The 243639-nt window shown below is 39.6% G+C and overlaps 4 protein-coding genes across 7 annotated transcripts, besides 27 other annotated features; 3 read left to right on the top strand and 1 right to left on the bottom strand.

The window, feature by feature from the left end:
* Positions 12531-13199: an enhancer, noted in NCBI's record as "H3K27ac-H3K4me1 hESC enhancer chr3:99979240-99979908 (GRCh37/hg19 assembly coordinates)". NCBI's record gives its function as "activates a minimal SCP1, AML or CMV promoter by ChIP-STARR-seq in naive H9 embryonic stem cells {active_cell/tissue: H9 hESC(naive)}" and the evidence as "EXISTENCE:reporter gene assay evidence [ECO:0000049][PMID:30033119]".
* Positions 12531-13868: a biological region, named in NCBI's record as "hESC enhancers GRCh37_chr3:99979240-99979908 and GRCh37_chr3:99979909-99980577".
* Positions 12935-13424: an enhancer, noted in NCBI's record as "active region_20152". NCBI's record gives its function as "activates an Ori minimal core promoter by ATAC-STARR-seq in GM12878 lymphoblastoid cells {active_cell/tissue: GM12878}" and the evidence as "EXISTENCE:reporter gene assay evidence [ECO:0000049][PMID:35858748]".
* On the top strand, positions 13127-77373 carry TBC1D23 (TBC1 domain family member 23). 4 transcript variants are annotated; one of them, NM_001199198.3, is made up of 19 exons: positions 13127-13206; positions 31784-31895; positions 33877-33982; positions 35742-35946; positions 42713-42836; positions 47222-47346; positions 47437-47483; positions 48307-48410; positions 50058-50180; positions 51374-51466; positions 54202-54372; positions 56981-57023; positions 58572-58678; positions 62538-62677; positions 63968-64012; positions 68234-68322; positions 71204-71339; positions 72912-73106; positions 75722-77373. In NM_001199198.3, the coding sequence occupies exons 1-19, from the start codon at positions 13154-13156 to the stop codon at positions 75801-75803; spliced, it is 2100 nt and encodes a 699-aa protein (NP_001186127.1). In that variant the 5' UTR covers positions 13127-13153; the 3' UTR covers positions 75804-77373. The 4 variants fall into 4 exon arrangements, with proteins under 4 accessions (NP_001186127.1, NP_060779.2, XP_016862330.1 ...); NM_018309.5 differs by lacking the exon at positions 63968-64012; XM_047448562.1 differs by lacking the exons at positions 13127-13206; positions 31784-31895; positions 33877-33982; positions 35742-35946 and adding an exon at positions 46980-47097 and having other exon boundaries at positions 42774-42836.
* Positions 13200-13868: an enhancer, noted in NCBI's record as "H3K27ac hESC enhancer chr3:99979909-99980577 (GRCh37/hg19 assembly coordinates)". NCBI's record gives its function as "activates a minimal SCP1, AML or CMV promoter by ChIP-STARR-seq in naive H9 embryonic stem cells {active_cell/tissue: H9 hESC(naive)}" and the evidence as "EXISTENCE:reporter gene assay evidence [ECO:0000049][PMID:30033119]".
* Positions 15206-15874: an enhancer, noted in NCBI's record as "OCT4-NANOG-H3K27ac hESC enhancer chr3:99981915-99982583 (GRCh37/hg19 assembly coordinates)". NCBI's record gives its function as "activates a minimal SCP1, AML or CMV promoter by ChIP-STARR-seq in naive and primed H9 embryonic stem cells {active_cell/tissue: H9 hESC(naive and primed)}" and the evidence as "EXISTENCE:reporter gene assay evidence [ECO:0000049][PMID:30033119]".
* Positions 68787-68966: an enhancer, noted in NCBI's record as "active region_20153". NCBI's record gives its function as "activates an Ori minimal core promoter by ATAC-STARR-seq in GM12878 lymphoblastoid cells {active_cell/tissue: GM12878}" and the evidence as "EXISTENCE:reporter gene assay evidence [ECO:0000049][PMID:35858748]".
* Positions 80337-80567: a silencer, noted in NCBI's record as "fragment chr3:100047046-100047276 (GRCh37/hg19 assembly coordinates)". NCBI's record gives its function as "represses an EF-1alpha promoter that drives an FKBP-Casp9 reporter gene in an ReSE screen in HepG2 liver carcinoma cells {active_cell/tissue: HepG2}" and the evidence as "EXISTENCE:reporter gene assay evidence [ECO:0000049][PMID:32094911]".
* Positions 86660-87228: an enhancer, noted in NCBI's record as "H3K27ac hESC enhancer chr3:100053369-100053937 (GRCh37/hg19 assembly coordinates)". NCBI's record gives its function as "activates a minimal SCP1, AML or CMV promoter by ChIP-STARR-seq in naive H9 embryonic stem cells {active_cell/tissue: H9 hESC(naive)}" and the evidence as "EXISTENCE:reporter gene assay evidence [ECO:0000049][PMID:30033119]".
* Positions 86892-87221: a silencer, noted in NCBI's record as "silent region_14570". NCBI's record gives its function as "represses an Ori minimal core promoter by ATAC-STARR-seq in GM12878 lymphoblastoid cells {active_cell/tissue: GM12878}" and the evidence as "EXISTENCE:reporter gene assay evidence [ECO:0000049][PMID:35858748]".
* On the top strand, positions 86892-113770 carry NIT2 (nitrilase family member 2). Its single transcript, NM_020202.5, has 10 exons — positions 86892-86933; positions 91222-91340; positions 91950-92070; positions 93208-93296; positions 97720-97813; positions 98316-98390; positions 100938-101016; positions 104539-104637; positions 106907-106962; positions 107312-113770. The coding sequence occupies exons 1-10, from the start codon at positions 86927-86929 to the stop codon at positions 107401-107403; spliced, it is 831 nt and encodes a 276-aa protein (NP_064587.1). The 5' UTR covers positions 86892-86926; the 3' UTR covers positions 107404-113770.
* Positions 87322-87371: an enhancer, noted in NCBI's record as "active region_20154". NCBI's record gives its function as "activates an Ori minimal core promoter by ATAC-STARR-seq in GM12878 lymphoblastoid cells {active_cell/tissue: GM12878}" and the evidence as "EXISTENCE:reporter gene assay evidence [ECO:0000049][PMID:35858748]".
* Positions 87392-87451: an enhancer, noted in NCBI's record as "active region_20155". NCBI's record gives its function as "activates an Ori minimal core promoter by ATAC-STARR-seq in GM12878 lymphoblastoid cells {active_cell/tissue: GM12878}" and the evidence as "EXISTENCE:reporter gene assay evidence [ECO:0000049][PMID:35858748]".
* Positions 87572-87651: an enhancer, noted in NCBI's record as "active region_20156". NCBI's record gives its function as "activates an Ori minimal core promoter by ATAC-STARR-seq in GM12878 lymphoblastoid cells {active_cell/tissue: GM12878}" and the evidence as "EXISTENCE:reporter gene assay evidence [ECO:0000049][PMID:35858748]".
* Positions 87572-87914: a biological region, named in NCBI's record as "Sharpr-MPRA regulatory region 4023".
* Positions 87620-87914: a silencer, noted in NCBI's record as "tiled region #4023; K562 Repressive DNase matched - State 1:Tss". NCBI's record gives its function as "represses a minimal TATA promoter and a strong SV40 promoter by Sharpr-MPRA in K562 cells {active_cell/tissue: K562}" and the evidence as "EXISTENCE:reporter gene assay evidence [ECO:0000049][PMID:27701403]".
* Positions 113771-115565: 1795 nt separating the features above from the next.
* Positions 115566-153224, bottom strand: TOMM70 (translocase of outer mitochondrial membrane 70). The gene is made up of 12 exons (NM_014820.5): positions 152761-153224; positions 138940-139113; positions 138353-138479; positions 136614-136723; positions 133750-133898; positions 129840-130047; positions 127153-127287; positions 125673-125780; positions 124741-124857; positions 121173-121270; positions 120179-120301; positions 115566-117852 (listed from the first exon to the last, which is right to left on the bottom strand). The coding sequence occupies exons 1-12, from the start codon at positions 153082-153084 to the stop codon at positions 117699-117701; spliced, it is 1827 nt and encodes a 608-aa protein (NP_055635.3). The 5' UTR covers positions 153085-153224; the 3' UTR covers positions 115566-117698.
* Positions 151642-152561: an enhancer, noted in NCBI's record as "H3K27ac-H3K4me1 hESC enhancer chr3:100118351-100119270 (GRCh37/hg19 assembly coordinates)". NCBI's record gives its function as "activates a minimal SCP1, AML or CMV promoter by ChIP-STARR-seq in primed H9 embryonic stem cells {active_cell/tissue: H9 hESC(primed)}" and the evidence as "EXISTENCE:reporter gene assay evidence [ECO:0000049][PMID:30033119]".
* Positions 152923-153002: a silencer, noted in NCBI's record as "silent region_14571". NCBI's record gives its function as "represses an Ori minimal core promoter by ATAC-STARR-seq in GM12878 lymphoblastoid cells {active_cell/tissue: GM12878}" and the evidence as "EXISTENCE:reporter gene assay evidence [ECO:0000049][PMID:35858748]".
* Positions 153243-153352: an enhancer, noted in NCBI's record as "active region_20157". NCBI's record gives its function as "activates an Ori minimal core promoter by ATAC-STARR-seq in GM12878 lymphoblastoid cells {active_cell/tissue: GM12878}" and the evidence as "EXISTENCE:reporter gene assay evidence [ECO:0000049][PMID:35858748]".
* Positions 153403-153452: an enhancer, noted in NCBI's record as "active region_20158". NCBI's record gives its function as "activates an Ori minimal core promoter by ATAC-STARR-seq in GM12878 lymphoblastoid cells {active_cell/tissue: GM12878}" and the evidence as "EXISTENCE:reporter gene assay evidence [ECO:0000049][PMID:35858748]".
* Positions 153463-153552: an enhancer, noted in NCBI's record as "active region_20159". NCBI's record gives its function as "activates an Ori minimal core promoter by ATAC-STARR-seq in GM12878 lymphoblastoid cells {active_cell/tissue: GM12878}" and the evidence as "EXISTENCE:reporter gene assay evidence [ECO:0000049][PMID:35858748]".
* Positions 153613-153692: a silencer, noted in NCBI's record as "silent region_14572". NCBI's record gives its function as "represses an Ori minimal core promoter by ATAC-STARR-seq in GM12878 lymphoblastoid cells {active_cell/tissue: GM12878}" and the evidence as "EXISTENCE:reporter gene assay evidence [ECO:0000049][PMID:35858748]".
* On the top strand, positions 153674-208454 carry LNP1 (leukemia NUP98 fusion partner 1). The gene is made up of 4 exons (NM_001085451.2): positions 153674-154574; positions 181832-182020; positions 203854-204084; positions 207912-208454. Exons 2-4 carry the CDS (start codon positions 181865-181867, stop codon positions 208059-208061), a joined length of 537 nt encoding a protein of 178 aa, NP_001078920.1. The 5' UTR covers positions 153674-154574; positions 181832-181864; the 3' UTR covers positions 208062-208454.
* Positions 160100-160625: an enhancer, noted in NCBI's record as "H3K4me1 hESC enhancer chr3:100126809-100127334 (GRCh37/hg19 assembly coordinates)". NCBI's record gives its function as "activates a minimal SCP1, AML or CMV promoter by ChIP-STARR-seq in naive H9 embryonic stem cells {active_cell/tissue: H9 hESC(naive)}" and the evidence as "EXISTENCE:reporter gene assay evidence [ECO:0000049][PMID:30033119]".
* Positions 160626-161151: an enhancer, noted in NCBI's record as "H3K4me1 hESC enhancer chr3:100127335-100127860 (GRCh37/hg19 assembly coordinates)". NCBI's record gives its function as "activates a minimal SCP1, AML or CMV promoter by ChIP-STARR-seq in naive H9 embryonic stem cells {active_cell/tissue: H9 hESC(naive)}" and the evidence as "EXISTENCE:reporter gene assay evidence [ECO:0000049][PMID:30033119]".
* Positions 203307-203844: an enhancer, noted in NCBI's record as "OCT4-NANOG hESC enhancer chr3:100170016-100170553 (GRCh37/hg19 assembly coordinates)". NCBI's record gives its function as "activates a minimal SCP1, AML or CMV promoter by ChIP-STARR-seq in naive H9 embryonic stem cells {active_cell/tissue: H9 hESC(naive)}" and the evidence as "EXISTENCE:reporter gene assay evidence [ECO:0000049][PMID:30033119]".
* Positions 218120-218429: an enhancer, noted in NCBI's record as "active region_20160". NCBI's record gives its function as "activates an Ori minimal core promoter by ATAC-STARR-seq in GM12878 lymphoblastoid cells {active_cell/tissue: GM12878}" and the evidence as "EXISTENCE:reporter gene assay evidence [ECO:0000049][PMID:35858748]".
* Positions 218120-218659: a biological region, named in NCBI's record as "H3K4me1 hESC enhancer GRCh37_chr3:100184868-100185368".
* Positions 218159-218659: an enhancer, noted in NCBI's record as "H3K4me1 hESC enhancer chr3:100184868-100185368 (GRCh37/hg19 assembly coordinates)". NCBI's record gives its function as "activates a minimal SCP1, AML or CMV promoter by ChIP-STARR-seq in naive and primed H9 embryonic stem cells {active_cell/tissue: H9 hESC(naive and primed)}" and the evidence as "EXISTENCE:reporter gene assay evidence [ECO:0000049][PMID:30033119]".
* Positions 229010-229695: an enhancer, noted in NCBI's record as "NANOG-H3K27ac hESC enhancer chr3:100195719-100196404 (GRCh37/hg19 assembly coordinates)". NCBI's record gives its function as "activates a minimal SCP1, AML or CMV promoter by ChIP-STARR-seq in primed H9 embryonic stem cells {active_cell/tissue: H9 hESC(primed)}" and the evidence as "EXISTENCE:reporter gene assay evidence [ECO:0000049][PMID:30033119]".

Below are 243639 nucleotides of genomic sequence, written 5' to 3' on the forward strand. Positions count from 1 at the left end.
AACTATCTAATTGTCTTTCCTATGTTATTAGATACATTCTTTAGAAGTAAAGCAATTGACAACTATAGTTTCTGTCCCTATTTTTATTGAAGTATGGCATAGAAGATCATTTTCTTCTCACTCAGCTTTGATCACTAAATTGTTATAAGCCCTTGGGTAGTTGACAACACTTAATTCAGACAGAGCCACAATGCGTGGCACAAAGTGTACAAACTTTAAAATTGAAGAGACCTGGGCCTCAGTTTTGATATTGCCCCTTCACTGTTGGTTCTGTCACTTATTTAATCCCTCATTTAATTTTTATCTCATCATCTGACACATCATCTATGTGTCAGGCATTGTCTGAGAAGTGGAGAGCTATAGAAATTAATCACATAATATTTTCCCCTAAGGAAGTTATATTTAGTGGTAGACATAGTCAAGCAACAGATAAATCTATAAAATACGACTATTAAAACCCACAAAATGAGAGTGCCGTGAAGATTAAGGATTAAGTAAGATAAGGCCAGGTGCAGTGGCTCATGCCTGTAATCCCAGCACTTTGGGAGACCGAGGCGGGTGGACTGCTGGAGCTCAGGAGTTCCAGACTACCCTGGGCAACATGGTGCAACCCCGTCTCTACTAAAATACAAAAAATTAGCTGGGGGTGGTGGTGTGCACCTGTAGTCCCAGCTACTCAGGAGGCTGAGGCACAAGAATAGCTTGAGCCTGGGAGGCGGAGGTTGCAGTGAGCCAAGATCATGCCACTGCACTCCAAATTGGGCTACAGAGTAAGACTCCGTCTCAAAAAAAAAAAAAAAGGATTAGTGAGATGACATATATAAGGAACGTGACACTGTATCTAGCCTGCAATATACATGCAACGCATTTCTTTTTTAAAAAATTCAATTACAATTTTTTTCAGTGCTAAATAAGTTAATGCCACTGTGCTGGGGATTGAACAATAAGACAATAAGAACAGGATAAAAAAGATTGCAATAGTAAAAGACTTGATGAAACTGGCTGTTATGGAAGTGTAGTTTACCCTTCAGAAGATTTACATAAATTTCTCCAGTAGAGCTCACTCATGCAAATTTCAGAGGAAAGAAGGCAGGCTATGGGGTAACCCAGACTTAGAAATTATTCTGACAGGCATGATAAACTTTCAAAAGATTAAGAGGAGTAAGCAAGGGAAAGATTAAATTGCTAGACCCTTGAGTCCAAACTACTGAACCTTGACAGAAAGGCAAGAGAAATCAGAAGAAGGTGACGAGCTATCAAGAGAAAGAGGGACTGATGGATGAGGTCACAGATGGAGGGAGGAGCATTTTCAGTGCTCAGAGGGAAAATGAACAATAACAAAGGGCAGAAGTTTGTAATCAGAAAAAGGGAACTCATGATCTTGAGATATAAATTATAAACGTCTTAAGTGGCCCCAAGCATAGTCATATTAGTGGCTGGCTGTGGAAAACATGAGATGTGCCACTCAGGCTCCCCTTTTCAAGAAAAGATTCGCTACCCAGCTTTAAGAAGTGTAGTTAACTGACAGATTCCAGCTGTTAGCTCCTTAAAAACCTGCTCTGCATTGGAGCTGAGGTTGTACTCTTAGTTGGGTGGTCCTCAGTCAATAACTGAACAAGGCAGTGGGTACAAGGAGCTAGCCATTCCCATCCAATGTGGACTCCTGAAACTGTCCGCCTCTGCAGAGATGCTCCCTACTGGACTAGCAGAGAAAGCATCGTACTCTGACAACTCCCCTTCTCAGTCCTGCCTATTTCTCTTTTCTTTTACAGGTGTAAATTCCCCCAAACACTTCTGATACTCCTAACTCTATCTCACCATCTGCTTCCCAAAGAACCACCTGTAGAATTTTAGTTCTGTCATATACATTATTGTATTAGTCTGTTTTCACATTGCTATAAAGAACTACTTGAAACTGGGCAATTTATGAAGGAGAAAGGTTTAATTGACTCACGGTTCCACAGGCTGTATCGGAGGCATGGCTGCGGAGGCCTCAGGAAACTTACAATTATGGTGGAAGGTGAAGGGGAAGCAAGACACCTTCTTCACAAGGCGGCAGGAGAGAGAGACAGCACAGGGGGAAGTGCTACACTTGTAAACCATCAGATCTTGTGAGAACTCACTCATTATCATGAGAACAGCATGGGGGAAATCTGCCCCCATGGCCCAATCACCTCTCACCAGGTCCCTCCCCTGATACATGGGGATTAAAATTCCACATGAGCACTTTGGGAGGCCGAGGTGGGTGGATCACGAGGTCAGCAGATGGAGACTATCCTGGCTAACACGGTGAAACCCTGTCTCTACTAAAAATACAAAAAATTAGCCGGGCGTGGTGGCACGCGCCTATAGTCCCAGCTACTCAGGAGGCTGAGGCAGGAGAATGGTGTGAACCCGGGAGGCAGAGCTTGCAGTGAGCCAAGGTCGCACCACTGCACTCCAGCCTGGGAGACAAAGTGAGACTCCATCTCAAAAAAAAAAAAAAAAAAAAAAAAAAATTCCACATGAGATTTGGGTGGGGGCAAAGCCAAATCATGCCATTCCACCCAAGCCCCTCCCAAATCTCATGTCCTTCTCACATTTCAAAACACAATCATGCCTTCCCAACATTCCCCCAAAGTCTTAACTCACTCCAGCATTAACTCAAAAATCCAACACCAAAGTCTCATCTAAGACAAGGCAAGTTCCCTTCTGCCTATGAGCCTGTAAAATAAAAAAAACAAGTTAGTTACTTCCAAGATACAATTGGGCTACAGGCATTGGGTAAATTCTCCCATTCCAAATGGAAGAAATTGGCCAAAACAAAGGGCATAGAGGCCCCATGCAAGTCCAAAACCCAACAAGGAAATCATTAAATCTTAAAGCTCTAAAATAATCTCCTCTGACTCCAAGTCTCATATCCAGGACATGCTAATGCAAGAAGTGGGCTCCCCAGGCCTTGGGCAGCTCTGCCTCCATGGCTCTGCAGGATACAGTTCCAATTTCAGGTCATCTTTTTTGTGAACGCATATGAGTGTACATTTTTATAAAAAGACAGGTTGGGCCGGGCATGGTGGCTCACACCTGTAATCCCAGTACTTTGGAAGGCCCAGGCAGGAAGATCACGAGGTCAGGAGTTCAAGACCAGCCTGACCAACATGGTGAAACCCTGTCTCTACAAAAGATACAAAAAATTAGCCTGGCGTGGTAGTGTGTGTCTGTAATCCCGGCTACTCAGAAGGCTGATGCAGGAGAATCACTTGAACCCGGGAGGCAGAGGTTGCTGAGATCGCACCATTGCACTCCAGCCTGGGCAAAAGGGCGAGACTCGGTCTCAAAAAAAAAAAAAAAAAAAGCCAGGTCACCTCTCGAATGCTTTGCTGCTTTGAAGTTTCTTCCTTCAGATACCCTAAATCATCTCTCTCAAGTTCAAAGTTCCACAGAACTCTAAGGAAGGGGCAAAATGCTGCCAGTTTCTTTGCTAAAGCATAGCAAGAGTGACTTTTGCTCTGGCTCCCAATAAGTTCCTCATCTCCATGGGTGACCACCTCAGCCTGGACTTCATTGTTGATATCACCATCAGCATTTTGGTCAAAACCATTCAACAAGTCTCTAGGAAGTTCCAAACTTTCCATCATCTTCCTATCTTCCTAACCCTCTAAACTGTTGCAACCTCTGCCCATTACCCAGTTTCAAAGTCACTTCCACATTTTTAGGTATCTTTATAGCAGTGCCCCTATTCTGCTGGTACCAGTTTTCTGTATTAGTCCATTTTCACACTGAGACTGAGTAATTTATAAAGGAGAGAGGTTGGACTCACAGTTCCACATGGCTGGGGAAGCCTCAGGAAACTTACAATCATGGTGGAAGGTGAAAGGGAAGCAAGGCACATCTTACATGGCAGCAGGAGAGAGAAAGAGAGCAAAGGGGGAAGTGCTACGCTTTTAAACCATCAGATCTCATGAGAACTCACTTACTGTCATGAGAACAGCATGGGGGAAATCCACCCCCATGATCCTGTCACTTCCCACCAGGTCCCTCCCCTGACACGTGGGGATTAAAATTGCACATGAGATTTGTGTGAGGACACAGAGCCAAACCATATCGATTATCTCATTTTATCCTTATAATAATCCAGGTGATACAGATAGTAAGAGCACCCATGCTTCACTTTACCAATGGAAAATCAGAAATCCAGAACACTTCAGTAACCTCACTGTGCTTACACACCTAGTTTGTGTCAAAGCTGCATTAGAACCTTCCTCCAAATCTTTTCTGAGCCCAGAGAGTTATTTACCTGGGGGATATTAAAAGGAATAATGAGTGACAGCAACAAGTGCTAAAAGAAGCCACAGTTGGGTATCTGCCAAGCTTTGTAGAACTGACATGAGATTGAAAAGTAAAAACACTGTAGTAGAGAAAAGCAATCAAGAGAAGGATTATAAATGATAAAAATTATTTGTATTGGCCGGGCATGGTGGCTTATGCCTGTAATCCAAGTATTTTGGGAGGCCAAGGCAGGCAGATCACCTGAGGTCAGGATTTCAAGACCAGCCTGGTCAACATGGTGAAACCCCGTCTCTACAAAAACACAAAAAATTAGCCGAGCATAATGGTGGGTGCTTGTAACCTCCAGCTACTCAGGAGGTTGAAGGAGGAGAATTGCTTGAACCCAGGAGGCAGAGGTTGCAGTGAGCTGAGATCACTCCAGCCTGGGCGACAGAACAAGACTCCGTCTCAAAAAAAAAAAAAAAATTATTTGTATCTTGCTCTCATTTTAAGAGAGTATATGGTTTGTGTATGTTTGTGTATCCTTTTGTGTATGTTTAGGACAATTTTAATAAAGTTAATAAGAATCTTTCAGGTGTTCCTTTGCCACTGGTGGATCAGACCAGAGTTAAGTACTTTCCAAATCCAAGGGAAAAACTACAATTCCTTTTTGAAATCACAATGGCTATTTTACCATAAACAAGGTAATTTACAAATAACTGTTTCTTTGTTGAAACCTGCTGATCACTTATTTTCCTTTTCTTTCCTTCTTCTTTTTTCTTTTGAAATAATAATTCACAAAACAAATTCCTAGTCTTTTTTTTTTTTAAGACACAGTTTTGCTCTTGTCACTCAGGCTGGAGTGCAATGGCACAATCTTGGCTCACTGCAACCTCCGCCTCCTGGGTTCAAGTGATTCTCCTGCCTCAGCCTCCCAAGTAGCCGGGATTACAGGCGCATGCCACCACACCTGGCTCATTTTTGTATTTTTAGTGGAGACGGGGTTTCACCATGTTGGCCAGGCTGGTCTCGAACTCCTGACCTCAGGTGATCCACCCGCCTCAGCCTCCCAAAGTGCTGGGATTACAGGCATGAGCCACTGCGCCCGGCCAAATTCATAGTCTTTAAATAAAACCTGAAAAATATGGAAAGAATAAAGAAGACAATGAACATCACTTAAAATGTCCCTGCTGTATTTTGGCTTTGGATCTTTCTATTCTTTTACCTGTGTATACATATATGTATGTATATTCATTCCCTTATCCTAACCTTAACACCACACCATGCCCCTAGGTCTGAAAGTCGTAATTATAATTCAACCCAGGAAATGTATGCAACTCGAAGGCTCCTATATTGACAGGTAATGAAGGCAGTCTTTATTAAAAGTCCACCTCTTACTCCCAAAATGAATTGGCAATATGAAACTTCTTAAATCTCTTCTTGGATCTTACAGGATTAGGCCCCAAATTTAGTTCTTCCATGTTTATTTTTGTTAATAAATCCTTAGGAGCAACTCCTGTGGCCCTTGCTTGAAGGAAAAGCACCTGACATGTGAATTGGATGACTTTTGACAACGGAAGACAGGGCCATCCTTGAGTATTGGATCATGGAGGCTCCCAATTCCCCTACCTGTGAGTTGAATTCGGAAGCCACATTGAGCAGAACTGAATTTCTGAAATGAATCTGAGTGAGAATAAACCTCCCTAGCAATGTCAGACACCAGGACAAACCAGGTTTGGGGAGCAAGTCTTTAAACAAGAACCATATCTGACTGACTCTATCCAGTGGGGACACATCCCAGGGCAGAATCCCATTTGCTTGAAGTCCAGTATTGGGATAGTGAATCTTTCTCCTCTTAAAAGTTACTGATGCAGTGGCATATGGCTGGCAGACTTCAGTACTTGCTAAAAGAATACCTCATGTGTTTATGTCACACAAACCAGTATGTCTGGACAATGTTACAAATGTAGCTAAGCCACAGAAATAGTTTTCTATACAATATTTTAAAATTTGAGATGGTAAAAGGATAGGAATATAAAACCAGAAGTACATAATACTTGAAAGCAGCTGGTAAAATACAACAGGTGTCCGCAGATTCAAAAGCTATTCTTGGTAAAAAGACTCCTAAACAGTCTTCCTAAAATTGCATTATTTTCTAAGCTGCCCCTGACAGATCCCAGGGTCGTTTAAGGGACATAAGGAGCTTGGCAGCCAACTTGCTCCAATGGCTCCCCACTGGAGTTACATGAGTGCCACCTAGTGACACTTGTTAAAGCTGAAGGGGGCCCGGATAGACCATCTAGCTCAATTTACCTCATCTGAGGAAACTGAGGCCCCGATATCAGAGATAACTTAAACAGGGCCACACATCTACCTGGCTAGTGGCTGAGCTAAGGCTAGGAATCAGGCGTCTTGCTTCATGGTTCCCTCAACTGGAGATAATCTCTGGAGTTTGGGAGTCGGGAGTCCTGCCTACTGCACTGTGCCAGAAAATAAAGCCTAAACCTTTCAGGGCCTCAGGTTACCCAGGCATTAAACTCATAAAATAGTATTTGTTTCAAGTCTTTGAGACACATGAGTGTCAGAGAACAGAACCTAAAAGTTGGTAAAAGTGCCCATAGGCATTTAGTCTGCTTTCCTCCACCGTGAGTGACTGCCCCTGAAACAGGTGTACAAGTAATCACATTATTTCCTACAACCAAGGTCCAAAGTCATCAACCTTAATTCAGGGGCAATGCATCAGTTATAGCCTTTTTAGCACCTTCTGCAGGTCTGACACCATCTTAGAGATCAGTTGTAATAAAAGTATCATTGGAACCACTCAAGTTTTGATTTCCAGAAGTCAGATGTTCTGCAGTTCTCCAGTTCGAGTTTCTATTTCAAGATTAGTCTAGGCCAGTGGTCCTCAATGCTGCCTGCACATTAGCACTGCCTAAGAAACTTTTAAAACTCACCTGTGCTTGTGTCTGACCCTAGACCAGCAGAATCAGAATTCCCGGGGGTGACGTTCCCACATCGTTTTATGTGTGTATGTTTTTAAGTTCCTTGGATTATTCCAATGCTAAGAGGATTGAAAAACATAGTGCTGGGCTGAGCTTGTGCTAAGAAAGAGAAAGAAGAGATAAATGTAGGAAAGGTGGGAGGTAGATAAGACCATTCCCTCTAAATCCTGGAACAGAACTTGGTCTGTACTCAAGTGCTCAATAAATGATTGCTGAAACTTGTCCAATGTGAGGTGGTATGATGAGAATGAAGGAGTTCACAATCTATTCATGATTTTAGGATTCTTTATAGCCTCACATAAGAAACATTTACAAAGAACCACAAGTAAACTTAAAAGTAGGAGAAGCCGGTAGACATGTCCATGTAGATCAAGAAGAAATGTTTTAAAACCTGAACACTATTCAAGTCTACATTACTCTCTGCTTTCCTTCTCCTTTCCCATTTTTAACTTCTTGATTCCTCCATTCAACTCACATATTATGTATCTACAGACACATATGATAAAGGGACCGGCTATATTCCAAAAGGCTTTGCTGTCATTCTCTGAGGAAGAGACAACTGAGCTGAGCACTGAAGTAAGAGTAGGAGGTAACTAGATGCTATGTGTACATATGTTGGGGCCCAAAGGTGTGCAGGGCTGGGTGATCTTTCAAGACAGAAGAGACAGCAAAGGCCACATGTTGGGAAAGAGTATGGCTTATTCAAAGAACACAGAGGAGACCAGTATAAGGGAAAGAAGAACATGGTGTGGAAAGGGACTGGAATGTCCAGGAGGGCCTTGTCCATTTGCTTTCATATACATACATACCATGTACCACCATACCATGTACATACCAAATAGGCTGAAGACAAATGGGCTTTCTCTCTGCTGACAGATTATCACAGAATGCTTTGAAAATATTAATACTTTTTAAAATAATAAATGCTTTGAAAATATTAATACTTTTTAAAATAATAATGTTTTTTATGGCAACATTATTGTTATAGTAATAATGGGTTGGAAATGGAGATACAGGAGTTACCAGATTATAAGTGAGAATTAACAACAGAGAATTTATTATTGTCCAGAAAAAAAGTGTGAGCAAAATTATAGAGAATAAATTATTTATCCAAACTTTTGGATGCTTTTGTATCTGTAGTCACTTTTATGTTCATGATATCCTAAGAATTCTTTTTGTTTACTTTTGTATTTTCCTTATGTAAATTTGAGATGTGAAAATGACAATGACAAGCTGTACAATTTAGCTTGGGTATTAGAGAAATCAGCTTGTAAATAACATATCCAGATAAATTGTAATATATACCTATATTTTTAACACAAATTGTCAAAAGCGTATATCATATAATTCCATCCAATTACCTTAGATGATTCCTTGCTAACTATTTTATTTGGCAACACATATATATACCAAAAAGGAAGGGTGAATACAAGTGTATAAGGCAAATGGAGATAAATTATACATCAAGAATAGCACTGCCATTGTCTGAAGGATACTATTTTCAGATTGTGTCTGTATGTGTGTGCGTGTCCTTAGAGCCGTTAGTTCATGAAACAGCAGGAAGTTCAGTTTTAAAAACTAAGGCTAGTTCCAGCTAACATATTGTTTACTATCCCTATTTCCAACCAGGAATTACTCAACCCCAATAAAAGCCTTTTGCCTGGAACATTTGGGAACAAAATTGGAATGAGCAAAGGGTTAAACAGACTCCCACATTAAAGCACAAACATCTCAAACCTAAGAATGGGTCAATCCCTATCCAAATGTTTATTTTGGGTCCATCTATAAAACCTATTTAGAGTCAACTTCAATTAGAGAAGATGACTACTAGAAGGATAATGCAGAAACAGAGTTTCCAGCTTTTTTTTTTTTTATCAGTTTGCTCAACATTTTAAAATGAATTAAAAGCAGATGTTGAAATTGCTGCCAACTGTTCACTTGTCATCTGTGAATGGGAATTAACTGGGTTTTGTTCATCATTCAATCAAATGTTAAGCTTCAGTAGTTTAAAGAGCCTGGGAATGCAGGTCCTGATGGGATTTTAAAACGACAAACAACTGAAGTAATTTTGATAAGTGTGAAACCATTTGTCCTTGTAAGATAAAAAGGGAAATTCTTGGGAAAGTTTAGAATTCTGAAACTCTCACACAATAGCTGCAGAAACAAAAATCAATATTTTGTTATTTAACAAGAACTCTTAAGCACTATCTATATGTTCTGCCCTGCATTTGGTGCACTGGAGGCTACAGGGGAACTTAAAAATAGTTGTCATTCTCAGAGTTAAAGAATATAAGATGCTGTAGTGCCCAGATGAGAGTGCCTGTTGATGGTCCTAAACTAGGTCAGAGGCGACAGAATGTAAGAAGGGCTGAGATGATATGAGCAGGAATCTCAGGGGAAAGTTTCACTGAACAATGAAGAATGTGTAGGATTTAATATTACTTCATGTGGCAGCCAGCCTCTGAGATGGCCCCCAGTGATTCTTGTCTTTGGGTATTCAAGTCTTTGTTGTGGTTCCTTCCCACATTGAATAAGGCTTACCAATAAGATATTGCAGAATTTACGACTTCTGAGGGTAGGTAATAAAAAAAATGTTGTAGCTTCAATCTTGGTCTCTGTTGAACTCTTACTCTGCGGGAAGCCAGCCACTATGTCAAGAGGATGTTCAAGCAGCCCATGGAGAGGCTCATTTGGGGAGTATCTGAGGCCTCCTGCTAACAGTCAACACCAACTCATCAGGCATGTGAGTGAGCCACCACGGAACTGGATCCTCCAGCCCCACTGAAGCCTTTAGATGACTGCATGACTGCAACCCTGGCCAACATCTTGCCTCTGACCTCAAGAGACCCTAAGCCAGAACATCTAGCTAAGCTGCTTCTAGATTCCTGATGCACAGAAATTATGAGTTAAGTGTTTATTGCTTTAAGACATTGAGTTTTGGGGTAATTTGTTGTGCAGCAGTAGATTAAAACATCTTACTAGGTCTTTGTCTTTATCTAAGAATGCACGAAAGTCAAGAAAAGGCTGCACGAATATGGAATAAATGATCAAGAGCTATGTTATTTCTCCATCTCTTTTTAACAAATGCTAAAATAATATTACAATGAAAACTGAATTAAATTCTACTCACATAACAACTATGACTATGCAGATGAGTTCATAATCCTTACCTGTCCCTGAACCCAACCAGCCATTTCTATATAGGTGAATAGCTTAATCCATTACAAAAGTACTACAAAAAATTCCCTAGTTCATTTTACAAATATTTATGGAGATTCTACTATGTGTCATAGGCATGGTACAAATTAAGTACATGTAATACAGTATAAATTACATAATTATATGGCTCAGAACACCAAATAATAAATGAAAAATCTTTTTATGTTCTCTATAATTTAATTTAAAACTAAGACATTTTAATTTTCTTGTTATAAGAAATACGCTTTGATTTTATCCAAGGATAATATGAAATAATACACCTTCCCATTTGGATGTGGGAACTACAATTAGATGCACAAATGCAAGCAGGGGACGCACTCCAAGATTTCATAATGAAATCTTCTCTAGTTCTTGAAAAGCATTTTTGTTTTGTTTTAAGCAGAGGTCCATTATTAGAATTTAACAAATTCTACTTGAGGGAGTGAGGCCCTGTCTCAGAAAAATAAAAATAAAATAATAATAAAGAAAAATGGTTTGGCCAACATGGCAAAACCCCGTCTCTACTAAAAATACAAAAATCAGCCGGCCGTGGTGGCACACGCCTGTGGTCCTGGCTACTTGGGAGGCTGAGACGGGAGAATCACTTGAACTTAGGAAGCAGAGGTTGCAGTGAACTGAGATCATGCCACTGTACTCCAGCCTGGGTGAGAGTGAGATTCTGTCTCAAAAAAAAAAAAAAAAAAAAAAAATCCGCTAGAAGACACTATCGCTAAACAATTTTGGTTGAAATCTTGTCCCCAATGGGTTATACATCACTAAGATATTGACCCTATCTAGAACTGGCTCCCTAATTTGTGAGGCCTAGTGCAAAATTAAAACCAGTGGCTCCTTGTTCCCAAATTATTAAGAATTTCAAGATGGCAACACCAGAGCATGAAATCAAGCACAGAGTTCTTCTAAGCATGTGGTCTCATGCTATTGCATAGACTACATGCCCATGAAGCTGGCTCTGGCTCCATTAAAGAACATAGAAGTCAGAACTTTCCACTTTATTTTGACAGAATAAAGAACTGTTTAAAAATGTCAAGTGACATATTTTTAATGGGAAAATATTTTACCAGAGACTATAAAGCAGTTGCTGATTTAATTATACTCAAAATGAATCATAATTGAGGACTAGAATCTTCTTAACCAGTGAGCAACTGCTTCTCATGTCAATGACTGAATAGGTTTTAAAACCATTTTCTGAAAAGTTTCTGAAAATCTACTGGCAACAATTGAAGGGACCCAGGGGAGGTCCTGAATATTAGAATGGTAATGTGACCTAGATTCACGTCTTTTATTCTTTTTGATAGAGGGCATCTACAGTCTCATTCTATGTTAAAAGAAATGTTCCCTAACAGAGAACTGAACATTACAGAGATCCGGGCCTTGGAAGTGGGTGCAGTACCATGCAGATCTGTATTATTTCCCTTTAGGGAAGAGAGTGAACATGTTTTTGGTTGTAAATGAGATAGCTGTACTGTTTTGTATCTATTTAAAACAAATAGTTTTTGAAACTATGAAACATTTTAGATACCTAAGTATAGACTCTATAAAGAACACTGGCCACCTATGTGGCCACCTTGGGGCCCTTAATAAATATTTAAAAATTCATGGAAACTCCTCCCTTTCCCTGAATGTAACTGCCATTCCGAGTTTTCTATATATCATTCTCCTGCATTTTAAACTCATATGGATCTATTTTAAATATATTGTCTTTTAAACACCAACTATAAATGATACCATACTTTACCTATCCGTCTGCAATCTGTTTTGCTCATTTAACAGCGTATTTTTCAGATGTATCCATATTGTTACATGCAGTTCTACTTCATCACTGTTGTTTTCAGGGCTTGCAAAAGCGTTTCTTTAGGTCCATCCTCCTGAGCGTGTGCTCACCCCAAGGCCCCGGCGGTGGCCAAGTGTCCGCCCATGCGGTGTAAAGGGGAAGTGGAACGCGTAGAGAAGGATTTTGGCAGCTCTGCTTGCCTGGAATTCCAGTCCTAGAATTCTAAATTCGGACTTGATCTTCCAGACTGTTAGGAAGATATATTTAAGGTAGGAGGCTAGAACGTATCTCCTTTAGTATATAGCTTCATTTACAACTTTTAAATATTCAGTCAAAAAGTATGTGGGCCTTCATTTACACTTTTGACGGGGCCTCACAAATAGGGGTGGTCTGCCCCTTTCCTTACGTCCCACTCTTTCTTCAAATTAAATTGCTACAGCAGGAAATTACTGAACTGTGGCTCTTCTCCTACGTCCGCCTTCCCTATGTCAATTCCCATTTCCCTTGCTTTCTCCAATAGTTAGGACTGTAAATTCTAACTTTGTTAATTTCGACGCCAAGCTGGAATGAAGACGCTAAGTGGACGCTAAAAAGACACGCTGTTTGTCACACAAGGCCTCCAACTGGGACGGCGTCCACCGCGCCCCGCCCCGCCCGCGGCACCGTGGCATCTTGGGACATGTAGTCTTTGGAGGGGCAGCTGCCTCCACCAAGTCTCCTCCCCCAAGACGCTGCCTTTCGGCCTCGGGACGCCGTGACGTTGCGTTCCTCCAGTCCCTTGCCACCTCCCTCTTTCTTCCCCTCTGGGGAAGCTCAGTGCTGGACTTCCGAAGACCTTTTACGACATTGAGTCTCGGAGTTGGTCTCAGCGCCGGATCCACTTTTCGGCAAAGTGACGTGGACGTCAACAGCAATGGCGGAAGGAGAAGATGTGCCGCCGCTGCCAACGTCGAGCGGCGACGGCTGGTGAGTGAAAGCCGGGGCTAATTTCCAATGCCCCTTTATTCTTCCTTCTCACCATCTTGCCGGTCCCCGAGGAGCCGTCTGGCGTCGGCATGGAACGGAGAGGCCGGTCCTAGGCGAAGTCCGGTGCCCTGCCCTACCCCTCTGCCAGCTGGGTGCCCCCTGCCTGCCTGGTTCTGCCCAAGGGACTGGGGCGGGACTCCCAAGGAGAGGGGTGTCATCCAGGTGCTGGGCCTCAGAACGGTCCTCCTGTGTCGTCTGTCAGTCTCCAAAGTGTGCTGGAGTGGGTGGCTTCAGGGCTGGGTTTGGCCGGAGTCCTGGCTGTGGGAGTTGGAGTAGGCTGAAGAAGGAAGTTTGTTGGATGCAGATCTGAGTCACTAAAATACAATGTGAAGAAAAGACGTTTTGAAATGACCACTGCGACCTTCGCCTGAGGGTTCAGAGGTTGACCCGAGGAGAATCCCTCCCACTTAGTTGGTATACTTTTTTTTATTCTGGCTGTTATCTCGTTTTGCATTCCAACAGTTTTCATCGTTCGTCTCCTTCACGCAAGTCATCTTTTCCCCTACTACCACATTTCTCACAGCTCGATTTCTGAGCTTTGGATGCAGTGTGGGACTTTGCTCTTACTGCACCCAAGCTGTTGCATGCTTACCTGATTTATACTCGGGATTGTGGGGGAAGACCGCCAATAATTTTTTGGTAAACTGCTCACCCAGTGTTAATCTTTGGGAAAGGCTTCTACTTTTGAAATAGTTGATCTCACGATACACTGTTAGGTTGTACAACATCATTTTTTAAAAAGGGACCTTTAGAGGCTTGTCTAAATTTTACAGTTGATCTAAGTGTATTGACCACATGTATTAGTTTTGGATTTGCTTGTTCGTTATATTGTATGTGTACAGCTCATGGGCACTTTAAAAATAATACAGGACATTGATAGACATCGACTTTAATCCCAGAGGAAAAAAATGGAAATCGTTGAAAGGGATAGATAATTAGTAATTAAGAAATTCAGCTCTCCATTAGCAGACATCAAACATTACCGTAGCGCTGGGCTCTCCAAGGTGTCAGAGGAAAACTTCATGGTGATCTAGATATAGTTTTTTTTTCTTCAACTTGCTTATGTTGGAGTTGGGAAGGTGTAACAAGGTAAAATTAATCTTATTCTTTGTGAGTGTGATTCAAAGTGTTACGAGAGGTTGGCGGTGGGGGCTGGGGCAGTTGGAGTCACTGGGGGAAAGCTTCATGAAAGCAGCAGTGTTTCAACTAGGCTTTGAAGAATAAGTAGGATTTAAGCCCCAGGGCTGTCTAATAGAAGCCACATATTGTAATTTAAAATTATGTAGTAGCAGCATTTAAAACTGAAAAGAAGGCTGGGCGCGGTGGCTCACGCCTGTAATCCCAGCACTTTGGGAGGCCGAGGCGGGCGGATCACTTGAAGTCAGGAGTTCCAGACCAGCCTGACCAACATGGTGAAACCCCGTCTCTACTAAGAATATAAAAATTAGCCGGGCGTGGTGGCGCGTGCCTGTAATCTCAGCTGCTTGGGAGGCTGAGGCAGGAGAATCGCTTGAACCCGGGAGGCAGAGGTTGCAGTGAGCCGAGATCGAGCCACTACTGTCCAGCCCGGCGGCAGTGTGAGGCTCGGTCTCAAAAAAAAAAAAAAAAAAAAAACACTAAAAAGAAACAGGTGAAATCAGTTTTAATAATCTATTTAACATATTTCAACATGTAATCATTGTTTAAAAAATTAGATAATTGTACATCTTTTTTGTGCCAAGTCTTCAAAATCCAATGTGCATTTTACAGCTACCTTATATTTCAATTTGGTCTAGCCACATTTCAGATATTAAATATCCACACATGGCTTGGAGCTAACATATTAGTGCAGAATCAGATTAAGAGATGGGAAAGGCCTCTGAATGGAGTAACTTTCATGCGCGTCCGTGTGAAGAGACCACCAAACAGACTTTGTGTGAGCAATAAAGCTTTTAATCACCTGGGTGCAGGCGGGCTGAGTCCGAAAAGAGAGTCAGCGAAGGGAGATAAGGGCGGGGCCGTTTTATAGGATTTGGGTAGATAAAGGAAAATTACAGTCGAAGGGGAGTTGTTCTCTGGCGGGCAGAGTGGGTGTCCCAAGGTGCTCAGTGGGGGAGCTTTTTGAGCCAGGATGAGCCAGGAAAAGGACTTTCACAAGGTAATGTCATCAGTTAAGGCAAGGACCGGCCATTTACACTTCTTTTCTGGTAGAATGTCATCAGTTAAGGCGGGGCAGGGCATATTCACTTCTTTTGTGATTCTTCAGTTACTTCAGGCCATCTGGGCGTATACGTGCAAGTCACAGGGGATGCGATGGCTTGGCTTGGGCTCAGAGGCCTGACAGTAACAGCATAAGCAAGGGCATAGACAAGACAACTAATTTGTTTTGAGAGTAAGAATGAGAACTACCTGGTTGGAGAGAAGTTGCAGAAAAATACGTCTTTTTGCTTCTGGTATCCTGCAAGAATGGCAAGAGAAAAAAGAAAAATAGATCTGGAAAAATAGTAAAAAAGTTTTTAACTAATTAAATGCACCTTTTAAGAATCAGTGACAGACATTACAACACTTTTCAGAAAGTGACCTAGCTGGTTATAGCCTGAAGTTTGCTGTTTTGGAACGGTGAATTGTGTCATAAACTGGCGGTAACCAGCTCATAGAGTGCCATGAGGGGAAATGTTTCCACAGTTAAGGTGCCTCTGGGGAGTTCTTAGGTTAGAGGGATTGTGAGAATCTCTGGTTCACATGGGCAGAGGACATGGAGTGAATGTTTACTAGAGACAGCATTTTTTCTCTTGTAGGATTGATGTATCTTTGGTGTGTCTTTGTATTTTTGCTGGTTTCATTTTCATGAATGGAGGAACCCTAACATGGTCGGTGATTTCTGTTTTCCCTCCATCCTCTTCTAATCTTTCTCCTTTTTATCCTGGCACTCTCATCAGCCCCCCAGAAGAGGATTTGAATAGGAAGACTTTGGGATTGGGAGCCAGAGGTTCAGTAAAGGCTCTGTTCTTAGAGTGCTTGGTGAATGGGTTATAGAATGGGGATGCTTTACTCTTGTTTTGTTTTGTTTTGTTGAAGAAACGAGGTCTCGCCATGTTGCCCAGGCTGGCCTCATACTCCTGAGTAGCTGGGGACTACAGGTGTGCCCCATCCATCCGGGTGTTCTACTCTGTCTTTCTCTCCCCTCCCCCTCCCTCCCTCTCTTTCTTTATCTCTCTTTCTTTTTGGAGTAAATGTTTTTATTTTAACTCTGTCAGATGGAATTTTTTCTAAAATGTATCATATATCTTACTGCCTAGCTCAAACTCATCTTAATGACTTGAGTCATTCAGTTTACAAATGTAAGTGTAATTTAAGGATAGAACTAGGTCTCTGTCCTCAGGGAATTTATGTTCTAGATACAGGAGGCATGTTTGAGAACATCGATTACTTTTGTGTTATTGTAATGTGGTGAGACTTTTAGGGCCTATCTAGACAAATTGTTGCTATGTTAAGTGACACAGCTATCCCTTTTTGAGATTGCTTTTTATAAGTTTTTCCTATTTTCTTTTTTTGTTGTCAGTGGTATCTCAATTTGTTCCTAGTCTGTGAAACTAAGCCATTGAACTTGTTGAAATTGTATATACATTCTTAAAAAGGCTCAGGATGGACCTTGAAGATCTTAAAAGTATGTGGACTCTATGACATTGTTTTTGCTGATTTTCAGTTATGTTCTAGTTCACTGCTTCTCAAAATTTAAACGTACATTGGAATTATCTGGGGAGCTTGTTAAAATGCTCTCCAGGTAACTGTGATTGTGATTCAATATATTTTGAGGTGGAACTTGAGAGTCTCTGTTTCTGACTAGCTGCTGGGGGTTGCCAATTCTGGTGGTTTATGGACCACACTTAAGTTAGCAGGGTTCTAGGTTATATATATATCAGAATGAGTAGGTCAGAGGAATTTGTATATGTCACATTGTATCACCTTACATGTTATACTAAAATATGTGTAATTACATGACTTATCATTGTTCTTTAGATAATGAACTTCTCAAGGGCAGTGGCTGATAAAAGGCAGGTGTCTCAGTAAATGTTTATTGAATGAATGTACGCATGAATGAAAACTTTCCTGTAATTATGTGCAATAGCATACTAAGCTGTCATTTCATATAAATTTCCTGACTCCAGTGTTTTTGTGAGCTGTGGAATTGTCTGTTGGTATAATGCTTATTCTTTATGGAAAGCCAAAGTAATCAGAAAATGCCTCAGCTTTCAAGCTCCCTGGGATTCAGCCATGTAAGCTCAAAGGGTGTGGTGAAATTCTTGTAAAAATGCTTATAGTTAGTTTTAAGTGATTTGAATTTAATTTTAAAAAATTAATATAAGTTATGAGAATCTGGATTTGTAAAATTAAACATGTTAAATTGTTACAGTGAAAAGATTGGTAATTACCCTCCTTGGTATTGAAGAAACTAGCACTGGATTTGAACATATGTTCTCATTTTCCGATACTTTCTTCCCAAAATAATGTCTAAAGATCTATAGTCATAATTAAAAAATTATTTTGGTATTGACTTCAATTATATAACTGTTGAAATTGGGAGTTTGTTTAATTAAAAAATGTTACTTAATATTCAACTTTTAATTAGGGTTTTTTATTGCTAAACCTTTCTTAAGTTATTGCTAAACTTTTCTTAAAATTGTAAAAATATTAATTCCACAAAGAATCTTCTATTGTTGTTAATCTGAGATGTGAGTAGGAATTGTTTGAGAATAATATTTTTCAAAGTTTTCTGCACTCTGTAAATAGTACTATCAGTGTTCCCCATTTAATAAGCATTGAAATATGAGAAAAAACTTAAAATGTCTTTTAAGAACTAAGTGATTGAAATTTCAGATATGATATAATCAATAAAGAAATATATTAAATGTAAAAGAAAAAGGAACTGTTTGTCTAAGAAGGACATTGTCTACTTGTGGAACTGGGAAGGCTGGATACTACTTTTAGAAGAAATGAGAAAATGAACTTCATTTTTTGAATTGGGGTTATGATGTGACAGTTATTTGATTTTGTAAACTATAATTAGAGGGCAGGCAAAGATAAGAAATGAAAAAGACTTATTTTATACTGTTTACATTAAAGTCTTTAATTATAATTTAGATTTTAGAGTTTTTAAAGGTAATTTTTTTTTTTTTGAGACGGAGTCTCATTCTGTCACCCAGGCTGGAGTGCAGTGTGCGATCTTGGTTCACTGCATCCTCCGCCTCCTGGGTCCAAGGGATTCTCCTGCCTCAGTCTCTCAAGGAGCTAAGATTACAGGCATGTGCCACCATGCCCGGCTAATTTTTGTATTTTTAGTAGAGATGGGGTTTCACCATGTTGGCCAGGCCGGTCTCAAACCCCTGACCTCAGGTGATCCACCCTCCTCACCCTACCACAGTGTTGGGACTACAGGCATGAGCCACTGCACCCAGCCTAAAGGTAATTCTTAGGTAATAATTCACTTCTAGGATTTTGTTTCCTGTGGATGTTTTAATATCCATAATTTGAGTTAGTAATTGGTTTTTGCATGCTAAATAAATGTATTTCAATTAATTCATTTTTATCTCTGTGTAATCACTGCAGAGAGGCGACAAGTGCATTCCCTCTGTAAGTATAGTGAGCAATTCAGAGCACCCAGTTAAATATACTGTAATATGCAGCCAACTTTTAAGTAGGAGTCTTCTGGAGAGAATTGAGAAAATATGCTTGACAAAGCATTTCTGATGCACAGTGCTGAAATGTGGATTCTTTTTGGTATAAAGACAGTGCCTTCTCTCATGTGTCAAAAAGCAAAATAGAGTTTAGCAAAAACATTCTCAGTTCAGCAAACATTCACTGAATAGTGGTTATATTCAAGCTGCTGTGTAAGGTTTTAGAAAAAAATTTGAAACAGTTTTACAATCAGGAATGTGCATTGTGGTGCCTTCCTGGGATACTTTGATTTTTTTCATCATTTTATCTCTAGGAATACTGTGTGAAAATAGCTTCTGAAGATATCTAAATGCTGGTGTTTTGGAAATTACAGGCTCTAACAGAAAATAATAGGATTAAACAGTTTGAAAAGGGGCAGGGCTTGAAATGAGTTAAATATTGAGAATTACAGATGGAAAGCAGGTAAGTACCTTCCATTAAGCTCATAAAATCAAATTCTTTCTTGTAGAAATAAAGAATTTAAGAGCCACTTAAACCTATTTTCTGAAATTTAATGTCTGTTTGTTTCAAGGGTCTGCGTAACTTTTTAACCTGAGTTAAGAAAATGATGACTAATAAAGTCATTTGTTGCAAGTCTTCATCTTTTTTCTTGATGCTTAAAGGAGTTTTTTCTTATCCTTTAGCTGACATAGCATTTGATAGTTGGGTGGAAATCTTGTAGTGTTTGCTTCTTTTTTATTTTAAAGTAGTTGTTACATTAAACTAGTTGTTATGGTGGTATTTAATAATTTCAGCAAGGAGATATACAGGTTGAATATCTCTTTGGAATACTTGCATTATACTTAACCGGTTGAGCATCCCTAATCAAAAATCTGAAATCCATAATGCTCCAATGAGCATTCCTGTGAGTATCATGTTGGTGCTCAAGAGTTTCAGATTTTGGAGCATTTCGGAGTTGGGATTCTTGGATTTGGGATGCTCCACCTATATAAGAAAATACTGTACATTTGCATAGAGCGTTACTCTTTATATATAATGCTTATATATATTAATAACATCTCATTTGGATCTTAAAACAGCTCTATGAGAAAGCAAAGTTATGCATTGGGCATGATGGCTCATGCCTATAATCCCATCACTTGGGGAGGCCAAGGTGGGAGGATTGCTTGAGCTCAGGAGTTCGAGACCATCCTGGGCAACATAGTGAGGCCTCGTCTTTACTAAAAATAAAAAAAATTAGCCAGACTTGGTGGCACAAACCTGTAGTCCCAGCTACTTGGGAGGTTGAGGCAGAAGGATTGCTTTAACGGGATGAATCGAGGCTGCAGTGAGCTGTGCACACCAAGCCTGGTGACAGAGTGAGACTCTGTCTCTAATAATAATAATAATGATGTCCATGGGTTATTTTTCCTTTAAACAGTTTCTAACCTTTATTTTGAAGCCTCTGTGCATCACTTTGTGATGCAAAAGATTTATTCATCTCATATATATGTGCAATTTGAATACTAGAAATCCTTTATTTTGTGAATTCCATTTAGATTAACCATCAGCATGAAATTCAATGAAATCCTTTTATCAAAAAAAATGTTCCTTGATGGTTGGAATCCAGCTTAAAAAAAAACCCAATATGTATTTCTTTGCCAAACTATGATCCCCATTGGCATAGTACCCTTGAGAATTGTCCAAATGTTGCAAAGTGTTGTCACTTCATTTGCTGTAGTTGTTTCTTTATAACAACTATGTTTCTGAAATGATAGTTTCAAGACAAGGAATGTTGGTAATGTTTCTTTTATCATTACACTTTGGATAAAGTGGAAATTTGTAATTGACATAGGTAATATCTCTCTCTCTTTGCTGTTTTCGTGCCATTCTCTATCTTAGGCAAAAGTTACACTCTGTTTTTAGTTTCCAAATAAACTGCATTAGTGGGGTGGAAAAACAAGGATGCATTTCTTTGTGCCTTAAAAATACTGAAAAGTCACCTCATATGTATAGAAGGGAACAGTGTTGAGGATTTTTATTTTAAGAAAACATGAAAGAAGAAAGGATTTAGAGTGCTCGCTGAAGTTGACTGCTCATTAGAGAAATTTCCAATTTTGTAGTCAAAATCTTATAGCAAATGCATTGCAACATTACACATATAGTTATGAGAAACGTTTTTTGTGTATCTTTTTATTTTTTACTTAGGCAACAACTGAGTTTTTTTCTTAGCAGAGAAAAGGGCACCGTTGGTACCATTGGTGTAATTTGATCTTCATGGATTGTGGATCAAAAATAAATCTAAGATTTAAAACACCTGTTCCATTTGTAGTTAATTTTAGTAGCTTATAGAATAACATTTCTGTGATCTCTAGCCCTTTTGCCTATTGCATACAATGATGAAATACTGTAGCTATTAAATTTGCCTTGTGAAGCCAAGAGGACTAGATTTAGCACCGTCTTTACTTGGCTCAAGATCCTGATTAAAACACAAATTCTAGAGATTACATTATTCATAAGGGAATCTCCCAAAGCTGTTTTTGTGGATCTGGTCCTAATGCAAAATTTTACAAATTGTTTAAAGCTGGTGAATGGGTGTTTTTCCCCTTGGCATATAAATTTGTAACTTGTTAAAATGCTTGTAACAAGCATGTCTGATTCTGACACAAATCTAGATAACTTCACAATTATCAAATTGTATCAAATTGTTCTCACAAGACTTTAAGTTGTCAAGGTCTTTTCTGAATGTGCTATCATACTATTGAAATACTTGGAAAGTTTTGATGGTTTGAGGTTGGTATTTAAAAATAAGTTGCACAAGACATACTGTGGTCCTTGAGCTCCATGCATATCTACTGTACAAGTGAATCTGTAGCAAAGTTTTCTCTTTTCATTTCTACCAAATGTCATACAGAATATTCAAGAACTAATTAAGGAGTTTTGTTATGGTAGTACTTTGTAACCAGCGTCCTAACAATAGTAGCAAAATAAGTTCAGACAAAGCTTTGGTGCTGATGTCTCATTCCCTGGGCATTAAGAAACCCCCAGAAATGTGGTGGCACAAATTAAGCCATGAAACCACAATTCAATACATGCAGCTTGCCACTGCTTACTCACTGTTCCACAATTTGCTAGTGCTTATGACTAATTAGGTATTCACTTTAGAGTTTTAAGTAATTGGTCAGAGGCTTATACCTGATTAGGATATGTACATGGACAAGCTGGGCTGTCATGGTTTAATCTGAGCTTACAGTGATTTACATTCTAAACAAATATGAATAAATTGCACTTCAGAGCCGCTCCCACCTCTGTTCAACAGGATTTAGATGATAGGACTTGGACTAGAACCTTGGAATAGCCATCTGGCATGTAAGCTACATAAGAGCATTGACTTTTTTTTTCTGTACTGCATCCCCTGTGCCTCACACAGTGAGTAGCCTGTAGTAGGTGCTCAATACATACGTGTTGAAGGTTTGAATAAAAGAATACTTATGTCAGGGAAGGAAATAATTCAGTATATGGGTTAGGAAAGCAGAGGAAAATCTAAATGAGAGTGTTTTAAGAAGACAGTCAAACTTTGCAGTGTATGTAAAGGGGACGAGAGCTGAGAAAGATGACTAATGACTTCTGAGAGCACCTTTAGTAGAGTGATAGAGGTTTTGGGTGAATGAGAGAGTAAGTTTAGGTGAGTGGAGACTACTGTTTTCAAGGAAGTTGAACTGTAAAAGGAAGGAGAGAGATGACTTTTTGATGGGGAGTAGGTTATATTTATATATAGGACCCTTTAAGTAAGTAAATGTGAAAATTTTAAAGGAAAGGAGATAATCACAGGTTATATTTTTGAATGCTAGAAGTACTTTCAGTGAAGGTTTCTGAGTTCATTTGTTTTCTCTTGGCTCTGTTTAATACTGTTAGCAGACTCACAGGTTTGAATAATATCATATGCAATAGAAATAACATATTTAAGATGTTATTTTTTAACATCATGTCAGGCTTTGGGCTTTTATTGATTTCCCAGTAGTGTAGCTTTTGTATTTTTATTTTAAGAAAACAATAATAAATCTTAGACTTTGGCCACTTTAAGACACAATATTAATTTTTTTTAATGTGGTAATTGGATTTTCTTTGTAATTTCTCTATACTCTGCATTTAAGTGTAGAGTGATTACATACATTATAGACCCTACTTGGTCCTTTAAAAACTGCTAGTCTTCATTATTTTTATAATTACAGAAAAGGATTCAATTTTAAGAATTTTGAAGATTAGTGAAGCTGACTTAGCTTAGTTGATAGACTGAGAGGCTTCATGAATTTAAAACATTTTTTTTCCAACCCAGAAAACATTCTATTAATATCTTAAGTGTTTTAGATTTGGTTAAGAAAGGGGGTGGAGATGATACAGAGAGTGGTCCCTATGGAGTGGTGAGGATCAAAGAGGGATGAGAAATGGAAGTGGGTTGGCAAGAGAGGGAAGAGATAGATTTAAGATGAGGGAAAAGTTGTTACATATATTGTCAAGAATTCTTTGTGAAAGGAACAACCAAAAGTTTGGTAGCTGGATGGAAAGGGAGAACGTGGAGACGTTTTTGTGGTGGACATTGCTGTTTCTAATGGCAATTTTTGAGCATGTTTTCTCAGAAGAAAGAGCCAGTAGAGAAAGAAGTGGAAAATAGGAGAGAAGGGATAATGGATGGCACATGGCTTCTGAAAGATCGTGGGGAGTGGGTGGAGATAAGAGTCAGGTGAAGTTACCAGTCTTAGGCTAGAGAAGAGATACGTAAGTCTCCTGTGGATACAGGAAAGAAGAAAATGACTGGAATAATAAGTTGCTTATGTTTGTTTGTTTTTGGAGGGGGCTGAGATCAAAGGGAAGAGAAGCCTGCTGGCCTATATATTCTCTCTGGAGTCATAAGTAAAGTCACCTGAGGTAAAGTGGCTGGGTAAGGAGTCTGAAGTAAGTGCTGAATAGGAGATTTTCAGGCACTATTGTTATATGATAGCATCATAGAGTTGTCTTATTTTCCCAAGAAGCCCACATTGAGTAGAGTATAGGAACAGAGAAGGCAGACTGGTTAGATTAACCTAATGTTGGGAATTTGCAGCTTTCTGAATGTGACAGAAAGAGCAAGGAGTGAAGAAGTCAAGGGTGTTGTCAAGAATGTGCTTTAAGTTTTGGGCCATGGAATCAAGACAGAGGACATAAAGTGAAGCCACATGAAGGCTTTTCTAACGAATCCATGCCACCCTTCCATCCCTTACCTTTGTCTCCATCCACAGGGAGTATGGGGAGGATACTTACTCCCTCAAATTAATTATTTTCTCCACTCAAAAATTGAGCCACATGTTTTTATATCTTTTAAGTTACTTCCAAGTTTATCATACTGTAAACCTTTAAAATACAGTTTGTTGTCAGCTATAAGTTGAACTTGTTTCGCCTGTTTATCCTTCCAATATTCAGTATTGGAGAACTAAAATGAGACAGATAAAGTAGTACATGTGCCACATTGTTTCCTACTTAATGATTCTGTAAAGTATCCTTTCTTAAGTAGCAGTTACTTAATACGCTAGAGAAGTAATATGTTTGAGAACATGCAGTATTTCGTTTTCTGTTCCTCCTTTAGTTTGCTAGTGATAATGGCCTCCAGAGATGACACAAACAAATGGAAAAACATTCCATCCTCATGGATAGGAAGAATTAATATTGTTAAAATGGCCATACTGCCCAAAGCTGAAGGGGTGGGTTGCCCCTCCACACCTGTGGGTGTTTCTCGTTAGGTGGAACGAGAGACTTGGAAAAGAAAAAGACACAGAGACAAAGTATAGAGAAAAAAATAAGGGGACCCAGGGAACCAGCGTTCAGCATATGGAGGATCCCGCCAGCCTCTGAGTTCCCTTAGTATTTATTGATCATTTTTGGGTGTTTCTCAGAGAGGGGGATGTGGCAGGGTCATAGGATAATAGTGGAGAGAAGGTCAGCAGATAAACACGTGAACAAAGGTCTCTGCATCATAGACAAGGTAAAGAATTAAGTGCTGTGCTTTAGATATGCATACACATAAACATCTCAATGCCTTACAGAGCAGTATTGTTGCCCACATGTCCCACCTCCAGCCCTAAGGCGGTTTTCCCCTATCTCAGTAGATGGAACATACAATCGGTTTTATACCGAGACATTCCATTGCCCAGGGACGGGCAGGAGACAGATGCCTTCCTCTTGTCTCAACTGCAAAGAGGCATGCCTTCCTCTTGTACTAATCCTCCTCAGCACAGACCCTTTACGGGTGTCGGGCTAGGGGACGGTCAGGTCTTTCCCTGCCCACGAGGCCATATTTCAGACTATCACATGGGGAGAAACCTTGGACAATACCTGGCTTTCCTAGGCAGAGGTCCCTGCAGCCTTCCGCAGTGTTTGTGTCCCTGGGTACTTGAGATTAGGGAGTGGTGATGACTGTTAACGAGCATGCTGCCTTCAAGCATCTGTTTAACAAAGCACATCTTGCACAGCCCTTAATCCATTTAACCCTGAGTTGACACAGCACATGTCTTGGGGGTAAGGTTATAGATTAACAGCATCTCAAGGCAGAAGAATTTTTCTTAGTACAGAACAAAATGGAGTCTCCTATGTCTACTTCTTTCTACACAGACACAGTAACAATCTGATCTCTCTTTCTTTTCCCCACAAAAGCAATTTGTAGATTCAGTGCTATTCTCGTTACACTACCATTGACATTCTTCACAAAACTAGAGAAAACTATTTTAAAATTCGTATGGAACCAAAAAAGAGCCCAAATAGCCTAGGCAATCCTAAGCAAAAAGAACAAAACTGAAGGCATCACGCTACCTGACTTCAAACTACACTACAGGGCTAAAGTAACCAAAACAGCAGGATACTGGTACAAGAACAGACACATAGACCAGTGGAACAGAACAGAGGACCCAGAAATAAGACTGCACACCTACAACTGTCTGATCTTCAATAAACCTGACATAAGTAATGGGGAAAGGATTCCCTATCTAATAAATGGTGCTGGGATAACTGGATAGCCATATGCAGAAAATTGAAACTGGATCCCTTCTTTACACTATATACAAAAATCAACTCAAGATGGAAGCCTAAAAACTATGAAAACCCCATAATAAAACCCAGGGAATACTATTCAAAATTGTATTTTCAGTATGATTGAGTTTATTATAAATATAGATGTCTATATGTAAATATATGTCTATATATATGTCTATAAATACACACATGAGAAACTGAAAAGTGATTCACAAAAAGTGATTATCTCATGGTAATGGAATTGTGGTTGGTTTTTAATTTTTTTAATGCATTGGCAAAATTCTTTAAAATGATTATGATTAAAAATTCATTTTAAGAAAGTAAGCTGTTGTTCAGTAACAATAACAAAAGAAATAGTATTCATGGATTCTGTTTATTAAGGAATTATGTAGCCAAGCATTGCCCTGAATTTTTTGTGTTCAGAAACTTATTTAAGCATTAACTGACCCTATAAGATAAGCATTGTGGTGCTTTTTCCTTTTGTAAGGTCACATGGCTGTTGAAGGGCCAAAATTGAAACCCAGGTCTGACACTAAAGCTCAAATTTATGAATTTTTATAATACGTTAAATAGAGTTGATTTTTTTAAATTGTGGTAAAATATACATAATGTAAAAAGTTTACCATCTTGACCATTTTTCAGTGTACATTAGTATTGAGTACATTTACATTGTTGTGCATATAATCTCTAGAATGCTTTTCATCTTGCAGAACTGAAACTTTGTATCTGTTAAAGAGCTCCTCATTCTCCCCTCCCTCTGCCCTGGTAACCGCTCTCTAAATTTACTACTCTAGGTACCTCACATAAGTGGCATTGTATAGTATTTGTCTTTTTGGGACGGATTTATTTCACTTACCGTAATGTTGTCAAGGTTCATCTATGTCGTAGCATGTGTCAGAATTTCCTCCCTTTTTAGGCTGTATAATAGTCCATTATATATTATATATAATATATATTCTATAATATGTAATTAACTTATTAATTACATATATAAATTAATAAACATATATAATATGATAAATATATAATATTTGTTTATTAATTACATATATCTATGCATACAGTACACACCCCCCCCCTTTTTGTTTATTCATTCATCCCTCAGTGAACGGACACTTGGGTTGCATTCACCTTTGGGCTACTGTGGATAATGCTGCTGTGAACATGTGTATACAAAAGTCTCTTTCAGACTCTGCCTTCAATTCTTTCAGACATTTCAGGATATGGAATTGCTGAATTGTATGAGACATGTATTTTTAATTCTTTGTGGAACTGTCATACCGTTTTCCATAGTGGCTGCGTCATTTTGCATTTCCACTAACTGTACACAAGGGTTCACATCTTTGTCAACCTATGTTTTTTGAAAGTAGTAGTCATCCTCATGAGTGTGACAGGTTCTTTGGTTTGGTTTTATTATTTTGTGTTTTTTTTTTGTTTGTTTGCTTTTTGAGACAAGGTCTTGTTCTGTAGCCTGTTTTTTGAGACAGGGTCTCGTTCTGTAGCCCAGGCTGGAGTGCAGTGGTATGATCTTGGCCTTACTGCAGCCTCTGCCTCCTGAGCTCAATTGATCCTCCTGCCTCAGCCTGTTGAGTAGCTGGGACTACAGCTGCATACCACTACAACTTGCTAATTTTTGTACTTTTTGTGGAAATGGGTTTTTTCCATGTTGCCCAGGCTGGTCTCAAACTCCTGGGCTCAAGCCATCCAACCAGAAGTGCTGGGATTACAGGTATAAGCTACTGCCCCTGGCCTGGTTTGGGTTTAGTTTTTGAGTGAGGTTTTAATAGACTTGATCTTTAAATTCTTTCAGACCTCTTGAAGAATAAATAATTAATGAACAAATAATATATATGTATCATACACTTAACCAGTTGAACTACTGATACTTGTGTTCAAAATTAAGGTAATTATAATAACCAAAAAGTTGAAACAACTCAAAAGCCCATTATGTAATGGATGGATAAGTAAAATATGGTATATTCATATACAATGGACTATTATTTGGCAATGAAAAGCATATATTGATACATGCTACATTATGGATAGATGTTGAAATGTTATGCTAAATGAAACCAGGCATAAAGGCCACACATTATATGATTCCAGTTATATGAAATATCTAGAATAGGTAAATATGTAGAGACAGAAAGTAAATCAGCGGTTGGCAGAGACTGGGGTCAGGGTAGGAGGTGCTGGTGGGGAGGAATGGCGAGTGACTGCTAATGGGTATGGGGTTTCTTTAAGTGCAGAAAGATACTTGTTAAAAAAAAAAAAAAAAGGAGATGAACTAAGTCTCGTTTCTTGTTTTCATGCCCTGTTTGGCGAGAGTGTGTGTATATTTAAACAGTTTTCATAAATTTTGAAATGATGGGGAAAATAAATTTTTAGAACATGGTTGGGAGGAAAACCGAATTTAGAAAAATGTTAGTATATAGTCATTTTTTCCTAGTGGGAGATTTCCTATAATATATATTATAGGAATATAATATATAATTCCTATTTCCTATAATTTTAATTTTAGGAACACAATATATGTAATCCAGTTGCTTTTAAAAATCATAATTTTAGTATGATTCAATATGGTTTATTCAGAAAATTACAAAATTTCTAATAACGAATTTGTTAATCATAGAAGCATTTGGAAATGCATATTAAATTTGGTAGTGCTTGAAAATTCATGCTTCCTTCTCCCATACATTGTGCAAATGCTTCCATATGTTATTCACCATTTGGCTAAAGAAGAAAAATCCAATTCATTTGCTAGCTTGAGTATAAATATTAAACTATTTCCATATAAATCCAGTGACATTGTTTGCCTCGCTGTAATTCTGAAGCAACTTGGGCTACAATGCTTAGATTAGGTGATTTTACCACACAACATCAGGTGAGGGGAAATTCTGTTATGTTTTATTTAGGTTTGGAAAATAATGCTATTGATAGATCATGACAGGAACCTGTAGTATTATACCAACATACGTTAATAGTTTCAAAGTCACAGAGTCAGGAGGAGGTGAGTTTCTCCTTCCTTCCCACCTCAGAACCATGGGATTTGGTCTGTCCTGACCTTTCTGAGCAAAGGAGATAATTTTGCTTATTTTTTGTACTTTCTAGAATAAATGGACAAAGCCTGTACTTTTCTGTTTTAAAACCTTGTCTGGATGTCCAGTGTAACTGTACCAATCTTTAATTTGTAAGGTCAGTGAGAAGCTGCTGGTAATCAAAGAAGACTGAACAAAACACAGCCCACCCACTCATACCACACCAGACATGGATTTTGCTTTTGTATGTTAGAATTGTATTACTTGTTTAAAAGCAGAAACTTGGTTTAGGGGAAGAGGAATTCTATTTGGGAGCTAAATGCTATAGAATTCTTATCTCTGATTGATCCTTCTATGAATGATTTACCTTAACAATTTTCAGCTCTTTACTACTTTTATAAGCACATTTATATTGTCGAAGGTCTATTAACTGTACCTTTGGATGCCTTGTTCAGAAAATAGTGTTACTTTTAATTATTTAGGTTTGTAAGAAGTATCTTTTGCTACTTAAGGTGTAGCATTTTCTGGTCTTCAAAGGAGCCCTTGCTCATGGTTGTACTGCTGGAGAGCACATTTGTGGTTCCCTGGAGACAGCATCAAAGACTCCAACAGCAGCTGTATCAACAGAGATGTGTTTGTACATTATTGTGATTTAAAAAGTACTTTGAGGATTGGGCATTTTGCAACAAAATACAAGCTTTGTTCTCTGGAATAGTAGGGGATTTGGCAAAATTACTTCAAAAAGAAAAGGATTTTGCACTAAAAAGTGAATAATTCTAATTCTTCATCTAGTAAAATAATTTCATCCCAGTAAGTAGTGTTTTTAGTCCCTCATTATTTGACACATTTGACCATTTAAATATATGGTATTTATTCACCAAAGATGCCATTAAATTTTCTTTGTTTCATGGTTACTAACAGCCTGCCTTGTACATTTTGGCCAGAAGAGAAGAGATAAACCCCAGTTTTTATCAGCTATAGGCCTGAACTCTCAACAGTAGACTTGAAATCTTTTTCTCTACCTCTCCCTTCCAACACTTTGGTGACCATATAGCAAAAGAACTAAATGTTTCTTGTGTGGTTATTAGTTATCTTCTGTTCATATGAATTTGTAGTAGCTTTGTCAAGGAACCTTTCAAATTCGATGAGTACTTTTCTGTTGAGTATGATCCTAAGTGATTACATTTTCATTTAATTCCTTTCTCTTAGGAGAGCAACGCTTTATGAAATTTATACATTTAAACTAATATTCTTAGATGCCTATCAGTGGGGAAGTTTTCATTGTCTTAGTGAAAAAAATGAAGAGTGGGAATAATTTATTTTCTTCAGAACCACCAAAATGGGACAGAAATCCTGATTTCCTGATCCTAGTGAGATCATCTGCCTTTTAGGCTGCTTCAAAGAATGTTACAGATTGTCCAGGTTATGAAGCTCTTAAAAATTTGTACAGATTTTTAATGTATGCTGAAATCATAAACAATGACTGAAACCTCAGTTTTTGAAAATTCCTAAGGAATTGATTGATTTTTTTTTTTTTTTTTGAGACGGAGTCTTGCTCTGTCACCCAGGCTGGGGTGCAGTAGCATAATCTTGGCTCACTGCAACCTCCGCCTCCTGGGTTCAAGCAATTGTCTGCCTTAGCCTGCCAAGTAGCTGGGATTACAGGGACCTGCCACCACAGCCCGCTAATTTTTTGTGTTTTTAGTAGAGACGGGGTTTCACCATCTTGGCCAGGCTGGTCTTGAACTCCTGACCTTGTGATCCACCCACCTTGGCCTCCCAAAGTGCTGGGATTACAGGCGTGAGCCACTGCGCCCAGCTGGAATTGATAATTTAACTGGTTATTTTCTGGCTAGAAAACAATGTATACTTTTGTAAAAGTATTCTTTTAATTATTTTTACCTTATACAAATGAAATTAAATTCATACTTTTCTCCTTAAACATCGTAGACTGAACAAAACTGCTTGGTAATTTACTTGATGATGTGATATTATTCTTTTGCTTTAATATACCAATAGATCCTTTTTTCCCTCTAACATTTATTTAATACTTATTGTAGGCTAGGCACTGCTCTAGGCATGATACTGATGTAGTCATTTACTAAATAGTCTCAGGCTGCAGTGTTTTGAATTCTTGGCTGAATTGAGCATAATGTTAAGAACACGAATTCAGGAACCAGACTGTTAAAATTTGAATCCTGGCTCTACTGCTGATATGACATGTGACCATAATATGACATGTGACCCTATACCATAATACTGGTAAACACCTAAAAGAACAGTAACTTTTTAATACCAATGAAGTTATTTCTTCAGTTGTCCCCTAAATGTCTATAACCCTTCTTTGCCTCCATTTTTGCATCTGTACGTGGGGTCAGTGATGTAACCTACCTCATAGGGATTGTTATGAGGATTAAAAAGAACACATAAAATGTTTGAAATAGTGCCCCACACATAGTTGCTATGTAAAGTTATTACCACCACCAGGAATACTGTTATTACTATGACTTCACAGTGCTGTCAGCCAGCTTGCCCCATCTCCTCTTTAAATTTCTCTAATCTAGGAAAAGACAACCAAACTAAGGGTAAAATGAGAGTAAATTGACTGTATGAAGCCTGAGATTTCCCACAAGAAAACATGCTGTGTATACCTTGGCATTACATTTTGGTTGCTGAGAACTTTTGTTTCTTAGACAAGCCTTTAATAGGCCATGCTTATAAATGAATCTTGAATAAGAAAAAGTATGAGATAAAGTTCATTTTAATAAATAGGACTTATTTTTTAGGGAAAAAGATCTTGAAGAAGCTCTGGAAGCAGGAGGTTGTGATCTTGAAACGTTGAGAAATATAATTCAAGGAAGACCGCTGCCTGCTGATCTGAGGGCCAAAGTTTGGAAGGTAACTAGAAACTAAAATGAATAAAATGTAATCACTGAAGAATAATATTTTTAAAAGTTTGTTGCTTCAGATGTCTTAGTTGCAGAAAACTTTATTACCTTATGAGCATGCCGCATCTAGATTTATCAAACAGCAGCTTATTAAAATGTTTGTTTCTGTAGTGTTTGGTATATTTAACAATAATGGCTTAGATTTTGGAATGTAATATATGCTTTTGTAGCCATTAGAAATGGTGTTTATGGGGCCAGGCACAATGGCTCATGCCTATAATCCCAACACTTTGGGAGGCTGAGGCAGGCAGATCACCTGAGGTCAGGAGTTCAAGACCCGCCTGGCCAACATGGTGAGACCCCATCTCTACCAAGAGGCCGAGGCAAGAGAATCGCTTGAACCCAGGAGGCGAGGCTACAGTGAGCCGAGATAGCGCCACTGCACTCCAGCCTGAGTGACAAAGTGAGACTCCATCTCAAAAAAAAAACAAAAAGAAATGGTGTTTATGAAAATTTTCTTGAAACAAGATACAATCAGTGAGTAAAATAGGATGTATATTTGCAGATACAGAATGATCATAACAATGTTAAAAATAAAAAAGGAAGTATGCCTCTGGCTGTTGGGTTATAGGAGATTTTCCCTTTGTTTTCCTCTATTCAGCTATTCTACAGTTCATGTGTATTATTATTTTTTAAAATTTTGAATTAAGGCATTGTTATGATTACAAAAGAAATACATATATTTGTGGAAATATATACAGCATAACAACCACAAAGGATAAAATAAAAATCTGTTACCTACCACCTATAGGTAAAACAGATGAGGTCTTGGTGCTTACCTTTTTACCTTTTTGCCCTATGCACATATGTAACAGAAATGGAATTAAAACTGTACACAGCATTCTGAGCATTTTATTATAGAAGTTTAAGCACATGCAAAAGTGTAGAACTTGTATAATGAACTCCCATGTGCCCATAACCCAGCTTTAACTGGTATCAACATTTAGCCAGTGTTGTTTGATTAGTATCCTCATCCTTTCCTCCCCACCCAACTCACTGGATTGTTTTAAAGCAAATCCTTGCTAGCATACTAAAAGTCTGAAACGTTTAAAAGAATGGTAATTCCTGGCTGGGTACAGTGGCTCACACCTGTAATCCCAGCACTTTGGGAAGTTGAGGCAGGTGGATCACCTGAGGTTAGGAGTTTGAGACCAGCCTGGCCAACATGGTGAATCCCCATCTCTACTAAAAATACAAAAATTAGCTGGGCGTGGTGGTGGGTGCCTGTAGTATCAGCTACTTGGGAGGCTGAGGCAGGAGAATCACTTGAACCCGGGAGGCGGAGAGGTTGCATTGAGCCGAGATCGTGCCACTATGCTCCAGCCTGAGCAAGAGAGCGAAACTCAGTCTCAAAAAATAAAAAAGACTGGTAATTCCTTAATATCATAAAATAATTTCTTCAGTTGTCTCATACATGTGTTTTTATGGGTGATTTGTTTAAATTTGAATTCTAGTAGGTCTACCTGTTGCATTTGGATATGTCACTTAAGATTCTTTAAATCAATACAGTTTATTTTACATTTTAAAAAAAACCTTACAAAACAGTGAAAACATTTGCTCAATTTATTAAGTATTCTTTTGTATAATTTTAAAATGTACATGGCACAGATGTACTTTTTCTTTGCCAGTACATTCTGTTGTTTTTACATTAAAAAAATTGATTGTGTAAATTTACATATCTAAATATATAAATATTTTGGGTAATTTATTGTATTCACTAAATCAACATGAAGAAATATCTAATGTAGGAGGACTTAAAATAATTCTGCTGGTTGTGACATGACTAAATACTCAACATTTGGTGGAGTATGGATACCTTAATTGTAATCTTTGTTATTATTTTTAAATTCAGGCCTTTAATTATTACAGCATATTTTCCAAGAATGAGGAATAACATATGAAGCTAGTCACTTTTTAAATCTTTCTTCCAGATTGCTCTGAATGTTGCAGGAAAAGGTGATAGTTTGGCATCATGGGATGGTATTTTAGACTTGCCAGAACAGAACACTATTCACAAAGATTGCCTGCAGTTTATTGGTAAGCTGAATAATCACTTTCAAGCAGAGTTAAATTTTGGAAATAATTTTTGGGTTGAGGAATCACTCTTCAGAATAATCTTATAATTTCAGAATTTGTAAAAGGCTTGTAAATAGCTTTAGAACTTTTCTTTGGAAATTCTTATGAAATATTGTCTATTAATTTTAAGGGAGCCTAGTTTTGACTGGGTGCAGTGACTCACACCTGAATCCCAGCACTTTGGGAGGCCAAGGCAGACAGATCACTTGAGGTCAAGAGTTCAAGACCAGCCTGGCCAACATGGCAAAACCCTGTCTCTACTAAAAAATACAAAAATTAGCCAGGTGTGGTGGTGGGCGCCTGTAGTCCCAGCTACTTGGGAGGCTGAGGCAGGAGAACTGCTTGAACACAGGAGGCAAAGGTTGCAGTGACCTGAGATCACACCACTGCACTCCAGCCTGGGCACAGAGTGAGACTCTATCTCAAAGAAACAAAAAAGATAACCTAGTTTTTACTGTTTCTTTTGCATTATATGTTAGATTTTTCATGTACATTTATGGGTTTGTTGTAGTCTTAAATTTGATTTTTATATAATTAAAGATCTATATGATTGTATGCAGCCCTCAAAGGGGAGCTTTGTTCCAAAAGTTTATCTATAAATCATAGTTTGTGGACTGCTGTAGAGAAACTACTATAAATTGTGATTGAATAGGTTTCCAGTCACCCCACAACATCTATTTCATTTCACAATGTGGATGAATTTAGTTTATACTTCTTTTAAATTCATCTCTAGTGCATTGTATTTTTGTTTCTCTTTCCATCATATTTTAGTTAAATTATTAGCTTGATAGGCCTATGTGTGGTAAGCACAGCAGAAACATTATTGCTGGTGTGGACAAAAGAAAGAATTTGATAGTGGAGAATGAATTCCTTTCCCTCTTCTTGCCAAAATTATAGCAACAACTGCCCATCATGGAGTAGGTGATAATCTGTTTAGAAAACCCTTTTGCTTCCCAGGAATATGGGCTATGCCTATCTTTACCTATCCCTTTAATTCAGATTGGCCATTCTTATGTTTGACATATATATAGATCAGGTATTACTAAGTGCTAATGTTTAGTAAATACTGAATGTATAGAAGTCTTCTGTTTCTTTCCCTTCTCTCTCAACAGACTAGGTAAGAAAACATGCTTAAGTGAAACTGTTATTCTTAATTTTCTTTAAATTTTCTTTAAACTGTCTTAAAGTTAAAAGACTGTTAGAAGGCCAGGCACAGTGGCCCATGCCTATAATCCCAGCACTTTGGGAGGCCGAGGCAGGCAGATCACCTGAGGTCAGGAGTTCGAGACCAGCCTGGCCAACATGGTGAAACCCTGTCTCTACTAAAAGTACAAAAATTTAGTTGGGTGTGGTGGTGCTTGCCTGTAATCCTGGCTACTCGGGAGGCTAAGGCAGAAGAATCACTTGAAATCGGGAGGTGGAGGTTGCAGTGAGCCAAGACCGTGCCATTGCACTCCAGCCTGGGTGACAAGCTAAACTCCGTCTCAAAAAAAAAAAAGGCTGTTATAAAGCGTTTTGACTGTGTGTTTTCCTTGGGTTTTGGATCTGTGAACCAATGATTGTTAAAATAAGTATAAGGGAAAATATACTTTCATGTAGTTTCACTTTGTCTTTCTCTAAATGCACTAACATAGTATTATATATTTGTAAACAAGTGTTATGTCCAATAACAGCCCCTGACAGGCCCTCAGTAACTTTATTTTTAACATTTATTTTCTAGACCAGCTTTCAGTGCCAGAGGAGAAGGCAGCAGAATTACTTTTGGATATTGAATCTGTAATTACCTTTTATTGTAAATCACGTAACATTAAATATAGCACATCCCTTAGCTGGATACATCTACTGAAACCATTGGTGCATCTTCAACTGCCACGCAGCGATTTATACAACTGCTTTTATGCCATAATGAATAAGTACATTCCCAGGTAAAATATGATTCAGTTATTGTAGTTTTTAAAAGTGAATACAGGCCTGGTTTGCTTTGAGCTAAAGTTGCTAGATTTACTTTGGCGGTAAAGTAAAAGGTTCAAATAATTTTGAGGATTGTTTGATCCATAATTGTTATTTTATTTTTGTGGTTATAAACATTTTTTAAAAGATTCTTTAGTTAAAAATGTATACTTCTGAAACAGTGGTTATACTGGGGTTGGAGTTGGGGAGGAAGTGGGGAGATTTAGGTCAAAAGGATACAAAATAGCAAATAGGTGTGATGAACAAGTCGAAAGACCTAATATGCAATGTGGGGACTCTAGTTAATAATAGTCTATTATATTGAAGATTTTTGCTAAATAAGTAGATTATAGCTGCTTTTGCCACAGAGGGGAAATTGGGAATATGAGATGATAGGTGCATTATTTTGTTCCACAATAGTAACCATTTTACTATGTATGTGTTTTTTATAACGTGTTGTATAATGCACAGAAATTTATTTTTAAAAAATAATTTAAAAATTAAAAATTTCTAGAGTTTATATATATAATTCTTCCAGTTTATTTGGTGGTATCCCTATTTTAATTTATTTGCCTATAAAATATTACAGTGTTCAGGTGAAAAGTAAAATTTCTGGGGTGTTACCTTATTGAGCTTGGAAGGAAGTCCTAGAAATATAGGCATTGAACAAGTAAATTGAAGTGTGCTGAATGTTAGAAAGGTGAAATATAGAGTGCTATGGGGATGTATAATGGGGGCAACCTAACTTACCTTGGAGGTCAGGGATGGCTTTCCCATGGTAAGTGGCATTTGAGACCAGACAGATGTGCAGGTGGTTGTGATGGGGGTTGTAGTGGGGGTCGTGGTGGTGGGCAGCACTCATGAGGCCAGAAAGAATTGTTGTAGTTCCCAGTGCAATAGATCAGATAGTTAGAATTTTAGTACCAAAAGAAACTTTAGACATAGTCTAGACTAGTGGCTTGGCTGTACAACCTTGAATGCACATTAGAACTATTGGGGGAGCTCTTAAAAATCCTAATGACTATTTGCATACATGAGTAATTAAATGAAAATCTCTTGGTGATGGGACCTAGGCATCAGTTTGTTTAGAGCTTACTAATTAATTTCAGCGTGTAGCCAAGGTGGAGAACCGCTAATCTGGACCTTGATAGTTAACTGACTCTTATTTTTTACTACTTTCTAAGTGATACCACACTGTATGAGGTATAAGTGTTTTGTATGGTTCTCTACCCTGGTTGCTTGTTAGAATCAACTGAAGCACTTTTTCTTTTTTTAAATAACGACTTTATTGAGATATAATTTATATTCCATAAAATTCACCATTTTAATGTGTACAATTCACTGGTTTTAATTATAGTCACAGAGTTGTACAGCCATAACCACAACCAATTTTAGAACATTTTATCACCCCAACAAGAAATCCCCTTCCCGTTAGTGGTCAACTCTCCATTTTCCCCCAAAATGGGGGGAATGATTGGTATGATTCTGTATATAAGGAATCATACCTTATATGTTTTTGTGACTGCCTTTAATGTTTAGCATTATGTTTTCTAGGTTCATATTGTATCATATATCTTATTTCATTTCTTTTTTTGCCAAATTTTTTATTGTATGCGTATACCGCATTTTATTTACCTATTCATCAGTTGATGGATATTTGGATTGTTTTCACTTTTTTACTATTATGAGTATGAAGCTGTGAACGTTCATATACAAGTTTTTGTGTAGATGTGTATTTTCATTTCTGGGATATGTGCCTACAAGGGGAATTGCTGGACCATATGGTAATTATGTTTAACCTTTTCTGGAATTGCCGGATTTTTCCATAGCAGCTGCATCATATGTTCTCACCAACAGTCAGTGGAGATCCCAGTTTCTTCACATCCTTGTCAACATTTGTCTTTTTGATTATAGCCCATCCTAGTGAGTGTGAAATGATACCTCATTATGGTTGTTGACTTGCATTTCCCTAATGGCTAATGATGTTGAGCATCTTTTTATGTGTTTATTGGCAATTTATATTTCTTCTTTGGAGAAATGACTCTTTACCCAAAGTACTTTTAAAACATACTGGTCCCTAGAGTTTTGTTTTTTTTTTTCCAATAAATCTTTTGCACTCCTATTTTTTCCACAGTAAGCCTTTAGAGTTTCAGATATAAGTGGACTGCAAAGAGCATAGGTATAGATATTTTTAAATCTCTCCAGGTGATTCTGATATGCACCAGGATGGAGAACCTCTGTGCTACCTTGAAGCCATACTGCTTTATGTAAGGAAAACAGACTTAAAGATACCAGAAAACAAGGCTAAGGTCATGGCAGAGCCAAGACTTGAATTCATATTTAGGAGTCATTTTGTTGTACTAGGTCTCTCAACTGCCTATATTTTAGCACTTCTCATGGCCACCTCTTGCTCTAACAGCTAGCAATAGCAAGAGATAAGATGTCCCAGCTTTGCCTCTGGAGAATGGTGGTGATGGTAGTTAGGAACAGTGGGGAAAGACTTTTGCATTATGCTTTGTAACATACTGTGTTGTCAGGTTTCTCTAGTTATTGCTTCCATGACTTCCATATGGAACAGCCCTCCAGCCAGGGCCAGCATTAATAGCCCTGGAAGGAACCCCGAGCCCCACAGAATGCTGCTGGAACTCCATTTTAACATATCTTCTTTTTTTTTTTTTTGAGACAGAGTCTCACTTTGTCATCCAAGCTGGAGTGCAGTGGCACAGTCTCAGCCCACTGCAATCTCTGCCTCCTGGATTCAAGTGATTCTCATACCTCAGCCTCCTGAGTAGCTGGAATCACAGGCATGTGCGACCATACCTGGCTAATTTTTGTGTTTTTAGTAGAGATGGGGTTTCACCATTGGTCAGGCTGGTCTTGAACTTCTGACCTCAAGGGATCCGCCCAACTCGACCTCCCAAAGTGTTGGGATTACAGGCGTGAGCCACCACTCCCACCCTAACATATCTTCTTCTTTTTAATTATTTATTTATTCATTTAGACAGAGTCTCGCTCTGTTGCCAGGCTGGCGTGCAATGGCATGATCTTGGCTCAGTGCAACCTCCGCCTCCCAGATTCAAGCGATTCTCCTGCTTCAGCCCCCGAGTAGCTGGAATCACAGGCGTGTGCCACCACACCCGGCGAATTTTTGTATTTTTAGTAGAGATGGGGTTTTACCATTGGCCAAACTGGTCTCAAACTTCTGACCTCAAGTGATCCGCCCCCTTCGGCCTCCCAAAGTGCTGAGATTACAGGTGCAAGCTACCGCGCCCAGCCTTTTTCTCTTCTTTTTTTGAGACAGGGTCTCACTCTGTCACCCAGACTAGAGTGGAGTTGCTTGATCTCGGCTCACTGCCACCTCCATCTCTTAAGCTCAAGCGATTCTCCTGCTTCAGCCTCCCAAGTAGCTGGGTTTAAAGGTACATGCCACTATCACCAGGCTAATTTTTGTATTTTTGGTAGAGACTGGGTTTTACCACTAGCATGTCTTATTACAGTTTCACATATAAGATGGCAGAATCCCGTCAAGCACAGTGCCTTGTACTTGAGAGCAACACTGCAGTATACAGTTGTTAAATGAATAATTGCTGTTGCAGTGGCTGACTCTCAGAGATGCCCCACTTTTTTGGAAGATGAGATCATGAACTAGGCAATTGTTTCTATAGTGTATGCCTCTACTCACTGTGTGTTCTGCCTTAGCATTCTTTTGCCTTGCATTTATACAGTAGGGTAAGTATTAAGACTAAGGAGGAGGTAGTCATACCAGTATGAATCTAGTTCTGTGTCTGGGCATCTCAATTGCCAACCTGGGGCCTTTTCTATAAAACTTCCTTCCACCTGCAGTATCAAAAAGTGATAGATTGAGAGTCATACAAATCCTGACATTGACCTCACATCTTAGATTTTAGAAATTATTTTTATTTTTCCCTTTAAATTACATTGTAAAACATTTTTTTTTCTTTTTTGATAACAAGATCTTACTATGTTGTCTAGGCTGGTCTTGAAAACCTGGTCTCAAGTGATCCTCCCTCCTCAGCCTCCTGAGTAGCTGGGACTACACGTACATGCCACTCTGCCCTGCTTAAAACACTCCTTATTAATGCTGTCATGTTAAAACTGTGAGGCCAGGTGCAGTGACTCACACCTGTAATCCCAGCCACTTTGGGAGGCCAGGGCAGGCAGATCACTTGACCCCAGGAGTTTGAGACCAGCCGAGGCAACATAGTGAGACCCTGATCCTACAAAAAAAATTTTTTTAATTAGCCAGGCATGAGGGCATGCATCTGTAGTCCCAGCTACTCAGGAGGCTAAGTGGGGAGGATCACCTGAGCCCAGGGAGGTCGAGGCTGAAGTGAGCCATGATCCTGCCACTACACTCCAGCCTGGGCAACAGTGAGACCCTGTCTAAAAAAAAAAAAAATTAAAAAATTAAAAAAAACTGTCATTCATTTCATTGACTTTTTTACATGAGGCTTTTTACTTCATTTTCTTTACAGTTTGCTTTTTTAGAGATGGGACCCCTACAAAAATACCACTTGTTGAAATATTGAGTTAGATATGGAAGGGGGCAGTATGGCATAATGACTTAAGGTCCAGTTTCTGTATACAAGTCTTAGCTCCATCACTTCTTGGCTATTTTACCTTCAGTGAGCTACCTGACTTTAGTTGAGCCTCAGTTTTCCCATCTGTAAATTGGGTATATATTTCATAGGATTGTTTGATAAAATGTAAGATAAAATGAAATAACTTTGTAAAATGCTTATTACATTGTCTGGCACATGGTATTTCCTCAATAAATAGTTGACTTTTATTATGATGGCCTGTGCTTTGACCTGTTTATAAGTTTTTGCTGATTCATTAGATACATTCTTGCCTCCTTCCCTTGTAATAGTAGAATGTATCTCAGTACAAAAGCTGAATGGAGTAAATTTATAGAATTGAGGAATTAGTGAAGCCTACTGGTCTAACTGAAGATTGAGTTAGTCAGCATCTTGTTAACAGTAACACCATACTTTAACCAAACTGTCTGGAATTAACTGTGTTTTCAGTATTGCTTTTTGTTTTTAACTGTACGGGTTAAAAAGTAACTACCTCTGGCCCGGCATGGTGGCTCATGCCTGTAATCCCAGCAATTTGGGAGGCCGAGGAGGGAGGATCGCTTGAGCCCAGGAGTTCGAGACCAGCCTGGGCAACATGAAGAAACCCTGTCTCTACCAAAAATACAAAAATCGCCTGGGCATGGTGGATGTACCTGTAGTCCCAGCTGCTTGGGAGGCTGAGGTGGGAGGGTGGTTTGAGCCCAGGACGCAAAGAGGTTGCAGTGAGCCGAGATCACGCCATTGCACTCCAACCTGAGTGACAGAGCTAGACCCTGTCTTAAAAAAACAAAACAAAAAAAACCCAAAAAACATGTAATTATCTCCCTATATCCAGTAAGATCCACTACCAAATATCTGGTATCTTTTAAGAGTTTTTTTCCATGAAGTATTCTGTTTGAGTTATCACAAACATGGACACAAGAAAATGAACTAATGTGAACATAATAGTATCTAACAAATCCTCTGGGCTCGAAAGGTTTTCTAAGAGTGCTGTGTATGTGGGAGTTAGAAGATAATGCTTCTGAATTTGAGATCAGGGACTGAGCATGGAAAGAGGAAGTAACTATACTTCCTGAGGAGTGAGTCTAGTTCATGGACCACATCTGGAACTGCTCCAAGGGTTTGTTATCTCTGGGCTCAGATGCTTGGGTGCCTGGGTAGAGGGACAGTACTTTTCAGATCAAGACTGTGAGTGGCTGCTGTGACCCGTGGCAGAGGAATCTTCTTAGAGCTGAGCAGGCTGAGATGCTTCCTGAGATGATGACTAGAAACTGTAGGAAATCCATGGCCCAAAATGCATCTGTAGGTGCTTTGTAATTATTTCTAACTTTTATTCTAGGTTTAGGGGTACGTGTGCAGGTTTGTTATATAAATAAATTGTGTGTTACGGGGGTTTGGTGTACAGATTATTTCACCACCCAGGTAATAAGTAGAGTACCTTCTTTCTACTTTTGAAGTCTCTGACAGGAAAAGGTAATATTTGTTTTTAAAAAGCCTTTAGATAAAAATGTTAATGTACATGTTTGGTGCCTTTTACTTTAAAACAACATTCAGATCCAATTTTTCCATTTTGCTCTCACAATAACCCTTAGAAGTAGGACAGTTATTGAACAAGATGAGTATTTTGGCACCTTCTGGAATTTGCTCTGAGGAGTTGGTACTTGGGCCGCTTCAACAGTTTTTAAGGCCATTATTTCTGAAATGTTCACCTGCCCATTTCAGACTTGTACTTTGCTAAAGGACATTCCTGATTGAGTATATAAACTGTGGAGCTAACCTGAAGCCTAGTTTCTAGAAGTTCCTCTTTTTTGGCAGAGAAGGAAGGACTCCCCAGATCTCCTTTTGGGATCTCAGCCTTATCAAAATAACCTAAATTTGTTTTCAGTGATCCCTGTAGTTCTCTCACTGGAGTGCTGCCTGGGTTCACCTGTGAGAATGTCCCTAGAGTGGCTTTAGACCTACTGTTTCTGCAACTTTTGTCAAGTCAGGGACATTGAAAAAGGTATTAGCAAGAGACCTCTGCCTGCTACTGTCAGGTAGGCTTCCAGTGAATGCTGTGGAGGGTATAGCAGGAAGATTGGTTACTGATGTGATTATTTCTGATCTGTTAATGCAAAAAAATTTTGCTTCTCTTGTCTTCTAGGGATTGTTCCCAGAAAGGGAGACCATTTCATCTCTTCAGGTTGCTCATCCAATACCATGAGCCTGAGCTTTGTTCTTATCTTGATACAAAGAAAATTACTCCAGACTCCTATGCACTCAACTGGGTAATAAAGTGAAAGTAGGAACATTTAATGAAAAATAGATTTATGTAAAGCTATAGTTAGGTGGGTTTTTTTTTTCAAGGAAGAGAAAGAAAAGTCCTAATTATAGATCATTACTGTTTAAACCAAAGGGGTAAAATTATTGGCATTTCAAAATAACTTTTTTTGCCCTTCACTCATGTTAGTTCAGCTTATTTGATATGAAGTTCACTTTTATTGTTTTACATGTATGTGTAAATGTAACTATTTACAACTAATTACAAATAAATATTACAACTCATATTTACATATATGTAATAAATATGAATATGTACATGTAATATATGATACATATATCAGTTCAATTGAGAACTTTGTTTAAATTGTTGATGGTGTGTATAAGAATTGGTATACAGTCACAAGGAAAATGACTTAAGGTTATCAAATGGTTAATATAAAAGAATATAAAGTATAACGCTGTGCTCTATCATTCTGTATTTTATTTTCAATGGGAAGTCTTACTTTAGGTCAGTGGTCCTTAAACCTTTTGGTGTCAGGACCCTTTACACTCTTAAAATTTGTTGATGATCCATATGGATTATATTGAGAAGTTGTTAAAACTAGACTAGGCGCAGTGGCTCACGCCTGCAATCCCAGCACTTTGGGAGGCTAAGGAAGGTGGATCACTTGATGTCAGAAGTTTGATACAAGCCTGGCCAACATGGCGAAACTTGTCTCTACTAAAAATACAAAAATTAGTCGGGTGTGGTGGCGTGTACCTGTAATCCCAGCTACTTGGGAGGCTGAGGCAGGAGAAATCACTTGAACCTGGGAGGCGGAGGTTGCAGTGAGCCGAGATTGCACCACTGCACTCCAGCCTGGGCAACAGAGTGAGACTCTGTCTCAAAAAAAAAAAAAAAATTAAGGAATTTTAAATGTTTATTAATTTATTTAAAAGTAATTATAAATTTATTACATGTTGATATAAGTAGCCTATTTTAAAATAAACAACTATTTTCCAAAAGAAAATTAGAGTAGTGGCATTGTTTTATGTTTTTGCAAATCTCATTAATGTTTGGCTACATCAAAGATGGATTATCATATCTGCTTTTTTTTTTCTTTTTTTTTTTTTTTGAGATGGAGTTTCACTCTTGTCGCCTAGGCTGGAGTGCCGTGGCTCCCAGGTTAAGCGATTCTTCTGCCTCAGCCTCCCAAGTAGCTTGGATTACAGGTGCCGGCCACCATGCCCGGCTAATTTTGTAATTTTAGTAAAGACGGGGTTTCACCACGATGGCCAGGCTGGTCTCGAACTCCTAACCTCAGGTGATCTGCTCACTTCAGCCTCCCAAAGTGCTGGGATTACAGGCCTGAGCCACCACACCTGGCCCTTATTTCAATCTGTGATAATATCACATATCATGTAGGCGTTGGAAAATTCTATTGTTCATTTTCGAGGGAATATATATGCAAAAGGCAGGTAAATTCTACATATTTGTGTAACAATAGTTTTGACCTTACAGATCCTTTGTAAAGAATCCTGGGGACTTCTACGAGGTCCCCAGACCACACTTCTGGTTAACTGCTGCTCTTCTGGTTAACTTGAGATCTTTCTAAAACAATGATTGGGTCCTAGGAGACTATATGTTCATATCCTTTTATTATGTATTACTTAACTTTTCTTCAGGAAGAATCCCATTTCTTCCCATTATTAACTGTGTGATCTAAGACAGCCTCTGAGCTTCAATTCCTCATCTGCAAAGTGGAAATAATAGTACTGTACCTACTTCAGAGGATGATAGGATGAGTTAACAATCAGGAAATGGGTAATTGGAGAATTCTAACTGGTTTCACTTCTGGGCTCATTAAATCTCAAACCTCAGTAACCTGTTCTTTAATTCCCTCTTGGCCACAGTCTTGTCAGTTTTTTGTTTTTGTTTTTGAGACGAGGTCTTGCTCTGGTCTCTCAGGCTGCAGTGCAGTGGCACAGTCTTGGCTCACTGCAAGCTCCACCTCCTGGGCTCAAGTGATTCTCCCACCTCAGCCTCCTGAGTAGCTGGGACCACAGGCATGCACCACCACACTTGGCTAATGTTTTAATTTTTTTGTAGAGTCAAGGTCTCACCATATTGCCTGAGCTGGTCTCAATCTCCTGGGCTCAAGCAATCCTCTCACGCAGGCCTCCCAAAGTGCAGGGATTACAGGTGTGAGCCAAGCCTAGTCTTGTCAAAACTGTAGCTTCTCTGAGATTCATATGTTGCCACTGAATCTACCTATTTATGTTAAGGTAGTAAACTATTTTTCTTAGGCATTTTAATAATAGAGGTCTCTCTGCCTAGGAAATGCCATTTCTGATGCCAGAGCTCTGAATTCGTGCTGATAGCTGGAGGTTTAAACTGAGTGGTTTCTCTTCAGCTGATATGCCAGATAGTTTGTTTGTTTGTTTGTTTGTTTACTTATTTATTTATTTATTTATTTTGTGAGACGGAGTCTCTTTCACCCAGACTGGAGTGCAGTGGCATGATCTTGGCTCACTGCAAGCTCCGCCTCCTGGGTTCACGCCATTCTTCTGCCTCAGCCTCCCGAGTAGTTGGCACTGCAGGCGCCCGCCACCACACCCGGCTAATTTTTTGTATTTTTATTAGAGATGGGATTTCACCATGTTAGCCAGGATGGTCTCGATCTCCTGACCTCGTGATCCACCCGCCTCGGCCTCCCAAAGTGCTGGGATTACAGGCGTGAGCCACTGTGCCTGGCCTCAGATAGTTTACTCTTGCTACTAGTATCATGTTGATGAAATAGAGTTTTTTAAGTATCATGAGATGAAACAATTAAAAAGTAATTCCTAAACCACTGTGAGCAATGCAGTGGTAACTTTCGTTGAGCTAAGTGAGCTTAAAGATGACTGTGTATTGCTATTCTGTTTGTATGTACCTCTTCTAATCTGTGTTTGTAATCGTAATTTTTAAAGCAACCACAAAAAACATTAGTAGCATTATGTATTTTAAAAGCCTTGTGGTCAAGTGTGATGGCAATTACATGGGCTGTGGAATCTCAGGCTTTTTTCTGTTCCCAACACCACTCACTAGCTCTGTGAGCTTGAGAAAGTAAAGTAATCCAAGTTCCTCGCCTGAAAAAAATGGGGAGTAATTGAAATCTACTTTCTCACCTGTAAAATGGGGAGAAATGTGTTTACTTTCCAGGCCTGTTTTGAGAATTTAAATCAGAGATATTTTTAATGATACGTGATAATAGTTTAGTATTAGCTTAGTATTGCACACCTGTTGTGAGAATTTAAGTAAGAGATATTTTTAATGGTATGTGATAATAGTTTAGTATTAGCTTAGTATTGCACAAAGAGTGCACTAAATATATGTGTTCCCGTTAATTCTCTTTAGCTGTTAAAAATTTTTTAAATTTAAACTTGTAGATGGAATTATTTCTGTATCTAATGAAAGTTGAATGATCTAAAAATATTACTTCATGCAACTTAAAACACAGTTGGGCTGTAGAGTTGCTTATAAATTAACAACTCTTAGCTCCTGAAATTTATTGAAGGATATGAATGTTATTTATTTTTTTTTGTGTTTATTTTTTTTTTTTTGAGACAGAGTCTCACTCTGTCACCCAGGCTGGAGTGCAGTGGTGAGATCTCTTCTCACTGCAACCTCTGCCTCCCAGGTTCAAGTGATTCTCCTGCCTCAGCCTCCCAAGTAGCTGGGACTACAGACACGTGCCATCATGCCTGGCTAATTTTTGTATTTTTAGTAGAGACGGGGTTTCACTATGTTGGCCAGGTTGGTCTCAAACTCCTGACCTCAGGTGATCCACCCACCTTGGCCTCCTAAAGTGTTGGGTTTACAGGTGTGAGCCACTGCGCCCGGCCTAATCTCTTTCAAGTGATGTACAAGTGAGCTTTGGGAGCAATTCATATTTATATTATGATTAAAGTTTTATTAGCTGCTCTTAAATTACCACGTTTGATCCTCACAATTACCTTGTAATTTAAATACTGTGCTGTTATTATATTGTAATTATTTTAGTTACTCTTATGGAGCTCAGACCATAATTATGCTAGTTATGCTATGGCAAAGATATGTGCTAGTTACTTTAGGTATTCTTTTCACAATAATAGTAGAAGATGGGTAGCATTATTCCTCTTTTTTACAGAAGTAAAAATGGAAGCTTTAAAGAGGTTGACATGTCCTAAGTCACACAGTTAATATGTGGCTCCATTGTCCCTTGAATTCACATGTTTTGCCTTTGGATTTCATACACTAAGATTAAGGTACGCATTAAATATCAGGTGCAGATAATTTGATATAATGTTTCTTATTCATTTGCTTTAATACTTTTAAGAGAACAAGTCACCTCCAGTGGTTTATGTCTCTCATTTCATTTCCTGATTACAGCTTGGAAGTCTTTTTGCATGTTACTGTTCCACTGAAGTCACTCAGGCAATATGGGATGGATATCTACAACAAGCAGATCCATTTTTTATTTATTTCTTAATGTTAATTATCCTTGTTAATGCAAAGTAAGTATCTGGTTGGTTAGATTTTTTTTCCTCTTTTCTCAGGGTGCTCTGTTAATATTTAACTCAAATTGATTTGATTCCCTTTTACAGAGAAGTTATTTTAACACAAGAGTCAGACAGCAAAGAAGAAGTTATCAGTAAGTATCATTTAATGTAGTGAAAACATTTCAGGTCTCTTTATCTGTGTAAGTTACTCAGTTTCCTCATTCGTAAATTTAGGAGATTAGTCTAGAAGAGCTCTGAGGCTCCATTCAACTCTCAGATTATATAAACACTCTCCAGGTACAGACCTTAAAGACTATTTTCCTTTATTTTGCCATCTTCATTCATTCCTTCATATTTGTTCACTCTTTCATTCCTTTCCATATACTATTTCATTAGTTTCACTGTTCGAATAGATTGCCCTCCTCTGTTCCTCCCTACCCATCCTTAATTTACCTTTCAATACTCAGTTTATATGATATTTCAATTGTGAAACCTTGGTTCTCCTTTTGGATTCTCCCCACCATATCCCCCACATAGAGATAGTTACTTCCTCTCTATATTCCCTGGCACTTTGTTCTATCTGTATAACAATGTTTATCTTACTGTATTATAATGATTTATTTTTATTTTTTCACACAAGACAAAGTTCTTTAAGTCAGTAACTATTTCTTAGGCATTTTTTATGTTCAGGGGCCTTGGCATTTCTTCATATATGTTTAATAAATAAATCATAGAATTCTAATTAAGGTTAATGAATTTGATTTGATTGCCTGACACTATCCTTCACTGACAAGAGATTTACATTAGCCGTTTCAGCTCATTTGGAGAAATCCACTTTTCCACAAGTCATTGTAAAAGCACCAGTGTTGAGACTCCATTTGCATAGTATTTATGATGAAGATATTTCGGCTCTGATACATAAACAATATTTGCATTTTTCACAAACTACTAAATATTATGTCTATAATATTTCAGAGTTCTTGGAAAATACTCCATCCAGTCTGAATATAGAAGATATAGAAGACCTTTTCTCTCTGGCTCAGTATTATTGCAGCAAAACACCGGCTTCTTTTAGGAAGGTATAAGACCAGAAATGACCAACTATGTTGTATTTCATATTTTGTACATTGTTTTATTACTTTATATTCACTTTAGTTAAAATAGGTTGTCAATTTTTTCTGTTTCTTTATGTGTTGTAGTTTTGTGTGATTTTTTTTTTTCATCTCTGTAAATACCCTCCCTAGTGGAGGAACAGACAAGTTAAAAAGATAGTAGAACGCATCTTACCTCTCTTCTGATTATTGTTATTTCTGATCATAAGAAAATTGACTGAGATATTTTCTAAATTAGTGCTTTCTTGACTTTAAAAATTATATTACAGGGCCGGGCGTGGTGGCTCACGCCTGTAATCCCAGCACTTTGGGAGGCCAAGGTGGGTGGATCACGAGGTCGGGAGATCGAGACCATCCTGGCTAACACGGTGAAACCCTATCTTTACTAAGAAATACAAAAAATTAGCCGGGCGTGGTGGTGGGCGCCTGTAGTCCCAGCTACTCGGGAGGCTGAGGAAGGAGAATGGCGTGAACCCAGGAGGCGGAGTTTGCAGTGAGCTGAGATTGTGCCACTGCACTCCAGCCTGGGCGACAGAGTGAAGACTCTGTCTCAAAAAAAAAAAAAAAAAAATTATATTACAGTAGTAATCCAGTGGAGGAGGTAGAGTTTTGCCACTTTTCTCTGGAGTTCAGGCTTGTATAGTCTTAATAATGCTGAGCTGTCTTATAAAGAAAGGTCATTTAGGCCCCGTAAAGACTTAGATCCTTAGACCAGACAGATGCCTAATAAAGGACACCAGATTAGAAGTATGAGTGATGTGAACTCCTGAAAAATGAAACTCTAAGAAGCAAAAGCTAATAGTGGAAGAGGCACAAGTTTATAAAGCAGACAGGTTTGTATGTGACTTCAGGTGCCCATGAGAGCACCTTTTTTTTTAAAGCATTCTGCCATAATAATTTCTAGTTGGTACTCATCGTGTCACTGAAGTGTCAAGATAAAGTTAAGTTATGTTTAGTATACTGTGTTTTAGAAAGCAGGTAAAGGAAACCTTTTAAGATCATTTTCCCTCAAAAATAACTAATTTAAAAAGACTTATTTCTAGGGACCAGTTTCAACTATTTTAATAATTTTCTTATATAGAACTCTTCAGTTCCTAACAATGCTGTATAAGTCAGATGGTAGGATAGTAGTTTAAAATACTGAATGAAAAAGAAGTCTTATTTTTTTTCTTATTCAAGAGCTGCACCTTTTATTCTTCAGACATAGTGAAACTGTACTAGCAGTTGTGAATTAGAGCAGGCTGTGGATCAGTATTTTAACTCATTTATGCAATAGATTTCTGCCACATATTTGTTTTTATTAAGATATGAAAAATTGTAAGTAACCATTTTTAAAGTTCAATATTAACTACAGGTGGTAGTATAGAAAATAGCTATTTAGAATGTGTTTTTTTTTTCTTAGTCTTTCATTTTGTATGAACACTGACAGGGACTTTATGTGACATTTTTGTAGTTCTTAGCCTATAAAATTTGAGATTATGTAGTATTAAGTTTTAAAAAATCACAACTCAAGAGTATTATAATTTTACCTTTTATCATGGTTTAATAAGAATATTTTTAGGAAGAAAGTTTGATTTTTTTTTTCATAATGTTTAAAAATTTCCCTTCAAACAGGATAATCACCATCTCTTTGGTAGTACTTTGTTGGGAATTAAGGATGATGATGCAGATCTGAGTCAGGCTCTTTGTCTGGCCATCTCCGTGTCAGAGATCCTTCAAGCGAATCAGCTACAAGGGGTAAGTAAAGGAAACCCAGTTTGTTAGGGGACTGTTCATTTTAAATACAAGGAACCAACTTCCTCCCTGTTCATTGATTCCCACAAAATCAATTTACTGCAACAAGGTGGCTCTTTTGGCTTTTTGAATGATTGTGTTAAATGTTATGTTCAGAGGGTCATTTTAAAACTTGTCAGCTTGTGTGGTGTTTTAATTGTCTACAATTAATTATTGTTGACATTCTTGACACCAGTTTTTGTAAATCGCCGTATCTTTTTTCCATATTTCAGTAGAGCAACTGAATGTGGCATTGTATAAAATACTTTTAAAAGGGTGAATTTAGCATTTAACAGTTTCTGGTAGTTTACAGCTAATTGAATTACATGGTTTAGTTCCATACAACTTATAGCAAAGGAGAATTGTGAAAATGAAATTTTCTTCATGAAAATCTAATAAGTCAATTTGACCAATGATGTTTTTAATATATGGTCTTTATTACTAGTAGTGCAGCAGTTAACCATGGTGTGTATTTGGAAGGTGTAGTGTATTTCCAAGGTTGAGGGCAGGAAAGGAATGGACGTGGGAAAATAGCCTTTTATGGTAGATCTTTCTTAGTTGGATTTCTTACTGTATCTGCGCTGGTTATTGAGGATTTTCAAAATACAAGCATCTCACTTTTTTCTTATTCAAACTAATATTTAAAAACAAATGAAAACATGTTATCCAGTTTAAAGAGATCCATGTGAACTTCTTTAGTTGAAACTGGTATTTCAGAACATTCTCCCTTCATCCCCCCACACGAAATAGATGTTTAGTTCTTACGTGAATTGAGCTGTTGATAAATTTGCAGATTTATTTGCAAAAAAGAATAGCATATCTAGAGTTGTGTTTATAACTATATAGCGTTTTATAATTAGTTTTATAATTAATTATAATTAGTTTTATAGCTCAAACAGACACTCTCCTTCTATGTATTTTAAGACTTTCCAGTAAAGAACAACATCTAAAAAAGAAAAATGTTTTAACTGTTTAAAAGAAATAAAAGTATTTAGGACCTTCGGGTTATTTTCTGTGCTAACTAGGTCCTCCCAATTCCATGTGAGATCCATTTTTTAATGAACTTGTTCCCTTTATTTGGTTAACTGTGAATATTATGTTGTGCAATGTGAACCTCATGGGAAATTCCTGTATGTCAAATGTTGTTTCCGTTTTAGGAAGGAGTCCGGTTCTTTGTGGTGGATTGCCGTCCTGCAGAACAATATAATGCTGGGCATTTATCAACTGCTTTCCACTTAGATTCAGACCTGGTTAGTATAAATGCTGATTAATTATTCTTAAAGTAACTTTTTTTCCTTCAGTTCATAAATAAATATATAGGTCCCAGATTGGGGAATTTTTTTCTTTCTGCTTAAGGAGGGAGTCTCTGCCCTTATGAGAAAAGTGTTGCTGTCAGGTTTCCTTTTCACCCAAATACCCTTTTGTGTTTTTGTTGTTGTTTGTTTGTTTGTTTGTTTCGCTTTTGTTGCCCAGGCAGGAGTGCAATGGTGCGATCTCGGCTCACTGCAACCTCTGCCTCCTGGGTTCAAGCTATTCTCCTGCCTCACCCTCCCTAGTAGGTGGGATTACAGGCACCCACCACCAGGCCCGGCTAATTTTTTGTATTTTTAGTAGAGACGGGCTTTCACCATGTTGGCCAGGCTGGTCTCGAACTCCTGACCTCAGGTGATCCCCCTGCCTCAGCCTCCCAAAGTGTTGGGATTATAGGCGTGAGCCACCACGCCCAGCCCAGATACCCTTTTGGCATTATAAAGGGTAGTTGAAAACAATGCTCACTATGGCTTACTATCGCTTACCATTTTTATGTCAGTAAATTCTGAACTTAGTTTGAGCTACCTAGTATAGCACTTAGCATAGTGCACTGCACCTACTAAGTACTCTCTGGATATCAGCTCTTACTGTAATTGAGTAAGAATTCTGTAGGCTTTATAGTATGAGCCATTTTTAATCATGAGTATTTATGCATATAATAAACTAATATTTAATAAGGGTAGTATCTGGCATATAAGTACTTAGTTATTAAAACTACTATCCTAGGTCATTTAATTTGAAGAATGGTAAATAATTGTCAGAGATGTATAGAGCTGTTGGTAGAATTGAGGCTAACATCATTTAAGCCATTCTGGGATCATTAAAGCCTCAGGGATGGGGAACACAGGAATGGGATGAGAAACCTCTTAGCTAAATGTTAAGTCTACCTTTCCCCTTCCCAACTCGTCTGAAAAATTTGATGCTGAACTGAAAGGGTGTGTGAAAGGGCCTAGGTAATATTGAGGAAGAACTAACAGATATTGTGAGAAAGGCCATCTTAGCTCATCCATATTCTGTAGGTGAACTCTGTGCCTTTCTCTTCCTTGATTCCTCTCTCCTTCCTATTTTAAAAATTTACTCAAGTGATTCATGAATACTTGAATTAATTTTTTTTTTTTTTTTTTTTGAGACAGAGTTTCTACTCTGCCACTCAGGCTGGAGTACAGTGTTATGATCTTGGCTCACTGCAACCTCAGCCTCCCAGGTTCTGGCGATTCCCTAGCCTCAGCCTCCCGAGTAACTGGGACTGCAGGTGTGCGCCACCATGCCTGGCTAATTTTTTTTACTTTTAGTAGAGGAGGGGGTTCATGTTGGCCAGGCTGGTCTCAAACTCCCAGCTTCAAGTGATCTGCCCACCTTGGCCTCCCAAAGTGCAGGGATTACAGGCGTGAGTCACCATGCCCGGCTTGAATTTTTAAAAATTTTTAAAGAATATTATCAGCTTACGTAATCTTCCAGACTTTTAATATCTGTTTACATATTTTTTGTTTTGCCACTTGATTTTTCACGTAACAGTTTCTAAGAGATCTTTTGATTTAAGTACATTCTTTCTAATGATGCATAGTGGTCCATGGTACATGTAGGTATACTATAATTTATTGCCTGATTGATGTATATGTGGGTTATTTTTTGTTTTCTTGTAATAATGCTGCATTTGACATCTTTTTATACATTTTGTGAACTTATGCAAATATTTCTGTAAAATAGATTCTTAAAAGTAAAATTGTTTTGATGAGGTGTGTGGATATATACATTTTACTAGAGACCACCGTATTGCCCTTTAAAAAGGTGGAACCCAGCTATTTGGGAGGCGGAGGTTGCGGTGAGCCGAGATCGCACCAGTGCACTCCAGCCTGGGTGACAGAGGGAGATTCCGTCTCAAAAAAAAAAAAAAAAAAATGGTGGAACCTTCTTACGTTTCAGAACTCTAAATGAGAATGCCATTGGCATTATTGGATATTATCAATCTTTTCTTATCTTACCAGAGTGATGAGTGAAAAATAGTTGTGATTACCGATGAGGTTGAACATTATTTTTTGTGAGTGTGCTGTTTATATTTGCTTTTGTTTTTTACAAATTGCTTTTCTATATGATCTGTCCATTTTTCTATTTTTCACCATACTTTTTGTGTATCTCCATTAAAACAGTTTTTAAACATCTTTGTAGTTATTGTCGTACTTGTTTCCTTGAGGGTAAGAAATGAATATTTCATCCTTGTGTCTCCGTTACCTGGAATAGTGCTGATAAACAAATGCCTTCTGTTATTTCTGACAATCCTCTAAGAAACACATGGTTTACCATCTAAGGGGAAACTAAAAAATAGAGCTTGTTTTGATCTATAGTTTTATACTCTTTCTGTCTTGATATCTAAGGATACTGTTGCTACTTGTTATTTAAGAAAAAACAAGAACAACAAACAGTTTTTCTCTAGTAGAGAATTATTTTCTTTGCATCAATCTTTGTGTGAATGTTCAACTTTTGTTCTATTGTATTATAGATACATTTATAAATATTTCTCTTATCCCAGGGATTTTATTTATAAGAGCCTTTTTTTCCCCTTCATTTTCATTGTGGCTCTTTAAATATTGGGGTTTTTCCTAAAAAAAATTTCAAATTTACAAATATATGTGAAACACAGGCTTGTCAAGTTTTTAACTTTAAAAAAATTGTCTAGATGCTTCAGAATCCATCTGAGTTTGCACAGTCAGTAAAATCCTTGCTGGAAGCACAGAAGCAGTCCATTGAGTCTGGCTCCATAGCTGGTGGGGAGCACCTCTGTTTTATGGGCAGTGGCAGGGAGGAAGAAGACATGTATATGAACATGGTCCTGGCACACTTTTTACAGGTATGCTGACATAAATTATTTCAGTTTTGTTTGGTTAATGTTATCACCTTTAAAAAATTTACATAGATAACTTTTTGCTTGTCAGATTTATCTGTACTTTTCTTGGTTTTGTGACTTGTTAAGGTCTTCTCCAGATTTTTCTCATATGCTTATATGATTTTTTTATATTTAACTCAAACCATCTGGCATTTATTTTGTGTAAGAAGTAAGATAGGAATTAAAAAATATTTCTCCAGATAGCTTACAAATTGTACAGTTTGAAATACCACCTTATTAATATACCGAGTTCCTCTATGCATCAAGATCTATTTCTGGATTATTATGTTATTTGATCTTTTATTTTTTTTCTATTTGTTATTATTTTTTTGAAATGGAGTCTTGCTCTGTCGCCCAGGCTGGAGTGCAGTGGCGCCATCTTGACTCAGTGCAACCTCTGCATCCTGGATTCAAACAATTTTCCTGCCTTAGCCTCTCGAGTAGCTGGGCTACAGGCACACGCCACCACGCTTGACTAGTTTTTGTATTTGTAGTAGAGATGGGGTTTCACTGTGTTGGCCAGGCTGACATAGTGATCTCCGGACCTCAAGTGATCCGCCCTCCTCGGCCTCCTAGAGTGCTGGAATTACAGGCATGAGCCACTGTGCCTGGCCTATTATGTTACATTGATCTTTATGTGTATTTATGTCCTAGTACTTTTTACAGTAACTATATGATTCATTTTAATATCTTCATTTGAAACTGAATAAATACATATGCATATTCATTCACAACACCTAGCCATCTTTCCTTTTTGTGTTTAAATATTGTCTTCAACACAACTAATTTGAATTAGTGATTTTATGCAACCTGTTTCTCTGCTTTTTTAAAAATGTCACTCAGTGATGGCTTGTTTTTTATTATAATAGTTGCTTATTAGGTATTCTTTGGCAGTTTATGTATTAAAGTCCTTACTTTGTATGGTCCTGAACTATGGAATCAGCAAGATGGTAGGCATGGTACACAAGCCACTCAATTTGGATTCATTTCTATTTATGTTGTATTTTACTGGGAATCTGGTTTGAAAAAATTAGTTTAAAGATGAAATCCTTGAAAAGCAAAATCAGAGAAGGAACAGGATATTTGGGAGAGGAATTGTAGGATAATTTTAAATTTTATTAAAGGAAAGAGTTTAGAAGCATACAGAATAACAAAAATAAGGAACCAAACTCATTTCATTCATAAATTTAACTGGTCTACTCTAAAAATGCTTCAGGCCAGGCACAGTGGCTCCCACCTATAATCCCAATACTTTGGTAGACTGAGATGGGAGGATCACTTGAGCCCAGGAGTTCAAGACCACCCTGGGCAACATAATGAGACCCTGTCTCTACAAAAAATAAAAATATTAACTGTGTGTGGATGTGCTCACCTGTAGTCCAAGCTACTTGGGAGGCTGAGGCAGGAGAATCGCATGAGCTGGGAGATTGAGGCTGCAGTGAGCCATAGTCATGCCACTGTACTCCAGCCTGGGTGACAGAGCGAGACCCTATTCTCAAAAACAAAATAAAATAAAAACGCTTCAGTATAAACTATACTGTATATTGTAAGGGCTGTCATAGGGCAAGAGTTTGGAATATTGTGAACTTTTTTTTAATTATTCGAGTTCTTTATGTGGTTTTATACATTTTTTCCCCAACTTTTATTATGGAAAGTTTCAAGGAAATTGAAAAGTAGGGAGAACTGAATGCCATAAACTCATTATGAAGACATAACCACATCATTATCATACTTTATTAAAAAAAATTTAACTAGTGTTCAAGTTTCCCTGATTTTCCTAAGATCTAAAACAAGATGTTGACATTTGGTTGATGTCTTTTAAGTTTCTTTTAGTTTATAGGTTCCTTTTTAAAATTTTTTCCTTGCATGTATTTGTTGGGAAAAGCAGTTAATTTGTGTTATAGAGTTCCCCACATTCTGGATTTTGCTGATTACATTCACATGGTGTCATTTATCATGTTCTGTCCCTGGTATTTTCTGTAAGCCAGTAGTTTAGAGATGTGTTCAGACTTCTTTGTTTAGGGGAAGGAGGTTCTGAGGGGGTGATGCCTGCCTCTTTTAGATGATAAATACTATTTAGATGTCTTTTTTGTGTTTCTCTTTTTTTTTATTTATATTACTTAGATCCATTATGTTTTTAGTAGTTTGCAAAATGGTAACATTCCCTTATTTCTTCATAATTAGCTGTAATGTTTCTTTTTATATTATCTTTTAATAAAGGACCCAAAATATTTTGAAAGCTTTTAAAAATCACTCTGATTACATCCTAAAATACTGTTTAACTAATTTTGGTTTGACCATTGCACTATTGAAACAATAATACAAGCAAAATCAAGACTTGTTAATAGCCTTGAAGTTGTTCCCTTCTTCCCACCCAAGCACCAGAACTTACAATGCATAATAAGGTAAATGGATATACCTCTCTCTGCCAAAGTCCAAAATGTCAAGGAAATGAGAAAGCCCGGTAATTTAATGTATCACTTGGTATTGTATTTATCAGTGTTTTAGAACTAGCTAAAGTTTTAATTAAGTCGCAGTTTTGGAAGAATTTAAATTTTCTTTTCCATTACAGAAAAACAAAGAATATGTGAGTATTGCCAGTGGAGGATTTATGGGTAAGATTTTGATTTATTAGTTTTTTTCCTCTATGTTTCAGAAGAAATTGTATTGATTATCAATAGAGTTGATCTGGAGTGGTCACATTAGTTAAAGGGTAGACTCTTCATTCATTCAATATTTTCAGAAAAGGCAAGGCCAGGAGGACTTACAGATAACAGACAAACGTAATAGGCAATTGAAATTGGTGACTATTTGATGTAAGACTATTTTAATAGATTTGTTTCCAAAAAATATTTTTGTAAAGATGAATGAAAAACTGCCCATATGATTGCCTCTATGGAGAAGAAGGATTAAATGATGGGACAGGGAAGGAAGACTTCAAGGAATACTTTTTATAGTATACCCTTTGGACTCTTTAGGTGTTTTGTTATTTTATTTTTGAACTACTTGAAGGTATTCTCTGTTTAAAAAATGTTAGCTAAGTGGAACAAAATAAACTGATATTTTCAGAACTGCAGACTAATATTTAATAATCTAGGAGAGTAAAATAATTGGCAGGATCTCTGCAGGCAAGTATTGAGAATTTTACTTTGCAGTAAATAAGATTTTAAAAGAGTAATAAGATTTTAAAAGAGCCTGTCTTACATTAGAAAAAGAGATACTACAAAAATACTGAGCTGTAAATGCTGGGGAAAATTAATGATCAAATCAAATCAATATGTAAGAATCACATGCTGACCAGTTGTGCAACTGAAGCTCCAAAAATCAAATCAGTATATGTTGAGGGTAATGGAATCTTAGGCTTTAATCATGGGAGTTAGGCTGTAACTTAGGATTTTGGGAACATTAGGATGTATTTCCTCCTGGTCATTGTTGATATTAACAAGGATTATGATTATCTTCTGTATATCATGACCTGATAACTAATGACTTTTGAGGTTCATACCCAGAGTGATGTACAAAAGGGGTTATTTTAATAAGTAGTGTTAAACATGTATTGGCCCTAGGCTCAGTGTTATTTATTAGGAATCCTGGTAACGATATAAAACTTGATTATTAAGCTTGTAATTCTCAAAAGTGTCTGAAAAGCATTCTTTTATAGTATAACCCAGATTTTAGAAAATTTTTTAAAACCATGAAGTATTTCTTTACCAAGAATAATCTCTCTTTCCGTAACTGTTAATGGCTAACAATGCTTCTTTATTATGGGAGAGATTGATTGATATCTCCTTATGGTATAACAAAAGTCACAATCGGTTTTCTGTTATCCTTTATGTCATAAAAATGTTGCAGAAATTATCTGTTAATACTTGAAAGATTTCCTTTCAAAGAAGAAAACGTAAAGCCTATACAGTTATCATCACATTGGCGTCAGTTAAGAAAAGTTATCCGTGTACAGAGGGTTTTAGAAGGAAGAATAGGAAGGTTTGCTCTAGCTTGGAGGCCTTTACTCCTTTACAGACGTGCAGAAAGAAATACCTGTGATTATTTCCTTCAGTCCTTTTTTCTCAGCTGTGACATGTTTATTGTATTTCGTTGGTAATGAATTTTTCCAAAGAGTGTTGATATTTTAGGTTTTTCTTTTTTTTTTAATTTATCTTAAGCACTGCAGCAGCACCTGGCAGACATTAATGTGGATGGACCAGAAAATGGATATGGCCATTGGATTGCTAGTACCTCAGGCTCAAGGAGCAGTATCAATTCTGTTGATGTAAGTATATGTAGAGAATATGTTACCGGATTTGGATAAGTTCCCAGAAAAGGTGATTAACTACTAAACCCCCACCATAACAGAAATGGAGTCAAAACATTTCAAACACATGCAATGAAGAGTCATATTATTGTGAGATTAATGAGATGATACAGCAAGCCATTATTTATTGTGAGATTAATGAAATGATACAGCAAGCCTTCACAGTTAAACTAGGTGGGAGCTCTTGAAGTTCAGCTGCTGAATTCAAATTTCTCCCTGTCCAGCTGTAGTTTGGTATCATGTAGTGACAGTTTTATGTTCCAGCTTAAATATCAATGGGGACAAATCTGGGTCCTGTAAATAGCTGGGACTCTTAAGCAAGCTGATTCCAGGCATCTCCCAGTTAGTTTTTGCCAGAATACTAGGGCTCATAATCATCTCGTGCACACTATGTCTGTACCCATCCCCATCACAGACTTAAATGATTTGGACTTGAGTCTATCCACATTTGAGAATTGGCCAGGCAGAGGAAGACAAGAACAAGTTGCCAATCCTATTTTATTTGATTTTTAGTTATTGAGATGTGTATTACTACCCAGTTTTGCTACAGTGGATAAATCTGTTTTTCTGTTCTTTGGAAATATTTGGGTAATAGGTCTTTTGTGCTTTTCCAGTACTTCAATATTTCATGTCAGTTGAATTAGATGTCATTAAATTATTCATAAATAATGGTCCTCACATACCTAGTGATTATTCTTTAAAACAGAAATAGAAGGAAAACTGCAGTACAAGGTCACAGTTAGTAGCTTGGGCTTACAGGTCTGACATACCTGGGTTCAGATTTCATCTACAACTTACTTTCTTCATGATCTCCAGCAAGATCTTTGAGCTGTGGTTTCTCCACCTGTGGAATATAAATGTTAACAACATAACCTTCTTTCTAAGGATAACTTGAGAATTAACAGTGCAAGTAAATGGAAAGTATAGTACCTGTCACCAGATATTTAATAGTAGTTATTACGAAATTGTAACTCACTACCTGTGTTAGTTGAGGTTTATCTTCAGCCATGCAAATCAAAATCAGATTATTTTCACATCAGCAGATAAGGTTTGTCTGAGAATCTTATTTTTAATTTGATACTCTTATTTTTAACTTGATGCCATTGTGTGAAATCACCATTACTTAGTAAACGTTTGCTATTTTCACTTTAAATAACTAAATAATATTTCATTTTATGGGTGTATTATAATTTATTCAGTTCTCTATTGTTCAATATTTACATTGTTTCCAGTTTTTTTCTGTTACAAACACTATTTAATTTTTGTAGTGATAAATTTGCATATGCCATGATTATTTTGTCCTGGAAGTGGAATAACTTGATTAAAATGTTACCAAAGTCCTTAGACTTCTGCATTATTATCAAATGGCTCTCCAAAAAACATTCTAATTTATATTCCCATTCACATCACTGGATAGTTTTTCTATTGAAGCTTTTATATTCAGATTTGAAAAACACTGATTGAGGCTATTTTAGAAATTATCTTAAAGAGCATTCTTTTCAAAGTACCAAAGAATTTTTACAGTTTAATTTGGCTCTGAATTTAGATATGGAAATAGAAACATAATTTTTTTTGTTGTTAATGACATTTCTTCTAAAAATGAAAGTAGGCCGGGCACAGTGGCTCACGCCTGTAATCCCAGTACTTTGGGAGGCTGAGGCGGGCAGATCACGAGGTCAGGAGATCAAGACCATCCTGGATAACACGGTGAAACCCCGTCTCTACTAAAAATACAAAAAAATAGCCGGGCGTGGTGGCAGGCGCCTGTAGTCCCAGCTGCTCGGGAGGCTGAGGCAGGAGAATGGTGTGAACCCGGGAGGCGGAGCTTGCAGTGAGCCCACATCCCGCCACTGCACTCCAGTCTCTGGGCGACAGAACGAGACTCCGTCTCAAAAAAAAAAAAAAATTTGAAAGTAACAGATGTTCATTTTAGCATCATATGTAAATAAGAAAAGTATAAAGAAAATAAAATCACCTGTAGCTGTTACCAGAGATAATTTTGCCATTCATATTTTAAAGTATTTTCATCAAACCCTTTTTAGTGAATGTGTTTCTTTATTTTAAAAGTAGTGATCATAGCATACCTAGAATTTTATTTTCTGCTTTTTCACTAAACATATGAGCATTTTCTAGCATTTTAAAATGCTATTTAAAAATAATATGAGTTTGTAATGGCTGTATAATTTTCCATCAAATAGTACCCAAATTTCTGGGCACTTCCTTCTCATTAATTCTAAAGAGGAATTAATTGGCAGAAAATAGGATCACTTTTAAATGTTTGACACCCATCACGAAGTTGCCTTCTAGGAAGGTATATATGAGCAATCCCATGAAACAATTTAAGAATTAATACAGCCATGCATGGTGGCTCATGCTTGTAATCCCAGCATTATGGGAATCCGAGGCAGATGAATCACCTGAGGTCAGGAGTTCAAAAATTAGCCAGGTGTGGTGGTAGGTGCCTATAATCCCAGCTATTCAGGAGACTGAGGCAGGGAGAATTGCTTGAACCCAGGAGGCGGAGGTTGCAGTGAGCCAAGATCGCACCACTGCACTCCAACCTGGGCAACAGAGCAGGACTCTGTCTCAAAACAACAACAACAAAAAACACAAAAAAGAATTATACTCGCATCTCTTACATTTGGTACATCAGGATAACTTTTCTTCAGAAAATAAAGGCCTAAGTGGCAATGTCTTTAAAAAGCAAACATTTACAAGGGATATTTAAAAATGTAGCTGCATGGATAGTAGTTTGATTATACTTTTGCTTATTTTTGAAGACTAGTCTGAGATAAGAAAGGTTAATAGTTTTAACTATTTCTTATTGAATAAATAAGGTAATTTCAGGCTCCACACTCACATATGTGCAAATAGTAGTTTGATCATACTTTTGCTTATTTTTGTAGACTAGTCTGAGATAAGAAAGGTCAGTAGTTTTAACTGTTTCTTATATAATAAAAAAGATAATGTCAGACTCCACGCACATATATGTGCAAGTATATCCTAAATTTTTTATTCTACCTTCTTTTTTTTTTTTTTTTTTTGAGACAGCGTCTCGCTCTGTCGCGCAGACTGGAGTGCAGTGGTACAATCTCAGCACACTGCAACCTCCACCTCACAGGTTCAAGCAGTTCTCTGCCACAGCCTCCCGAGTAGCTGGGATTACAAGCACCCATCACCACGCCCGGCTAATTTTTGTACTTTTAGTAGAGATGGGGTTTCACCATGTTGGCCAGTCTGGTCTTGAACTCCTGACCTCATGATCCACCTGCCTCGGCCTCCCAAAGTACTGGGATTACAGGCGTGAGCCACCGCGCCCAGCATCTACCTTCTATTCTTAAAATGATTTCACCTAATGAATTAGTTTGCAGCTGCCGCAACAAAATATCATACTACAAACTGGGGGCTTAACCAATGTAAATTTATTTTCTTACTGTTCTGGAGGCTAAAAGTCCAAGATGAAAGTATTGGCAGGTTTAGTTTATCCTGAGGCCTCTCTCCTTGGCTTGCAGATGGATGCCTTGCCTTGTGTGTCCTTACATGGCTTCTCTGTTTTCATGTGCTCATGTCTTTCTCTCTTATAAGGACACCAGTCAGACTGGATTAGAGACCACCTGAAGACCTCATTTAACCTTAATTATGCCTGTAGAGGCCTTGTCTCCAAATACAGTCACATTCTGAGATATACTGGGAGTTAGGACTTCAACATATGATTTTGGTGGGATTGCAATTCAGTCTATAACATGTAGATAACCATTAGCAGTAGTATGTCTTTTAGTCATTCAGAGGCAGTTAATCCATTATGTTCTTTTTTTAGGGTGAATCTCCTAATGGCTCAAGTGATAGAGGAATGAAATCACTAGTAAATAAAATGACTGTGGCTTTGAAGACAAAATCCGTTAATGTCAGGGAAAAAGTTATCAGTTTTATAGAGAATACATCAACTCCTGTGGATCGGTGAGTTGTTTATACAGTATGAGTTTATGATGAGTAATTAAAACTAAAGAAACAATGTCTTAGAGTAAGTAAATGTTAGTTGAATTTAATGTGTTCCAGAAAAGGATTATAAAGTATATTTTCTATTAGATGATTTCATAGTTTTCATTAGAATTGCAGGAATGTACTTTATATCCATAATTATTCTCTCTTACTACTCAAAGATGCAAATAATGTATCTGTCACATCATGCCATTCACTAAAAGAAATTTATGTCCCAGTATGTATCACATTTCATATAGTAGCTGCTTCCCAAATGTCAAATGGATGGAGAATCATCTGCCGAATTCAGTGATCTCATAGTAGGAACTTCTTCTTCTGCTCCAAGATTTTAAAACCTAGAAAATCTGGTCATGCTAAATATAGCAGAAACCCACCTTCTGATGTTTAAGATCAGACCTTCATAGAATTTCGTTTACAAAACCCCATTTCCTTGTAAATTACAAATGAGGGACATGGTTAACAATTTAGAAATAAGTTTAAAAATATCTGTTATATATATTGTTTCTTATTGTAACTGAGGATACATTTTTTTCTCCACGTATAAGTCTGTTTGATCTTTCTTGTTCCTAGAGTTCAAAGCTAACCTTATAATTGCAACACAGAATTTGTTTTAAGGAAGCCTCATATTGGAAATGTGTTATAGTATTTGGTTTCACTTTCATGTCTTGCAGTATCCTGGGAAAACTGACATATTTTACTTTAAGAATTGAATGTCAGGGATTTGTTGTCTGTCCCTTTATTAAGTATAGTATATATGCATACAAAAGCACATTTTTCTGCATTTAGTAAATAGCCGAGAAGGTAATAGATTATTTTCATTGATCCAAAACATTGTACCTTATCTAAAATGGTCAACTGATAATTACTAAGGTGTTTTATCAAGCCTGAAAGACTTGTTTATGCAGTAAAGTTATGTCTTCTCAAAAGCTAACCCTTTTACCTTTTGTTGGTGCTTCTGAGTTGGAGGACTATTATTGCTACATTTTGTAGCATGAACATTTACAATTTTATTTTAAAATTTATTTGTTTTAAAATGTACTGGTGATAACTAAGTCAAAAAGACTGCTGCCTTGATTAGTTGAAATTGGCTTTTCTTTGTTTTTCTTTGTACTTGGGATGATGGAAACATCTTCTTTATAATGTACACTCTGGGTGAGAAAAACTAAACTGTACCATATTTTTTGTTTTAAAGCTGTTGCATTTTTTTTATAATCATTTTGTTCTGTCCTCTGCCTTGATTTGCTATAGAATGTCTTTCAATCTTCCTTGGCCAGACAGATCATGTACAGAGCGGTAAGCCAATGAGTAGAGCATTTTTCTTGAACCATCCTTTTCCTTTAATATGCTTCATGCCATCTATAAGCCTCATGCTGTCTTGGCTCAAATTTCATGCAGCTATTTCAAATGCTAAACTTTCCTCATTCTGCTTTTTAGGAGTGTGTCATGTTTATTGATACACTTTTCTTTTTGTTTTTTGCTTGATCATTTTAATTTCTTTTCCTGCATGCTTGTTTGTATCACCCATTCCACAGATGAAAATTAAGTTTGTTCAAAACCTGCAGTTTTTATTCTGAGACAGGGGAAGGTGAAACAAAGAAAGTATGTGGTCGCGAGTTGGCAGGTTATCTGCTTTGGTGCTCATTTGCTTCTATCTCCCGCCTAGCAGCAGAGAAAATTATAGCACCTAAAAATAGGCACCGTTCATGGTTCAAAATTTTTGTTAATTTGTGTACATTATGTAATTTTATATTTTTAGATTTTTCTTAATAAGATGTATGTATATAGGTTGAGTTAGCATATATAAATCTCTTCCAAGAAACTACAGTTCTAGGGTTCTGCCTTTGGTTTTTGTTGAAAAAAAATTACATTTTTTTCTAGGTAGTTGATTACTTTAATGTATAATCTGTCACTTCTCTAACCCAAATAAAACGAGGTGCTTCTCATTAAAGACAATAAGTTTAAGGTTTAAAAATCTACTGGATCTTCAATTAGGGTAACAAAAGAACTTTACTAACTTAACTCTGTGTGACTTTACAGTTCTTATACTCACAGAATTTTTCAGCAATTTAATTTAGAATATCAATTACAGCAACACCTACAAACATTTAAAAAGAAATTCTATAAATCCTAAGTGGGCCAGAAAAAAAAATAAATTCTAGTCATATTTTCAATGTAAGTTAAGCTTTGGAATAATGGAATGGAATTTTTCTCGGGTCACTTCAGTATTCTCAGTGACTTGAAGTAGCATTTTTAAGAATAATACTTCACTCTCTAAGACTATACTTTCAGCCGGGCGCAATGGCTCACACCTGTAATCCCAGCACTTTGGGAGTTGGAGGTGGGCGGATCACGAGGTCAGGAGGTTGAGACCATCCTGGCTAACATAGTGAAACCCCGTCTCTACAGAGTGAGACTGCGTCTCAAAAAATAATAATAATAATAATAATATAATAATAATAGTTCACCCTCTAATAACTTATCTTCTAAGAGTTTTGATTTATTGTGACTATGCCTACACAACGCCAATTACAGGACTTCTGCTAATAATTTTACCTAGCACTACTTTAAAGGAAATTGCTTGTTTTAAAATTACAATCTATTTGTGAATCATCCTTTCCATTTTCTTCTGTTACAGGACCATTGAATTAGTCTAATTTTTTTCAACTCCCAAGTTCTCAAATTATTAATTTTTGTAACTTAAATCATCTCTGATCCACAGGTAGATATATTTGTTTTGAAAAGAGAATCTAATGAGAAGTTAGAATGAATTAGGTTTCTTTCTAAGCTCAGTAAATTAAAGCCTACTCAAACCATACTATAGATGTTTCTACTATTACCATGGCAAAAAAAGTATAGATATTGTGCTTTAAAAAATAGTACAGCTGTTGAATTTTATTCATTTTTAGCCAGTCTTTCAAGAAATGTCTCAATAATCCTTAGCATTCATGTTTATAAAAAATTTGCATTGTATTATAAATCTTGATTAACAATTAATAATTTGTTTTTTAGGATTATCTCTTTACTCATACTTTCTGGTTATTTGGTTATCTGGTTACAGCAAATGCTTATTCGCTGTAAACATTTATCTTTGTTACTTTTTATGTTATGGCAGTTTAATTGTGCTTAATATTAGGAGAAAACTTATAATCTAATCTATATAAAATTTTACAATCTAGATGGCATCAAAGCATTTTTAGATAAAGCTCTTACCTCTGTCTTTGCTTTTTGTAAGAAAGCTGAATCTGAGTTTCAAAGGCATCCAAATTATATCATTTTCTATCTCTCATGAGCATAGTTTGGTAATTTACAGGACAATTTTGTATTAGATATATTTTAACATAAAACCAAATGATTATGTCACTTGTAATTTAATCAGACTTTAAGCCTATGTATTGATTAACCTAACTTGTAATTTCCAAAGAATATTTGTTATACACTAAACTCTCATTATATTTATTGAGGAATGTTATTTTGGAAGAAGTAAATCAACAAAATTAGGCTACAAAATTTTTTTTTTTTTTTTTTTTTTTTTGTGACCGAGTCTTGCTCTGTTGCCCAAGCTGGAGTGCAGTGGCGCAATCTCGGCTCACTGCAACCTGTGCCTCCTGGGTTCAAGTGATTCTCCTGTCTCGCCCTCCCAAGTAGCTGGGACTACAGGTGCGTGCCACCACACCCAGCTGATTTTTAAATTTTAGTAGAGACGGGGTTTCACCATGTTAGCCAGGATAGTCTCGATCTCCTGACCTCGTGATCTGCCCACCTCGGATCTTTCGGCCTCCCAAAGTGCTGGGATTACAAGCGTGAGCCACTGTAACCGGCACAAAAAAAATTTTTATTGATAGTGTGTAAAGTATAGATTTGATCTCTATCTTCTGGGAAATTTGAATTCTAAACCTAAGTAAAGGCCAAGTGTGGTGGTTCACACCTGTAATCTCAGCACTGGGAGGCTGAGGTGGGAGGATCACGGGTCCAAGAGTTCAAGACCATTCTGTGCAGCATAGCAAGATCCTGTCTCTGAAAAAATAAAAAAATTAGGCAGGCGTAGTGGCACACCCCCGTGGTCCCACACTGTGGTCCCAGCTACATGGGAGGCTGAGGCAGAAGGATTGCTCCAGCCCAAGAATTCGAGGCTGCAGTGAGCTAAGATTGCGCCACTGTACTCTAGCCTGGGTGACGGAGTGAGACCCTGGCTCTAAAATACTACTACTACTACTAATAACTAAAGGCATGTAACTTGATTTTTTCTCACATTGGAATAGCTCTTGAAAATAGAAGATTTTGAGTGTTTTCATGTTACATGCACACACCCAAAAAAGCTAGAGTCTTCCTTTGTAGTAGGTAATTTTAGCTGAACCTTATCCTACAAGTAAAACAATGCTTTTCCCCTCAGAAACATGTAGTATTTTATTGACACATTTTAATTTTACCTGTTAGTTTATTTGGGATTACCTGAAAATTAATAGGATATTAATTTTTATATTCCAAAGAAAGGTCACACTTCCTATAGACCTAATCAAGTTTGAGTTTACATGTTATTTATGCCTCTGCCTTTTGAAAAAGAGGCAGATTCTTTTTTTTTTTTTTTTTTTTTTTTTGAAATGGAGTTTCACTCTTGTTGTCCAGGATGGAGTGCAATGGCGCTATCTTGGCTTACCGCAACCTCTGCCTCCCGGGTTCAAGTGGTTCTCCCGCCTCAGCCTCCAGAGTAGCTGGAATTACAGGCATGCGCCACCATGCCCAGCCAATTTTGTATTTTTAGTAGAGACGGAGTTTCTCCACGTTGGTCAGGCTGGTCTTGAACTCCCGACCTCAGGTGATCCACCTACCTCGGCCTCCCAAAGTGCTGGGATTACAGGAGTGAGCCACCGCGCCCGGCCGAGGCAGATTCATTTTTATGGCTTATATTTACACAACAAAAGTAGAATCTTCATTTCTATTGAAACAAAAGTAACAGTAATAAAAAAATGTGAAGATAACCCTTAAGACACCTGCACTTATATGAGAAGCCTTAACCAATCATATTGGAATTTGAATATTTGGTGTTAGTAACTTATTTTACCTAACAGACATGAAGGTAGCACCAGGCATTGTCCTAATAGTTTTACAATAAAATTGACTGATTTAGTTCTTACTATAACCCTGACAGGTAGATATTGTTAGCACTATTTTACAGAGGAGGAATCAGAAACACAAAAGGCTAAATAACTTCCGCAAGGCCAAACAGATCTAAGCATTGGTTTTAATATGGATATTGAAATTGTTTAAAATTTAATTTTTACATATTTAAGAGCATTCAGCCTACCAAGGCCTTATGCCACTTTTGCTAACATAATTTCTTTATCTTCTTTTAATTTCCTTAACATAGCTCTCCTAAAACTATGGGTAGTACATGGGGTTTTGGGGGGGTCAGGTAAGGAATAATTACATTTTGTGTGAATATTCAAATGATGCTTGGTAAAAATCTTTGATAACTTCTTAAGTGATTATTTCTCTCCTAAAATTCTTTGAATATAGGCATGTGAGCAGCAGTGACAGAGTGGGCAAGCCTTACCGTGGCGTAAAGCCTGTTTTCAGCATTGGGGATGAAGAAGAATACGACACAGGTGTAGTAATACACTTAGCTACAGACAGCTTTGCTGTCATTAGGAGTGATTACAGCAGTCATTCTGGGAATAGCCAATCAACTGCTTTTTTAAAAAAATGAGATTCTGTAGAAATAATTGGAGAATCTGTGGCTTTCTATTAAGAGTTTGGTTTTAGACACCTTGAATTGTTGTACGTATTAGAAATCCAAGCACCAACATGGCACATGTATACATATGTAACAAACCTGCATGTTGTGCGCATGTACCCTAAAACTTAAAGTATAATAATAATAAAATTTTAAAAAAAAGGAATCCAAGCAGAAATGTTGAGTAGAGGCAGTTGATTATAGGTGTCTTCAGCTAAGGAGAGAGGTTTAAACTGATGATAATTTGGAGGCTATCAGTGTGGAAATAGTATTTAAATCCAAGTGATGGGATTGAAATCCCTTTGATCAGATTGAAATTCCTTTGATCAGCCACCTAGGAGATTGAGAGTTGTGGGACTAAAGCACTGAAAATTACAAAATTGAGACATCTGAAGTCTTGAAACTGGAGGCAATATCCTAAAGGGCCACAAGATGGTGATACTGTGTCAGGGAAGTTTATCTTCTCTGTGGTTATGTTTTAAAAAAAATAATTTAGGCCGGGCGCGGTGGTTCACGCTGTAATCCCAGCACTTTGGGAGGCTGAGGCGGGCGGATCACTTGAGGTCAGGAGTTCAAGACCAACATGATGAAACTGTGTCTCTACTAAAAGTACAAAAATTAGCTGGGCATGGGAGTGCATGCCCATAATCCCAGCTAATTGGGAAGCTGAGGCAAGAGAATCGCTTTAACCCAGGAGGCGGAGGTGCAGTGAGCCAAGATCATGCTACTACATTCCAGCCTAGGTGACACAGCAAGACTCTGTCTCAAAAAAAAAAAAAAAAATTTAGTCTTTGGTTTATAATTCTACTGTCCAGCTTATCCTAATTAAGCAATCATAACTAATATTGGTTAATATGTGTATTGAGTTAGGTAAGCAGTCATAACTAATATTGGTTAATATGTGTACTGAGTTAGGGAAAAAATATATAAATGTACAGAATGAGAAAAAAAGACTCCCAAATCTCACCTTGCTTTTTCCAGTTAGTAATAAATACATGTTGCATATTTTCCATTTCAGCTCATGTATCTCCTCATTCTCCTTCTATCATATAAACATACCATACTTTATTTAGTCAGTCTTCCAGTTGACACTGGTGGTTTTCCAGGTTTTTTGTTTGTTTCAAATGACACTGGATCTTTATATAAAGATATATATGTAGATTAGCTTCTGATGACAGTATATTCAGAGGGTAAATTCTGCTAAGAATTTTAAATTTTAAATCTTACTGCTAAGTAAGATTGCTAGGTTATAGGGAATCACATTTGACATTTTAATAGATACATGAAATCACTTTTCAGAAAACTTGCAGAGAGGTAAATGTGATATTTCTGCTTGTTTCCTTTTCTTCTTTTTTCCCCTCTCTGTTGCCATCTCTTTCTGTTAACTCTCTGAATATCTCAACTTCTTCCATTAACAAAGGGGAGAGGCAAATGGATGAATAAATTGTGTCATATTTACATTTATCATGTATCTACACACACATATTTACAATATGGAAAATTGGACCATAATGAAAGTGAGAAAACTGAAACTATGTGTATCAGTATGTATGAATTTCAGATGTTGGGAGTAGGGTAGCAGTTGTGGAAGAATGCAGTTGAGTAGTCTACTTTTTATATACATTTATATACATTTAAGTGTATATATACATTTATATACATTTAAGTATAGAATACTACTGTATATTATTTAGGGATATGCATATATGTTAAAGCAAAGACATGTATGGAACTGATAACACCAAATTCAGATAATTAGTATTTCTTGGTGGGGAAGGGAGGAGAATGTGAGTAGGAGGAGATACATGAGAGTTTCACTTTTGTTTAAGCTGGTGTAGATAACGTGCGATTTCCTTTTTCATTATGTCTCTATATTTTGCAGTATTTGTTAGAAAGCAAAGGACAGAACCTGTAATTATTTACCTTAGAGACTGTATTATCCCTTTCTTAAATTAGAAAATATAATTATTTTATATTTCTCTTAGGGAAAATAACCTTAAATTTTTACTTATTTATCTCAGGATTGATTTTATTATTTTCCTTAAAATCAAAAAAGCAGCAAGATAAAACGAAATCTGCCATCTTTACTCTCAAGATAGGTGCCTATTGTTTAACAATTCAGCCATCTCTTTACAGACTAGTCAGATCATAGTTAAGTTATGCATATCAAAACAATTGAAATACCCCAAATGGTTTAATCTTTAAAAGTGTATTCTTAATATTTAAACCTGACTTTGTTACCATATGAAAGTGATGTTTGATAATAATATTTCTATATTATCAGTGGCATAAGGAAATAGAGTAGCAGGATTAGAATTGATTGCGTTATTCTTTTTTTTTTTTTTTCTTTTTTTTGAGACAGTCTCATTCTGTTGCCCAAGCTGGAGTGCAGTGGCGCAATCTCAGCTCACTGCAACCTCCACCTCCTGGGTTCAAGCGATTCTCATGCCTCAGCCTCCCGAGTATTTGAGATTACAGGTGTGCACCACCACACCCAGCTAATTTTTTGTATTTTTTAGTAGAGATGGGGTTTCACCATGTTGCCCAGGCTGGTCTCCAACTCCTGCCCTCAGGTGATCTGCCTGCCTCAGCCTCCCAAAGTGCTGTGATTGCAGGCGTGAGTCACTGTGCCCAGGCTGTTTGTTTTTCAATCCATATCTTCAAAATACTACTGAAATTTTTTTAGACTGTTAGGGAATGTATCATTTTAAAAGTTGGTAATATCCATATTTAATACTTTGTATTTTTTATAGATGAAATTGACAGTTCTTCAATGTCAGATGATGATAGAAAAGAGGTTGTAAACATTCAGACTTGGATAAACAAACCAGATGTCAAACATCATTTTCCTTGTAAAGAAGTAAAAGAAAGTGGACACATGTTTCCCAGGTACTTTTAAAAATGTCTTCATAAGAAGTAAAATTGAATTTGGGGAAGTTAATAATACAAAACTGAACTACAGAAGAACCTTTATTTATCCTAGTACAATAAGATATAATTCCCTTCTGTCTACTTGTATTACAGGTCTTGAATTTACAGTATTATGTAATTTTTATTTTGAAAAATTTTATACAAAAATGTTGAAGGAATAGTACATTGAACACCCTTATGATTCTTTTTTTTTCTTTTTGAGACGGAGTTTTGCTCTTGTTGCCCAGGCTGGAGTGTAGTGGCACGATCTCTGCTCACAGCAACCTCTGCCTCCCAGGTTCAAGTGATTCTCCTGCCTCAGCCTCCAGAGTAGCTGGGATTACAGGCATGCGCCACCACCCCCGGCTAATTTTGTATTTTTAGTAGAGACGGGGTTTCTCTATGTTGGTCAGGCTGGTCTCGAACTCCGGACCTCAGGTGATCCGCCCACCTCGGCCTCCCAAAGTGCTGGGATTACAGGTGTGAGCCACCGTGGCCGGCCATGATTCTTAGATTTATCAACTGTTACCACCTTTTAATACCACCCCATTTCGTATGTATATATATATACATATGCATGTATATGTACATTTTTGTCAAACCTTTCAAAAGAAGTCTACAAATGTGACACTTCATCCCTAAATGCTTCAGCATAAACTTCCCAAGTATATGAGCATTCTCCTGCACAACTTCAATGCCATTACCCCACCTAAAAATTTTTGTAAATTAACATCATTTAACATACAGATCATACCCCAAATTTTCAGTGTCCCCAAAGTATCTTTTGTAGTGTGTTTTTTCTTTGGTGATCCATGATCCAGTTCATGGTTTACACATTGCATTGTCTGTTATGTGTCTTTAGTCTCACCCTGTGTACAGCAGAACTCATCCCCCCACCCCCTCGCTTCCCTTTTCTCTTCATGATGAATGAATCCTTTGAGTCCAGGTCAATCATCCTACAGAATGTTCCACATTCTGCACTTGTCTGATAACTGTCGTATTGTATTACTGTACATAAAAAATGTGAGAGTATTATATTAAAAAGAAGCTGAGATACAGGGGTTGGGTGAGTGTTAATAATACTATGCTCATTTTGCCTTCAGGATCCAGTTACAGAATGTTTACAAAATATGTAGGGAAACCCAACAATTGCCTAGTGATCTTGGATATTAGATATAGGATATGGTGCATTGAATGAGAATAGTTTATGAATATAGGTAATAGCGTTAAAAAATCTGAAACGTAATATACTCCATTTCAATAAAAAATATATTATTGTAGTGATTTCTATGTTGTATGGAACTTTTTATTATATTTATTATATTTTCAATCATTGCAGGATTATCTGTTAATAAAATATTAATTTTGCATACAATTAAAAGGTGTTAATGTGTAGCTTACTTGTTTATAGATTAACCTCTGTTTATATCTTTTAACTCAATTTTATTTAGAGTTGAACATTTCTAATAATTGAGATGGTTGAAACAACACCTGTTTTGAATTAAATTTACTTAAAAATTCTTTTTCTTTTAATGCTTTTTTTGTCTCAAGTCATCTGTTGGTTACTGCAACACATATGTACTGTTTAAGGGAGATTGTTTCACGGAAAGGATTGGCTTATATACAGTCTCGACAAGCGCTGAATTCTGTAGTTAAAATTACATCCAAAAAAAAACATCCTGAACTCATTACCTTCAAGTATGGAAATAGCAGTGCTTCAGGAATAGAAATCTTGGCAATCGAAAGGTAAGATTTTCCTTAAGATAATATTATCTGAATTCAGATATTATCTGAATTACTGTAGTTCACTATAAAGAGTTTGTTTCTTTATTTTGGGGAATGGATGGTGGAATAGGATAGCTGAACCACTTTTAGTGTTTCTTATCTCTTTCTCCGGAGTCCTTAGTCATGTGTGGTTTAGCCATTAGCACATGATTTGAGTAAGTGCCATAGCTAATTTCATAAAGTTTCTGACCCAAGGATCCTTATTGTTAATCTGTACCAGTGCTGCACTAATTGCTGGCTTGCAGAGAAATAAGAAACTTGTTTTAGAATATGTTGATATTTTTATTTTCCTTCATCGAAAAATTCTTGTTTTGACAAACTGTCAGTGAACTAAGCAGTGTGCTGGGTGATATAGGTAATTTACAGCCTGGTACAAGCCCCCCTTTGTCTCATTGTGGGTCACTAACAGTTCACAGACTGGCCCAAGAGCTGTGGACCACACTGATATTGATACTAAACCATTTTTTAATTATAGATAAAAATATGAAGCCCAGAGGGGTGGAATGACTTCCCAGATCCTAACACTTAGTTTGTGACAGAACCAAATATAGCCTTCCTGACTCCTGATTTGTGGTTTATTATACCTTGCATCAGTTCAAGTTGTTCCCCCACTGGGATTTAGGATTACACTTATTATTTACAGGAGTGCTTGGATAAATAGTAAGCTTAAGGTTATATCGCAGCACTTTTAAATAATCAACTTCAGTTGGAAGAGGAAATTATTCAGCTTCTTTCATCTTGTACTGACAATTAGGTAGCAAACATCATGAATCTATACTGTTTTATGTAATTTGTTAAAAGAAAATAATACCTGATTTGTAAAAAAAAAAAAAATCACTTCATTGCTTTATGTAAGAATAAATATTTACATAGTGATATTTTCAATTAATAATATAAAGAATATGTCATTCTAATTCTCTGTTAACACATTGATGTGTATCTTCTCAGATTTTTTTTAATGCATATGTTATTTCTCTACTAAAAACTAGATAAATGTGATATAGGCTTGTTTTTGTGTTCTGATTTTTTAAGAAAATAGTATAGTGTGAATATACTTACATTTTAATAAATATAAATTTTTTAAAATTAATTAATTAATTTTTTTGAGACGGAGTCTCTGTCACTCAGGCTAGAGTGCAGTGTTGCAATCACGGCTCACTGTAAGCTCCGCCTCCCAGGTTCACACCATTCTCCCTGCCTCAGCCTACCGAGTAGCTGGGACTAGAGGCGCCCGCCACCATGCCCAGCTAATTTTTTTATTTTTAGTAGAGATGGGGTTTCACCGTGTTAGCCAGGATGGTCTCCATCTCCTGACCTCGTGATCCACCCACCTTGGCCTCCCAAAGTGCTGAGATTACAGGAGTGAGCCACCGTGCCCGGCCCAATAAATATAAATTCTTAGCTTTTTAATGGTAGATATTCTGTTATAAGGATTTCTCAGGAGATTGATTTAACAAGCCTCATGTTGATTGGCATTTACATTGTTTTCATGTGTTTCACTATTAATCTTCTAGTGGGCCTTTAAAAACATGTATGTTTACATAGTTGTCCAATTAGTCTTCTCAGGATAAATTCCTGCAAGTAGATTCAATGGGTGAGAGGTATACACATTTTAATATCTACTTATAAATTAATCCTAACCAAAGGAGATTTGAATTATGACTCTCTCATGTATAGTAAAAGTTGGGAATTGTGTTTTAAAGGCTTTCCCACAAATTTTGCTAAATAAATTGAAGTTTATTATATATGGATCAACATCTTTTTTTTTTTAATTCAGAGTTTTGGAAGATAGTCTTAATAGTGGAAGATAAAGTAACTAGATTCTCTCTCTCCCTTTCTTCATTGATATTTATGGTTCTCTATTCTGCCTCGCATATAACACTCATAGATGATTTATACAGTGGAATTGTTAGGTTTTACCGAAGATGCTTTTTTAAAAAAATACCACTATTTTTATTCTCCAAGAAAAGAAAATTGACATTTAATCTATGGTGTTGATATTTTGCAATAGTTATCATAAGTCTTATCTTTTTTAAATATTTCAGACCTCATAACGCCATTTTATTATGTACATAACCCTCTGTAAAGTTTGGATAACTATAGCTACTTTTTATATAGGAATCTGTTTTAGTGAACTTAAATTATTTGCTTAAAGTCAAACTATTAAGTGTTGGAATTGTCATTGTCTTTGGAATTGGATACCAACAATTCATGTGTGATTTTTGTAGCTAATTGAAGGTACATCTGTATTGGGGAGTGGAATATTATATTTTTTATCTTGTGTTTTATCTAGCTATTACCTATATTTAATAATGGTTCAAAGAATTTTAGCTTTACACTATATGAAAAATCACATTGCCTTTGCATTTAGATTTTCTTTCGAAATAAGCTTTGGATTATGTTCAAATAAGCTATGGGAGTACATAGGAGGCATCTCTGCTGGCTTTGTGGGTTAGGGAAAGCTTCCCATTGGAGGTGACCTATCAGCTGAGTCTTGAAGGGAAAGCACTGTATTTTTATATACATATACATATGTATATATATATGTATATATATGTATTTTTTTTCCCCCTTAGGTATTTGATTCCAAATGCAGGGGATGCAACTAAAGCCATAAAACAGCAGATCATGAAAGTTTTGGATGCTTTGGAAAGTTAATATAAAAGAAAATTATATAAAAAGAAATTAAGACAACCAAGAGAAACATGGACATATACCTCCTGACTGAATACTAACTGGAGACCTTTCATTTGCTCATGGGGCTGCTTAAATAGCAGGTCTAAGAAAGTGTAAATTATTATAATCAATCTGTGGACAGTAAACTTTTTAAAAATTTTTCTTCTGCATTTTGGTTTTATAAAATGATGTATTATAAAGGTCAGTTATTAAATTACTTTGAAGTAACTGACCCTGTGCCCTTATGGACTAAGTAAGGGTACAGAATGCAGTTCTGTTTTGAAGAGCTGTTTTAAGGGAACATGCATCACTTTCGGGATCAAAAACAACTGTACACATACATATCTGCAGTGTCTTCACTGAAAATTAGAGATAGAATTAGTTGAAGAGACTTCCTTAATTGCTACATTGTTTTACTCACTGAGCAATATCAGAAACTAAAACATAGATTAATAATTCACTCACTGTTTCTATTCTTCTTAAAAAGAGTGAAATCTTTTTAATGGAATGGTTGAAGATTCCTGCCAACTCAAAATACAGTACAGCTAGTAAAATGTTGAAACATCAGTTTCTAAATCACCTTTGCTCCATTAGCTAATTTTTTGGACACTAAATGCTTCAAAGATAAGAAACTTCATCCTAATGATTTCTAAAGAGCAGTTAAAAGCATTAAAATAAGTAGGTAGGCTGTTAAGATTAAAATTAACATTTTGGGGACAGAATTGTGTCTGTAAAAATGTCATTGGTTTTATTACAAGCGGATTATTTTATTCATATTTTAAAACAAATGTTTAAGCCACATTGATTTATCCTCATTGAGGATTATGGTCTGTGACCACAGTAATATCCACTTATATAAATGCCAAATAATCAGAGAGCTTATAAAGTACAATTGTTTTTGTCATCATTTTCTGAATTTCTTTCTCTTCTTTTGGTTTTGTCCTCTCATTGAAGTTCCAGTGGTTTGAAATTAGTTTTGGACACATTGTCTTAATGTACTGAAAATTGCTCTGCTGTATTTTGCAGCGTTCTTCATTTAATTTATAATGGTCCATATTAGACACATTTGGTAAGAGAAGTCCAGGAACACATTTAGGGCCATGGAATAGTATTTTGTAAAATCCATTTGGGAAGTTGCAATACCCACAATCTGACATGTCCTAAAATGTAAGGGATTATCTCTAAGGGGTTGATGGGAGAAATATTTAGATGTACCCTGTTAACAGCCAGTCATTTTGATTTACTTATGGAAATCAAGTGAATAAAAGGCAACATAATTTGGGAAATTTTATTCTAATATCTAATAAAAACAGTTTGAGTGGTTGAAGACATCTGCATGAAATTGCACCTAGGTGCATTACTTGATATAACTCTCCCCTAAAACTGTTGTAATTGCATTTTTTCCCTTTTCTTGGCACCCCTTTAGAAATGTACTGAAGTCTCATTTTTCACCCATTTCAGCCATGGGACATTTTTCATAATATTAATGTAAAGATGTTTGTGTTACTGTTTATAAATTACAATTGTAAATAAATTACTAGTTTGCCCAAAACTTTGTTCTTAAAGACACTGTCTCTCTCTTTCTTTTCCCTATTTGCAAATCTCTTAAGGTCACAAAATTAGAGAATTGAAGGCATGTAGTAAGTTACCTACTACCATGAACTACACAGTTACAGGATTATTTATGACTATTAAATGAAAATACATTTCATTGACTGTTCTAGGCACTTGTGTAGATCATCCTCCCTTCACTGGCCCACTGACCACAGAGCTGGGAATCACTCTGGGGTGGCCACCTCTCATGGGCTCTTGTGATTGCAAAGGTTGCAACTTTAGGAGGTTGTTTTTTGTATTTTCAAGATAAGGAAACCAAGGCTCAAAGAAATTGAGTGAAAAGAGAAAGTATTCCTCTTATCTCCACACTCCTTGGAAATTATTTTTGTCTGTGAAGGTATACAATTATTTCTCCTATATAGGATTGATGCCATTTGCCCACCATTAATAAAACTTGGTCAGTATGATAAATTTGTATTGACATACTCAACCATTTTTGTCACTGGTATGTTTCACACAGGACCTTTAACTCCTTAGCACGATACTCTTACATTAGACTAACCAGCCATAAATTGGCAGTCCTAGTTAAAATTCATAGTTTGATGTGGGGGAACCCCAACTCTATAGGTTGAATGAGTAATGAATGTAATATCTCAGTTTGATCACTAACATCTTGAACTTAACATATTTATTGAAGTATAATTGACATGCCTTAAAGTCCCCCCTTTCAGTAGTTATTGGAATATCCACAGAGTTGTGCAATTCTAGTTCTAGAACATTTCATCACCTCAGAAAAACAGCACAAATCCATACCTGTTAGTAGTCACTCTCCTTTCCCTCTTCCCTCCAGCCCTTACCAAGCACCATCCTACTTTCTGTCTCTGTGGATTCTGGACATTTCATTATAAAAGGAATCATACAATATGTGGTTTTTGCCAGCTTTTTTCACTTAATATACATATTTTGTTTTTCTAATTTTTAAATCACATCTAACTTCAAAACATATATACACATATACTTTTTTTTGGGTAGGGGGCGGGGATGGAGTCTCACTGTGGTGCCCAGGCTGGAGTGGAGTGGTAAGATCTTGGCTCACTGCAACCTCCACCTTCCCTGTTCAAGCAATGCTCCTGCCTCAGCTTCACGAGTAGCTGGTACTACAGGTGTGCGCCACCACACCTGACTAATTTTTGTATTTTTAGCAGAGACAGGGTTTTGCCATGTTGGCCACACTGGTCTCAAACTTGTGACCTCAAGTGATCTGCCTGCCTCAGCCTCCCAAAGTGCTGGGATTACAGGCATGAGCCACCATGCCCAACCTCAAAACATAATATTTTAAAGCTTCATTTGCATTGTAGCATGTATCAGAATTTCATTTTTGTGGCTGAATAGTATTATATAGATATAACTCATTTATTCATCAGATGGTGGACATTTGGGTTGCTTCCACTTTTTGGCTATTATGAATAATGCCCTGTGAACATTTGTGTACAGGTTTTTGTGTTAACATACGTTTTCAGTTCTTTTGGATATTACCTAGGAGTAAGTGGAATTACTGAGTTGTATGTTAATTCCATGTTTAACTTTTCGAGGAACTTCCAAACTATTTTCCACTTTACATCCCCACTGGCAATGTGTGAGTGTTCTGATTTCTCCACTTGCTTGCCAACACTTGTTACTGTGTCTTGTTGATTATAGAGATCCTTAGAGTGGCCACTGGGTACACCCACAAGTTCACTAACAGGGCAAGGAAAAACAGGTTGCCCATTTTTCATATCAGTGGAGTTTGATGGAAAGAGAGGTGCATTTTTGGAGTTGTTGTTATGTGTCAGAGACTTTGGAGAAATTGATTAAGGAAGGATTTTCATTTTCCTGATTGATAAGAAAAGAATTCAGCTATGGTCACTTACCCCTGCTAGAATGTTATGCAGTGTATTATGTGGCATGCAGTGTGTTACATAGTGCTTAACAAAAATATTTTTTATCAAGGACTTTTAAGGATCAAGGACTTAGATCTAAGACCTGAAACTATAAAAATTCTAGAAGATAACACCAGAAAAACCCTTCTAGACACTGGCTTAGGCAAGGATTTCATGACCAAGAACCCAAAAGCAAATGCAATAAAAACAAAGATAAATATTTGGGACAATTAAACTAAAGAGCTTTTTTCACGGCAAAAGGAACAATCAGCAAACAGACAACCCACAGAGTGGGAGAAAATCTTCACAATCTATACATCTGAAAAAGGACTAATATCCAGAATCTACAACAAACTCAAATTAGCAAGAAAAAAATCCCATCAAAAAGTGTGCCCATGGAATACTATGCAGCCATAAAAAAGGATGAGCTCATGTCCATTGTAGGGACATGGATGAAGCTGGAAACCATCATTCTGAGCAAACTGTTGCAAGGAAAGAAAACCAAACACCGCATGTTCTCACTCACAGGTGGGAACTGAACAATTAAAACATTTGGACACAGGGTGGGGAACATCACACACCGGGGCCTGTCGTGGGGTGCAGGGCGGGGGGAGGGATAGCATTAGGAGATATACCTAATGTAATTGACAAGTTAATGGGTGCAGCACACCAACATGGCACATGTATACATATGTAACAAACTTGCACGTTGTGCACATGTACCCTAGAACTCAAAGTATAATTTAAAAAAATTCAGGGCATATAAACAATCAAATTTTGTTCTACCACAAAAAAAAAGTGTGCTAAGGACATGAATAAACAATTCTCAAAAGAAGATATACAAATGGCCAACAAACATATGAAAAAATGCTCAACATCACTAATGATTAGGGAAATGCAAATCAAAACCACAATGTGATACCATCTTACCCCTGCAAGAATGGCCATAATCAAAAAATTAAAAAGAAAAAAAGATATTGGCATGGATGCTGTAAACAGGGAACGCGTCTATGCAGCTGGTGGGAATGTAAAGTAGTACAACCACTGTGGAAAACAGTGTGGAGATTCCTTCAAGAACTAAAAGTAGAACTACCATTTGATCCAGCAGTCCCACTGCTGGGTACCTACCCAGAGGAAAAGAAGTCATTGGTTGGTCACGGTGACTCACACCTGTAATCTCAGCACTTTGGGAGGCCAAGGCAGGTGGATCACCTGAGGTCAGGAGTTCGAGACCAGCCTGGCCAACATGGTGAAACCCCGTCTCTGCTAAAAATGCAAAAATTAGTTGGGCATGGTGGTGGGCACCTGTAATCCCAGCTACTCGGGAGGCTGAGGCAGGAGAATGGCTTGACCCCAGGAGGCGGAGATTGCAGTGAGGTGAGATTGTGCCATTGCACTCCAGTCTGGGTGACAGTGCAAGATTCCATCTCAAAAAAAAAAAAGTCATTGTAAGAAAAAGATAACTTGCACACACATGTTTACAGCAGCACAATTTGCAATTGCAAAAATGTGGAACCAACCCAAATGCCCATCAATCAATGAGTGGATAAAGAAACTGTGAGATATATATATATATATGATATTCAGCCATAAAAAGGAATGAATGAATGGCATTCGCAGCGACCTGGATAATATTGGAGACTATTTTTCTAAGTAAAGTAACTCAGGAATGGAAAACCAAACATCGTATGTTCTCACTCATAAGTAGGAGCTAAGCTATGAGGATGCAAAGGCATAAGAATGAGACAATGGACTGTGGGGACTCGGGGAAAGAGTGGGAAGGGGGTGAAGGATAAAATACTACAAATTGGGTGCAGTATATACTGCTCGGGTGATGGGTGTACCCAAATTTCACAAATCACCACTAAAGAACTTACTCAGGTTACCAAACACTACCTGTTCCCCAATAACCTATGGAAATAAAACAACTAAAATAAATAAATAAAATGAAAAAAATAGACCCCCACAAATAATGGGCAGTTGTTTTGAGCAAAGTTTCAAAGGCAATTCAATAGAGAAAGGATAGTCTTTTCAACATACACTGTTGGAACAACTAGATACCCATATACAAAGAAATTAATCTCAACCTATATACCTCAAACCTTATACAAAAATTAACTCAATGCATCATACAGCTAAATGTGCAATGTAAACCTATAAAACTAATAGAAAACAGGAGAAAATTTTCATGATCTTGGGTTAGGCCATAGTTCTTAGACATATGAAAAGCACAATCCATAAGAATGAATCATGTCTATTATCCCAGCACTTTGGGAGGCCGAGACGGGCAGATCACGAGGTCAGGAGTTTGAGACCAGCCTGGCCTGCAAGGTGAAACCCCCTCTCTACTAAAAATACAAAAATTAGTCGGGCTTGGTGGCGTGCGCCTGTAATCCCAGCTACTTGGGAGGCTGAGATAAGAGAATCACTTGACTCTGGGAGGCAGAGGTTGCAGTGAGCCGAGATCACCACTGCACTCCGGCCTGGGTGACAGAGAGAGACTCCATCTCAAAAAAAAAAAAAAAAAAATCTTAAATTTAAAAATTTTGCTCTGCAAAAGACACTTAATAGAAGGGAAAGACAAGCTACATACTGGGGAAAAATACTGTACTTGCAAAACATACCAACAAAGGATTTGTGTTCAGAATATATAAAGATTTTCACTACAACAATAAGAAAACAAAACAATGGGGAAAAGAAGCAATTCTTCAGAGAAAGATGGGTGGCAAATAGGCATGTGAAAAGATCATCATTAGCTGTTGGGGAAATGTAAATCAAAACCACACCAGTTAGAATGGCTAAAATTAAAAACAAAAAATGACAATACCAAGTGCTGGTGAGGATATGGAATAACTAGAACATTCATACATTGCTGGTGGGTGTACAAAATGGTACAGACACTCTAGACAACAGTTTGGCCATTTCTTGTAAATAAACATATGTTTACTATACAACCCGGCAATCCCTCTCCTAGGTATTTACCCTAGGGAAATGAAAACTTAACATCCACACAAAAGAGTTCATGGTTATAACTGCTATACTGTGCCACCTCTTTGCTGTTTGCTGTCCTGGAAACAGCAGGCGAGAGCTAGTGGCCTTCTCAGTGTTTGCTTTTCTCTTCAGGTTGCCAGCTTTACTCAGTTACCTGTCTAACCCACGTGGGTATATTAAATTGGTCTCCCAACGTTAAGTAACTTGTCCAAAGTTACATGGTGTGTCAGCAAAGTTTTGAACTCAGGTCTCCTGATTTGCAGAGAACTGCATCAGAAATTTAAAAATTCTGTGTATCTATGCATTTATGTGTATATTTAGATGCATACACACTCTTTGACTCCTCCCTGTACACAGTTCTAACCCAATATGATAATTCCCAAGTTTGATCCTTTGCTTTCTGTAGTATACTCTTTCCTTCTCCGATTGCATCTACTCATAGATTTCTTCTCTTATTCTTTGCAAATGACTGCAATTCTGATTTTCAGCCCCTAATTTCTGACTGCTGTAAGTCACTTGCGTATTGTGGTGTTACGAGGTATACACACACATACATACACACATTTTCAAGCACGGTCCCTGACTCCCATAGCCTTGTTAAGTCTTTTGTTATAATGCCAGTTGTGTTAGGCCTCAGGGGCAGGCCTCAGGAAACAGAATCTCTCTGGCCTCTCCTGCTCTCCTTTCACCTGCCCCAAGGCAGAACTCTAATCTTGCTGATTGTGGGTCTTAAATACCTCCTGAGAGCTCCTGCCCCATCCCTTGGAGGAAGGAATGCTGATAACATAAAGTTCCCATAAAGGCCAATAGAACTGGGTTTGGAGAGCTTCTAGATAGCTGACCACGTTCGTGGAGGTTCTGGAGGGCATGGAAGCTTTGTGCCCCTCCTCCCATACTTTGCCCTACACATCTCTTCCTTGTAGCCTTTGCAACATCCTTTATAATAAACCAGGAAACATGTTTCCATGAGTTCTGTGAGCTGCTCCAGCAAGTTATTCAAACCCAAAGATGGGATCATGGCAACCCCAACTTGAAAGTGGTTGGTCAGAAGTTCTGGAGTCCAAGACATATGACTGGTGCCGGTGTGTCTTCCTCAGGTAGACAGTGTTGGAATTGAATAGGAGGATACCCAGCTGGTGTCCGCTGCTTGGTGGTAGGGAGGAACCCCCTCACATTTGGTCCCAGAATTCTTCTGTGATGATGATTGTTGTGGTGGTGATGTAAGAGCAGAGGAAAAACACGGAGAGTTTTCCTGGAACACATATCCACCTCTCCCCCAAAAACTGAGCTCACGTTCCCCTAGACTCACCTCATACTATGAAGCGGCAGCTGGAGGAATGCTGATGGAAAGGAGAGACCAGTTAGGAAGTGCCTGTAGCAGTCTCCCCAAGGTGAGGAAGGCCTACCTGTGGACGGTGGTGGTGGGAACTGAAAGGAGGAATCAGGGACATTTCCTGAGAGTAAGAAGAGCCCTGTCCCTTACCAGAGGTGGGGAATGAAAGACTCGAAAGTCACTGAAGTGACTTAGGTTTTCTTGGAGGGCTGGAAAGCAGGGAGAATTAGAAAACTGGGCATAAATTGTGGTGCCTGTAAGTGCTGGGTGGAGAAGCTCTTTTGGAGGTGATACATTTAGTTTCACATAGTTGAGTTGGAACTGATGTTGAGACATGTAAATAGAGATGGCGGCAGCCGGAGATGTTGAAATAGGTCCTCTGGAGTAAAAATAAAAATCTGACTAGTAACAGCCTGGAAATGGTCATTAAGCCTGTGAGACATGGGTAGAAATGAGAATAGAGACTGAAAAGGCACACCAGATTTTTAGCTGGGCTTTCAAGATCCATTTGGCCTGGTAGTTTTGTTTTTTGGCCTATTTTCATACGTCAGATGAACAGGAACATGGAAACGAAGGCAGAGCTGCTGCAGAGAAGGGACAGTGAGGGGAGTGGTGGTGGGGAGGGCTGCACAAACTTCACCCTTCAGCCAGATTCTTCTTCCTTTGCCTCTAAATCCTTTCACATACAGGTGAGGAAAAGGTCCTGAGGGTGAGGTGATTTGCCCTAGGTATTAACATCTAATCAGTGTCAGAGCCAGAACCAGAACCCAGTGACTAGCTTTTCCATTGTGCCCAGAAAGTTCTAAAGAAAGGTTTAAAAAGCGCACTTTCATTTAGCTTTTCCTTTTCTAGGAACACCCCTAGTGCCCAAGTCAGCAGTTTCCCTGCATGTGACAGAGGGACACAGTACCCATAGGCTTTTGGTCTTGATGGCCTTCTCCTGGTCCTGCTTCTCTCTCTCTCTTTTTTTTTTTAATGGAGTCTGGCTCTGTCACCCAGGCTGGTGTGCAGTGGCACAATCTCGGCTCACCGCAACATTCGCCTCCCAGGTTCAAGTGATTCTGCTGTCTCAGCCTCCTGAGTAGCTGGGATTACAGGTGTGTGCCACCACGCCCAGCTAATTTTTGCATTTTTAGTAGAGACGGGGTTTCACCATGCTGGTCAGGCTGGTCTCGAGCTCCTGACCTCTTGATCCACCTGCCTCCACCTCCTGAAGTGCTGGGATTATGTTAATTATTAAATCTAGGAGGAGGACACAGCTGTTCCTCCACCAGGCAGTGGCGCCCGGCCTGGTCCTTCTCCTCTAATGGCTCCTTCCCAGGCTCCACAGGCCCTTCTTCTTTTGCGTGTGCCTTTCATACTCCGCTTGTGTGTTCTCATCCAAATTCAGAGCTTCCTCTTAGTTAAAACTGCTGGTGACTCCCAAGTCAATTTCCAGCCCAGACATCTTCTGAGCTTGAGGCTTTGGTCCGGTTGCCTACTGGGCATCTCCACCTGGATGCCATGGCTCATGCCTATAAGGCCAGCACTTTTTGAAGCCAAAGTGGGAGGATCACTTGAGCCTAGGAGTTTGAGACCAGCCTGGGCAACACTGTAAGAATCCACTTCTAAAAAAATGAAATAATTTGCATTTTGAACAAGCACTTCAAATAACATTTCCAGCCAGGTTTAGGACCACTATTAGTTACAATGTTAGTCCAATAAATTTGGAAATCTAGATGAATTTTTTTAACAGGTTGTAAGTGACCACAGGTTGACCCTGAAACCTCATAGGTTAATAAGCATAGCAGAAATGAAAAGGTTTTTAAAGATCTTCCTGCTACAAAGCCAAGTCCAGATAGTCTCTTAAGCTGCAGAAAGACCATAACTGCTATGTATTTCCCCCCAATTTTTTTTTATGAAAGCTTAAAATTTTAAACTTCTACAAAGTTTTAATCTAGTACCATGAACAGCTGTGTCCTCCTCCTAGATTTAATAATTAACATTTTGCCATATTTGCTTTATCTTATGTGTTTTCTTTTTGCTGACGATTTTCAAGTCAAACATTCTGATGGTTCATCCCTAATACTTCCTCATTTTCTAAGAGTAAAGAATTGTCACAAGCACAACACTATAGCACACAAAATAATTCAGAAAAGCATCAAATATCTCGTTCATATTTAAATCTCCCTAGTTGCCCCCAAAATGTTTTTATAGTGTTCTTTTACAAACCAAGATCTGTTTCAGTATAAACTATTCTGGGGCATTCCAAAAGGTGGTTAAGTTTTGGATTTTTGTTCCACAAGTCTGACAAGGCACAAAAACACAAAACACGAAAATTAAAAAGCAATCTAATAAATAAAAATGCAAAAATCATAGTCTATAGGCTGGGCGCAGCAGCTCACGCCTATAATTCCAGCACTTTGGGAGGCTAAGGCAGTAGGGTCTTGAGCTCAGGAGTTTGAGACCAGCCTGGGCAAAATAGCAAGGCCCCACCTCTATTAAAAGTAAAAAACTTAAAAAAAAAAAAAAAAGAAAGAAAGAAAGAAAAAGAAAAAAGGAAAAGAAATAGCTAGGTGTGGTGGTGTGTGCCTGTAGTCCCAGCTACTTGGGAGGCTGAGGACGGAGGATCGCTTGAGCCGGGAGGTTGAGGCTGCAATGGGCTGAGACTGCTGCACTGCACTCCTGACTGGATGACAGAGTGAGACCCTGTCTAAAACAAACAAACAAAAAAGGATATTAGCAAAGAGATGACAATGTATTCGAGGACTGACTTGTTGAGGGCATGGCGTTGAACCCTCAGCATCTTTCCCGTTGGCCTAGCAGCCTTGTAGTCAGATTTTACAGACGTCTCGCGTGCCTAAACCAACCAGGGTCATTCCGTCCCCGTCACAGAGACTTGTTCAAATAGCTCAAGCCCATCAGCATACGGTGTTAACCTGGCCACAGAGGTGATTCAACCAGCTAGAAGTTCAGTCCTTTTGCGGAGAATCAGCAAACGCTACAAATCAGGGCTTTCCTCCCTGAAAAGTCTGGTTGTTAAGACATTCACCAGCACACCACCTCGACTTAGGCCGTTCCCTTTTGCCCTTTGCCTTTCGAGGCATGCTTTTTCCGGACTGTGTTGCAATTAACCATTTCTCGTTGGTCCGTCCTGGTGTTACAGGCGCACTGGAATGAACGCAGACCCTTCTCTCCTCCCGGCCGGGGCCAGGAGGAGGGGTGGGGCGGGGCCTCTGACGCGGTCCCCGCCCCACCGTAGCGACGCCGCGGTCCGCCGGATCTCCAGCGCTCAGTCCGCGCCGCAGGTGGTGCTTGTCTGCAGAGTCATGACCTGTAAGTGGCGCGGCCGCGCGCTGCAGCTCGAGTTCGGGCCGCGGGGGAGGCTTTGGAGCGGCGCCGGCGGTGGCTCGGCCGGCTCAGCCCCTCCGCCCCGCGTCCCCGCCGTGCGCGGCCTTCCCTGAGGCGGGCGTCCGCGTGGGTCCGGGATCGCGTGGCCGGGCGGCCGGGCGCACTCCCGGGATTCCAGGCTTCCGGGGTGGCGGGCGAGGCCCAGAAAGCACCAGGCCACCCGGCCGCGCCGGCACCCGCCGCGTCCTGCTTGACAGAGGCTGATGGACGTGTATTTCTCCACGGTGTGGGCCGCGGTGGTAGGATCCAACTCCCTTGGGTGTTTTCAAGTTGCGTGACCTCCTCCAGCCCCGCCCTGCACAAAGGTGCCCAGGCGGTTCTTCGTCTCCCCACTCACTTTCCAGCTCCAGATTTTGACTTGGATTCTTGCTGTGTCACTTACTTTGTTCAGTGACTTTGTGCAGCTTTCCCCCTGCAAGTCCCCTGTTTCTTTATTTGTAAAATGATGTTAATGATACCTCACACAATGATGTTAATGTGTGAAGGACCTGGCACATTGCTTTAAATGTTATTCCTTTGTTGTTTCCTTCGCTCACAGTATTTTATTCTTTTTTTCCGCCCCTTGGTAAGGTCTTCGTTGTTAGATTATGATGAATATTAGGGCAGCCTTAAAAGTCTTCACTTTACAGATGAGATGGAGTGACGGGCGTCTCCTCCTCAGCATGAGGAACTGCCCAGTGGCGGGGTTTCCCTGCTGCAGCATGTCTGTAGAGTGGGTCATTTGCAGAATGATAGGCAGTCCTAAGCTTAGTTGAGGACCCCGCCCTTGTGGGTGAGATGTGTAGGAGAGGAAGCCATCAGCGTAGCCATGGTGAGCTTTATCTTTCCCACCCTCGGAAGCACAGACATGGCCCGGCACGTGGCTCACGCCTGTAATCCCAACAGTTTGGGAAGCTGAGGCACGAGGATCGCTTGAGTTCACGAGTCAAGAGTTGGAGACCAGCCTGGGCAACATGGCGACACCTTGTCTGTACTAAAAAATACAAAATTAGCCCGGTGTGGTGGCACGCCCCTTTAGTCCCAAACTACTTGGGAAGCTGAGGAGGGAGAATGGCTTAACGCTGGGAAATGGAGGGGAGACGTTTAGTGGATTTATCTGCTGTTCTGATAACAGCTCAAAATATCTGTTTGCCCCAGAATAATCCCAGCTTTTATTTCCTGTTTTAGTTTCCCTTCAGATTCTATAACTATTTAGCAGGCTGCCTTCAGGGTTAAATTTAGTGCTTCTCACTATATTTAGGATAGATCAAGGAATGGGACATCTGAGTTTTCCTTTTAGTTAACCCTGAGCCAAACAGGCCTTCATCAGAGGCCAGGGTTTGTCATTGTTGCCTTTTCTGGAGACATTTGCGTTGTTACAGGAAACACCCAAAAGAGATAGCTCTCTAATGGTAGGATTTTCAGACTCTGGAGCAGAGGTGGGATGGGAAGTTCGGGCAGGCCATTACTAATTGAAGGGGTGGGTTGCCCCTCCACACCTGTGGGTGTTTCTCGTTAGGTGGAACGAGAGACTTGGAAAAGAAAAAGACACAAACAAAGTATAGAGAAAGAAGTAGGGGGGCCCAGGGGACCAGCGTTCGGCATACGGAGGATCCCGTCGGCCTCTGAGTTCCCTTAGTATTTATGATCATTCTTGGGTGTTTCTCGGAGAGGGGGATGTGGCAGGGTCATAGGATAATAGTGGAGAGAAGGTCAGCAGATAAACACGTGAACAAAGGTCTCTGCATCATGAACAAGGTAAAGAATTAAGTGCTGTGCTTTAGATATGCATACACATAAACATCTCAATGTCTTAAAGAGCAGTATTGCTGCCCGCCTGTCCCCCTTCCAGCCCTAAGGCGGTTTTCCCTATCTTAGTAGATGGGACATAGAATCGGGTTTTATACCGAGACATTCCGTTGCCCAGGGACGGGCAGGAGACAGATGCCTGCCTTCCTCTTGTCTCAACTGCAAAGAGGCGTTCCTTCCTCTTGCACTAATCCTCCTCAGCACAGACCCTTTACGGGTGTCGGGCTGGGGGACGGTCAGGTCTTTCCCTTCCCACGAGGCCATATTTCAGACTATCACATGGGGAGAAACCTTGGAGAATACCTGGCTTTCCTAGGCAGAGGTCCCTGCGGCCTTCCGCAGTGTTTGTGTCCCTGGGTACTTGAGATTAGGGAGTGGTGATGACTCTTAAGGAGCATGCTGCCTTCATGCATCTGTAACAAAGCACATCTTGCACAGCCCTTAATCCATTTAACCCTGAGTGGACACAGCACATGTTTCAGAGAGCTCGGGGTTGGGAGTAAGGTTATAGTTTAACAGCATCTCAAGGCAGAAGAATTTTTCGTAGTACAGAACAAAATGGAGTCTCCTATGTCTACTTCTTTCTACACAGACACAGTAATAATCTGATCGCTCTTTCTTTTCCCTACACTAATAATTCCTGAAGTTTTGCAGAGCTTCATAGATTATAATGTGCTTTGGATCCTTTACTGCTGCGTCCCACCAGACCATAAGCAGGAACTATGTATCCATCAGGGTCCAGACAGGACATGGAAACAACACTAGTAACTCGAACAAGGAAAATTATTTATTTATTTATTTATTTTTTTGGAGACTGAGTCTCACTCTGTCGTCCAGGCTGGAGTGCAGTGGCGCGATCTTGGCTCACTGTAACCTCCAACTCCCAGGTTCAACTGATTCTCCTGCCTCAGCCTCCTGAGTAGCTGGGATTACAGGTGCCCACCACCACACCTGGCTAATTTTTGTATTTTTAGTAGAGACGGGGTTTCACCACGTTGGCCAGGCTGGTCTGAAACTCCTGACCTCAGGTGATCACCTGCCTTGGCCTCCCAAAGTGCTGGGATTACAGGCGTGAGCCATCACACCCGGCGGAAAATTTTATATAAAAAATTATTATCTGGCCAGGCGTGGTGGCTCATGCTTATAATCGCAGCAGTTTGAGAGGCTGAGGCAGGAGGATCGCTTGAGCCCAGGAGTTCGAGACCAGCCTGGGCAACAAAGTGAGACCCTGTCTCTACAAAAAATTACATAATTAAAAAATTAGCCCGGCATGGTGGTGCATACCTGTGGTCCCAGCTACATAAGAGGCTGAGACAAGAGGATTGCCTGAACTGAGTAGGTCAAGGCTGCAGTGGACCATGTTTGTGCCACTGCACTCCAGCCTAGGCGACAGAACAAGGCCCTGCCTCAAAATAAAAAATATTAGCTAATGGAAAGTGATTATCATAAAAGCTAAAAGGGAACTTTAAAGAACAGAAGAAAAGCAAATATGATGTATAGCTACTACCTCCAGGAAGAAATAAGCTTGGAAGAGCCCCCAACCTCCTTGCTCCAGGGCTGAGCACAGACCTTGTCAGGGCTGGCTACATAATTTGTGGGGCCCAGTTCCCTTGTTCAGATAGCAAGAGAAAAGTGCTGTTAGCTTTTCCTTCTGCAGTATCTCTTTCAACCTCTCATGGTGTTATTTGCTGTTTAATATCATGTTCTCTTGGACACATGAATACTTATGGGGTAAGTGCAGACTTTTAGAGGTGCCTGGGACCCCTGTCCTGTGAATAGGCATGTGTGCAGCTCACTGGCTGCCAGGTTTTCCCTCTGCCAGCAGCGGGATCGATGTGCTGTGACCCAGCCAGTAGTGGGGAAACTGAGACAGACATCTTCCCTTCCCATGAGCTGGGCTGCTCATGGGAATTATGTGAGCAGCTTCCAAGGAATCACACTTTCTGTGCTGGGACATACTCAGTATATGGATTGGAGGTAGACGAGAGGCCCATGAACAAACAGTAAGGGACAGGACCATATTCAAACCCAGTCTTTTTACTTTAAGCCATATTCTCATTTCATTCCCTACACTGCGTAGTAAGAAGCTGGTTCACTCTAGATTCTTGTGCCTGGCATGGGACTTTGCCCATGGATATTGCTCTATCTCCAGATAGATTTTAGACTATTGACATTTTGGACAGGATAATTCTTCGTTGTGTTATGGAGGGGGTTGTCCTATGCATTGTAGGATGTTTGGCAGTATCCTTGGTCTCTATTCATTAGATGCCACTCATACCTCATCAGTTGTGGCATCAAAGGTATCTTCAGACATTGTCAGATGTCCCCCCGGGGACATAACTGCCTTCCATTTGAGAACTATGGCTCTGTCTGAATCCAGCAGTTCGATCTTCTGATAGCTGTTTTCTTTTGTCTTTGTTCTCAGCTTTCCGCTTGGCCCTCATCCAGCTTCAGATTTCTTCCATCAAATCAGATAACGTCACTCGCGCTTGTAGCTTCATCCGGGAGGCAGCAACGCAAGGAGCCAAAATAGTTTCTTTGCCGGTCAGTATGGGAGCAGCCATTCTGTTCTAGCCACTGTACACCCAAGCAGAACGGTGTTTGCTAGCTCTGGTTGTCCTCTTGTATCCTGGGGTCCAGCAGTGTCCCTTGGAGCCCATAGATTGTTCCGAGTCTGACTGGAGGATGACCTTAGCAAGGTTCTTTGTGAGATAGGATGTGCCAACACGGTCATAGGTCTTTAGGTTTTGGATCTTCCTCTTTGTTCAGATGAGGAAGCCAAAATCCTAGTATATTGAGGGACTTACGGAAAACTAAAATACTCAGTGCTTGGATACTTTGTTCCTTATTTAACTAAGTCTTTATAGAACCAGAACATATTGGTTTTAGCACTAAGCCTCCAACATTTTTTTTTTAAATGAGCTCTGGGAGAACACCTGTGATTTGTCTCCTCCAACCCACTAGGCTAGCTTTGTAGTCTTACCTGTGGCTACAGGCTCTTTACCCTTGAGATGTCAGTGTTTTTCTTATTAGCTGTGTTTTAACCCTTCGACTGAAAGCAGAGCTAGAAGCAGCAGCTATGGCCTCTTACAGCAGAACTTTAAAATGGGTGGGTGTTTTGATCTTTTTTTTTCTCTGCCAATATTTTTCTAGGAATGCTTTAATTCTCCATATGGAGCGAAATATTTTCCTGAATATGCAGAGAAAATTCCTGGTGAATCCACACAGAAGCTTTCTGAAGTAGCAAAGGAATGCAGCATATATCTCATTGGAGGTAACTTCCTACCCACAAGGTATAATGACCTAAACATTAGAAACATCTGAATGAGTCAGGTGTGGTGGCGTGCGCCTGTATTCCCTACTTGGGAAGCTTCAGCTTGGGAAGCTGAAGCAGAGAGTTTCTTTTTCTTATTTATTTATTTTTTTTGAGGTGAGGTCTTGCTTTGTCACCCGTGCTAGAGTACAGTGGTGTGATCATGGCCCACTGCAGCCTCACCCTACGAGGCTCAAGTGATTCTCCCACCTCCTGAGTAGCTAGGACTGCAGGTGTGCGCCACCATGCCTGGCTGATTTTTGTATTTTTTTGTAAAGACAGAGTTTCACCTTGTTGCCCAGGCTGGTTTTGAACTCCTAGGCTCAAGCAGTCTGCCCACCTTGGCCTTCCAAAGTGCTAGGATTACAGGTGTGAGCCATCATGCCAGGACTGTTTTTTACTATACTAATAGAGGATTGAGAAAAAAAATTTTTTTCCATAGAGGCCACATACATAAAGGTAGCTTTATTTTTGTGGTTTTGGAATAAATGTTTAAAGGTTTTATTTGCTTAAATAAAAAATAAACACAGAAAAATTCTATAAATATAGCAAATACAATTTTTTCTGTATGATGATATATTAAGAATTAGAAATGAAGGCAAAGCAAGAAGCCTGGAGATGAAACTGCATTCAGTGATGGAGAGGCTTCTGACTTTACGTTCTCATCTTTTGGGACACAGTTTTGTTGCAGAACCTGGTGAATTCAAGTTAAGCAATGGGAAATTTCTCATTTTGCCCTAATGTTACAGATTAAGTGTTACTCAAGATCATGGCTGAATTTCAGGAACAGTTTGGTTATTTTTTAAACCTGTCTTTGGCATCTAACCTAATCATATCCCATCTACACTCTGGAGTTTATCTCTGAAAGATCATATTCAAGAAGGAAAAAAAAAACCATGATTAAGTAACCCATAGAAGGGAATACTTATTCTGTATTATAGAATGAGGTGTTGCCTTATTCTAAAAACAAAATGAATAAATAAACCGTAAAAGATAGGTTCTTTATTTTTGGACCCAAGTTATCAGGCTTTTATCCCTTTCTCACAAAAGAATTGCTCTATTCTTTTTCTTATGGTATGTTTCTTCTCTCAATGAAAGGCTCTATCCCTGAAGAGGATGCTGGGAAATTATATAACACCTGTGCTGTGTTTGGGCCTGATGGAACTTTACTAGCAAAGTATAGAAAGGTAAGTAGGAAGTGTGGCATAAGAATTTGTTATCTCTAAGCCAGCAACAATGTGTGGAAAAAAAATTTGCTATGAAGTTCCCTAGTCCCTCTCATTATATCACACATGTATTAGGGTTTTGACTGATTGGCACAGGTGGTTATTCTTGGCCATTTGCATTTTTATATAAGTTTTAGACTCAGCCTGTCAATTTCTGCAAAGGAACAAGCTATAGTAATTTTTTTTTTGACAGAATCTCGCTCTGTCACCCAGGCTGGAGTATAGTGGCACAATCTTGGCTCACTGCTAGCTCTGCCTCCTGGGTTCACACCATTCTCCTGCCTCAGCCTCCCGAGTAGCTGGGACTACAGGTGCCCACCACCATGCCCAGCTAATTTTTTGTATTTTTAGTAGAGACTTGGTTTCACCGTGTTAGCCAGGATGGTCTCAATCTCCTGACCTCATGATCCACCCGCCTCAGCCTCCTAAAGTGCTGGGATTACAGGCATGAGCCACCGTGCCCAGCCAACCTATAGTAATTTTTATTAGTATTTCATTGAATATATAGAGAACACTGTGGGAAGAGTTGCCATCTTTTTAGTATTAAATGCGTATACATGACCAGGTGCAGTGGCCCATGCCTGTAATCCCAGCACTTTGGGAGGTCTGAGTAAGTGGATCACCTGAGGTCAGGAGTTCAAGACCAGCCTGGCCAACATGGTGAAACCCCATCTCTACTAAAAATACAAAATTGGCTGGGTGTAGTGGTGCACACCTATATAGTCCCAGCTACTCAGGAAGCTGAGACAGGAGAATTGCTTGAACCCAGGAGGTGGACGCTGCAGTGAGCCAAGATTGCGCCACTGCACTCCAACCTGGGCAAGACAGAGCAAGACTCCATCTCAAAAAAAAAAATCATATACATTTAGTATCATTAAGTCTTCTTGATGAGTTGACCCTTTTATCATTATGAAATATCTCTTTTTTTTCTTGTAATACCTCTTGTCTTGAATTCTGCTTTATCTCTGCTATCACTATAGCCACTCCAGCCTTCTTATGCCTAATGTTTGCTGGTACGTGGTTTTTCCAGTTCTTTGTTCTCAAGCTATATGTGTTTTTATATTTTAAGTGGATCTCTTTTGTCAACAGCATATAATTGTATCTTAATTTTTTCTTTATTCTGACAATCTGTGTCTTTTAATTGAAGTGGTTAGTCCATTTATATTTAATGCACTTATTGATATGATTGAATTTAGGGATAGAGACATTTTACTTTTTTTTCCCTTTGTTCATCTTTTCTGTATTATTTTGGATTAATTGAATATTTTTTAGAGTTCTGTTTTAATTTATCTATTGGCTTTTTAGTTATACATCTTAGCTTTTTTTTTTTTTCCAGTTGTTGCCCTGGGAATTATCATATGCATCCTTAACTTTTCACAGGCTACTTAAGAGTTCATATTATATCATTTCATGTGAAATTTAAGAACCTTATAATGATATAGGTCCATTTTTCTACCCCACTGCCCCTGCCCTCATTCTTTATGCTATAGTTGTCATTTGTATTCCATGTATATATGTTATAAATCCCACAAAACAGGAATACTTGATTTAAATAGTCATATGTATTTTAAGGAAATTAAGAAGAAAAAAATCTTTATGTTTACCCAAATATTTATCATTTCTGGTGTTTTTCTTTCCTTCCTGAAGATCCTCCTTCTATCTGGTATATCCTTCAGACCAAAGGATCTCATTTAGAATTTTTGTTCTGAGGATCTGTTAGCTAGGAATTCTGTTAGTTTTTCTTTATGAATATATCTTTACATTGTTTTCATTCTTGAAAGATATTTTTGCTGGAATAGAATTTTGGATTGATAGTTTTCCTTTTTTTCCACTAGTAGTTGTTATCTAGCCTTTTTTTTTTTCTTCCCTGATGAGAAGTGAGTAGTAATTTGTATTGTTCCCTCGGATATAATTTGTTGTTTTTTCTCTCCTTCTTTCAAGTGTTTTCATAATCTTTAGTTCTTAGTATTTTGACTCTGATATGCCTAGATGTGGTTTCCTTTGTCTTTGCCTTCCTTGGTACTTCTTGAAACTGTAAATTTAAATCTTTCACTGTGTTTGGGAAGTTTTTTGACACTATTTTGTTAAATATTTTTCTGTTCCTTTTTCTTATGGAGCTCCAGTATATGTATATTATATTTTTAAATATTTTTCCAAGGTCACCAGGCTCTGTTTTTCTGTTTTTGTCTTTCCAATACTTTTTCCTTCTCTTCTACAGATTAGATAATTTCTGTTGATCTTTCAGACTTATTCACTGTTTCTTCTGTCTTCTTCAATTTCCCGTAAGCCAACCCAGTGAAATTTTAAAAAATTGAGATATTAAAATTTTCAGTTCTGAAATACCCCTTTGCTTCTTTTTTATAGTTTTTATTACTCTATGATATTTTCTATTTGTTCATTAAAAGCATATTTTTCTTTACAGTGTTGAGCTTAGTTAGTTTCTATAGCTGCTTTAAAGTCTGATAATTATCACATCTGTGTGCCACAGAATGAGACTATTAGGCCTTTAAAAGGCCCCTGATGTAAATAAACTCATATCCAAGCAAACAACAAGAAAAAAATTATAACATCTGGGTCATGGCAGGATCTGTGTTCATTTGATTGCCTTTTCTTTGCAGTTTGGATCACACTTCTGTTTCTTTGAGTATCTACTAATTTAAGATTGTACAGTGGATTATATATTGTAGAGATTCAAGATGCTATTACAGTCTTCCAAAAAGTGTTGAATATTTTGTTTTAACTGATGGTTAACTTGGCCGCACCCAAACACCAAACTCTTATCTTCTTTGAAACGTGGGCAGCAACTTTAGCTGCTCTGTTCTATCTGGTTGTTCTGCCCCACTTCTATTTAACTCAGTGATCAGCCAGAGATTTAGAAAGATTTTATATGCAGAATTTAGGGCTCTCCCTCTTTGCTTTCTCCATTTCAGGATTTCCCCCCTTGGTTTCCAGCTCTGGTTCTTCAAGCCAGTGTGATTATGGGTCATTTTCACCACTACTTATCACAGCAACTGGGACCTTGCTTCAGGGTAGCAGCTGTAAATAGCACCAGGAAGTTCACCCAGGGCTGTTCCCTGCTTCCACATGTCTGTGTTCTTCTCTTCAGATTTTGTCTGCTTTGTTTTGGTCATTCTTCAGTGCTTTAAGTAGTTGTGCCTTTTATTTTGTCCAGAGTTCATAGTTAACCACAAGAAAACTGGTCTGATAGGAGCTACTGTGTACCTGCTGGAAGAACAGCCAGCATTGGACTATTAACCCAACTCTTTGAAGTATATCTTTTTAGTATTAAGTTTTCCAGTCCATGAATGTGGTATATATCCTGACATTTATTACGCTTTCTTTACTTTCTCTCAATTTCTTTTTATAGTTTTTTGGGTATAATTTTGTTTAACATTTGTGAGATTTATTCCTCATTGGTGTTTTTAGATGCTCTTTCATTTTCTGTTTTTGTTTTTGTTTTTTTGAGATGGAGTCTTGCTCTGTCGCTTAGGCTGGAGTGCAGTGGTGTGATCTTGGCTCACTGCAACCTCCACCTCCCTGGTTCAAGCTGTTCTCTTCTTTCAGCTTCCCAAGTGGCTGGGATTATAGGCATGCACCACCATGTCTGGCAAATTTTTGTATTTTTAGTAGAGACGGGGTTTCACCATGTTGGCCAGGCTGGTCTTGAACTCCTGACCTCAGGTGATTTTTAAATGCCCACCTACTTTCCACCTCTCCTGTCAATTTGTCAGTTTGATTCTGATAAGTATTTTTTTTTTCTTTTTTTTTTTGAGAGAGAGAGTCTTGCTCTGTCACCCAGGCTGGAGTGCAATGGCGTGATCTCGGCTCACTGCAACCTCCACCTCCCAGGTTTGAGCAATTCTCCTGCCTCAGCCTCCTGGGTAGCTGGGACTACAGGCACGCACAACCACCCCCGGCTAATTTTTTTTTCTATTTTTAGTAGAGACAAGGTTTCACTACTTTGGCCAGGCTGGTCTCGAACCCCTGACCTCAGGTGATCCGCCCACCTCGGCCTCCCAAAGTGCTGGGATTACAGGCATGAGCCACCGTGTCCGGCCTGATTCTGAGAAGTCTTTATTTAGCATTTATATTTTTAAAAAGCAACATATTAGTTACCTCCCATGAGAAACCTAGAGGTTGATTTGCAGACTGCTAGAAAATAGGGGTTATAAAAGGTACAGTATCATTTTTCCAGTTCCCTGTGGTAGAATTCATTTTGATAAGGTGTCAGCCAGCTTGTGGGGTGGATTATAAGCAGTTTGGGGGTGCTGTTTGTATAGTTAATCTTAGAGCACCTTCCGTATCTGCCCGGGGAAAGATATTGTCATTACTGCCATGGACCCTGCTGGAAAAGAGGTAACCAAATCCATTATTTGTGATGCAGATCCATCTGTTTGACATTGATGTTCCTGGAAAAATTACATTTCAAGAATCTAAAACATTGAGTCCGGGTGATAGTTTCTCCACATTTGATACTCGTATGTACCAGATAAGTTTGCCTCTTTAGCAATCTCAGTAGAAGACAATCAGGTATTTATTTCTTTTTTGTCTCTCTCCGATTTCTTCACATAACCTAACTGAAAGACCATAAGTGAGAAAGGCAGAGAATCATCACAGATCTGGAAAGTTCGGGCTTATTTGAGAACTAAGGATTTGACACGATTTTGCCCTTTGATTTGATTGTAGCTTCCTGTTACGGCTTCCAGAGTATACCTATTAGGCTACAGTTGAGTACCTCCCATCTAGATAATAAGCATTCAATTAGAATGAATTTCTCATCTTTACTCCGCTGATGTAAATGATGTCTTTATGAGATGAAGTCCAAGTAGGAATGAGCTTGTAAATTATCTCTGTCCTCAGGTCCTGTGTTAATTTATCCCTGTCAGTGTTTTGTGATCATTATGTCATGGAGGATTTCCCCTGCCACACCATGCTGTAGGGAGTTAACTTTTCATTTGTGCATTTTCTGTTTGGAAACAGCTTACTGCAGAGTGGGTCTGGGCATCTGCTACGACATGCGGTTTGCAGAGCTTGCACAAATCTACGCACAGAGAGGTGAGGCAGTGTAATAGCTGTGTTATGTGGGTGCTTGGAGGCTTGGTTCTAGGCTGGTCTATGTGGGATCCTTAGTCAAGAAAAGCTGGGAGAGGGCTCTTTAATTTCTCCATCTTCAGCCCTTTCACCCCCATGAGGCTTCCCAGACTTTTGCTGTGTATGGATGACAGGGTTTTTGGGGGGTTGTAATTAAACACATCATGTAGCTAAGGTAGGAGCTGTGCTCATAAAGGTCTGGTCTACCCTTGAGTCCTTGTTACTGTGTTTGGAGAGTCACTTGAAGCCCAGTAGAAATGAAGTGGATTTCACCACTCAGTACCCCTAGACATTGGGTACAAGTAGAAATGTGGTCTGTGATATTTTGGTCCAGACGAGGAGAAATGTGCCAGTATCTGGGAAGAGCGAGTTCAAAAGATGTGGGTTCTAGTTCCAACTCTTCCCTTTAATTGGCACAGTACTTTGCTAAAATGATTTCACCTCTAGAGCAGTGTGGTTCTCAGTTTAGTCACAGGAATGATATGAGGATTAAGAAGAGAGAACCTATAAAGCCCCTCGTGTGGTACTCAACAAATACCAGCATCCTTACTAGACTGCTTGAAGCTACTTCCAAATAGACTGTCACTTAACCAAGTGAAGTGGGTGGAAATGGTTTGACTGCCTGCTCAGAAGGTGGAGGTGCATGGGCTCTGGGGTCAGTAGTCTCTGTTGAGCCATATATCAATAAGCCTTAGGGCAACTCCTCGGCCCCTAATTTCAGTTGAAAAGAATTACAAAACGTGGTCATTGGCCATGTGGAGCTGACATATGGAGCTGAGATAAATTTGTTTTTTTTTGTTTGTTTGTTTGTTTGTTTTTTTGAGACAGAGTTTAGCTCTTGTCGCCCAGGCTGGAGTGCAATGGTGCAATCTCGACTCACTGCAACCTCCACCTCCCAGGTTCAAGTGATTCTCCTGTCTCAGCCTCCTGAGTAGCTGGGATTACAGGTGCCCACCACCAGGCCCAGCTAATTTTTGTATTTTTAGTAGTTATGGGGTTTCACCGTGTTGGCCAGACTGGTCTTGAACTCCTGACTTCAGGTGATCTACCCGCCTCGGCCTCCCAAAGTGCTGGGATTACAGGCATGAGCCACCGCACCCAGCCAGAGCTGAGAGAAATTTGAATGACAGTTCTCTACCTTATTTTTGTTTGTTTGTTTTGAGGCAGGGTCTCACTGTCACCCAGGCTAGAGTGCAGGCGTGATCATGGCTCACTGAAGCCTTGGTCTCCTGGACTCAAGTGATCCTCCCACCTCAGCCTCCCAAGTAGCTGGGACTCTAGGCATGTGCCACCACACCTGGCTAATTTTTAAATTTTTTGTAGAGATGGGGTCTCTCTATGTCGCCCAGGCTTTCCGTCCTTTTTTTAAGTGAAGTTGATACCGGTGGGCTAGGGGAGGCCCCCAAACACCAGTCTGACCTTGACCCCAGCCAGTGTCCATGCTATTGACACTATTGCAAGAAGGAATTCAAGGATGAGTCAGAAAATAGTGGAAGTATGGAGATTTATTGCAAAGTGAAAAGTACACACTCAAAAAAGGGAGGGTGTGTGTACTCAAGAGAGTCATGCGCAAGGAGGTTTGGGCCATCTACCTTTATGGGTTTCCTTTTTTTTTTTGAGACAGAGTCTCAATCTGTTGCCCAGGCTGGAGTGCAGTGGTGCGATCTTGGCTCACTGCAACTTCTGCTTCACAGATTCAAGCAATTCTCCTGCCTCAGCCTCCCCAGTAGCTGGGATTATAGGCGCTCGCCACCACGCCCAGCTAATTTTTTGTATTTTTAATAGAGGTAGGGTTTCATCATGTTGGCCAGGCTGGTCTCGAACTCCTGACCTCAGGTGATCTGCCCACCTCGGCCTCCCAAAGTGCTGGGATTACAGGCGTGAGCCAGCGCACCCACCGCCTTTATGAGTTTCTTTACCAAGGGGTGAAATATTCATGACGCTTCCTAGAAAAAGGTGGAGATTTCTCGGAATTGTGCCACTCATTTTTTCACCAAATACGGGTGTTCCAGAAACTATCATGGCACGGGTGGGTGTGTGATTTAGTATGTTAATGAGCTTATAATGAGGATAATGAAGTCCTAGGTGAAACCTAGGTCAAACCCAGCACCATATTGAGTCCACTGGGTCTTAGCCCTAGTTTCTCAGGGTCTTAGCCCCTAGCGTAGGCAGCTATTTCAACAGTTTCTTTTTGCTAGTCATATGAAACTGCTGCCTGGAATTTTCTGTTCTCTTGCGACCGTCCTGTATTATTTCTGTCTCAAAGTCACATGTGATTTTGGTCATCAACACCACTTTTCTTGTGTGTCCATATGTGTGTGACTTACGTGTTCGTATTAAAGGAATTCAGAGCCATATCTTAATTGCTGCTGGCACTGTCTGACTTGGCTGACATCTTTTTATGTTTGGGAAAGTTTGAGTTCAGTTCCTGCTAGATAAGGAACAGTGGGGAGGACTGGTTTTGTTGAGTGCTCACTGCATCCACTGTTCTTTGGCTTTTCTCTCCCCAAGGCTGCCAGCTGTTGGTATATCCAGGAGCTTTTAATCTGACCACTGGACCAGCCCATTGGGAGTTACTTCAGCGAAGCCGGTAAGAAAGGAACCATATATTCAAGCCTCTCGGCATGTCCTCTTTGTAGAAAGATTTCCGGTTGGGTGGAGGTGCCAGCCTTCCTGATGTGGATTCTGTCCCTGACTCAGGATGCCCTTGTATCCAAATGCAGTTGGAAAGGATGAAGCTATAAGGAGGACTTCTACTGCACGTCACTTTCTCCTCAGAAGCCACAATACCAACCTCATGGATTTTGGAAACTGTACTTTTTTTTTTTTTTTTTTCTTTTTAAGAGACGGGTCTTACCATTGCCCAGGCTGGAGTGCAGTGGTGTAATCATAGCTCATTACAGCCTTGAAATCCTGGGCTCAAGAGATCGTCCTGCCTCAGCCTCCTGAGTAGCTGGGACTACAAACATGCGCCACCATGCCTTGCTAATTTTTTATTTTTTGTAGAGATAGAGCCTCACTCTGTTGATCAAGCTGGTCTCAATCTCCTGGCCTCAAGCGATCTTCCCGCCTCAGCTTTTCAAAGTGCTGGGATTACAGGTGTGAGCCCCAAGCCCTGCCGGAACTGTGGTTTTGGCATTTTCAATATTCAGTGTATTAGATGGGAAGGGATTTCATTTTTCTGTGATTAGATGTGGATTGGTCCCTCTTAAGTCAGTTCCAGCAACTTTTACAGAGAAATTGAGAACCACAGAGCTTATGTCTTCAGAGCCCCAGAAGCCAATTAAAAGGCAGGGATTAGTTTAGCTTGACCTAGGGAGAGATTTGTGGTCTGTACCCAGCTGATTCTATGCCATTCAGATCAGGATGCTTATCCTACCCCCTCCTTCACACCATCCTACTAGTCCTGAGGGTACTGTGCCAAGAAACTCATGAGAAGCTCTTGTTCTTCTAACCTATAACTCCAGGGCTTTGCACAAGCATCTTTGGCAGGTCACAGGTGCCTTTCCTTAGTCTTCTAAGGCTGAGAGGTGGTGAAGGGCAAATAGCATAGGTGGACATAAGATGGAAGGGAAAATGAATGTGACTGTGAGTGTGTCTGTCTGTCTGTAAAGTGCTCTACAGCCCATGAAATGCTGGTCTGAGATGATGGTTTTCTTTAGAATTTTTAAAAGTTGAAGTAATACAAAAAAAGTGTACTAATTTTAAGCATAGAGGTTGGTGAATTTTTGTGTATTCACCTGCCACCAAGATGAACATAACAGAACATTTCCAGCCCCCGAGGATGCTCCCTTTTTTGCCCCTTTCTAGTTAGTACTCCTCCCTCTGCCTAGAGGTAGCTGCTGTTCTCACTTCTAGAGATGGTGGTAATGTTTAATGTAAGGGAAAGAGGTTTTAGCTGGTTGCATGGTGGAAGATGGGGGTAGGGGTATAAGATGCCATGAGTATCAGTGAAGGTACAGTTTTGTCAAAAGTGAGAAGTTTCTGGGATACTGAGATGACCCAGCATGGGTCTGTTAAGTCTCGAGGGCTCCGAGGTGAGGTGCTTTGGTGTACCTGGACTGCGAGCTGCAATTTTTGTTCTATTTGAGGTGGTGGGACTGCCACCATGGGCATGGAAGCGCCATGTGGCCTGCAAGGTGTATTGCTCTCATAAGGCCACTCCATTCTCTCCGGCCACCTTGACTTGCTTTAACCAGAGAAGCTCTTCTCTTATGTTAGCTTATAGCAGGCTTTCTCAGCAGTGGCACTGTTGACATTTAGGTGTGTAATTCTTTGTGTGGGGGCTGTCCTGTGCATGGTAGGATGTTTAGCAGCATCTGTGGCCTCTACCTGCTCGATGTCAGTAGCATCTCCTTAGTCACGACAGTCAGGAAGATCTCTAGACATTGTCAAATTTGGTGGGCAACATTGCTCCTTGCTGAGAACCACTGGCTTATGCAGTAAGGTAACTTTGCACAATGTGCAGGTTAGTTACATATGTATACGTGTGCCATGCTGGTGTGCTGCACCCATTAACTCGTCATTTAGCATTAGGTATATCTCCTAAAGCTATCTCTCCCCCCTGCCCCCACCCCACAACAGTCCCCAGAGTGTGATGTTCCCCTTCGTGTGTCCATGTGTTCTCATTGTTCAATTCCCACCTATGAGTGAGAATATGCGGTGTTTGGTTTTTTGTGCTTGCAATAGTTTACTGAGAATGATGATTTCCAATTTCATCCATGTCCCTACAAAGGACATGAACTCATCATTTTTTATGGCTGCATAGTATTCCATGGTGTATATGTGCCACATTTTCTTAATCCAGTCTATCATTGTTGGACATTTGGGTTGGTTCCAAGTCTTTGTTATTGTGAATAGTGCTGCAATAAACATATGTGTGCATGTGTCTTTATAGCAGCATGATTTATAGTCCTTTGGGTATATACCCAGCTACCAATGACTTTCTTCACAGAATTGGAAAAAACTAAAGTTCATATGGAACCAAAAAAGAGCCCGCATCGCCAAGTCAATCCTAAGCCAACAGAACAAAGCTGGAGGCATCACGCTACCTGACTTCAAACTATACTACAAGGCTACAGTAATCAAAACAGCATGGTACTGGTACCAAAACAGAGATATAGATCAATGGAACAGAACAGAGCCCTCAGAAATAACGCCGCATATCTACAACTATCTGATCTTTGACAAACCTGAGAAAAACAAGCAATGGGGAAAGGATTCCCTATTTAATAAATGGTGCTGGGAAAACTGGCTAGCCATATGTAGAAAGCTGAAACTGGATCCCTTCCTTACACTTTATACAAAAGTTAATTCAAGATGGATTAAAGACTTAAACGTTGGACCTAAAACCATAAAAACCCTAGAAGAAAACCTAGGCATTACCATTCAGGACATAGGCATGGGCAAGGACTTCATGTCTAAAACACCAAAAGCAATGACAACAAAAGCCAAAATTGACAAATGGGATCTAATTAAACTAAAAGAGCTTCTGCACAGCAAAAGAAACTACCATCAGAGTGAATAGGCAACCTACAAAATGGGAGAAAATTTTCGCAACCTACTCATCTGACAAAGGGCTAATATCCAGAATCTACAATGAACTCCAACAAATTTACAAGAAAAAAACAAACAACCCCATCAAAAAGTGGGCGAAGGACATGAACAGACACTTCTCAAAAGAAGACATTTATGCAGCCAAAAAACACATGAAAAAAATGCTCACCATCAGTGGCCATCAGAGAAATGCAAATCAAAACCACAATGAGATACCATCTCACACCAGTTAGAATGGCAATCATTAAAAAGTCAGGAAACAGCAGGTGCTGGAAAGGATGTGGAGAAATAGGAACACTTTTACACTGTTGGTGGGACTGTAAACTAGTTCAACCCTTGTGGAAGTCAGTGTGGTGATTCCTCAGGGATCTAGAACTAGAAATACCATTTGAGTAAGGTAACTTTTTAAAGAGAAGGTTCCATGGCTCTGGCTTCCTTCTACATCTGAGTTAGCCTGAACTATCCTATTTTTTAAAAGAAGGATCTATCTACTTGGGTTAGAAAAATGTCAGATTTATAATGTACGATTTACCTCTTTCCTGTCTATTGACTACAGGGCTGTTGATAATCAGGTGTATGTGGCCACAGCCTCTCCTGCCCGGGATGACAAAGCCTCCTATGTTGCCTGGGGACACAGCACCGTGGTGAACCCTTGGTGAGTAAGGCTAAGTGAGAATAGGCTCAGTCGGAGCTTGAGCTTGAGTGGTGGCTCGTTGGCAGATGGGTTTTCTGGTTCCTGAGCAGCCAGGCGCTCACTTCTCACTCCCATTTCCCCACATATCCTGCCAGCTTTCTGCCTGTCTCTGTGAGAGGAGCTTCCATTTGAAAACCATGTGAGAAGCAAATCACCCTGCTCTCATGATCAAGCACTTGGCCTTAGCCCTCTTCTGAGTTTCTGGTGACCTTCACTGTCAGTCATACTTGGATCACATGGGGAAACAAGGCAGCAGTGACAGGCAGGTTGTAGTAAGAGACTCTGAAATTTTTGGTTAAAATTTAAGTTGGCTGACTAGTCCCAGGGTAGGAATGAGTTACAGGGTGAGGACTTTGCTTCCAGCATAATGATCAGAGGAGCAGTCAGGATGGTTCAATAAGTGAAACTATGACCCTCTCCCCAACAAAAGGGTGAAGCATTTTATTACTCAGTGGAGCCAGCACATAAGCCTGCCCAGACAGAATTACAGTCATACGCTCATACGCATTCCTTACAGTCTACATTTGTACAGTTTACATCCTACTTTCACAACATGGTCTCAACTTGAACTCTCAGGAAATTGTTCTTATTAAGCCCAGTTTATAGATGGTAGAATTACAGAGGAAGCGACTGGAATTCCAGATGTAGCGGCTAGACCCAGTGTTTGAATCCAGGATATTTGCCTTCAGAACTTGGATGTATTCCACACTAGTTCTCTGTATGAAAGCACACACACACACTGGTATGTATGTCTACATTTCAGGATGAGTATACCAGTAACAAGACTGAGAAGAGTTAAATGTTACTGTGGGGTTCCTGAGGGTTCTGTCTTCTGCCTTTATAGGTAGGGCTCAGAGCTCAATGTGTGTGGTGGGGAGGCCTTGGAAGATATGACTAGTGTGAGATTCCAGTTGGCCTCCTGCACATTAGGCTTGGGGACATTGAAGGACTAAGTTGACTTGAAAATTTTCTTGAACTTGCATCAGGTTCCACTGTCCAGAAATCTTTGAATGCCAGGGCAAATGGGGAAGAATCAGAAAAGAATTCAGTTACGTGTCATAAATGGTGGTGCTTGTATTTGTAACTCATTTGTGCCAAAAGTCTGTCTGTGGCTATCTGGTAAACAGAATCAGTTGTTATGTCAGATTATTTTGGAGAAGGTTCATTTCTCTAGGTAAGGGTTTGAACCCTTGCTCTGGGCCAAGAGACTAGACACTGGAGATAGTTTCTTTTTTCTTTTTTTTTTTTTTGAGATGGAGTTTCACTCTGTCGCCCAGGCTGGAGTGCAGTGGTGCAATCTCAGCTCACTGCTGCAACCTCTGCCTCCCGGGTTCGAGCCATTCTCCTGCCTCAGCCTCCGAGTAGCTGAGATTACAGGTGCACACCACCACGCCCAGATAATTTTTGCATTTTTAGTACTGATGGGGTTTCGCTTTGTTAGCCAGGCTGGTCTCGATCTCCTGACCTCAAGCGATCCACCCACCTTGGCCTCCCAAAGTGCTGGGGTTACAGGCGTGAGCTACCGCACCCTTCCTGGAGATGGTTTTACAGGTCAGCCTTACCCTGGATTGATGAAGGAGTGTGGCTGTTCCCTAGTGCAGGGCTCCTGCCAGTGTGAGGTTACCCTCCATCCCCCCATGCCACTTCTACCCAGTCGCCAGAGGTTGAACTCTTTCCCTCAAATCTGAAACTGAAGCCCATTAACACAGGGGTTCAGGTATCACAGCCACCAGGGCAGAGACCCCAGCAGATCTGGGGCCCTGCCTAGGCCCAGCTTCACCACTCTCAGGGAGGGTAGCAGCCCAGGCAGGTATGAAGAGTGGGTCTGGACTGCCATTGTAAAGGGGGGGTCCACTGAAATGCACTCATGAGGGCATGAGATGGAGCTTCCTGTTGGTGGTAGGTAGCTCTATTGCCAGATCTTTATAATCATCAGATAACCACCGTCTCCTAGTGATTTGCAATTTATGAAACATGATCCATAATTTTATCACTAAGCCCTCACAGAGCTCTTATTTCCACTTTATAGATTAGGAAATGGAGATTTAAAATGCCTTCCCATAAGGTCACAGAGCTATTTAAATGATAGAACATAAATCTGTACGACTACCTTCTTGTTTTCAATCTCATACTTTCCCCTTTGGCCTGTGAGCTTGGGAGGAAAAAACAGAGACCTTGAATATCACCAAACATCAGTGAATCCACTCATTCTCTTCTGCATCTTTTTCAGGGGGGAGGTTCTAGCCAAAGCTGGCACAGAAGAAGCAATCGTGTATTCAGACATAGGTAAGATTTTCCTGGGCATGGTTTAGGTCTCTGATGTCCCCATTGTTCTGAGGCCAGACTCCATGGCTGGGAAGTCCCTGTCATTTGGAGGGGTTCCTTTATGCCCCTTCTCATTGATCTCTGGGGATATTCTAGGGTCTGGTTCTCTGGCCAATCCCTGGGGAGTGTATCAGCTTGAATTTTCTTGGTTTGGTTTGAAATGATGCCAGGCCATCTGTGCACCTAGATAAGACCTATGTTACTAAGTTACTTACTAAGACTCTGGTGGTTTATACAGTCAGGGGAAGAAATCCCCTTGGTTAGTGAGGAGTTGCAAATTATTAATAGTGCACTTTCCTGTTTTTTGCAGACCTGAAGAAGCTGGCTGAAATACGCCAGCAAATCCCCGTTTTTAGACAGAAGCGATCAGACCTCTATGCTGTGGAGATGAAAAAGCCCTAAAGTTTATGTTTCTAATGTGTCACAGAATAGGACGATATGATTCTACAACATAATCAACTCCCTATTAAATTCTTTAATGAAGATTTTTTTTTTAATTCGGCCTTGTCCTTCCTAGGTTCTCTATTGAGATGAGAAAGCCTCATTATGCTGACATTTTCCACGCCACATTAAATAGTTAAAAAGGATGCAGCCTGGAGCCAGAGAGCAGAAAGCTGGGCTGGTTCTGAAGCTTCTTCCATACTTAAGTTGCCTCCAAGCAGTTTGTGAAAGTATCAGATCTTGGTATCCTGGTGATTGATTCACCTAATATAAATATATTTGTGTCATGAACCTCTTATCCCGTTGCTGGAGTTGTAATCTCCATCATCTAGAAAACGTGGTCTGGTGCTATTCTTTTCCAAGCAGTACCTTGAAGTTCCATTTTTGGTTCATGAGTAGCTATAGAACGCAAGGTGATACATCTTTGGTGTTTGCCAGAGAAGTTGGCAGCCCCACCCCTCCTACCAGCCTTTGCACTCTTCAAATTTAAAAAGGAGCTACTTATCAACCCCAGGCCCTTCTGGTCTTAGAGGAAGGACTGGGCCAACAAAGAGCACCATGGGAGAATGGCAGTGGTGGCATTTAGTGAAGACAATTTAGTATGAATGTCTGCAAAAGATTTTTTTGATAGCGTTGAGTGTCTGAAAGTCCCATTATTTTTCTTTTTTCTTTTTCCCCAGTAACACTTTCTAGCTCCACGGATAAGGAATCACTGAACCTAGTAGTTCTTAGACAGCTTGGTTTGAGAATCCTTTTGCGGTTAAAAATTAGGGACTGAGCCAGGCGCAGTAGCATGCGCCTGTAGTCCTAGCCACATTGGAGGCTGAGGTAGGAGGATCCCTTGAGTCCACAAGTTTGAGTTCAGCCAGAGACCCTATCTCACTATATATATGTATCTCAAAGACTTCAATGGGTTTTTGCTTACATGGGCCAGTAATTGTTGAACAACCAGCTATTTGAGAAAAAGCCCTGATTTTGCTGCTTTTCATGGTGTAAATACTTAACCATGGCTGAGTTTGAGCTATCTGCATGACACCTCTAAACACAGAGTTGGGAATAGATGTGCACAATCAGCTCTGGGGAGCTGGTGCAATCCTGCCCTAGCACACCACTGGTTTAAGATAGATATATCATATAGATATTTACCATTTACCATATTGGAAAGTAAAATGGAGAAAAATTTAAAACACAAGATACATGAGCACACATTCCATTAGCTATTAAGGTGATGGACACGGTGTCCAAATGACACGGTGTCATTTAACTTCTGGAAAACAACACTGTGTACTGAGAACAAGAGAAAGACAAATGACTTTTTTAAATTAAGTTTTTAATTTACAATTGATGCATAATTTTACTTTAAAAAAATAAGTGTGCAATTTGGTAAACTTTGACATATACAGCTATAAACCACTCCAATCAAGATAACATATTTACCACCCCCAACAGTTTCCATGTGCTGTATTATAATCCCTCTGGCTAGTCCTTTGTCAATCACTGATAAATTTTATTACTATAGATTAGCTTGCATTTTCTAAAATTATATAAAAATGAAATCATGCCATTAGTGCTTTTTCTGTATGTCTTCTTTCACTCAAAATCACTTGGAACTCAAAATTACTTCTTTCACTCAAAATCACTCAAAATTACATACTCTGTATGTCTTCTTTCACTCAAAATTACTTCTTTCATTTTTAGACGGAAGCATTTAGACCTCAAAATTACTTGGAGATTCATCTGGTATGTGCATTAATAATTCATAATTCATTCCTTTTTTATTGCTGAGTAGTATACAATTTGTTTATCCATTTATCTGCTGTTGGAGATTTGGGCTATTTCCAGATTTTGGCTGTTGCAAAAAAGCAACCTCACAGATCCTTTTAAAGGATGTCAGGTGCTTTCAGGTAACCCTAGACTATAGTACCACTGCTCTCTATCCTAGCAGGCACACTGAAAGTTAAACCTTGTAATAGTGCGAAATCATTTTCTTTTTTAAAAATATATTTTCTTACTTTTATATATTTTACTCAATCTCATGACAGATTACATTTTCTTTTTTAAATAGAAAGTCTTACTGTAAAGCCCACATCTGTATAAAAAAATGAAAGAATGATCTGGTTGATGTGGATGTGTGGAACCTAGGAACCTTCTCTTGGATTTTCTCTTATTCCCCAAAAAACTTCATTTCCTCTAAAGAGCTGCTCAGAAGTTTGAAAACCAGTGGACAAGCCATCCTAGCTGTCTTGATGCTAGAGAAGCAAAGACGCTTTACAGAGATGTAGCATTCCTGTAACAGGTAAGGCAGGTGGATGCTAAACTTTTTACATTTCTTTTTTTTTTTTTTTTTTTTTTGAGACAGAGTCACGCTGTCGCCCAAGCTGGAGTGCAGTGGCATGATCTTGGTTCACTGCATCCTCTACCTCCTTGGTTGAAGCAATTCTCAGGCCTCAGCCTCCTAAAAGTAGCTGAGACTACAGGCACGTGCCACCATGCCTGGCTAATTTTTGTGTTTTTAGTAGAGATGGGGTTTCACCATCTTGGCCAGGCTGGTCTTGAACTCCTGACCTCAAGTGATCCACCTGCCTTAGCCTCCCAAAATGCTAGGATTAGAGGCGTGAGCCACCGCGCCCGGCCTAATTTTTGTATTTTTAGTAGAAATGGGGTTTCACCATGTTGGCCAGTCTGATCTCGAACTCCTGGCCTCAAGTGATCCACCAGCCTTGGCCTCCCCAAAGTGTTGGGATTACAGACGTGAGCCACGGCACCCAGCCTTTTGTTTGTTTTTGTTTTTATGTATTTCATTAAATGAATTGTCCTTTTAGTGGTATATCAGGAGATCTTGCCTTCTGGTACTCTTGAAAAATATGAAAAGAAACAACTGAAGTAGGCATCTCCTATAATTAGTATGTAGCATTTTATTCTCAGAAAATGTGTGGTAACCTGGCCCTGGATTTTACCTTTTTGCAAAGTGATATCCGAATAAAATGAACACTAGATTCCCACTTGGAGTGGAAGAACATTGCAGTTGAGGCCTTGGGTAAGTTTTAACTGCCATACCCCTGTACTCCCCGACTTTCTAATGAATTAGACAATGATGTTTTATTTTTGTTTTTTGTTTTTGCATAATACTTTGAAGTCTGCTATCACAAGTTGTGAACCTCTATCTCTTGCAGTTTAGGTAAGGCAACACATTTAATGAATTCACATTTAAGTGAATTCCTCACAGGGATGACGACCTCTGTTGAAATAGGTCAGGATGTGCAGTTTGTGGTGAAAGTTCTACTTGACTTTGACCTAGCTGTTTGAAGCTGAGAGCTAACAGATAATAAGTGTTGCACTGGTTGCAAATGAATAAATAAGTAACATTATGGGGTTTTAAATGACCAAGGAGTAGATTGTGACATCGACTGGGTATTTAGGGAAGGACTCCTTCCTGATACCAAAAGTTAGGTCTGTGCAAAGTACACCAAGTGGAAAAAAGTTTAGACAAGAGTTTAGGTTTCAAGATAAATGTTCTGCTCTATTGGCACTGGTTTTAAGTCTTTTGTGCTACTTTTTAGGCATTGCTGTGTAAGTTTTGGTGGTGCGTGGGTACAATGAAGCCAGGAGGGATAGAAAGGGAAATGATGTGTGTGCTGCAGGCTAAACAGGGGCTCTTCCTTATGCCTCATAACCACCTGTGTGTGACAGTTTCACATTTCCTATCAAATTATTATCTTCATTCATTTCTACTTGTGAATGAAGTTCGGAGACTAAGAAAAAGCCAGCTGTTGGAATAGAAAGCACTTTAGGATAAAATGGTCTTGTTAAAATCACCAATTAAAAAGTTAAGCCCCTGATGTACAAATAACTAAAACACATACATACAAAGACAGTGCTTCTTGTTCAATGATTTACTTCACAGCTGATTCATAATCAAATGAACAAGAATCTGCAAGAACAGAACATGGTGGGCAGGGTCCAGTAATTCCAAATGTTGTCATCCTAGCTCTTCCTGAAGCATATTGAATCCTCCAAGTATATCCCGTTGTGCTAACTAGGCTTTAAGTCTTTTGTCTGTAGATTCATTCTCAAAGTTTCTCCCTCAGAACAAAGAGCACGCCATCCTGTAAAGTACTCTTCCTGATTTTTTTTCACCCAATTTCTTAGTTTCTTTCAATTGCTTTTCAGACCCCGGCAGGCAGATTCTGCCCTCATCTGTCCAGTGACACTCTTCTGGCAGATTACTAAAGACCGATTTGTAGACCTGTCCATGTGGCCTCTCTCAACACCATTGGTGTGACCTTGCTCATACTGCCTCTCTCACCACTTAACATTGTCCCTTAGATGTTAAAGGCCCTTATATTAATAGTTTTATTTTAGCTCCTTTACATTTTATTTTGTCCTGAGGAATCTCAGCTACATGCATGGTCTTCAATATATGCCGATAATTCTCATTCACATAGCTCTCCTGTTGGCTTTTCCCCACTCGTTTAAAAACAACCACTTCACTTTGCTGGACTCTACCTTGAATGCCTCATTTTCAGCTCACACTCATGCTGTGCCTTTATTTAGATTTGTTGTGGTTGTTTCCCCACATTCTGGAAGCTCCTTACCTAAATCCTGTTTATTCCTTAATGCTTAGCACAATTTATTACTCTTGTTTCCATGGCACTACATTGTACTTCTGTTTTAGAGACTACCTTCCTCTGAAGCATATGACAGGTTCATTTACTATCCAGCCCACCAAAACTCAGTTTTTGAGCTCCTCTATGTTCATCTTTTTATGGCTAACCCTCACCATCATGAGTGCTTAGTAAATGTTGAGTTGGAATGAATTTATTCCTACAGGTTGCACTTGCTCTCTCACCAAGTGTTCTGGCCAAATAATTCTGGAATGATTTCCTTACCTTAAGGGAGTCTGATCTGGGAAGAGCCTGGGACGTGATGTAACTTCATATGCTGTAGAGCTGAATATTCATTTACTTAAGATCTTAGCTCCATTAGAAAGCAGTGAAAGCAGTGTTAATTCAGAGGCCGGGTATGGTGGCTCACGCCTGTAATCCCAGCACTTTGGGAGGCCAAGATGGGCAGATCACTTAAGGTCAGGAGTTCAAGACCAGCCTGGCCAACATGGCAAAACCCCATCTCTACTAAAAATACAAAAATTAGCCGGGTGTGGTGGCACATGCCTGTGATCCCAGCTACTCGGGAGGGTAAGGCAGGAGGAGGTTACAGTGAGCCAAGATCACACCACTGTACTCCTGGGCAACAGAGTTAAACTGTATCAAAAAAAAAATGCAGTATTGATTTAGAGCTAAGGTCACCTGATGCTCAGGCCAGTAATTTCTCCCTGCATCATGCTGTTGTCTAAGGCAGACACTGTAAAGCTCTACACTGCTGAAAAACTAAGCTTGAGATGCATAAAAGAACACATAGAGATGGGGAGTCAGTTCTCCATACATTTTGTGAGTAGAGGCATTGGTGTTTTGTTCCAAACTATCCAATCGAGAATGTTCATATAATGACAGCTTTGGAAGGTAGAGACTATCTTCCTCTGGATCATAGGACAGGTTTGTTTACTATCTGATACAGTCAAAATAGTGTTTCCCTCTAATGCGAAAGTCAGGCCAGTTTGCTTGTGACCTCATTAGATTTGGGCTGTGACGCAAACCCACTGCATGTGCAGTATCCACCTAGCTTGCCCTGTGTCACTCCCATGGGATCTGTGGCTCAAACTCATGTTGCTTGCTATGTTCTAAATAATTAAGTCTGTTGTCTGACCCAGGAGTCTCATGTCTTCTGCCAGCATTCAGAAAACTAGTTTTCAAGAAGGGTAACATCTTAGACCTTTTACAGCTCTTGACACAGAGCAATATTGAGAAATAAAATCAGGTAAAAGTTATTTAATATAGCAGTTCATAATTTAGGCCATGGATCATCTCTGCAGAGAATCCTACCATGCTGCATTCTTGCTTTAAACCTTTCGCCCTCTAAAACAATGCCCAAGAGCCAATGTTAGTCATGGTCTTCCTGTATTTGCTCTAGGTAAGCTGTTTCATAGCCTTCCAGGACAACACTTGCACAGGTTATCTTTAAGCACCAACAAAAGAAATGGAGAAATTTGAGCCATGTATCCTGAGCTCTGAAAGGCAGCAATCATCTTGACCCCAAGCATACACCATGTTCAGCTTCCTCCCCTTGGCCAGGTACCACAGCTACTTCTATCCCAGTGATCAGCAGGCCCTCCAGCATGAAGACCTTTGAGAAGGATCTATAGCTGTCAACTCCTAATATGATTTGTGCACTATCACCTTGAAGTAAACCAGACTAGTTATTTTCATGCTAAGAGTCTGAAAACAGTGCCTTCTTTCTGATGTCTCTTGTAGAATATTGGCAGAGGGATCTCAATTTTTACTTTATACCTGAAGGGCAGCTTTTTGGTCTGATAGTTATAGTGCAATCATTCATATTTTAAATCACAAATACCCCCACTTGTTGATGAAAACTCCAGTCTGTGGCATGGGTGTACATTCACTGCCTAAACCATCTTTGGCCAAAATTTGTGTGTATATGAAGTCATTCTACTTTAGCATACTCAAAGGCATTCCTTTAAACCATTTATCTGCTTGTACACAATAGCCAAAGGAATATTTGTTACTATGGCTGATGTAATAAACTATCATCACAAATTTAGTGGCTGAAAAAAAACAAAGTTATTCTCTTTTACTTCTGGAGTCCAAATTCATGGGGCCAAAATGAAGGTGTTGGCACTCTGCTCTAGGGCAGGATCCGTTTCTTGCCTTTTCCAGTTTCTGGTAGTTGCCAACATTCTTTGGCTTGTGGCCACATCACCTCCAGTCTCTGCCTCTGTGGCAACACTGCCATCTCCTCTTCTGTCTAAAACCTTCCTCTTACATAGACATTTGTGACTGCATTTTAAGGTCACCAGATCATCTAGGATAATCTCCCCTTCTCAAGACCCTTCACTACATCTGCAAAGCCCATTTTTTGCCAACTAAAGTAACATTCACAGGTTGCAGGGATAAGGATGTGGCTGTCTTTTGGGGAATCATTACTCATCCTATCAGTGTGGTAAAGCTTGCAAGTAAATTAAAATTTTGTCACTTTGTTCACAAATCAATTTAGCAGAGGATGGGAATAGGACTAATTATAACCCGTATCCCCACAACAACTCCTAAGTTATTTCCTTATAAATACAAATTCCATACAGGACAGTCTTGGGTAATTGTTATTCTATACTCCTAAGTTTCCTGGTTTGGCTATATTGTCCTCCTGTTATAGTCTTATAACAATTAGTTGACTTCTACAGGTACAAACTACTATTTAAACTACAATTTGAGTTCCCAGAGGGCAGAAAGTTCTGTCTGAACTGTTTTACAGCCAAAGTTGCTTTTTATTGTTTTGGGATGTATTCTCTACTTATACCACAATTTTCGAGGATGATTATTTCAGGTATGCTTTCTGAGAGACTCCACGTGGTTGAGAACTATGATCAATCTCACTGGTGAAACCAGATTCAAAATAAACTTATCCACAGGGTCCATGTCTGATTGGCAAGCTTCCAGGCTGCTGTGCATGTATGGGTAAGGTAGAGGCAAAGAATGAAATAAGTTGGCTCTACCAGCTCTCCGTGGAGCCTTGTTTCACAGTAGGAGGGGTGGATGCTCTCAAGAAACTCCACCATTCATACCAACAAACTTACTTTGCTTCATATGCTAACATTTCCTGTATGTTCCTATTTTCAAAGTTATTTTGAGTTCACAAGAGATTCACTGTGAATTTACGCAATAGCATAATAAATGAATAAACTACCTTTTTTTTTTTTTTGAGACGGAGTCTTGCTCTGTTGCCCAGGCTGGAGTGCAGTGGCGTGATCTCAGCAGGTTCACTGCAACCTCCGCCTCCCGGGTTCAAATGATTCTTCTGCCTCAGCCTCCCAAGTAGCTGGGACCACAGGCGCCCACCACCACACCCGGCTACTTTTTTGTATTTTTAGTAGAGACGGATTTCACCGTGTTAGCCAGGATGGTCTCGATCTCCTGACCTCGTGATCTGCCCGCCTCGGCCTGCTAAAGTGCTGGGATTACAGGTGTGAGCCACCATGCCCAGCCTAAACTACCTATCTTTCTATTTAAAGAATAGATAGAAGAGCTTGAATGTAATATTTATTTGGTGAATTTACATGTGAGGTCATTTACAAAAGAAAGATACAGACAGATGCAGCTTTCAGTGCAGTTTCAAACATTTTCACAACAGGCAATAGTCCATGAGAATTTGGAATGACAGTATAGAATGGCACATGCTTCAGTTTCCTTTGTGTTTCTCTACCCAACCCCAAGATGAAAGAAGGGAGAAGAGTAGAAGAAAATGTCAGTGTTAATGTAAATACAGCCATGCAAATAAAAACTTTTTTAAAGTCAGAGGTCATTCAGAGATGTAGAACATTTCTGTATTTGGGGGTTATCAGAAGGTGCATAATTTAAAAACAAAATGCAGCGGTCTCAAACTTCCCATCATCCAAATCATCTTGAATTATATTAACTGCACCAACTAATTAGTGACCTCCTCAATATTTTCCAAAGATTGACTTTGAAAGGGAGTCATTTCTAATAGTTTCTAAAAAAGATAGCATTTGTAGACAAATCTTTTTGGTTTCAACAGAATTAAGCACCCTTAAGGGGTGTAAAAATGCTCCTTTACTCCCAACAGTGTAAACCATAATTATAATTCGTTCTTAAATAAACCTCTCCCCATCCTGAGTATTTCAAAACAAAAGACCCCTGAAGAACACAACCCTTCCCTCACCAGAAAAATCTAGCATATAAGCAAAAGGATGGTCTATAAAAGTGGAAAATGGAAATAAATCGTAAAGTGATTTCTAAGTAAGGAGGTGGAGTAAAGCTTAAACACTGTCAGTACCCCTAGTGAAGACCTGGACCTGGGTAGTTAGTCCTTAGAGATCAAGGTTAGCTCACTACAAAAAGCACTCTACATGTCCTCAGCATCTTCAAAAATAAGTGGCTCAAAATTCCTTAAGCACATGTAGCCATAGTTAAAGCACTAAACTTGTTATTTCAGGAAATACTATGCTCTGGCTCCAAGTCTTACATCCTTTTTGACCCTTTAGCCACATGTCCTTCACGAGAAATTTTAAGCTATTTTAATACTCCCATATATCACACTTACTCTACCTTTATTTGGGTTTTACATACAAGCAATCTGCACTTTGATTTTAAAAAAGTTCTAAAATTTTTTAAAGGATGGGGTCTTGCTATATTGCCCAGGCTGGAGTGCAGTGGCTATTCGCAGGTGCAATCATCATGGCACATTACAGCCTCGAGCTCCTGGTCTCAAGCCTCTTGCCTCAGCCTCCCTAGTAGCTGAGACTATAAATAGTATATACAGTGCCACTGTACCCTCTATCCTACATTTTTAAAAGCTCACCATTAAATAGTACTAATTATTATAGAAAATAGTCACAGACAATTATAAACACACTACTGTTTCATCTTACCTCTTTGTCTGGTCCACTCCCCCATCAATACTCAGTCTTCCAACACATATATCAATTAGAATATTTTGCATCTGCATAATTTACTGCAAGAAAATCTGCTGTTGTGGACTTTAAGAAGAATGTACACTATCCATTAGAGTGGAAAGGGGCCAAGAGGATTAATAAGTGCCACCAAGTTTCTAAAACTGCAGAATCAGAGGCATTGTGCATGCTGACAATGGTTTAAAGGGTCTCTCAATTTTACTTTAATCCCCCATTTAACCTTTGTTTCTTTCAAAAAATCAACTGAAAGCGGTTAACTGAATATAAATCTATTTTACAGCATTTACTACGTTAATTTAAAAATCAACATGCTGTAAAATACTTACATTATTCACACATATATAGACGGAATCATCCAGAACATAATCAACTGCCAACCCCCCTTAAAAAAAAAATCAACAAATCAGTTTTTATTTGCATGGCCAATTATCATTTGTACTCTTTGCAACTTTATTTAAAAATCCCTTTAACATGTTCTAATCTTTTGTTGCACAGGGAATAAAAGCTGCAAGACTGCAAACTTCCTTCAACAGCCACACCCACAACACCTAGACATGAAACAGATGTAACAAATAACAACACCACAAACAGAAATACTGATTTCCACCATTCAACACAGTTCATGACAGTGTCTTTAGGGTTCAGTTGAAGAGGGGGTAAACTTTTAAAAAGAGGGTCAGTCTGCTTTCCCCCTGTTTTATAATGTTGGTGGTTTTAATCCGTATTTCTTTGCAACTTCTGTCTGGGCATGGGCGGCATCGCAAAGTGAATACAGATGGGCCATCTCCATTTCCGATTTGGCCAGGTTAATAGCTTTGTTGAACATGTCAATGGCTTTCTCCATGTTTCCTCTAAAAGAACAAAATTTTTAAGTCTCAGATTCAACAAGCACTTCACAATATTCAATGAAGGTTGTAAGTGATGGTACATGAAGTCTGACCACTAAGTTTCTTCACAATATTCAATGAAGGTTGTAAGTGATGCTACATGAAGTCTGACCACTAAGTTTCTACTATGATTCTAGTAAAATGCTTCTTTTAAAATAAACAAGAGTACCTACCACATTGAAAGCACTCAATGAATGTCAACTACTATTACAAATACTATGTGCTTACATTATATCCCTTGTATTCTGTGTTTACTGATAAGAACAGTCAGACTAGGGAAATTGATTGGCTTATTTAAAATCACAATTCCGTCTGGTTCCTAAATTTTACATGTTTCTACTGTTAACATGAGACTCCTTTAGAAAGCAGTGACATAATACCGGGACACTAATGACATGCAAGGGCCTTACCTTCACAGACTGATGTGGGCCCACCTCTTTCTGTTTCATCTCTTACCAGCACATCCCCAACCCCATGCATCTCTACTCTTCAGGCAGTCTATGTGAGTTCCTCACACCTACTCAATAAATACTCAGATTTATTGCCTCTGCCTGATTCTGGTCAAATCCACAGCTATCTAAGAACCAACTGTTTTAAGTAACTAGTATTAGCTACATATATATGCAATCCTACAAAGAATATTAAGTCCCTACTATATATATATATACCTGCATATACAGAGTCTAACTGGCATACATGTTAGTAAGGTACATTTTATTGGCATATGTGCCAGTTAGACTTTATATGCCAGTAAGAGGTACCACTAGGGTGACTATATTTAATCCCCCATTATAATATATGGCAACGTGATAGGCTTATTTTTAAAAAAAACTTTTTTCAAGAGTTCATGTTCTGGCATTAGGCCAACAGCTAGCAGATCTGCAAAATCCTAGGATAATCTGCAATTTCATTTATTCAAATTCACTTATTTAATTGTAAGGTTCAGAATGGATTTTTTCAAAGTTCAATTAACGTGAACAAAATTCCATCAAACCCTATCAGAGGTCTTTAGTTAACCCAGGATCTATGAAAGCCTTGAATTAAAAGCAAAGTGTTTTTGTGTGCATTATTCTAAGAAGAATCCACAGCTTCGCTCAAAAAAGATTAAGAACTACCACCCTATCCTATTCTAGTACAAGAATATTTTATTCACATTAACAAATTAGCAATTAAGAAATAATTTAGGCTGGGTGCAGTGGCTCACACCTGTAATCCCAGCACTTCAGGAGGCTGAGATGGGCAAATCACTTGAGGCCGAGAGTTTGAGACCATCCTGGCCAACATGGCAAAAGCCCATCTCTGCTACAAATACAAAAAGTTAGCTGGGCATGGTGGTGCATGCCTGTAGTCCCAGCTACTTGGGTGGCTGAGGTACAAGAATCACTTGAACCTGGGAGGCAGAGGTTGCAGAGTCAAGATTGTGCCACTGTACTCCAGCCTGGGCTGGAGACTCTGTCTCATAAAAAGAAGAAAAAAAAACTTAATATTTACATGCCACTGTGGGTACAGAATGGTTAAAAGAAACACAATTTTTTTTTTACCAGCCTATATATATTCTGCCTACTGTAGAGCAGGGAGAGGACTACAGGAGGGGCTGAATGATAGGGAATTAAGAAAACTCATGCTGCTTCCTGACAAGTGATAATGCCAAGATCAGTGACTGTGGTATCAGTGATATATGAGCTCAAACCCTGTCTTCTCTATTGGCTTACTGTGCAACCTTGTAAACCTAAGCCCTCTGGGCATCAGTTAAATTAGGGATCATATAATCTCCACCTTTATAAAGATGGGGATGAAGATTAATTGAAATAGTACTTAGGAAACATCTAAAGTTTAATACTTGGCCTAAAGTAGGAAACTCAAATGAATGGCAATACCAGTATTAAGATGGTATACAATAAATCCCATATATAAAACAGCTGTCACCTTTTAATGGTGGATCTTAAGAGCAACTCTGGATAAACACTTACACAAAATAAGAGGTTAAGGACAGAGCTGCAAAAAATGTTCTTATCCAACTCTGATTTTAAAGAAAATTCAGGGGCTCTGAGTTGATGTTGCAACTTGCCCAGCCATTTGGCTGGATGCTTCTTTGGAGGAGGGTCCAGATTTTCTGGCAACTTGGCTACCAATCCTTATGTCACTGCCTTAGCACATTTTTTTTTCCAACGTGAATAATACAGGTGAAAAGAGGAAAGAACATAACAGACTTTAACATGTACGTAATAAGAACAAAAAGCTAAATATCTATGGAGCTACCATATATTTCCTAACAGACTCCAGAAGTTACCTTTGTACTTCAATAGTTCCCATGGTTTCATAGGCAAAATCACATTTATTGTCAATTTCAATAGCCTTGCTGATAAGTTCCAAACCTCTATCCAGATCTTGCTTCCACTGAAGTTGAAGTAAACTGCAAATGCAAAAAAATGTCAGATGTGACCATGGCCCAGTATCAGTAGGAATACACACACATTAATATGACTCAATTTCTGCCTTCAATGAACTTATAAGTTAACTTATAACTTATAAGGCAATATATAATCAGCATCAAATTGTGTTTTTTTTCTCAGCTTATATTGGTTTGCTAGTCTAAGTTCCTTATTACAAAAAGTGTTCAATGGTCTAGGCTCTATTACCAATCTTGCATCCCTTATTTTTCACTTTATATAAATTTAAGTGAAGTTTCTTAGGATAATTCAAGTACGCAAGGACACGAACACTTGTGTATGCTTCGTATTTGGATATAAGCCAACAGCTGACAGGATGTTCAGTTTGAAATTAAAACCCTTAACACAGAGCAAGAATAGTACATTAATTTCTTTCTTTTTGTTTTTTTTGGGACAGAGCCTCACTCTGCCGCCCAGGCTGGAGAGCAGTGGTGCAATCTTGGCTCACTGCAACCTCTGCCTCCCAGGTTCAAGTGATTCTCACTCCTTAGCCTGCTGAGTAGCTGGGAATCGGGCATGTGCCACCACACCTGGCTAATTTTTTGTAGTTTTAGTAGACACCGGGTTTCACCATGTTGGTCAGGAGGGTTTCGAACTCCCAACCTCAGATGATCTGCCTGCCTCGGCCTCCCAAAGTACTAGGATTACGTGTAAGCCACTGCGCCTGGCCTCCTTAACTAATTTCTGTAAGAATGAAAAGACATCTAGGAGCATTAAGAAGTTTGTCAATTAACTTCTCTACCACAGTCCCCTTCCTCAGTGGCCAAAATAAATACATTTTATTACTATGCAAGAAATTTATTATCTCATTGGAACAATCACAAAAATACATACCCTTTATGAACATATGTTGTAGCATTATCTGGTTCCAAATCAATACATTTATCATACATTTCATCAGCTTTACCAAACTGTTGTTGATCTGTTAATGCCTATGTGAGGAGATACTTCAGTTATATTAAGGTAACCGTCAACCTAAGCAGTTAAAAGTATACTTATTATTCATTATAAAAATTTACTTCATTCATTATTACAAAATTATCACGTTTTGGGGATACAGACTGATTTACATTTTACATCTTAATTATCGGAGTTTTTAGGTGGCACTGCTATAAATATGAAATCTTAACTATCCTCTTTCTTCAGCAAGTGGTTAGTTATATGCCACAGCAGATAATCTCTGGTAAACTGTTCAATACAGATAATCCCATTCTTAGTCACAGCTCTAATATCACATTCTCATAGGTACAGTCACATCACTTATTCATAATTTATCATAATACAGCCCAAGGGAATTTTTTTTTTTTTTTTTTTGAGATAGAGTTTCATTCTTGTCACCCAGGCTGGGGTGTAGTGGCGCAATCTCTGTTTTCTGCAACCTCCGCCTCTTGGGTTCAAGTGATCCCCCTGCCTCAGCCTCCTGAGTAGCTGGGACTACAGGCGCCCAACACCTTGCCTGGCTAATTTTTGTATTTTTAGTAGAGATGGGGTTTCACCATGTTGGCCAGGTTGGTCTCGAACTCCTGACCTCAGGTGATCCACCCACCTCGGCCTCCCAAAGTTCTAGGATTACAGGAGTGAGCCACCGCACCTGGCCAGGGAATTATCTTAAGGGCAATATTCATTTGGAAGTATAAGTTAAGATGTATGTGTTAAATGTCTTCAGAGCTATTTGTTTAAAATTATTGATTTTTTAAAAAGCAGCTATAACTGCTTCAACTAATATATCTCCAAAAATAATTCCCTAATATTATCTATAATACCTAGCCCATATTCAGTTAACCCCGGTTATTTATAAGATGACTTTTAAGAAGTATGTGAGTCATTATATTTAGCTGTATGGCTCTTAGTCTTTTCATATCTAAAATAAGCCAACTTAAATATTTTAAAAATCGCTCTTAAAAATATCAAAGAAATGTAGCCAGCACATCTTCTTTATAATAAAAATCAGAAAGATATAGAAAGTAGAAATATTTTTATAGCTTCCATCATTGTGAGCATGGATGCCTTCCTGATATATTTTTCTATCTCTATTTACTTCCCTATTTGTTTTCTTTCACATGGTTGAGTTCATTTTGTATGCAATTCTCCCTTTAATAATAGGCAGTGCTGTATCTTGCTTTGTAACTTTAATGTATTTGTAACTTTTAATGGCTGCATAATATACCATTAAGTGAGTGTACCACAATTCTGCAAACATAATTCAATTTTCTGTTAACATTTAGGATTTTCCCCAATTGTTTGTCATAGTTAACAATAATGTAATAAATACTTATTTTGAAAACAAAAGCAGCAGCTATAATCAACTTTTTAAGACAAATCCCACGGCTGAAATGGAAGGCACAGTTCTGTGGATATCAGACTATGCTCAAGCTGTAACTTTGCGAGTTGGCCAGCATCTACGCCAAAGCTTTGAGGGCCAAAAAAGTTACACTAAGTATATATATATACACATACACATACACACACACGTACTGTATGCATATATAAAGTTACATATACTATATAGTGAAGCTAAAATTAGAAAACAGACCAAAGAAAAGAAATTTGAGTGCAAACTGACTGTAATAATGCTAATGCTGATGAGAAGACAGCTCATACAAACCAAACCTATCTTGAAGGCAGAATGGTAATAGGGAAATATGCTATTGGGAAAGTTCTGCAGAGGAGTTGTTCCCCAGTAGTGGTTCCTATTCGGTGGCCTTTGCTCTTCTAGATGCTTAGAGAAATCTGCACCAAAAAAGCCCTTCTGAATTCCATGACAATGATGAGGATGTTGCTGTCATTTCCTGGTTTGTTACTAATTATAAGGCATAAACTCAAGTGTACCCATTCATAGGATTAAAATGTACACTTTAATGTAGTTATATATAAGACCTACCTCTAAAGAACAGATCCAACACAAATCAATTTTCTCATAGTTCCACCCTCAATAAACCCTTAAAATCCTTGTGAAATTGTTCTTATAACCTGCCTACAGATACCATGAAGGAAATTAAAAACAAAATAAGCATCCTTAAGAATGGTTTAAGGAGAGGGGTCAACCAGCGATGGTATTTTTTTTTTTTTTTTTTTTTTTTGGAAATGGAGTCTCACTCTTGCCCAGGCTGGAGTGTGGTAGTGTGATCTCAGCTCACTGCAACCTCCGCCTCCTGGGTTCAAGCGATTCTCCTACCTCAGCCTCCCGAGTTGCTGGGATAACAGGTGTGCGCCAAACCACACCCAGCTAATTTTTGTATTTTTAGTAGAGATGGGGTTTCTCCATGCTGGCCAGGCTAGTCTCAAAACTCCTGGCTCAAGTGATCCGCCTGCCTCAGCCTCCCAAAGTGCTGGGATTGCAGGCAGGAGCCACCACACCCAGCCAGGGGATAGTAATTTGTTATCGTTTCCTATTTCTGTGCTGTGGGGAAAAACCCAACATGTCTTTTGTAATTAAAAAGAGAAAAAAAAAGAAAAATAAATTACATAGAGCAGCAGTCCCCAACACCTTCCCAGCACTTTTGGCACCACGGATTGGTTTTGTGGAAGACAATTTTTGCATGGATGGGGGTAGGAGGAGGAGGGATGGTTTTGGGATGAAACTGTTCCACCTCAGATCATCAGGCATGAGAATCTAATGCTGCTGCAGATTTGACAGTGACAGGAGGTGGAGCTCAGGTGGTGATGCTTGCCCAAGGCTCACCTGCTGTGCAGCCCCATTCCTAAGAGGCCACAAAGCAGCTGTACCCCTGATATAGAGTATTGAGATGGCTAGTTTATGTAGACACCAAAACCAATTTTCAGCTTTAAGAAAGAAAACTGAGTCATTCAGAGATCTTTTATTTGAGGGGAAAATGTATGACCGTCACTACAAGAAGCTAATCATTTTCATTTAAATGGATGATTTAAAACTAAGAAGTTTTCAAGAATTTCAGACTACAATAAAAAAATTCAGATTTAAATCCTGCTTTCCATAGCTTCAATCCTAAACCAAGAGAGTTTCAGGAATTTTAGATAAAGCAAAGATAAATTAAAATAAACCGTTACAACAACCTAGCCATATAAAAAGGCAGTGACCAGATAGAAAGAAAAGCCTTTCCGTGGATATTTTCTCCACCAATTGCATACGGTAAATTTTCCTAAGGTAATTACTTTTTGCAAAACCAATCCAAATGAAGACAGGAGGGAAATTCTCGCCTTAAGCTTCCCCATATTGAGTTTAGGGCCATGATTTCCAAATTGTGTAACAAAGGAGCCTCTTCTGAGGTGATTCGGGACCAACCAGGGGCCATGAGAATCAATCAGGAACAAAGCCACCTGCTTCCAAAGAAGCTGCAACCATGATAGCACTGTTTTCTGATTTCCATACTGAGATTTGGCATATGTATGCAGTTATTTTTAAAAAACCTGAAAAAACATTTACCTGGGCGTATAGTGCATAGCCTTCGGCACACCTTGGAAATTTCTTTATGACCTCTTCAAAACCTTTCATAGCTGCTTGGATTTGTGAAGAGTTGTTTCCCGTATATGCCTGGCGGTACTATAAAAAATCAAAACAGGCCTGTCAAATCAAGAACTCAAAAACTCATGGAATGTTAACATAAACACACAAAATTACATAAATATTTCCAAAAAAACAGGTGATTTGCTAACATAATCTGCAGCATCCAAAAGGGTTCCAAGTAGGTATCTCAGCAGCAGAGAGCCAAAGGTTATGTACAACTAGGACTCCATGGCCACTATACAATTTCAAGATGTTCAATACTGTAGAAGAGGGCATACTAATTTGTAAGAAGTGAACTTTGCAATAAATGAATTTTAAATCTAGTAAAATTTTTGTCATTTTCATTTATAATATATATTTGTGACATAATTTCTTCCTTTAAACTGAAAATTCTTTTACGACTCCAGCCATACAGCTAACTGGAAGTATCTTATTTTACTAGAAAAATTTTTACTTAAAAAAAAAAAAAAAACAACCTTTTGAGCTTTGTGTTTCTGAATATTAAGAAACAGTTCTATGAAGCAGGGGTGAGAGAGCAAGTTACATGGTGTCATGTTTACAGAGTGTTTCCTCAAAATGTTTTTGCTCTTTATATTGATTTATGATGAAGCAGGGAGACCAGTTCTGTTTAGGGAAGTATAAAATCAGGGACAAACATCTATCAAGATGAACCCAAACAAATGTCCAGAGAAATACAAGAGCTAGGTATCAATCAGCACCTTTTTTCCTCAGTAGTTATCCTTTGGGAAAGAAAGAAAAAGACGACTTTGTAGACAATGAGATACTCATTTTTGTTGACGCTGGAAAATAAAAGTGATGTTTAGGAAAATACAAAAGAAAGTAGTACCTACCAATGCAAAACATTTCTGTGCTTGTGCCAGAGCAGACTCAGGTCTTAACCTAATACATTCATCAAAATCTGCCACTGCTTCTTCAACTTGATCAAGGAGTATTTTCAGCTAAGAAAAAAATACGTAAATAAATGTAATTCAACTAGTCCAGTTAAGTATGTTCAGTGTCTCATCTCTATTATTACACCTCAGCATAATGCTGAGCATGTAGTAGTAATTCAATATATAATTACTTTCTAGAAACAGTGATTTAAAAATCTTGAAATTTAAAAGGCAAGATTCCAAAACATAAAAATGGTATCCAACTTATAGAAAGGACTACAAGCCAACCATTTCTGCCCTGCAATTCTGATCACTATTAAGCAAGAAACCCCTTCTTCTAGAAAACTAAACATCCTGTACATTCTAATATCAAAGCAGGTTAGACATCAGATAATTACCTTTCAAATTAATCTTCAGACACTACCAGTAAAGATCAAAATGTCAAGAATTTTAAGAGGTTATCTCAACACTTAACACCCTTCTGAAAGAAATACAGTCATGCATATTTACATTTCAATCAACAGACCACATATACAACAGTGGTCCCAAAAGATTGTAATACTGCATTTTTACTGTACCTTTTCTATGTTTAGATATGTTTTAGACACACAGATACTTACCATTGTGTTATAACTGCCTATAATATTTGGTATAGTAACATGCTATACACGTTTGTAGCTTAGGAGCAACAGGCTACAACATACAGCTTAGGTGTGTAGTAGGCTATACCATCTAGGTCTGTAGAAGTACACTCTATGATGTCCACACAACAAAATCGCCTAATAATGCACTTCCCTGGCAGGACACATGACCCTATTAGGTAAAATTCTCCATTAGAAAGAACTTCGGCTCTTCTGTTATTATTAATGCATAGCTCACACTTTATACCATAATGCATTCCAAGAAGCCATGTTAAGCTGATTATAAAGCCATGTTTTCCCCACTTGAGGCAGTAATTGGAAACTGTTTCTTCACTATATATTTCTACTAAAAAACTAATATGCCTGTTATAAAACTTCAAAAGATAAATATATTTATTTTTACTATTTGGACAGTCCAGACTATTTCCTTATAGCAAGAAGCTCACAAAAATCATCCTGTTGATTCTAGAATTAACTCACATTGCTTACTAAATGTTATTAATGTTTTACTCATTGAAACCTATGAACCAGAAACACCAGAAAAACAAACTTGAACTGGTAAGCCAACAGTTTTTGCCTTCCTTTACTCTTTTTTCATAAGTAAATACCAAAATTAAAGACAAATATTCAAGACAGACTAAACAAAGGCCAATTCAAACTGTAAACCACTGTGATACTTTGTTCACAGCTATCAGAAATTATATAAGAAAACTCAAGAAAATTACATAAGAAATTCTCAAAAATGGTATCAAAGCTCAATCCACAAGTCAGACCTCTAGGTAAGAAAACAGACTTACCTGTCCTCGGTGGTGATAAACATCTGCATTCTGAGGATCGATGTCAGCAGCCATGTTAAAATCTTGAGTGGACAGCAAAGGCTGCTGCTGTTGCATGTACATGCTGCCTCTTTTGATGAGAGCATTTGCTCGAAGCTATATACCCCAAGTGAGGAAAGGTTCATCATTACTTTTTTTTCCCTCCAATCTAGTTTCTTTAAATAACAGCTTTTTTCTATAATCCACATATCACAAAGGTCACCCTTTTAAAGTATGCATGTCACCTGTTTTTAGTGTATTCACTAAGTTGTGTGTTGATTACCACTATCTAATTCCAGAACATTTTCATCACCCTTAAAAGAAACCACATACAAATAAGCAGTCACTCTCCATCCCCCTCACCTCCTACTCTTCAGCCCCTAGAAAACACCAACCTATTTTCTATTTCTATGGATTTGTATATTCTGGATGTTTCATGTAAGTGGAATCATACATTATATATAGCCTTTTGTGTCTGGCTTCTTTGATTTAGCATAATGTTTTCAAGGTTCATCCATATTGTAGCATGTATCAGTTTTTCATTCTTTTGTTATGCCTGAAAAATATTCCATTGTACAGATATCACATTTTATTTATCCATTCATCAACTGATGGACATTTGAGCTGCTTCCACTTTTTGGCTACCATAAATAATGCTGCTATGAACATTCACATACAAGGTTTTTAAAAAAGCTTTTTAAAAATAGAGATGAGATTTTGCTACGTTACCCAGGGTAGTCTAGAACTCCTGGGTTTCCAAAGTGCTGGGATTACAGGTGTGAGCCTCCACACCCAGCTCTCATGTACAAGTTTTTGTGTTAACGAACGTATTAAATTCTCTTGGGTATATACCTAGGAGTGGAATTACTAGATCATATGGTAAGTTTCTGAGGAATTGCCAAACTAATTTCCAAAAGGGCTTCACCATTGTATTAATATATTTCCACCAGCAATGTATGAGGGTTCCAATTTTCCACATCTTCAAAAACACTTATTATTGTCCAATGTTTTTTATTAGAGCCTTATTGTCTTTTTGATTATAGCCATCCTAGTAGGTGTGAAGTGGCATCTCATGGTGGTTTTGGTTTGCATTTCCCTAATGGCTAATGATGCCAACAATCTTGTCATTTATTATTGGTCATTTGTATATTCTTTGGAGAAATGTGTATTCAGATCCTTTGCCCATTTTTAACTTAGGTTGTCTTTTTATTGTTGAGCTCTAAGAGTTCTTTATTCTGGATACAAGCTCCTAATCAGATATATGATTTGTGAATATTTTTCCCATGTTGTGTGATGTGTTTTCTCCTTCTTGATGGTGTCTTTTCACACAGAAGTTTTTTTTTTTTTTTGAGACAGGATCTCTGTCACCCAGGCTGGAGTACAGTGGCACAAGTCACGGCTCACCGCAGACTTGACCTCCCAGGTACAGGTGATCCTCCCATCTCAGCCTCCTGAGTAGCTATGACTACATGCACATGCCATCATGCCCGGCTAATTTTCAGGCATGAGCCACCACCCCAGCCAAGCACAGAAGTCTGATCACGTCCAATCTATTTTTTTTTTTTGGTTGCTTGTGCTTTTGGTGCCATATCTAAGAAACTGCTGCTTATCTAAGGTAACAAACATTTAGTCCTCTATTTTATCCTAACAGTTTTATAGTTTTAGCTCTTACATTTAGGGCTCTAATCCATTTTGAGTTAATTTTTGTGCATGGCATATGGTAGGCATCATTACTACTTGCCACTAAAAGTCATGTGATCATGAAAACAATGCGTTTCTTTAAAATTTTGTTCAAAGCAATACTACATACATATAGAACAAATAATAACATCCTCCACAATTATAACAAAAACATATAACATATATCAGTTGTAATCATCAGGAAAATCAGCAGAAAATAATATTAAAGATAATATTATGAGGGTATCTTCAATTTGAAAATCTCATTTTGAAAGAAACTTTTAACAATATTTAGGTCTTAAAACAACTTTTATATCCCCCCCAAATATAGGAGAGGAGAGAGGCTACAGAGTTCATTTAATGCAATGAGGAAACAGGTCACAGAGATGTTAACAAACTAATAAGTAATATAGTTAATTGGTGGTTAAATTGTTTTGTTACACTGAATAGAATGTAACAATTCAACAGATGCCCCTGAATCTTAATTATGAAATGTGTAATACATAGCACATTAAGAATACTTAGAAAATGAAAGGCTGTTCCAACTGTACAACTGCAAGACTTTTGGCATATTTATACATTCTATTTTTAGAACCTTTCTGAATATATTAATGTGTTTTTATTAAGTGTTTTATAACCTGGTGCTACATATTACACGTTACTGACAGCATTATCTACAGAATTGCATATCACCTTTACCACTGCCCAAATACAGTCCAATATGGTAGGCAGTGGCTACAGGGAGACGATGAAACTACCGGATGCTATAGGAAAAAAAAATTTCCTTTCCTAAATAAAGATAAATATCATTGATATTTATGTTTTCAGATTCACTGCACCAACTACATTATTATTAAGAGTAGTTTCTTCAAAAACAAAAACAGCCCTTTGAAGAATGGCAGTTGAAATGCTTTAAAAAATCTGGCAAAACATAATGAAAGGCATCGCCTTCTATTTAATAATTTCTTCACACACATTTTTTAATGTACCTTCACATTAGCTTCTTTCAAACTGATGACTTTATCTAAATCTGGTTTGGCTGCATTGGCATTGCCAATAAGCAGGTAGAAGGTAGCTCGTAGTAGCAATGCTTCTGCCATGTATTTGCCTTCAGCATCTATTTCTTTTGAGCATTCACTTATGATTTTATCGTAGTTTTCTTCTTCCATATACTGTTTGGCCTTTAAGTATCCAGAACTGAAAATAAAAACAAACATAGGAAATTATTTACTAAGAAAAAATTAAATGTGGCTGGGTGTGGTGGCTCACGCCTGTAATCCCAGCACTTTGGGAGGCCGAGGTGGGCGGATCACGAGGTCAGGCATTCGAGACCAGCCTGGCCAACATGGTGAAACCCGTCTCTACTAAAAATACAAAAATTAGCCGGGCGTGGAGGCGCATGCCTGTATCCCAGATACTTAGGAGGCTGAGGCAGGAGAATCGCTTGAACCCGGGAGGTGGAGGTTGCAGTGAGCCGAGATGGTGCCACTGCATTCCAGCCTGGGAGACAGAGCAAGACTCCATCTCAAAAAAAAAAAGAAAGAAAGAAAAGAAAAGAAAGAATTCAATGTTAAAACATGCCACATTTGGCACACCTGAGTTAATTAAGCAATTGTCTATTTCCACTTAACAAGATAATCAGCCAGTGTGGCATGGGGTTGGGGTGGGGAGGGGCGGTGCGGTTAAACAGATTAGGATTTTTGATGTAGACGGGGATTTTCTTGAAACCTTGGAGGAGGAGTTTTAAAAAGGAAGCAGCAGAGTCCTGGGTAATACCTCAGCTTAGACATTTAGATACTGAAAAGATGAGCTAACGAAAGAGAGACTGATCTGCAACATAGGTAAGGATCCTGTCTTATTCACCTTCATATCTGAGGCACATCAATGGTACTCAACAGTTGTTTAATGGCTAAAAGAAGGAACAGGGAAATAGGAAATAAGTGACTTTAGAGTCACAGAAGCTAAGGCAAGGGGTGTGAGCAGACCTAGAATTAATAACTGAACTTATTGGCTGGATGCGGTGGCTCACGCCTGTAATCCCAGCACTTTGGGAGGCAGAGGTGGGCGGATCACGAGGTCAGGAGATCGAGACCATCCTGGCAAACATGGTGAAACCCCATCTCTAATAAAAATACAAAAAAATTAGTCAGGCGTGGTGGCGGGTGCCTATAGTCCCAGCTACTCGGGAGGCTGAGGCAGGAGAATGGCATGAACCCGGGAGGCGGAGCTTGCAGTGAGCTGAGATCGCGCCACTACACTCCAGCTTGGGCGACAGAGCGAGACTCCGTCTCAAATAAATAAATAAATAAATAAATAAATAAATAACTGAACTTACTAAAGAAGCAAATTTAAAGGAAGACTCTTCCATCAATTAATACTTTAAAAAACACCCTTCTGTATGTTTTAAAAAGCAGTGAGCACAGTATCTCTTATTATTCTTCTAAGATGATGACTTTTATGGAGATGCTTGTAGAAGTAATTTTTTTTAACTGAAATTTGTATTAGGTGTCATGAGGTACATGAGGTATCTTCCAAACATAAGGCATTGTAAATTAAAGTACATTTTCTTATTTCAGTTGTTATATCTGTATAAAGAAAACTGGCAAATGACTTAAAAGTTACGTCAGGCCAGACATGGTGGCTCATGCCTGTAATCCCAGTAGTATGGAAGGCTAACGTGGGAGGATCACCTGGGCCCAGGAGTTCAAGACCAGCCGGGGAAACATGGCAAGACCCTGTCTCCATAATTAAAAACAAAAAAAATTAGCCAGGCATGGTGGTGTGCACTTAGAGTCCCAGCTACGCAAGACATTGAGGCGAGAGGATAGCTTGATTCCAGGAGTTGGAGGCTGTAGTGAGCTATGATCGCAACACTCTACTCCAGCCTGAGTGACCCCCTCTCTCTCCCTTTTGTTTTTTGAGACAGAGTCTTGCTCTGTTCCCCAGGCTGGAGTGCAGTGGCATGATCTTGGCTCACTTCAACCTCTGCCTCTGGGACTCAAGCAATCCTCCCACCTCAGCCTCCCCAGTTGCTGAGACTACAGGTGGACACCACCATGCCAAGCTAATTTTTGTTATTCTTCTGTAGAGACAGGGTTTCTCCATGTTGCCCAGGCTAGTCTCAAACTCCTGGGCTCAAGCAATCTGCCCACCTCAGCCTCTCAAAGTGTTGGGATTACAGGCATGAGCCACCATGTCTGACCTGACCCTGTCTCTTAAAAAAATTTAAAAAGTTATGTCAGCCAAAAATCTTATAAGCTCTATGCTAACCTCTCCTGTAATGACATTCCAATGTTGCCTACATTCTAGTTTTGTTTCTCAGGTCACCAGGCTAAGAAAACACAAACAGGCCAGGTGCAGTGGCTCACACCTGTAATTCCAACACTTTGGAAGGCCGAGGTGGGTGGATCACCTGAGGTCGGGAGTTCGAGACCAGCCTGGCCAACATGGTGAAACTCCGTCTCTACTCAAAATACAAAAATTAGCTGGCGTCGTGGCATGAGCCTGTAATCCCAGCTACTAGGGAAGCTGAGGTGGGAGAATTGCTTGATCCCAGTAGGCAGAGGTTGCAGTGAGCCAAGACTGCACCACCACTGCACTCTAGCCTAGGCGAAAGATACCTCATTATCAAAAAAAAAAGAGAAAACGAAAACACAAACAATGATTAAATCAGATTAGAAGTAATCCCACTTACTGAAGAACATAAGTGCTAGTTATTTATAAGCATGATTTCTACACCTCACAATAACCTTGTAAGGTAAATATTACTAGCTCCATTTAAAGGATGATAAAGCTAAGGCTCAGAGTAAAATGGAATTTAAAACTTGGGTCCAATTCCAGTTAGTGTGCTGATGATAGCTAGCTACGTCCTACCATCTCTCAGTAAAGCTTTTAGAATAATGGTATTAAATTCATTATAGTTTTTCTGGGACAAGGACTATTTCTTAACCAGAAGAAGAAAGTATTTGCATAACTGTCACAAGAGCTAATACGACATCTTAAACATTTAATTCCCAACTACAATCTTCTCAAAGATTGTGTATCAATGAACTAAAATTTGTACACTGCAGTATAATTATGCACAGTATCTTCTCTTAAAAGGTCAATAGCAATGGTAGAAAAATTGGAAGATAAAAATCAAAAGCCATTTGTTTCTTCAAACCCTCCAATATGCTGAAGATGCAAAACCCAGTTATGCACAGCTACTAGAACAGTATTTCCTTTTCTTCCTAACTCGTTAAAAAAATCATGTTGATAATAATATTGTACCTTCTCTCAGAGAGGGCTACCCTTGACAGAAAAATACAAGTATTGATAAATACGAATGGAATAAAGCAGGCTAGATGGTTTATACGACATTATATCATTAGGTCTCCAGCTAGAAACACAGTATCCTGTACTTTGGTTTCAGCTCTCTACAGGCTCCAACAAGAAGCCCTCCAAATGGGCATCTTCCTAGACAAGCAGAAAAATCCTTGAAAAAATTCACTCTTTGGGCACCCCTAAAAGTATCTGTTTATAAATTAAAAACTTCCCTGCACTAGAACATCTGCATGTTGAGCTACACAATAATTTTCAAGTTATTGCCTCTATTCAAACACGGTCAGCCACTGGATTCAATCGGAGTCCTTTTGAGAAGATCATATAGGACCTTGAGTAAAAGCAGGGTAGACTCCTGGCAGTAAAACCCTGAGTTACCAGAGAAGTAACAGATACATGCTAGAAAGAAAAGTGTTTTTATAATAATAATATTATATAATTTTTAATTATATTTCTGTCTATCTCTATCTGTAGATAGATAGCTGCTGTTGTGAGATGGCTCAGAACCCATATGGGCCCTAAGGAAAGTTCAAAGCACCCAAAACACCACTAAGTAGACACTATGCTTGACATACTTACTTTTCTTTCACTTCTAAAGCCTCCCCTTCCTTGTCTTTATCTTCATCAGATTTCTCTCCTTTAAGCATGGGCTGGGAAATGATATCATCCGTGAAAGAACTGAAGTAAGATTTGATAAACTGTGGAGATGGCATCAGAGGTTCACGATTCTGAAATTTAGTCATGTTTAAAGACATCAGGATGGGAAATACCAACCAAAGAAGCAGGTACATTGTAGAACGCTAAGAATAACTGTCATAAAAATTGGATTCTCATTTTCAAATAACTAAAATTAAGCTCCAAGCCACAGAACAAAAGACAGTGGAAAAGGTGAAGCTGCCAGTCCCAGCTGTTTAAAGCTGGTTTTAAATGAGAGCCTTTTCCCTCTACAAAGATGTAAGACCACATCTTACACAGGTGCTGAAAATGTTAAGTCCATTTACCTTGGGCTTTCATCTGAAGATCTTTATTACAGGTAAGTGCCACTGAAAACCATACTGAAATCACATTTCCTGTTTTGATTATTTATTTGAGGCATAGCCACCCAATTCACAATTATGGGAGTATTTTGTTCCTCCCGAAACACAATTACCGTTTTAAATAAATAAGTTTTAAATAAAGTGGAAATAACACACCCAAAAGGCTCTCATAATGTATTTTGAATGCTTTATCTATAAAATTCAGCCCAAAGAGTTTAATGGAAACATGCGATTTTTCATTTTATGTATAACAAATATCATTACTGTTATTTTGGTAATGTCTTCATATTTGAAGGAATAAAAAAAGGAATTGGCTTTATAAGTAAATTATTTAATCTAGGATAGATAAAAGTGGGATAGAAAGAGAACTAAAAAGGAAACCTAAGAGAAAACCCATATTGATCTGTGGGCACTCTCTGGGGAGAGATTCAATTCGTTTTAATTTAGGATAACAAATATTTTAAGTCAAATGGTCACCTATCAAGTGATAAATATGCCTAACTTTAGTACTTTACTAAAGACACTGAGAATAAATACATAGTGGCAATCATTTACCATTTTAGGGGAAAAGCTTAAATAGAAATTTAAATACCACTTACCTGAAGCTAGATAAATCATTAATGTTTTTTAGTTTCCTGTTTCAGCTTAGAAATGAAGCTATCACCTCCCTGCCTTCCATACAGGGTTATAAATTTAAAGTGAAAATAAACGGTTACAAGAAAGGGATTTAAGTATCAAAGGAACAGGATACAAATTCTAGTTCTGCCACTTATTAGCTATGTGATATTATGCATGTCATTAAACGTCTAGTATCAGTGTTCTCATCTCTAAAATGGCAATAGAAATATTTGCCTTATTTATCTTATACAGTTGTTATAAAAAAATCAAAATAATAATATGGAAGGTATTTTGTGATTTACAAAGTGACAAACAGATTAGAAAATGTGGAAACTGATCTGTAACCTATGTAAATATACATTATTTTATATTTTCTTACCATCTTGCAATCCAACCAGTCTAATTACTCCACACTATGTACAAGGAAACTAGGTTCCTTTGAGGTTCAATTTATGGACTCTACCATGGTGTTTTACAAAGTGATTTTGAGAAACACTAGTCTTACGAGATGCTCGAGAGAAAAAAAAATCCATGGTTTAAAGAGAATGGGGCCAGGCACAGTGGCTCATGCCTGTAATTCTAGCACTTTGGGAGGCTGAGGAAGTTGGACGGCTTGAGCTCAGGAGTTCGAGACCAGCCTGGGTAACATGGTGAAACCCTGCCTCTACTAAAGTACAAAAAAATTAGCCAGGCATAGTGGTGCATGCCTGTAGTCCCAGCTACTTGGGAGACTGAGGAACGAGAATTGCTTGAACCTGGGAGGCAGAGGTTGCAGTGAGCCAAGATAGCAACTGCAGTCCAGCCTGGGTGACAAAGAAAGAAAAAAACAAACAAAAAAAAAAAAAACAGAGAGAGAGACTGGGAACCACTACAGCCACTACAGCTATACCCCTCTTAGAGATTCACAACACACCTTAGTAGATTATTAAAGTCCAGCAGTGAAGAAACTTGTTGTAACTGTTTCACTCAGCTAATATCCAGAGATATAAAATTAAAAATACAGATTACTAAAATCAATTCAAGAAAAAAGCAAGTTATTATTAAAGGAAAAAGGAACAATTATCTCGCTATTACTGGGATTTAACAGTGAATCTCCAGTGATGTTTAGTGATGCCTATGGTACTCTCTTTACTTACATCTCACCTTGGGCACTTAACTACTGCATGCCTTTTATACACAGTAACAGTCAGTCTCTCTCACTAAATTTTAATTCTATAAGGGTAAGGGCCATGTCTTTGAACCCATCCCTCCAAAATGCCAAACATGTAGCTTTGTTTAATAAATGATTGTTGAATTAAACTACCTGTTAATAATAGCCTAAAACTAATGCCAACTTACTCAGTATACCTTTAAAAACTTTAATAATATAGAAAAATATTTTTCTGTGAAAGGCCAGATAGTAAATATTTTAGGCTTTGGAGTCTATACAGTTTGTCACAACCACTCAACTCCGCTGTTGTATCTCAAAGGCAGCTGAAAACAACATGTGACTGAACATTATTTATAAAAACAGGTAGCAGACTGGATTTGGCCTATGGGCCACAGTGTGGCAATCCCTAACACAGATGAATTCCAATATTCTCCAGGTAGAGTAATGGACAGAGCATATATTCTTACTGAAGAAGGACAAGCCATAAAAGCCAAAGATAACAGGAAGAAGAAATATAACCCAGTTCTAATTGCAGTTGTTGCCATTACCACTATGCCTAAGCTTAAGCAGCATAAATTAGAAAATACCCTTCACAATGTACACAGTACTCCCCCATTCCCCAAATCAGATCAATTTACCTTATATTTTTCTTTGGCTTTCTCTTTTCCAAGGAGTTTAAGAACTTTATCGGCTAACAGCATGCTTTGTTGATTTTGGAACCCTTCTAATATACACACAGCAGTGACATCTAGAAATGATGAAAAACACAAGGGTAAATATAAAATTATTGCAAAGATGGTCAGCAGCATCAAATGGGTACAATGTAACTACAGAAAGCCAAACTAAATTCATGGCCAAATGGGACTGTTTCATTTCCAATTAACTGATTCTTAATACCTAATTTTATATTCTCTATGACCAAACTGAAAGCTCAGAAAGTCACTCCACTTCTCTGGGGTTTGCTTTCCTTAACTGTGAAATGAAAGGGGCTATGCTGCATGATTTCTGATGTTTCTCACCACTCTAACATTCTCTTCTGGCTAGCAACTCTAAGGCATATAAACATAGTGTGGCTCTCTCATGTCTGGTGTTTGTTTATAGGCCTCAGAGTTATTCCCTGTCTCCAAAGCCATCTTGCCACAGAGCTCTCAAATAAATCTGCCTCAATACCATTTTCATCTGGTTATGTCACAGCTCAAGATGCATGCAGTGGTTTGAAATTAAAAAGTAAGTGGTTCCTTAACCTCTCAGCCTTTCGTTCAAAGCACTCAAACAATGGACGTCTCGTCTCTTCCCGAATTAAATTTCTTGCAATTCCACATCCTTGCTCCACCAATCAAGTCAATCTGCTGATATATTCCCCTGATAACCACGGCTAGCGCCAATGTCAATGTCTTTTTTCCCATCCTGTTTCTTCTACGTGACACTTCGATCAACCTCCTCTCTGCCAGTTATTGTGTTAGTAACTTCAAGGTCTGGTTCAAAACTCAGGATTCCCTTTTCTAAAACAACAGTCTTTTCACACACTACCAAAGTATGTGCCACCACAAAACCTCAAATTTTGCTAAAATGTTCTCTAAAATACCCTCATTTGGTAATCTACACTTTTCTTTTCAGAAAGGGGCCTTTTCCTTTTACTGATGCTTTTAAAGCAGACAAATATATTAAGTGGAAAGAACTTTTAGATTGTAGAAAATTATACTTTGGTTTTGCTTCATGTCACCTAGAAGAATGTACTTTAAAGGCTGGATGTATACTGTTAATTGCAGCTTTGGAAGCAGAGAAATGGCCAATCAGAGACCACAGAATATTTATGGCATTTAATGAGAATGACAAATTCACTTTGATGCTTTGTACCAATTACATCATTTCCAATTAGGTGTAAATTAGGTATAAAACAATAATTTCCAATTGGGTATAAAATAATGTTTGAAAATACCAAGGGCACAAAACAATGTTTTCTTTAATGATTCATCTCAAAGCTATGTTTATACATATTATAAACACAGCTCTCAAAGCTATATTTATACATATTAAATGAAATATGTAGAACCTTAGAAACACTATCACTTGCTAAAACTTCTTTTCTGATTTCCTTATTCAGAGAATTATACTAATGCTCATTAGCTGCTAAGTTTAAAATGTGTAGTACATAAACTCCTAATCTTAATAGTCATTTAATTCCATAGTTGAGAACAGAGACAATACTTAAGTATCAGCAATCTTACTTTAAACTAGAAGACACAATCTTAAGTGCAAAGGAATCCAACTTTTAAAAACAACTGATTCTTGCACTCACAAGGCAGTTTCATATACATTTACCAATGACTACAAAATATTAAGTAATTTTCATATGTAAACACAAAATTACCCTCACCTTCTAAACATTCCTTCTTATTGTCTAGCTTCTCATGGGCTTTTGCACGTCTAAAGAGAGCTTTCACATATTTGGGATTAAGTTCAACAGCTTTTGTACAGTCTTGTGCCACTTCTTTCCATTTTTGCTGTAATTGAAAGTATTTAAAAAAAGTCACACTAAAGAAAGTACTGTTCAATAGAAATCAGTTTAAACTTGATAGGTTGAGTATTAAAAGTCCTAGAATAAAAAAGTATTCCTAATACAAAGAGTTAATATCTGCAATATATTACAAAAGCTCATATAAATATCAAAAAGTTAAAGAAATAGCCTCAAACTGTTGAGGAGAATAGGGTCACCAGAAACTTTCTATACTATCTAATTTTATAAAATGTGAAATATACTTAACTTTGGAGTATATCTGTAGTCAGCAAAACTATAGAATTTGTTCTTTAAAAAGTTTTGCAATTAATGGAAATAAGAACAACATCCCATAATTTTGAAACAACTTCAAAAAATGTATTAGGTTTATTTGAGTAGCTTTAACTGAAACTTTAAGCAAATAAAGAGAAAGAAAAGGAACAGAAGAAACAACCTAGAGTACATACCAACTGTTCAAAGGCAGCAGCTCTGTTTTGATAAAATGTAGAAAGGTCAACATTCTTCTCTGTAGGGCACAAGCTAATAGCCTCAGTATAGCACTGAATAGCTTGTTCATATTTTCCTGCTTTAAAATATTTATTGCCTTTATTCTTGGCTGCTTGGGCTCTATCAAGAGAGTTCTGAAATGAGAGGAAACAATTATCAAACACTAATCAACATTCACAGACTCAGACCACAGTAATTAAACAATAAATTGATAAAAACAGGAAGACAGAATGGCTGTTTACAATGTAAGTTGCTTCATACAAATATCTTCATGGAATAGATTCTAACTAGTAGGATTGTTGAGTCAAAAAGCATATCTTGGCCAGGCATGGCAGCTCATGCCTATAATCTCAACACTTTGGGAGGCTGAGGCGGGTGGATCACTTGAGGCCAGGAGTTTGAGACCAGCCTGGGCAACGTGTCGGAACCCCGTCTCTATTAAAAATACAAAAAATAGCTGGGTATGGTGGCACACGCCTGCAGTCCCGACTACCCGGGTGGCTGAGGCATGAGAATTGCTTGAATCTAGGAGGTGGAGGCTACAGTGAGCCGAGATCATAGCACTGTACTCCAGCCTTGGTGAGAGATTGGGACTCTGTCTCCGCCTGCCCCCCCAAAAAAGCATGAGAGGTGTCTTGCTATGCTGCCCAGGCTACTCTCAAGCTCAAGCAATCCCCCTACCTCCATGTTCTAGGCAGATGGGATTACAGGTGCACACCACCACGTCCAGCTAAAAGACACAGACACAGACACAGACACACACACACACACACACACACACACACACACACGTATATACTTTTTTTTTTTTTCTTGAGACAGGGTCTGTCGCCCAGGCTGGAGTGCAGTGGCACAATCTTGGCTTGCTGCAACCTCCACCTCCTAGGTTCAAGTGATTCTCCTGCCTCAGCCTCCCGAGTAGCTAGGGCTACCAGCGTGCACTACCACATCTGGCTAATTTTTTAATTTTTAGTAGAGATGGGGTTTTGCCATGTTGCCCAGGCTGGAGTCTTATATGTTTTTAATTTCAAAAACACTCAGACTTTTTCAAAAAGGCTGCAGTACTTTAAAGTTTTTAAAGGATTTAAAGTGCGCAAAGGATTTCTAGGAAGCTCTAAGTATCTAAGATCAGAATATTATATAGCTACTTTAAGCTAGCTAGTGTCAACCAGAATGTATATTTTAAAACTGATGTGGGAGGATGAAAGGAACCAAGACAAGCACATATAAATTAATAGATGAACTTAAAATCTTCCATTTGTCAGTAGACTTAATTATGTTCCAAAAGCTTTGAGACATAAATTTAATTTCAAGGATACATATGTTTCAGGACTATGAATATGTGCCAGGACTAACAGAGACTGCTACAGGACTGACAGAGAAACACCCACAAAACACCCACAATAAAGCAAAACTAGGAATCCCTTATGTAGTTGTGGGCTCTGGGGGGCAATCGTCAGGGTGATTGCTAGAAAACTTGCATTTGAGACAACCTCAACAATCCTCCCACTCCACTGGAGGAAGCAGAAATCACATTAGAGTAGGGCTGTGTCATTCAGGAGTGAGGATCTTCTATATGAGAGACAAGTGGCCAGGTACCATGGCACACACCTATCGTTTCAGATACTTGGGATGCTGAGGCAGAACTGCTTGAGCCCAGGAGTTTGAGATTAGCCTGGACAACATATTGAGACATTGAGACCAGACTCTCTTAAAAGAGACAAATGACAGTGACAGGGCATACCATACCTTGCCTCTGTTTTTTAAGAGACCACACAATCGAGAATTGCTAACAAAAGGGAAAAACAACCCATAAAAAAAGAGGCCCCCAACTCAAATATAAAAGTAGTATCTGAGAAAGCAGGATATACCAAGCAAACAAAAAATTTAGTTTCAAAAAAATGAGAGGCTATCTTCCCATCATTAAAAGAGGTTGCTTTTAAAGAGCACTAATTAGAAATCTTAAAAATGAAAAAAGATTATTACAATTAATTCAGCAGATTGGCTGTATATTAAAGAAGCGAGCTGAGGAGCAAATTAACAAGTAGAGAATGGGGGAAACCTGACAGAATGCCATGGAAACAGAGGACAGGGAGGTGGGAAGTTTGGAGAAATTAAATGACATGAAGTATAAATCCAGAAGTTCCATCATTTGCCTATGTGGAGTTCTAAAAGGAAAGGCATAGAAAAAAAAAATCTAAGGAATTGGAGAAATTCTCGGAGTTGAAGAAAAATGACATGCATTTTTAGACACATCATGGTGAAATTTCACAACAAAAATCCTGAAAGTATTTAAAAAGAAAAACAATCCAGTGCCAGACTGTCACCAACATTTGGTACTAAAAACCAATTAAGTAACAATTTCAAAGTTCTAAAGCAAGATTATTTTGTAACTAAAGTCTTATACCTAGCTAAACTAGCATTTGAGGTTGAACACAAGAACAGAAATAGAAATGTACAGCTTCCTTACCACTAAAAATAAACCCCCAAATAGGGAAATGACCAATACAACAAAAAGCAGAAAGGAAGGAAAAATAAGAAACAAAAAAGCAGAGTAAATATGGCAGTAATTGCTAAACATGTAAATAGTAAAAATAAATGTGAGTAGTTTAGAGCCCTGCATTGAAAGACTTTCAAATTGTTTAAAACCAAAACTAACTACCTGCTGCCTATAAGGCATGATGTAAAACCAAATGACATACTAAGGCCAAACAATTTTTTTTTAAAAAAGGAATGTAAAAAGTTGTGGAAGGTGAATACTAAAAAATAAAAATTAAGGTAATATAGACAAAATACCATTCAAAAGCATCACATGATGTCCAGATAGTTTTACTGATAAAAGGTTCAATCTGTAAAAAAGGCACAATAATCATGAATCTTCATTTATCTAATAAAGGTTTAAAATAAACTCAATTGGCTGGGTGCAGTGGCTCACGCCTGTAATCCCAGCACTTTGGGAGGCTGAGGCGGGTGGATTACCTCAGGTCAGGAGTTCGAGACCAGCCTGGCCAACGTGGTGAAACCCTGTCTCTACAAAAATAGAAAAATTAGCCAGGATGGTGGCAGGCACCTGTAGTCCCAGCTACTCAGGAGGCTAAGGCAGAAGAATCACCTGAACTCAGGAGGCGGAGGTTGCAGTGAGCCGAGATCACACCACTGCACTCCAGCCTGGGAGACAGAGTGTGACTCCATCTAAAAAAAAAGAAACAAAGGAAACAAACTCAAGTATCATTGTCTCATGCACCACTGGCTCCAAGACAAAAGGTCATTAAAGTTAAAGACAAACAGAATCATCAGGATAATTACATCTTTTTCTTTTTGCCAAGCAAGTATAATTGAATTTATTTTAGTTGATATGATTCTACTATACAATAACCAACAGTGTAGTCTTTATCCTGAAGGACCATACTGTAGACTAGTGTAGGAAACAAACAACCGTCAATCTCGCAAAAGAACTATTACTGATAGAAACACTAAAATCCCATTATGAAAATGTACAGTTATACACCACATAACAATGTTTTAGTCAATAACAGACTGAATATACAATGGTGGTCCCATAAGATTATCATGGAGCTGAAAAATTCCTATTGCCTAGTGATGTCACAGCCATTGTAATGCACTACTCATGTATCTGTGGTGCTGCCGGTATAAACAAACCTACTATGCTGTTAGATGTATAAAAGTATAGCATATATTGGGGCCGGGTGCAGTGGCTCATGCCTGTAATCCCAGCACTTTGGGAGGCCAAGGCAGTAGATCATTTGAGATCAGGAGTTTGAAACCAGCCTGACCAACACGGTGAAACCCCATGTCCACTAAAAATACAAAACAATTAGCCAGGTGTGGTGGCGAGCGCCTGTAATCCCAGCTACTCAGAAGGCTGAGTCAGGAGAATCACGCGAACCTGGGAGGCAGAGGTTGTAGTGAGCCAAGATTGCGCCACTGCACTCCAGCCTGGGAAACAGAGGGAGACTGCATCCCAAAAGAAACAAAAACAAAAACAAAAAACAGGCTGAGTGCGGCGGCTCACGCTTGTAATTCCAGCACTTTGGGAGGCTGAGGCGGGTGGATCATGAGGTCAGGAGATCAAGACCATCCTGGCTAACACGGTGAAACCCCGTCTCTACTAAAAATACAAAAAAAATTAGCCAGGTGTGGTGGTGGGCGCCTGTAGTCCCAGCTACTCAGGAGGCTGAGGCAGGAGAATGGTGTGAACCTGGGAGGCGGCGCTTGCAGTGAGCCGAGATGGCACCGCTGCACTCCATCCTGGGCAACAGAGTAAGACTCCGTCTCAAAAAAAAAAGTATAGCAAATACAATAATGTATAGTACATATACTTGAGAATGACAATAAACAACTGTGTTACTGGTTTATGTGTTTACTATACATATACTATACTTTTTGTTATGTTAGTATACTCCTACTTTTTTTTAAAGTTAACTATAAAATAGCCTCAAGGCAGGTCTTGAAGGCAAGAGCTACTCTAGAAGAAGGCTTCTTATCATAAGAGATGACAGATCCATGCATGTTAATGCCCTTGAAGATCTTCCAGTGGGACAAGATGTAGAGGAGGACAGGGATACTGATGATTCTGACCTTGTGTAGGCCTAGGCTAATGTATCTGTGTCTTAGTTTTTAACAAAGAAGTTTAAAAGTTTAAAAAAAAAAATTTTTTTAATAAGACAAAGCTTATAGAGTAGGGATATAAAGAAAATATTTTTGTGAAGCTGTACAATGTGCTTGTGTTTTAAGCTAAGTGTTACTTATTTTTTAAGAGACAAAGTCTCCCTATTTGTCCAGGCTGGTATCGAATTCCTGAGATTAAGCAATCCTCCCACCTTAGCCTTCCAAGTAGCTGTACGTTAAGCTAAATGTTACTAAAAAAAGTTAAAAAAATTTAAAAGTTCATAAAGTTAAAAAGTTACATACAGTAAGCTAAGGTTAATTATCGAAGAAAAGTATGTTATAAATTTAGTGTAGCCTAAGGGGTATAGTGTTTAAACAGTATACTACAGTAGCATTCAGTAATGTCCTAGGCCTTTACTTTCACTCACCCACTGACCCAGAGCAGCTTCCAGTCTGACAAGCTCCATGTTAAGTGCTCTAAACAGGTGTACCATTTTTTATCTTTTATACTGTATTTTTACTGGATCTTTTCTATGTTTAGGTACCCAAATATTTACCACTGTGTTACAGTTGCCCACAGTATTCAGCACAATAAAATGCAGTACAGGTTTGTAGCCTAGGATCAATAGGTTATGCCATATAGCATAGGTGCGTAGGAGACTGTACTATCTAGGTTTGTGTCAGTATACTTGATGAAATCCACTAATGATGCACTTATTGGAACGCATCTCTACTGTTAAGTGATGCATGACTATATATTAGGTGGTTGGTAAATTTTTGAGCCAACAAGCAGAAAATTATTAGTCCAAAGAGTAGCAACTGCATATACACACACACATAAATCCAATATTATTCAAGTGAGACACATGATCTAAAGTAAATACTTCAGGTAATACACCAAAGAAAACATTGGGAAACATATCTTTTCAAACAGTATGGAAGATTTCTTTCTTTTCTTTTTTGAGACAGAGTCTTGCTCTGTCACCCAGGCTGGAGTGCAGTGGTGTGACCTCGGCTCACTGCAACCTGTCTTCTGGGTTCAAGTGATTCTTCTGCCTCAGCCTCCTGAGTAGCTGGGATTACAAGTGCACGCCACCATGCCAAGCTAATTTTTGTATTTTTAGTAGAGACATAGGGTTTCACAATGTTGGCCAGGCTTGTCTTGAACTCCTGATCTCAGGTGATCCACACACCTCAGCCTCCCAAAGTGTTGGGATTACAGGCATAAGTTACTGTGCCCAGCCTGGAGATTTCTTAAAGAACTAGAATAGACATAAAAAGAACTAGAGTAGGTCTACCATTTGATTCAGCAATTCTACTACTGGGTATCTACCCAAAGGAAAAGAAGTCATTATATCAAAAAGACACCTGCATGTGTATGTTTATTGCAGCACAATTCACCATTGCAAAGATATGGAACTGGCCAGGCACGGTGGCTCATGCCTGTAATCCCAGCACTTTGGGAGGCAGAGGTGGGTGGGTCACCTGAGGTCAGGAGTTCAAGACCAGCCTGGCCAACATGGAGAAACCCCATCTCTACTAAAAACACAAAATTAGCTGGGCATGGTGGCGCATGCTTGTAATCCCAGCTAGTCGGGAGGCTGAGGCAGGAGAATCGCTTGAACCCGGGCAGCAGAGGCTGCAGTAAGCCGAGATTGTGCCATTGCACTCCAGCCTGGGCAACAAGAGTGAAACTCTGTCTCAAAAAAAAAAAAAAAAAGATAGGGAACCAACCTAAGTGCCCACTGATAAAAGTGTAGTATATATACCCATGGAATACTACTCGGCCATTAAAAAACAAACATGAAATAATGTCTTGCAGCAACTTAGATGGATTTGGAGGCCAATATCCTAAGTGAAGTAACTCAGAAATGGGAAACCAAATACCATATGTTCTCACTTATAAGTGGGAGCTAAACTGCAGGTACACAAAAGCATACAGAGTGACATAACGGACTATGGAGACTCAGAGGAGGGGGGTGGCAGAGCATGTAAGTGATTAAAAAAAAACTACATATTGGGTACAATGTACACTTGGGTGATGAGTGCACTAAAATCTCAGACTTTACCACTATACAATTCATCCATGTGACCAAAAACCACTTGTACCACAAAAGATATTGAAATAAAAAATAATAAATATATCTTTTCTCTCTTCAGTGTACTGAGACTTGTCAAACGAGGCAGAACCTAGGAACATACCCCTCAGCTCTTAATGACATGAAATCTACTCTAGAAAACAGGTTACATTTTGAAATGAAAGCTACAATATTAAGGTACAATCCAGGTAAATCTAGTGGAATACAAAGTAAGAAAATCAGGTTTTGCTTAGGATAGTCAGTGAAGGCTACTCATGAGAATCCGCTCTGAAATAAAAATGACTAACAAAAGACAGGAAAGTACTCCAGGAAGGAAAAATAACCCTAAAAGGATTAGCCCACATATAGAACCTCAGGAGATCAGAAATGCACCAGCCTCTAAAAACAAGTCCTGCAACACGATTACATGACTACATTGCAAAAAGCTGTCAATGATATACATCTGGCAATAAGAAAACTATTATAAATTCTCAGCATTTATAAAATATTAACCTGATGATCACGTATAGTCACTGTAAAAGAAAATGAGCTAGAATTAGGTACATTAATCTGCGTGTGAGAAAATAAAATGGGTATTAATTTGTCACCATGATGACACACTTATACCCAGTTAAAATATACCTGAGATGGTTTGATGTTTCTCTTAAAATGGTTTTATTGTTTTAAATTTCTCAAACTCAAAAAGCATATATTATACTTGAATCACAGCTTTATAGAAGTAGCAAATAACTCTGGAACACTTACTGTATGAGAAACAATGTTTCAATACTTATTGACCAACTGTTACTTTTTCTTTTTTTTTTTTTGAGATAGAGTTTTGCTCTGTCGCCCAGGGGGGCACGATGTCCACTCACTGCAACCTAAATAACTCTGGAACACTTACTGTATGAGAAACAATGTTTCAATACTTATTGACCAATTGTTACTTACTTACTTTCTTTCTTTTTTTGAGACAGAGTTTTGCTCTGTCACCCAGGCTGGAGTGCAATGGCAGGATCTCAGCTCATTGCAACCTCCACCTCCCGGGTTCAAGTGATCCTCTCCCCTCAGTCTCCTGAGTAGCTGGGATTACAGAAACCCACCATCATGCCCGGCTAATTTTTGTATTTTTGTAGAGATGGGGTTTCACCATGTTGGCCAGGCCAGTCTTGAACTCCTGCCCTCAGGTGATCCACCTGCCTCAGCTTCCCAAAGCGCTGGGATTACAGGTGTGAGCCACTGTACCTGGCCAACCAATTGTTACTTTCATATGAATCAAACCTAGGATAATAATACCTAAGATAATAAGGATTCAAACCTAATAAGGAATAAAACCTAAGATAATAAAAAAGTCCTTTCCCATTTCACGTCTGGAAATTTTAAAAATGACAACCAACCCCACCTACTAAATCATAATAACTCTTTACCTAGGAAGAATATACTTTTATAATGACTGCTTCTGCAGGATTATGATTGTAGGTCATGCATAATCAACTGATTTACAAAAAGTATGCCCAAATGAGGTTTAAGATTTACGGCCAGGCGCGGTGGCTCACGCCTGTAATCCTAGCACTTTGGGAGGCCGAGGCAGGCAGAGCATGAGGTCAGGAGATTGAGACCATCCTGGCTAACATGGTGAAACTCTGTCTCTACTAAAAATACAAAAAATTAGCAGGGTGTGGTGGCACTCGCCTGTAATCCCAGCTACTCGGGAGGCTGAGGCAGGAGAATCGGTTGAACCCGGGAGGCAGAGGTTGCAGTAAGCCGAGATTGCGCCACTACACTCCAGCCTGGGCAACAGAGTGAGACTCCATCTCAAAAAACAAACAAAAAAACCCAAAACAAACAAACAAAAAATTCACCAGGCATGGTGGCGAGCTACTCAGGAGGCTGAGGGAGGAGAATCACTTGAACCCAGGAGGCGGATGTTGCGGTGAGCAGAGATTGCACCACTGCACTCCAGCCTGGGTGACAGAGCGCGACTCCAACTCAAAAAAAAAAAAAAAAAGAGAAAGGAAAAAAGATTTCCACGGAATCCAGCATTAACTGGTAGAACAAAAATGAAGAGCTGGAAAATTTGAAAAATATACCACTTGTGAAATTTATATATACATACACACACACATATATAAAATATAAACTTAGGGATGTCAAAGGAACCCTTAATTATTAGTCAAAAAATGAAACTTCATTCATTCAACACTTGCTATGCACCTGTATTAGGTTCTGGCAATACAATGGTGAACAAGATAGAGCCAGTCTCAGCCTTCACAGATTCAAGAGCATAGCAGGAAACAGCAATAAGCAATTCTAGTACCACGTGGTAAGTGCTATAAAATGGAAAAGTCCAGGGTGTTATAAAATCACATAGTGGTGTGCTTAGGTAGAGAGAAGTTTCAGAAAAGATGAAATGACCTCTGTATTGTGATAAGGAGACTAAGAATCCATGAGGCTGGTATCAGGTTTTTTTTTTTTTTTTTTTAAATCAGGAAAATGGAGTACCTCAGAAGCAGCAGGAAAAGTTATGACATTTAGAGCACAATATGAAATACTGCCAAGGATTAAGATTGAAAAGTGTTAACTAAGCTTAGAGGGAATGTCATTGGTGTCCCTGATTGATTTTTTAAAAATGACTCAAAACAGATCATTTGGGGGAGAGAATGACTTCATTTCAAACAAGATGACCAATAACAACAGTTTATGCAGTCCTCGACCCTTTACTAAAATGTGTAGGTACATCTTCCCTTTCCTACTGTAGTAGGCTGGCTTAGATTATTGGTTCCTAACCATTTCATGTGGGCTAAACTCATTTCATGGGCTAAACATATTTAATGCTAAATATGAACACAAGAATGATGCATTTTTTATCATCAGATTAAATAACAATTGGACAAAAAAGTTACAATGAAGTCAATAATGCTTTTAAATAAGTGCATTTTTCTAGAAAATCACAGGATGTTTGAAAAAGAAGTATCTGGGACATTGGTACAGCCAGGATACCATGCTTGGAATATATGTGTGGTGGTCCCTCGTGATGACTCAAGCCCACAGATTGAGAAGCACTATGGATAATATGATCTTCTAAAAAGCCTTGCAATTTAAAATTTTTTTTTAATTCTTCAAGTTTAAAAAAATTACTGAAGCAAAATGGCACATCATGGTAGATTTTATAATAGTTCAAAATGGAATATGATCTAATACTTTAAGCACCTCAGTCTTAGACACTATCAACTGTGACTAAATGCTTTTCTTCAGTGATACCCCAATATTCCCATTAATTAAAACAACTATGAATATCCTTTGCACTTCCTTTACAAGTTTTTGCTATCCCAGAAAAAAGGTAATTGTGCACACTAATTGTAAAGGAAAATCTCCAACCCAATAGACAGAAGTCCAGTAATTCTATCAGATCATTTTACATTAAGGTAAACATAAGCCAAAAGACAAAAATACAGATTTTCCATTCTATTTTCTGATATCAAACCCTAAACAGACAATATTTGTCTATTTATTCATTCCTTTAAAAACTGTAGCTATTGCTCAGGTGGAGAAAGGACAGTTAGGGCATCAGGATTCTGCCAGGTTTCCATCAGTGAAAGCAAATGCTTCTGGTTGCGAAATCCACCGAGGATGCCAATTTAGAGGTGCTATTCAAATGTACAGCAGTTTATCCAACCACAGATAAGAAATTACAATTACTGATCAATTAATTACATTTAGATAGTCTAATAATAACTCTAAGGACCAGACTATTAAAAGAAGACAAAAGTAGTCTTTCAATATTTACTGGTCACCAACAGTTAAGATATAAATTTCCAGTTTAAAAAAATCACAAAGACCTTCCTATTGTTGCTTTACCAAAGAACAATCTAGTAATTCAAAGATTACAGGTGTAGGCCTACATATTCCACAAGATGGACAATGGTAAGTGCAAATGTTTTGCCTTATTTTATTTGGGGCCAAAAATAAATCATTTTAAAGCAGTTTAAGTTACACAAAGAGTCCAATCTTAAATTCTAATTTTTAACAGCAGTCAGGTGAATAAAAAGTTATTTGTGGTCAGGGGCAGTGGCTCATGCCTGTAATCCCAGCACTTTGGGAGGCCAAGGCGGGTGAATCACGAGGTCAGGAGTTTGAGACCAGCCTGGCGAACATGGTGAAACCCTGTCTCTACTAAAAATACAAAAATTAGCCAGGCGTGGTGGTGCGTGCCTGTAATCCCAGCTACTTGGGAGGCTGAGGCAGGACAATCTCTTGAGCCCAGGAGGCAGAGGTTGCAGTGAGCCGAGACCTCGCCATTGCACTCCAGCCTGGGTGACAGAGTGAGACTCCGTATCAAAAAAAAAAAGTTATTTGTAAAACTAAAAAACTCTGAAATATCATGAAATTAAAAAATCATCAGTGTTGATCCAGACAACGTGGAAAAGAGGAATTAGGACATCTAAAATGTGAAAAGGAGATGGCTAGGTTTTATCAAATACCAATGGTACAGATCCCCTGGGATGAGGTGGGGTGGCTGAAACCACAATGAAATGTTAAAATCTAGTTTCAGCCGGTGAGGTGGCTCGTGCCTGTAATTCCTAGCACTTTGGGAGGCCGAGGTGGGTGGATCACCTGAGGTCAGGGGTTTGAGACCAGCCTGGCCAACCAGGCAAAACCTTGTCTCTACTAAAAATACAAAAATTAGCCAGGCATGGTGGCGCATGCCTGTAATCCCAGCTACTCAGGAGGCTGAGGCAGGAGAACTGCTTGAACTCAGGAGGCAGAGGTTGCAGTGAGCCAAGATCGTGCCACTGCACTCCAGCCTGGGTGACAGGGTTAGACGCTGTCTCAAAAAAAAAAAAAAAAAAAAATTTAGTTTCATGTATAGAAACTATCTTTATTTTTAATGTTTACAGAACTGAGAACTTTTTGGATCTTTTATTTTACCTACTATTCTTCCATGATTAAAACTAAATTAACAAACGAAATAGAAAATGACTGGAGAATTTCAGACATCCAAAATTGATGTAAGACAAGTGATAATTAATTCAAATAATCCTCTTGATAACTACTTTTAATAGCAGCAGTGAGCTATTATAAATGATCATAATGAGAATCATCAATTTTTAGTACTGAAAGAAACAGAAGAGATCTAATATTTTAATCCTCTTATTCTACAGGGATGACGCTAAGGTCAAGGAGACAAAATGACTTTCCCAAAGTGACAATGCTGGAGAGCCCACTATAAAGCTTACAAATCCTAGTTCTAACACAGTCCATAAGTTCTTCTACTATCCAGTCATAAACCTTTTAGAAAATAGGTAATGCTTCACTCTCCCATAGGAAAGATCATATGGCTTTCTCATGGCCTAGCACAATGCCTCACACACTGCAGATACTAGTTTGTTCATTCCTACACCAAAACTTCCTTTAAAGCTAATTTGACATCCTAGTAAAAATATCTTCGCCCGGGCGCGGTGGCTCACGCCTGTAATCCCAGCACTTTGGGAGGCCAAGATGGGCAGATCACCTGAGGTCAGGAGTTCAAGACCAGCCTGGCCAACACAGTGAAACCCCGTCTCTACTAAAAATACAAAAATTAGCGGGGCATGGTGGCGCGCGCCTGTAGTCCCAGCTATTCCGGAGGCTGAGGCAGAACTGCTTGAACCCAGGAGGCGGAGGTGGTGGTGAGCTGAGATCGCACCACTGCACTCCAGCCTGGGCAACAAAGTGAGACTCCATCTCAAAAAAAAAAAAAAAATTCAACCTGAATAGTATAATATGGAAATGACTTGCATACATATTTAAGTGTATACACTTGGATACAATTAGAAGTTACTTGACCAACTGTATATACTTATGTATAAAACTGGGAGATATTTGACCAAACGTTTCTCTGACCTCGACTTACTCTGGTACTACCATTGAACAACTCCAGACCCAGAGAAAATCCACCACACCCAATCCCAGTATTGTCAAATGCAGCCAGACTAATTCTCTGCACAGCTGTCAGATACCAAAAGGATTTAACAGTCAGTTCACCAAAACCATACAAAGCAGTTCACTAAATAATCCAATGCTTGGCCTCACATCAGAGAAACTGTATCATGCATATTAGGCTTGGTCATGTACATTTCCAGGTGAAATGGAAAAACTGAATTTAAGATGCTTCCAATCAAAAAGTTTAAGAAGTCACTCCCATTTTTTTTTTTTTTTTTTTTGTATGTGTGTGTAGGCCTGGACCTGGGGCAGGGGGCTGTGTGCAACCAAGCCTGGTGAGCATTGCTGTGGCCGCTACTCTTGTGCAGCAAGAGGGGACAGTGCAGTGCAGAGCGTTTTCTGACAAAGGCCAAGGGGTCCGGAGTGCAAAAGGACACCTTGGGGCTGGGGCATGGCAGGAGAGGTTACGGGCGCTGAGTGCTTGCAGCCAAGGGGGCTTCGGGGTTGCTGAGAGAGGACGAGCCTTGGGAGCTTGACAGTTCTGCTTACAGTTCAGAGGCTGTAAAACAAATGCCACTGAACACCATTTCACTCTTTAGAACCTGTGTAGTCTTTCTTTTTCTATGTAGAAAGCCATCTAATCGTTTTTGTTTTTGTTTTGCTTTTGTCAACTAACCGTCACTGTAGTTGCCCACTTACCCCCAGCAAAAACACACTCCAAAAGGGGGAGTGGCTCATTATTAAAAGGCTCTTAGCGATTAGGTTGTAGGCTTTGGAAATCACAGAAACAGTTCGTATCACGATGTACCAATTGTTAATCGAATTTAGCTTCCTTCACTTATTAAATACAATCATCACATTTGCAAATGCCCCACTCCCATCTACAACACTAGGGATAAATGCTGTGTCACTGAGAAGAAAAGCAAAGGATTTTTCTGAAACCAAAAGCAAACTGTCAAAGAATGCCAGTAACCTGTCATCGAGCTACTCTATGCCCTCCACTGGCAGCCAGAAATGAGTCTCCCTAAACCCAAGTGTTGTGCTGCCGCTTGGCAGCTTCCGTCTGATGGGAAGCCCCCTCACTGACACAACCCGCCAAGGAAAAGCTGCACGAGCCAGTTTCCTCCTCTACGGCCTGGGGCTGCTTCTCACCATGTCCAAGTGAGCACCGGGACCTTCAGGGTGTCCGCTGCCCGGGGCCGGACTGGCCCTGCCCTCCGGGGTCTTCCGTTCGCTGTTGCGCTTCAGGCCGCTGGCGTCGCCCCGGCCTCTGGCCTCCCGGCGCCGTTGCTGCCGACTCCACAGGTATATGGCACCCGCGCCCAGCAGCAGGGGTGCCCCGACCGCCAGAGCCAGCTGCCATCGCGGCAGCCCCCCCGTGCCCGGGCCCGCAGTCCCGCCGCCGCCCACCCCACTCCCGGAGCTCGGTACAGCGGCTGCGACCACCGCTGCCTCCACAGGTTTAGAGGCGGCCATGACAAGTGTCCTCTGCCACCGCCTCCCTGTCTGTCGCGAGCGCCACAATCACCAAACAGCGTGCGAAGGAAGACCGAGGGAGGGAAGGAAAGCAATGAGCGAGCGAGCACGCTAGGCAGAGAGAGCGGACGACAGAAAAGGGCCAGAGGTCACCGGAAGCCCAGGGCATGCCGGGCCAGACCTGGCCGTCCTTCTCCTCCAGTATCAACCGAAGAGGGAGAGGAGGGGCGGAAATCACTTCCGGGTTAAGGGAAAGCGTGGGTGTGAGTAGGAGTCTTCGGAAACCCTTTTTCTTTCTTTTCGCCCCGCTGCTGTTCGGGAGATGGACTTCTGGAGTCCCCGTCGTAGCTGGTGTTGTCCCCTCTACCTTCAGGAAAGAAGGGCAGATGGCCCTCTTGCCTACTGAAGCCGAGGAGGGGCGCGTATACAGCGGGCTAAGGGCGCTCAAGAGATCCGAGTGGAAGAAAAAGCAGCGGCACAGCACTGGAATGGGCGGGAGTGGCAGAAGAGTTGTGAAGGCTATTGGCTAGCAAGGGTGGTGGGCGGGGCGTAGACCGAGCTACCCAGTTTACTGGTCGATTTCGGATCCAGTTTTCCAGTTATAGCCACGTTGGCACCTCTTGAACCTCTGTGGCCGTTAGCACGGTTTTCTGCCCGCGTGCCCGAGAAACCAACGGATTAGAAGGACTTTTAAAGATGTGTGAGGAAAGAGCTCACCGCTGAAGAAGGCTGCTGCATCACTGAACTTCTTATCACTAACATAGCGAGATTTTAGTTTGGACGAATTTGAGGTTATAGGGGAGATAGCGATGGCAGAAGACTAGGTGGAAATGGCACATCTAGGTTGGCTGCAGTCGAAACGGTTTGAGCGTGGTCGCTGTGGCTCATCGTCGGCACCAATTAACGAAGCGATGACATCTGCGTTGTTAGGGGTTTCTTAAACTGAGTTGGTAGAAATGCGAAGCGTCAGGGTTCCCGCCGGCTTCGAGCCTTTCTTGGCGTATTTGTATCTTGAGCTGATTTCTGCGTCAGCCCACATCTCGCTCTGATCCGCACGCCCCCCGGGTTGTTTTGCAGTAGCAGTCTCAGCCCTCTTCTCGTCTCATTCCCAAATCGTAATTTCAGTTCACAGCTTTTTATCTATAATAGCTTTATCAACTCTTTTTCCGATGCTCTGCACCAGATCTCTTAAAATATAAAATTACCTTGCAAGGTATTGTTTGGAATACACGGTATTTTCATGAAGACAACTATTAATAGAAAAATCAGAGTCCAGAACTATGGTTCTCCATTTCTGGTATACTGGTTTGCAGAAGCCTTACATTAAGATTTCATAAATGATTGTTTTGCTGTTAAGTGCAACAACATCACAGTAGAGCTACATAAAGATTGAAAGGAGATATTTTATCAAGTGGCACCAGAATGGACTGATTAAAATAGAATGGCCTAATTGGAAAGAATTTCAGGATCACCGGTTTCTCCTGCTTCATGTAAGTTCCTATTAGTAAATTGCCTTCAGGCAATAGGGTTTCTTAGCAACAGACTAAAAAAATGGGCTAAAAATAGCAGTGGAATTGAGTTGATCGTTGCAGGCAATAGGCTTTTCTCCCCTCCTGATCCCCCAATCCCCAAAGGCAAATTTTCTGCCCCTTAATATAAGCTCTGCCTTGCCTTTTTCAGAACACAAGTTAGGATTTTTTTTTTTTTCTGAAATTTCAGTTTTGCTGTGGCCTCTTGGAGGATTGTAGAGTGCTAACAATTACAAACTTGATAGGAACTAAAACATATTTGAAGTTTTTTTTTTAAACCTTTTTCTTATTTATTGGAGTAAGCAATACACTGTTACGGTTAAACTCCAAAAGTTACAGAGTTTACTGTGAAAAGTCTTCCTTCAGTCCCTGTCCTCAGCTGCACAGTTCCCCTCTCCAAAGGGAATCGGTGTTATTTTCTTGAAACATTTTTTGGATTAATATTTATCTAAAGGCCTGATTTTGTTTGGCTTTATTTTTAAGGTTGGCATTAGTAAACGAATCTGTTCTGGTTACTTTTATACTTTGATAAACATCTCATTTCCATTCTCTAGCCTATGCTATTCTCTCATTTTCTCCTCCATTTCCTAATTGATGGTACTGTAGAGCCAAATAGAGTGTCGCTTACTGGCTTTGGGACCTTACTGATCTGATGCATGTTTTTCTAATCTGTGAAATGGTGAAAACATCTACCTCTCAGGCTATAGTAAAGATTTAATTAGAGAATATTTAAAGTTCTTTTGATGTTTGTTACAAAGCAATAGATATTTGATGATTAGTTCTCAGTTTTTCTAAATTTTAAAGTAAAGAAGTAAAATACTGCCTTTCATTTCTAAAAAATTAAAGTTCTGTATATGTGAACATAGACATTATCTTTTTCTTGGTAGATTAGTGGAACTCAACTGAAGAAGCTTTCTTCACCTTTGATCTGTATCTTAGGAGGCAGTTAAATGAGATAGTCTAATGGACTAGGTTGTGGAAGACCTGAGTTTTTTTTTTTTTTGAGATGGAGTTTCGCTCTTGTTGCCCAGGCTGGAGTGCAATGGCGCCATCTTGGCTCACTGCAGCCTCTGCCTGCAGGCTTCAAGCAATTCTCCTCCCTCAGCGTCCCAGTAGCTGGGATTATAGGCGGCTGCTACCATGCCAGGCTAATTTTTTGTATATTGGCCAAGCTGGTCTTGAACTCCTGACCTCAGGTGATCTACCTGCCTCGGCCTCCCAAAGTGCTGGGAATACAGGCATAAGCCACCATGCCCAGCTGACCTGAATTCTTATTCTAAATTTTAATACCACTGAGTTGTGTGTGTGACCATGGGCAACTCTGCTTTCTTTATAATGTGAGGAGGGGTGGATTAGATTATTTTTAAGGCTCCTTATTGTTTTAAAATGATGTAATTCTGTCCCTTCAATTGTCATTGCTACATGAAAGGCCTTTCAGATTGCTAGAGTTGGTAAATAGCTGGTTGACTGGTGTCCAAACCTTCCAGCCAGTGCACAAATCTGCTTATATTAAGCATGTACATATAGAACAGCTCTATTCTCTTTCAGCTGTCTGATGTTTTCATTCTGTTTTTCCTTACTGAAAAATTACTGAAAAGAATTGTCTACATCTGTTACTTATTTGGCACCCATTTCATCCAAAATCTGTTGTAATCTAGTTTACAACTTTATAATTAGGCTGAAAGTGCTTTAGAAGTCATAAAATTCATTGTGGTTTTTTTGTGGGTGGGGGAGGTTGGCTGTCACCCACTTTTACTTGATACCACTGATTATTCTCTCCTTGAAATGTTCTTTTCCTTGGCTTCAGGAGAATAGAGTCTTCTGGTTCTTCTACGCTCTGACCAAACTCTAGATCAGTGCTGTCCATCACAGCTTTCTATGATGCTGGAAATGATTTATATTTATGATGTCCAATATGGTAGCCACTAGCCACATGTGGCTATTGAGCACTTGAAATGTAGTGTGACAAAGACTACAGTTTTCATTATTTAATTGATTTAAGTAGTATCATGTGGCTAATGACTACCATATTGGACAGCACAGCTCTAGATATTCCTCAAGTGAGGAATTTATTAGAATATGTCTTCTTCTTTATCTTCAATCTCTCCATTAGTAACCAAAGTAAATCTCATTGCTTCAGGTACCATTTCTGTGCAGATAATCACTGTCTATATATCTTTTGGCATAGCTTCCCTTTTTACCTCTAGCCCTATATTTCTTACTACTTACTGAGCAGTTTTGCTTGGATTCCTGACTTTTGTCAAAAATATAACTCATCATTTTCCCCACTCATTCTTTCTCTTTGTGTTATCCTTTTTTTTTTTTTTTTTCCAAGATGGAATTTCGCTCTGTTGCCCAGGCTGGAGTGCAGTGGTGTGATCTCGGCTTACTGCAACCTCTGCCTCCTGGGTTCAAGCGATTCTCTTGTCTCAGCCTCCCGAGTAGCTGGGACTACTGGCGCCCGCCACCACACCTGGATAATTTTTTGTATTTTTAGTAGAGACGGGGTTTCACCGTGTTAGCCAGGATGGTCTCGATCTTCTGACCTCGTGATCCGCCCGCCTCGGCCTCTCAAAGTGCTGGGATTACAGGCATGAGCTACTGTACCCAGCCTGTGTTATCCATTTTTTCTAATAATACCACTATTACCTTAGCAGTTACTCATATTTGAAACCATAGACCTTTTTAGACCTCTCTCTTTTTCATCCTTACCTACCCAAGCACAAATGATTATGCTGTTGTATTTATATACACACATAAACACAAAATCAGCTGTGAAGTCTTCAACAAATTCAACTTTGTTGTAATATCTTTCTTATAGTTTTTTCACCCATTCTGACACTTCTTAGTTCATATAAGTGAAAACTCCTAAGAGTATGTATAACACATAACAGATACTCAATAAATAGTTTCTTCCCATCTTAGTACAGGCTGCTATAACAAAAATATCATAAAACTACTTAGCTAATAAACTATAGAAATTTATTTCTCACAATTCCTGAGGATGGGGGTTTGAGATCAGTGTGCCAGCATGGTCAAATTCTGTAAGAGCCCTATTCTGGGTTGAGGACTGCAAATTTGGTTTGTGTCCTCAAATAGTGGAAAGGGGCAAGAAAGTTCTCTGGAGTCTCATTTTTATAGGGGCACTCATCCTATTTTTAAGGGCTCCATCCTCATGATCTAATCACTTCCCAAAGGCCTCAACTCCTAATACTATTACATTCCCCTCTTTTTTCTCTTTTATTCATTTCCTTCATCTTGCCTAAATCCTATATTTGCTTGCTTCCCAGATAATTTCTCTGCCTCTAGTGCCTCTCTTCTATGTGTCACCCTGCACCTTGATATCAATTTACTCTTCCTATAGCATAACTGTAATTTCACTCTTGAGCTGAAAGACTTTTAAATCCTCTTCACTTTCACTATAAAGTTCAACATTTCTGCCCACCCATGCCTCCCTTCATACACCTCTTCTCTTTCTTTGGTCTACGATATTAGCACCTAGCACTATTAGAAATTACCTATGTGGGCCGGGTGCAGTGGCTTGTGCCTGTAATCCCAACACTTTGGGAGGCCGAAGCGGGTGGATCACCTGAGGTCAGGAGTTCAAGATCAGGCTGACCAACATGGTGAAACCCTGTCTCTACTAAAAATACAAAAATTAGCCGGGCATGGTGGCACATGCCTGTAATCCCAGCTACTCAGGAGGCTGAGGCAGGAGAATCGCTTGAACCCCAGAGGCGGAGGTTGCAGTGAGCCGAGATTACCCTATTATACTCCAGCCTGGGTGACAGAGTGAGATGCCGCCTCAAGAAAAAAAAAACCTCTCAGGTGTACACTTGTCTGTGGGAAAAATAAAAAAATAGTGTGATCCCCTCAATAGGATGTAAGCCCCACGAGGACAGAAACTGTTCATTTTGTACAGCCAGAGCCCAGAATATAGGTGGTGTGATGGGTAATTTCATGTGTCAATTTGACTGGGCCATGGGATACCCAGATACTTGTTTAAACATTATAAATGTGTCTGTGGTGGTGTTTTTGATTGCTTGATTTTTATTTTTTTATTTTTATTTTTTGAGATGGAGTCTTGCTCTTGTTGCCCAGGCTGGAGTGCAATGGCATGATCTCGGCTCACTGCAACCTCCGCCTCCCGGGTTCAAGCGATTCTCCTGCCTCAGCCTCCCAAGTAGCTGGAATTACAGGTGCCCGCCACCATGCCTGGCTAATTTTTGTATTTTTAGTAGAGACGGGGTTTTGCCATGTTGGCCAGGCTGGTCTTAAACTCCTGGCCTCATGATCCGCCTGCCTCAGCCTCCCAAAGTGCTGGGATTACAGGCATGAGCCACTTCGCCTGGCTGATTTTTATTTTTAGTGTATCTATTGTCGGTTTTTGCTTCAAAAAACATAGATATTACAGGTTATTTTAGACTGATAACAAGTTAACTTTGATTATTTACACATACACATGCAAACTACACTTTAACTCCACTTCCTTTCCTCAATATTTTGTGCTTTCAATTTCACAATTTAAGTATTTTTATATTGCATATCCATCAACAAGTTGCTGTAGTTATTAATTTTAATACTTTTATCTTTTAGCCCTACTAAAGATACGTGATTTACACACCCTCATTACAGTATTTAAATGCTACCATTACAGTATCAGAGTATTATAAATTAAATTTAGCTATGTACGTATTTTTGCCAGGGAGTTTTATACTTTCAGATGTTTCTGTGTTTATCATTAGTGTCCTTTCAGCTTGAAGAACACCCTTTAGCATTTCTTGTAAGACAGGTCTGGTGGTGATGAACTCCCTCAGATTTTGTGTGACTAGGAAAGTCTTTATCTCATGTTCATTTCTGAATGACAGTTTTGCTGAGTACAGTATTCTTGATTGACAGTCTTTTTTTTCCTTTAGCACTTTGACTATATCATACCACTCTTCCCTGGCCTGTAAGATTTCTGTTGAGAAATCTGCTGCTAGGCATATTGGAACTGCCGTATATGTTACTTGCTTTTTTTGTCTTGCTGCTTTTAGGATCCTGTCTTTGTCTTAGATCTGTAGAGTTTGATTATAATATGTCTTGTGATAGTCTTATTTGGATTGAATCTAATTGCAAATCTTTGACCTTCCTGTACCTGGCTATTTATATATTTCTCCAGGTTTGGGAAGTTTTCTGCTATTACTGCTTTAAATAAGCCTTTTACACCCTTATCTTTCTCTACTCCCTCTTGAATGCTGGTAATTTGCGTATTTGCTCTTTTGATACTATCCCATAAACCCTATAAAGTTTCTTTATTCCTTTCCACTCTTTTTCCTTTCTTCTCCTCTGTATATTTTCATATAACCTGTCTTCAAGTTTACAGATTCTTTTTCTGATTGATCAATCCTGCTCTTGATGCTCTCTATTACATTTTTACATTCATTGTATTTTTCAGCTCCAAAATTGGTCTGATTTTATTATTTCAATTTATCTGGTAAATTTCTCATCTGACCATTTATTATTTTCCTAATTTTGTTGACTTGTTTCTCTGTATTTTCTGAAGTTCTTTGAGCTTCTTTAAAACAGCTGTTTTGAATTCCTTGGCAGATAGTTGATATATCTGTGTCTTTAGGGTCTATGACTGGCATCTTATTTTGTCTGTTTAGTGATGTCATGATTCCCCGATTGTTCTTGTGGTCATGTGTCAGTGTGTGTGCATTCAAGAAGCAGTTACTTATTCCAGCCCTCACAATCTGGCTTTGTCTGGGAACATCCTCTAACAGTAAGCCTGTCCAGAGATTCTAGGCAGGTCATTTGGTGTGGTCTCCGAGCCTGTGACCACTGCAGCCCTTCCAGCTCTAGGGAGTGCTATGTACTCCCTACTGTGACCAGCACAGTGCCACGCTGAAATCCCGTAGTCACTGAAGCTGACTTAGCACTGGGATGGAATCCTGTGGCTGCTGAGGCTGGTGCAGCACTTGGGTGCACCCAAAGCCCACAGCTGCTGAGGCTACTGCAGCACTGGGGTACATCTGAAGCTTGCAGCCACTGAGGGGGCCTGCCTGTTGCTGTGGGTTATTTGGATCCCAAGACCACTGTAGTTGGCTGATGGTGATGTGGGCTGGAACTCAAGTTTGTCTCACAGGGGCTATGGTTTCCCATCTGCTGCCGGGATGGGTCTAGAGTCTCAGTCTGCAGTTACTGGCCTGAAGTCATGGGTCATGGGGGGGTCTACCCAGTGCTGAGTTTTACTGTGACAGGCCTGGTATTGGGGTCCAAGGCAAAGTCTTACCTTTACTTTCCTCTCTTCCTCCCAAGCAGACAATATCTTTTTCCGGGCTGTGCTGCCTGGTCTTGGGGGAAGGGTGACATGGGTAATGTAAAACTGTTCTTCCTACCTACTTAAATGTGTCTTTTCTTATTATTATGCTATAACCAGGTGCTATAATCTCTCACCTGGTTTCCTTAGCTCTCGTGAAGGTATTTTATACATAGATAGTTGTTCAAATTCATATTTCTCTGTGGGAAAATTGCTGGAGAGTCCTATTCCACCATCTTGCTCTACTTTCCTCTGTGAGAATGTTTTGGATGAGATTGATACTTGAATTGGCAGAGTGAGTAAAGCAGATTGCCCTCAGTGTGGTTGGCCCTCATTCAATCAGATGAGGGCCCAAATAGAACAAAACTTGACCCACTGATGAATAAGAGGGAACTCCTCCTCCCTAAGTTCCTTGAGCTGGGATATTCATCTTTTCTTGCCTTTGGACTTGAACTGAAATATCAGCTCTTCTTAGGTGTAGAGCCTAGTGACTTTCAGACTGAAAAGATACTATCAGCTCTCCTTGGTCTCCAGCTTGTTTACTATAGGTCTTAGCCTCCATAATTTTGTAAATAAATAAATAGGCTGGGCACGGTGGCTCATGCCTGTAATCCCAGCACTTTGGGAGGCTGAGGCGGGTTGATCATGAGGTCAGGAGTTCGAGGCCAGCCTGGCCAAGACAGTGAAACCCTGTCTTTACTAAAAATACAAAAATTAGCTGGGTGTGGTGGTGGGCGCCTGCAATTCCAGCTCTCTCTCTCTCTATATATATATACATACACACACACACACACACACACACACACACACACATATATATATATATATTTTTTTTTTTTTTGAGTCTCACTCTTATAGCCCAGGCCAGAGTGCAGTGGCGTGATCTCGGCTCACTGCAACTTCCGCCTCCTGGGTTCAAGCGATTCTGCCTTAGCCTCCCGAGTATCTGGGATTGCAGGTACCCACCACTGTGCCCAGCTAATTTTTGTATTTTTAGTAGAGACGGGGTTTCACCATATTGGCCGGGCTGGTGTTGAACTCCTGACCTCAGGCGATCTACCCACCGCAGCCTCCCAAAGTGCTAGGATTACAGGCGTGAGCCACCACACCCAGCCTAAATATATATTTGTATATATTTAATTAAATATATGCATAAATATATATGTACATAGCTTACATCTATCTATCTATCTATCTATCTATCTATCTATCTATCTATCTACCTATTTTATCTGTCTATAATTAGTCTTGTTTCTCTGAAGAACCCTAATACAGATTTTGGTACTAGGAATGGGGTGCTAATGTAACAGAAAAATACCTAAACAAATGGAATTAGCTTTGGAACTGATTGATGGGTACAGGCTGGAAGATTTTTGAGGTGCCTGCTAGAAAAAGCCAACATTGTTGTGAGGGAAGTGTTGGTAGAAATATGGATATTAAAAGAAATTTTGGTGAGGGGTCAGAAAGTAAAGAGGAGAGCTAGAAACAAAGCTTCCATTTTCTTAGAGAATACATAAATACATGAACAGAATATTCATTCAAATGTGGATGTTAAGGGCCATTTTGGTGAGATCTCAGATACAAATAAAGAACAGACAGTTGGAAACTGGAAGGTGATCTTTATTATAAAGTAGCAAAGAATATGGCTGCATTGTGTCCTAGTGTTGTGCAAGGTAGAACTTGCAAGTGATGAAATTGGATACATAGCAGAGGAGATATCTAAGTAAAGTATCAAAGGTACCCCTTGGGTCCTCCTTGCTGCTTATAGTAAAATGCAAGAGGAGAGAGGTGAATTGAAGAAGGAATGGTTAGGAAAAAGGAGCCAGAACATGGAGATTGGGTACAACTCATGGACTTAATCAGCCATCTCATCAGAAGCCAAGAATAGAGATGGGATTTTACCAGCAGAAACACTGCTGGCTGAGACTAAGGAAACAGAAAAAATGAGACAGGATGAAGGAAAGCTATCAGACTTAGATTTTACAGGATGGGACCATAGAGCTATTTGGCTCTGAAAATACTTTATCCTTCAAGAAAAGGGAAGACTGACTCCAACAGCAATTCAGAAATCCTCAGGGCTGCCAGTCCCACTACAGGCCCAGGGAGTAGGTCTGAATCCTTCTGTTTTTCAAAGAGTGGGTGTGCCCTTCCAGTTTTGGTGGGTCAGGAACCCTTGCCTACTATATCAGGGTCAGGGTCAGGTTTGCCCTAGCAGAGAGCTTGTGGACTGGCCTTACTCCTTAAGCTGAAGGGGCAAGGCTACCCTGTAGAGCTGTGAGAATGATACTACCACCCGAGAGGGCCTGGGGGGCAGAGAGTTGAACCCAAGAGGGTTATTCTCTAGCTTTAAGATCCAAAGGAATTTTCCTTGCTAGATTTTGGACTTGTTACAAAAGCCATCACCTCTTCCTTCTTTGCTATTTCTCCCTTTTGGAGTGGGACTGTCTATCCTATGCCTTGTCCCATCATATTTTAGAAGCACATGACTTGTCTGGTTTCACAGGTTCACACCTGCAGAGAATTTTGCCTCAGGATGAATCACACTTCAGTTCTCTCCCATACCTGATTTAGATGATATTTAATGAGACATTGGACCTTAAGCTTTAGAGGTGATGTTGTAATGAGTTAAGACTTTTAGCACATTAGGGTGGGATGAATGATGAATGTATTTTGTATGTAAGAAGGGCATGAATTTTGGAGGCCAGATGCCCCACTCTTAGTACCAAAATCTGTAGTACTCTACAAGTGTTGCTGTAACAAAATACCACAGACTGAGTGGCATAAACAGCAGAAATTTGTTTATCATGCTTCTGGAGGCTGGGGAGTCCCAGATCAAAGTTCAGGTCTGTTTGTTTTCTTGTGAGGGTTCTCTTCCTGGCTCACTGTAGGCCACCTTCCCTCTGTTTCTCACATGACCTCTTTGTATGCATGCAGAGAGAGAGAGTAAACTCTCTGATGTTTCTTCTTATAAGGGCACTAATTTCATCAAACCAAGGCCCCACCCTCATAATCTCATCTAACCCAAATTACCTCCCCAAAGTCCCATCTCCAAATACCATCGCATTGGGGGTTAGGGCTTCAACATATGGATTTTGGGGGAACACGGGGGACAAAAATATTCAGTCCATAATAGTTAGCATATAATAGACACTCAATAAATACTGTTTTAAGTAAATAAATATTCTGCTAAAGGTATCAAAGAAGGAAAAAGTGACATTCAAGATTGTATTAGCCATTTTTGTGTTGCTATAACAGAATACCCGAGGCTGGGTAATTTCTGAAGAAATTTATTTAGCTCATGGTTCTGCATGCTGAGAAGTATGGCGCTGGCATCTGTTTGGCTTCTGGAAGAGGCCATGTGCTAGATCAAAACACGGCAGAAGTTCAAAGAGGATGTGAACATGTGTGAAGACAGACCAAACGAGAAACCTTGCTTTGTAATAACCCACTTTCTTAGGAACTAATCTGTTCCCAGAGAGCTAATCCAGTCTCTAGAGAGCAAGAACTCACTACCGTGAGAATAGCACCAAGCAAAAGGGATCCACCCCGTTGACCTGAACACCTTCCATTAGGCACCACCTCCCAACTGCCACATTTGGGATGAAATTTCAGCCCGAGTTTTGGTGGGGACAAACAAACCATATCCAAACAGTAGCATAGATGGAATAGGTAGGATTTGCATTTACTTAAAAAAATATTTATTGTCTATTACATGCTTCCCCTAAACTCCCAGAATACTTTTTCTGGGACTTTCTCAAAATTTACTACTTTTCTGCCTTGTTTTATAGTATTATACTTGTCCTAACTCATCTACTGGATTATAAGTATCTCAACATCAGAAGCCGTGTCTGATTTATTTTGTATCCTGTACAAAATCTACAATGCCTTCTCTAATTCTATATGTCAGAGCAAAGTAATATGTTTTCTCTTTTGTATTAGACCATCCCTCAGATTCTATTTCTTCCTCACAATTACTGTATTGCCATAATTATTCATTCTCATATCTGCTGCCTATGCTCAATTCTGAGTCCCTGAAGGGCAGGGAGCATGTTCTAGTCATCTTTGTACTCCTGTATCTGTAAGAGGGTTGGGCATATGATGAGTGCCTGTTAACTTATTTATCCACCCAACACAATACCTGAAATATGGTCAATGCGAAATAAAAAGTTGATGAAGTGTTTGTTGAACAAGTTTCTAACTGATATTGTTGTCAATATTAACAGTCTGGTACCACCATTGCTGTCCAATACCACTGGTGTCAGCCGGGACACCAATTGCTCCTGCTGCTGCAGCTGCCGCCACCAGAAATAGTCTACTTCCATCACAACCACCTTTATAGCCTCTGGCTAGATCCCAGTCCCTAGCATGCTGTGGTCACTGCTACCACTTCCACCACTGAAGCTGCTTCCTGGAAGACCTGATTGGTTTATACTTTGTATCTCATTTATGATATATGGAAGCCTGTTTCTTTTGAGCCCTTATGCGGTTATTTTTTCCCCCCAATCCTGATGGTTTCTGCATTATTCAACTTCCATCAAAGCATCAGTTGAGTGGGTGGTACTGCTTCACTTCTCAGGGGGAATGTCACTTTATGATTCAATCAAGTGGTTGCCCTTTTTGCTGTCAGAAGGAGCATCTGCATTTATCTTCAGGGAACAATCTGTAGTAACACTAGTTTCCTCTCCTTAGCTGTGACTGATAGCTCATATGTATATTTTTATGCACTCATTTCCCACCTTTCTTCCCACTCACATGGATTTATAAGATCTTTCCATCTTCATCAGTTTAGTTCATTGCCACCCAGAAGAATTTGTGTCATTTGTAAATGCAGAATTGTTGCCCTGCACTTTAATTTATAAAGATATTACATACAGATTATGCTCATGGTGCCCTACACAAGAATGCTGGGGCGAGTGGGTGTTGAGGTCCAGCATGCACTTTGCTCAGCACAGCCTTCTGTCAGGCTGGGTCTGCCTGGAGAAAGGTGCTTCTTTTTATGATTTGCATGAAAATGCTGGTCCATTACTAAGTGATGGGCCTACAGTAGAGTATTCACTCATAAAAGGCATTCAAACTAGCAGCCATGGTTATGCAGTGCTGTTCTTAGCATTGCTCTAGCATTGAACCTGAGAGCCTCTAGTCTGTGCTTTTCCATCTTTCTGCCATTTTTTCCCGACCAGTGGAAGATAGCCTTAACTTCAACAATGAAGAAAAGACCCAATTTTGTCAAATTTTGAAAAACATTCAAAGCTGCAAAAAAAAAAATAGTTTCTGTAACTATGTTCTGACTATCTGTTGCTGCTTCACGAACTACCCCAAAACTCAGTGTCTTGAAACATTGCTTTATTACATATCATAATTTTGTTGCTCAGGAATTTGGACGTGGCTCCTCTGGTAATATCAACAGAGATTACTCCGTGTTATTCAGCTGCTGAATGGGTTGGTCTGAAGGGTTCAAGATGGTTTAATCAAGGTTAATGAAAGTGGTCAGGTGCGGTGGCTCATGCCTGTGATCCCAGCACTTTGGGAGGCCGAGGTGGGTGGATCACTTGAGGTCAGGAGGTTGAGACCAGCCTGGACAACATCGTGAAACCTCGTCTCTACTAAAAATACAAAAATTAGCTGGGCATGGTGGCAGGCACCTGTAATCCCAGCTACTTGGGAGACCGAGGCAGGAGAATCGCTTGAACCTGGGAGGCAGAGGTTGCAGTGAGCCGAGATCGCACCGCTGCACTCCAGCCTGGGCAATAAAGCTAGACTCAGTCTTAAAAAAAAAAAAAAAGTTAATCAAAGGGCAGATGATCCTGCGTATACCTGATCTAATCAAGAGAGCCCCTCAGAGAGGTCAAAGAGATTGGAAGTGAAAGAGATTTTTCCTGCTGGCTGTGAAGAAGCAAACTGCTTATGGAGGGGCCACATAGCAAGGAACTCTAGGAGCTTAGAGTCATCCCTGGCCAACAACCAGTGAGAAAATGTCCTACAACTAGAAGAAACTGAATTCTTCCAATGATGGGTGGACTTGGAAGACACATGAGCCTCAAATACCTTGATTTCAGTCTAATGAGACCCTTAATAGAGGACTCAGCTAACCTGTGTTCAGAATTCTAAATCTTGGAGACCGTAGGATAATAAATTAGTGTGGTTTTAAGCTGCTAAGTTTGTGATAATTTGAAATACAACCAAAGAAAACTAATAAAGATACCTAAATAACAAAAAGGGTAATTCTACCGCATACCATACACAAAATGGCAAATAGATTAAAAACCCAGAAAACTAAAACTTTAAACTTTTAGGAGAAAATGTGAGAGAATATCTTGATGACTTTGTGATAGGGTAAAGGATAAGCTTGTGAAGAAAAAGATCAGTTTGGGTACATTAAAAGATTTTAACTTACAGAAAACATATACTGCAAAAGAGTCGGAAGATAAGACATACTGGGAAAAGGTATTTGTGATGTTTAAAACTTACAGAAGGTTAATATACAGAATACATGTAGAACTCCTATAGATCAATAAGAAAAAGACAACTCTGAAGAAAAATGAGCAAAGGATATAAACAAGCTACTTGTAAAAGAAGTGCAAATGGAAAATATACATATGAAAACATCCTTAATCTCACCAATAAATAGGGGAATACAAATTAAAACAACAATGAAATTTCATTTTGCATCTACAATATTGGCAACAGTTTTTAAATCCAGCAGTACCAGTGAGGCAAGGATGTCAAAAAATGGAATTGTAAATTGATTGAACTACTTTAGAGAGGCAACCATTATGAGTATTTTTTGTGGGTTCCTTTTCTAAACTGTTAGTGTTTAATAAAATGGAAGATTCAGATACCTCCAATCCAGAAATTTCACCTCTAGATAGACAACACACTGCACACACAAGAAAACCTGTTTAGGGCACCATCGCTTGTAATAGCAAAAAGTGGAAATTACATAAAAGCTTACCAGTAGAAGAATGGATGGATTATTATAAAGATAACACCCTTGATGTTATCTTTCACCATTCAAGCAAAGAATTGGAACTTTGCCACCACCTTAGAAGCTTCTTCTATGACTGCTATCCAAATCACAAATCCTCTTCTACCACTTATAAGTAACCATTATCTTGACTATCAACAATAGTTTACTTGCTTTAAAAAAAAGGTTGTATTGTCACCCAAATGTGCAACCCCAGATGCTGTCGTTTAGTCTTGCCCATTAGCAAAAATTGATATGTTTTCTAAGTTTCTTGTAATCTATATTGGTAGATGAACCTAGAGTCTGGACTAGACCAAGGTTTGATTCCTTTGCAAGGCAGAAGGCAGATAATGTCTGATTGTCTCTCTGTAATATAAGCAGCCACTTATGCTTAATGCTCACTAATTCCATGGTGATCACAAAATGGCAATATTCTAATTCTTTTCTATTCTCTCATTTTCATTTATTAGTTGGAATATTTTTATAAGGGGAAATTGAAATTCAAACTGTTCCATCTGTGGCTTTGAGTCTTTTTGAAAAACAAACAAAAAAGCCCTAGTTGTCATTCATAGTTTCCTTGTTCTATATTATGTCAAGAGGTTCCAAGGTCATTTTGTTTATTTCCTGCAACAGACCAGGAATCAGCCATTTCTTCAGGAAGCCCTGTTTTGTTTTGTTTTCTTTGTCTTTATTTATTTTTTAATCTTTTGTTGCTGCTGCTGCTGTTGTTGTTTAATGAGAATTGGCATTTCAAGGCCATAATCTGGGTGTTCATTGCATTTGGGTTGGCCCTTGCTTCTAGGCCTTTTCAATGGACAGAGTCAGGATATAAATAATACCTTGAGTATATCTTTTTTGTGTGTGTGTGTGTGTGTGTGTGTGTGTGTGTGTGTGTGTGTGTGTGGTGTTTTTGGTCTGTCCTTTTTTTAAAAAAAATATTTTGGTTAAATATATAAATACATTTTTTTGTTTTGATTTTTTTTTTTTTTTACATTAAGTTCCAGGATACATGTGCAGAATGTGCAGGTTTGTTACATAGGTATACATGTGCCATGGTGGTTTGTTGCACCTATCAACCCATCATCTAGGTTTTAAGCCCCGCATGCATTAGGTATTTGTCCTAATGCTCTCCCTCCCCTTTCCCCTAACCCAGCAACAGGCCCAGGTGTATGTTGTTCCCCTTGAGTTCATCTTGACCTGTCCCATTCAAATTCATGTCTGCCACAGTTGATTTTGCTAGGTATAAAATTCCTAGCTCATACCTTCTTTCTTGCCTTGTTTATCTTTTTGTGTCTGTGCATATTTTTTATTCTAATTGTGCTGACAGTATGCTTTTTGGCAACCATACTTCCAAAGCAATGTTTCCTTGGTATCTTAAGTTCATATATTTTCCTTGGCCATAAAACATTGCTGGCAAAAAGTCTGATGATAATCTAATCGTCTTTTCCTTATAACTCATGCTGTCTATTACCTCCCTCTCCCTATCTCTGCCCAGGTTCCCTCAAGGAATCTTTCTTTCTCTTTTAAAATATAGCAAACATATTATGATATGTCCTGGTGTTGGTTGTATGACGATATTTTCAAATATACAGTATACTTTTTCTTTTTCTTTCTTTCTTTCTTTTTTCTTTTTTTTTTTTTTTTTTTTTTCGAGACAGGATCTCACTCTGACACCCAGACTGTAGTGCACTGGTGCGATCTCAGCTCACTGCAACCTCCGCCTCCCAGGCTAAGCACTTCTCCTGCCTCAGCCTCCCAAGTAGCTGGGATTACAGGCCCACGCCACCATGCCCTGCTAATTTTTTTTGTATTTTTAGTAGAGATGAGGTTTCACCATGTTGGTCAGGCCGGTCTTGAACTCGTGACCTCAAATGATCCACCCACCTTGGCCCTTCAAAATGCTGGGATTACAGACGTGAGACACCTCGCACTGCCGGTATACTTTTTCAATACGTAGTTTTAAATCTTTTTTTCTTTTCAGGAAAGCGTTTATTTGAATTACAGTATTTGCTCTGTTCCCTTGCTTTGCTTTTCTTTTTCGGGGAGTTCATTATCTATAATGTCACTCTCCTTTGCATATCTTTATAATTGTTAGTTAGTCTTGAATTCTTTTGATTTCTTTCTTCATTTGTTAAAATAATCTTTTTTTATCTTGTATTTATTTGGAGACATTATTGGTTGCATTTTTTACTCATTCCTTCTAGCTTAACCTTTTCTGACATGATTTTTTCTCTTTATTTCTAATTCTTTCCTGAGTTTTATCATATCATTTGTATGTTATTCTAATTCTGTTTTGTTCTTTCATTTCTCATACCATTTTTTTTTTTTTTTTTTGAGATGGAATCTCACTCTGTCGCCCTGGCTGGAGTGCAGTGGTGTGAGCTCGGCTCAATGCAACCTCTGCCTCCTGGGTTCAAGCAAATCTCCTGCCTCAGTCTCCTGAGTAGCTGGGATTACAGGCACCCACCACCACACCCGGCTAATTTTTTTTTTTTTTTGTATTTTTAGCCAACGATGTTGGCCAGGCTGGTTTCGAACTCCTGACCCCAAGTGATCCAACTGCCTCGGCCTCCCAAAGTGCTAGGATTACAGGCATGAGCCACCATGCTCCGCTTCACATCACTTTGTAACTATCATTTAGTTCATTTTGAAATAGTGGCTACCAACATTGATCTGTTTTGTAGGTACTTTTTTTTTTTGGTCATGCTTTCATTGTCTGTAGGTCTGTATTCTCATTTTTAAAACAGAAATGCTGTGTGAGATTCTACCTTGATATTTTCTGTCCCTCATTTTTATGTAAAATTCTTGAACTCTTAGAATGACATAGGGTGCAGGAAAGTTTTTGAAATTCCACAGAGCTTCCTCTTCTGTTGTGTTTGTATAGTGTTTACAAATATGGCAGCTTGCTTTCTAAGATGTGCTGGCTGTGTTCCCCATCCCATTTGGTTTTAGATCCGCTCTTTTCTTTATCTCTGTTGTCCCTGTCTATTGCAGTTTTGATTCCACTCTTCACAGTTTCTCCTCAGTGTGAGGCTTTGTCCTAGAAGGTCAGATTTGAGAGTTTATGGTGGCTGGACAGTTCAGCCCTTTCAATCCTTCTTACCACAGGCTTTTTGTACTCACTCAGTATTGGAGAGAACAAATCCCTCCCAGTTTCAGCTACTATTCTCAAATTGGTTCCCTGTGCTTTCCAAACTATTGGCTATTTTGTGGTTCTCCTGTTCTCAGGTCTAGAGGATGCCGTGTTGCTTCTTTCTTCTTCCTCCTGCATGGACAACCATACCAGGTCTATAGCTGTTGGTGGTTTGACCCCACAACCTGCACTTGGGAGTAGGGCACATCTTGAGGGGTCATCTTGTCACTTAGTTTTGTCGTAGAGCTGTCCATAGGTTTTTTCTGCTACAGTTGCTCTATTAGTTTTCATGTGGGGATTCAAACAGATTAAAAACCTATGCTGTCATCGTTGCTTTCTTCCCAGAGTACCTCTAACTCAACAGCATTTTGGTCCTGTAGCTACCCATTTAGAGAAGTTTCTTTTTCTTGATATAAGTCATTTTTCTTTTTTACTTTTTATTATGAAATAATGACAAGAAGTTGCAAATAAGTGTACACAGAAGTCCCATGCATCCTTCACCTACTCTTCTAATGTTGACATCTTGTATAACTATAGTATAATGTCAAAACCAGGAAATTGACATTGGTATAATCCATATAACTTACTCAAATTTCACTAGCTATGCACACACTCATTTGTGTGTGTGTGTATGTGTGTGTGTAGTTCTGTGCAATTTTATCACATCCATAGCTTTGTGTAACTGTCACAATCAAAGTACAGAACTGGTCTATCATCAGAAAGCTTCCTCAAACTAAACTCTGAGAGCCACTTCCTCAATCTCTAACCCATAGGAACTGCTAAATCAGTTCCTCATCTCTATGATTGTGTTATTTAAAGAATGCTATATAAAAATTATTTCTATTTATATGGAATTATATTTTATTTATATAATTATAAAATTCCTTTTGAGATTGAACTTTTTTACGCAGCATAGTTCTCTTGAATGTGTCAGGTTGTGTGTATCAAGCCTGTACATTCATGTGCAGGCTCTTGCATGAACATAGGTTTTAATTTCTCTAGGATAATTGCCTAAGAGTACAATCACTGGGTCATATGGTAGATGTATTTTTTGTTTTAGAAGAAACAGGCAAACTATTTTTCAAAGTGGCTGTACCTTTTTTTATTCCCATCAGCAATGTATGAATGATCCAGCTTCTCTGCTTCCTCTTCAACATTTGGTGTTAATACTCTTTTTAAATTTTACACATTCTGATAGGTATGTAGTAATATTGCATTCTGATTTTAGTTTGTCTTTACCTAATGGCTAATGATGTTGAACATCTTTTCCTGTACTTATTTGCCATTTGTATATCTTCTGAGATCAGATGAGATTGGGTACATTCAGGGCGTTATGGCCATAGACACCATTTGTATATCCTTCTCAGTGAAATGTCTTTGATGTCATTGGCTTGTTTTCTTGTTTTCTTTTCTTTGCCTGCCTGCCTTCCTTCCTTCCTTCCTTCCTTCTTTTTGAGATGGTGTCTTTACTGTCACTCATGGTGGAATAAAGTGGCATGATCACAGTTCACTGTAGCCTCAACCTCCCGAGCTCAAGCGATCCTCCCACCTCAGCCTCCTGAGTAGCTGGGACTACAGGTGCATGCCACCATGCCTGGCTAGTTTTTTTAAAAAAAATTTTATAGAGACAGGGTCTCCCTATGTTGCCTAGGCTTGTCTCAAACTCCTGGGCTCAAGTGATCCTCATATCTTGGCCTCCCAAAGTGCTGGGATTACAGGTGTGAGCCACCATGCCTGGCCTTTGTTTTCTGATTGGATTATGTGTTCTCTTAATGTTGAAATTTGAAAGTTTTTTAAAAAATGTATTCTAGTTACTAGTCCTGTGTCAGATACATGGTTTGTAAACATTTTCCACCAGTCTTTATCTTACTTTTTTCATCCTCTTAACAGGGTCTTTCATAGAGCAAAAGTTTTTAATTCAGTGATGTATAATTTATCAATTTTTCCTTTTATAGATTATGCTTTTGGTGTCAAGTCTAAGAACTCTTGCCTAGCTCTTGATCCCAAAGATTTTCTCCCATGCTTTTTTTTTTCTAAAAGTCTTACAGTTTACAATTTATATTTAAGTCTGTGATCCATTTTGAGTTCATTTTTGTGTAATGTTATTTTTTTATTTTTTGAGATAAGAGTCTTGCTCTGTTTCCCAGGCTGGAGTGCAGTGGGATAGTCACGGCTCACTGGAGCCTCAATCTCCTGAGCTCAAGTGATCCTCTTGTCTTGGCCTCCCAGAGTGCTGAGATTACAGTCATGAGTCACTGCACCGGGCTGAAGACTCATTTTTTTAAACTGTGGATGTTCAATTGCTCCAAAACCATTTGTTGAAAAGCCTATCCTTCCTCCATTGAATTGCTTTTGTACTCTTTACAAAATTCAGCTAGAAATATATGTGGGTCTCTTTCTTGATTCTCTTGCTGGGGCAGTTAATCTGTATTCTATTCAGGTCCACCCACAGTATGGAGGGAAATCTGCTTTACTCAAATTCCACCTATTTAAATGTAAATCTCATCAAAAACAGCCTCACAGAAACATCCAGAATTAATGTTTGACCAAATATCTGGGCACCATGGACCAGTGAAGTTGACACACAAAATTAATTATCACCCTGTATTGTATTTTATTTTGAGAAGTTTCCTGTGTCATTAAGTCCTATGATTTTTGATGATTGCATAGAATTCTGTTATATAAATATATCGTAATGTATTAGCCTGATCTCCAGTTGTTGTACTTTTAAGATGTTTCCACATCTTACAAGTTTTTGCTATTTTAAATAATGTTATGTGAACAAACATCCTTGTATGTACCTCTTACTACCCACTTGTAAAAAAGAGAGAAATTTCTGGGTCAAAGGATGCAAATTTTTTTTAAAGCTTTTAAATGCATCTTGCCATATACCTTTCCATAAAGACCTTATTCCTGCTAATAACATGTGATATTTGATCCTCAGAAAAGAATGTTATGGAGGTTCAAGTTTTTTTGTTTTAATAGTCTGAAAACTTCACATTATTTTTTAACTCAAACTTTAGTTTTTGCAATTTATTTTCCTAAATGTTGTATTTTGTCAGTTTTCTTTATGTGTATGATGATCCTCTCCTTTATTGTAAATTGCAGCATTTTGTCCCTCTCAAATATGAGGCACTCAGGACTCTCAATTCCCCCAGTTCTTGTTTGGATCACTTCTTATGGAGAGGCTTGTAGATTCAACAGAAGTGCTGAGGCATTACCTTTAGATTCTGTGACATTGCAGTTAATAACTGAAAGGAAGCCTTTCTGAAGTATAGCACACTGATGAACTGGATTGATAAAGTCTTTTTTTTTTTTTTTTTTTGCTATGGAGTCTTGCTTAGTCGCCCAGGCTGGAGTGAAGTGGCATGATCTGGGCTCACTGCAAGCTTCGCCTCCCGGGTTCAGGCCATTCTCCTGCCTCAGCCTCCTGAGTAGCTGGGACTATAGGCACCTGCCACCAAGCCCAGCTAATTTTTTGCATTTTTAGTGGAGACAGGGTTTCACTGTGTTAGCCAGGATGGTCTTGATCTCCTGACCTTGTGATCCGCCTGCCTCAGCCTCCCAAAAAGTTTTTTACATAGTAGTAAATTTTAACAGTAGTAGCTCGTCTGTTTTAGAATAATTGGTGCCTAGGGATTGAAGAGACCTTGAGAGGTCAACCAACTAATAACACTTTTGGAGACAAAGCTACAGAGATTTCATCTTTGGCAGATGAGAATCAGGGCTGTGTTTGAAGGTCTCTTGTGTAAGAGATGATTTATTGGCTCTTCAAAATCTCTTCCAATGTCTAACAACTATTATGAAGCCCACCTTTAGCCAAAATCCTGAAGAATTTAATGATGCTTAATGCCAAGGTAACTGGATATTTATATAACCAATATTTTATAGGCAAATCTCTGAAAACATACCTTGCTTTGTCTCCTCTTTTTTTTTTTTTTTTTTTTTTTTTTTGCACCACTAGTGGCATAGTTTAAAAACAGTTCTCATAATACATGCTTCACGGCTTTTTAGAATAAAAAATAATGGTGATATACCCTTAGAGACATGCTTTAGGACACTTGGTTAAAAAAGGTGTGTCTTTGATGACCACCTCAAAAGAGTGGCAGACTTCACAGTATAACTTGATAATATACAAGGAAATGGATGATTATACTATGACACGTTGCCACTAAACAAGAGTCTGACAATCAGGTCATTGAATAGAACATAGCACACAGTTTCAAGTATTTAAGCACTGCTTTCTGGGAAGTAAAAACTGACTCAAAACCACTGATGTATTTTGACCGTTAAAAAGAAAAAAAGATGTAGCAGTTTAGCTCTTCTGGACATAGCATTTCCTTTCTAGAATGAGACCGGTTCAGTCAAGCTTGAAATCAGTAAGAGGAATGATGCTTTCCCTTAACTGTTAAGAAAAAGAAAAACGAAATAAAAAAAAATAAGTTACTACTGCAACAACGGCATGGCACTGGGACAGTGAAATAAATAAAGGGAAAATCGGATGGGCGTGGTGGCTCACTCCTGTAATCCTAACACTTTGGGAGGCTGAGGTTGGAGGATTGCTTGAGTCCAGGAGTTCGAGACCAGCCTGGGCAACGTAGTGAGACCTCATCTCTATAAAAATAAATAAAGGGAAAATCATTTTCTCATAATTGCATAGTCTCCTAAGAGAGAGGGCACTGAGAAACCACTTGACAGCCCAAGGATCATTTTCACTGATTACCTGGGCACCCATGATATCCGTTCACTTTATGAGAATACACACACTGCAAGCTTCCTATTCTGTAAGAGAAGGTATTTTTTTTTTCACATTCAGCATGATAAGAAAATTCTCATTTTCTTGAGTGTCAGCATGATACTCAAATTCTCAGCTCAGAAGCTGCAGCTGTCGCAGTCACTTGGCAGCTTTTGCATCATCCTGCAGGCTCAAAAAGGTGCAGGGTAAAAAGCGCAGCTCCCTTTGGTACGCATCCCCAGCAGCATCTCCTCAAGGCAGGTGCCCAGGGCCGTTACTAGGGAAAGCAGGTATCTGGGCTTCAGGAGTGGGCTGGAGCCTCCCCTCAGGCCAGGGCTCCCAAGAAAGCCCAGAAGAGCATCTCTCCCAGTGCTGAAAGACTTGACACTTTCTGCTAGTGCTTTTTTGCTGCCCCATGTTTGTTTTAAGAACCTTAGCGTAGTAGAGTAGGGAGCTATCTTTTCCTCATGTTTTTAAAGAAGAAATAGGCTTAACTAGGAGAAAAAATGGAGTTGGAAGTCTCATTTTCTTTAATGTAGTCCAAATCCCTTTTTCTTTCTGGGGTATATTTACATCTTGTTGTTTTGGGAGAATTTTTGATCAAAGATTTGAAGAGTTCCCTTTCCTTCCAGTATTAGGAGATTCCCCAGGACCAACCTGAGGTTCACGACTTGCTAAAAAGGACTTATAAGGCTCAGCATATAGTTGTACTCATGGCTAAGATTTATTATAGTGCAAAGATACAAAGCAAAACAAGTAAAGATAAAAGTTGCATAGGGAAAGTCTGGAGGAAATCTGGGTCAAGCTTCCAAGAGTCCTCTCCCAGTGGAGTTACAAAGTACACACCTAATTCCTCCAGCAATGCTTTGTGGCCATTGTGCAAGGCAAGTGTTTATTATGGAGGCTCAATAGAGACTCAGTACCCCAGATAATGACTGGGTGCTGGTCAGGTAGGCACACTCTGCCTACCACATACACAAACTCCAGATTTGCAGAAGAAAGTCAGTTGTTCAGCATAAACCACATTAGTCGGGCAGTTTAGACCACTCTTATAATTTAAGGAAAATGTTATGTCACTGCAGGAACTGTTTACCAGCCAAGTTCCCAGAAGCCAGCTAAGGGCTAACCTTGCAAGCAGGTCCTTCTAAGGATGGGCAGTTTCAGGCCTGCTATATTAACCATTTTCTGTGTAGCTGATCTCCTTGGTCAAGGCATTTTATAGCAAAATTATTAACAGTAGTGTCCCACGACACAGTATGAAACTAACCTGAGTATTGACTTTACTTAAAATCCAGAGGTCTTGGATTTAGCCAATTAAAACAAATCCCATTAGCTATAAAGGTTAATCTTAGGAAGCCAGGTGGCTTTCTCCTTAAGGTTTTGTATTAACCTTTTTTAACCTAGCCCGAGGCATCAATTCGAGCACAGCACATCTCTGGGTAGTAAATTGAAGCTGACCTGCATGCCTTCTTGGGCTGAGGCAGGCCAAGATAGTCAAGATAGGTACACAGGAAGGACAATCCCAGAGAGCATTCTTAGAAACAAAGAATTCAAGTTCAGTTACCCCAATGAAAACATGCGTTAGTCAGGTAGCACAGGTTAGCAGAGCCCCCAGTGTGTCTTCCCACCGTGGGGAATTCAGCCTATGGTTTCCCTGTCCAGTCTAAATAATTCAGCTAAGTTCTTTGTTTTAGAAGGACTGCCTGAAGGCAGTTTGTTTCTTTCAGTTTTTCTCCTAAGTGTGGACAATATCTGGAGGTGTTCTTGGAAACTAGAGGAGCTGGGGCCAGTTGCTGCTATCTCATAGTCAGTGCTGTTGGGTGTGATCATAGGCTCAGCAGTCAGTTTGAATCAAGCCAGCATCCTGGAAAGGGATCACTGGTGTTCAGGAGCAGTTCTGAAAAACAGATCATTAATGCCCTCTTTCTCCTGCATCTCCCCAGGTGCCGGGTTTTTTTCTTCTTTGCTATTATGCAATAGTGTGATTCATTCAGAAATCATAACTTTACCTTTTCCCCAGCCATTGTTTATTCTTATCTAGACCATTTATAAGGAAGGGTAGAAAGGGTTGGGTGTAAGAGGGACAAAAGGATTTACATAGAAAATCATTGTTTCATGTAACAACCAGAAAAAACACATCATGTTCCAGAATGGGCTAGGACAAAATCCTGAATTTTCAAAATTTTCAGACTGTGTTTACATTACCCTATCCCTTTTGTCCTGATTATTTATTCAGGAAGCAGCCTAGAAAATATCAATTTCTGTCTAGGAACAGCTGCATTTATCAATCAAACTGCCTAACTAAGAAGAGAGGTGAGCAAAGAAGAGTCAGACTATCAATCCATCATTGCAAATTTCAAAATACTCTGGCAAGCTGAACACAAATTAATAGCAGTGAGCTATCCCATAAGGGGTCAAGAGCCCTATCTGTCAGGAGTGGATGGAGGGGTCCCACTCTCTGTGATGTGCTCTCCCCTAGCTTGCAGCTTTTGACAGGGTTCTTGGGATTCATCATTTCTGGTGCAACTAGTTCGGTTTCAAATGGTCCTATCAAAGAGCAAGCCCTTTCCCGTAGGCATCTGCAAGTGATCCATGTGATTCGGATAGCAGAGTTTATGGCCCCACAGAGGAGTGTTGTAAACAAACCTGCAATAGTCCCCGAGGCTGAATTATGTTCCTTGAGCCTACGCCTGTCTTCAGAGATTGGAACAATCCCTCACAGACAGTATCAAGCTTAGCATAAGCTCCAGGCAATTAGGATCTATGAATTCAGGATTCCAAACTAGCTAGCAACTTTTCCTCTATAGCAGCAGCAAAGCCAAGAAGATACAGGGCCAAACGGCTTTGTTCCAAGTCCAATTGACAAGAAATGTTTTCTAAGCCCTGTTTACACGGTCAGATTTAGAGTCCAATTGACCCACTCCAAAATATGCACGTTAGGCTGGAAAATCATTAGCCTCTAAGGGTCAGACAGACACCTGATTATATAAGAACTTATTAGCAAACTAAAAACTGCTTTTTAAAATTCAAAAGGTGTTTTTTCCAGTGGAGATGAGCTATGCTTCTATGTTGTCTACCTTTTCCCATAGGCTCCAACAGGCAAAAATTATAGCAAAAATAATCAGTTATGGAGATTTCAGTACTTAAATACTCAGAGTTTACATTGTAATTCATCTAGTAGCAACAAAAATCAAGAGGTGCATATTCTTCTAATACTTCTTATAGAGTAGCTTTCCCTAACTGGGGTAATCCCTCAAGCATTTATGAAAGTATAAGCATATAATATTTTACATCAGTTTTTATCATATATTCAGGTGCTATAGACACAGAATAGAAGCCATTTTAAAAAATCTCTCTTTTTTTCATTGCAGGTTTACTCAAACTCCTAGTAGTAAAGTGGTAAATTCAGCGTATATGATTCACATTATACCTGGTGAGAGATTCCCAGTTGGAATGCAAGGGGCTGCTGTATGAGGCGATGGGGTATTATTTCCCCCCTCCCCTTTCTTGCTGGTTTATCTAAAGCCTTGTTCTAGCTCTTGGAACTGACTTAACAAAAACGTTAAAAGTTTGCATTGCTTTCTCTTCCTTCCCACTTGGAGGAGAAAGCAATGCAAACTTTTAACATTTTTGGCCCATGCAAAATGTGTTTTGGGAATGTTTGGGCCCTTTCTCTTCTCATCTAGAGGAGAGAACAAAACCCAAAGGCATCAGCCAGGCTGCACTTTTTAATCCCTTCATTTTAGCTACCCGTGGCCAAAAGCAGCCAAGGAATCTAATGAACCAATTGTCCTGGGGTTGGATCTGTCATTTTGAATTCTGTAGGTAACTTTTACCTCTCACAACAGACATCATCTCAGCAGCTGATTCATACTATAGATGGCTAGGTAGCCACTGGGCATTGAAGGTTCACCATCATGTCTTCTTCATCCTTCCTTTTCCCAAACCCTGCTTTAGCCATAGTTCAGTGGTTTGGGTTGTTTTTTTAGCAAATCCCACTTCTGATAGTAGCTGTCATCCCCAGTTTGGGGATTTGCTAGAACTCAGCATATAGTTGTACTCATGGATAAGATTTATTATGTTGAAAGGATACAAGGTAAAACTGAGAAAGAAAATGGAAAAGGCATATGGGGTACAGTCTGGAGGAAATTAGGCACACTCTTCCAAAAAGTCTTGTTCCAGTGAAGTCCCACAGGATGTGCTTAATTCCTCCAGCAATGAGTTGTGATAACACAGGAAGTCTTGGCCATTTGCAAAAAATAAAAATGTTAGAAGATATGTTAAGCTTTGGCTACTTTTCCTTAGTAACATAAAAGTTGTGATGCCATGCTCTGTAAACATTGGTCATAGTTATCAAGCTTATCTTTTTGCAGCTCAAGGAAGGATTTTCGTAGGGCAAATGGCCAAGAATTCCTGATTGAAAATGCGAGACTTCTCCAAGTTCTCTTGAAATACTGGCAGGATGGTGGAAAGAGCCTGGACTTTGTTTTTCTATTCCCCGCTTCAAACTTGATTTTGCCGCTTAGTATTAATTTCACTTTGGCAAGGGGTGATCTATTTGCATCTCAACTTCCTTATCAGTAAAATGTCATACAAATCTCCCAGTCACAGGGTTGTTATAAGAAAATTAGCATATATGGGATCTGGCGTGGTGGCTCACGCGTGTAATCCCAGCACTTTGGGAGGCTGAGACAGGCAGATCACGAGGTCAAGAGTTTGAGACAAGCCTGGCCAACATGGTGAAACCCCATCTCTACTTAAAATACAAAAATTAGCTGGGCTTGGTGGTGGGTGCCCGTAATCCCAGCTACTTGGGAGCCTGAGGCAGGAGAATCATTTGAACCTGGGAAGTGGGGGTTGCAGTGAGCTGAGATCATGCCATTGTACTCCAGCCTGGGCAACAGGACGAGACTCCATCTCAAAAAAAAAAAAAGAAAAAAAGAAAATTAGCGTATATGGAATACTTGGCTCCATACTTGATGCAAAGTAGGAGTTCCATAAATGTAATATTCTCTTTACTTTGAAAAAAATGCCCACTAAAAGACAGGGACTATAAAATTTATATAAACTTTATAAAAGCCCCAACTAGAAGTAACCTAAATGACAGCCTAAAATGACCATCACTAGTAGACTGAATTTTTAAAAAATTGTGACATGTTGATGCAATGCAATACTACACACAGCGTCAACTATTGTTACTGCAAAAACATGGATATATCTCACTGACATCATGTTGAATAACACAGGATAATGCATACTGTATAATGCCATTGAAAGTAAGTTCAAAAACAAGCAAATTAATCTATGGTGACACAGATCATTAATGGTAAACTTTTGAAGGGAGTATGGATTGGAAGGGGGATACATGGAGCCAGTTGGGGTGCTGGCAATGTTTTATGTCTTTACCTGCATGGTGGTGGTAACACAGGGGTATATGTATATAAAAATTCATCAAGCTGTGCACTTATGATTTGTACATTTTACACGTACTTGTATATTATTTACATGTGTACATATATAAGTAATACCTCAATTTAAAAAACTACTCCTTTTGATCTAGGAGCTGGATTTTATATCAATATCATTTTATTAGGAGAGTATCTAGCTCCAGATATGACATGGCAACAGCTGGCTACCTTGCAAGCTGTGGTCAGTCTGTTCCTTGTATGTGGCCCCATTTCAGAGCTTGCCTGGAGCTGACAGGCATATTGTGAGGGTCATGCTCCATCATCATTGACAGCTGGAGATGCCATCACATGTCATTGGCAGCAAAGCACAGGGAAAACCAGGCAGTGGACTCTGCATCCCACCCTTAGGCTGTGAGGCACAAGCCCCAGCAATGGAAGGATTAGAAAGCCTCTCAATTTAAAAAGACAAGGGGAGGGGAATGTGGGCTGCACAATTTATAAATAGACATTGCCCAAGGCTGCCTGATGATGAAGTGGTTGTTTAGTAAATCTTTCTCCTTTAAGGATGCCAGTATCGGAGACCATTTTAAAAAGACCAGTTTCATTTTGTCTTTTGGGAGAGATCCTGGGTTTCATTGTCAGCCCTGTTGGGTGATATTTCCCTCTGTCGCATTTAGGGACAGGCCTTCAGTATTTGGCATCACCTTTACATGGAGCACAAAGATGATGATGATGATGATGTGTCTTTTGCCAAATGGATGAGCAGCTTCTGGGGCCACAGCTGGAGAGAGGAGGATCAGAGAGGACTCCGGGAACGCCACCGACTGCAAGCCACCAGTCACAGGAAAACCTCCCTGCCCTGCCCAGTGAGTGATTGTCATGGAACCGGAGGGGAGAGCTGGAATAGGGGAGGGGGTTTCTCTTAGATAATTTTTTGAGGAATCTTTGGATATAAAGTTTTCTTTGGTTTAAAACCAGTACTTCTGAGTCTTTCTCATACCCACAGAAATCTCTCTTATTATTTCATCTTGTCTTTCAAGGGACCTTATTGTCATCTAATGGGTAATGATTTCTTCATTTTTAGTTGTCTGAGATATCTTTAACTACTCTTCAGAGCTCCTGATAAGCCTGAGATAATCCCACTGAGTGACGGAATTTAAGCCAAAGGAAAGAAACTTGATGCTATACTTAGTCTGTGTAGCCTTGTGGCTCAATGTGTGATTTCCGTTTGAAATACTGAAAATTGTTCCACTCTTTGGTAGACCTTCTAAGGAACTGGGGATCCCACATGACAAGTCACTACCTTTGAGAAATTTGACATACTTGTTTTTCTTCCAGGGAGTCCATTTGGTTTCTAGATGGGAGAGGGAGCTAAAACTCTCCTGCCCTCAGCACTGTTTTGTTACAGCTAGGCAGAGCACCTGATATCTGAGGAACAAGATGCTAGCAGGAAAGCTCCCAAGAGGGGAATGGGTGGGCTTGGTCAGCTGTAGACTCAGTGACATGTACAGGCGGCTATTCTCTCTGCTCTACTGGCATGCTAGAAGGCTCCACAGTAGACATGTGTGTCCTGTGCTTCACAGTTACACAGCAATAATACAGCTTTTCTTTTTTATAAGTCCCATTAAATGTCAGCTACCAGAGGATAGTTTCTCAATCCCCTGCTGTTGCCAACCCCGGAACCAAGTAAGTTTTGTTTGGGGTAATATTATTTTATTTTTAACTTCAGGCTTCCCAGACACATAATGTCTATAAGACATATGAAAGTGTGTAAGGCAACCTCTATTACTCCTGGTGATCAGCAAGTTTGAGGAAAGAGAATTCTTTGAGACACAAATATTTCAAAATATATCCCTTGCCAAATGCATACTCAGGGACAAAGGGCAATCGTCAACCCTTCTTTCAGCTTCAGGTTGCTAAAGTGAAAAAGATGGGGGTGTTGGACTGAGTGATCTCTAAGAACCCTTCTACCTCTAACCTTCCATGTTCTGTTATAAAATAAACACCTGCTTATTGCCTCTCATTTTAATATATATTCCACAATGAGCAAAATATCCAGGCTGTGTGAACCAGGAGTATGATTAGTTTCCAGTTTCCAGATGTGAGAACAGGGATAAACAAAAACAAAAACTGTAATTTACTATTTATGACAATGGCCTCTTGAAGCCACAGGAAATATGAAAACATAGAAAGAAACATGGTTTACTAGTTCCTTGAATAAACTTTAGCATCTATGGAGCTTTTAAAACAGAGATAGTTACCCCATTTACAGAATTCACTTTTAGGTTACAATGGTGTTTGCCTTAATCTATGGAATCACAGCATCTATTATGTATAACATTTGTAAACTGTGTCCTTATGACATCTTTATCTGCTTATCCCTGCTTCGGGCATTTGCCTGAATTAACCTGTTTAGATTCTCTGAGTCAGCAATGAATTCCGTAATTATTAGACTAACATGCAGAATAAAAATTGCTGGATTAAAAAAGTTAAAAATATGACTGAATAGAATGGAGAAACAATAAGCATAGATCACAAATCAGAGGAACCAGAGGTCAATGGGCAGAGTACTGGAAAGTAGTTGGGGAGTCTAATTCTTCATTCTTTGTCTACATAATGCTGTATATGTATAAGTGAATCTATACTTGAATACTTTCTATCTCTAAAATGTAATCAAATATTCTTACTTTTGGCGTGGTGCCATGGTTCACACCTGGAATCCCAGCACTGTGGGGGCCCAAGGCGGGAGGATCACTTGAACTAAGGAGTTTGAGACCAGCCTGGGCAACATAGTGAGACTCCGTCTCTCAAAAAAAAAAAAAAAAAAAATAGCAGGGTGTGGTGGTGCTTCCATAGTCCCAGCTACTTGGAAGGCTGAGGTGGGAAGATCACTTGAGCCCAAGAGGTCGAGGCTGCAGTGAACGGTGAACATGCCACTGCTTTCCAACCTGGGTAACAGAATGAGACCTTGTTTATATATATATATATATATATATATATATATATATATATATATATATATATATATATATATTCTTATTTTAAGGAACAATTTGGTTTTCAATTTTTTGTCTGCTTTGAGCTAATGGAAATACCTTAAAGAGAAAAGCTTACTCTTATCCTTACTTTTTTTCTTCTCTCCTGACTGCTCTAAGGCCCTTCCCTCTCTCAACCTTTTAATAATCTATAACCATCAATATTACATTAAGTATTATATGCATAGGAGGAGAAGAGCTTTCCCCCTTGCCTACTTTGAATGTGGTTTCTTTTTTTCCCCACTTCTCCTTGAATGTAGTTTCTAATACATCTTCATCAGTCTCATGATTCACACAAAACCACAGTGATCAACATTAATTAATTTAACATATTTATTGAACACCTACTGTGAGCCAAACATTGTCCGAGTATCACAGGGTGAAAGAAGACATGCCCAGTCCCCACACTTGTGGGACTGTCAGTCTAGTAGAAAATACAAATTTGGCAGAAAGAATTAGGTACAACAAAGGGTAAAGCTTAGGCCTTTTTATAGAATGCTACTTTTTCCCCAGACTCATTAGAACCTATGTTTGCTGAATTAAAGTGAATAAAGAAATCCCATGTTATTGTTCTGCTGTCCTTAGTGAAAAAACATAATATGAAGTCTCTCATTATTAAACTGACTTGCCTTCTCTCTCCAACATCATATGAATACAAAACTGAAATAAAACAGTTTCCCTGTCATTTATTTATTCTATGGAAGTGCATTTTTAATACTTTTAGTCTGTTTAGCTTTCTAGTCATCATCTCCTTCAGCTTAACATGGTTCTGTTAACATTGTTCTATGTAGTCTGGGGCTCGTGGAAGGGAAGACTGTGCTAAATGAAAGATCTTTGGGAGAAGAAACCGAGTTTATTGGCCCAGGGCTTTTGTAACTCCAGACGGACCTCCACAGTGCTTCTTCTATGCTCCACGGAAGTCACCATATGTACTTGCCCACATGATATACTTTGAAGGATACAGAATAAGTCTCTACCGATGTACACCCAAGATTTTTTCTTTTTTCTTTAAAGTTAAAGTTCTGGAATACATGTGCAGAACGTGCAGGTTTGTTACATGGGTGTACATGTGCCATGGTGGTTTGCTGCACCTACCAACCCGTCATCTAGGTTTTAAGCCCTGCATGCATTAGGTATTTGTCCTAATGCTCTCCCTCTCCTTGCCCTCTACCCTCTGATAGGCCCCAGTGTGTGCGTTGTTCCCCTCCCTATGTCCATGTGTTCTCATTGTTCAACTCCCACTTGTGGGTGAGAACATGTGGTGTTTGGTTTTCTGTTCCTGTGTTAGTTTGCTGAGGGTGATGGCTTCCAGCTTCATCTATGTCCCTGCAAAGGACATGATCTCATTCTTTTTTATGGCTGCATGGTATTCCATGGTGTATATGCACCACATTTTCTTTATCCACTCTATCAGTGATGGGCATTTGGGTTGGTCCTATGTCTTTGCTATAAATAGTGCTGCAATAAACATACATGTGCATGTGTCTTTATAGTAGAATGATTTATATTCCTTTGGGTGTATACCCAGTAATGGGATTGCTGGGTCAAATGGTATTTCTCATTCTAGATCCTTGAGGAATCACCACACTGTCTTCCACAATGGTTGAACTAATTTACTTTCCCCCCAACAGTGTAAAAGTGTTCCTATTTCTCCACAGCCTTGCCAGCATCTATTGTTTCTTGGCTTTTTAATAATTGCCATTCTGACTGGTGTGAGATGGTATCTCATTGTGGTTTTGATTTGCATTTCTGTAATGATCAGTGATGTTGAGCTTTTTTCATATGTTTTTTTGGCCGCATAAATGTCTTCTTTTGAGAAGTGTCTGTTCATATCTTTGCCCACTTTTTGATGGGTTTGTTTGTTTGTTTCTTGTAAATTTGTTTAAGTTCATTGTAGATTCTGGATATTAGACTTTTGTTAGATGAGTAGATTGCAAACATTTTCCCCCATTCCATAGGTTGTCTGTTCACTCTGATGATAGTTTCTTTTGCTGTGCAGAAGCTCTTTAGCTTAATTAGATCCTATTTGTCAATTTTGGCTTCTGTTGCAATTGCTTTTGGTGTTTTCATCATGAAGTATTTGCCCACGCCTATGTCCTGAATGCTACTGCCTAGGTTTTCTTCTAGGGCTGTTATGGTTTTGGGATTTACATTTAAGTCTTTAATCCATCCTGAGTTAATTTTTGTAAAAGGTGTAAGGAAGGGGTCCAGTTTCAGTTTTCTGCATATGGCTGGCCAATTTTCCCAGCACCATTTATTAAATAGAGAATCCTTTCCCCATTGCTTGTTTCTGTCAGATTTGCCAAAGATCAGGTGGTTATATAAGTGTGGTCTTATTTCTGAGTTCTTTATTCTGTTCCACTGGTCTATGTCTCTGTTTTGGTACCTGTTACCTGTTACCATGCTGTTTTGGTTACTGTAGCCTTGTAGTATAGTTTGAAGTCAGGTAGTGTGATGCCTCCTTTTTTTTTTCTTCTTTTTTCTTTTTTTTTGAGTTGAAGTCTCATTCTATTGCCCAGGCTGGAGTGCAGTGGTGAGATCTCGGCTCACTACAACCTCTGCCTCCAGGGTTCGAGGAATGCTCCTGCCTCAGCCTCCTGAGTAGTCAAGACTACAGGCGTGCACCACCATGCCTGGCTAATTTTTGTATTTTTAGTAGAGATGGAATTTCACCATGTTAGCCTGGCTGGTCTTGAACTCCTGACCTCAGGTGATCTGCCCACCTCGGCCTCCCAAAGTGCTGTGATTACAGGTGTGAGCCACTGCACCCGGCTGTCTTTTTTTTTTTTTTTTTAATTAAATTACCTTTCTCCATTGTATATTCTCCCTCCATGCTCTCAATTTACAGTGATGAAAGATATTTGTAATTTTAGTTTTTTATTGTTGATCTACTTTCAGATGGCTGCACTCTCATTCTTATAGTATCTCACTACAGGGCAGGTGGGGCATGGCCCTCTTAGGGGAGTTCTCACAAACCTGGGAGAGAACACATACTATCAAGTGTCATGATTGGCAGTGGCTTCTTGTATTTCAGATGTATTTCAGATGATATTTGAATTTAATTTTCATAGGAGGCAATTCCTTAATCCAAGGAAATGAAACTAATGATAGAAATTCAGGTACCAGTGAGAACTCTATAGGGAGCTTTTAGCATAATGTTCTGTGGACTTTTCTCTCTTCTTCTAGGTGCTAAGGTGGAGGAATTGCTAGAAAGGCAGTGGAGAGGAGTGGTCAGGAGCAAGTGCTCTGGAGCTGGCCTCCCGTGTTCTTCATTTACTAGCAGCATAACTCTGAGCAAGCTGCTTGAGCTCTCTTTGCCTCCAATTCCCCACATGTAAATGGGATTGGTGATCATAGTACAGACCTCATAAAGGTGCTGTGAATATTCAATAAGTAATGTATATACAGTGCTTTGAACAGTGCCTGGTACCTATTAACTTATTTATTAAAAAAATAATTTTTTTTACACTAAATGCATGCAGTGTATACATTTAGAAAAGAAGAGGGGACTTTATTTCTTGTAAAGCTTATAGCCTGCAAGTTGGCCATCCCACAGCCTGGGAAGCATAGCCTCCAGAAAGACTGGAGACAGGCACTTCAAAGGAGGAGGGGTAGGGGGTAGGAGCTTTATGCTGAACAGATTGGCTAAACTTCCACATGCAACAGTTTATAGGAGGAGCTGTGAATATTCGTGAAGGTGGTTCTGACACAGTTCTGTGGACACAGGAATTTTGAACAAACATACATGTAGCATGTATGGCCCATGTTCACTTTGGGATGGAGACTTAATATTTAAACATATTACAATTAGGCCCTATTCATGAAAAGATCTTCTTAGGACAGGAAGGTGAGTGAGTGTGCAGCCCCCATAAACTGGCTAGAACCAGTCCATGGTTGGTAGTCTTGTCAGGAGAAAGTTATTGAAATCAATCTCTTGTCCAATCAAAACTGTAGTAATGGCTGATGGAACAAGGGAATCAGCTAGTCAGCATCTGATGGAGCTGCAAATTGTTTTAATACTGCTTATGTCAGGGCCGGTGCTTGTTTAGCTGTTAGAGGAAAAGAAAAACCTTGTGGCGGTCAGAATATAGTTTATTCTTTAAGTGTAGGGGTGCACAACTTAACCCTTGCCTGGCATGGCCTTAGGTCCTGTTTATAATTAGGTATCTTATTGCCACAAAGGCTTTGTTCTGTCAGTGTTAGGATCTCTATTTTAACATTAATGCTGGTCAATTGTTGTGTCTAAACCATAAAAGACAGGGAGTACAACGAGGTGCATCTGACCTCCCATCCCGTCATGGCTCAGAACTAAGTTTTTAAGGTTTTTATGGAATCCCCTTGGTGAAGAGGGGGTCTGTTCAGTTGATGAGGGGCTTAGGATTTTATTTTTCGTTTACATACCTAATAAGATGCTTTCCCTCTCTCTTTTCCTTTTCCCCTCCCTCATCTCCTCCCTCTGCATCTCCTCCTCCTCCTCTGTCAGAGGTGTTGACACTTAGAAATTTTTTTCCAGATGCCTTCAGCTAATTACTGCACAAAATTCTAGAGTTTTTCATTTTCTCTTTACTTCATTGTCTTTTATGTTTCTCTTTTATATTACAATGGGAAGATAATTGGTAATTTTATATTGAACATTGGCAGGTAACATATGTTCTGTTATGGACTGAATGTTTGTGCTTCCCCTTCCCCCATTCATATGCTGAAGCCCTAATCTCCAATGTGATGGTATTTGGAAATGGAGCCTTTGGGAGATAATTAGGGTTAGATGAGTTCATGAGGGTGGGGTCCTGGCCTAATGGGATTAATATCCTTAGAAGAAGAGACATCAGAGAGCTTTTTCTTTCTCTCTCTATCCCCACATATGCATTTAAAAAAGCAGTCATGTGAGGTTGCAGTGAGAAGGCAGCCATCTGCAAGCCAGGAAGAGAGCCCTCACCAGGAACTGAATTAGCCAGAACCTAGATCTGGGACTTCCTAGCCTCCAGAACTGTGAGAAACAAATTTCTGTTGCTTAAGCTACTCAGCCTATGGTATTTTGTTATAGCAGCCCAAGCTGACTAATACATTTTCATAACAAGCATCATCACCAGACAGTGGAGAGCTAGTAGGGAAAACATTATTATACATGACCTAATTTAATGTCATTTGGGGTTATGATCTCAGTGGCATATGGTTTATATGGGCTTAGTTTGGCTACTGCAGCTTCGGGATGAGTAAGACAAGTCCTTGAATTTTGCTTTAGGAAAAGATTCCAAGTTCCTGAGGTGTGAAGCGTTATAAGCTCACAGGAGTTTCTTCTTATAGCTCTCCTCTGTTTGGCCACTATATAACTTACGATATGGTGTTGGTGACAGTTTTGCATTGATTTAGTGTGTAATAGTGTGACCAAGCAGGGTCTGTTCATTTCCCCAATTAAAAAAAGTTATTTTACTGATTAGTTTAAAACATTGTTTGGCTTCCCAAAAGGATGTACAGTGCATGGTTACTAAGCTTATCTTTATTATTTCTCAAAGAACTATCATTTTACCAGTTGAATATTTGAATGTTTTCCCTGATAGTGTTTCCAAGTATAGCTAGTCCACTCATTTGTAGTCCTCTTGGCTCTGATGATAGCATTAGACTATGTTATAAAATACTCTTCATATAAAATTCTTTCAGATGAATTCCTAAAGACCTATAGATTATTATTACTAACTTTATAATAGAATTCTGTTTAAATTGGTACATGGCTAAAAGTCACATTTACAGGCAGTTTCACATGGAAATAGAATAAAGTTGTTGCTGTTGTTAAAGATAAAGGATTTAATACTGCTAATCCAGGAACCAGATGTCACATGCTTAGGCATGTCACTTTATCTCTCTAATAAAGTCACTAGTCACATAAGTCTTAGGCAAGACTTAGCCTCACTAAGATTCATTTTCCTCATATGTAAAAGGGGAAGAATCACTCCCTTGTTGACTTTATTCTGAAGTTAGCTATCAAGGACCTGGCCCCAGAGTGCCAGGTACATACTGTGCACTAGGACTCAATATGGGTCTTACTATGCCAGCACCTGGATCTTTCTCATTATGTCTCATCTTGCTGTTAACCATTGACTACAGGGTGGGAGGGATACAATTGAAGGGTGATTGCAATTACAGCCAGAATAAAGAACATCGAGTAGTTAAGCTCTTGAGGTGAATATATTACATAACCAATTTCCCCCTCCCCAACTTTCCTTTTAGGTTTATTGTCACTTAAAGAAAAACAACTTTCTTTTTTTGGATCTGTTTTATGTTCAAAGCAATATTGAGCAGAAGGTACAGAGATTTTCCATAGCCCCCATACTCCCAGATATGCATACCTCTCCCATGATTAACCTTCCTGACTAGAGCGGTATATTTGTTTCAATTGATGAACCCATGCTGACACATCATTATCACCCAGAGTCCATAGTTTACACATTAGGATTCACTCTTCCTGTTGTACATTTTATGGGTTTGTACAAATGTATAATGGCACGCACCTACCATTATAGTGGCATACAGAATAGTTTCACTGTCCTAAAAACCAATTGCTTTTTAAATGAGAACCAATGACTTGGGGACAGAGAGTGCATGGGATTTTCTTTGACAGAGATTGTTGTTCTAGGTCCACAGGGGAAAGAGTCATGCTGTTTGGAGCACTCTAATCAGGAGAGTCAGTGTACAGGGCAGTCATTTCCCTCACAGTCAGTGCCTGCTGCAATGCTGTAGCCCAGGAGCCCAGGGTGAGCTCAGAGTGTGAGAAGATAGCAACCCAGGTGCTACAGCGTGATTCACAAAACAGGGGATAGATAGGTGAGGCTATTTTAAGCCATTTGGGACATTGTTTTAGGTCTTATTGGGGAAAATTACCTTAGAAGGGCATATAAAATTCCAAAAATAGAGCTCGCATAGCAAGTAAACATTTTTTAAGAGGAGGAGCTTCTCCCTGTCCCAATTACAGTTCTCTTTTAGGCCCATTTTCCACAAAGTCATATGCCAAAGCGAAGAGACAAACTGCAAAACCTAACTGCTGTAAGGAGTTTTAAGTACACACTTTACGTTGTGATCAAACTCTTGCCATTCTTTTTAGGCTCCTTAATGGAAAAGGACATTTGTACAAACATCCATTTCACTCCCAGTCACAAAACTTTAATTTATTATTATTTTTTTCCTGACAATATAACACATGTTCCCCAGATATAACTACGAAAAATACTAAAAAAAAAAAGGAAAAGGAAGAAAACAATAGCACACCACAGAGAAAAACTTTGGTAAGAGTCTGATATGTTTTAACATTACCAATCTTGGGATATTGCCCTACTTGAAATCCCTCAATGTCTCATTCCAGCTCTCTTGGTTCCTCTTGGTCCACTGTGCTCCCCAGCACCACTATGCCAGCAAGCTTCTTCCATGGCAGTGGATCTGCCCATGTGGTGCTCATCTCCAGGCAGAAAGCAGTCCTTGTCCTCTAACCCTTGCTCATCCTTCAGCTTGTCGTTCAGTCAGCACACATTCACAGAATTCTCTCTGGATACTTCTCCTCTACCCCCCTAACACCCACCCCAATATATATAGTTTTACCCCGTTCTACCTTCTCATTGCACCTTGAACTTCCCCTTTATAGCATTTAGCCAAGGACGTAGGCACATGCCCTAGTTGTTTAACATCTATCTCCTATGCAGATGCCATCTCTAATAGCCTGTTTTGCTCCCCATCCTATCCACAGCACCTACTACCATGACTGACCTATTTAGTAAATGGACTAATATATAGAGATTTACCTTAGGTGTCTCAGCAGCTTTACATATCTTTAACCATATTTCTGATTATTATTTGAGAGTAAGTTTCTAGGTATGCATATCTAGAAAGATATGCATATGTTTGCCAGTGCTGCCATAACAAAATACCACACACTGGGTGGCTTAAACAGGAGAAATTTATTTTCTTACAGTTCTGGAGGCTAGGAAGTCCAAGATTAAAGCTTCTTCTGAGGCCTTGCTTGTTTGATTGCAGATGGCTGCCTTCTCACTGTGATTTTCCATGGTCTTTCTTCTGACAGTGAGCAACTCTGTTGTCTCTCTACCTGTTCAAATTTCCTCTTCTTGTAAAACACCGGTCAGATTGGATTAGGGCTCACCCTAATGGCCTCATTTAACGTAATCACCTCTTTAAAGCCCTATAGCTAAGTGCAGTAACATTCAGAGCTGTTGGGGGTTAGGGTTTCAACCTATGATTTTTGGAGAGATATAGTTCAGCCCATAACAACATACAATGGCTGGATCTAAGGAGGGGAATAGTTTAAGCTTATTATTTTTTCTTTTTTACATCTTCTTGGATACCAATATTTTAAGCTTCTTAACACATATTTCTCAAGGCTTTCTAAGAAGGCTGCACACATTTTTAATCCCATCAGTAAGGGATGATAGTTCCTGTCTCCCTGTACTCCTGCCAGTGTTGGTATTATTAAAACACATTTTTTTTGCTACCCTGAAAGGTAAAAATATTGTTATTTTATTTTACATAATCTTTGACTGCTAATTAAATATTAACATTCGTAACCATTTGGTATTTCCCTTTCTTCTATTCTTTATACTGTACATTCAATATATATTTAATGAACCCATGCTGTGAACAAGGCAAGGTGCTGGGTACTAGCAGAGAGTAAAACATAGCCCTGATGTGATGCAGCACACAATCTAGTGGAGAAGAGAGGCACTGAACAAAATTACCCGAATTATTAATGACAGTTGTGATAAGTATCCCAGAGGAGAAGCATTGGAAACCAGGAGAGCATCTGGCAGGAACCTGAACCAATCAGAAAGGTAGAAAAGGCTTTCTGAGGAAATGCAGTTTTTCCTGTGACTGAAGGATGATTAGCCATTAGAAAGATGAGGGAGTAGGGTTGTGGATGAGGTCACTGGCAGGGAGGAGCCTGTGCCAGTGCCTGCGCTACACAGGAGCAGGTGAGCTCGAGAAAGAGATCAAAGACCAGTGAGAAAGGAAAGATAGAAAAGGAAGACTAGTCTAGAACCTTGGGGAGCCCCAACAGCTATGAGCTGATAGAAGGAAGAAGTGAGCAAATGTCTAAATTACAGTGGCAGCAAGATCAAAGGGAAAGCAGGAAGGTGCGGTGGTAGCAAGCAAGGAAACAGTGTTTTCAAAAGGCTCCTGTGGATAACAGAGTTGAATGCCACTGAATGACTTAGATGAAGACCAAAAAGTGCACAGAATTTGGCAACATGAAGACCAATATCCTGATCAAAATTAGCTGTGGGCGAGGAAGCTGGACTGGAGTGAGTTGAGTGAGTCAGAGAAATTGAGAGAGCAAATGTCATAATTATTTCAAAAAGTTTGGCTTGTCTAAACTGTCTGTCCTTTGCCCATTTTCCAGTTGTGATGTTAATGATTGATGTCATTATATTATATGATCTCTTTTTATTTGTGTGAGATGTACTGATGTATCTTTAGGATATTTATTAAACATTAGCAATATGCAGCAAATTTTTTAAAGTTCATTTTTTACCTATAGTTTAAATTTGTTTATGTTGCTTTTGATACGCATTAGCTTTAAATATATATATATATATATATGTAAATTTTATTTTATTTTTACTTTTTTGGAGATGGAGTCTCACTCTGTTGCCCAGGCTGGAGCGCAGTGGTGCAATCTCAGCTCACTGCAACCTCCACCTCGTGAGTTCAGGTGATTCTTGTGCCTCAGCCTCCCGAGTAGCTGGGATTACAGGTGCCTGCCACCATACCCAGCTAATTTTTTTGTATTTTTAGTAGAGACAGGGTTTCACTATGCTGGCCAGGCTGGTCTCAAACTCCTGATGTCAGGTGATCCACTCGCCTCGGCCTCTCAAAGTGCTGGGATTACAGGCATGAGCCACTGTGCCTGGCCCTAGCTTTATATTTTTATATAGTAAAGTTGATTTTTTCCTTATGACTTCTTCCATTGCTCTTTTGCTTAGAAATTCTTTCTCCATATAGGAATTACATGAATATTTACCCTTATATTTCCTAAACATTTATGGCTCCATTAAAAAATTTTAAAAATCATTTTGGAGTTTATTTTTACATATCAACTTAAGGCTTGGCGTCTTTTGTTTTAGTGTTCTAATGATGGAGTAGTAAGCAACAAAGCTAGTCTCAGGATGTTCTACTTAATGTTTTAACCAATTGATTCTGCTGCCTCACTGTAGGAGAAAAGTCTTACTGATCAAGAAGATGTGAACCCTGAAAATCTGAGACAGGTCTCAGTTAATTTAGGAAGTTTATTTTGCCAAGGTTGAGGATGCGCACCTGTGACACAGCCTCAGGAGGTCCCAACAACAAGTGCCTAAGGTGGTCAGAGGACAGTTTGGTTTTATACATTCTAGGGAGACATGAGACATCAATCAACATTGCAATATGAATATCGGTTTGATCTGGAAAGGCAGGACAACTCAAACCAAGGCAGGAAGACTCAAAGTGGGGAGGGGGCTTCCAGGTTATGGGTAGATAAGAGACAAATGGTTGCATTCTTTTGAGTTTCTGATTAGCCTTTCCAAAGGAGGCAATCAGATATGCATTTATCTCAGTGAGCAGAGGGGTGACTTTGAAAGAATGGGAGGCAGGTTGGCCCTAAGCTGTTCCCAGCCTGACTTTTCCCTTTAGCTTAGTGATTTGGGGGCCCCAAGATTATTTTTCTTTCACATTTCCCTCCTTTTTTTAAAAATAAAATCTTTTGGAATAAGTATTTTAGAAGAAAATGAGTCTCTGGTCTCAGGTTTCATCTGATCTCTCACAGATAGGATGGTTTATTCCTAGACAGGTAGGTCCTGAGTTGTTATGCAGGCTCATTTTTAGCAAGTTGTGAAGTCTCATGTCCTATGAAGAGAAAATAGGAGGAGGAAGGAAGAAAAACAACAACAAACAAAAGAACAATTCTGGAAAATCAATATTGGTCACATTACTCTGAAGTCCATACATCAGTAGGCAGGTATTAGTGGCTTATGTATGTAAATAGGTTGCTGTTATTTTCTTCTGAAGTTTAAGTTGTCTAGCTTCAGTTTGCAGGGCTTTATGAAAGCACAGCCTGGATTTTGATGACTCCAAATGAGAAAAACATGGGGAAAAAAAGAAGGAAAAAATGGAAAACAATGCTTTGAAGACTTGGAGCCAAGAAAATACAGAATTCGGTCCAAAATGTAGAAAATAATAAAAATTGAAAAACATTAGGCAAGACTAGAATCTAACAACAGGTGTGCTATAGTTTTTGAAACAATTTTTCTCTCTCCAGTTTCCCATTTTTACCAAAGACAAATCATGGTAGGACTGCTGTGCTTTATTATACTTGGCCTAATCATTTGTATACAGTTCAACAAGAATAATTATTTTTTACATAGGCTTTTAAATTGGCTTTGATGGAACTTTGTTCCATAGAAGGAATCTCAGATAAGACTTTTTTAAAAGCTGAGCTGAGTTGGGCGATCCTCTCCTCTTGAGGTTCTAAGATAAAACCTGAGGCTCTTAGGCCTATAAGAACGTTACATTCTTTACTTACCACAGGTCAGGAACCCCATACAGGAATTGCGTAGACAAGTTTGCGGCCAGTTTTCCCCAGGGATTTTAGTGGCTTTGTAAGTCAACTTTGATTCCTTAAAGGAAAGCACACCATTCCAGTCAAAGCCTTGGTAAAATAAGAAGTTTCTCCAATTGTGTCCTGTTGTAAATGAAAACAGATTCTTATTGCACTTAAGCAAATAACTGTATTGCCATAAGTTAAGAATACTCCCAAACAGTTTCCAAATTCTGGAGAAATCAGGTAGAGAGAAAACAAATATGCTCCAAATTTTGTTCATAGGAGTATACTTTACTCAGTTGTTAAAACCTATTGTAAATAGCTTAAAACTTTTCTTGACTCTGAAAAACAAAACAAAGGCTCAGCAGTGTTTTAGGCAAAAAGTTAAAAAGATTACTTCAGACTTCTATAATTAGTTTAGTTGATGAGTTAATTCCTGCTCTGCTTGATAGTCATAAACATTTCAGCTCTCCATGAGTCTTGAAGTTTTTCTTCTATTCTGATGTCACTGTCTCCAAAGTTATCAGAAACCTCATTCAAGAGCACCTGTTAAGAGTTTTATAGCTGATTATAAAACCACCTCCTAAAGAGGATCAACACAAGACAATAATTGTCCATGGATGACAAAAAAGTTGTCATAAAGACACAATTGACAAGGAAAATTGTTACTTATGTGGCACACAATAATTTAACCTAACAATTATAATTATTACTTATAATGTCCATTAAGTCATATCAGAATTATAGGAGTTTCCCATACTTCTGGAACACATACCAATAACATATTTATAGAAATACAGCCCTAAGAAAACCAAACACCATTTTATATTTGATAATGCTTCCTGTATAATTGTAATACCAACTAAGCCAATTATGTCATTTTTGGACTTTAGGGAACCTCATGTCTTAAAGGACTAATTAGGTCAGGAAAAGACATAATTTATTATTTGATTTGGAAAATTTGTCAAATATCCAAGGTTTAAAACACTTGATATCACAAAATAGGATCACAGGTCATTGTGAAATAAGTCATTTCATTTAACCAAAGTAATAACTCAAAGGATTTTTTTAAAACGGTGAAATCTTCATTCTTTGAGATAGGAGACTTAATTTTCCAAACAGTAAGCCCTAATAAAAACTGCATGAAGCCAATTAAATTTGTTTTTCAAAATTTTATAAACAATCTATAAAATTTTAATCTTGTCTGTAAGATATACCTTCCATAAGCCTTTGAAAACCTTTATAACCTTTATTAAGGCGTCAGCTAATGCTTCAAGAAAACCATGTTGATTTGACATAGGGGCCCATGTGCTGGTCTTGCATCAGTGTGCCTTTGACATTGATGATTAATTTATAGGGGAACTGGCTAGGTGCAGTGGCTCATGCCTGTAATCCCAGCACTTTGGGAGGCTGAGGTGGGCAGATCATTTGAGGTCAGGAGTTTGAGACCAGTCTGACCAACATGGTGAAACCCCATCTCTACTAAAACACAAAAATGAGGCAGGCATGGTGGTGGGCACCAGTCATCTCAGCTACTTGGGAAACTGAGGCAGGAGAATTGCTTGAACCCAGAGGCAGAGGTTGCAGTGAGCTGAGCTTGCACCACTGCACTCCAGCCTGGTAGACAGGGCGAGACTCTCTCTCAAAAAAAGTATAGAGAAACTGAACTTATTTTATCTCTCAAAATTAGCCCTTACAATTTCACACACCCACCTCTTCCTTGACAGTCCCCAGGCCTTGAGGAGTTGAATAGCTTTAATTTCTGGCCCTGGGTCTCAGGAATGCAGTTTATTTTGATTGGCATTTTCTACAGGGCCTGAAGATAGGGCTTTAATTGCTGTCAGTGTTTAACATTTATCAGGACTTGGTTTCCTTTTTAGACCCAGGAGTCAAAGCCTGTAACTCAATGTCACAAGTATTTAAAAGTGTATACAGAGAGATACACGATGTAAGAACCTTAATTAAAAAACATTTTTAATCTCAGTTTATTTTAGCAAACCAAAACCTAATAGTATTATGACAACTGGATCATATCAAAGTTTTTGGTTTTTAAAAAAATATATTTAGAAAACCCCATCGTCTCAGCCCAAAATCTCCTTAAGCTGATAAGCAACTTCAGCAAAGTCTCAGTATACAAAATCTATGTGCAAAAATCATGAAGATTCCCATATGCCATTAACAGACAAACAGAGAGACAAATCATGAGTGAACTACCATTCACAATTGCTATAAAGAGAATAAAATACCTAGGAATCCAACTTACAAGGGATGTGAAGGACCTCTTCAAGGAAAACTACAAACCACTGCTCAATGAAATAAAAGAGGACACAAACAAATGGAAGAATATTCCATGCTTATGGATAGGAAGAATCAATATCGTAAAAATGGCCATACTGCTCAAAGTAGTTTATAGATTCAATGCCATCCCCATCAGGCTACCAAAGACTTTCTTCACAGAATTGGAAAAAACTGCTTTAAAGTTCATATGGAACCAAAAAAGAGCCTGCATTGCCAAGACAATCCTAAGCAAAAAGAACAAAGCTGGAGGCATCACACTACCTGACTTCAAACTATACTACAAGGCCATAGTAACCAAAACAGCATGGTACTTGTACCAAAACAGATATATAGACCAATGGAACAGAACAGAGGCCTCCGAAATAACACCACACATCTACAACCATCTGATCTTTGACAAATCTGACAAAAACAAGAAATGGAGAAAGGATTCCCTATTTAAGAAATGGTGCTGGGAAAACTGGCTAGCCATATGTAGAAAGCTGAAACTGGATCCCTTCCTGACACCTTATACAAAAATTAATTCAAGATGGATTAAAGACTTAAATATTAGACCTAAAACCATAAAAACCCTAGAAGAAAACCTAGGCAATACCATTCAGGACATAGTTATGGGCAAGGACTTCATAACTAAAACACCAAAAGCAATGGCAACAAAAGCCAAAATAGACAAATGGGATCTAATTAAACTAAAGAGCTTCTGCACAGCAAAAGAAACTACCATCAGAGTGAAGAGGCAACCTACAGAATGGGAGAAAATTTTTGTAATCTACCCATCTGACAAAGGGCTAATACCCAGAATCTACAAGGAACTTAAACAAATTTACAAGGAAAAATCCAACAACCCCATCAAAAAGTGGGCAAAGGATATGAGCAGACACTTCTCTAAAGAAGACATATATGCAACCAACAGACACATGAAAAAATGCTCATCATCACTGGTCATCAGAGAAATGCAAATCAAAACCACAATGAGATACCATCTCACACCAGTTAGAACGGCAATCATTAAAAAGTCAGGAAACAACAGGTGCTGGAAAGGATGTGGAGATAGGAATGCTTTTACACTGTTGGTGGGAGTGTAAATTAGTTCAACCATTGTGGAAGACAGGGCGGCAATTCCTCAAGGATCTAGAACTAGAAATACCATTTGACCCAGCGATCCCATTACTGGGTATATACCTGAGGGATTATAAATCCTGCTACTATAAAGACACATGTACACATATATTTATTATGGCACTATTCACAGTAGCAAAGACTTGGAACCAACCCAAATGTCCATCAGCGATAGACTGGATTAAGAAAATGTGGCACATATACACAATGGAATACTATGCAGCCATAAAAAAGGATGAGTTTATGTCCTTTGCAGGGACATGGATGAAGTTGGAAATCATCATTCTCAGCAAACTATCACAAGGACAGAAAACCAAACACCGCATGTTCTCACTCATAGGTGGGAATTGAACAATGAGATCACTTGGACACAGTGGGGGGAACATCACATACTGGGGCCTGTTGGAGGGTGGGAGGCTGGGGGAGGGATAGCATTAGGAGAAATACCTAATGTAAATGGTGAGTTGATGGGTGCAGCAAACCAACCTGACACATGTATACCTATGTATCAAACCTGCATGTTGTGCACATGTACCCTAGAACTTAAAGTATAATTTAAAAAAAAAGAATTAAAAAAAAAATCCCTTTATTATGACTTACACAGACCTTTCACAACATGCTTAGATTTTCTGGTTTGTCCTGAGCATCCCTCTTCCTTAAACAACCAGTCATTTTACTCTAGGACTAAATTTACCATACAAGAGTCTTTCTCCTGTGAAATTATTTCTCTTTAAGCTTTCTTACAAGAAAATTCCCTCTTTATTTTGATAACTTTTTTTTACATCGCTCTTGTTTCCTGGTTCCTGTTACCTTGTTTTATATATGAGCTTTAAATAAGCTTTGAATTAGACAAAAATTGTTCTTCTTTTTTAAAATGACACACCTTTTCTTTAAGAAAGAATGTTTTCCTACAAATATATTTTTAACTGGAAAATACCCAAATAATGAAATCTCTATTCTTTAGATTAACTTCAGATTCTAAATTATGATGAGTTTGTCTACAAGTATTTATCCCATTACTTTTACCTAATTATTTTATTTTAATTGTTTACCTAATTTATGAAAACTGTGATAGTCATCATTTAACGTTATGGAACCACCATTGTAAGATTATAACTGAGACAGTGAAAAAGATTAGACTTCACTGACTCCATCTTGCTTTTAACCTCCTTTTAAGCTGTTCTTGTTTATTCCTGGGCATAGGCTGAACTAACTTTGGGAGAAACTTAGTTTATAATTTACTTTGAAACAAAGACAATAACAGTCCTTTGCCAAAACAAACCTTACTGCCTGTGGACTAGACTGCCTAAAACCACAAGATTAGAAGTTATGCTAATCTTACTAAATTCAAAATGTAGCTATTTTTATTAAACCAATATCAATGTCATATTTATTAAATATTACATGAGTAAAGATCATTCTGTTTTTGGCTGGGTTTATAGTTCTGTAACCCCTATGTCAAATTTTGTCACCTTATAGTATTTGGCAGGGATAAGCATAAAATTACTTGATTAATAAATGCAAACAAATATGTATGCTGGCAGTTCTTAAAACATTTATAATATTATTTTACCAATAATTTTAAAGTTAGCTTACTTATTAAGGGTTTTACTTAAGTTACATAAAGTTGAAAACGCATTTGACTAGTCTTTTCTTTTTTCCTGATAAAGTATTTGATTCAAGTGCTTTTATTTTTCTTTAAACCAATTAGTTAGAGCTCTTTTATATATTTTCAGTAGTGAAACACTGTGTACACAACACATAAATACATAGAGGTATTACAGATGCTGAAGGAAGTACATCTTATAGATTCATAAAACCGTTTTTTTTCCTATCTTAGACATTCAGATTCTTAATAACCTGTTTCACAACCCTAGGCAGTTATCAGCTAAATAGCTTTAAATTTGCATATTAAAGGAAACAACTCAGGTGAAAAATGTAGTAGCAAAACTTACATTATCAGATATGGAGAATAAAAGTCTGGTGTGCTAGAGGGAGATTAAAGATGGATGTCAAATAAAACATAAAATTATAAAAATCTATTATAGGATTGTATAAGGAGACTAATTTTATTTACATAGGGACTACCTGTCTTTTAACCGGATCTCTGAGCTTTGGGCAGAGCCCACATTGAATTCTGGGTTTCCAAAAACGGAGAATTACCCTGAGGCTAGCCCATGTGTTGTTTTCATAGTGCACTTAAACTTTTTTTTTTTTTAATAAAGACATTTCTAAGTGTCTAAATACATTCTTCTTTAAAAATCCAAGGGTATCCTCTGTTGCAGTAACTATTTTAGTAATAAATCAGGTGACACAGTACAAAAGCAAGCAGTTTAAAAGCTGAGATAAACTTGTCTGTTTACACTCCTGTGGTTCCATAAGGAAAAACAGGTTTCTCCCCCAAAGGGAGTCTGGCACCTTCTCCGTTTTCGTTAAAGAACCCTGGGCTATTATATACTATTTTAGGTCTCTCATGCAGCAGAGGATGCAAGAGAAAGGAGAGACAGCAGAAGTAAATGAAGAAAACAGGGTTCAATCAACTGAGAAGAAAAAAACTTTTGCTCATAAAAGGACAAGGTCCTAGGAGACAAAACAAACAAACAAACAAAATCAAACCAAAAAAAACAACCAAAAACATAAAGGCCTTTTAAATACAAACACACACACATAACACATATACACACACATCTTGAATGTTAGCTTTTAATTAAGCTTACTTTAGTCATTGAGCTCCTTAAAAAAACCTTTTAAATCTTATTACCATATTTTAGTTAGGAAAAATTGTAGTTATTTCAGAAGTACCAAGTATCAAACCAGAAAGGGCTTTATTTAAGAAACAAAACCCAGGCTGTCATGGTGGAAAAAAGAAGGCAGGACCTTAGCTATCAAACTGCAATGCGGGGTGACAGTCATTGCTTTCAGCTTGGCCTGGCTAGCAAAAAGATGGCCTTGTTATGTAAATAAAGACTCTTAAGTAGTCAAAATAAAAAAACTTTCCTTTTTTTATTTTTCCTTTTGCTGGTCGTTTTTCTCCACACCATACCACTTTTTTTTTTTTTTTTTTGGTGGGAACGTAGCCACTTCAGAGGCCTTGTTCCCCATATTTTTGGAAATTTCTTTTGGATTTGATCAAGTCAGATAGAGTTGATCAAACCCAATGGGAAAAAGACTGAAACAATAACAAAAACAGAAACAAACAACAATAAAAAAACAGTTAAACGATGGCACAACTTATATGGTCACTGAGTGCTCTAATGGCAAGGAGAAATTAATGCCAACTGGATGTTAATTTTTTTTTTTTTTTTTTGAGACGAAGTTTCACTCTTCCTGCCCAGGCCAGAGTGCAATAGCGTGATCTCGGCTCACCGCAACCTCCACCTCCTGGGTTCAAGCGATTCTCCTGCCTCAGCCTCCCGGGTAGCTGGGACTACAGGCACACACCACCATGCCCGGCTAATTTTTTGGTATTTTTTAGTAGAGACAAGGTTTCACCATGTTGGCCAGGCTGGTCTTGAACCCCTGACCTCAGGTGATCCCTCCGCCTTGTCCTCCCAAAGTGCTGGGATTACAGGCATGAGCCACCACGCCTGGCCTGGATGTCAATCTTAACTTTAGCCAAGACAAACCCTAATTCAGTTCCTTACTTAGGCATGGGTCTCAGGCTGTAGACTGCTCTCTACCATCCTAAGAAGCAGGAAAACAAAACAAAACAAAACAAAAACAACACCTCATCTTCCCTGTTGGAAGTGAGCTCAAACTCCATAAAGGAGTTACCTGCCTTCCATCATCATGGCAACAGGAAATCTTGCCTTCCTTGTTGGAAGCAAGTAAAACTCCAAAAATAAATAAATAAATAAATAGAGAGAGAGAGGAGTTGTACAGCAAAATAAACTTTAGATCTTGACCAAATTTTGGGAGATCAGCGACTCTCTGGAGGGGGTGGTCTCAGACCTCAGCAAATTGTCCTATTGGTTTGAGCCATAAAGTTAGCTTATGCTGGTACCAAGCAGCAATGGGAGATTTGTCAAAGGTCAGGGGCATCTCCATTCAGAATCCCTTCATGGTTGCCAAAATGTGAACCCCCAAAATCTGAGGCAGGTCTCAGTTAATCTAGAAAGTTTATTTTGCCAAGGCTGAGAATTCATGCCCCTGACACAGCCTCAGGAGGTCCTGATGACATGTGCCAAATGTAGTCAGAGCACAGTTTGGTTTTATACATTCTAGGGAGACATGAGACGTCAGTCAACATATGCAAAATGAACATTGGTTCGATTTGAAAAGGCAGGACAACTCAAAGGTGGGAAAACCCAAAGTGGGCAGGGGGCTTCCAGGTCATGGGTAGATAAGAGACAAATGGTTGCATTCTTTTGAGTTTCTGATTAGCCTCTCCAAAGGAGGCAATCAGGTATGTGTTTGTCTCAATGCATGAGATAAATGAGTGAGCAGAGGGGTGACTTTGAAAGAATGGGAGGCAGGTTGGCCCTAAGCTGTTCCCAGCTTGACTTTTCCCTTTAGCTTAGTGATTTGGGGGCCTCAAGTTTTATTTTCCTTTCACAAAGATAATATATCAATTCAACATGAGATTCATTTAGTTACTAGTTTATAAACATTCTGCCTCTGTGCTAACATTGCACAGTCCTTTTATACTGTAAATTTTTTCATTCTGTATTCTCAGCTTCCTGTGCTTCCCAGAATTCCATCATCTGACTGCCATCCTAGAAGGCATTCTCATGAGGACCAAGAATTTCGATGCCGTAGCCACGTACGGGATTACAGAAAATACTCAGAGGATGGGTCATTCAAGGAGCCACTGGAATCAAAAGGAAGATCCCATTCCAAAATTGAGAAATTTTCAGAGTCCTTTGAACGGCAACTGTGCTTTAGAACCAAGCGTTCTGCCTCTTTGGTATGTAACAGAGCTACTGAATATTTAAGCCGCTTTAAAAAAGGAAACCCAAAGGTTTTGTCCTCTTTATGATTGAGGGGAACAAATGTAACTTCTTCATTTACAGCTTGGTAATAAGATCTTTGAAAAATGACATTCAGTTTAACATAACCCAGAATGAATTTTTAAAGAATATTATTTATAATTGAAGACATCTGGTATAGGAAGATTTCCCAGAACATTTTTGTTACCAAAGTCTTCTAGTTTTTCTTTCTTTTTTTTTTTTTTTTTTGAGATAGGGTCTTACTCTGTTGCCCAGGCTGGAGTGCAGTGGCCTGATCATGGCTCACTGCAGCCTCGAACTCCTGGTCTCACGTGTTCCTCCCACCTCAGCCTCTTGAGTAGCTGGGACTACAGGCATGTGCCACCATGCCCGACTAAATTTTAAACTTTTTTTTTCTAGAGACAGGGTCTTGTTATGTTGCCCAGGCTGGTTTCAAACTTCTGGGCTCAAGCAATGCTCCTGCCTCGGGGTCCCAAAGTGCTAGGATTCCAGGTGTGAGCCACCACACCCAGCCCCCTAGTTTCTTGAGCCTGCTTTCATCAACCTTATTATAAATAATTGTAACTCATTCCCCTTTTACAATTTGGAAAAAGAAAAAAAAACTGCCCCATGGCTTCTCTCCTTTCATATTTAATCCTCTAGCAAATAGTCTATGATGGTGTTTTGTTCTCCTATACTTAAAAAACACAAGAACGACCAAACACTGTCTAGTAAGTATCCAGGAATAGGAGTGGGCTAGGTGCTCATGGTGACGTCATGGGAGTCAAAGTAAAGCAAAAGGAAGAGACAGACATGAAATAGGGGGAAGAATAGAATCTCCACTGGTGATGCTAAACTTGATACATAAAGTAATAAACTAAAGATCAATTAATGTGGGGGTAGTTTCAACTCTGCAGCATGCTCACTGACTGGCCTTGAGCAAAATGCTTCTTTTTTTGTAGGTCTTTGGTTTTTTGTTTTATTTTGCAAAACAGGAATAATAATGGGTCACTGCCAGGTAGTAGACAAAACAAATAATTGCACCTAAGTGTAATGACTTCTGGTTCTGGAGCTAGACTCTGTGAGTCCACTGGTGAAGATACTTGGGTGCTTCGTATTTCATTGTCCACCTGAGCACAGTGCTCTCTACCTAGCAGACTGGCTGTTGGGACTGTCACTATGCACCTTTGCCTTTCAAGTGACACCTGACTTTTGCTCAGAGTGACCCTGTATCCATATGGTTTCCCTTCAGTAGGCTGCTTTCTCCACCTGATCATAAGAGGAACAAGGAAGGGAGAATAGTGAACAGCTGTCATTTTACTGTATCTAAACCTTATTATCAAGAATTCCTGTAATCCCAGCACTTTGGAAGGTTGAGGCCACGGGATCGCTTGAGGCCAGGAATTTGAGACCAGCCTGGGCAACATAGTGAAATCCTGTCTCTACGAAAATTAAAAAAAAAAAAAAAAATTACCAGCCATGGTGTCCTGCACCTGTATTCCTCACTGCTTGGGAGGCTGAGGTGGGAGGATCTCTTGTGCTCGAGTTTGAGACTGCCGTCAGCTATGATTGGGCCCATTGTACTCCAGCCTGGGCAACAGAGCAAGACTCTCAAAAAAAAAAAAAAAGAATTCCTGTTTTGTCTTTTTAAAAAAATACTTTTTGTTTTCATATTGTCTCAGGCTTAGAGAAATGTTGCAAGAATAGGACAAAGAATTCCCATACACCCTTCACCTAGATTACCTCCAAATGTTAACATGTCCCTATTTGCCTACACTATCTCTCCTTTTCCCACCTCCAAACACAGGCACAAGAACATTCTCTGACATAAACACAATACAATAATTAAACTCAGGAAATTAATACTGATATAATACTATTATCTCTAATCCATAAACCTTACTTATATTTTTTTGCCAGTTGTCCCAATAATATTCTTTATAGTGAAATTTGAAATCATGTGTTGCTACCGAGGTTCATGTCCCTGTGCTCTATTTTACCCTGGAGCACTTTCTCAGTCTTTCCTTGTCTTTCACGACATTAGCTAATATTATTATTATAAGCCCTAAAAGTGTATAAAGTCATTTTGCTTAAAAAGATATTCATCATATTATCTCTAAAATACAAAATATGCTTGTTGCATTCATTTTCCACATTCTTCCTTTTGGGTTCCAAGATACTTAGGGAAGCATTTTCTACTTTTTAAACTCAAAAACTCTTTTTCACAGTTATATGTAATAACTAGAAATCTGTTAGGAATTTATAAAATTATGTTTATATTTGCACATTAGATAATAACTAATTATAAATTGAATATTTTATTTTACATCAGTTTTTAAAGAGTACATTATAAAATCTTAATGCAAAATTAGAAATTCCGAACATATACAGATACACTTCAACTTTTCCCTATTTGATAATCTACACACTTTCCTAAGGCTAACTACATTAGAAAGTGTTCTTTTTCAGTAAATTTAAAAATGATTTATATCGTCTTTTGTTTGGGGACCAAATGTATACTAATACCTAGATTTAAATTTTACATATTTTGACATAAAAAAGAACCAGAAACTGTTTCTGTGTCCTGATCATGACCAACAATGTTAAATTCTTTCATTTTGATATTTAAAAATTCAGTGGGCTTCTTTTGATAATTTTCACATTTAGCATCTAAGAGATGTGATAAAATGTATTTCAGGGCATTATTTACAAGCATTTCTCAGATAGTCTTTAATCATCACTCTATTTTCTCTTTCTTATACCATTTTGATAAGAGACCTTCATGACTGCGTTAACATTGTAGAGCGGCTGACACCACTGTGTTAAACAGATGCCTCAATAACTCTCAACTAACACGGCTGAGCAAGCATGACCTTGCTCATGTGACCACCACTCACCACTGCTTAACTTCACCTGATAAGCACTCAGGGGTTTCCCAACATTTCTAGTTCAAACAGGAGAGGAGTAATGATTTTGCTTGTTTATTTTTTAAAACAGAAGGATAAATAGATACGGTGGCCACATTTATCCATGCCATTGTTTTGATAATTCCTTTGAAAGGCACCCTCTGGCCATATAACTAAAGAAGCAACCCCCCCACCCTCCAGTAGGTCCCTATCACTCTGTTTACAGTTATCATTGCACTTATCACTATTGATTATTTTTTCATTTCCTTTTAGGTTTATTGATGACTGTCTGTATCCCTCCACCTAGGTGTAATATCTAGGAAGTAGGTCTATTTAGTGTTATATCTCCTGATCCTACAACAACAGTTTATGTTCAATTAATCAGTGAATAATGTGGAATCCTGGGGACACATGTCGGGGGGTGTTAATCTGGTTGGGCGTCATTCCTTAACAGTTCATTCTTCCCACAGTCCTCACATTAAAATTTAGTGCAAACTCTACTATTAAAGTAATTTAAGGGAGTGAACACAGAAAGCTAAGAATCATTCCATGTGTGATCTCATTTGCCACTTTCCGTTTCAAAAAGCACCAGGGAACTATTAATTTCATTGTGCCATGAAATCACACCCCTCAGTATGTTCAGAGGCAAAGAGTCATAGGCATGTGCAGGTTGTACTTCCTTCCCAGACCATCTGCTGATGTCCAACCCCCTCTATTCTTTTCTTTGTGACCGAAACCTTTAGCAACATCCTTAGGTTTATGCTAATTTATTTCTAGAAACCAAGAGGTGGAAGTCTGCTAAACCATCAGGGCTTTCTCCATGTCTGATTATTAAGAGAAATGTGGAGTGTTGTCAGCTGCTTGTGCATTTTTACCTGTTTCTGATCTTTCCCTTTCAGGGACCTGAAAGCAGAAAGGAGAGAAATGAAAGAGAATGCCTGAGGATGGAGATAAAATCCCGAAAGAAAGTAGAGGAAGAAAGGAGCTCTAGGAAAGAAGAGCATGGAGAAGCACACATGGCTCCCCTGTTTGAAAAAGGGCCTGAATAATACTCTGCTTCTGCCTCATGACATCAGATGCTACTGTTTTGGTTTTTTTCTTTGAGCCCCAATTCACCATTTCAGGATGTGGATGGGGGCGGGGTTGGGGGTAAAAACAGCTATAAAAAGCAACTGCAGATGCTGACTGACTGCAGTGGGCAGGGTATGTAGCTGCTCCAAGATGACTTGCATCATACCCCAATTACTGCTGGCATCTTAGTTGAGAGTATAATCTGCTTGGTTGCCTTTTTATGGGAATAAAGAGAATAAAAGGTATTTTAATAGAATAAAGAAAAATTTGAAAATATAATGGAAGGTATTTAAAGAGCCACCCACATAGCTTCACCAACCCTTCTCACACATCAACTCATAAATCATCTTAAATAAAAGTCATTGGTATGACTCTTGAGTTTACTTTCTTATCCAGAAGTAATTATGTAAGTATGTCTAATGGCCATCATTTAAGGAGAACTGGTAATTAACATGCCAAGTACTATGCTGGATGCTTTAATGCATTACCTAAAATAAGCTTCAGCACTCTGAGGTGGGACCTTGTATTAGTCAGGATTCTCCAGCGAGAAAGAACCAATAGGATAGAGCTAAAGATAGATCCATAGAGATAGAGATAGAGATAAATAGGGATAGAGAATATATGAGAAGGGATTTATTAGGGGAATTGGCTAACATGATTATGGAGGCAGAGAAATCCCAACATAAACTGTCTCCAAGCTGGAGAACCAAGGAAGCTGGTAGTGTGGCTCAGTTCAAGTTCAAAGGCCTCAGAACCAGGGAAGCCAGTAGGGTGGCTTAGTCCAAATTTGAAAGCCTCAGAAACAGGGAAGCTGATTATATAACTTTCAGTTCTAGGTTGAAGGTAGGGTAGGGGAGAGTCACTGGCACAAGTCCCTGACTCCGAAGGCCACATGGAACCTGCAGTTCTAATATCCAAGGCAGGAAAGAAGGGCATCCTAGCTTTGAGGGAGATGGAGAGAGAGAGAGAAAGAGAGAGAGAGACAGAGAGAGAGAGAGAGAGAGAGAGAGGCAGAAAATTCTCCTTTCCTCTGCCTTTTTTATCTATCCAGGTCTTCAGCCAATTGGATGGTGCCTGCCCACAATGGGTGAGGGTGGATCTTCCTTATTCAGTCCACTGATTCAAATGCCAATCTCTTCCAGAATCACTTTAACAGACACATCTGTGCAGAAAGAAATAATGCTTTACCAGCTGTCTGGGTGCCCCTTAATCCAGTCAAGCTGGCACCTAACATTAACCATCACAGACCTATTTTTTTCTTCACTTTCTAGATGAGGAAACAAAGTTTAGAGAGTTCTGTACCTTGTTGGTGTGGTGGCAGAGTTAGGGCCAGAGCCCAGTTCATTCTGATGCCAGAGCTTATGGTCCTAACGTGAGGCAGGATGTTCATTTTCCTCTAGTAGCAGGTTCTGAGATAGTCTGTGTGTGATGTGCATGTGAATGAGTGGATGTGAGTGAGAATAGCAGGAGTGAGGGTAGGTTGCAGTTTTGATTACACGGGTGTAGACTGATTCTCTGAGGTCAGCTTTATGCACTGGGTTTTAACTTTGTGGAACCATACTCTATCGATCACTAATTGTTTTCCCCTGAAAGCAAAGATACTGGAGTTCTCTAATGCTCTCTCTGTTTATTCCTCATCTGTCTTAGACTTTCAAATGCCCAAGGGCAGCTTACCCGTTTTGTGAAGAGGAAAATCCCCCAAAAGTACTACTCATAACTAATACTGTAATTGATTGCTTATGCAAGCATTGACTTTGACTTAGTAGAAATAAAAAGGAAAAGGGGAGTGTCAGTTTGTTCTCACACTGCTATGAAGAACTGCCCAAGACTGGGTAACTTATAAAGAAAAGAGGTTTAATTGACTCACAGTTCTGCATGCCTGGGAAGGCCTCAGAAAACTTACAATCATGGTGGAAGGTGAAGGGGAAGCAAAGACCTTCTTCACATGGTATTAGGAAAGAGAGAGCTAGTAAGAGCAGGAAAAACTGCCTTATAAAACCATCAGATCTCATGAGAACTTATTATCATAAGAATAGCATGGCGGAAACCTCCCCCATGATCCTCCCACCTGGTTTCTCCCTTGACAAGGGATTATGAGGTTTACAATTCAAGATGAGATTTGGGTGGGGACACAGGCAAACCATATCATTCCATCCCTGGCCCCTCCCAGATCTCATCTCCTCACATTTCAAAACACAATTATGCTTTCCCAGTAGTCAAAGTCTTAATTCATTCCAGCATTAAACCCAAAAGTCCAAGTCCAAAGTTTCATCTGAGACAAGGTGAGTCCCTTCTACCTATGAGCTGGTAAAATCAAAAGCAAGTTAGTTATTTCCAAGACACAGTGGGGGTACAGGCATTGGGTAAATGCTCCCATTCCAAATGGGAGAAATTGGCCAAAACAAAGGGGCTACAGGTCCCATACAAGTCCAAAATTCAGTGGGGCAGTCATTAAATCTAAAAACCCCAAAACAATCTCCTTTGACTCCATGTCTTACATTCAGGGCACACTGATGCAAAGGGTAGGCTCCCATGGCCTTGGGCAGCTCCATCCCTGTGGCTTTGTAGCCCCTCTGCCCAGCCCTCCATATACCAGCTGCTTTCATGGCTAGTGTTGAGTATCTGCAGCTTTTCCAGGTGCACAGTGCAAGCTGTCAGTGTATCTACCATTCTGGGGTCTGGAGGATGGTAGGCCCTCTTCTCACAGCTCCACTAGGCAGTGCCCCAGTAGGGATTCTCTGTGGGGGCTCCAACCCCACATTTCCCTTCTGCACTGCCCTAGCAGAGATTCTCCATGAGGGCTCTGTCCCTGCAGCACACCTCTGCCTGCACATCCAGGTGTTTCCATACATCTTCTGAAATCTAGGCAGAGGTTCCCAAACCTCATTTCTTGTCTTCTGTGCACCCGCAGAACCAACATCACATGGAAGCTGCCAAGACTTGGGGCTTGCACCTTCTGAAGCAACAGCCTGAGCTGTACCTTGGTCCCTTTTAGACACAGCTGGAGCAGCTGGGATGCAGGGCACCAAATCCAAGGCTGCACACAGCAGGGGAGCCCTGGACTTGGCCCAGGAAACCATTTTTCCTCCTAGGCCCCTGGGTCTGTGATGGGAGGGGCTGCTGTGAAAGTCTCTGACATGCCCTGGAGACATTTTCCCCATTGTCTTGGTAATTAACATTCAGCACCTTGTTACCTGTGCAAATTTCTCTAGCCAGTTTGAATTTCTCCCCAGAAAATGGATTTTTCTTTTTTACCATATTGTCAGGCTGCACATTTTCCAAACTTTTATGCTCTGCTTCCCTTTTAAACATAAGTTCCAATTTCAGATAATGTCTCTCAACTTCAAAGTTCCACAGATCTCTAGGGCAAGGGCAGAATGCCACCAGTTGCTCTGCTAAAGCGTAGCAAGAGTGAACTTTGCTCCAGTTTCCAAAAAGTTCTGCATCTCCATCTGAGACCATCTCAGCCTGGACTTCATTGTCTACACTGCTATCAGCATTTTGGTCAAAACCATTTGACAAGTCTCTAGGAAGTTCCAAACTTTCCCACATTTTCCTGTCTTCTGAGCCCTCCAAACTGTTCCAACCTCTGCCTGTTACCCAGTTTCAAAGTCACTTCCACATTTTTTGGTACCTGTATCGCAGTACCCCACTCTCTGCAGTACCGATTTCCTATATTTGCCCATTCTCACACTGCTATAAAGAGCTGCACAAGGCCAGATGCAGTGGCTCATGCCTGTAATCCCAGCACTTTGGGAGACCGAGGCAGGTGGATCATCTGAGGTCAGGAGTTCAAGACCAGCCTGGCCAACACAGTGAAACTCCATCTCTAATAAAAATACCAAAAATTAGCCAGGTGTGGTGGCAGGCACTTGTAATCCCAGCTACTCGAGAGGTTGAGGCAGGAGAATTGCTTGAACCTGGGAGGCAGAGGTTGCAGTGAGCTGAGATTGCTCCACTGCTCTCCAGCCTGGGTGGCAGAGTGAGACGCCATCTAAAAAAAAAAAAAAAAAAAAAAAAAGAACTGCCCAAGACTGGGTAATTTATAAAGAAAAGAGGTTTAAAAGAGGTTTAATCGACTCACATTTGCACATGGCTGGGGAGGCCTCAAGAAACCTACAATCATGGCAGAAGGCGAAGGGGAAGCAAGGACCTTCTTCACTTGATGGCAGGAAAGAGAGAGCTAGCAAGAGCAGGGAAAATTGCTTTATAAAACCATCAGATCTTGTGAGAATTCATTCACAATCATGAGAACAGCACTGGGGAAACTTTCCCCATGATCCAATCATCTTCCACCGTGCAAACACTGCTCACTGCAGCCTCAACCTCCTGGGTTCAAGTGATCCTGCCACCCTAGTCGCCCCAGTAGCTGGGACCATAGGCATACACCACCACAGCCAGCTAATTAAAAAAAAAGTATTTGTAAGGTGGGGGGGTTTCCCTATGTTGCCCAGGCTGTTCTGAAACTCCTGGGCTCAAGAGATCTTCCTGCTTTGGCCTCTTCAAAGTGCTGAGATTACTGGTGTGAGCCCCCACGCCTAACAGAACAAAAATTTTAAATGTGTTTGTTTACCTTCTCGGAGATAAATATGGTTAATGCCTTGGTGTATGTACTTCCAGAATGCTATTTACGTGTACATGTGCACATGAACGTAAGTGCACATCAAACACTTTTTCAGTCATAATCTCATTTCAGTTAAGAATATATCATTAACATCTCTTTAATCGATAAAATTGTTTATTACATAATTTTAAATGGTGTTTAAGTGGAGTCAAGTCACTTTGTTTTTTTTTTTTTGAGACGGAGTCTCGCTCTGTCGCCCAGGCTGGAGTGCAGTGGCGAGATCCCGGCTCACTGCAAGCTCCGCCTCCGGGGTTCACGCCATTCTCCTGCCTCAGCCTCCCGAGTAGCTGGGACTAAGGCGCCGGTCACCATGCCCAGCTAATTTCTTTATATTTTTTTTAGCAGAGACGGGGTTTCACCGTGTTAGCCAGGATGGTCTCAATCGCCTGACCTCGTGATCCGCCCACCTCAGCCTCCCAAAGTGCTGGGATTACAGGCGTAAGCCACCGCGCCCGGCCGTCACTTCTGCCATAAAAACTTTCCCTCATAACATACCAAGAGATACCATTCTTGATAGCCAATAGTAACCAACTTAGCTATCTTCCTTTTCATAGAAAACTTCTTGAAGAGTTATCTACATTTCCCCTCAGTTTTGAGTCTGCTGCAATGTGACTTCTGTCCTTACCCTTTATAGAAACCGTTCTCTTCAAAGTCACCCTTGAGCTCCTTACTGTCAAATTCTGTGAAAACATCTCTTGACTTTGCTTGACTTTCTAGAAGCATCAGACATTGCTGATTACTCCCTCCCTCTTGAAGCCCCTCTCTGGCTGGCTGTTGAGACTTATATTCTTCTGGTTTTCCTTGTACCTCTCCTATCACTGCTGGTTGTTTTGGTGCTTTGGTGAGAGATCCATATACCTTAAATACGGATTTTCTTCAGAGCTCTGTCTAAGCATTTGCCTCAGTTACCTTATCTTCCCTGGGTAATCTCAAACACGTGCAGGGTATCGGCCACCTATGTGCTGATGGCTCCCAAATCTGTCCCTGTGGTGCAGACTCTCTCCTGAGCAGCACACTCATATATAAAAGCATCCTTTGGACATATTAGTTACAGGTTTCACAGACATCTCAAACTCATCTTTTGAAAGTAAACTGTTCTTTATTGCCCTGTCTGCTCTCCTTCTGCCCCTCTTTCTGTGTTCCCTATCTCAGTGACTGGTAGCATCATTTACCAGTTGCTCGTGGAAGAACTTACCTGGGTTTGAAGCCACTTGTACTCCTCCTTTTCTCCCATTCTCCATCTAATTAATCATCAACTTGTGTCTATTTTGCCTCTAAATATCACTTGGATCTACCGAATTCCCTCTATTCTCATTGCTACAACCTGATTTCAGGCCCTTTATATCTTGCTTCATTTCTTACAATAGAAATAATAATATTTTAGATATATTTGGTTAAATCAAATATATTATGAAAATTAATTATCTTTTTTCCTTATATAAATGTAGTTACTAGAAAATTTAAAACAGCATATATGTCTCATATTATATTTCTATTAGATAGCACTGATCTATACCTTGGCTAACTTTCAAACCTCTTTTTATATTACTAACATTTTAGTTTTTAAGTTTAACTGAGCTTAAAATGTATTTAAATTTAATTAATCCAAGGTGCTATTTTGGGTTAATTGGCCTAATACTAGTTACAACATTTTAAGTAAATTTTGTTATACCTAAACTGTCTTTCTTCCGTTCTTCCTTGTTTCCGTCTTTCTTCTCGAAATAAAAGTGCCCTGTCTATTCATATTCTTTCTTGTGCTATAGTATAGCTCATGTAGGCTTCATTATGTAATGGAATGATTTCCTTACACGTCTGTCTTCCTCTCTAGCCCGTGAACTCTTAGTGAGAGAAACCATATCTTAATCATCTTTCCATTCCCAAAACTTAATAGGCACCTATCACATAGTAGCATCTCAATATATAGCTGGCTTTCCATATGCACAGGTTCTACATCAACAGATTCGACCAATCACAGATCAAAAACATTCAAAAATAAAACCAATAATAATAATAATACAACAATAAAAGACCATCCAAATAAAAACAATACAGTATAGCAACTTTTTGCATAGTGTTTACATTGTGTTAGGTATTATAAGTAATCTAGAGATGATTTAAAGTATGTAGGAAGATGTGAATAGGTTATATGCAATTACTATGTCATTTTATATAAGAGATATGAACATCATCGGATTTTGGTATCTGTGAGGATCCTGGGCCAACCTCCTGTGCATACTGAGCGACGACCATATACAGTTTGAGAGTGTGACTCTAAACAAGCAGGACCCTAAAACTTGAATTAATTCTGCCTATTGTAGGCCAAACACTGTCATAGATGACTCTCTCACAATGAAAAACTGTATTTGGAGTTGATATTTTCCCTCCTAAAATGGAAACTTTTTTTGCTTATAAAAGTAATAGCTGACACACTTTCAAGTAATGCAGAAAACAGTATGACAGCCTCCCAGAAAAGCCAAGTGTTGTTATGACCTTAATACAGCTCATTATTACTGTCAAGACATTCTGGTTACTCTACTCTAGGGGGCAGACTTGAACCAGCATTTGGACAGGTAATGCTGGACGCAAGCCTCAGTGTTTGGCCAAAGACAAAATCACTATCGTTACGTTTTTCTTTTCTTTCTTTCTTTCTTTTTTTTTTTTTTAGAGTCTGTCATCCAGCCTGGAGTACAGTGGTGTGATCATAGCTCACTGCAGCCTTGAGCTCCTGGGCTCAAATGATCCTCCCCACTCAGCCTCCTAAAGGGCTGGGATTACAGGTGTAAGCATCAAATCTCTTAAAAGCTTCTTCACTATCATGAGAAAAACATGGGGGAAACTGCCCCCATGATCAAATCACCTCCCACCAGTTCCCTCCCTCAACACGTGGGGATTACAATTCGAGATGAGATTTGAGTGGGGATTCAGAGCCAAACCATGTCAGATGGTAAACAAAAATCAAAGAAAAATATAGCATAATGTCATGAAGAATCAAAAACAGTTAGGAAATAGAGATAACGGGAATGCTTTTTAAGAGTGAGTTTCCAAAAAAGCCTGTCTGATGAGGTGGTATTTGAGCTGAGGTATGAATGAAATGAGGGAAAAGGGTCTCAGGCAGCAGCGCAGCAGTGTAAAGGCACTAAGGTAAGAGCTTGCTTGGCTTCTTTTAAAAATAGCAACATATTCCTGGAAAGGAGTGCATGACAGGTGTGCAATGGAAAACGAAGCTGGAAAATGCAAAGGGTGGATAATCTGTTACCTAGGTGGTTGTTATTCTAAGTGTCATGGGAAGCTATTGGAAGGTTTTGAGTGAATCACATGGTGTGACAATTTCAGGGAGGGATACATCACAGAGGCAATATTGCTATGCCACTTCAGACATATTAGCATGCTGCTTTCCCAAAGTTCCGTCATTAGTCATTGTTAGCTCTGTGGCTAGAAGACAAAGAAGAGTTTCTTGAAGTGGGAAAAGAAATTATGGTACTCTCCTTCTAAGTTGAGAATATCCTCTTGGCAAACAGCATGGTGCATGAATAGGTTTGTTGAATGAGTGAAAGAAATAATGAATGAAACAACAGTGAAGGCATTTTTTTTTTTGAGACAAAGTCTCACTCTGTCATCTAGGCTGAAGTGCAGTGGTGCGATCTCCTCACTGCAACTTCTGTTTCCCGGGTTCAAGTGATTCTCCTGCCTCAGCCACCCTAATAGCTGGGATTACAGGCATGCCCCAACATGCCTGACTAAGTTTTCTATTTTTGGTAGAGATGGGGTTTTGCCATGTTGGCCAGGCTGGTCTCGAACTCCTGGCCTCAAGTGATCAGCCCAGCTTGTCCTCCCAAAATGCTGGGATTACAGGTGTGAGCCACCATGCCCAGCCAGCAAAGCCATTTCTTAAGTATTATAAACATCTTGAAACAGTTTCCTCTCTGCTTTGCTAATTCATGGATATTTACTAAGGGCTGCATGTACTGCAGCGTAATAGGTGGGGCACACCAAGATGAGTGAGACACAGTCCTTGCCTTCAAGGAACTTCAATTTTTGTTGGAAAAATAGACATATACACAAAACAGAATGCTTATATTGAGATTTTGGCTGAGGCATCAAGATACACAGCTGTCCTTCACTATCCATAGGGGATTGATTCCAGGACCCCCTGTGGATACCAAAATCCATGGATGCTCAAGTTTCCTATATAAAATGGTGTAGCATTGGCATATAACCTATGCATATCGTTCTGTATACAGTTGACTTTTGAACAATGTTGGCTTAAACTGTGCAGGTCCACTTATAAGCAGATGTTTTCAACCAAACACAGATGGAAAATACATTATTGAGGAATGTCAAACCAGTGTATATGGAGCACCAACTCTTCTTATACGTGGGTTCCAAAGGGCTGACTTCAAGACCTGGAGTATGCATGGCTTTTGGTGTACTTGGGAGTCCTGGAACAAATCCCCCACATATAACAAGGAATAATAACTGTACTTTTAATCATTTCTAGGTTGTTTATAATACCTAATACAATGTGAATGCTATATAACTAGTTGTTATACTGTATTATTTAGGGGATAATAAAAAGAAAAACAAATTTGTGGATGTTCAGGGCAGACACAACCATTTATCTTTTCTCAAATATTTTTTCATGGTTGGTTGAATCCCTGGATGTGGAACCCACAGATACAGAGGGCTGACTGTAACAGATGCTATGTACCAAAATTAGGAGTTTTGCAAAATTGATAAAATACCTAAATGTAAACCTGAAACTATAAATTTCCTAAAAGAGAACAAAGGGAAAAAGTTTTTGGACACTGGCAGTGGCAGTAATTTTTTGGATATCATACCAAAAGCTCACTATAAAAGCAAAAATAAATAAATGGGACTATATCAAACTAAAAAGCTTCTGCATAGCAAAGGAAACAACAAAATGAAATGGCAACCTACAGATTGGGAAGAAATATTTGCAAACTATATATGTATAAGGGGGTTTAAGCTGCCATATGAAGAAGCCCGTGGGGAAGGAATTGAGGGTGACCTCTTGCCAGTAGTCATCAAGGAAATGCCCTCATTCTGAAAACCTGCAAAGAACTGAATCCTGCTAACAGCCATGTGAACTTGGAAATGGATCCTTCTTTAATCGAGCTTCACATGACTGACAACTTGATTGCAGCCTTGTTGATAAATACCTAGGCAGGTAGGGGTGGGTCCCCGGTGAAATTCAACCTTCAAGTCAGAAACAGTCCCAGGTAAATCCTTGAACCAGATTGAGAACCCGCCCTCCTGTTTGGCGTGCTTTCCTCTGATTGATACTCAGCCTTCAACTATTTTACATATACCTACCCTTTCCTAATTGGTTTCCTACACTATCATGCCCATTTTTAAGTGGTGTCTTTGACTTTTTTGCATACTCACAAGCTAATCAGCACGCACTCCCTATTCTGAGCCCATAAAAAGCCCTGGGCTCAGCCATATTGGAAACTCTCTTACCTTCAGGCAGGGGAACTACCCCTGTGTAACTTCCCCACTAAAAGCTGTTTCATCACTCAGTAAAACTTCCTGCCTTGCTCACTCTTCCAGTGTCCATGTATCTACTTCTTCCTGATTGTGAGACAAGAACCCAGACCAAGCTGAACCTTAGTTCAGAGCAAAAAATTCTGCATCATTTTGGAGGCTTGTCTGGCATTTGTCAGAAGGTTGAGTAAAATGTGGACCCAACAATCTCTTTCACTTTTGTTTCTGAGCTTTCTTATCCTCAGACTTTTTCGGAAGGCAGGGGATACTGCAACCTGCCCCCTGCCCCCCTGTTGCTCTCAGGGGTCAGGAATGTTGGCCTTTGTCCAACCCAGTCTTTTCTATGGCATTTTCCTTCTTTTTTCAGGACTGTAATGGCACCTATCTTTTAGTGGGCATGTTCCACCCCCACCCCAATGGCCACAGGCATGCACACAAGACAGATTGGCAAGCTCCCTGCCCTGCTCCCCTCCTGGCTGGGGCACACAGCACAAGGGTCCCTCATGGCTGGCTGGCCAGCATTTCTCACTTGCCGTCCCCTCCTGCTAGGTGCCCAAGGAGTCTTTCCTCCCCTTGCTGAGCCAAGAAGGAGGAGACAGCAATTAAAAGTTTCTTTTCCTGTTGAAGAAACCCACTTGCATAAGAATAAATAAGAGGTTTCTACCCAAGGCATCTTCCCAGCCCTGAACTTAAGCTTTTTTTTCTTCCTTTTCTCCACCCTGTCAGCAGTTAACACAGCCCTGTAGATATAGGGAGTTTTCTATGCAAGAGTTTTTTTTCCTCCTTTTGGAAGGCATCTTGTTAGGCCACAGGACACCCTTTTTCGCTCCCTTGTTTGAAGAGGACCCAGCTCCTCAGCTTTACCTTAGCATTTGGCTTATGGTAAGGAGGCAGCAGAGGAGCAGTCCCGCTGGCTGCTGGCTGCAGTCTGGCGAGGGACACCTGGGACTTGATGAGTCCATGTACCCACTGAGGCAGTTCTTTTGTCCCAAACTCAATTCCAAGCTTAGAGTTGAAGACTCAGGATAGAAAATTGAATATGAGGGGTCCAGAGGCAGACAACAATGGAAGTTAAAATGCAAAGCATAAGTGACCATGGCTAATTCCTGCCAATCAAACCAAGCCTCCTGTTTCATGGATAGAGGTCATGCCTGTATCCATGGCATAAATGAGGCCTAGGGAACTCAAAGGTTATGACAACAGGCAGGGACAGGGCATATGTGGGTGAGTTCAAATATTCCCACCCCCTTGGCCCTTCTGTTACTATGAGTGAAAGCCACATTGGCACCCATGGGTGGCACCTTGTCAAGGTCGCTGGGACTCAGATACAAGGACATAAGAAAGAAAAGAGATGCCTATTTTTTCTCTCCCTCATGTACCCTGGGTATTCACTGGGAAGTAAAAGGAATTGGGGATGGCTTATCCACTCTTCCCAGCTGGGTAACAATTCATCTTCCCAAAATGGGGTCAGTAGCACTTGCTCTGTTTTAGTCCATGCACCCACTGAGGCAGTTCTTTTGTCTAAAGAACCATTCATCTTTAGTTCGTACCCCCCTTGAATGCATCCTGAGTCCTGGGGGGGCATCTTGGAAAAAAAGCCTTCTTTTTCCTTTTTCCTCCTCTGTCCTCTCTTTGTGGATGGGTAATTGCATCCCCATACTATAGGACACTCTCCTCAGATGCATCCTCTAAACTAGGAAAAATTAATTTACCAAACCTTAAACTGCTTGGCTTAGAATTGAGCTCAGGGGAAGGGAACCCAGAAGCCTGACATGCCAGCAAAAGGGTAAAAGTTTTTTTTTTACCCAGTCAGACTTTTGGCCTTGTTAGGCCAAAGTCTTTTGGCCTCACTCTTGCTGTGCAAACCGATAGAAAAAATGGTGAGGATAACTGCTTATATTCTCCATAAAGTTTTGATTAATGAAAAATGATTTATGAGGCTTGTCTTAAGCTATAGCCAATCTGGTGTGCTTTGTGTGTTTTTCTGTATGGTTCTGTCAGAAAGAGGGGTGCCTTAGGATAGAATGTTGGCCTAGGACCCTATATGCCTGCTGTTCAAGTTAGCCCAACAAACTGGTCAGTATCAAACTTTGCTGCAGGCCACCATATTGTTTTATGTCCTTGGGAGCTTGAAATGTAACCACGTGGCAGTACTTAACTTTAGTCTCTGCCATTTTACAATGGTGGCCTGTGTTCAATCCTGGCTTGGAGAATGAGTACTTTCAAGTAAACAGCTGTGTGACTTCTACCATTTGCTGATTCTCTTCCCATCCATGAACAACTTCTAGCTTCCATTCTCTGAGTTACCTTTAGAGGTTCTAGATTTTGTAAAAACTGCTTACCACCTTTTTGAATATATACCTCATACATTCATAGTTAAGTCATAACCTTAATTGAAGCTTGTTGGTTTCACCTGTGAGGTTACTTTTGGTAAAGTTCAAAAGCCAGAAATGTTGGCGGGTTCACATGGCTAAGGTTGGGTAACAAGGGATTTAAAAGGATTTTCTTAAAGAATGCTCAGCTTAATTAAAAGTGGATATCAAAGCTATAGGTATATTTAAGAGACCTTTATGTTTTTCTGGAAAAGGTTTTTTTCTCAGTTGACTGAATTACTTTTCTCCATTTTGTCTTGCCACTCTTAATGCACACATGAGAGGCCGTAGATAACTTCTCGGCACATGGGACTCTTTGGGAAAAACAGAGAGAGTGCCACTGACCCCATTTTGGGAAGAAACCTCTGTTTTCCTCATAGAACCCCAGGAATTGAAAGTGGATAGATCCCTCTCAAAATCTATTTTTTTCTTCCAGCTATGCCTGTTTATTGGTCCCTAGAAACTGCATGCTTTCCTAGCCTTGTGTATTAGTTGGTTTTCACACTGCTGATAAAGACATACCCAAGACTGGGAAAATTATAAAGAAAAAGACTTTTAAGGACTTCTAGTTCCACCTGGCTGGGAAGGCCTCACAATCATGGTGGAAGGTGAAAGGCATTTCTTACGTGGTGGTGGCAAGAGAGAGAGCTTGTACAGAGAAACTCCCATTTTAAAAACCATCAGATCTCATGAGACTAATTCACTGTCATGAGAACAGTCCAGGAAAGACCCATCCCCATGATTCAATCATCTCCCACCGGGTCCCTCACACGACACATGAGAATTATGGGAGCTACAAGATGAGATTTGGGTGGGGACACAGGTCCAAACTATGTTATTCTGGCCCCTTCCAAATCTCGTATTTTCACATTTCAAAACCAATCATACCTTCCCAACAGTCCCCCAAAGTCTCAACTCATTTCAGCATTAACTCAAAAGTCCACAGTCCAACATCTCCTCTGAGACAAGGCAAGTCCCTTCCAACAATGAGCCCGTAAAATCAGAAGCAAGTTAATTACTTTTTAGATACAATATGGGTACAGGCATTGGGTAACTACAACCATTCCAAATAGGAGAAGTTGGCCAATACAAAGGGCTACAGGACCCATGCAAGTCTGAAATCCAGCAGGGCAGTCAGATCTTAAAACTCCAGAATGACCTCCTTTGACTCCATGTCTCATGTCCAGGTCACGCTGATGCAAGAGGAGGGTTTCCATGGTTTTGGGCAGCTCTGCCCTTGTGGATTTTCAGGGTACAGCTTCCCTCCCAATTGCTTTCACAGGCTGGTGTTGAGTGTCTGCAGCTTTTCCAGGCACACAGTGCAAGCTGTCAGTGAATCTACCATTCAGGGGTCTGGACTGGTGGCTGTTTTCTCACAGCTCCACTAGGTGGTTCCCCAACAGGGACTCTGTGTAGGGGCTCTGACCCCATGTTTCCCATCCTCACTGCCCTAGTAGAGGTTCTCCATGAGAGCCCCACCCCAGCAGCAAGCTTCTGCCTGGGCATCCAGGCATTTCCATACATCTTTTGAAATCTAGGCAGAGGTTCCCAAATCTTAATTTTTGACTTCCATGCACTCACAGGCTCAACACCATGTGGAAGCTGCCAAGGCTTGAGGCTTCCATCCTCTGAAGCCGTGGCCTCAGCTCTACGTCAGCCCCTTTCAGCTGTGATTGGAGCAGCTGGGACGCAGGGCACTAAGTCCAATCCTGCACACAGCATGGGGACCCTGGGCCTGGCCCATGAAACCATATTTTCCTCCTATGCCTCAACCTCTGGGCCTGTGATGGGAGAGTTGCCACAAACATCTCTAACATGCCCTGCAGACATTTTCCCCATTGTTTTGGTGATTAACATTTGGCTTCTTGTTACTTACACAAATTTCTGTAGCTGGCTTGAATTTCTCCTGAGAAAATGGGTTTTTCTTTTCTATCACATCATCAGGCTGCAAATTTTCTGAACTTCTATGCTCTGTTTTCCTTTTAAAACTGAATGCCATTAACAGTATCCAAGTCACGTCTTGAATGCTTTGCTGCTTACAGATTTCTTCCGCCAGGTACCCTAAATCATATCCCTCAAGTTCAAAGTTCCACACATCTCTAGTGCAGGGGCAAAATGCCCTTAGTATCTTTGCTAAAATATAGCAAGAGTCACCTTTGCTCCAGTTCCCAACAAGTTCCTCATCTCTATCTGAGACCACCTCAGCCTGGATTTCATTGTCCATATCACTATTAGCATTTTGGCCAAAGCCATTCAACAAGTCTCTAGGGAGTTCCAAACTTTCCCACATTTTCCTATCTTCTTCTGAGTCCTCCAAACTGTTCCAGCCTCTGCCTGTTACCCAGTTCCAAAGTTGTTTCCACATTTTTGGGTATCTTTTCAGCAGTGCCCCACTCTACTGGGACCAATTTACTGTATTAGTCATTTTTCACACTGCTGATAAAGACATACCTGAGACTGGGTAAATTATAAAGAAAAAGAGGTTTAAGGACTTACAGTTCCACATGGCTAGGGAAACCTCACAATCATGGCAGAAGGCAAGTAGCATTTCTTACATGGTGGTGGCAAGAGGAGAGCTTGTACAGGGAAACTCCTGTTTTTAAAACCATCAGATCTTGTAAGACTAATTCACTATCTGAGAACAGTGTAGGAAAGACCCACCCCTATGATTCAATCATCTCCCGCTAGGTCCCTCCCACAACACATGAGACTTATGGGAGCTACAAGATGAGATTTGGGTGGGGACACAGAGTCAAACCATATTATTCTGATTACTCTGTTTCTTGAAGGGCTCCACCCTGAGGTCAATAATCAGATTAGGAGATTGGCAAATGAAAAGTGTTACAACTACTGGATCTTCTTCTGTCTGTCTGTGTAATCATATATGTGTTATATATGTGATGTTTATATAAAAAAGAGCTCTAATTAATTGGCTTAAAGAAAAATAAGTGCTTAGATCAAATATTTTTTGAAGGAAAAATAAAAGCTGTAATGCCTTTTAGTTCATGTGACTTTAATCTTTGAGAAATAGAGGCAATTTAAAGGTAATTGGTAAAATACAAATGTCATAAAAATGTAAATATGTGGGCTGAATCATGTAGGTCAGATGCTAGATTTGCTAAATGTTTTAAGGTTGTAAACTGAACTGCTTCTTTGGCCTTTGAGAATTGTTCAACTAGCCTGCTTTACAACTTGGTAAGGCCTGGGGACATATGAAATTAACCATGCGCTTAATTATACTGGAAGTAGTCAGAGTTGAATTGGGGCCTAGTGCATAATTAAAGCAACTTATCAGATTTTACATTAAAGTTAAAAATTGCTAAGAGTTACCATTATAACACGTAATTGAGACAACTGAAAATGGATTTACATACAAGGTGTGTAAGAACTGTAAAATGTGTTTTTAGTAAAAGATTATAAGAAGGCATAGAAACGTAAGTTTTTGCCCACGGTTAAAGGATTGTTTTGAATTAGCTGAGATAAAGCTGAAGGTTTAAACAAGTTGTAGAAGGATTGTAAAAAATTAATCCTGCAAAAGAAATTTTGTGCATGAACATATTGACTAAATTCATAAGGGTATTGTATGGTTTTTCCATAAATTGTGCATTGAAATAAAAGCACAACAAAGTTCTCTTAAGGCACAAATTTGCTCTCTAGCAAAATTTGTAAAGAATTATCAGAGGTTTATAAGAATCTCACCTCATGGTCAAACTGGTAAAATTTGATAGAATTGTCTATAAGGTTTCATTAGAAAATTCGGGTTGACATTAATAGTAGACTAATGCAAGGGTAAAATTTGGCTTTCTCTCTTGAATAAGATTTTCATGTAATAGTAAAGGATAATGAAAGTTTGTTTGCTTTTTTAAAATTTGTCAATTCTTTATTGACAATTGAATTGGAGGATAAAAATCTTTCTAAGTTACTGTGATTTTTTTTAAAATTATACTTTAAGTTTTAGGGTACATGTGCACAACGTGCAGGTTAGTTACATATGTATACATGTGCCATGTTGGTGTGCTGCACCCATTAACTCATCATTTAACATTAGGTATATCTCCTAATGCTATCCCTCCCCTCTCCCCCAACCCCACAACAGGCCCCGGTGTGTGATGTTCCCCTTCCTCTGTCCATGTGTTCTCATTGTTCAATTCCCACCTACGAGTGAGAGCATGCAGTGTTTGGTTTTTTCTCCTTGTGATAGTTTGCTGAGAATGATGGTTTCCAGCTTCATCCATGTCCCTACAAAGGACATGAACTCATCATTTTTTATGGCTGCATAGTATTCCATGGTGTATATGTGCCACATTTTCTTAATCCAGTCTATCATTGTTGGACATTTGGCTTGGTTCCAAGTCTTTGCTATTGTGAATAGTGCCACAATAAACATACGTGTGCATGTGTCTTTATAGCAACATGATTTATAATCCTTTGGGTATATACCCAGTAATGGGATGGCTGGGTCAAATGGTATTTCTAGTTCTAGATCCCTGAGGAACCGACACACTGACTTCCACAATGGTTGAACTAGTTTACAGTCCCACCAACAGTGAAAAAGTGTTCCTATTTCTCCACAACCTCTCCAGCACCTGCCATTTTCTGACTTTTTAATGATCGCCATTCTAACTGGCGTGAGATGGTATCTCATTGTGGTTTTGATTTGCATTTCTCTGATGGCCAGTGATTATGAGCATTTTTTTCATAAGTTTGTTGGCTGCATAAATGTCTTCTTTTGAGAAGTATCTGTTCATATCCTTCGCCCACTTTTTGATGGGGTTGTTCTTTTCTTGTAAATTTGTTTGAGTTCATTGTAGATTCTGGATATTAGCCCTTTGTCATATGAGTAGGTTGTGAAAATTTTCTCCCATTTTGTAGGCTACCTGTTCACTCTGATGGTAGTTTCTTTTGCTGTGCAGAAGCTCTTTAGTTTAATTAGATCCCATTTGTCAATTTTGGCTTTTGTTGCCATTGCTTTTGATGTTTTAGACATGAAGTCCTTGCCCATGCCTATGTCCTGAATGGTATTGCCTAGGTTTTCTTCTAGGGTTTTAATGGTTTTAGGTCTAACGTTTAAGTCTTTAATGCATCTTGAATTGATTTTTGTATAAGGTGTAAGGAAGGGATCCAGTTTCAGCTTTCTACATATGGCTAGCCAGTTTTCCCAGTACCATTTATTAAATAGGGAATTGTTTCCCCATTTCTTGTTTTTGTCAGGTTTGTCAAAGATCAGATGGTTGTAGATATGTGGCATTATTTCTGAGGGCTCTGTTCTGTTCCATTGGTCTATATCTCTGTCTTTGTACCAGTACCATGCTGTTTTGGTGACTGTAGCCTTGCAGTATAGTTTGAAGTCAGGTAGTGTGATGCCTCCAGCTTTGTTCTTTTGGCTTAGGATTGACTTGGCGATGCGGGCTCTTTTTTGGTTCCATATGAACTTTAAAGTAGTTTTTTCCAATTCTGTGAAGAAAGTCATTGGTAGCTTGATGGGGATGGCATTGAATCTATAAATTACCTTGGGCAGTATGGCCATTTTCACGATATTGATTCTTCCTACCCATGAGCATGGAATGTTCTTCCATTTGTTTGTATCCTCTTTTATTTCCTTGAGCAGTGGTTTGTAGTTCTCCTTGAAGAGGTCCTTCACGTCCCTTGTAAGTTGGATTCCTAGGTATTTTATTCTCTTTGAAGCAATTGTGAATGGGAGTTCACTCATGATTTGGCTCTCTGTTTGTCTGTTATTGGTGTATAAGAATGCTTGTGATTTTTGCACATTGATTTTGTATCCTGAGACTTTGCTGAAGTTGCCTATCAGCTTAAGGAGATTTTGGGCTGAGAGGATGGGGTTTTCTAGATATACAATCATGTCATCTGCAAACAGGGACAATTTGACTTTCTCTTTTCTAATTGAATACCCTTTATTTCCTTCTCCTGCCTAATTGCCCTGGCCAGAACTTCCAACACTATGTTGAATAGGAGTGGTGAGAGAGGGCATCCCTGTCTTGTGCCAGTTTTCAAAGGGAATGCTTCCAGTTTTTGCCCATTCAGTATGATATTGGCTGTGGGTTTGTCATAGATAGCTCTTATTATTTTGAGATACGTCCCATCAATACCTAATTTATTGAGAGTTTTTAGCATGAAGGTTGTTGAATTTTGTCAACGGCCTTTTCTGCATCTATTGAGATAATCATGTGGTTTTTGTCGTTGGTTCTGTTTATATCCTGGATTACGTTTATTGATTTGCATATGTTGAACCAGCCTTGCATCCCAGGGATGAAGCCTACTTGATTATGGTGGATAAGCTGTTTGATGTGCTGCTAGATTTGGTTTGCCAGTATTTTATTGAGGATTTTTGCATCGATGTTCATCAGGGATATTGGTCTAAAATTCTCTTTTTTTGTTGTGTCTCTGCCAGGCTTTGGTATCAGGATGATACTGGCCTCATAAAATGAGTTAGGGAGGATTCCCTCTCTTTCTATTGATTGGAATAGTTTCAGAAGGAATGGTACCAGCTCCTCCTTATACCTCTGGTAGAATTCGGCTGTGAATCCATCTGGTCCTGGACTTTTTTTGGTTGGTATGCTATTAATTATTGCCTCAATTTCAGAGCCTGTTATTGGTCTATTCAGAGATTCAACTTCTTCCTGGTTTAGTCTTGGGAGGGTGTATGTGTCGAGGAATTTATCCATTTCTTGTAGATTTTCTAGTTTATTTGCATAGAGGTGTTTATAGTATTCTCTGATGGTAGTTTGTATTTCTGTGGGATCGGTGGTGATATCCCCTTTATCATTTTTTATTGCGTCTATTTGATTCTTCTCTCTTTTCTTCTTTATTAATCTTGCTAGCAGTCTACCAATTTTGTTGATCTTTTAAAAAAAACCACCTCCTGGATTTACTGATTTTTTGAAGGGTTTTTTGTGTCTTTATTTCCTTCAGTTCTGCTCTGATATTAGTTATTTCTTGCCTTCTGCTAGCTTTTGAATGTGTTTGCTCTTGCTTCTCTAGTTCTTTTAATTGTGATGTTAGGGTGTCAGTTTTAGATCTTTCCTGCTTTCTCTTGTGGGCATTTAGTGCTATAAATTTCCCTCTACACACTGCTTTGAATGTGCCCCAGAGATTCTGGTATGTTGTGTCTTTGTTCTGGTTGGTTTCAAAGAACATCTTTATTTCTGCCTTCATTTTGTTATGTACCCAGTAGTCATTCAGGAGCAAGTTGTTCAGTTTCCATGTAGTTGAGCGGTTTTGAGTGAGTTTCTTAATCCTGAGTTCTAGTTTGATTGCACCATGGTCTGAGAGACAGTTTGTTATAATTTCTGTTCTTTTACATTTGCTGAGGAGTGCTTTACTTCCAACTATGTGGTCAATTTTGGAATAAGTGCGGTGTGGTGCTGAGAAGAATGTATATTCTGTTGATTTGGGGTGGAGAGTTCTGTAGATGTTTATTAGGTCCACTTGGTGCAGGGTTGAGTTCAATTCCTGGATATCCTTGTTAACTTTCTGTCTCGTTGATCTGTCTAATGTTGACAGTGGGGTGTTAAAGTCTCCCATTATTATTGTGTGTGAGTCTAAGTCTCTTTGTAGGTCTCTAAGGACTTGCTTTATGAATCTGGGTACTCCTGTATTGGGTGCATATATATTCAGGATAGTTAGCTCTTCTTGTTGAATTGATCACTTTACCATTATGTAATGGCCTTCTTTGTCTCTTTTGATCTTTGTTGGTTTAAAGTCTGTTTTATCAGAGACTAGGATTGCAACCCCTGCCTTTTTTTGTTTTCCATTTGCTTGGTAGATCTTCCTCCATCCCTTTATTTTGAACCTATGTGTGTCTCTGCACGTGAGATGGGTCTCTTGTATAGAGCACAGTGATGGGTCTTGACTCTTTATCCAATTTGCCAGTCTGTGTCTTTTAATTGGAGCATTTAGCCCATTTACATTTTAGGTTAATACTGTTATTTGTGAATTTGATCCTGTCATTATGATGTTAGCTGGTTATTTTGCCCATTAATTGATGTAGTTTCTTCATAGCATTGATGGTCTTTACAATTTGGCATGTTTTTTCAGTGGCTGGTACCAGTTGTTCCTTTCCATGTTTAGTGCTTCCTTCAGGAGCTCTTGTAAGGCAGGCCTGGTGGTGACAATATCTCTCAATATTTGCTTGTCTGTAAAGGAGTTTATTTCTCCTTCACTTATGAAGCTTAGTTTGGCTGAATATGAAATTCTGGGTTGAAAATTCTTTTCTTTAAGAATGTTGAATATTGGCCCCCACTCTCTTCTGGTTTGTAGGGTTTCTGCCAAGAAATCTGCTGTTAGTCTGATGGGCTTCCCTTTGTGGGTAGCCTGAACTTTCTCTTTGGTTGTCCTTAACATTTTTTCCTTCATTTCAACCTTGGTGAATCTGACAATTATGTGTCTTGGGGTTGCTCTTCTTGAGGAGTATCTTTGTTTTTGTTTTTTTATTTTTATATTTTTTATTTTTTATTTTTTTATTTTTATTTTTATTTTTTATTGATCATTCTTGGGTGTTTCTCACAGAGGGGGATTTGGCAGGGTCATAGGACAACAGTGGAGGGAAGGTCAGCAGATAAACAAGTGAACAAAGGTCTCTGGTTTTCCTAGGCAGAGTGTGTGTGTCCCTGGGTACTTGAGATTAGGGAGTGGTGATGACTCTTAACGAGCATGCTGCCTTCAAGCATCTGTTTAACAAAACACATCTTGCACTGCCCTTAATCCATTTAACCCTGAGAGGACACAGCACATGTTTTAGAGAGCACAGGGTTGGGGGTAAGGTCATAGATCAACAGGATCCCAAGGCAGAAGAATTTTTCTTAGTACAGAACAAAATGAAAAGTCTCCCATGTCTACTTCTTTCTACACAGACACAGCAACCATCCGATTTCTCAATCTTTTCCCCACCTTTCCCCCTTTTCTATTCCACAAAACCGCCATTGTCATCATGGCCCACTCTCAATGAGCTGTTGGGTACACCCCCCAGACGGGGCGGTGGCCGGGCAGAGGGGCTCCTCACTTCCCAGTAGGGGCGGCCGGGCAGAGGCGCCCCTCACCTCCCGGACGGGGCAGCTGTCCGGGCAGGGGGCTGACCCCTCCACCTCCCTCCCGGACGGGGCGGCTGGCCGGGCGGGGGGCTGACCCCCCCACCTCCCTCCCGGATGAGGCGGCTGGCCGGGCGGGGGGCTGACCCCCCCACCTCCCTCCCGGACGGGGCAGCTGGCCGGGCGGGGGGCTGACCCCCCGACCTCCCTCCCGGATGGGGCGGCTGGCCGGGCGGGGGGCTGACTCCCCCACCTCCCTCCCAGACTGGGCGGCTGGCCGGGCAGAGGGGCTCCTCACTTCCCAGTAGGGGTGGCCGGGCAGAGGCGCCCCTCACCTCCCGGACGGGGCGGCTGGCGGGTGGGGGGGCTGACCCCCCCACCTCCCTCCCGGATGGGGCGGCTGGCCGGGTCGGGGGCTGACCCCCCACCTCCCTCCCGGACGGGGAGGCTCGCCGGGTGGGGGGCTGACTCCCCCACCTCCCTCCCAGACTGGGCGGCTGGCCGGGCAGAGGGGCTCCTCACTTCCCAGTAGGGGCGGCCGGGCAGAGGCACCCCTCACCTCCCAGACGGGGTGGCTGGCCGGGTGGGGGCTGACCCCCACCTCCCTTCCGGACGGGGTGGCTGCCAGGCGGAGGGGCTCCTCACTTCTCAGACGGGGCGGTTGCCAGGTGGAGGGTCTCCTCACTTCTCAGACGGGGCGGCCGGGCAGAGACGCTCCTCACCTCCCAGACCGGGCGGTGGGGCAGAGGCGCTCCCCACATCTCAGACGATGGGCGGCCGGGCAGAGACGCTCCTCACTTCCTAGATGGGATGGCGGCCAGGCAGAGATGCTCCTCACTTTCCAGACTGGGCAGCCAGGCCGAGGGGCTCCTCACATCCCAGACGATGGGTGGCCAGGCAGAGACGCTCCTCACTTCCTAGATGGGATGGTGGCCGGGAAGAGGCGCTCCTCACTTCCTAGGTGGGATGGCGGCCAGGCAGAGATGCTCCTCACTTTCCAGACTGGGCAGCCAGGCCGAGGGGCTCCTCACATCCCAGACGATGGGCGGCCAGGCAGAGACGCTCCTCACTTCCCAGACGGGGTAGCGGCCGGGCAGAGGCTGCAATCTTGGCACTTTGGGGGGCCAAGGCAGGTGGCTGGGAGGTGGAGGTTGTAGCCGAGATCACGCCACTGCACTCCAGCCTGGGCACCATTGAGCACTGAGTTAACGAGACTCTGTCTGCAATCCCGGCACCTCGGGAGGCCGAGGCTGGCGGATCATTCGCAGTTAGGAGCTGGAGACCAGCCTGGCCAACACAGCGAAACCCCGTCTCCACCAAAAAAATACGAAAACCAGTCAGGCGTGGCGGCGCGTGCCTGCAATCGCAGGCACTCTGCAGGCTGAGGCCGGAGAATCAGGCAGGGAGGTTGCAGTGAGCCGAGACGGCAGCAGCACCGTCCAGCTTCGGCTCGGCATGAGAGGGAGACCGTGGAAAGAGAGGGAGAGGGAGAGGGGGGAGAGGGAGAGGGAGAGGGAGAGGGAGAGGGAGAGGGAGAGCGAGAGCGAGAGCGTATCTTTGTAGTGCTCTCTGTATTTCCTAAATTTGAATGTTGGCCTACCTTGCTAGGTTGGGGAAGTTCTCCCGGATAATATCCTGAGGAGTGTTTTCCAACTTGGTTCCATTCTCCCCGTCACTTTCAGGTACACCAACCAAACATAGATTTGGTCTTTTTACATAATCCCATATTTCTCAGAGGCTTTGTTTGTTTCTTTTTACTCTTTTTTCTCTAATCTTGTCTTCTCACTTTGTTGCATTAATTTCATCTTCAATCACTGCTATCCTTTCTCCCACATGATCAAATTGGCTATTGAAGCTTGTGCATGCATCACAAAGTTCTCGTGGCATGTTTTTCAGCTCCATCAGGTCATTTAAGTTCTTCTCTACACTGTGTGTTCTAGTTAGCCATTCGTCTAACCTTTTATCAAGGTTTTTAGCTTCCTTGCAATGGGTTAGAACATGCTCCTTTAACTTGGAGAAATTTGTTGTTACTGACCTTCTGAAGCCTACTTCTGTCAACTTGTCAAATTCATTCTCCATCCAGCTTTGTTCCATTGCTGGTGGGGAGCTGCGATCCTTTGGAGGATAAGAGGTGCTCTGGTTTTTAGAATTTTCAGCTTTTCTGCTCTGGTTTCTCCCCATCTTTGTGGTTTTAATCTACCTTTGGTCTTTGATGTTGTCGACCTACAGATGGGGTTTTGGTGTGGCTGTCCTTTTTGTTGATTTTGATGCTATTCCTTTCTGTTTGTTAGTTTTCCTTCTAATTGTCAGATCCCTCAGCTGCAGGTTAGTTGGAGTTTGCTGGAGGTCCACTCCAGACCCTGTTTGCCTGGGTATCACCAGCAGAAGCTGCAGAACAGCAAATACTGTAAAACAGCAAATATTGCTGCCTGATCCTTCCTCTGGAAGCTTCATCCTAGAGACACACCCACCTTTATGAGGTGTCTGTCAGCCCCTACTGGGAGGTATCTCCCAGTCAGGCTACACAGGGGTCAGGGACCCACTTGAGGAGGCAGTCTGTCAGTTCTCAGAGCTCAAACGCCATGCTGGGAGAACAACTGCTCTCTTCAGAGCTGTCAGACAGGGATGGTTAAATATGCAGAAGTTGTCTGCTGCCTTTTGTTCAGCTATGCCCTGCCCACAGAGGAGGAGTCTAGAGAAGAGGTGGTAGGCCTTGCTGAGCTGCGGTGGGCTCCACCCAGTTCGCACTTACCGGCCACTTTGCTTACCTAGTCAAGCCTCAGCAATGGCAGACACCCCTGGCCAGGCTGCAGCGTCGCAGGTCAATCTCAGACTGGTTTGCTAGCAGTAAGCAAGGCTCTGTGGGTGTGGGACCTGCTAAGCCAGGCACTGGAGGGAATCTCCTGGTTTGCAGGTTGCTAAGACCATGGGAAAAGTGCAGTATTTGGATGACAGTGTACCATTCCTCCAGATACAGTCTGTCACAGCTTCCCTTGGCTAGGAAAGGGAAATCCCCCAACCTCTTGCTTTTCCTGGGTTAGGCGATGCTTTGCCCTGCTTTGGCTCACCCTCTGTGGGCTGCACCCACTGTCCAACCAGTCCAAGTGAGACGAACGAAGTACCTCAGTTGGAAATGTAGAAATCACCCATCTTCTGTGTTGATCACGCTGGGAGCTGCAGACCAGAGCTGTTCCTATTCGGCCACCTTGGAAGTGACTCTCAATCTGCATTTCTTTTTTAAAAGCATTATTTTTAATTGATAAATTAAAATTATATGTAATTGTGTACATTGTCTTATGAAATATATATACATGTGGAATGGCTAAATTGAGTGAGTTAACGTATGCATTACTTCATATATTTATCATTTTTTTCTGTGGTGAGAACACTTAAAATCTATTCTCTTAGCAATTTTGAATACAATACATTCTAATTAACCATAATTACCATACAATAGATCCCTTTAATTTATTCCTTCTATCTAACTGAAATCTCCTATCCTTGGACCAACTTCTTCCCAACTTTCTGACCCTGTGCCCCACCCACCACCTCACCAAGCTCCTGGTAGTCACCATGTCACTTCTACTTCTATGAATTCAAATCTTTCATGTTCCACAAATATGTGAGATCATGTGGTATTTGTCTTTCTGTTCCTGGCTTATTTCACATAACACAACGTCCTCCAGGTTCATCCACGTCTTCCCAAATGACAGGATTTCCTTCTTTTTTATGGATAAATAGTATTCCATTTTGTATGTATATACCACATTTTCTTTATTCATTCATTTGTTGATGGACACTTAGATTGATTCCAAATCTCGGCTGTTGTGAATAAAGCTGCTGGGAACATGGGTGTGGTCTTTGACATACTGATTTCATTTCCTTTGGCTATATACCCAGCAATGAGATTGCTGGATCATATGGTATTCTATTTTTAATTTTTGGAGGCACTTCCACACTGTTTTCCATAATAGATATTCTAATTTAAGTTAATGTAAATTAGGAGCTTTGTGTTTCTTACCCATCTTTGTATTTCCAGTGTCTGGCCCCCAGCAGTCTGTCAATCTTTAGTTGTGGAAAGAAAGAGGGAGTGGAAGGAATTGGTGAGTTTCTATTGTTATACCGTTTGGGATTTCATTCCCTCTATCAAGTGAGTTATGAAAGTATTTCTTTTAAATTCATATGATATTTTATCCCCCAAGAGAAATTCTTGTAAATGCAATTTCCTCATCTTTCTACATAACCTTAAATAAGAAAAGAGGAGTGTGGGCCAGGATAATATGGGAGGGAAAGGTTTTAATGGAAGATTAGGGACCTCGGGGACCTACACTAACAATTGTGGAATGATTTAAACTTGCAGTTTGAAAGCCTTTTGCAATTGTTACAGCCACCAGATTAGTTAACATTATTTCTTATCTCAATTATTTCAACAGTCTCCTAGATTGTCTTCCCACCATTAGTTTTTTTTCCTACCTCCTTTCACCTTGCACATCATTTCCACAAAGATAACTCATGAAAAAAAAAGATTGTGTCACTTGCTAGTTTGAAGACCTTGACTGGCTACACATTGTTCACAAAAGTAAATAAAAAAGCCTTGAGCAAGACATCAAATACCCCTTCTAGCAGGTTTTCAAACATTAAGGAAGACATTGTTTCAAACTCTTACTTTTTTCCAGCTCTCCTCCCTTCTCATTGTTGTGTGTACTGTATACAGTATCTTTCTTCATAGCACATATTTTCATTGCTATTGTGGTAAACTGCCTTCAAGTGTTTTGGTGGAGTGATAGGTGCAAACAAATTAAGTCTTCATAACGACTATTGTGTCTGTTTAGACTCATCAGCTGGGATGGGCACTGGCTAGTCATTCATTAACAGGGTAATAATATTGTTGTACTGGTCATAAACCACTTTAATAGGATTAAGGAGCCAACCAGGTACTCTGCCAGGAATCTCTCTTGTCATATCTGAGATAATTCCATCATCCGTGATTAGTGAATTTGCATTTAAAGTCTGCTCAGTATGTTCTTACAAACAAGTGGCTATATTTCTCACTCCTCAATTTGCAAACATAGTGAGATAGTTAAGTCACTATTCCCAGAGAAGTACAGGAGCAAATAGAAAAGAAGTGAAAGAGGGGGAATGAGAATAACAAATCAGAGGTCTTTTAAAGATCATGATTCAAGACTGTCTAGCTCAAACTCCCACTTGAGGCAGGAACTCCCTCTGCAATGTGTCTGCCAAGTTGCCCCAGCTTTTCTTGATTAATTTAAGGGCTAGGAAAGCAGATTAACCTTCATAGTATGATAATAATAATAATAATAATAACTATTATTAATTATTTCACTGCATTAAAGCTCTAGTAGTTGATATTGTTATAATCCTGTCCACTCTTTGACCCCCAAAGATCCTTTTCCATCCTGAGCTGAAATCTTTGAAGGATTCCATCCACATGAAACTTGGTCTTTTTATTTCCCTCTGGTACCCCAAAGCAAAGGTCTTAATCCTCTCCTGAATGATGTCACTACTGTTCCTTTAAGAGCTCTCATGCCTTTCTCTGCCTCTCTGTTGCCATGGGGTCTCCTCAGGTGAACATCCCTGCACCATCCATCATTCCTTACAAAACCTAAGTTCCACAACCACATTGCCCTAAATGGCTTCCTTTGAACCCCTCTAAAATATGGTGTCCATACTAATAAAAATGTAAATGAAAACAATTTAAAATGACAAATTGGCAAATGTTTTTAACCAGTAATTCTCAATACTTGGGAGAGTGAGACGAGATTTGTTCAACCTTTCTTGAATGTAATTTGTGTCTCAAGAATATTACAAATATTATTACTACTTCACCCTGTACATTTCCTTATAGGAATCCATTCTTAAGAAATAATAATTGTGGGATCAAAGATTTTTGTGTAATGGTGTTTTTTACACTATTTTGCTTAAATATTCCATTCTGAACTGCTTTGTTAAGGTATAACTGGTATACAATAAACTGCACATATTTAAAGTGACAATTTGATAATTTTCTTTTTTCATTGTGGCAAAATATACAGAACATAAAATTTACCGACTTGATAAATTTTGACATATTGGAAACCTTCCTTTTTGCTCCTTCCTCCCATCATGCTCTAGACAACCACTGATCTACTTTCTGTCATGCTATTTCCTTCCTTTCTTCCTTCTTTCTTTCCTTTCTTTCCTTCTTTCTTTCTCTTTCTTTCATCTTTCTCTTTCTTTCTTTCTCTTTCTTTCTTTCATCTTTCTCTTTCTTTCTTTCTTTCTTTCTCTTTCTTTCATCTTTCTCTTTCTTTCTTTCTCTTTTTCTTTCTTTCATTATTTCTTCTCTTTTTTGAGGCAGGGTCTCATTCTGTTGCTCAGGCTGGAGTGCAGAGGCAAGGTCTTGGCTCATGGCAACCTCTGCCTCCCTGCTTCAAGCGATCATCTCACCTCAGCCTCTGGAGTAGCTGGGACCACAGACATAGGCCACCACGCCTGTCTAATTTGTGTACTTTTTTTTGTAGAGACAAGGTTTCCCCCATGTTGCCCAGGCTGGTTTCAAACTCATGTCTTCAAGGGATCTGTCCACCTCGGCCTCCCAAAGTGCTGGGATTACAGGCATGAGCCACCACCCCTTGCTATTCTTGTATTTCTGCCTATTTTTGCTTCATATAGTTTGAGGCATATATAACTTATTAGGTGTATATAACTTAGAGCTGTCATATCTTCCTAATGCATTGAACTTTTTATCATTACAAAATATTTCTATTTTTATTAATGTTTTTAAAGTCTATCTTGTTTAGTATTAAAATATAATCTTATTAGCCTTCCTTTGTTTACTGTTCATATGGTGTTTATTTTTCCATCCACTTATACACAATCTTTATTTGTCTTCATATTTTAGGTGCTTTATTGGTAAACAGCATATACCTGTATATGCATTTGTGTGCATGTGTGTGTGTGTGTTTTATCTACTCTGACAATCTGTCTTTTATTTGAAGTGTTTGGTTTATTTACATTTAATGTAATTACTGATATATTGCTGTTTAAACTTACCATATTACTCTGTGCTTCCTATTTGCTTCATCTGTTATGTGTTCCCTTTTCTCTCCTTTATTAATTTCTTTTAAATTTCATATTTTTGCCTATTCCATTTCCCCCTTAAATTAGCTTGGTAGCTGTAGCTGATACCTTGCATCATATCCTCTTATCCTACTTCAGATTTCTGCTGCGACTGTAGTAGAGAGCTCCTTCTGAGTGCAGCTTTACCTCAGGTGAACAGTATCTCATTTCCAGCACTCAATATGTATTTTTCACTTTCAGTCCCAGGGAATTCTCTGATGGCAAAAGGGAGCAAGTGCCCTAACCCTTAAAGTTTCGCAGAAGCAGTTGCTTCCCCTCTTCTGGAGGAGACTAATCTCATTTTCCCGGTAACCATAAAAAAACTCCCTCAGATGGCTGCTTCACAGGGCGATATTCACCCTTCTTGAGATTAGCTCATGCTATATGTCACTGCCTACAGACCAACAGCTTAAGAGGAGAAATAGTCTTCACCAAGATTAAATATCTTGCTTTCCAAAAGAATTTCAGGGCCCAGCTAATATGAATCAGCAGGAACCAGGAGAACATATGTGAGTATTGGAGTATATGTGGTGAAACATTGACCAGACAGGGAAGAATTTATCAACATGGTAGCACTCTCTTCTGACTCTGAATTTAGTAACCTGGAAAGGACATTTGGGGTCTATACTAGTAGCCTGCTGGAATGACTCCTTGAAGCTTGGGCATGATAAGGATTTACAATAAAAGAGGTGGTGTGGTGGCTTATGCCTGCAATCCAAGCACTTTGAGAGGATTGCTTGAGGCCAAGAGTTTGAGACCAGCTTGAAAAATATAATGAGACTCCATATCTACAAGAACATTATAAAAATTTAGTTGGGCATGGTGGTATGCACCTGTGGTCCCAGCTACTTGGGAGGCTGAGGTGGGAGGATCACGTGAGCCCAGGAGTTCAATGCTGCTGTGAGCCACTGTTATTGTGTCACTGTGCTCTAGCCTGGGTGGCAGAGCAATACACTGTCTCTAAAAAAAATACAAAGAAAAAAAGGTGGAAATGCCAGATCTGCCTTGGCAGAATATTGAGGGAGGGAGGATCAGAGGGCTTGGGGAGGTAGATTTATTATATGAGACTAGAGATCTCATCCCTTGATTATGTTGCCCAAGAGAACCCAGAGTAAACTGAATCCATTGCAATCATAAGGAATTCATTAGTAAAGTAGTAACGCACTTGGTGTTTCTGAGCACTGGTGACCATCCACTATTTAACAATAGGAGATACTGCCACAGTGCTGGGCTCCCTAAAAGCAATGATAAGATTTCAGAATATGAGAGTGCAGGTGAGGATAAGCTGGACTTAATTACTGTAATGGGATGCAGGGTCAGAGTACCAGTAGTTACCAGAGTACTTAGTGCCTTGGCAGGCAGGGATCTGTGGTGATGGCTAACAGACCATGGTGTTTCTGTTAAGAACTGTGAAGGTTCTGAGATTTTTCCCTTACATGTAAGCTAACAAACTAGTCTACCACAGTGTTGTGGATGATGACAAAGGACAAGAGACTCTTGCGTCAGGGACAAAAGGTGGTTTGTTATTCATAGTCATAGCAGGAGCCAGATTATCAGCATTCGCACTGGTTCCCAGAATACCAAATCCTACAGGATGACATGGTGAGGGCCAGTTGATATGTAAACATGCAGCAGGTTTCTGAGCTTAGAAACTTCCAATATTTTATAATGCTTGCAAGCAAACCTTTCCAACTTCTGCCCTGAAATAAGACATTGTCTTTATTTTTTTAAAAATGCCCTCTCCTCTGGAAGGAGGCATTATCTTTATTTTCCAAGGCTGTTTGCTCTACCTTCTTGAGCTGATAGTCTAAGAAAAGGCTCTCTGTGTCTCTGTTCATAAGATATGCAGAAACCTGAGACATCAGTGAATTGTCTCCTAACAATATTGACCCTTGTTTTTATAATACTATCTTCACTTGGGGCAAATTTTCCCATGAATATGCCACTCCATCAGCCAATCTGATTAACCTGACCAATAGAGCTGGGACCAAGTCTCTTTAATTTGTCCCATACAGCATTTAATTAAGGCTACTATCAACAGGACTCCAAATATCAGGAGTCCCAGAATATTGACTTCAAATCTACCTCCCTTTCTGCCCAGGCTCCTGGATTAAACCAGCTGACCAAATGCCACAAACCATCAGAATCTATCTTTGAAAGCCAAATGGCTTTTTCTTTAGGTTTCTGTGTTGACCTTTCCACTAGGCCCAAAAAGGCATTAATCTTGATTCAATAGGATGTATGAGTGATGGTACAATAGGAGTGATGGTACAGACTCTGACTTGGTCTGTAAGGAGAAAGTCTGTCATCTATAACAATCCTGGCTAGTGAGTTGAGACTGACCTGAATGCCTTTAAGGACCAAAGTGGTGTCATTGATGACATCATTTAAAGTAAGGGGTAAGTCTTGCATCATCTTTGTTTTTTTTTTTTTTTAGAAAATGTCTTATTCTGTTGCCCAGGCTGGAGTGCAGAGTAGGGTGATCTCAGCTCACTGCAACCTCGCCTTCTGGGCTCAGGTGATCCTCTCACTTCAGCCTCCCAAGTAGCTGGGACTACAGGTGTGTGCCACCATGCTCGGAAAACTTTTTGTATTTTTTTTGTAGAGATGGGGCTTTGCCACATTGTCCAGGCTGGTCTCAAACTCCTGAGCTCAAGCCATCTGCCTGCCTCAGACTCCCAAAGTGCTGGAGTTACAGACCAGAGCCACCACACCTGGCCCATCATTTCTAATTATACAACTTCCATTGTTGGAAAAACTACCAGGAGGGTGTGCATAAGAAATGCATCATTTACCCTCTGGGAAGCTTCTCCAAGTAACCAGGGGTAGTCTCATTTTTTTCTTTTTTTTTTTTTTTTTGAGATGGAATCTCACTCTGTTGCCCAGGTGGGAGTGCAGTGGCCCAATCTCAGCTCACTGCAACCTTCGCCTCCCAGGTTCTAGCGATTCTCCTGCCTCAGAGTAGTCTCATTTTTTAAAGAGATCTCCTTGGTGATCTGAAAGTTTCATAATCTGCTGGTAGTGTTTGTTTAAATGCTAGTAGGTCTCTTCTGACAACTCCTAAGATGCAACTCACTATGGTTTTTGTTGTTGTTGTTGTTTTAACAGACAGGATCTCACTCTGTTGCCCAAGCTGGAGTGCAGCAGTGCTATCATAGCTCACTGTAGCCTTAACCTCCTGGACTCAAGCAACCCTTCTGCCTCAGCCTCTGGAAGAGTTGGGACTACAGGTGAATGCCACCATGCCAGGCTAATTTTTAATTTTTCGAGGAGATGGGGTCTTGTTATGTTGCCAAGGTTGGTTTTGAACTCCTAGCTTCAAGAAATCCTCCCTCCTCAGCCCCCCAGAGTGTAGGGATTATAGGCATGAACAACCAGGCCTGGCCCACTATGTTTTTGGGAGGGAGGCAAGTTAATGCCAAACTTCTCAAGAAGGATGGTACTGGAGATGTGCATGGCTCCCCTAGAAAGACCAGGATTGTCGACAATTGCTGGGGCCCTCAGGGGAACCCACATCAGTGGGGTTGGAGGAAGGACTACAAATGACAGTTCTTCCAGTGTGGCTTCCTGGCTAGTTGGTAAGTCTTGGGGTTCTTAGTTAAGTTAGAAAAATTGAAGCTGGTTGTTTTTGGAAAGACTGTCCGAGGGTAACCAGTCCTATCTGTCCTGTCTGTCCATGCCACTGGCTGAGTGGCATTTGTTTACCCCCAAGAGTGACTTCTCAGTCCTGACTCTGATGATGATCATCAGACTCCGATGAAGACATTCAGAGGTGTTGACAGGTGCTTGGTGTGGGAAGTATAGGAGTTGGGGCCATCCTTTGATGTTGCCAACAGTCTTCTTGGTAAGGTTAAGGGAATGGTTATCAAATTGTGGTAAGAACTATCGGATGGGGTGGCAGAACCACAGTCAGTAAAATTTAAGGTGCTTGCAACAGTTTGGGAGAGCGTCATTAAGGCATTTTCTCTGGGGAGGAAGGCTCTAAGGCAGTTCTGAAAGACAAAGTATCACTAATGTCCCTCTTTCCTCTGTATATCACAGGGTCTAATGTGTATCTTCCTCATGTGCCAGGCTTGTTGCTTTCCTTTCACCCCAGTCGTCCCCTATTCACACCAAGCCCTTTTGTCCAGAGGGCCAGGTGCAGGAAGGATAGTACATTTTGATAAGTTTATAGAGATCCCTTATGTCCACTCCTTGGGCCCACACAGGATACTATAGGAGGACTCGGTGAGCAGTGTACTCAACTCAACTCTTAAGTGTTCATTACCTTTATGATCTAGGACAAGGTCTGTCCAACAAGAGATTGCAGGTGGCTGAACCAGAATTAAGTTTGAATCCCCTAGCCTTTTGTCCAGCCTAACTCTGAAGGTCACACCAACCCAGCTGGCCTAGTGTTACCATTAAGAGAAAGAATGAAACATCATGCCCAAGAATGGTCAGGTCAGGATCCCAAATTTTCCTAACTCTCTGCTTCTTTCATCTGGAACATGACCCAGGAAGCAGCTGAGCAAGATGATCCCTTTCTGGAGAGAGTTACATCCAGTGACCAAACTAAATTGTGGTGGTCAGGAGGAGGTGAGGGAGATAGAGTCAGAAGTATTTTTTTAAACTTTTTCTTTCGAGCTAATTGTAGATGCACATGCAAGTTGTAAGAAATAATACAGAGAAAGCCTGTGTACTCATCACCCAGTTTCCCCCAATGGTAACATTCTGCAGAATTACATTATCTCAATATCTCAACAATATCCCATGGATACAGTCAAGCTATTAATAAAAATTTCCATCACCACAAAGATCCCTCATGTTGTTCTTTCATAGCCAAGCCTACTTGCCTCCTACTCCACCATCTCCTTAATACCTGGCAACCACTTATCTGCTCTTTATTTGTATAATTTTGTAACTTGAAGGATGTTGCACAAATAGAATTACAAAGTATGTATGGAAAGCATCCAGTCTTTCACATTCAGTATAAGGTCAGCTGTAGGTACTTTGGTAGGTGTTCTTTATCAAGTGTGGAAATTCCCTTCTATTCTTCTTTTTCTGAGCGTTTTTATGGTGCTGAATTTTGTCAAGTGCTTGTTCTACATTGATTGATATATTCATGCGATTTTTCTTTTCTTTAGCTTGTTCATATCAGGAATTGCATTGATCGACATTTGTTTTTTTTTTTTTTTTTGAGACAGAGTTTCACTCTGTTGCCCCATCTAGAGTGCAGTGGCAACTGCAGTCTCAACCCCCCAGGCTCAGGTGATCCTCCCACCTCAGTCCCACCTGTACCTGAGACTACAGGTGTGTGACACCATGCTGGGCTAATTTTCATATTTTGTGTAGAGATGGGGTTGTGTCCTGTTGCCCAGGCTGGTCTCAAACTTCTGGGCTCAAAGGATTCGCTGGACTTGGTCTCCCAAAGTGCTGGGATTACAGGCATGAGGCACCACGCCTGGGTTGATTGACTTTAGAATTTTGATTTTGCATCCCTGAAAAAAACTCCACTATGTTGTGGTGTATAATTATTTTTATATATTGCTGAATTCTGTTTGGTAATACGTTGTTAAAGATTTCTGCATCTTCACCTTGTTACAGCCTGGAAAAGGCGGGAGTCTAGGATTTCTACTCAGCCTCTGTTCATGTAGGAGTGAGTGGGGCCAGGGTTTTTCCTGTGGTGTTTGGCTGAAGTAGAGCCATTACTGCCTAAAAGTTTTTCTGTCTTTCTAGGCTTCCCATTTCCTGGTCCTTGACTAGAGAGAGCAGGGTTCGTTGAGACTTTTTTGTCTGTGCCTGTTGTCATTTTTGGGTTGCTGGCTTCTTCAGCTCCAAGTTTGGGGCAAAGAAACAACAGAAAGCAAGCCCAGGGAACTCAGCATCATGTCATTCCTTGGGTTCTGAGATTTCTAGCTCATCTGTCTTCTTCTCTCAACCTCTTGGAGTTTCCAATGTTGGAAAATATATGAAGTCCAGGATTTTTTGTTGTGCTTAGCAGGAGAAATGGAATACTGATGTCCACTCCATCTTCCTGAGAGCAGAAGGATTCTTTTTTTTTTTTTTTTTTTTTTTTTTTAGTGATTTTTGGTCAATATCAGATGCCTGTTGATGGTAATGAGTGTGGAGGGTTAATCAATACCTTGACTATCAGCCCACTGTTGAGCGGCTTCTGTGATAAAAAGTGCAGCATTGTGAGATTACAAATGATTCAGAAAGCTGAACACATGACACATTACTTTCAAGGGCTACATTCAAATGTTGCTCCTTTGTGGGTTTCCTTGACTGCCAGAAGGATTGGAGTGTTGTGGTTGCACTCATGTAGTGCCACTTTACTTGCTGAGCAGGCTCCTGCATTTGTGGGGGTCTTACAGAGTTATGATAACATTGCAGTCAGGTCCATTGAAATTGAGGTGTCTGACTATCCAATTGTGGCAGACAGACTTGTAGGTGGCCCCTGTGATCTCTATTCTCTGGCTTTTCAGAACCGTGGATGGCCATTGGGAGCCTAAGAGCAGTCTTTCGGAGCTAAGGGCAGCCTCTAGCTCACATCTAGAAAGAAACTGGGGAGTCAGTCCTAGAGCTGCAAAGAAATGAATTCTGTCAATGACCTGAGAAAGCTTGGAAATGATTCTTCTCCAGTAGAGCCTGCAGATGACAATGCAGCCCGGCTGACACCTTGATTGCACCCTTGTGAGAGCATAAGCAGAGGATCTAGTTTGGCCATGCCTGGACTTCCAACCTTCAGAAACTGTGCAGTGATATACATGTGTTGTACAAAGCACTAAGTTTGTGGGAATCTGTTGCGCAGCAATAGATGACAAATACACCAACAAACAAGACATTATCATTGTAGTGAAAGCTTTGGACACTCATAATAAATTCTGACCCCTGCAGGGATGGCAAATTGCAG

Source organism: Homo sapiens, chromosome 3, assembly GCF_000001405.40.
Source record: "Homo sapiens chromosome 3, GRCh38.p14 Primary Assembly".
In the NCBI taxonomy this organism is placed as follows: Eukaryota; Metazoa; Chordata; class Mammalia; order Primates; family Hominidae; genus Homo; species Homo sapiens.

Excerpts from the sequence above, each read along its gene's own strand:
- TBC1D23 (NM_001199198.3), top strand. The coding sequence starts at position 13,154 with ATGGCGGAAGGAGAAGATGTGCCGCCGCTGCCAACGTCGAGCGGCGAC. Across the intron at positions 13,207-31,783 it reads ACGTCGAGCGGCGACGGCTG|GGAAAAAGATCTTGAAGAAG; the intron begins GTGAGTGAAAGC and ends CTTATTTTTTAG. Across the intron at positions 54,373-56,980 it reads TCCTGGCACACTTTTTACAG|AAAAACAAAGAATATGTGAG; the intron begins GTATGCTGACAT and ends TTTCCATTACAG.
- NIT2 (NM_020202.5), top strand. Across the intron at positions 91,341-91,949 it reads CCAAAATAGTTTCTTTGCCG|GAATGCTTTAATTCTCCATA; the intron begins GTCAGTATGGGA and ends ATATTTTTCTAG. Across the intron at positions 98,391-100,937 it reads ACAAATCTACGCACAGAGAG|GCTGCCAGCTGTTGGTATAT; the intron begins GTGAGGCAGTGT and ends TCTCTCCCCAAG.
- TOMM70 (NM_014820.5), bottom strand. The coding sequence starts at position 153,084 with ATGGCCGCCTCTAAACCTGTGGAGGCAGCGGTGGTCGCAGCCGCTGTA. Across the intron at positions 124,858-125,672 it reads CACAGAAATGTTTTGCATTG|TACCGCCAGGCATATACGGG; the intron begins GTAGGTACTACT and ends GATTTTTTATAG. Across the intron at positions 121,271-124,740 it reads GCTATGCACTATACGCCCAG|GCATTAACAGATCAACAACA; the intron begins GTAAATGTTTTT and ends CTCCTCACATAG.
- LNP1 (NM_001085451.2), top strand. The coding sequence starts at position 181,865 with ATGGAGCACAAAGATGATGATGATGATGATGTGTCTTTTGCCAAATGG. Across the intron at positions 182,021-203,853 it reads AAACCTCCCTGCCCTGCCCA|CTTCCTGTGCTTCCCAGAAT; the intron begins GTGAGTGATTGT and ends CTGTATTCTCAG. Across the intron at positions 204,085-207,911 it reads CCAAGCGTTCTGCCTCTTTG|GGACCTGAAAGCAGAAAGGA; the intron begins GTATGTAACAGA and ends TTTCCCTTTCAG.